The 288,358-nt window shown below is 42.7% G+C and overlaps 1 protein-coding gene across 1 annotated transcript; it reads right to left on the reverse strand.

Annotated features, from left to right (window-relative positions):
- Positions 1 to 3,399: 3,399 nt before the first annotated feature.
- TSPAN7 (tetraspanin 7) lies at positions 3,400 to 192,918 on the reverse strand. Its single transcript, XM_040338117.1, has 8 exons — positions 192,707 to 192,918; positions 73,090 to 73,278; positions 50,409 to 50,483; positions 34,648 to 34,743; positions 26,645 to 26,800; positions 14,636 to 14,719; positions 7,915 to 7,987; positions 3,400 to 4,416 (listed from the first exon to the last, which is right to left on the reverse strand). The coding sequence occupies exons 1-7, from the start codon at positions 192,785 to 192,787 to the stop codon at positions 7,919 to 7,921; spliced, it is 750 nt and encodes a 249-aa protein (XP_040194051.1). The 5' UTR covers positions 192,788 to 192,918; the 3' UTR covers positions 3,400 to 4,416; positions 7,915 to 7,918.
- Positions 192,919 to 288,358: the final 95,440 nt, after the last annotated feature.

The following is a 288,358-nucleotide window of genomic DNA, read 5'->3' on the forward strand; positions in this document are numbered from 1 at the left end:
AAATGCCCATCTCATTATGCTGATTAAAATAACTTCAGCAGTGCCAGGGCCCATATTTTTGGTGTTAGATCTCAGTGAACCTTACATATTTGTACTTTTAAATTATATGTGATGTTAATTACAGAAAATATTATTATCCCACTGAAAACAATGTTCTAATGCTCTAGTATAATTTAAAATCATTTTTTTTGTAAAACTTGAATTCCTGGTAATGTGACTGCTTTCTCCCACTCCTCTCCTTGCCTAGACACAGCAGACAGAAGCATGCTTGGTAATTTTATTTTGGTTACGTTTTTATTTTGTACATTAATGGGGAGACTGGGGTAGCAGAGGCTTCAAGGTGTCCTTTGCAGTCTATGCCCGAGTCACCAACCTGGAGACTGGGGAAGAGACTGCAAAAGATGCTTGGCAGATTCTGCCATTGTCACAGATCTAAGAAGACCTTTATATCCATGAAAATCCCACTTGGGCTGTAACCAGGGGTACTGGGATGATTGATACCCCTTTCCAATTCCTGACAGAAACAGTTTCCATTTTCCAGGATCAAAAACACAGAAATATGGACCAGAGTATGTCAATGGCCTCCAAGAAAATATTTTACAGTAAGTACAAACATCTTATTTTATTTAGGGCCGGTTCACACCACAAAAACGCACTCCAGATCCATTCCGGATGCATTTCTGCATACATGTTTTTAATGCATCTTTGATGTGTTTCCTGATGCATTCCAGGTGTTTTTTTTTTCATCCCCCCCCCCCACTGTAATAGGGTCCAGTGCATTTTAATGCATTTCAGTGCATTTGTGATGCATTTTACTGCGTTCCAGTATAGTCCAGTGCAGGAAAAATGCAGCATGTTCTACTTCTTTTTTTCTGGAACTGAAAAGCCCTGGAACTGACTTCACTGGTGTGAACTATGCCATTGGAAACCATGGGCCAAATCCTCAAAAGGGATACGCAGGCGGAACTGCTGTTCAGCCTGCGTATCCCTGTGCCTATCTTTGGAACTGATCCACAGAATCAGTTTTCCAAAGATAGGCAGAAGATCCGACATCTGTAAGAGACTTACACTGTCGGATCTTAGGATGCAGTACCGCATCCGCTGCTGGGGGCATTTCGAGTCGAAATGCCGCTTTGCGTATGCAAATGAGGACTTACGGAGATCCACAAAGCTTTTCAGCTTTGTGTTTTCTGCGTAAGTTTACGTTTGCATACGTAAAATTAGTTCTGCTTTTACAAAGTGTAAACTAGTAACACCTTGTAAAAACAGATCTTTTTTTCGATCGCCGCGTTTTTTTTTAAATTTTGAATTTTTTTTCCCGGCGCGTAACTTTTTTTTTACCTGACGCAACTTTATTGTCCCATCGCAATCCACAAAGCCCGACGTAACGTAATTTCGCGCGCTGCCCGTCGGGAAAATGACGTCACGAGCATGCGCAGTACGGCCGGCGCGGGAGCGCGCCTCATTTAAATTGTCATCGCCCCTTGCAGAAGAGGACCGCCTTGCGCCGGAGACATTTAAGTTACACGGCCTGAAATTTCTAGGTAAGTGCTTTGTGGATCGGGCACTTAGGTAGAAATTTTAAGTCAGTGTAACTTAAATGGGAAAAGTTAAGTTAGGCAGGAAATTTGAGGATTTGGCCCTATATAACCTACTTTCCATGCGTTTTTGATGCAGAACAAAAACACACAGGACTGCATGTAGTGTGAACTGGCCCTAATGTCCATTAACCACTTAAGGACCGCCTTCTGCAGATATACGTCGGCAGAAAGGCACGGCTGGGCACAAGCACGTACCTGTACGTCCTATTTAAGTGCCCCGCCGTGGGTTGGTCCGAAGCTCCGCGGCCGCGGGACCCGATCGCCACTGGAGTCCCGCGATCGGTCCCTGGAGCTGAAGAACGGGGAGAGCTGTGTGTAAAACACAGCTTCCCCGTTCTTCACGGTGGCGCTGTCATTGATCGTGTGTTTCCTGATATAGAGAAACACGATCAATGACGTCACACGTCCAGCCCCGCCCCCCTACAGTTAGAAACACAGGCATTCAGATATGGTCAGGACATCCAAAAGCAGTACAACTAAGGAGTGGGTAACAACCAGTGACAAGGGGGAGTTGGGCCTGTTTACAACTCAGAACTACCAAGAGAAACAACTCCGAAGCCTCGTACACACGACCGGTTTTCCTGCCAGGAAAACTGCCAGGAGAGCTTTTGGCCGGGAAAACCGGGCGTGTGTATGCTTCCTTGCAGTTTTCCCAACAGGAAAACTGCCGGGAATCCCGGTGGGAAAATAGAAAACCTGCTCTCTATTTTCCTGCTGGGATTCCCAGAGGTTTTAAACCCTGCAATTTTTCTTATGGGGAAGCACTGCGAGGGAGCATACACACGGCCGGGGTTCCCGGCCAAAGCTCTCCCCGCAGTTTTCCCAACGGGAAACCCAGTGCTGTACACAGGGAAAGTTACAGAGCAGGTTCTCGGTTTTCCCGTCGGGATTCCCGGTGGACTTTATACCGCGGGGAATCCCGGTCGTGTGTACAGGGCTTTAGTCTGACTGACTGCAAGACAGGAGAGACTGAAAACTTCCAAGGGGATACATGAGAAGGTGGATAGGAGTTCTGGAACCCTGAGATGTTATTTTTATATTATCATTGTCATCTATTACTATGGCAATAATGTAAATGTAGAGAATATGAATATTGGACTGGCAGCTTCTACACCCCCAAAGGACTTCCATGATCACACCCCCGGGTAGTGGAAGGGACACCAAAAAAAGTAGGTTGGAGAAAACCTATCGCCGTAACAGAAAGTGCCTCTGGGATCTGACAGAAGAACTCTTCAGAACCTGTATAACCCTAAGCACAGAACATGGTTCTAAGGATCTTCTGATTGACACCACTCCAGTGAAGCATCCAAAGTTTTGGATCGAGGAACACAAAATGTAGCTGCACTGCTAAGCACATTAATCTGATTAAGGGTAGAACAAGGGAAAGTATCTGGTGAACCTGTCTCACAAGGCTGTGGAGCAATCCGGTCCCACAAAATTCTCCAAATGTGCTGTATCACCAACAGGAGGCACCTGCAGCAGGAACCAAGGGTGGGCCACCCCTAAAACAGCCTAGGGTGGATGCGAAGGGCAGTAAAAAATTGTTTAGCTTTATCAAGCAGATCTGAAGAAACCAGTAAAAACCAAAGCATGCTGGGTAGAGAAGGGGTTATACAAGGAAGCCAGCTTACAACTATTTTTTGTTTGTTACTATACTCCGTGAAAATTCAATTTGGCAAGTCTCTACGTCTTTATCAAATTAACCCCACTGATCCATAAGGCACGTAGTAAATACATAATGACAAAAATACTGCCAACAAAGAGTGATATTCAACCTCATACTAAAGAAAATCCAATATCTGTCGTAGTTCAGTTTATTAATATGTATATCACAAATGCTCACAATATCAAAGCATTTTATTCTCAGCATGCTAGATGGAGACATTATAAAAAAATCAGTTTTAATTTATTTCTGTTTTAAAATGTTTGAACATTTTTCGACTTCTCTTCTTCCCTAATCTTCAGTCCTGTTCTGAATATAACATTTGGTTGGTGCACTTCCAAAGCATCATGGGGGAAAAAAGAAAGCAGGGAACATTAGCAAGGAGGAGAGGAAAGAAATAGGCATGACAGCACGAATAAGTTTAGTTGTACACTAAAGATAATTTAAAAAAAGCATCATTATACTGCCTTCACAGTAAGCAACAACAGCTTAGTAACAGTGAAACACGTTCTTGGAATCTGAAGCAAAAAAATTCACTAGACAAAGATCATAAGCATTAGGCATACAGCACAGAGTTAGGATCCAGACTGCGGCCCTCGTAGGGGCCCCTAGAATCCTATTCAAAGCACAACATATCTCAACATTACTCTTCAAGTATTATCATATCACAGATTTATTCTTCTTATTGTTTTATCTGTATGTGGTGTACGGCAAAATAAAAAAAATAAGTATGCCTTGTAAATAAATATATATATATAAAAGATTAGATACGCTATATTTGATTTCCATGTACTGATTTATATAAATGTGAAACATTTAATAAACCATTGGTAAGGACTTTGTTGTCCCTTTGTATCAGCCACTGCATGCACAGCCAGGTCGAGGCAGTTAATGGATTATCATAGGAACTTTACAACTACAGTATGACTAAAGAACACACATAGTAGCGTGCCATCATACGAAAAGCCTTCCCCAGGAGGAAGTTTGCAGTTAGACACTACAGAGGCTACTCTTCATGGCACAGCTGTACTGGAACAGATGGTTACACTACAAAATGGGAACACAGAGTGGTTGGTGGATGTGTTGTGTGCTCTAACATTCTGTAAAATCCTTCATAATTCTCTCAGCTCCTGATGTAGAAACTGCTGGCCCCTAGAGAAAAAAATAAAATAAAACATTAGGTATGCAAGTACAGTGTGCTAGAATGTTTACAATGAAACCAGCCCATGCTGTCTATTCTCACAAAGGCAATACTTGTTGTAAGGATTATTTTACCAATGGCATATGGCATCCCAACCACCTGAATAGCAGAAGTTATATATTAAAAAAAAAATTTAAAAAAAATATATATCTGAAGCCAACAATTGTTTATTTGGGATAGAGTAGGGAGTGTCTAAAATCCCTTTGGGCTTTTTTTGTGTGTCATACTAGAGGAAATTTAGGAAGGAAGGAGGAAATATCCACTGAATCAATTGTCCCAACTGGAAAATGTTCCCCTCACCTCCTATTCTGGTAAACATTGTATAAAATTTGGAATTTTCCTCTGTTGGGGAAAAAAAAAGCATTGTCGCTTTAGAGGCACTTTAACACAGAATTTATAACCTTATAAACAGAAAGCAACACCGGAAAAGCTGGATGTAAATAATAAAGGCATTGTAACGCATTCAAGCAAAAGGGGAGTTTGCATACTGAGTGCCATATACATACTGGCCCAGATTCAAGAAGCTATTGCGCCTGCGCAACCATAGGTTGCGCGGCGCAATAGCTGTTTTGCTCCCGCGTAGCGAATGCCCCTGATTCAGGAACATCGCTACGCGGACTGCAGCCTAGGATATGACAGACATAAGCCTCCTTATGCCTTCATATCTCAGGCTGCATTCTTGCGTTGGCCGCTAGGGGGCGCGGCCATTGTGATCGGCGTATAGTATGCAAATTGCATACTACCACCGATTCACAAAAGTTGCGCGGGCCCTGCGCACGCAAGTTACGGAGTTTCCGTACGGCGACTTTAGCGTAAGGCTGCTCCTTCTCATAGTAGGAGCAGCCAATGCTAAAGTATAGCCGCCCTTCCCGCTCGTGAAATTTAAATTTCACGTTGTTTACGTAAGTGATTCGTGAATGGCGCTGGACGCCATTCACGTTCACTTAGAAGCAAATGACGTCCTTGCGACGTCATTTGCCGCAATGCACGTCGGGAAAGTTTCCCCGACGGAGCATGCGATGTTCGCTCGGCGCGGGAGCGCGCCTAATTTAAATGATTCCCGCCCCCGGCGGGATCATTTACATTAGGCGCCCTTACGCAGGGCTAATTAGCATAGCGCCCGCGCAATTTACGGAGCTACTGCTCCGTGAATCGCGGGCAAATCGAAATATTTGCGTGGGCGCAGAGCAAAAATCGTTGCCCTTTGCCCACGCAAATATTGCGCGGATCTACCTGAATCTGTGCCACTGACTCCCTGGGTAGGCCAGTATCTGCCTGGAGTCTGACTTGTAATTTCATGCATTTTCTCCTGGTTCCCTAGTTTCCTCCCACAATTCAAACAGCAACTGGCACTTTTTTTTTTATAATTTAGTTGCCAACATTAAAGTTGTTTGTTTATGGATGGAATTAGGCAACATTCTTATGTCTGCATGTCCACTGATGCGTGAAAGTCGAATAGGGAAGGATCGATTGAAGGGGAAGGATTGCTTTTTTTGCTCTCAGAACAAGCTGGTGCCTGCAGCTGTCCTGCTCCCCTCTACATAAGCAGATAACACATTTGTGTCCTATGCAGATAGGCTTGCCACCTGTCCAGGATTCACTCGGACAGTCCAGGTTTTGAATCATGTGTCCGGGTTTCAGTCCACCTGAAACCCGGAAACATTCAGGTTGTGGCTCTGAAAAGGGCTTGACATTAGGGTGAGGGGGCACTATGTGTGCCACATTACTATTCTTTTTGGAGTGCCCAAAGTTGTCCCTGGTCTGTTACAATCCTAAAGTGTATACTAACATTTTTTTTTCACCGTGCACCACTAAAGTGCTCAGGTTTGGCTCGAAGAAAAAGTGGCAATCCTAAATGCAGTCTTAAATGTTTATAGAATGACTGTTCATAAGAACAATCTTCAGTGGCTAGATCATGCATGCACAGCTGGCAGTTGTCTTATATCTTCCAATTGCCCCCCCCCCTGACCTTTTTAGGAATAAAGTTGTATCTGGACCTTTTAGCAGAGGTGTGGCTCTTCAATTTAATTTTTTGTTACATTGCCCTACAAGCTAAGGAGACCATAGCCACCTGTCCAGAAACCAGATCACCTACATTAATATCTTATGCCCTGTACACACGACCAGGTTTTCCTACGGGAAAACTGCGAGGAGAGCTTTTGGCCAGGATTCCCCGCCATGTGTATGCTTCCTAGCAGTTCTTCTGATGGGAAAACTGCCAAACCCGCCAGACAAAAAAAAAAAAAAAATAATCAGCTTGCCTAGTACACACGACCAGGATTCCCGATGGGAAAAGGTCCGTCGGAAAACCCGATAACCTGCTCTCTGTTTTTCCCCCGTACAGACGATTGGTTTTCCCATCGGGAAAACTCCCATGAGAGCTTTTCCTCTGGAATCCCTTCCGTGTTTATGCTCAATCGGAGTTTTTCCCCCACAGTAAAACTGCCAAAAATGTCCAGTTTCTGGTACACACACCTGGGTTTTCTGACGGGAATCCAGGCGGGAAAAAAAAGAAAGCTGGTTCTCTTTTATTTTGTTCGGTGGGTTTGGCAGTTTTCCCTTTGGAAAAACTGCGAGGGAGCATACAAACGGCCGGGATTCCCGGCCAAAAGCTCTCCTCGTAGTTTTCCCATCGGAAAACCCGGTCGTGTGTACAGAGCATTTCTCTTTTTTCCCACCGGGATTCCCGTCAAACTTTTTACCGTCAGAAAACCCGACCATGTGTAGCAGAACCCAGCCATTTTTGTCAGTTTTCCTGTGGGGAAAAAGCATTAACATGGTCGGAATTCCCAAGGAAAAGCTCCCATCTGAGTTTTCCCCGACGGGAAAACCAATCGTCTGTACGGGGGAAAAAGTAGAGAGCAGGTTCTCGGTTTTCCCCTTGGGATTTTCGACTGACCTTTTCCCGTCAGGAATCCCGGTCGTGTGTACTAGGCATTAAGATAGGAAGTTAACCCATCTCTGGTAACTGGTTTGTGATCCCTCAGACCTGTAAAAGTTGTAGGTTAAGAACATTTAAATTCCATCAAGATAGAAAAAAAGTGAAGAGAAACAGAGCCGATTCAGGAAAGAAGGCTGCAGGTAACAACAACAATGCCTTCCCTGAGGTGTAATTATTTATTTTTTACAGTTACGTTTAATTAACAACCTATATTACAATGTGGTAGCTTTGTAATGTCTGTATTGTTGGCACAGGCTGAAATTCTCCTTTAATTGTCTGATCAGCCTCATACAATTGGAGAAGAGAAGCCATTAATACGTGATTTGTATGAGTTGTATGTGCAAGCATCTCACACGCCAATAAGCAGAGAGATGTTATTACCAGCTGAAATTGATTAGCCTGAAATCACAGCATTCGCTTCAGCAATTTAAAAGCAAATGTGATTTGGAGCTTGTAAGTGAAGGTGGAAGCAAGAGGCGCCTTGATAAAAGCACAAATCCAAATTTACCGTGTTACACCATCTCGTACTGATTTGCAGTGATGAACCGGGAAAGACAGCATGCCAGCAACATTCCAATCAGCTGGAGGGAAGAAGCATAATACATACATTAGGCACCTAATCTCAATAAATATCATCAATTTTCTCTATCATCTATAAATCTGGTGCTTTCTTTAGAATATTATCATGTAATGTTTGTAATAATTTATCACAGCTATTTGATATAAATAACTTGGATAACTAAGTGATCAAATGTGTTTTTATAGCATCTTTATAAGAATTTATGGCAATCATAAGAGCCCAGAGACCTCATAAAAGGCATTATAGTGAAGGCAAAGAAAGAAACCAGTTAAGACATTTCCAGGTCACTGGAGTTTGCTCTGGAAACCATATTATAGTTTGTGTCTGAGTTTGCTTACTTAAAACAGATAGTTTGGCTATGGGTGGAGGTTGCATGAATGGCTGAATCACCCACCATTGTTTACCTACTTTCTATTACAAAGATAAAGTAAGACAATGATATTATGTGTTATGGGGTGGAGGCAAACTGAAGAAACATTATGGTAATGTAGCCCACATATATGGAATAATAACTAGAATCCTAGTATTGGGTGGATGTATGCTCTGGTTCCTCTCATTTTCTAAAATCACCTACGACAGTCGGCTATAAATGGACTATGCAGTTTACAAAACGGTTAATCTGGGAACATAATCATATTTTCATTGCAGAAATATATTCCATGTTTGTAATAATAAAACATATCCACGCAATGGTGTATAAATAGGTGTACTTTGCTCAAATGTGCAACATGTAATGTGAACCCCTGGGTAGCTGCTGCCTTAATGGTGCGTATATTGTACCATGTGCATGTAAATAAAGAAAAAACAAGAGAAAAGAAAAAAGGCTACCCTTACCATACCAACCTTCTGATTTCAATATGAATTCAACATACAAAATAAATAAAACATCACATGGAAGTCCTAAAGTGCAGAAAGTGATGAAATGCGTAGAAGCGGGAATTATGGCTACGCTGCTTCCGCCTACTGGAACACTTACCCAGAGGAATGCATGCCGGCTCCTATGCAGATTGGAGCAGCGGCATTCCCAGACCACATATTAGTAGATCATTCAGAGTCCTGGGGTGGGCGCTGAAAATTGTGATAGTAACTGTTTTAACCAAATTCGACTATTAAAAGATTACCCTATGAGATCTCTTTCCTGGTTTTCTCCCTGGATAATGGGAACAAGTGTGAGAATTGAAGATTCATCTTGAGTAACAGGGCTGTGTTTTAAAGCTCCCACTGACTATCCTTCGGCATAAGCCTAGGGGGTCAATAACTGAGTGAGTTTGCACTCCACTGGGGGCACAAGTGGACACTTATAAAGGGACTGGAATAAATTGATATTGCACAGAATACGCATTACAGCTCTAAAGAGGCATTGCATAAAGCTTTTTAAGCACTTTTCTGCACACCAGCACTTTGGACTGTTTTTAATATTGAGTACTGTATATATTGGCACTTTATTTCTGTACTTTAGCACTTCCATTTGATGTTTTATGTATTATCTTGTATGTTGAGATTACAACTGCATCACTTTATTCCAAAAAAGGCAAGTCTTAAAAAAATGTATAAACATCAAAACATCTAACCAGTCCTAAACTTATTAAACAGAATTTAAGGAATGTGGGTACATTCCCACTGGGTTATGTTGCTGCTTACATGAGAAAGGACACTAGCAAGCAAAGCTGTAAAACAGTCAAGTATAACTCCTATTTCCACCATGCTTTAGTTTTGTGGAAAATAAATATTACGAGTGGATTATAAGAACAGAGGGGTGGGATCTGTATCTTATAATGAACCCCCAAGGAAACAATAAATCAAAAATCATGTTTTCCTAATTATTCATTAAGGAACACTAGCTAGATTTAACTATACGATGCTGGGACTTCCAAAAGCATTCCAACTGATGAATGGGCAACACAACAAACTAAAACGCTAACAGGCCCGCAAGTAAACAAGAAACACAGAGGGCCCAGTAAGGCTTACAGAGCCACCTTAAGAACCTTACAAGCCAAGATGACATTAGATGAGGCCTACATATCCATCTGGTAAAACCGAATGAAGGAGTGAACAGAGGACCAGGAGGCAGCATTGCAATTCCAAAGCTGGCCATAGGTGGATCAAAATTAGTCTGGTTCAGGAAGGCCCAGCTTAATTTCGGTCTATCTATGGCTGTTCCTTTTCGAGAGGATTTGACCTAGTCCTCAACTCTTCTTGAATGGGAATGTTGGAAATATTGTGTATTCTGAGAGCGGAGGAGTCCCTGCTGTCAGAATACAGTAGCACCTCGAATGTGTGGATTGGGGAATCCATTTGGAATGTCTTGGAGCAGGACAGGGATGGGATAAAACAATGTCCTGGGTAAAGTGAAAGAACAAACCACCTTGGGAAGAAAGGAGGTCTGAGGTCTCAAGAAAGTTCCCCCCCCCCCCCCCATCAGGCATTTCCTGGGTTGAGAACTTCCTGCCTTGCACCATGTTTCTAGGTGCAGAAGGTTGATTCTGAGAGAAGTTGATTCCTAACTTTGAGAAGTGTAGGGGATAACAGAATCAGGTACGCCCATGTTTTTTGGGACCTAGGCTTCAACAGCCAGGCAATAACAGCCAATAATCAAGAAGCAGGGTGGTAAACCGGTGCTAGGAACAGATGATCCAGGCAACATAGGAAAGTCCACAGGGAGTCTGCCAAGGGTCTGATGAGGTCCAAGTACCACATCTGCTTGGGCCAGCTCAGTGCAATAAGCATCACCAGAATGCCCTCCACCTCTCTTCTGAGGACAAGGAAGAACTTAAAGGAGGAAAGGTATAGATCAGGTTGAACGGATCCCACGGATTCACTAGAGTATCTTTGAGTCGTGAGACTGATTCGTCCCTGATAGTTTTGCAAATAAACAATAAATTACAGGGAGCACTTATGACACTATATTCATAGTGTATTATTGATTTTCTAAAAAGAGCACAGCAAAAATCAGTTTTCTATAAAACTTCCTTTGTGTGAAGGTTGGTACACAGCTGTATGCACAGAACAGGCAGGGGGTGGGGAAGAGAGGTGAATGAGTCACCCTTCTTGTTTGGCTGTGCGTATAAATTTAAGCTTGAGCTTTTGAATTCTGTAAACAGCAGGCTTTTTTTTCAGGGGCATAGGTAAGACTATTGTGAAAAATGTGAAAATGTGCATTCAGCCACACCTGCTGACTGGAAATAGAAAAACAAACAAACAACATTATTTTTTTATTTTGCAATTTATTCAATTTAAAAAGAATAAATTTGTAAAAACAAAAAGCATGCTAAGAAATCTATCTGCTGGAAACCTGTCCGTCGGACTTATCCGGTCGTCTGTACAGACTCACCGGATAAGTCCGACCGATCCCCATCCCTCGCATGCGTCAAAGTGATTCGACGCATGTGTGGAAGTATTTACCTTCCAGGGTCGCGCACGTCGCCGCGTATGTTTTTGATCTGATGGTGTGTACAGCCATCAGATCAAAATCCGGAGCAGAAATGTCCGATGGAAACGTTCCGGCGGACCGTTTTCATCGGATATCCGCTCGTCTGTACAAGGCCTAAGAAATTGTGGCCCATGCTGTTTATAGCCTTCAGGTAATTTTTAAACTGTGAGTCAACACTGCCTACTATGTTGGTAGGAGAGATATGACAATAGAAGCTCATATAGATCTGATCTATAAATAACCATCTCAGAAGTCTATTGAACATCTGTTAAACAATTACAGAAGAGGACAATGTTCGTCTTCCACCCTGGTGATGGATAATGTGGACACCAGAGATCGCAGATTCCGTCCCCCAGCTGTACAAGGATCAATATTGAATGCATGACCAAACACATTTCCTACTTCGAGTCAATATTTCTCTTGATTTCCTTAACGCCTGCAGGGTAATCACACAGCTAGCACGGCAAGGAGGTACAAAACTAGTAGCCAAGTACTATGGTGGGTGGAGTGCACCAGATTTACCATTAATCCACACCAGCAGGTAATTTATTTTCTACCTTTATGTTATAAATTGGGTTTTTATTATAGCCCACAAAAATCACCTCTTTAACCCTCCTTCCGGACTTAGGGAAGTGGAAAGTCTAATTGCCTTCTAAAGGAAAAAAAAAGACAAAAATACCTTTCCAGCAGTTACTGAACTCAGTTTACTCTGTCAGAACAAAGTACTGCCTAACAATTTGATTTGTATCTCGGAAGCTAAAAACCCTGGGCTTGCTCTGTCACATCTATCCTTGTATATATTCAGCAGGAAATATTTTAGGATGTCTCTATGCAAGAAAAGAAAGAGAATTATTATAATTGCTGTATTCTGAGTGTATTGCATTGTGATAAAGAATGTTACACGTGATGGTGCACTGGGGTGCAATTTATTTTAAACAGCACCTCAACGCACCTGGATGACAATGTACTATGAACAGGGCCGTCTTAATAGCATCACGGGCCCCTGGGCAAAGTAATGCGCTGGTCTGATGGACTTTCGTGTCCGATCGTGTGTATGCCCCATCAGAGTTTTTTTCATCGGAAATTCCGATGAATTCCATTGGAGTTTACATATAGAACATGTTCTATTTTTCTTCCAATGTGATTTGGCCAGGCAAAGGCCCAATTGTGTGTCCCTCGGGTGATGCAGAAAGATGAAACAAATCCTCCTACATAAGTTGTAACTGTATCTGCAGTTTTCTCTTCTCTACAGCTCTAAGGATTTATAAAGTTTGCCTGAGAATTCAGAAAAAAAGGGGGCGGAGAGAGCTTAAGTCACACTCAGCGAGTAGAGCTCTGACAGTTGATTGGAGGGAAGGGACATACCCCCTTCACATAGGAACAAAGCTGAGAGTGTCAATCTGCTGAAGTTTCCTCCACTGTGACCTTTTTTCTCTTGGCGTCAGGAAAACGTGTCAGAAGTGATTCATGCTGGTGGCAGAGGCACAAAGCAGCAGACATAAGTGACACTTGCCTCGTACACACAGGCAGACTTTCCGAGAAAAAAAGTCTGACTGGCTTTTTTCTCGGAAAGTCAGGCAGTGTGTAGCCTCCATCTGACTTTTTTTGTCCGAAGTCCGACGGACATTAGATAGAGGACCTGTTCTCTTTCTTTCCTTCGGACTTCCGGCAGACTCACGGCAGACTTTTGCATGGTCAAAAGTCCGACTGTGTGTACAAGGCATAAGCAATCTTAATTAGGACAAGTACACACTATAGAAGGATATGTGAGTGGGTTGTGTTTCCGCGCCAAGAAAATAAAGTATATAGCAATTATTCACAATGTGAATGAATAAACCTACTTAAAGTGACAAGCTGCTCCTCTGAGTCAAAATATTAAAATTAATATAGTGCAATAGGATAAAAAGTGTGATAGAGGGCGCTGGTGAAATAAATACCTAACCGTTGGGACACCCTCACTGGTCGGGACCCAAGGTAGGGGTGATACAATAAATTATATAGAATTAAACCACTCTGGTGAACAAGGAAACTCAACACATACTAAATAGTACCTAGATAGCAGAGTGAGTACATATAAAGCAAGCGAAATAAATTGATATGAAAACAAAATAGTTATCTCAGACACTCATAGGAAGTGAAATCACATTGGTGTGAAAGGATAGTAAGGTGTCTCAAAAGTAGCACCACACAAAAAACGCAGTCCATATGAAGTTGCCTTCGCAGGGTAATTCAATACAATAAAACTATCCCCTTTTTTGTAAACGCTATAAATTTTGCGCAAACCAATCAATAAACGCTTATTGCATTTTTTTGTTACCAAAAATAGGTAGAAGAATACGTATCGGCCTAAACTGAGGAAAAAAAAATAATGTTTTATATATTTTTGGGGGAAATTTATTATAGAAAAAAGTAAAAAATATTGATTTTTTTTCAAAATTGTCGCTCTATTTTTGTTTTTAGCGCAAAAAATTAAAACCGCAGAGGTGATCAAATACCACCAAAAGAAAGCTCCATTTGTGGGAAAAAAAGGACGCCAATTTTGCACGACCGCACAATTGTCAGTTAAAGCGACGCAGTGTCGAATTGCAAAAACTGGCCGGGTCCTTTAGCTGCCTAAAGGTCCGGGTCTTAAGTGGTTAATGTAAAGTGTGTTCACAGAATTGCAGAGATTGTACATTCTAACAGATTCAGTATAAAGATGTACAAGTCTGGGTTCTTAATATAGTCTTAAAACAAGAGGGGAGTACAAAAGTCAATGCATTTGTTTTCTGCTGAAAGTAATTCAGCTCCTGCCTTGGGCACAGACACCAATGTGAGTGCCGGACAAGATGACTATAAGACAATATTAAGTTATATGCTGTACACTTTAGTCTTCCAGTATAAAGAAGATAAAACACAGGTGATTCCTGACAAAGTGCAAGCAGGGGGAAGACCTAATTATCCTGACACAGCTGCACATTCAACCAGGTCCCTTTGTACCCCAGTTCCTTATCTATGACTGATGTGCACACCATCAAGTCGCATAGCCTTGTTGCATCCTGATGGCCTTTTGCATTCATATATGGGTTTTAAATGGCAAATTAACCAAGTCATTACATTTAAGTGGTAACACAAATTCAATTGTCTCTTACTGTACTCATTTCCACAAATAAACATTCAACTACCTGCAAAATATTTAAATTGCAAAGAAGAAAAGTGGCTTCCAGGACAAGTCTATACCTGTGAGAATGCAATTCCAAAAGCCACCCCAGCAATGATTCCCATGTTAGTTTCCATGAAGTCAGTGACGAGTTCATAGCAGCCCTGTAAAGATAAAAAACAAAAAGGTATTTATATTCAAATGGACATTGGCATGATCTGAGCAACATGAGGAAAAAAATACGTTTCCAAAAGTTGGGATATAATCCAAGAAAATCTGTCAGGGAAGATACAGTATACGTAGACCCTTATTGTTGGTCTTCTACAATTGCTACTATAGGTGCTTGGCTGTCAATGAGCTGGAACACGTATGCAGCTATCCAAGTCAGAATTCCTGATCTGCATACTGGTTTCAAGTGAGTAGCTGAAGGTGTTCAAGTCACTGGACACCAATGACAGCCAAGAAACTTGCATTTTTCAGCAACGGCAATCTATATGTCCCTTAGAGTCGGTTCACACTGCAGCGGCACGACTTCGGGGGCGACTCTGCAAGTTGTCCTGAGGACGACTTCAGAGGCGATTTGCAAAACGACTTCTGTATAGAAGTCAATGCAGGTCGCCCCGAGCCGCCCCCGAAGTCGTACAGGAACCTTTTTCTAAGTCGGAGCGACTTGCGTCGCTCCTATTAGAACGGTTCCATTGCATTCAATTGGACCCGACTCGTCAGGCGGCTGAGCCGCCTGACGTGTCGCCCCAGTGTGAACTTGGGTCTTTGGGAGGAGGTAGGTTAAAGAAGGGGTGAGGATGGGCTTTAAAAGGTGGATCTAAATACAGAAGTTGTTTTTACCCATTTCCTGCATTAGTGAAAAAACTTCCACTGTCTGTACCTCCCCCACCTAAAAACACTTACCTGATGCCACTCTCTATCCAGCACTGTCCCTGCCGGCAGCCCCGCTCTGCTTTCTTCCTGCATTCATGGACTTTACTGAAAACAGCATGAGCCATTGGCTCCTACTGCTGTCAATCAAATCCTGTGAGTAGGGAGTGGGCAGGGCCAAGCCACGCTGTGTGTGTCTATGAATGCACACAGCTTGACTTGGGAGCACACCCACACAAGTATCACCATAGCAACTGGGCACTCTGATTAGAGGAAATGTAGACAGTGCCAGCAGGTTACGCCAGAAGAGGAGGTCCGGGGTTGCTCTGAACAATATACTTACCTGCCCTATGCAAGGGCAGAGGTGGCTCTTTAATTAGGCAAATTAGGGGGTCACCTAAGACCTTGCGCTCACAGGGGCCTCGCGGCCGCCTAATTTGCCTGGCGGACGAAGGGGAGAACTCAGCATCAGGATGAATGATGGCAATGCCTGCGGATGTGCGGGACCAATCACCTCATGCAAGGACTGTAATACTTTTTCCCATTATGGCCGTGAGTGGGGCCTCATGTCTAAGTTTTGCCTAAGGCCTCACAAAGCCTAGAGCCGCCTCTGTGCAAGGGTAACGTTCGTTATTTTAATTAAAAATAAAAATACAATCAGTTTAAAGCCGCAGAACAGTCTTTATTAAAATACTAAACATATATTGTTAGGCACGAGTTAGGAAAATGACTGATTATCTAATAACAGTAGTTACAAGTGCTGTAATACAATGAGTAAGACAGTTTTATTACAAACCTTATGGAAACATTATCGGCTATAAGACAAGTTACAAGCCTACCAGGATAATTTTCACACTCTGTCTCTCACTGTTAATTATTCATTATATCTTACTGCATTGCACACCATAACAAATCAGAAGAATTAATTAGGCTCCAGAACTGTTCAACGCTATTCTGGTGTACTGTTAATACCATAAGAATAAATCTGTTCAAACTTTTTCTCTAAATTATTCCAGCAATTACTCACATTTCGTCTATGTTCACTGGTACAAACAAATTAGTAGCTTTAACTCAAATGTCTACTTTCAGGCCTTGTACTCACGACCGGATCTGTGCGCTGGAAACTGTCTGCCCGACAGTTTCCGGCGTACAAGGCTGATTTGTGTTTTGTTCCGCTGGCGTGTACACACCAGCGGACCAAATTCCCGTCGTACCGGAACGCGTGCACGTAAACTACGTACGACGTCACTATAAAGGGGAAGACCAAAGTTAATGGCGCCGCCCTCTGTTCCTCTTTTGCTAGTTACGGGTTTGCTCGTGTTAGTGAAGGTTTGGTTAGAGCTGATTCGCGCTTCTCGGTCTCCAGGCTTTGACAGCGTGTATTCACGGGTTCAGTGCGTGTGCTTGCGGTAACGTAGTTGTCATTCGGCTATAGGCAAGCAGGTTGTTTCTGCTTTAGCAGTTGCATCCTGTGCGCTCGTATCTGTTTGTCACGCGTTTGTCGCAGGTAGTGCTGGATTTGCGAGTGCTTTCTGTTTCAGTGTGTTCTTGACTGACCAGCCGGCCGGTTTGAAGCCATGATGGAGCAGCAGCGTCAATTTTCGCGAGTTGGTGCTGTTTATGGGATGGCTGCTGGATATGTTCATTTGTCCAGTACTTTGGCCAGAAACAGGGGGCGGAGGCGTTTCTGGACCAAGAATTGGTTGCGCCAGCGTGACCAGTTCTCACATATGCCTCTGCTTAGGGAACTCCAGGAGAATAATCCTAATGACTTTAGGAATTTTCTCCGCATGACGGACCCCGTATTCAACCGTCTGCTGGATCTTCTGTCCCCCTATATCACGAGGCAGGACACTGTGATGCGCCAAGCCATCACGGCCGAGCAGAGGCTTATTGCCACGTTGCGGTACCTGGCGACTGGGAGGAGCCTGCAGGACCTCAAGTTCTCGACAGGCATCTCTCCGCAGGCGCTTGGGGTCATCATACCGGACACGTGTGCTGCCATCATCAAAGTTATGCATGAGGAGTATATTAAGGTAAGTTTCCTGGCTCTAATAATGTGGCCAACTAACTTTATTTTTATTTTCCCAGATATGCTGTGTGTTTAACTAACGTTACCTTTTCTCCCTATGCATGTTGATATCAGCTTTACATGTTTTATTCTTGGCCTACCTGCATATTTGTCCCTTACCCAATATTAACCTGTCCAGCATGCTATCCTAGGGACAAACCCACCTTGCCATTTTTTCAAACAGGACTTTTTGGTTTTTGTGTCCCCCCCCCCCCCCCTTCAAACTTTTATTGTCCCCATCAGAGGGCTGTGGAGTCTCTTAATGAAGTGGCCCTATATATTTCATTTCCCAAATTCTCCATGCACATTTTTCTAATGCAATTTTAATACTGTGAACTGTCACAAGGATGCTTGTAGGATGTTTTTGTTACAAAGTACTAAATCTCTTTTTTTGTTTGTCCCCACAGCTACCCTCCACACCACAGGAATGGCAGTCTGTGGCTTCCCAATTTGCCCAGCGGTGTGATTTTCCAAACTGCGGTGGAGCAATAGATGGGAAACACGTCCGCATTGTGCCCCCACCCCGCTCGGGGTCCTACTATTATAATTACAAGGGTTATCATAGTATTGTGTTGATGGCGGTGGTGTCGGCACAGTATGAGTTTCTATATGTGGACGTGGGGAAGAACGGCCGGATGTCTGATGGGGGAGTGTTCGCACGGACTGATTTCTATGATCGTCTCCAAGCTGGTGGTCTGGCATTGCCACCAGATGAAGATAATGTGGAAGGACTTCCGTTTGTGTTCCTAGCGGACGAGGCTTTCGGGCTTGGTCCTCACCTCATGCGGCCTTTTCCCCAGAGGACCCTCACCTCAGAGAGGAGTGTGTTTAATTTTCGGTTGGCCAGGGCTCGGAGGGTAGTCGAGAATGCCTTTGGGATACTCACCAACCGGTTCCGCCTGTTCAGGACATCGATACATCTGGCGGAATATAAATTGGACACCGTTGTATTTGCCTGCTGCATTTTGCACAACTTTTTACGCAGGCACTCCCAGACGTACCTACCCGACATCGGTTCTGAGGCAAGACTACCCTCAGATCCCCTTCCCGGGCTGGACACTGGTCGCGCTGGCTTGGCCCCCCAATCAGCTCGTGAGGTACGCGACAAATATGTTGAGTACTTCATGGGTCGGGGGGCCATTGCTATGCCAGATCATATTTCTTTCTAATTCGGCCCCCAAAGAAAGGAATATTCTCTCAAATAATAAATAATTAGACCATTGGACTTTATACAGTTGTTTGTCATTAATGCTTTTTCTCTTTTTCTCTGTCTTCCTGGTTCTCTAACTAACTTCTTCAATTGTAATGCATAATTGATTTCTCCACTTTTAGTAACTAACCACATTTTGCACAGTATTCACTCATCTACAAACAGGGTATTGAGTCTAGAAATAATAAGCAACTCCATTTGTAAATTTTGAGGTCAAGTATTTTAATTTTTGCTTGTTCATGACCCCAAAAATTATTTTATATTTTTTTCATTACTCCCTGCTTTTGTACTTAGGAGTCAAAAAAATTTTTTTTTTTTTTTTTTTTTTTTTCAGGTAATTCAACCAAAAATATTATGCAGATTATACATTTATTAACAAGTTCACTTTTTTTTTTATCAAATATAGTTAGATTTATTGTTTACATATATATATATATATATATAGATTATATTTGGTGGGGTGTTTAGCGCCTTAATTTTTTTTTTGGGCATATTTTTTATGCACAAAAAACAATAATTTTTTTAACATTTTTTTTGTTTTTGGTGTGTTTTTCTAAAACTAAATTTTTAGGTGAGAATTTGGAGTCAAATCTCTACTTCACTAAATTCAGTGATTAGAGAGATTTATAATTCTATATATATATATTTTAAATTTTTTACCGTTGTTTATTCTTTATGGTCTAAACTTTATAGTATCCCAAAATGTTCAACATGGTCAAAAAGTAACAAAATCCTATTCCAAAAATATAAAAACTCACAACAGCAGTCAGTCATGGTGTGCTTTCACACTGGAACACGCCAAAATTGGAAGATACACACATTCAGTGCAAACTCGCCAAATGTCATTGGTTCAACAGACAAATGGCCACATGTGCTATCTGACATCATGGGTGATCAATGTCTGTGTTTTGTGGGAGCAAACCCTTCCTCTCAACTACTTGAGGATGGAGGAGGGGGTTGGACCCACAAAGCACAGACATTAGATATTCTGTGATGGCAGATAGCACATGTTGGCACACTGTGTGTGTATCTTCAAATTTTGGCGTATTCATTATTCAAACTGTAAAAATGTTTGTGGGGGCGGGGGATGGGCGGGGGGTGTTTCAGTCTTTGACACGGCCCATCATGTCAATAATGTTCTTAAAATTAGATTCGATGACCATCATTCTTTGCCGCATATTGTCCATTTCCGTGCTGCATTCCAAAAGCACATTTGTTACATTCTGTTCCATGAGAAACATCCTTTCACGCATATTGTGCATTTCAGTGCTGCACTCCATTACCTGCTGAATAATTATAGCAGCACTTGCACGTGAAAATATTGGCACACCATCCTCCTCCCCTAAAACCAACAAAAAAAAAGGCATTTACAACATTATTTTTCGATGAGGCCTATCTACATATGTTTTTTTGAATCAAGCTAGGGTGACACTGACCTGATGGGCTTCTCCTTTCCACCTCTTCGACATCTTCTATCACTCCTCCTTCTTCCACCACCTCCCCATCATCTTCAATCACTCCTCCTTCTTCCACCACTTCCCCATCATCTTGGACTCCTCCTTCATCCATCAATCCACCTTCTTTCAATTCGCCAAATTGTTCTTCCGCCACTTGCCCTTCATCTGCTATGACTTCTAAGTCCAAAATTACTTCTTCCTCCTCTCTTCCTTCCTCCTTTCTTCCTTCCTCCTCTCCTTCCACATCCTCTTCTCCTTCCACATCCTCTTCTCCTTCCACATCCTCTTCTCCTTCCACATCCTCTTCTCCTTCCACATCCTCTTCTCCTTCCACATCCTCCTCCTCCTCCACATGTTGAGATGGCAGATTTTGGCCTTGTCTGGCCCTCTCTGCCTCCTCCAAATGCTGGCGACTTCTTTCCCCTGAAATAAAACAAAAAAAATGTAGACTCATCAGCACACAGATATTGGAGAGCATAAATCGCACACATTGCTTAGAAGATGCTTTCATTTAGTTACTTTTATCTTTCACCAAACCTACATTTAGCAATTACTTCTATATGGCAAGCTCTGATCCTGCCCCTTTTTAGCAAAGTGACACACATGGATGTCCCCCCTAAACTGTATTTCTGGGAGACCCTACCAAAACCCATTTTTTATTTGTGGAGACACAGGTGCTCTGCATTGCAGATGTGAAAACATCTGCTTTAGTACCACTGTTTTTAGAATGTATCCTGTTTGCCTTTCCCATTCTCATACTTTTTTTTTCTAGAACTAGCTTTTACACAATGTTTACAAACAAAGTTTTTGGCCAGTGAGCCATGTCCAGGTGTGTTGTTCCTGGAATAACCGAGCCTTTCTGATAAACTATGTGATGTTACGTTGTTTACTAAGAACACTGTTTGTAAATATGTAGTTATTTATGTCCTAAAAAATAAATGACAACATGTCTTTAAAATTACAAGCAGGCCAAGGAGGCAGATGGTGAAATATACATGGCAACACATTATTGCAGACAATCACCCCCCCCCCCCCAACCCCAATATATATTTACTTACTTTTACGCAGAATTTTAAGTATTTTCTTCATCTGATGTGGCTCCCTCAATTTTAAGTCTGACCATCGTTTCCTCAGCTGTTCCTTGGACCTGGTGATCCCAAACATCCTCTGCATTCTCCTCGCCACCTTGTCCATAATATGTGCCTTTCGGCGGTTAGGGGTCTTGTATGGCCCTAATTCACCATCATAGTCCTTCTTTCGCATGATGTAAACTAACTCCACCATTTCCTGGAACCGCATATTAGTGGCTTTATATCTTCTTTTCCTTGATCGGGACGTCCCTGCCTCTGTCCCTTCACTTGTGGCATGAGAGCATCGTGCCCGCTCGTGTGACATCGCCATCTTTCCTTTCCCACAGAGATTATGGGCGTGGAAAAGATGAATTCTTACGCCATGGGCGGAGAAGAGGGCGGCGTTTAATACATACGCGGAGTGTAGAGAATGCAAACAACGTGTTTACGTCGGTTACGCGGAGAATCTTCGAGCGCATCCAGAACATACACAGTTAACGCCATATTTCCTAAACTCATTGATTAGGGGCCTCGCAAAGGTGACGAGGGCGGGGTTTCATAAATACGCGGAGTGTTTAAAAGGTTTACGCCGTGATTACGCATCTTACGCGGTAATTAGGCGAGCGTGAGAAACGAGGAGCGAGAGACAGGAAGGTAAGGAAATTAAAAATGTGATCAGCAGAGGCCTTGAAAATGTAGACACATGGGATGGGGGTTTGGGCTGTTGGTTGCACCCTTTTTAAGCTATTCTGTCTATGGGGTACCACAATGTTATTTTGGTATCCAAATGCTTTTGGACACCTCACAAAATAGAGATGTGAACAATGCTGTACCTCATTGACAAGTTTTTGAATGGTGTATTCAGATCAGGCAAAGTATTGTTCAAGTGTTGGTTGTACAGAGGTCATTAGGAAGTGTCTTTTATGTCATCCATTGTCAGGGGCATGAGATTTACACATGAAAGAGTGCCTAGATGAAAACTGTCATTTGTAAGCATTGTTTAATTTTATATATTTAAAATATTTACTGCAATGTGAACAATGGCTCTGCATCTAGCAAATCAATGTTTGGTACAAGCAATGCGGCCGAGCTGCCAATCATTGTTTAAACAAGAGAGACTGTGTTTGTAATTAGATATAGGTAATAAATTTGAAGACACATATTAGATCAAGGTCAACGCTGATCCTTTGGAATATTTATTTTTCTGTGGTTTATGTTTTTGTAATCTAGACTCAAAAAGAAATATAATTTGGGAAAAATTACAATGGACCTCCTACAAAGCAAGGAATCTATAGAGGCCTTACTTCAAAAATACCAGGACACGCCCATCCTGTGGAATTCAAAGCACTCTTTATATTGCAATAAAGAGGTACGAGCGGCAGCACTAGAAGAGCTAGCAAATTATATGCAAACTTGGGTGCCAGGATGCACTGCCAACATGGTGAAGGATAAACTTGCCAACCTCAGAAGCACATACAGGAGAGCATACAAAGCTAATAAAAGCCAAAAATCGGGAGCAGCAGCAAGACAAGCAAAGGAACCCAAACTGTGGTATTATAAACAGATGGCTTTTTTGCGGGACGAAATGGAAGGCAGGAAAACGATGTCCAGTCTTTCTTCCAACCTTTCCTCCATGCTACCTTCCAGCGGACATTCCCCAGATGACCACAGCCCTGCAGAGTCGGAGGAAGAGGGCCTGGCTGACAGAGATGCAGATCTGCCACCCTTCGATGAGGAGGTATAGTAGTTTCCTCTATATTTATGGCGTAAATAATTCTTGGTGGATTAATGATTAGATATTGTAAAAAAAAAACCAAGCTGGGAAAAAGCAAACAAAAAGGTGTACAGACAAATAGGTGTCAGGGATGACAACTGCAGGGGTCAGAAGTAGAGTGTATTCAAGTAATAATGAACAGAAAATACTAAACGAAAAACATGAAAATGAGTGTGGTTTTATTTAGCGAAATTGTAAAAAAATTCCTTTTTTTTCCACACAGGAAGAAGAGATCAGCCAGGAGGTGGCAGATCCTCAGGTGTCTGTCAGCCAGGAGGAGGCCGGGGTCAGTGGCAGACAGGAGGAGGCCGGGGTCAGTGGCAGCCAGGAGGAGGCTGGGCCCAGTGGCCTGCAGCAGGTCCACCCGGCCAGGAGAACCACCACCAGCCAGTCTTCTCCCCCCCAGGTGAGGCCATCAGGCCGAAGGAGGCAGTTGAGGCCTGTGGAGGAGGCAAGCCTCCGCATGATCCAGGAGGCAAGCGCCATCATGAGGGCCCCCCTCAACCCCACAGAGGCCTTCAGTGCCTCATTGGCCCATGATTTAAATGAAGGGGAGGAGGACCAGAGAAGACTGGCAAAGGCCCTGATGAACCAGGTCCTTTGGTGGATGCAGAGGGGCCTGCTGACCCCAGACACTGGGCTATGTGATCCAGCCCGGCTTGCGGAACACCATCCTCCTGCTGCCACATCAACCCCACCTGCAAGACCCCGTGTTCGATCCGCTGGAAGGCTGCCTGGAGGGAAGGCTGGAAAGAGGAGGAAACGTTGATTTTCTGCCTTCCATTTCCTTCCACATAAAGGACATCTTGTTTGTACTACCACAGTTTGGGTTCCTTTGTTTGTGTGCTGCTGCTTCATATTTTTGTGTTTGGCTCCTGAGGCTTGGAAGTTTATCCTTCACCATGTTGGAAATGCAAGTTTGCATATAGTTTGCTATCTATTCTAGTGCTGCCGTTCTTTTTATTTTTTGTGATGACATTTGCCTGAATAAAAGGCCTTTTGCTTTCATTTGAAAACATGCCTATTGTTTGATATACTGTGGGGATTATTAGGCAGCAAACCTTTAATAAATATACAATGGGTAATTTACAAAGGACACACTCCTTGGGGGGGGGGGGGGACATTTGGTGTGCCAACATGGTTTAATATTCTCTAATGAAACACCAAAAAAAAAAATTAATTTAAAAAAACATGTAAAAAAAAAATTGTTTAAATGGTGACATAACTAGAAACAAAAAAAAAATAAAAAAAATGCACATTCCTTTACAAAAATGACTACTCTAAATTATGGAGGACCACCAACCAAAACACACGTCTGGCATAGAAAACATTATTAAAGGATTACATCACAAGCAAGAAATGTGACATTTCAGTATGGGACAACTCTATTGAAATTGCATCAGCAAGAGAACGGGGTTATTCTAGCAAGAGAAGAATTAAGAAAACGAGGCTTTAAAATGTGGTTTAGTGCGCCTTTTTAAGACATTGTTCTCTTGCTAGAATAAAAGGTTTCTAATGACGAATGTGCCATATCCCAAAGAAACGCGAGTTTTACCTGAACGAGCGCTCCCGTCTCCTCATTTGGACTGAGCATGCGCGGGGTTTTTGTACGCTGCTTTTGTGTACAGACGACCGAACATGTCTGACGGACACGATTCCAGCAGACTGTTTTAAAGCAAGACCAGGAAACAGTTGTTCGTTGGAAAACGGTCTGGCCGACGATTGTTTGCTGGAATTCTGTACGTTACTGCCTACACACGAACGAACATGTCCGCTGAAACTGGTCCGCGGACCAGTTTCAGCAGACATGTTTGGTCGTGAGTACGAGGCCTCAGAGATCAACATGGCAACTCTCCCTGTACAAATGCATGTACAATCAATCTGTTATTACACATTCACAATGTTATTAGCCCATTTCCTGTGCTGGATTAATGTTTTTCATCGATTTAAAAAAGAAAAATACTGCATCTGGTCATCAGATAGCTCTAGGTAGCATACAAGATTTGTAGCTTACGCCTATGTATCTGAACGATCCGTGAAGAACTGGACACATTTACTTTCTTGAATTCTGTGAGTATTCACTATGGTCTGTGAGTAGGCACTGCGGTCACATATTTCAGAGATTGCCTTCTGAACTACAGAGGTGCTAAGAGGGGGAGTTTCAGGAGGCAGGGTCAATACAGGAATCACTCAGGCAGCAGGGTACCATGGGATATGTAGTCCTTAGAAATTGAAAGTAAACAGCAGGGAAGAAGCTGAAGAGCAAGCAGGGAATTCAGGAAGTTGTGGAAAGAGATGGCCAACGGACAGGCAGCACTCAAAAGGAGCTTATATTGATAGACAAAGACCAAGACCATGTCCTAGCTCCTTTCAGCCCTCCTAATACTTACCTGAGCCCCATCTAGATCCAGTGATGTTGCAGGAGTGTCTTGCCTGCTCGGGACTCCCCTCCTCATTGCCTAAGACAGCAGAGTGGCGCCATTGGCTCCCATTGCTGTCGATCAAAGTCAATCAGCCAATGAGGAGAAGGGGGTGGGGCCGGGCTGCAGCTCAGTGCCCGAATGGACACAGGGAGCTGTGGCTTGGTTTGGGTGCCCCCATAGCAAGCTGCTTGCTGTGGGGGCACTTAACAGGAGGGAGGGACCAGGAGCACCAAAGAGGGACCCGAGAAGAGGAGGATTTTGGCTGCTCTGTGCAAAACCACTACACAGAGCAGGCAAGTATAACATGTTGGTTATTTTTAACTAAAATAAAAACGAGACAATAAAATCACTTTATGCTGCCCAATGCAGAAGAAGCTGTGCATGCATATTGTGTTCAGGTCTTAGCTTTTCTGATCCCTATCCTGCATATCGCCCCTATTGCCATGGCTCTGGTTAACCCCAGAATAATCCTTTGCTACCCTTCCCAGCTGAAGCAGTACAAATAAATATATTTCCTGGGACCCTGTGGATAGAGCTGTAGTATTGGTTTCAAGCTTCTTCAGACCAATTGTATTTTGATGGTCATATATGTTTTAGTAAGAATCCTCTTGGTCTATCCTTGGTGGATCTTTTTCCCTTGGTTGTCTGGTTGACAATATATTCACACTTTTGCATACACTTATTGATTGTAGTGGCACCTTTGAGTTTGAAATGTTATGCACTTTGTTTTACAAGTGATTGGACACCAGTATAACAAGTCACAAGGTGTATTGTGTATTCTTTTACATATATATGTTCTACTATGTGGAATACTAAGGGAAGGATGTGGAAGTGTTTCACTGTGATATTTGATTGGTCTTCTACCTAATTAACACACAGAAGACCTTCTGTCTCCAAAGATTTTCAACTATGTGTATATGTTTGTGTGTGTGTGTGTGTGTGTGTGTATATGTGTAATATATATACATATATATATAAATAATACACACATACATTACACACACACATATACATACATACACCAGCTTTACCTAAGTAAATATGATCCTTGGTCTGACCTTGACAAAAAAATCTTGCACCTTATCCAACAGTTTTTGCATTGACCACTGAATAATACAATAATGCCCACCAATGATCATTTGAACTTATACACATGCACACAACACTTATTTTAAAGGAAAATATACCAAATGTCCCACAGCACTTACCCTTTGATAGACCTTCTGTGGAGCGATAGTCATGTTGCGCATATCTGATGGATTACAGTCACTCATGTTGGCGCAGCAGCTGGGCGGGATTCCATGTTCAGGAAAATAAATACTGCTGGTCCAGTTGGTATAACTCTGAACACCACAACAACTCAACTGTGAGAGAAAAAGAAAAAAAGTAAATGCAAGTTAATATTTTATGTATTGTTATAGAATGAGTAAAAATACTAGAGACCTAAAACATACAAAGATCAACATTGTGCTAATGAAAAAAGACGATTCAGTATAGGAATAACTTATACCTACTATGTGTTAAATTGTTTTACCGTATGTACATACATGTATCCAGTATTCATACGATTGTACATATTGCATACATACATTAGTGGCCTGTTCACTCAAACGTGCATTCAAATGCATGAAAGTGCTCGAGAAGTGGATGTGCATTGTTATGTGCGTTGACGTGCATTTTAACGCGCGTTGACACGTATTTTTATGCTTGTTAAATTGCTATGGGTCCTTATAAGGAACAAAATAATAAAAAGCCTATTCCCCTCAATAGATTTGCATTGTGTTGATGTGCATTTACTTGCATTGTGTTGCATAAAATGCATACAGTGCCTTGAAAAAGTATTCATACCCCCTTGACCCCTTGATGTTACAACCAAAAAGATGCATGTATTTTATTGGGATTTTATGTGATAGACCGACACAAAAAGTGGCACATAATTGTGAAGTGGAAGGAAAAAGATCTATAGTTTTTAATAATAATAAAAACATTATATATGAAAAGTGTGGCGTGCATTTTGTATTCAGCCCCCTTTACTCTGATAACTAACTAAAATCTAGTGGAAGCAAGTGCTTTCAGAAGTCACTTAATAAACTGAGTACATCTGTGTGTAATTTAATCTTAGTATAAATACAGCTGTTCTTTGAAGTCCTCAGAGGTGTGTTAGAGAACCTTAGGGTCCTTTCACACGTGGCGGATCCGTGTGCGGGCTCAGCTTTGCTCAGCGGGGTTCGCTCCATCGCTTCCATCAGTAAAGATGACTGTGTAAGAAAGTGACCCTGTTTGCAAATTCTGGTTTTGTTGAAGTTTTTAGCTTCGTCTACGGCAATGACGGTGAACCTTAGCACCCCAGATGTTTTGGAACTACATTTCCCATGATGCTCATGCACTCTGCAGTGTAGTTGAGCATCATGGGAAATGTAGTTCCAAAACATCTGGGGAGACAAGGTTCGCCATCACTGGCCTAGGGCATTCAGTTGTTCTGAATGAAAACAACAAACTTTGGAGTGATGTCACTCTTTTGCCAAAGAAATGTAGGACTCTAAAGTCAAAAGAAAAGGCCAAGTTTTTTTGGAATAATACCTAAATGGTGTTGAAAGAAAACGGGTGAGGAAAGTTGTGGATAGGCATTCTAATTGCAGGAAAATGCACTTCCTCACAAGGCATAAAGGGGCAGATCCTCGTACAATTGCATGGGCGCAGCGTATGTGAGATACGCTACGCCGCTGTAACTTACTTTTTTAATCTTTGAATCCACAAAGAATTTACGCCGTAAGTTACGGCGGCGTAGTGTATCTCTCGTGGCGTAGCAGCGCGTAATTCAAATCGGCGAGTAGGGGGGCGTGTTTCATTTAAATGAAGCGCGTCCCCGCGCCGAACGAACTGCGCAAGCGCCGTCCCTAAATTTCCCGCCGTGCATTGCGCTAAATGACGTCACAAGGACATCATTGTTTTGACGTGGACGTAAATTACGTCCAGCCCCACTCACGGACGACTTACGCAAACAAAATAAAATATTTTCAAATTCGACTCGGGAACGACGGCCATACTTAACATTGCGTACGCCAACAAATAGCAGCTTTAACTATACGCCCAAAAAAGCCGAACGGAAACGACGTAAAAGAATGCGACGGCCGCTCGTATGTTCGTGGATTGTCGGAAATAGCTAATTTGCATACTCGACGCGGAATACGACGGGAACGCCACCCAGCGAAGAATTGCATCTAAGATCCGAGGCATACGAAGACGTACGCCTGTCGGATCTAACCCAGATGCCGTCGTATCTTGTTTTGAGGATTCAAAACAAAGATACGACGCGGGAAATTTGAAAGTACGCCGGCGTATCACTAGATACGCCAGCGTACTCTCTTTGTGGATCTGCCCCCTAGGTGTTTTGAAGAATTTGGGCTTTCAGTGCATTGGCCATCCACCCTACTCACCAGATTTCCCTCCATCTGACAGTTTTTTCTGTATCCAAACCTTAAGAATTTGTAATGCCGCGTACACACGACCGGTTTCCATGACGAGAAAAATGCAGTTTTTTAAATTCATCATTAAAAACGGGCATTAAAAATTTAGAACATGCTCTAATTTTTCTCGTAGTTTTTCACGTCGCATTTTTTCTCGTTGTGAAAAACGGTCGTGTGTAGGCTTTAACGACGGGGGAAAAAAAACGTGCATGTTCAGAAGCAAGTTATGTGAAGGAAAATTTGCATAATCAGTCCAAGGGGTGGCGCCATTCGGATGGAACTTCCCCTTTTATAGTGCCGTTGTACGTGTTGTACGTCACCGCGCTTTAAAGTGTGTATGCAAGGCAGGCTTGACAAGAATCACGTCGAAAAAAAATGTGTTTTTTTCAATGACATGAAAAACGGTCGTGTGTACACGGCATAAGGGTGAACACTTTGGAAATATTTAAGAGCAGAGTAGTATTAATCTGGTGACTAGGTATGTTATTTTTTTTTTACTGGAAGATTTCAAGAAACTTGAGAAACTATGTGCCAAGTGTGTTAAACTTTGGGGTGCATACGTGGAATAGCATGTAAGTTTCATGGCTCAAGGTTATTCACTTGGTTGGGCCTAGAACCTTTCAGCTCCCCATCCTATACCATAGTAAGTATAGATTTTATTAACCTGCCTGGCGGCATTCCCGAGTCTGACTCGGGGTTAGATTTTCCTGCTGCGAGCGGAAACCCCGAGTCAGACTCGGGCTTGCCTCGCTGCAGCAGCAGACGAAGTTACTTACCTTGTCCCTGGATCCAGCGATGCCACCGCGCTGTGTGAGCGAGCGGGACCTCGCTCGATTCACACAGCGTCCTCCTGTGCCGCCGATCTCCGTTCGTTACGACGCACGGGGACGGAGAACGGCGCCAAATTCAAAAATGTAAACAAACACTTTACATACAGTATACTGTAATCTTATAGATTACAGTACTGTATGTAAAAAATACACACCCCCCTTGTCCCTAGTGGTCTGTCCAGTGTCCTACATGTACTTTTATATAATAAAAACTGTTCTTTCTCCCTGCAAACTGTAGATTGTCCATAGCAACCAAAAGTGTCCCTTTATGTCAAAAATAGTTTTAGATCAGCTAAAAAACAGCGATAATAAATTATAATCACTTGCAGAATTGTGCGATAGCAATTTGTGGGGAAATTCGTCATAAAAAAAAAAAAAAAATAATGACAGCGACAATTCTGCAACTGAGCAAATTTCAGTGATTTTGATTTTATTACATTATTGAATAATTTTTATTATAATTATATTATTATTTGTTATAATTATTTATAATTATTTATTATATTATAATTTATAATTTTGTTTTAAAAAAAATGTCATACCCGGGATGCCTACTAGTCTCTTGTTTGGTCAAATTTAAGTGAGTTATTTCTAAAAATTACAGACCTACAAAACGCCAAATTTCCTTGCAAATAATGGTACCGCTTTCAGCATGTTTTTTCTGAAAGAATCATAACGCCAGGGAGGTTAAAGGGGTTGTAAAGGAATTTTTTTTTTTCATAATAAGCATCCTTTACCTGCAGACATTCCTCTTTTCACTTCCTCATTGTACGTTTTTGCTCAGAAGTTACTCTATTTCTCCATTTCTTCTGTTCTGTTCACTTCCTGCTTGTCTGATTGTTACTCACCACCGTGAAGGGAGGCTTTACTGCGGTGGTCAGTGACGTGCTCGCTCCCTCCTGGGAACTACATCTGTGCGGCAGGACGCTCTTTACGTGTGAGGCCTCGTACACGCGACCGAGTTCCTCGGCAAAAACCAGCAAGAAACTTGCTGGGAGATATTTTTTTGCCGAGGAAACCGGTCGTGTGTACACTTTCGTCGAGGAAACTGTCGAGAACCTCGACGAGCCAAAAAGAGAGCATGTTCTCTATTTCCTTGACCGGAATGGAGAAAATTGGCTTGTCGAGTCTCGACGGCTTCACAAGGAACTCGACGAGCAAAACAACGTGTTTCGCCCGTCGAGTTTCTCGGTCGTGTGGTACAAGGCCTTAGAGACTTCAAGGAGGTGTGAATTACTGGGCGTGCCTCATTGCATACTGGGAAATGTAGTTCTTACATGAACGAGTGCCGCAAACCAGGAAGTGAATGAGAGAACAGAAACTAGAACGCCGGAGGTGATATAGATGAAGGAATTTAATAGGTATTTACTAGTTTTTTTAACAGAATCATTATACTATTCTGTCTATCTACCTTGCAGACATTAATTTTATGCAAAAAAAAAAAATTCCTTTACAACTCCTTTAAAGCGGGGGTTCACCCTTAGAGGGCACTTTTCCCCCTTAGATTCCTGCTCGTTTTTACTAGGGGAATCGGCTATTTATTTTAAAATATGTGCAGTACTTACCCGTTTACGAGATGCATCTTCTCCGTCGCTTCCGGGTATGGGCTTCGGGAATGGGCGTTCCTTCTTGATTGACAGGCTTCCGAGAGGCTTCCGACGGTCGCATCCATCGCGTCACGATTTTCCGAAAGAAGCCGAACGTCGGTGCGCAGGCGCAGTATAGAGCCGCACCGACGTTCGGCTTCTTTCGGCTACGAGTGACGCGATGGATGCGACCGTCGGAAGCCTCTCGGAAGGCTGTCAATCAAGAAGGAACGCCCGCTCCCGAAGACCCATACCCGGAAGCGACGGAAGAAGATGCAGCTCGAAAACGGGTAAGTACTGCTCATATTTTAATACAAATAGCCGATTCCCCTAGACCGAGCAGGAAGCTAAGGGGAGAAATTTTTTTTTTTTACAAATGGGTGAACTCCCGCTTTAATGACATATTATTTTGTTTGATTTTATGGTACATTTAATTGCAGTAAATTATGTCCCAAGAGTAGTATTACTTTTTTTTTGCACTAGATTGGGTGTGTCAACGGTAAAGCTGTATACAGTGGTTGTCCAACTGTAAATATATTTTCTGTTTTTGGCAAAACATGCTTGCGCTATAGATCATTTTGTGTACTTCAAGTAATGTGTTGGTATACTAAAAAATGTGCTGGGTTTTACAAGACACAGCAAGTGCTCTTGTTTTCATCCTTCATGGTAAACATTTGGGAGAGACATCTCTAGTAGTTTATCTCTGTTCTACAGTATACAAGTATGCTACTCAGAAAATTCCTTTTACAGGCCTCATCGTTGCCTTTCTGTTGTTCGCTTTGTGTATAACAAACAAACAGGTGTTAAGAATGTGGTCATGGATTTAGTCATTATGGCCTTTACATACAAGTCTGTAATTTACATGCTGCAGTCCAAGGCCGATCATTTGGGACTGGGTAGTTATTAGTAAGTACCAACATTCTTATGTTTGTGGCAAGTTTTCAATTTTGCCCTAAGAGCTGTACTTCCTCGAAAACTCCCTGTGTTTATAATAAATTTATCCAGAGGTTAATTACTTATGCTCAGGATTACTGGTAGCATGTGGATCATGTGACAAAAGCAATGGGATAACCTTTTACCAGCATAAGGCCCCTTTCACACTGGGGCGGGAGGCGCGGTGGCGGTATAGTGCCGCTAAAAATAGCGGCGCTATACCGTCGGATTTGCCGCGGGATTCAGCCGCTAGCGGTGCGGTATTAACCCCCGATACCATCTTTTAAACCGACAATTGTGCTTTTGTGTGACGTTGTACACAAATAAAATAGATGTTTGTTTTTTTTCCCACACAAATAGAGCTTTCTTTTGGTGGTATTTGATCACCTCTGCGGGTTTTATTTTTTGTGCTATAAACAAAAGAAAAGACTGGACAATTTTGAAAAAAACTTTACTTTCTGCTATAATACATATGCAAAAAAAATAAAAATATATGAATTTCTTCATCAATTTAGGCCAATTTGTCTTCTGTTACACAATTTTGGTAGAAAAAATCCCAATAAGTGTATATTGATTGGTTTGCGCAAAAGTTATAGGGCCAGATTCTTAAACAAGATACGACGGCGTATCTCCAGATACGCCGTCGTATCTCTGAGTTGCGCGGTCGTATCTATGCGCCTGATTCTTAGAATCAGTTACGCATAGATTTCCCGTAGATCCGACTGGCGTAACTGTGTTACACCGTTGTATCGTAAATGCATATTTACGCTGGCCGCTAGGTGGCGCTTCCGCGTTGAGTATGCAAATTAGCTAGATACGCAAATTCACGAACGTACGCCCCCCCGACGCAGTACATTTACGCCGTTTACGTTAGGCTTTTCCCGGGGTATAGTTACCCCTGCTATATGGTGGCGTAAGTGCGGCGTACCAATGTTAAGTATGGCCGTCGTTCCCGCGACAAAATTTGAACATTTTACATTGTTTGCGTAACTCGTCCGTGAATGGGGCTGGACGTAATTTACGTTCACGTCAAAACCAATACGTCCTTGCGGCGTATATGAGGGGAAACGCAAACGTCAATCACGTCAGGTCACACAACATTTACATAAAACACGCCCACCTGTTCCAAATTTGAATTAGGCGGGCTTACGCCGGCCGATTTACGCTACGCCGCCGCAACTTACGGAGCAAGTGCTTTGAGAATACAGCACTTGCCCGTCTAAGTTGCGGAGGCGTAACGTAAATCAGATACGTTACGCCCGCACAAAGATACGCTATCGTACGTGAATCTGGCCCATAGTGTCTACAAACTATGGGATAGATTTATGGACTTTATTTTTTTTAGGGATTTTACTAGTAATGGCGGTGATCAGCCATTTTTAGCGGGACTGCGACATTACAGCGGACAAATCTGACCCAAAGTGACACTTTTTGGGGACCGGCAACACCAATACAGTGATCAGTGCTAAAAAAACGCACTGATTAATGTATAAATGACACTGGCAGGGAAGGAGTTGACATCAGGGCAATCGAATGGTTAAATGTGTTTCCTCAGTGTGTCTTTTTACTGTGTGGGTGCCAATGATTTTGTCCAGTCCATTTTTAGAGTTAGAATGGATCCAGAGGAGAGTGTTTTTTAGAATCAGCCTCATCAGCTAACAAGCCCTAAAGGGACAAGTGCATATGACTTATTGTTTATCCGTCTAAATAGGAGGTGAGCTTTTAGTGGTGGCAGGGTGTGTGACACATTGTGTGTTCACTTAATGTAAGAATTGGGTAATCAGACACTTTAAGAGCACGATACGTGGACTTTATTTATTTCAGGTATATTTACATACATACTAGGGCCAATTTAGACAGGATCCAATTAATCTACCAGCAAGTCTTTGGAGTGTAGGAGGAAACCCACGCAGACACAGGGAGAGCATGCAAACTCCAGGCAGGTAGTGCCATGGTTGGGATTCGAATCAGTGACCCTTTTGCTGCTAGGCAAAAGTGCTAACCACTACACCACTGTACTTCCCTGTCTTTCACTATTTGTTCCTATAGCGGCACTGCACATGGACTTTTCTTGTGCATTCATTTATTATTCATAATTCATAGCTCCCAACTGATTTCGAGGGACGGAACAAAGTCCCTCTTCTTCCTCATTCTGGTCTGATCTATATAGTTGGAAATAAAATGCACTTTTTATCTTTCAAATAGCGTTTCCCAGTGCTAAAACTTTCATCCAATTTCTAAAGTGTTGTATTTGTAAATTCCAAAAGCAAGTATAAAGGAATAGTAGTGGTAAAAGCTAGAGCTAGAGGATATAATTAATGTATGTATAAAGCTTTACCCTAGCCAAGAAATATTTAACTGAAAGAGCCAGAGCCACACAAAGTTAGCCACTTACACTTTTCTGAACATCATCAACTGCACGACTCCTTTCATCATTGCCGTTGTAATTCTGGATAGCTTCAGTGTATGTCCTGAGGAAAGTATCCTTGATCTAAACGAAAACACAAAAATTAAGAAATAACGTTATAAAGGTTTCTATGTGGAATTACAATATTCTAAATTTTAAACCTCTGTTATTGATCTGTTTTAGACTAAATCGATTCCATGCAATTCGCCTCTCTCAAGTGTGGATATACATGGACATAGCAGATTACACAAACCATCCTGGGAAGTCTTGAGCGGCTAAAACTTAATTCTCATACATGCTGGCGCTGTCAAGCCTGTACATACAGTGAACAAGAGAAAAAATTGTGTATATACACACACACACACACACCTGCGCTACGGTATGACCAGTGCTTAGTGTTAGGCCTTGTACACACGGTCGGTCAAAAGCGATGGAAACGGACTGAAGGTCCGTTTCATCGGTCCAGACCGATGGTGTGTGGGCCCCATCGGTCCGTTATCCTTCGGTCGAAAAATTTAGAACTTGCTTTAAAAATCAACCGATAGACGCCTACTCGATCGGCAAAACAGAAGGTTAGTATGCAAAAGCATTGGTTAAAAGCCCGCGCATGCTCAGAATCAAGTTGACGCACGCTTGAAAGCATTGAACTTCATTTTTCTCAGCACGTCGTTGTGTTTTACGTCACCGCGTTGGACTTGATCGGTTTTTTAACTGATGGTGTGTAGGCACATCAGACCATCAGTCAGCTTCATCGGTTAACCGATGAGAACGGTCCTTCGGACCGTTCTCATCGGATGGACTGATCGTGTGTACAGGGCTTGACTCATGTGTATGTGTGACTGCCGCTGTTCCTTTAGCCACCTATATCGGACATTGAAATTGTATGCCAATCATTTATATACAGAGCTGTGTAATGATTGACTGTCAAGCCTGTGTTTATATGCATTTAGAGTACATTTCTAAAAGCATATACATGTATGTAAATGATTTTGCAATGTTGCCATTCATACATTTACTTGTGTTTAGGTGTGGTCAGTTTAGCCATGTTTAGAGAAAATAGAATTCTTTGCGTCCATAATCCAATTATACACTTAAAATGTGGCTAAATGCATGGAATAATGCGACTAAACTCGCCCAAACACAGCTAAACCTGCCTTATAGCAAGAACATTTGAACACAAGCATCTGGGAAGCATAAAAGTTGTTCCTACTTCCCAAATGACTTCTCCTGCATTTAGAAAAGCTAAAAGGCATGAATGCGCCAGCATGAATGAGGCCAAAGACTGGCCATATATGTCCCAATAAAGGCAAGCAACAGCCTTTGCATGAATACGCAGATCTAACTGATGAAAGCATTTGTAATTACAGAGAACTACACAGTCATTTTCTTTTCTGTAGACAATGGAGACCTTAAGCGTTCACTGCACATCCGCAATCAGTCAGCCAAATCGAGATGAGGATTTTGGCATGTAAGACCTTCGAGGATGGGCAGATACCATACAAAACCCTATTTCTCCCATAACTTCAAATTAATTACACAGTAGAAACGTCCGTGCAGAGAATTTTAATGCTGCAAATTCACAAGACTCTTTAGTTGTAGTCTAATGCCGCGTACACAACATCGTTTTTCCTTTAGTTCAAAAACCCGTAGTTTTTCACAACATGATTCCTCTCCAGCCTGACTTGCATACACACGTTCATGCAAAAAAACGTCCGACCAAAGCGCGGTGACGTACAACACTTACAAAAGGACTATAAAGGGGAAGTTCCTTTCAAATGGTGCCACCCTTTGGGCTGCTTTTGCTGATCCTCATGTTAGTAAAAGTTTGGTGTTGCGCTTTTGAGTCTTTGTGCTTTTCAGTCCGTTACATCGTGACGAATGTGCCATCTCCATTCTGAAAGCTAGTTTTACCAGAATGAGCTCTCCTGTCTCATACTTGATTCTGAGCATGCACGTTTTTTTTTCCCCTCGGAAAAGCATGCACGCGACCGTTTTTCACAACGAGAAAAAGACTGATGTGAAACACGACGAGAAAAACGAGAGCTGGTTTCAATTTTTTTGCATTGTGAAAAACGGTCGTGTGTACGATGCATAACTCTAGTCACTAACTTTTTTTAATGTTACATACAGTGGGAACATTTTGTCAACATATATTGTCTGTGTCCCTGTTTGGAAGATTTGATGGGTGTCAGGCAGAGGGGGAAGTGGGGGGGGGAAATCTACCTACTTCCTGTCTGTATAAAATAGATATTACACAGGACAGGAAATGAGGGTAAAACCAACAAGGAAACTGTAAAGCCCCCATACACACTATCAGTTTTCCTGCTGGTTTTCTCTTCAGGTTTACCAAAACCATGTAGTACAAGGACCTGCCTGATTGCATTCAAATTGAAACGCTTAAGGTTTGACCTCATATTAGATGGTTTTGGTAAACCTGAAGAGAAAACCATCAGGAAAACTGATAATGTGTATGGGGCTTAAGAAGGATTTAGGAACTCTAGCAGGATTTTATTGCTGCTTTGTTTTTCTTCTCCAAGATGGACGTCAAACAGAATAGGAGTAAGTGCAGATTTCCTTGGCGAAGACAAAGCCTACATTTTAAACCTAAGGCGTTTTCACCCTGAACTCCCAACTATATCCAAAACTAAAAAAAGCTATTTTGGCTGCAGTTCAAAGCCTGTTCCTCTAAACGCCTGAATGCATCAATTTTATTCTTTAGGACTAATAAAAACAAAACAAAAAAAAAACTTTAAGATTATTTTTTGCATCATGTGCCTTGCCTCATACTTGACGAGTTAGCATACTATAGCCATAAAAAAAAAAAAAAAAAAAAAAAAAAACGTAAGCTGTCAATCAGATGTGCTGCCTTCTACCAATGATCTCATTAGTGTAAGACTAAGGAACAGGATCAGACATTGCTCCATTCATAAAGAAACCTCTTGACTTTGTCATTTGAGGACACTAAATTAGAAGTCATTGCAATTATAGGTCTGTGACTTGCCTTCTGCAGGAAAAAAATCAAAGCTTTCATAAATTACCAGTTTAAGTCATACAAGGTTCAAAAGGAAATTTGTTGTAAGAGAAAAAGGGTCATCTGTCTTTGAAAAGTGCAATAGCAGTGAACGAGACAGACACAAAATGAAAAATGTATTTTCAGTCATGTCGAATGACCACTGCTTACTTGCCAAATAGGCTTTTGATTTCCTGCACAGCAAGTGTTTGATGCTTCCATACAAGATAGCTACGTTCATATAAACCCTTTTTCAGAGCCTATAAAAATGTCTGCATAAAGTCGTACCCGCTTCTTCCTAAGAAGAAATAGACTTAAAGGCTACATTTTGAAAATAAATAAATAAATTGTAAAATGTATGATTTGTTTTCCAAGGAGCCTGCAGAGCATTGCGTTCATGATCAGTAGATCGTGGGTGCAATGCCAGGATCCTGCAGACTCTCAGGACAGCCGATTGTCTGTACCTCTGATAGCGGCAGGCAGTTGCTGGAGAGCAGGGAGATCAATGAAATACAAGAGCGCTCACCAGTGCCCATGCAGTTCATTGAGAACTATAAGCTGTCAGCTTCAATAGCTGACGGTACTTGTAGTCAATTCATGTACAGAAAACTGAATAAATGATGCAGCTTTGTGGGCAGAGCCCTGAACGGCTGCGCTGGTTTCAGATTGTGACAGTGGATGCAGGGAGAAGAGCCCTCATCTGCTCTCTCAGGGAGGGGGGGATTGGGGTAGAAGGTGCAGCAGATGCGGTAACATGTTACATGTACCACCCCAAAAACGGGTGGAACATGTATCATGGTCCAAAGGTGAACTACTCCTGTAAAGCGGAACTAAACCCTCCTATTCTTTACAGTCAAGGAAGCTGCCATCTTAGGCTTTGTTTGATCTGCAGTTGCCATGGTGCTGCACACATTTAATCAGTTTTTTTTTTTAAAGTGTATTTTGTGCGTGTACTCGAGAGAGGAGCCGGACTGCAGGAGTTGGGAGTAGGCAGGCCTCCCCCAGAGGCAATCTGCCACCTTTCTCTATGCCCCGGGTGGCAATGGTGGGTGTGTGAGGGGGTCCACCCACACAGCCCGCCCTACCTGCTCCGCTTTGAAGCCCAATGGGGCAGAGGGACTCCCTATAAGGGAGTGAGAGGATCTAGCCCACTCAACCAGCCCCGTTAGTCCTTCGCCTCTCTTTTTAGAGACCGCGTGGTCAAAGTGCGTGCATGTTAACCCAATTTCGAGTGCGTGTAAGTGTGGTGGTTTTTGTGGGAGGGGGGGGGTGGGCGTACTAAGCGCAGGCTTACCTCGCATAGCACACCCACCGGGAGCCGGGCTGAGACCACCAAACTCAATTCACATGTAGCCGAGACCGGGATCCGAACCCCTAGCTGCAGAGGTGAATGGCTTATCAGCGCAGTGCCAATCGCGTTGAGCCACCGCAGCTCCCTTTTTATTTAATCAGTTTTAAATGCCAGGCATTTGATGGCTTAACAGCTGCTTAAAAGCATGCCCAACTGTGATAGTCAACATTCATGACACGTCTTGAATGTATCTGTTTTAAGAAACAAATGGATTGGTTTAGTTCCACTTTAAATCAACTCTGGGAATAGGGGGAAAACTGCTGTAGGTATGAAATGTAGGTATCTAGATGTACCTGTCCATAGATGCACAAGGCTCCCAAACCTTTAATTTACAGACCAAGCTGGGCTCTTCTGATAGGCAAGCCTCTGACACTTTTGGGTAGTTTTAGAGATCCTTGCCCCCACAGATGTTTTCTTGGCCCATCACCATGAGGGGCAGCCTCACTGGTTAATAGGAACATGCAGGAAGTAGGAAGACTCAGGCCAGCTCTGGCACTATAGGTAACTGTCAAAGCTTTGCCAGTCAGAGTGGCCTGAAATTTTGGCCACGACAGGAAGGTTTAAAATGGATGCTTTTAGCAATATGTAGGCACTTTCAGATTTTCCCCAAATGATTGCTATTGGTTTCTTTGAGGCTATCCTTACTGAGAACCAGCAGCTGCAGCACTCCATTTCCTTTATTGCTTTTATTAGGAAGATCATATAGTGCAGAGGTCATCAACCCTGTCCTCAGGGCCCACTAACAGGCCAGGTTTGCAAAATAACTGAAATACATCACAGGTGATCTCATTTTCTGCTCAGTGATTACAGTATTCTGTCTGCATCTGCCCAAGGTAATACATAAGACCTGGCCTGTTAGTGGACCCTGAGGACAGGGTTGATGACCACTGATCTAGTGGGCAGTCATGCCGCCATCTATCGTCAGCTTTTGTTGAAAAGCGACATACAAATCCTTTTGCTTACAGTGACAGTAACCATGCATTTAACTTAGAATGCATATATATAAGAACTGTGGAAAGCCTAGGGTGAGTATATATCAAGATAATTTGTTCAGCTTAACACATTCATTACCTCGATACCCTGCAGCACACTAAGCTAGTGAGAGCTTTTAAGATTACCGCTATCGCCATGTTTGCAGTTTTTTTTTCTGTACATGTGCTAGCAGTTTCCCCACATAATAGAGTTAGAGGATTTAGAAGTCATCGAAGAGTTTTGGGCTTTGCATGCTGGGAAAAGATTGACCACTGAAAAATAAAGTTAAATTTCACAGGTAACTAAAAATACTTCAGCCACAAGATAAAGCTGAAATAAAATGGCGAACCTTAAAAAATATAGTTAATACAAAGTGGTTGATTTACTAAAGGGGAAGCTGTTCAATTTGCAAAGTGAATATTGGCAAAAGAGGTAAAGCTGCATTCACTTTGAATAGCCAGGCACGTGCATGAAAAATATTAATAATTTAAAAAAAGTATATGACATGATTGGGTGTTCAAAGTGAGCACATTCTTCTTATATACCTCACATTTGTCACCAATGAGTGTTTTCCCTGTTGCCAGACTCTTAATTCAACAAATATTTTCCTACAAAATATGCGCTTTTAATGTATCTTATGCATTATAACTGTAAAAACCTCTCTTGTTTAGACATCGAAGACTGCTGCAGGGTTCGGCCATCTTGGATAGGATGTCAGCCCCAACAGATTCAGAGCTGCCCCTTATGTGACACTATAATAATATTCCCCTTCCTTGCTCCCCAGGAGCTACATAAAAAGTTATGTACATAGATGAAGGTAGGGGTAGAGGAGCTGTGCCAGCACATCAAGTAAGTAGACACTTCCAGAAAAAGAGAGAGCTAGAAATGTGAAATTAGGGAGGGGGCTGTGCAAAGGAACTGACTAGTGAAACTTTTGTAGCAAGTCATTTGTGGAAAAGAAATACACTGCAAGAAATATTTTTTTTCTGTGCTTTTACCTCATTCACAAAGTAAATTCAGCCCGGTTTGCTTTGCCAGTATAATGAGCAGAGCAGGTCAGTATCAGGGTAAGAGCAGGAAAAAAATGGGATTTGGCTGATAGGGTTTTAAAGCGCCACCTACAGGAGTAGAACACTACGCAGAAAATAACTTGGAACCACCTATGGGAAGTCCTCTGTGGTTAAACTCCTCCCTTGGCTATAGAAAGCCAGTTAATTATAAAGCAATGTGAAAAGTAAAATGTTCAACAAGCAAACATGCCAACACCCAGAACTAAAGAAAAAGCGTGTTGCGCTGTTAAATCTGTAACCAAATTACAAATGTATGTGTGCCTTAATAAAAAGTGCATATAAAATTATAATAATAAACATGCAATTTCATAATAGCATAAACATGTCCACACTATCCTAAGAATTCTAAATTTGTTATACTCACCAGATTATTAATTAACTTTCATGCTGCATGAATTTGTAGGATAGTGTGGACATGCTTATGCCATTTTAAAATTGCATGTTTATTATTATTATTATAATTTTTATGCACTTTTTATTAAGACACACAGAGACATTTATAATTTGGTAACAGGTTTGACAGTGCAACACGCTTTTTCTTTATTTCTGGCTTATTGTTGATGTGAACAATATTGGGAGTGCTGCCGTCTAAAAACTCATACTTATTTATAATTAACTTTCACCAAGTGCAATTTTTTTTCCTAAATACCAGAACTACCCGGAAAATCTGCAAGAATTAAAAACAGAAACAGAAAACTTTACAGCCAATCTAGCATCTGAAGATGCCAACACAGCAACCCTGTAGATATTAGTAAAGGTATACCCAGACATCAAGTCACCACCATACAAATCCGAGACGCAGTTGCCTGATGTCGAAACGCCCAGAAGGCATTAATCAACCTGGTAGTTACCAGGAAGGCGACTTTCTGAGACAGCGTGAGCAAGGCAATATCCGAATACTCTCCAAAGAGGGTTTCTGGAGAACCAAATTCAAGTCACACGGTGGCAATGCCCTAGATAAAAGTGCAAATCAAGACGTGTGTGCCCAAGAGATGCTGGAAAAGGATAGCAAGGGCAGAGACTTGACCCTTAATGATACTCAAGGCAAGCTGTTGGTCAACGCCCCCATTGTAAAAAGGCTGAAATCCAAGCCAAGAAGGAACATGGGTGAACCCCCAGAGCCTCTCACCAAGTGATATAAGCCTTCCAGTTACAATGGTATATCTTTCGAGAAGTAAATTTATGCGCCTTTAACATTGCAGGGATCATAGAACCCGACAACCCCTCAGAACCTGGCTCCTAAAAGCCATTCTGTCAAAGCCAGTAAAGCAGGGTGGAAGACTGGACCCTGGGGCAGAAGGTACCCCCAAAGAGGCAGCCGCCAAGGAGCGTCTGTGACCTGCTGTACCACGTCAGCATACCACAAATGACCGGAACCCCTTTGGCCTCTAACCTGTGGGGCAGGTGGGGGAGCAGTGTGAGAGGAAGAAGAATATAAAATGAGGCGATACCAAGTTCACAGCACAACCAGCACATCCACCATGGGACCCCTTGCCATCAACCTTGGAACCTTCCCTTTTGAGACATGACATATCTGGTGTTCCCTAGAGAAAGGTAGAGCTGCTGGAACACATCCAGGTGCAGGGATCGCTCTCCCTGCTCCAGCATCTGATGGCTTGAGATAATCCGCTAGCCAAGATATGATGCTGGGAATGGGCGCAGTAGAGAGCCAGAATGAACCATTCCGTCCACCAGGGAGTGTAAGATACCTCCAGTGGCATTGCCGCACTACTCGTACCCCCTTGGTGATTGAAATAAGCCACATTGGATGTGTTGTCCGAATGGATCTTAGCCAGAAGCCCCTGGAGACGATCTATCCAGAACTCCAGGGATAACTGGATTGGCCAGATCTCCAAGACACAGATAGACAGTTGAACCCACCCTGGAGACCTACGACGTGAACTTAACCCGAGCCCAAGACTCCTCCCCAGCAAGACTGACTGCATCCATCGTAAATACAGTCCAACTAAGGAGATGAGGGGCTTCCCATCCTGTGGGGATAGAGACCAGAGCCTCAAGTCCTGACAAATCTGATTGCCTAGGGAGACAGGAGATCTGTCCCAGTTTAATAAAGAAACACCCGCATGAAGCGCTACACCATAAGGACGGTAAACCACAGTGTGGTCAGTGGTTAAAGAAGTTTCACTAAAACACAATCCGTGCAGCTGTCAACCACTAAGGAGACATGGGCAAAAAGCAAAAGAACAAAAACATACAGCGCACAAGGGTTAAGTGAATGTCACTTTATAGTCTGTAATGTGTGGAAAAACATATATGCATGAAAAATTGAAAAGTTGAAAAAAAATTTGAAAATTTTTTAAAAAAATGGAAGTAGCCACTAATAGCACACAGGAAAAAAGCACATTAAATTTTTTTAAAAATACTAATAACAATAGTCCGCATAACATAAGCAGCAGTTCACGTGGAGATGGTAGAGTGAAAACACATACACTTCGGGGGAGATGTTTAGGAGTGAATCCAAGTAGTGTGCATACACTTGTATGCAGAGGTAATGCAATACCTCAACAAAAGCAGCCGCTTCTACGTCTCAATGCAGGGAGATGGAATCCGTTGGTGGGATGATGACAGCCACACTGGGAGCAGATGTAGAAGTTATATCCATGCAGAGATGGATACTGCCGTTTAAAGACCACTAGCTCAGGGGCTGATGGAAAGGAAACCTTCCTCGCAAACAGAGATCTCCAGCGGCAGGGGAAGTCCTGGAGGGGAGCCACCAAGCCGGTTCAGTGACGCAGCCGCGTCACACGGGAGCGAGGAAAGGGGGATGGTAGCCTGATGGAGTCACACAGAAAGCAGGAGGTGTCCGGACACCTTCGATCCAGCGTCAGGTGACTCAAAGCACCAATCAGTGTGGGCAGAAAACGAGCAGTAGAGATGCTGGCGCTAGTGTCACTGAGAGGATTTCCCGAGTGTCGGCACTACACATCAGCTGCAGTGTGCTTGCTGCAAACATATAGGGGCATCAAAGATTGTACTGGTGAGCCGTGACTGACATGTTTCGCGTGCCAAGACGCTTTATCAAAGTTTTTCCTGTGTGCTATTAGTGGCTACTTCCATTTTTTTAAAAAATTTTCAAATTTTTTTTCAACTTTTCAATTTTTCATGCATATATGTTTTTCCACACATTACAGACTATAAAGTGACATTCACTTAACCCTTGTGCGCTGTATGTTTTTGTTCTTTTGTCCCAGTTTAATAGAATTTCCTTCTGCAGAGTCCTCATATAGAACTACGCATATGGGACTTCCTCAAGATGGACACCATCAGACCAAGAGCCTACATGCAAGATTGCAGGACGGATCACTTGCAAGACAAGAGCAGTCGGACTAATAGTCAGAGCAGTCCAATAGTTTCCAGAGTTTGTCCAGCAGGAGAAACACTATGGCCAGCAAGTTGTCTGGGTAACCAATCACGACAACCGGCACAAAGGTGTATCAGGCTTTGAGGTCTAGGATCAGGTAAAACCCTTTGGGCCAGATCCACGTAGACCGGGCGCAACTTAACTTTCCCGATTTAAGTTACACCGCCGCAATTTTTCCAAGTTAGTGCCCGATCCACAAAGCATTTACCTGGAAATTTGCAGCAGTGTAACTTAAATCCGTCCGGCGCAAGACGGGCCCAATCGAATGGGGCGAGTCCCATTTAAATTAGGCGCGCTCCCGCGCCGGACGTACTGCGCATGCTTCGTCGGGTAAATTACCCGACGTGCAATGCGCTAACTGACGTCGCACCGACGTCATTTGCTTAGACGTTAACGTAAATGGCGTCCAGCGCCATTCACGGACGTCTTACGCAAACGACGTTGATGTTTAAATTTCGACGCGGGAACGACGGCCATACTTAACATGGCTTAGGAAAACTAGGGCTCAGCCCTAGTTTTATGCGGCGTAACCCGACGGAAACTACGTAGATTTAGATCGACGAACCGTTCGGGACGTTCGGGGATCGCCGTAAGTCTTCATTTGCATATTCTACGCCGGCCACAATGGCCTCGCCACCTAGCGGCCGTCCTAGAATTGCATCCTTAAGATCCGACAGTGTAATTTAATTACACCTGTCGGATCTTAGGGCTAGCTATGCGTAACTGATTCTATGAATCAGTCGCATACAGTAGTTAGAAACAGAGATACGACGGCGTATCAGTAGATACGCAGTCGTATCTCGTTTGTGGATCTGGCCCTTTCTTTTTGGGGACCAAGAACAAATTGGAGTAAAATCCCTGGAACCACTCTGGCTTGGGTATGGGAACAATCATGCCCGGAAGAAGCAGGTCTTGCACCGCCCTATGCAGGGTCCAAGGGCGTGAAGGTGAAAAGTGAACATTGGATGGAAAAAAGGTGGAAGGGAATGAAATTCTATCTTGTAGACAGACACCAGATCGCGGACCAGTTGAGGGAGGTCCATTGGTCTGAGCACCAGTGAAGGCCCTCCCACCCCAGAGACAGATGGGGCAAAGCTTCATGCTGAGGTGGACTTATCTGTGGGTTTGGAAGATTTGCGGGGCTAGGAATGCTTGGTACCACCCAAACCTTGAAAGGTTTGAGCCTTATCTGGAAAATCCTCCTATAAGCTGAGAAAGGCCAGGTCTTCCAGCATGGTTTCTTCCCCTTTTTAGGCCATAGGAGGAGGATACTCTCACCTCCCATCATGTTCCTAATCATGTTCTCCAAGGTAGCCTTAAAAATGTATTTGCCTTGGAAAGGCAGGTCCGCCAGGGTCTTTTTTTACTAGTCAGCGAACCAACATTTGAACCAAAGCATCCCCAGGAGCACCACAGAGACGAAGAGCTGGGAGAGAAGTGGAGCAGCATCAAGGGATTTACCACACATGCGTTTCAAACCGTGGACCAACTGGTCCACCAGTTCCACTTACACCTGGGACATCTGGCTAAAAGCCATACCTGCTTACAAAATCTAGGTCCATTTAGTCAGTGTCTGAGACACTGCCAACACAGGGTGCAGCACTGATCTGGCAATGGTAATCATGCCACTAAACCCACCTTGCCATCCGCAGGATCCTTAAAGTAGGGGGGATTCCTCCACCGGAGTCATAGTGGCCTTGTATAGCCTAGAAATGGGCAGATCCACCACAGGAGGAGAGGTTTACTTCTACAGAAGGGCCTTCTCAAACGTGTGCCTTGAAGTATTTAGGAAGCACAAAATTATAATTTGGACGCTCCCAAGCTTCAAAGGCAAATTTGTCAAAACATGCAGGGCAAGTACTTTAAACAGACCTAGCGTGCTTGTGTGTAGCAAAACGGGGACCATATCAGCCACCCCAGCAAAGTTCTCAATCTCAAGTCTGTCACACGGAAGTAATCAGTGCAGTGACTAAATCCTTTTCCTGCACAGAAACAGAGGACCCATCCTCACTAGACAAGGACAGTCACTCAGGTGATGTGCCATCAGGATTCACGGATGTGGAGCCCTTGGCGGCAGAGCCCAACTCAGACTCAAAGGTGTCCAAGGACACAGGCAACCATGGAGGGCATTTCTTGCCCGCTTTGTGACCAAACACCGCCTCCACCCGGTAGACAAATGACTCGAAGACTACTGTGTCTATGGTGACAGAAGGGCCCGAGGGACCAGCATCCTCCCCTGCAGGGTTCCCGAAAATCGGATGGACACACAAAAAAAATAAGGGGGGGATTACGTACCCCTAGACTGCATTGCACAGAGAGGGAAGCACCTTAGGGAGGACTTAGGGAGGACCACCTGGTAGATCACCAGAGCTTTGTAACCGCTACCTCTGTCCTGCTCCTATCCAAGGTAGATGTGTACTCAACGCAAACACCAGAGTCAAATCAAAATTGCTGCCTGCGGCTACAATAATATGGCCACTAAGCCAGTCCCCAGCTATCTCCCATATAATTCAATCGGAGAGGTCTGCTGCCATATGGCCGCTCCTCCAGACAACAAGAAAATTGCCGCTATGGCTCCAGGAAATTGGTCGCTGCCAAAAGGAAAGGACACATGATGGCAGCACAGCATCATCAAGACCCCAGGGGGCAGTCCCCAGTAACTACTTTTGACCAAATAATGAATGGGGCAGGACCCCCCACCCGGGGAAGATCCCAGGAGGTACCAGCATTGGCAGGTAGGAGAAGCCCAGATGGAAAGCCAAGAGGGAATTCCAGAGGCCGGGGAGGGGGAGAAACCCGCAATACAGGTCACCCTAGGTAGTACCTGCACTCCACACCACATCTGGAGGAGGGAAGGAAGTGGGCATCTACTTATCAAACCAGGGGAGCATGCAGGTAAGGCTTCTATGACAGACCCACCTTACCATTGAAGTGGCACAGACTGATGCCTCTTCATATATTTCCCTGCGAGACATTTAACTCGCTGACCGCCCAGGTCCAGAATTGGACAGTCACAGCCAACCCTGCGTGTATCTAGAAGTCTGCGTGCGCTCGATGGCCAGACTGGGGTGACCACTGGATCTAGATTATCCGGCCTGTCATCCAGCCCAGCTGTTGATTGAACATCTCGGCAGGAAGAATCCCATGCAAAAGTAAAAAAAAAAAGCTAAGAAACTACAGGTCCCAGCAAGGAGCTAGGTCCTTACTTCTGAAACACTAGGCAGAAATAACCATCTTCCCTATAGCAGAGAGGGTTTTTTTTCAGAGAGGATTGCCCATAGGAGGTGCTGAGCTAATTTCTGCTCAGCGTTCTACACCTGTAGGTGGCGCTATAAAAACCTCTTAATTAAGAGGGGAGAAGCTGGGTCCATCAATTAACGATATCAGCTGGGGATTTTAATGCCTCATTCAGACGGGAGCTGACCCCTGTAGTCCATGAAGAGTGCTTTGATTGATAGGTGTGAGAGTGAGTGGCCTTGACAGCAGAGAGCGTGTGTCCCAGGATACTCACCAACATGCCTGTCAACTTGTGACGAGTGGCTGCGTCTATGCAGCCGCTGCGTCCCATTAGACATGAACACAGCACCTGCCGCTGAAGCCACACAAATAAGGTGCTCATTCACAGACTACGGCAGTGATCACTAGCCTGAAGAAGACCTTAAAAAACCCTCTGCTGCTGCAGACATTATCCTTAAAGCGATTGTATGATCACCTTGTAAAATAACATTTTTGCATAGATAAAAAAATAAAAATACATTCTAAATACCTTTTTTTTTCTTTTTTTTTTTATAAGCGAGCACCTTCCCTCTGGAGAACAGGCTGAGTTCCCAGCATAGCTAGATAACTGACCATGCTGTGCTCTCCTGCCTGGTGTGGTAATTTAACAGGAAAGCAGAGGGACTAGCAGGAATGCCAGGAATTCCACACAAAGGATGCAATAAAGAGAACAGGACACTTGCTTACTAGTATATGGTACAGAAAGCATATATCAGGAATATGGAACATTGGGGTAACAAACACTTTAAGTTGATGGCAGTGAAAGAGTTTAAGAGAAATAACAGACCCTTTGGATTGCCTTCTGTTTAACAAAAATCAGGAAATATGTACCATGTATATTTCACTTTAATTTCATATAGAAAAGCAACCAAGACAGAACATGTATGTAAGAAAATGAAAAATACAGTTAAAATGATAAGGAATCCGACACTAGTTTTCTGAATCTGAGATTAGAATCACATTTTTATCTGCGCATACCCTGAGCCTGACCCACTCATTATGTTGGCAAAGCAACATGCCAGAATAGCCTGAATTTACTTTGTGTATAGGAAAACAAAAGGAAGCAAAGACTAAAAACAAATGCTTCCCAAGTGTATCGTGTTTTCCACTTCACATCATCAAGTGAAATTAGGCTCTTTGCATTCAGTACACATCTCAGCTGCTTCCAGCCAAGGCTTCTCATTAGAGACGACCAAAAAAGTTAATTAACAGGAGGTTCGTCAAAGCCAAGGAAAAATCTGATAAACCCGAATGTAGCACGAAGGCTGGCCGTACATTATACAATTTTCTGGTACAATTTTCCTTTAGATTTATCAAAACCATATAATATGAGGTCAAACCTAAACACTTTCAATTTGTATGAAATCAGGCAGCTCATTCTACTACAAAGCTGAAAGTAAATCTAAAGAAAATTGAATAAGAAAATTGTGTGGTGTATGGCCAGCTTAAATCCAAAGACAAATAATGTTATCCAGCAATGTAGAACCACGACAATTACAGGCCTGACAGTGTTGACCCACCACTACCACCTGCCGCTACTTTTGTTACAAATGACAGATTCCTGGTGCTGTGGGGAAGTAAACAAAGTATTAAAGATCCTGGGTGACATCATAGACCAAATATGATATTAGGATTCCCACCAGCTTGTTTACAAACAGAAGCCAGTGGGGGACCTAGCAGAGGTAGTGCTACCACTCGTATATGACTGACTTCCAGCTAGATTAAGTATGGCCAGATTGTTTGCCCATTTGCCAAAGTGCAAAGAGGCTGGGTTTGGGTCAAACCTGACCTAAACCCATAGTTCATACCTTATGGTATTCTCATATTCTCTATGACATATTCTTTAATACTATAGGAAAAACATTTACCATTTACAAAAGCTGTATGTTTCTGCAGCCTCACAACAGCACCAAGTTTTTTGGCAAGCGGGCTGTGGCAGGACACAAAAATGAATGCCATTTTTGCTCTGTTACAAAGTAAACTGGACACTAGTAAAGAAAATTATCTAATACCGCGTACACACGATTGGATATTCAGACATCAAAACAGTGGATTTTTTCCCCCGACGGATTGTTCGATCAAACTTGTCTTGCATACACACAGTCACACAAATGTTGTTGGAAATTCCAAACGTCAAGAACGCAGTTACGTACAACACTACGACGAGGCGAGAAAAATAAAGTTCAATGATTCTGAGCATGCGTCAAATTGATTCAGAGCATGCGTAGGATTTTTGTGCGTCGGAATTGGCTACAGATGATCGAAATTTCAGACAGGAACTTTTGTTGAGAACCAGCTCTCAAAAAATTGTTGTCTGAAATTCCGACAGCAAATGTCCGATGGAGCATACACACGGTCGGATTTTCCGACAACAAGCTCACATCGAACATTTGTTGTCGGAAATTCCAACCGTGTGTACGCGGCTTAAGACTGCTCAGCTTTAACTATCACTTTTCCCGGGCTTAACTGCTGAAAGAAGGGAGATAAATCAACAAACCAATACAACTGCAATCATTTACTGTGGTTTGTTGGTGCACTATGATATTCAAATGTGGGGTACGTTTGATCGTCACAAACAGGAAAAAGCCAATTTGCAGGCTGAATTTATTATTAATAAGGGAGAGTGCATCTAAAAATTGTTCTACACACTGACATACAAAAACAAATGAAAATGTCTTTTCCACTTACTTCATGCCGGAACACAAAGCCTGAGATTCCAGCAATCAGTTCAGCCAGGAACACCAGGGATAAAAACATTGCATACTGCAAGACACAGACAATAAAAATAAAAGGTCAGGACTCATAATTATACAGAACAGGTTGTATAGTTTGATGGTACGATTACAAACCTAGATATTTGCAAATTTTTGTCAATGGCTATACTGATGGGTGAATAGTTTAGAATGAGACAGGAATTAAAATAGATATAAACTCCAAATAGATGACATTTAGTATGCTAATGTACTGATTATTAAAACAGACATTTATTATAAAACACTTCCCCCTTTTTTTTATTTTTTTATTTTGCAGTAATGCCATTCTTCTTCAGCCCCTTTCAGCCACCCCCTATGTACATGTTCTTGTTCCAGCAGTGGCGGCATTGCTCTGGGCTGGCTTCCTGAAAATGGTGGACCATGCCTGCGTAGCACCATGTATGCATTAGGAAACTTGGAATTCAGTTGCTTAGCAATGAACCAACAGTAAACTTGTATTTTATATATTCTTTTTCTTTGGTCCAAACGCCAATTCTGCCATAGAAAAAAAACTGTTCACTTTACTACATTGGCTCCCATTCCATCATATATTTTCTCTGATGCCTTGTACACCCGTCGGGAAAACTGCCATGAGAGCTTTTGGCTGGGAAAACCGGCCGTGTGTATGCTCCATTGCAGTTTTCCCGACAGGAAAACTACCATAAAATAAAAAGAGAACCAGCTCTCTTTTTCCCGCCGGGATTCCCGGTGGTCTTTTTCCCGGCAGTTTTCCTATGTGAAAAACTGCGATGGAGCATACACACGGCCGGGATTCCCGACCAAAACTCCATCGCAGTTTTCCTGTCGGGAAAACCTCTCGTGTGTAGGGAGAAAAAAAACTTACCAAGCAGGTTCTGGGTTTTCCCCCTCGGGATTCCTGGCGGACTTTTACCGCCGGGAATCCCATACGTGTGTACTAGGCATGAGAGTTGTTTTCTTTAGACAGGAAGCATTATCTTTACATATCCGAGATCGTTCTTGTACAAGCTTGACCAATTTTGCGCATTTTTTTCAATGCTCCCACCTTGCAAAAGATTAGCATAGCAGTCAAAAATTTTGCATGTTGTCATATTTTAGGTAGCTGTAGAAAATCTTGTAGGAAATAAAATTTGGTTTTAATTATGGCAAAGTGAGAGTCATCTTTCTCTCAACGACAGTATACGCTCAATGGTATGAGTATTGCATCAACGAGGCCTGTGAGATTAATGAATATTTGTGTTTTGCATTTTCTTCATATAGCGAACTTTGATCTCTGTGTGGAGACTCTCTATGTCCCAAAAATTAACATCGCCACTTTAGTGCATTGAATTCATGTGCATGAGGACAGTTTCATCGATTATTGGAATGACATTTAGACCAAGAGGCCATGTGTCGGCAGCTTATATAAGAATATATCTGGACAGGGCACCATTAGGATATTGAGCAGATCACCCTTTTGTTCAGTGGGTGTTCTACTGCAGCAACAACAGATTTTTTGATTTTGGATAAGAAGCAGAAAACTGGGAAGTAGTGGGAAGTGATGTAATGCTATGTACTAGGGTTGTCCAGATACCGATACTAGTATCGGTATCGGGACCGATACCGAGTATTTGCGGGAGTACTCGTACTCGCGCAAATGCTCCCGATACCTAAATAGAATACTTTTTTTGTATTTATCAACATGTTCTATGAAAATTATTTGAGTTTTTTACTACTGCGTGACAAGCAAATAAAACATTTTTATTCATTTTTACTCATTTTTATGCTTTTATAATGTCTTGAGTTAGAGTTCTTCATAATTCTAAAGAAAATATCCTTAGTCTGTATTGTGGTTTGAAAACTGTCACATGACATTTAAAAAAAGTATCGGTATTCGGTATCGGCGAGTACATGAAAAAAAGTATCGGTACTTGTACTCGGTCCTAAAAAAGTGGTATCGGCACAACCCTACTATGTACTTAATTTTATTTGAGATAAACTAAAGTTTCGATTTAAGAATAGCTATAGCCTGCAGTGCTGATTGAGCGAACATTCAGAAAGAGGTGGATTGAAAAGGTACCGTACTTATATATAACTTACTGTATTGCACTAAGCTTATAATTGTTAATATATACATTCCCCCACCACATTCTTGTTAAGTTTTAAATTTCCTTTCCAATTTTATTTTTAGAGAAGCAATATGAGCTGCTTATTGTAGTATGAGATTTCAACAATGTCACACTGTGTGAAATGGATAGACATCTTCCTCCTGGGGTGTAGACTCCTGTCTTTCTTCTTTTGACAAGTTCGTACAGGAGCTTGGATTAATAGCTTTTGGTTTATAATAGAACCAAGAGAGAAAAAATATTCTTGTTTCTCTAAAACACATATAAAAACTTTGTCTAGGGCAGATTTAGAAGTTGGTGCTCTTAACAGTATGCCCTTAATTTCACATGATCGAATAAATGGCTATGGTAATATCTGATTATTCCCCATTGGTAATACTAATTTAAATAATAAATGGAGATGGGTTGCTTACTTGGAGACTAAGGGGCGATTTACCAAAGGTTATGAGGCTGTTCACTTTGCAAGGGAATTTTCACTTTGCTAAATGGATTTCTACTACATTCACTAAGTTAATGGAATTAATCTCCTAGCAAAGTATATTAAATCACATACAAGGAAACATATTTTTTGCTTATACATAATCAGATGATGAAAGTCACCCGAGCATTAACCTCATTCGTTACTCTAAAGCCGCGTACACATGATCGGTTTGTCCGATGAAAACAGACCGATGGACTGGTTTCATCAGACAAACCGATCGTGTGTGGGCCCCATCGGTCTTTTTTCCCCATCGGTGTTAAAAAATAGAACATGTTTAAAATGTTTCCTATGGATAAAAAACCTATAGAAAAATCTGATCATCTGTGTGGCACTCCATCGGATAAAAATCCACGCATTCGCAGAATCAAGTTGACGCATGTTCAAAAGCATTGAACTTCATTTTTTTCGGCTCGTAGGAGTGTTTTATGTCACCGCGTTTTGGCACGGTCAGATTCTTGACTGATGGTGTGTATGAAAATATAAAAAACAATTCCGCGCCAAAAAAAAATATTTATATATATTATTAAATAATAATTTGGGTGCCCATGTAAAGGTCCCAAACACACAATGTGTGCTAAGCTGCTCCCCTAGAAAGTGATTAAGTGTATGTGACTTCTATCTGATGCATGCTAAAAAGTGTACTGGGGGCGCTATGGAGTAATATGTAATTACACAACTTATCCTATAATATGCAACAAGTAAATTAATAAAAATGTGTCCTGTTGTACGTGATAAATCAATCAATAAATCAATAGTAAATAATAAAGTCCCATTGGTGCAAACAAAGATACAACATCAATGCTCAAATATCCTCTAGATATATTTCTTGCTGTGATACAAAAACCGTCTCCGGTCGTGCAAACTTAATTGATCTTCCACCACCTGGATAATTAGTACGACACCCAATGTGCACAAGTAGTGAATTGTGCTTACCAGACCTGGTTGACCTCTTTAATGAAAAAGACCGACGACGTACGTTTCGTATAGTTACGTTTTGAAACGTAACTATACGAAACGTACGTCGGCAGCGGAACCTGGTCACGTATACCATGTCCTACGTCACTTCCCGATCGTCTGGATAGTGTCAGCAGCTGGTGGAACGCACGCCGCCACAGAGTTGGGAGAGCCAGTGTTTTTTTTATCAAAGCTTGCAGCCCCAGTGCCGGGAGAAGGGCACTTTTTATGTGAGTAGCCAATTGGTTGGTGTTTTTATTCCATTTTAATAAAATAGCATTGCACTATGGAAGCTCTCTGTTTGAATTCCATGTTCTAAAATCTCAACATTCCGAGGGTGAGGTATCGTACATACTCAAGTCGATTTATATGTCTGCAGGCATTATCCTGTTCAAGCGCATTTGACCGTCTTTTTCATTAAAGAGGTCAACCAGGTCTGGTAAGCACAATTTACTACTTGTGCACATTGGGTGTCGTACTAATTATCCAGGTGGTGGAAGATCAATTAAGTTTGCAAGACTGATAAAAGTCAGCTTCATCGGATATCCGACGAAAAAATCCATCGGATTAGATTCCATCAGATCTACGATTGTGTGTACAGGGCTTATAAGGAAAATTCCCTTGCAAAGTAAACAGCCCATTTGCCTTTAGTAAATCAACCCTGAACCTTATTGGTTAAAAAGTCTTCTTCATTCTGATTTTAATGATTTTCTGGGATGGAATAATTCCTACGGCATCTCCACTAGTAGCCAGGGATGCTTTGAAAGCATATCCCAGAGGTCTACTTGTGAAACAAATATCAGCTGTCAAAGCAAACACTAAGTAATAGGACATTTCTTTTATAGAACAAGTGAATTTAACAGAAGAAAATATAATCCTGCTATTTCTTTAAAGAACCGGGTAGTGGCACAGATCTAAGGGAAAATATTGTGTTGAAGGCAGAACAGTTTTTATTGAAAGCAGCATTTGACAGGGAAATAAACTATGAGATGTATTAGCAACATACAGTACATAGGGGCAATAGAAAATTAAATGGGTATACCTTTGATATAGTAGATAGATGCATACTATGGTGATTCTTTTTCCCGGCAGTTTTCCCATGGGAAACACTGCAGTGGAGCATACACAGCGGGCGGGATTCCTGGCCAAAGCTCTCATGGCAGTTTTCCTGCCAGGAAAACTGGCCATGTGTAGGGGGTACAAGCTGCCAAGCAGGTTCTCGGCTTTCCCCTCTGTTTTCCCGGGTGTCTTTTTACCGCCGGGAAAACCGATCGTGTTTTTAGCTCTACCACATTCATTGAAATGGTCACCTCCTTTGAATATTTAGATGTGATCACTTCTACAAATTCTAAAATGTATACTTCCAGATGGCTCCATAATTATGGAGTGGAAGCAGGGTGCCAGGTGCAGGAATGAGCTCTGTTTTCCAGCACCTGTACTTTGGGAATAGTCATCTCTGCTAACAGTACAAGCAAATCCCCAGCCTGCTGGGAGGAAGCAATCTGGGGTTATACTTTCACTGCCATGGCCAGCAATAGAGGGGATTATGGGGGTTAACTTCCACTGCCACTGAATACCAATGCAGGTGGGGGTGTTAGTTTTACAGCCAGTAACTATCACTGCTGGAAAGATGGTGGTGGTGGTGGGGGAGTTATTATTGTGTTCACTGATAACAATGCTGGAAGTTTTAATTGTGTCCATTGACATAAATTGTTGGGTTTATTGCGTCCATTGACACCAATGCTGGGTCCTATTATTCAATCCACTGACATTAAATGCTGGTGCTTATTACTGTGGTCAATATGGTTAGAAATATTAAGGATCTCTTTGTTGCAACATCATGTTACTCAGTAACAACATGTTACTCAGAGAGTAACCAAGTTATTTATTGTTCATAGGATGTATAGAACGCCCCATTCACTTACTAAAGCAGGCCTTTAGGATAGTCCTAATTGCACTTTATGTTGACAGGTTCCAGGAGATTTGAATCGAAATCATCCGGAGACGCAATACGTTGGTAAAATATTGGAAAGATGTTGTTTAACATTACTGCTTTATTATATATATATTCAACGTAATATATGTGTATTTTTGGACATCTGGGGACAGATTCAGAGAAGAAGTACGCTGGAGTATCTGCTGATACTCCGGCGTACTTTCAAATTTGCCGCGTCGTATCTTTAGTTTGAATCCTCAAATCAAGATACGACGGCTTCTGGCTTCGATCCGACAGGCGTACGGCTTTGTACGCCTTCGAATCGTAGGTGTAATACTTTGGCGCCTGCTGGGTGGAGTTCGCATAGGTTTTCCGCGTCGGGTATGCTAATTAGTCGTTTACAGCGATTCATGAAGGTACGCGCGGCCGTCGCATTCTCTTACGTCGTCGCTAGTTGGCTTTTCCCGGTGTATAGTTAAAGCTGGTATTTCGTGGCCTATCTTTAGACTTGCCATGTTAAAGTATGGCCGTCGTTCCCGCTTCGAATTTAATTTTTTTTTGCGCAAGTCGTCCGTGAAAAGGAAAGGACGTAACTCATGTCGACGTTCAAAAAATGACGTCGGTGCGACGTCATTTTGCGCAAAGCACGGCGGGGAAATTTCAAAACGAAGCATGCGCAGTACGTTCGGCGTGGGAAAGCGCCTAATTTAAATGATACACGCCCCATTTGAATTAGGCGGGCTTGCGCCTGACGGATTTACGCTACGCCGCCGCAAGTTTACAGGCAAGTGCTTTGTGAATCAAGCACTTGCCCATAAAACTTGCGGCGGTGTAACGTAAATGCAATACGTTACGCCGCCGGAATTCTACGAGAATCTGGCCCCTGGAGCTTCCAAAAAATCAAGTTAATCAGAGCTGAGGGCTTAGTAGAACACCGATTCTTGCTGGAAAATTGATTACACAAAAGTTAATTTTGCCACATCCATCAACAGTGGAGAAATAGATATTGGCAGTCAATCTGAATTTGAAATCAGAACAGTTGACCTTTCATCATAGAGAAACTTTAAATATGTTTCAAAGGATTCGGGTAGAATGGACTCAGGTAAAAGGTTTTTACCAAATTGGTTAAAATATGAAATATGGTACAAGCTTGAGGATGTTGGGAAAATTGGGAATGGTGAGGAATGGTGTGTGAAATTTTGAAAGAATTTGGTATTTAGAAAACCCTTTTTTTAGAATCCTAGACTAAGAACTCTAGAAAGATACATCTTTACTCTTAGTAACCACATCCAGCACATTGATAATTCAGGTTTGGTCCTATGACTGTCTATAGGAAATAAATACTCCTTTATCCTTATGTTATTAATAAGGGGCTTAATATATTCACTAGAGGCCGTAAATTTTCGCTTTCTAATAAAATCTGTCCTACTCTTACAATACGTTTCACACTGGCAGTTGGTATTCTTCTATTCCTCAATCACCATCTCCAAGGAAACAGTCTTTAAAACAATATATGTCAATGGGATTGGTCTTGCTTTTAATATTTGCATTATTTTACTTAGTCATTGAGATCTGTTCAAAACATTTACTAAGTAAGCATGTATACTTTCTAATAGTAAAATACATTTAAAATGTCAGCATTTTCATCACAAATAAAAAAAAACAAAGGGATTCCAAAATTTGCATCGATAACTATTAAAGAGCTCAAAACAGCATATTCAAGCTGGATTAATGGCTTTGAGCTATTGTGTATAAAAAAAAACGATCTGAATGGCTCTGAAAAAAATGTTTTACCCCACCTGTTGGACCCCTTAATGTGATGGGCAACCTAAGTGATCAAATGTAAGGGGTTGGAGGTAAGTGGGGGAGAAGGTAGATATTGACAAATACTGACCAAAAGTCAGTATTTGCATATCAGTGCACCTTGGGTTTTGGTGTTCATGGGGCACTTGCCTTGAAAATTGCCATTTTAATTTTCCGATTCTGCTTTACAGAGGAGAAAGACAGTACAGCTACACTTTGAATATGACTTACAATAAACATTTATCTTTAGATTACACAGTAAGGGAGATATAGGTGGCGAGTGGTAACAGGTAAGACCGTAATAAACAGCAGGTACAACGTTTTCAGTGGCTTTGTTCTGTTCGAATGCTGGTCAGTTCTTAGTGGGCAAAGCTCCAACATTTCCTGGTAATGTCAGAGCCATACTGCTCCTTCTTGCCCCTATACTCAATAGCTAAGTCTTATGATGGGAGGCCTCACTAGCCAATAGAAAGCCCTGGGAAGCAGGTGAGCAAGCTTCAGCCCTACATGGCTATATGTTCAGCTGAAAATGGAAGGAGCATTTTGGTTTAGATGGAGACGTGGGAAAAAATAGCACAACAAGCTGCTATTGAACACCAATAGTAGAAAGTTATGGTTTTATCCTAAAGCATCTTGTTACTGTAATTCCTCCTTTACTCGAAAATGTTATCATTATTCTTCTATGGGCATACATAGTTACATATTAGGTGAGGTTGAAAAAAAATACACAAGTCCGACCGATGTGTGTGATCATAGGTCAGTATTACATCGTATACCCGTTGCTGTCATTCTGGTGCTTATCTAACAGTTTTTTTAAACTATCGATGCGCACCCCCCCCCCCCCCCGCTGAAACCACCGCCTGTGGAAGGGAATTCCACATCCTTGCCGCTCTTACAGTAATGAACCCTCTACACAGTTTAAGGTTAATAGAAAGTACATTTAAACTATTCACTGCCTAGTCTTCTGAAGAAAATACAAAACTGCCTATAGCCATCGGATGAAAGCCAGAGGTCCTACTACAGAAATGTTTAAAAATATATTTTGATATACCTAGGCTCAAGCATTTAGGTCATGTGTGCACATTTATGCAATGAGAAGATACTCCTGACATTATCTGTATGGAATTGCAATGGGTTTGGAAAATTCTACTCCAGGTTGGTTTGGGGTGGGGGGGGGGGGGATATCTACAGACCACACAGGCACCATAGACCTAAAAATTGTTTCCCGAGTCAACCATATTCAACTGAATTTAGCAAGGATTATTTTGGGTTCATCGGCACCTTAAAGTTGTGGGACTGAAAAGCCTGTCTAATAATCAGCAATGCAGGGATGTATCTCAGTCAGCTCTTTGCTGCAGCTCCCACACAATGTACCGACGACAAAGAGCAAAAATAAATTGCTCTATCTGAAAGAAAAACCGGGCTTACTTTGCTGGCAGACTATAAAAAGTTTCTCTTGGGAGCGTCATGGAAAAATATAATGTCAGTTTTAGAGATCTTTTGAGTAGGGCTTGAAATTTTGTACTAAGGGTGAGGGAAAACATAATGGTCATGGTATATAGAACTCCTTTACCATAATCGCAAGTGTAATGCAAATTTGGCAAGGTATGATAACTTGTCTGGCTGCAGAACGCCACTTAGATTCTAGTAAATCACTTAAGTGAGATTTAGCATCCTATCCAAGCTTGGATTAGCAAAAATCACTTACAAGCCATTAAAGGCTAAGGGCCAGATTCTCAAACGAGATACGATATCTCTGAGTTGCGCGGTCGTATCTATGCGCCTGATTCTTAGAATCAGTTACTTATAGATTTCTTGTAGATCTGACTGGCGCAACTGTTACACCGTCGTATCGTAACTGCATATTTACGCTGGCCGCTAGGTGGTGCTTCCGTCGAATTCCGCATTGAGTATGCAAATTAGCTAGATACGCGAATTCACGAACGTACGCCCGGCCGACGCAGTACATTTACGCCGTTTACGTTAGGCTTTTCCCGGCGTATAGTTACCCCTGCTATATGGTGGCGTAAATGCGGCATACCAATGTTAAGTATGGCCGTCGTTCCCACAACCAAATTTGACAATTTGACGTCGTTTGCGTAACTCATCCGTGAATGGGGCTGGACGTCTTTTACGTTCACGTCGAAACCAATGACGTCCTTGCGGCGTATTAGGAGCAATGCACACTGGGAGATTTCCACGGACGGCGCATGCGCCGTTCATGAAAAACGTCAATAACGTTGGGTCACACAACATTTACATAAAACACGCCCCCCTGTTCCAAATATGAATTAGGCGGGCTTACGCTGGCCGATTTACGCTTTGCCGCCACAACTTACGGAGCAAGTGCTTTGAGAATACAGCACTTGCCCGTCTAAGTTGTGGAGGCGCAACGTAAATCGGATACGTTACGCCGCCGCAAAGATACAAGAATCTGGCCCTAAGTTCTTAAAAAAAAAAAATGCACATTTTCTTGCAGGTAAAAAAAAATGTGCATTTATTATATTTTTTCTAGGGAACCTGCAGAGCATTGCACCTGTGACCAGCAGATTGTGGTTGCAATGTCCAGTTCCTTCAAACTCTCAGTATAGTTGTCTGCCTGTACCTTATTCCATCAGCTGTCAGCCGCAATGGCTGATGGTATTTTTAGGTATTTATGCACAGGAAACTGTGGATGAATGGGGTGGCCATGTGGGCAGAGCAGATCCCCCTGTGCACCATTACAGGGTGGGGAGGGTCAAAATCAGAATCAGAGGGCAAAAGTCTGTAGATACTGGAACATGTCCCACCCTAAAAATGTAACATGTTCCAAAAGGTGAACTTATCCTTTCAGGTTATGTCGAGAAAATGCAAGTCTAGGAATCTGCCAAGGACCCCACACCAGGTATCCTCATCACCCGGTCTTATAGTCCCTCTAGAGCACAGGTGTCAAACACAAGGCCCGCGGGCCAAATCTGGCCCTCCAGGCCATTTTCATGTGGCCCTCGCAACTCTCCTGCAGCTGCAGGAGAGCTCCAGCCCTCCTCTGGTTCTACTCCAGACCCTTACTTTCTGCTTTCAAGCAATGCATCCAGCTTCTTCCCAGCAGCAGCATAAGGAAAGTGGGGTGCACTGTGATGTAAGGGAGAACCATTAAATGTCAATTTTTCCAAACTACCTAAAAAAGTTTTTCCCTTCAAGATCCTCTCTTGCTACTAAGCAGCGGTGACAAACTATACCTTACAAAAGGAAATCAAGGCAGGTGGAACAGCTTGTATTCAGGATTACACATTCCTGAATAGTTTAACCTACTGTACTCCACAGAACCACCTTCCATCTGACCCTCAAACAAATTGTGTAATGCCCTGTACACACGATTGGTTCATCCAAAGAAAACGGTCTGATGGATTTTTTCATCAGATATCCGATGAAGCTGACTTTCATCAGTCTTGCCTACACACCATCAGTTAAAAAAACGATTGTGTCAGAACGCGGTGACGTAAAACACAACGACGTGCTGAGAAAAATTAAGTTCAATGCTTCCGAGCATGCGTCGACTTGATTCTGAGCATGCGTTGATTTTTAACCGATGGATTTCCCCACAGACCACCTTTTTTTCTATTGTTTTTTTTAACCATCAGATAACTTTAAAACAGGTTCTAAGTTTTTTCACCGATGGGAAAAAAACTGATGGGGCCCACACACGATCGGTTCGTCTGATGAAAACGGTCCATCAGACCATTTTCATCAGACGAACCGATCGTGTGTACGCGGCATAAGTTTTCTTACCGATGGGAAAAAAAATTATGGGGCCCACACACGATCGGTTCGTCTGATGAACACGGTCCGTTTTCATCAGACGAACCGATCGTGTGTACGCGGCATAAGAGCCATTGTCAATTTTTCCCTTTCATACTTTAAAGTATCTTTTGCATTTTTTTGGGGTAGAGTAAAGAATGGTTAAAATTTATCAGGAATTTATTGCTGTCTGTGTCCAACACTGGAATGATAACTATGTCCTGACAAGGGAATATCTCCAATAGATTACTCCTAAAACCAGAGTGAGACCCCATGGGGGCACAAGGAAATGAAAAGACCTTAACAAGCATTTCCAAAACAGAATGGCCAAAGACAAGAGATGTCCCTTAATAGTATTCAAAGCCAAATGTTGGTCCAGACTATACTAAAGGAAGGCCAAAATATATTCTGCATTGTTCTTTCTAGTGTGAAAGTTCATTGACTCACACCAAGCAAAGTAGGTCTTCCAAGTGTGATAGCAGGCTGTATGAGAAGTCGACTTCTTAGTCTTCAGAGGTTAGTTATGACTGAATCTGAAGGGTTCCTGTCCCTCGGGGCAGTGGCTTCAACAACTAGTGACTGAGAATCAGGGTGGACACTTGTGGATCGAGTTGAACTGATCTCAGGGTGTCACTAGGAGTGTCCACTGCCAAGACCCAAGGGTCTCTGGCAACAAACCTGTCCAGTTTGTTATTAAATCTGGGCAACAGCAGGTTCACATCTTTGTCCTCCAACTGTGGGAAAGGACTTAAACTCAGAATTGAGAGTCCAATCCCATGAATCCAGATGATGACTGGGAAAGCCTACATGCCAATTTTCCATGCATAGGATGTGAATGGAGGACAGGGCTAAAATTTGAAATTTTTGCTCAAGTGAGAACCAAGTCTGCTTCCCTTTTATAGAGGGTGTATACAAAGAGAAAATGATCTGGTGTTGCCCGTAACACATCTCCACCCCCAAATTAAATACAACAATGAAGAATAGAACCTGTGGGACTTTAAATGAGGTGAGCACAAAAAGGTCAATAAGAATATACGAAGTAAACATAGTTTATACATTTATTAAAAATGTATAATATTCATCGTATATGGATGCTCATCCCACTTAAAGTCCTATGGGACGCCATTCTTTGTTGTATTTTATAGCAGGTGGAACATGTAACATGTCCCCAAAGGTGAACCTATCCTTTAAGGGTTTTGCTAGGACAAGAAATTGCAGGACACACCACAGGAAGAGACCATCTTCTAAGAAAATCTCCCTTAATAGGATACTGTTGTGTGAAATGGTTTTGGAGAATTAAAAATTTTCACACAGTAAATCCAGTCTCCATACAGGTCAGGTTTTACCAGTGAGTCTACCGAAAGTCTTAGCCAGTTTTGTGAATTTAGTAAAGTCCTATCCTGGTCACTTTAGGGTAAGCAGACTGTGGCTACTCTAGCACTAAACAAGAGCGTTCAGAAACAGTAAGGCCGCGTACACACGATCAGTCCATCTGATGAGAATGGTCCGAAGAAGCTGACTGATGGTCTGATGTGCCTACACACCATAGGTTAAATAACCGATCGTGTCAGAACGCGGTGACGTAACACAACGGCGTGCTGAAAAAAATGAAGTTCAATGTTTCCAAGCATGCGTCGACTTGATTCTGAGCATGCGCAGGTTTTTATAGTTTTTATAGTTTTGCATACCAACGATCGGTTTTGACCTATCGGTTAGGAGTCCATCAGTTAAATTTTAAAGCAAGTTCTCATTTTTTTGACTGAAGGTTAACTGACCGATGGGGCCCACACACGATCGGTTTGGACCGATGAAAACGGTCCTTCAGTCCGTTGTCATTGGTTTTGACCGATCATGTGAACTTAGTGTAGCAAAGGCTCCTTTAGTTTGGGAGAAATATCTGTAGCAGGCTTTTTATCCTGAAACAAAACCAGGAAGGCAAAGGATACTACTCAACTGTCACCTCCTTCTCGGACACCATGTTGACTCAAGGAAGGAATGAATTGATTCAGGAGGGGAGATCGAAGGGAAATGGCTGTGACCCCTGCTATTTATGACCCCAAAGGGGCCATACATTCTTACCATGAAATCTAACATTGTGGCAAAAACTTCCTCTCTGGAAAGAAAAGAGAAAGCTGGAGTGCAGTCGTAGGTCTAGAAGAAGCCAAGAAGTCAGAGGAGCAACCACCAGAGGATGGTACTTGGACCTAGAAAAAAATGACTTGTAGGCCACAGACACCCAGGTATTGCAAGAATAGTCACTCATAATGTTCCCCTTAGAGAGAATCAGGAGATGTTGCCAGTCCAGGGTCTGCTCCTGCAACTCCCTTGAGAATGAGGCAGCACAGGAGCAGAAAATGATTGGGCCGCTCAAGCAGTAGCACCCATTTGTGCAGGTGCACTTGGTGCCACTTGTTGAATACACATGGGCACAATAGCATCGCACTAGGTGTGCTGGGAGAGCCCAAATGGTGCCAGACAGCTCGGTTTTCTCCACAACACCCAGAAGGTTAGATAGTGGTCCTCATTGCAACTCAAAGGGAATGTTTGGATAATGTTTGGATACCATGAGCTGACTGTTCTGTTCTGACTGTTCTACCCTGTGCTTTCCACTTCATTATGCAGGATAAAACAGGGAACCAAGACAGTAAGCTTCTCTCAGTACAGAGAAAAGGCCAATCGCCTCAGAATTGTATTTTATTATAAGGGGATATCCATGCCAGTTTGTCATAGATCTTAAATACATTTAATGGTTTCCTAAAATTATTACATTCAAGGCAAGCAGTGAATAACTATCACAGTTGGTTGTGCTCTTAACCGAACTGGCAAGCCAGTGTCATAACTGATCGCATGTGCAGCACCATAGCCACTGTAGAACCAAATTTGTTAGCGAAAAAAAAATTCATCCTGTTAGTTCTAATTTTCTAGTCATTGTGGTTGAAAATGAACATTGGTTTACCCCCTTAACACTTATACCGCGTACACACCATCACTTTATGTGATGAAAAAAAACGACATTTTCTGTGAAGTAAAAAATGACGTTTTTAAAACTTCAATTTTCAAAGACGAAGTTGCCTACACACCATCGTTTTATCACAATGTTCTAGCAAAGCGAGGTTACGTTCCACCACGTTTTTCCATTGAAGCTCGCTTCATAAGTAGCTTCCGGGCATGCGTGGGTGAAAAGACGTCGTTTTAAACGACGTTTTTTACTACACACGGTCAATTTCTGTGAAGTAAAAGTTGACGTTTTGAAAAACGACACATAAAATTGAAGCATGCTTCAATTTTTTTTGGTCGTTTTTTAGAAGACATAAAACGACGTTTTCCCCCACACACGGTCAATTAAAGTGACGTTTTTAAAAACGTCATTTTTTTTCATCACATAAAGTGATGGTGTGTACGCGGCATTAGGCCTCGTACACACGACCGGATCTATCCGCTGGGATTTATCCGCAGATCAGTTCCAGCGGATAGATCCGGTGGTGTGTACGTCCGAGCGGACATTTATCGGCGGAAAAAATTCCAGCCGACGGATTTCCAGCGGATAAAAATTTCTTAGCATGCTAAGAAATCTATCCGCTGGAATCCTGTCCAGCGGATTGATCCGGTGGTCTGTACAGACTCACCGGATCAATCCGTCCGCTCCTCTCCCTCGCATGCGTCGTAATGATTCGACGCATGCGTGGAAGTCTTTATCTTCCAGCGTCGCGCACATCGCTGCATCATCATCGCGGCGACGGCGCGACACGTCACCGCCGATGGATTCCGCGCGGATTTCGATCTGATGGTTAGTACAACCATCAGATCAAAATCCGCCAGAGGATTTATCCGCTGGAACGGTCCGGAGGACCGTTTCCAGCGGATAATCCTCTCGTGTGTACGGGGCCTCAGAGAATCAAACAAACGTTCTTAAAACTAAAATTTTTCAATGAAATTCAACTGGTGTATGACCAGCTTATTGTGGACACAGAGGTATTTAATATAGCAGCAGCCAGTGACTTTACCGACACTTGCGCACTCAATAGATGGCGTGCTGTCCATTGAGAGAGCCGTGACTCCCATGGGAGAGATATCAACACTGCCTGGCTATTCAAACAAAGCCCACAAACCCCAAAAAGGAAGACCGGGAGAAAATGGAAGCCCTGCCAGCGGCTTCATTCAAAAGGCAAGTCTTTTATAATGTGCTAGTATGTGCTTTCACATTATGCTATAGTTCTGCAGGGGACCTTTTTTTGTTTCGGTTTACTACCACTTTAAAAAGGAGGTGCAGGCGTTTCTTTTATGACATGGTGTGTTTTTGGCAACATAGATTGCAGTGGGAGCTTATGACAATGCATTTTTTGGTGGCTAGATGTCACCAATTTTACATTTATAAAAGGTTAGGTTCACATGTCTGCAATACAGAAAGGAGCGCAAAATTCTGCATGTTCCACAAATGCCAAAAAATGCACACCCCTTTTGCAGGCGTGCAGAGGTACAACACAACTTGCTAACGCATGCATTAAGTGCCAAGTATCAGACATTTTGGTGTTGCACAATTAAAAAAAAAAAAAAAATTCACTTCTTTTGTGCGACTTTTGCGAGTAGGGCAGCCCTCTGAAATGCATGGGCTGCCTTAAACATGATACGCAAAAACATACTCGCACTGTCACACCTGCATAGGTGTGAATAGAGCCTAACGCTGCAACTTCCCCTGTGAAGCATCTTTAATCTGGATTCAACTTTTTTTTTTTAAACAAAGAGTGACGTTTAAAACGCATTCAACTTTTTATGTTAGAGAAATCATTTTGTGTTTTTTTTTTTTTATTACTGTAGATTTAGATTTTTGATTATTCTGGATGTTTCCTTTTGAGCCGTTTGCTTCTTGCAGTATAACGTTTTAAGTTTTCTATCCCCTGTTCCCAGGGTTTCAATCTAGCAGGTGAATAAATACTTTTTATCACTGCGAAAACTTAAGTGACCCCCGCCCCTCCCGTGTCCCAGCATAAAAACAACATGCAGGACCGGTCAGATCTGTTTTGTTGTGATTCTTTATTGCGCCACAGCAGTTACTGTGGGGAATATGATATTATAAAGGAGCTCCATCAAAGAATGAGCCTTGTATTTTGTTGTGTCATGCAACACAAATAAAATTGAGGGTGAAACTAAAAGGCACATTTTTTTTTTTTTTTTTTACATTTGGATGGAGTGGAGAGGAATTTGAAAACAACCTGTCAGTTTTTATTGCGGTCTGTGCCCCTATTAGGGAGATTCACCCTCTATTTGTCCTGTATACCGTTATTCCCGAAAGTCTAAGTAAAAGAAAATACCGAATTTTGGGTTGACATGAGAACAGTAATAAAAGGGAAGATCATACAATGGGGATGCTAGTTCTAGTGACACATTGGGATTCCCTCACTTCTTGTTTTAGCCATCATACAGGAAGTCAAAGGAAATCTTCCCAATAGGACACAGATGGCAAAAAAAGACAGTGGGGTAGATTCAGGTAGCTTTGCGCAGTTTTTACGGAGGCGCAGGGCACCGTTTTTGCCCTGCGCCCCCGCAAATTATCTGCGCTACCCTTGATTCACGGAGCTCCGTAAATTGCGTGGGCGCTCCGGCAAAATGCCCGGCGTAAGCGCGCGCAATTTAAATGATCCCGTAGGGGGCAGGAATCATTTAAATTAGGCGCGTTCCCGCGCCGAACGTAGGGCGCATGCTCCGTCGGGAAACTTTCCTGACGTGCATTGCGGCAAATGACGTCGCAAGGACGTCATTTGCTTCAAAGTGAACGTGAATGGCGTCCAGCGCCATTCACGATTCACTTACGCAAAATTTAAACTTCGCGACGCGGGAACGACAGGTATACGCAACATTGGCTGGCCCTGCTATTAGAAGGAGCAGCCTTACGCGAAACCCGACGGACGGAAACTACGTAAACTGCGTACGCAGGGCTCACGTAACGTTGTGAATCGGCGTTAGTATGCAATTTGCATACTATACGCTGACCACAATGGGAACGCCCCCTAGCGGCCAACGTAAGAATGCAGCCTACGATATGACTGGCATAAGAGCCTTATGCTAGTCATATCTTAGGCGGCCGTCGGCGTAACGAGGTTCCTGAATCAGGAGCATTCGTAACGCCGGCGCAAGTAAGCAATTGCGCTGCGTAACTATGGTTACGCAGACGCAATTGCTTCTTGAATCTAGGCCAGGGATTATAACCCTCCCTTACTCTATCCAAAATGAAAAAAAAAAAAAAGTTTGCCTATAGTTGCACTTTAAAGCCATTTCACATGAAAGGATTGACATAGACGGCGTTCTTTTCTATCACACAGGATAGAAAAACACACTTTGGCCCCTTTCACACGGGCTTTCCGATCAGGTCCGCCTGCCAGTTTTTCAAGCGGATCTGATCGGACACTCCTCACTCCTATGGGGCAGCGGATGTCAGCTGTGACATATACACCGATTCCCGCTGCTATCTGATCTGTAAAATCCAGATGGATGGTGGTCCTATTTTCCATCTGTCTGGAGGGTCGGCACGGATGGGATCAGATGAAAACAGACAGGCGGTCCGTTTTCATCCGATCTCCCCATAGAGGAGAGCAGGGCTCTGACAGGTCCATCTCTGCATAGTGAGCTGAGACGGACCGGTCATCCATCCGCCAGCTCAGCATGAAACAGCGGATCGATCCCCGCTGAGTAAAACGGAATCCGCCGGGTGGACCACCCGCGTGAAAGGACTCTTTGGTGAAAGTCACATTCACCAAACATTCACTGCAGAAGTGCCTTCCTGGTTTATGGGATTTAAATTGGTGAATGTTGGTAAAATGGGTGATTCATTGCTTTAAAAAAAAGCAACCGATGTAGAGACATTTTGTGTAAACATCAAACAGCGCCACAAAAGTGCTACGTTCTAAATAAAATTACACTACAATTAAATTATTGTGCAAGTGTACTATAGTAAATTAAATTAATTATCTGCAGCTGCCGAACACTCTTAGTGCATCACTTCTCCATAAAAAATATTAATTTTTATAAATAGTGCAGCGCTACTAATTAAATACTTCTCAACACAATAAAAAAATATAAACATTACATTTCCATAAATCAACATAGAATAAAAAGTTCATAAAGTGTTTATGAACTTCTGTAGTTTCTTGATTGCTGTGTACAAATACTCCATCTACGATACGTTACGCCGCCGCTCTTCTATGTGAATCTGGCCCATAGTGCTCTACATTTCAATCATTTATTCAACGTCCCCCTTAAAATATTGCACTTAAAAGATAAAAAAAAAAAAAGAAGGTAAAAATCACTCATCACAATATTACAAGACGTCCACTCACTCACCACTCTGATGGAATGATGTCACAGGCTCGGCTCCTCCCATCTACACGCGTCTTGCCTATGGTTTGGCTTTCTCAATAGAGGGGAGGAGCCAAGCCCGTGAGGTCATGCCATCTGAGTGGTGAGCGAGTGGACGTCTTGTATTTTTGTGATGAGCAATTTTAATTTTTTTAATCTTGTAATTGTAAAAATCTTGTAAAAGTGCAATATTTTAAGGGGGACGTTGAATAAATGATTGAAATGTAGAGCACTATGTTTCTTGCATTTGTATTTGCATGAACACGAACCATATCTCGAGGGGATATGTCCCTGTTTAAGAGTTGTCTAAACAGGATGGAGCAGGAGAACTGATAACGGAGCGGAGAAAAAGGTGGGAGCTTTCCTTCAGAGCTTATTTGGCTCATTATAGAGGTGAGCAGGCATAACAGCTGGTGGAGGTGGGCACAGTTTTGTATACCCAAGAAGTGTGGTAGAAGCACAGCGGTGGAGTATTTGTACACAGCAATCAAGAAACTACAGAAGTTGATAAACACTTTATGAACTTTGTATTCTATGTTGATTTATGGAAATGCAATGTTTATATTTTTTCACTGTGTTGAGAAGTATTTAATTAGTAGCGCCGCGCTATTTATACAAATTGATGTAGAGGCATATTTATAAATATTTTTTTATCTTCAGCATGTGAGCATTAACATTTTTTTTTTTTTTGTCTATGCTACTTGGTGACGCGTCTATAAGGCAACTTAAAGCGGGGGTTCACTCTAAAAAAAACATTTTTTTTTCTAGCATGCCATCAAGCATACTAGCGCGATCTACAGTACACCTTTCTTTTCTTTTTTGGCGCCATACTCACTGTTAACTGCCGTAATGAAGTTTCAGACTATCCCGCGGGGAATGGGCGTTCCTATGCACAGGGAAGATGATTGACGGTCGGCTATGGTGCGTCACGCTCCCCGAAGATAGCCGAAATAGGCGCCTGCGCAGTCAGCTCCGATGTCTGTGCGCAGGCGCCGTATAGCGCCGTGAAGAGGCAAGTCCTATTTCGGCTATCTTCGGGGAGCGCGACGCGCCATAGCCGGTCGTCAATCATCTTCCCTGTGCATAGGAACGCCCATTCCCCGCGGGGAGTCTGAAACTTCACTACGGCAGTAAACTAAGTACGGCGCCAAAAAATAAAAGAAAGGTGTACTGTAGATCACGCTAGTATGCTTGATGGCATGCTAGAAATTTGTTTTTAGGGTGAAACACCGCTTTAAGAACTACAATTTTCGCTTTTATGCCTATAGTCTACGTTAACATAATTAAAAAATAAACAGGGAAACTTTTCAAGCCTACTAATAAGATTATTTACAAAAAAACTAATCTCTTAACATGTAGATTTAGAAAACTGTTGAAAAAAAAAAAGTTTCTATCACACACACACACACACATTTTTTATTTAATTAGAGAAATATGTGAATCTATGGTACAATTTTAGTGGGTTGCTTTTGGGGAAAACAACATTGATAAATAGACCTCTGAATTAATAATAACAGGGGCAGATTTGGACAGCAGACTTGTCAGTCCGGGGGAGGGGGCTGTTAGAAGTACTAGCAGATTGAAGCTGAACTCTAAAGCCCCGTACACACGATCGGAATTTCAGATTGACTTTTTCCATCGGAAATTCCCACCGTGTGTATGCCACATCAAACTTTTTATAGAGGAATTCCATCTGAGTTTAGATAGAGAATTTAAAGCGGGAGTTCACCCAAAAAAAAAAAAAAAAAAGTTAACATTACATTCAGCCGAGTTGTCAGAATGACAATCGGCAGTTTTTTTTTATTTTATTCCTGTACATACCGTATTTTCACCGCCGCTTCCGGGTATGTCTTCTGCGGGACTGGGCGTTCCTAACTGATTAACAGGCTTCCGACCGTCGCATACAGCGCGTCACAAGTTGCCGAAAGAAGCTGGACTGCGAGTCGGCTCTATACGGCGCCTGTGCACCGATGTTCGGCTTCTTTCGGCAACTCGTGACGCGCAGTATGCGACGGTCGGAAGCCTGTCAATCAATTAGGAACACACAGTCCCGCAGAAGACATACCCGGAAGCGGCAGTGAAAATACGGCTGAATGTAATGTTAAATTTTTTTTTTTTGGGTGAACCCCCGCTTTAACTCCGATGTTAGTTTGGCTGGGCAAAAGCCCGATCGTGTGTACGGGGCATAACATTTTATGAACAGTTATAGCAAAGGTTTTTTTTCTCCTTTTGTGCTAAAGTTTTACATAAACAAAAAAAGCTAATCATTCTACCACCCCTGCCAGTGTTAAATGGTCTATTTCATCTCTAACTTCAATAGAGCTTTTCTGTTGAAAACAGTCTTAGGCCTGATTCACACCTATGCAGTTTTAGTGCTTTTTGCATTTTGCAGATTTGCACTACAGAAGGTGTTCCATAGGAAACCATGTTAAATGGACTATATTGCAAATCTGGAAAATGCAAAAAGCACTAAAAATGCATAGGTGTGAATCCAGCCAAAGGCCTCGTACACACGACCGAGTTTCTCGGCAAAAACCATCAAGAAACTTGCTGGGAGATATTTTTTTGCCGAGGAAACCGGTCGGGTGTAGATTTTCGTCGAGGAAACCGTCGAGAAACTCGACGAGCCAAAAAGAGAGCATGTTCTCTATTTCCTTGACGGGAATGGAGAAAATTGGCTTGTCGAGTTTCGACGGCTTCACAAGGAACTCGACGAGCAAAACGATGTGTTTCGCCCGTCAAGTTTCTCAGTTGTGTGTACGAGGCCTTAGGCTGGATTCCACCTATGCATTTTTAGTGTTTTTTTCATTTTGGAGATTTGCACTACAGAACGTGTAGTGCAGTGCCGCGTATAGACACTCCCCCTTGCTCGGGATTGGACGGGTGATCTGTCCAATCCCCAGCAAGGGAGGGTGTCTATACGCGTCGCGGCGGGAAACACTACAGCTATTCAAATGAAAGCTGTAATGTTCCCCGCCTGTATTAACTAAGCGGCGGCGCGGCAGCATCTAGGTATGGGGGACATGGCTGCTTATATGGGGGGGAGATGGCTGCTTATATGGGGGACATGGCTGCATATATGGGGGGGACATGGCTGCATATATGGGGGGGGACATGGCTGCATATATGGGGGATATGGGGGACATGGCTGCATATATGGGGGGACATGGCTGCATATATGGGGGACATGGCTGCATATGCATATGGGGGGACATGGCTGCATATGGGGGGGACATGACTGCATATGGGGGGACATGGCTGCATATGGGGGGGACATGGCTGCATATGGGGGGGACATGGCTGCATATGGGGGGGACATGGCTGCATATGGGGGGGACATGGCTGCATCTGTGGGGGGACATGGCTGCATCTGTGGGGGGACATGGCTGCATCTGTGGGGGGACATGGCTGCATTTGTGGGGGGACATGGCTGCATTTGGGGACACATTTAAAAAAAAGTATCGTATTCGGTATCGGCGAGTACTTGAAAAAAGTATCGGTACTTGTACTTGGTCCTAAAAAAGTGGTATCGGGAAAACCCTTCTTCCAATGCCTCTTTTGGTCAGCACAACTCAAACAGAGAGAGAGAAGGCCGGTAGAGTTGTTTAGGTTTAGTTCCATTGCACAGTGCTGCCAAACTATTATAGGGAACTTGCTATTAGGAGGGACGATCACAGAGTTGGCCATCAAAGATGCTTCTGCTCCTTCACTGTCCAATTAATAGGCTAGAGGATGGACAGTAACAAAAAAAGATGGAATTTCAGGAGGGGAGGGGTGAATGGTTATGCAACTATAAAAGTAAGCTCAGTTGAGGAAAATAAAGCCAGTGGCTTTAATTTGTACATACTGTCCACTGTGTAGAGATCCATATGTTTGAAAAATGCAAGCTTCCCAACTGCGCTGCATGGCTAAGTGTCTCTGTACTATCGGTCAGAATACCTTTTTGAGTTTTGGCCAAGGTTGGGGTGTGTTTTTCTAAAAACTGCAATGCAAGCTGGATTAGCCAATAACCATACATGTATACTTGACTGGCCCATACATCTGAATGTGGTGGAGAGATACAAAGGCATGGGTATATTACAGGCTCCAGTTATATAGTATGACATTATTTCTAGAATTAGAATTATAGTATTAATAAGTAATTTTCAAATGTGATATAGGTGCACTTTTACGCTATGAAAAAAAAAAGTGAGTTTACTGTGAGTACAAAAGATTTGGAGTAGATTCTTACCAGTTTCAGCATCCATGGGCTACCACGACAAGTGGCAAAGCATCCAAAAAGTCCGAAGACAATGATTGTAGTTCCAGTTCCGATAAGTACATAGGGAGCATTGGTGGAGTTCTCGGCAATGAGAGATATATATGTTCCTAATGTGAGTTTTCCCCACACTCCGACAGCTAGAAGAATAACTCCAGTAATCTGTAATATATTAAAATAGAAGCATTGGTTAGAGGTGAACTATAAAGATTACTAGATAAACTGAAATCAAATTTCAAGCATACATTCTAAAAGCGGAACTAAACCCATCAATTTACCAGTTTCAAAAACAGTTCTATTCCTGGCACATGTCGGGAACGTAACGGTAACATTGGTTGTGCTCTCAACTAACCAAACTGTCAAACTACTAAATGTCTGGACTGGTGTCATAACTGATCACATGGGCAGCATCATGGCAGCTGAAGATCAAAACAGAGGCCAAGATGGCAGCTGCCTTGGCTGAAAACGATTTAGTTCCGCTTAAAATACGATTACCATAAGAAACTGGGGTGAAATGATGGACATTACCTATCCCCAACTAGCAGCATCTGTCTGGTGTTATTTTTACCATCTCCCAGGTCTTGTCTTACAAACCAATTACAATATAATTCAATGCCTTGATCTCATATCTCTGAAACAACACTGTTAATATTCCCTCTTTCACATAATGCACAACCATGGCCCTTCAACATGACCCATTCTATACAGAGTGGGCTGTTCCATAAAGTGTTTGCAACACTTTCCTGGAGGTCTTGGCCCATTACCAAGTCCTGCAGCCAATTTACAGAAGCCTTGTAACAGTTCCAACACGTTATTTGCATCATTTTTACAATGCTTCCCTATGGGTGCCACACATTTAAAATTAAATACTGCAGAGTTTATGAAGGTAAATTAAAATAAAAAAACCCTCTTATTTGGCATACAGTCAGGCCAGAATGCTTGGGGGTGGGGAGGGGGCTGTTATGGGTTAACTTTATCATTTTGTTTTGTATTTGCTTCTTCAATGGTTGCTAGGATGCAGGCTGCCAGAGTTCTAGCAACCACTGATGCAGGGCTAAACTTGGAGCCTGATGGGGATGCTGAGAGATAAGTTCCCGATCATGACTTTCTTGTGATTGGCAGTGGGCAGATTCCATAGCATTAGGCAGTCCAATAGTGTCTATAGAATCTGCCGACTGCCATTCGCTGTCAATAACAAGGTAGGGGGACCTGAGGGTGAACTAGTCTCTCAGATTTCTGAGAGTCTCAATGGCGACTGACTACTGCGAGAAATTCATGTACCCGTTCCCGACAGGTACATAAGTATCACAAGCACTGACATGCACCAACATTGTGGTTCAGAGCCATGACAGAATCCTAAAAAAGTATCTACCACACTCTACACACTTTTAATAAAATTCTAATAAGAACGTTCTGGGTTTTGCTTTAAGTTTCTAAATTAAAGCAGAGTTCCAGCCTAGGTAAAACATTTTTTAAAGTCAGCGGCTACAAATACTGTAGCTGCTGACTTAGGACACTTACTTGTCCAGGGAGCCTGCGACGTCGGCACCCGAAGACAACCCATCCATCGGCTCCAGGTGCAGGCGCCGGCATCCTTACTAAGGGAAACAGATTCTCGCGGTGCTTTCTGAATGGTGCCGTCATCTTCTGGGACACTCAGGTGTCCCTCCTTCCCCAGAAGGTGACTGGGGAAGGAGGAGGGCACAAGAAAACCTGTGGAAGTGACGTACGTCGCAGCGGCGCCGTGGGATGGTAGTCCCGAAATATACAAAAAAGTATGATAAAAATAAAAAATAAATTATCCAAAAGCCAAGGGGAGGAGTGCTTCTGTTTTCATAGGAGTTCAATTTTTGCCTGGAACTCCGCTTTAAATTGCCTGCTTATTATGGCTCATTCACATGGGCAGCCTCTTACCACCCACCTAAACTTAAATGCAGGACTATAGCCATGTAGCAACTGTGACAATATTTAAAAGACATTTCTCACTTGGCAGGTGGTACCTCCACCAAATGGGACCAATTCAAGTGAATGGAGCCACATCACAGCCATATGCAATGCACATGGTGCAGCACAATGGCTCGACATTTTAAAGGTTAAAGCAGGTGACCAGAGGCAACATATCTCCTCCTGCATGCCTGTCAAATGACCTCTGAAAAGAAGTCTATCGCAGATTGCTTTTCAGAGTGGTGGCAGAATAGCCAGACATACTGTATGAACGAGCACGTAAACCCATTATGAGGATTCAGATCACCTGGCAGTTAAACTTCTTGAAAAAAATAATTGACAGAAAATTAAATCACATGACAGTTAAATAGCTTATTGGGGAGCTTCAGGAGAAGACATTGTATCTTATTGACTGAATCACATTAAAAATGGTCTATTAGTTCTCCTACACGGTTTGCACAATTCAGTTATTACAATCAGATAAAGATCCTGCTTTATGAAGATTTATAGTGAAATTGATCAGACCTAAAGTGCTGAACCCTGAAAGATGGGGATGGGGTTCAATTTAAACCAGGCCTCAAGACAGCCTAGGCCTAGAATCCAAGGGGGTTTCAAAACGTTCAGTTAAAAAAACGCACAGAAACTCCAGCTGTGCAGCTATCTAAACGTTTTAGGCCCCATTAATCCTACAAGTGCTATTTCTGTTATAATAAAAAAGACATTACGTTTTAAGGCATATTTATGTAATAGTTTTTTTAAAACCACTAAAAGATTAGGAATACAATGTACAGATATCAAAATATCCAAGTAATAAAGTACTAGTCATTCAACAGTGGTGTATAATAAACAGTTTTCTATATCACCCAATTTTAGGTAATACCAGTCTACTGTTTATCTATTAAAATAATGTGATAAAAAAAAATGCATGTTCCCAAATACACTGCATCTGTGCACCACAAACCAAAAGCACAAAATGTAAATCACTTTTAATATTCAAAGCAAACTCCTCCATCCATGTCTCAACGTTTTTTTTTTTTGCTGAGAAATCGACTTGAACCCCCCCCCCCCTTCCCCCTAGCATGTCTGGCCACGGCCATCTTGAGAAGGGGAAATTATTCATTTCGTATTTACTTCCTAGAAGCCATCTGTCCTTAGCTCAAGCATGCATGAGAGTGTGACATAATTAAATATGGTATACTTTCCTATATAATCCTCATGCTGCTAGCATTAGTAAATAAAGTGGTTGTAAACCCTTACAATCCACTTTTCACTACAGGTAACCCTATAATAAGGCCAACCTGTAGCTATCCTGGATATCTTCTAAACCTGCATGGTTTAGGAGCTATCCCCTGTATCCGCACATGTGCACTGAAGCAATGGCTGGTTCGTGCTGTTGCTTCAGCTAGTGTGCCGTTACCGGCGGCTCCCACACGCATGCTGCTCAGGCCAATCACAGCACCCTTCCGTGCTCCCTGGAGTGCAGGGCTGTGGAAGGGGCGGGAGCTGCTGGTCACGATCTTTTCCTCAGCCAGGATCGGCTCTGACGTCAGCCAACAGCGGTTGCAGCTGTCAATCACCGCCAGAGAGCCAAGAAAAAGAAAGAGGGGATGGGGTCGAGCAACAGCTCTGTGTGTGAATATACACACAGAGCCGTGGTTTGGGAGCGAACCTGCTTGGGTGCCAGCCACAGCAAGATTCTTACTCTAGGGGCACTCAGCAGAAGGGAAGGGTCAGGAGCGCCGGCGAGAGACCCGAGAAGAGGTGTATCGAAGCTTCTCTGTGCAAAACCATTACACAGAGCAGGCAAGTATGACAGGTTTGTAATTTAACCACTTCCCGTCCGGCCTATAGCAAAAATGATGGCTGGGCGGATGTTCAGTTATCCTGACTGGACGTCACATGACATCTTTCAGGACGACTGCTGTTGCGCACCCGATCAGTGGTGGGGCGTGTCAGTCTGACACTCTGCTACACCAATCTCGCTAAAGAGCCTCTTCTGGCAGGGGGGGTCTGCGCTGATTATCAGCGCAGCCGCCCCCCCCCCCCCTACGGATGCCCACACTGGACCACTAGGAATGGCACACAAGGGGTGGATGACCAGGTATGCCACCCATGGCCACCAGGGATGAGTCAGTGCCCAAAATATGCCAGTGCGCACCATTGGTGCCAATCAGTGCCCGTTAGCAATGCCTGCCAGATGTCTCCCAATCAGTGATGCTCATCAGTGCCACCCATCATTGTCCAGTGTCCATCAGTGCCCACCTATCAGTGCCACCCTAAGTACCCAGTGCCGCCCATCAATGCTGTATACCAGTGCCACCTATCAGTGCCGCCTATCCGTGCCACCTCATCAGTGCCCGTTAGTGACGCCTTGTCAGTGCTGGAGAAAACGTACTTATTTCGAAAATTTTATAACAGAAACAAAGAAAACCTTTTTTTTCTGTCTTTTTATTTGTTGCGCAAAAAATAAAAACCCCAGCAGTTATCAAATACCACCAAAAGTAAGCTCTATTTGTGGGAACAAAATTATAAAAAAAAATTTGGGCACAGTGTAGCATGACCGCGCAATTGTCATTCACAGTGCGACAGCGCTGAAAGCTAAAAATTGGCTTGGGCAGGAAGTTTTGTCAACATGTTTCCTGAGAAGCTTTAATTTAGTATACAATTTTGGAACAGTGAATTGCACATACGACTACGAAATTAAAATATGCCAACAAACCTGGTGACCTTCTATACATGAACTAATTAAAAAGCTAAATATTGTGTTCTGGAAAATAACTTTAGAGCTTGCCAACATTTAATCTAATAATAATAATAGTAATAATAATATCTGGAAATGGCTCTTTTCACTGCATCATAAACACAGACCTAATGGCGCATATAGAAACATTGCTGGCCCATTAAACAATAGTTACCAGCCCTACTAATGTTGGAATGACGTTTATGGTTTATGTTTATGTAAGCACACTTCGTACAGTCACATGGCTCACGTGCTGCGTGTGGGGGGAGGGGGGAGGGGGAGAATAACACACCAGACGATACATGCAGGTTTAGGAAAAAAAAAAAAAAAAAAAACGCTGCTTCAGATTTTCACTGTGACCTTTCTGCAAGCCAGATATATAAAGAATACTAAAACAGATGAACATATTCTTTGCTCTGCACACACACACACACACACACACACACACACAACACTGATTAACCACTTAAGGACCGGAAGGGATTTGCCCCCTTAAAGGGTCACTAAAGGAAAAAAAATGTCTTTAAAATAACAAACATGTTATACTTACCTCCACTGTGCAGTTCGTTTTGCACAGAGTGGCCCGATCCACGTCTTCTGGGGTCCCTCGGTGGCTGTCTCTGGTCCTCCCCGCAAGAACTCATCACCTTCATGCGAGAGCTCACATGGTGAGGAGTCCTTGCAGGCGCGCTCCCGTGATACAGCGAGCGGCCATAGCCGCTCACTGCATCACTCGGCCCCGCCCCTCGGGGCGGCGCGCCGCGTCACTGGATGTGATTGACAGCAGCGCCAGCCAAAGTGCAACCCTTAGCTCAATGCCTTTAGTTCATACCCAATGACAGTCAGTATAAAATGCACAGAACAGCAGTGCTGTGATAACAGTACTGGCGTGCCCTTGGCGATATTTATGGAAAGCCATTTTTTTGAAAACGGAGGTTGGTGTAGTTAACATTTACCTCCTCTTACGCCTTCCAGTTACATTTCTTTGAGTTCTCCTTTAACTGTTACAGAGTCACCTGATTATGTACCGTCTAAAGAAAAAAAAAATATTACAGTGTCAACTGCTGTAACAATGGTTTTTAATCTCTGCTGAATAAGCAAAAATAAGGCAACACCCCTGTACTGTTTTGGGATCTCATACATCAGCCGTCACTAAATGGCGGCCCGCGGTCTGAGTCCGGACCGAGTGCCGCTTCTGCCCGGACCGCCAGTATAATCATTAATGTCCGCAGCTGTTTGTTTGCTGGGACTGAGAGTTTCCCCCAGTGACGCTACGTGTGTGCGTGCGTGCGCCGGCTCCCCGCTCCTCACCTCAGGTCTGAGATGAAAAGCTTGCATAGCCGCAAGTAGGGGCGTGACATCACGTGTGCGACCCGCCCCCCTGCTGCTTGCGATTCCCGGTGTTCTGACGAGACAATTGGTCCTGACTCTTCTTGCTAGTAGGGGCGTGACGTCACGGGTGCGACCCGCCCCCTGCTACTCGCGGTTCCCGGGTCCTGTCTCCTTATCTTGCAGCTTCTGCCCCTTCTGTTGTGCCCTCAGCCAAGGTATGTGGGCCACATGTTAGCTGGTATTTACTGCTGGGCATATTTTTTTTATGTTAAGGGGCGCTCTGATGGACAATTTTTTTTTTTTTAAAGGGGCACTCTGATGGACAAATTTTATTTTAAGGGGCACACTGAAGGGTATATTTTTAATGTGCACACTGATAGGCATATTTTGTTAAGGGGCACACCGATGGACACATTTTGTTGTGCCCATTAGAGTGTCCCTTAACATAAAATGTGCCCACCAGTGTGCACATTAAAAATATACCCATTAGCATGCCCCTTAAAATAAAATGTGCCCATCAGAGTGCCCCTTAAAATAACAGGTGCCCATCAGCGTGACCCTTATTTTATGTTAAGGGTCACGCTGATGGGCATATTTTATGAGCAACACTGATGGGCACATTTTGAATTAAGGGGCACGTTTTGTTGTGCCCATCAGAGTGCTCCTAATATAAAATGTGTCCATCAGGGTGCCCCTTAACATAAAATGTGCCCATTAGCGTTTCCCTTAACATAAAATGTGCCTATCAGGGTGACCCTTATTTTATGTTAAGGGGGACTCTGATGGGGCATCTGATGTAAGGAGGCATTCTGACGGGAATGCCTGATGTAAATTAGCACCGTGATGGGGATCCCTGATGTAAAGGGGCACTGTGATGGGGACACCTGATGTAAAGGGGCACTGTGATGGGGACCCCTGATGTAAAGGGGCACTGTGATGGGGACCCCTGATGTAATGGGGCACTGTGATGGGGACGCCTGATGTAAAGGGGCACTGTGATGGGGACCCCTGATGTAAAGGGGCACTGTGATGGGGACGCCTGATGTAAAGGGGCACTGTGATGGGGATGCCTGATGTAAAGGGGCACTGTGATGGGGACGCCTGATGTAATGGGGCACCGTGATGGGGACGCCTGATGTAATGGGGCACCGTGATGGGGACGCCTGATGTAAAGGGGCACTGTGATGGGGACGCCTGATGTAAAGGGGCACTGTGATGGGGACGCCTGATGTAATGGGGCACCGTGATGGGGACGCCTGATGTAATGGGGCACCGTGATGGGGACAAATGGGGACTTGAGATTCGGACCTCGACCCAAAAAATTTTTTAGTGACCGGACCTCCTTGAATTTTAATTCAAGACCCCTGTCATACATCATCCTCCGTACAGTAAATGTGCACGTCAAGAGAAAACGAGTGCTTGATGAGGATCTGAAAACAGCCTTCACATATAGACTAGATATTCACTATGTGAATATGATCCTATTACTGACGAAAGAAAGAAAGAAAGAAAGAAAGAAAGAAAGAAAGAAAGAAAGAAAGAAAGAAAGAAAGAAAGAAAGAAAGAAAGAAAGAAAGAAAGAAAGAAAGAAAGAAAGAAAGAAAAGAAAAGAAAAGAAAGAAAAAGAAAGAAAGAGAGAAAGGAGTGGAACCCCGTTTTTATCACGTAGCCAAACTGAGGTGTTTTTGGAAGGGGGATTCAATCTAGGTGATGCAACCTGAGAGGGGCATACTGGGGTCTTCCACTCTATCATGTCTATGAAGAACAGAGGCTCTGTGTCGATAAAAGGTCTGGAACAATGCAGATTTAGTCAGAGTTTTCTCTTTAGGGTGACAGAAAAAGATATAGCCAAGAGGCTGGGCTTTAAAGACCCGGTGTCCAGAGATACTCCTTTCTTTTTATCTGGACACCGGTCACTCTTTTCTTTTTTATCCAAGTCTACATGCTGAAATTACCAAAAGGTTGCACAGAAAAGGCAGCAGTCCAATCCCCACCACCATCCATCACTGTACAATAGCCATCGGAAGGCATTGGTTCCTTTTTGCCCACATGAATACCCACCCAGGACCAGTGACCAATCAGTCCAGTGCAGCCTCCAACACAAGCTAGACATAATAAAAGAACACTTGCCTGTCTAGGGATCCAGAGCTGTGCTCACCCAAGTCGTATTTTTTTTGCTGCTCTTTGCATGTTATCTGTAAGGCCCCATTCACACCTAGGCGTTTTTACGCCTGAAGCGCACTGCTCACAAACGCCAGAGGGGAGAATTAACATTATTCCCTATGGTGACTGTTCACACCTGAACGCCTGAACGCCTGTCGCGCGAAGCTCAAACAAGTCCCGGACCTTTTTTTGTCGCGCGTATCGTGCGGTTTGGGCGTATTTGAGCATTTTTTTTCCCCATAGAAAGTAATGGGAAACGCGCGAATTGAGCGTATCGCGCGACAACGGGCGTTTGCTACGGGCGTTTCGTCGCTTTAATAAATAGAACTTGTCGCCCATGCAGAAGATTAAAAAAATCTACCAACATAGCAACAAGTGATGAAAAGATGATCATTTTTCCTATTGGCTAAAATAAAAAACGCCGAAGTACAAAAACGTCGCACGACGCTGTATGCAAACGCGCAACAAAACGCCAGAAAAAAACGCCCAAAAAAACGACCGAACGACCGACGCTCAGGTGTGAATGCAGCCTAAGACTCTTTGTGGCTTCACAGCCAGCTCCCCACTGCACATGTGCGCTTTGTGAATGGTCCTGCAGCCTTCTGGGACCTACGACATGTCCCAGAAGGTTACTGGTGGGGGAACTTCCCTGAGGAATTGCCTAGGAGATACAATCTGAAGTGGGAGTGTGTTCCTGTCAAAACCTGCCCCCTCCCCCAAAAAAAGGTTCCAAATGAAGAAGAGGAGGGGGGGGGAAGAGGGCATAAAGCGGAACTTCCCCTTCAAGGCGAAGTTCAGCTTTAAGTATTGTTACATTCTGCGAAGTATGCCTTGCGTGGAAAATTTCTGCTTTGTTACCTTCTTTGATGGGATACTAAAAGTGACGTCATGTCATCCTGACCCAACCAATCAAGAGGCAGTAGACTAAACCCGAATAAAGACCGGAAGATAATGGAGGTGCCGGCAAATGAGGATAGTGTTGACATTGCAGTGCTTCAGAAGATTACTTTGTTTTCCAATGTTTTTATGTAGAGAATTTAAATTCAAGAACAGAGATACATAAATAAATGTAACAGGACTGCATTGCAGTCATGAACAATATCAAGGGTAAAGCGCATCCGAGTGAGGATCCATACCACAACAAGTTTGGACATAAAAGGCATCTATCAGCAAATTACTGTAAGAAAAAATAAAAGGCAAAGATTGCCCAATTACATCGTACAACTTAATGTTGTGATATCCTGATATCAAACATTCCGTCCACAGCATATCCACCCCTCTAAAAAGGAGGAGAGGAATAAAATACAGTGAAACATCACAGAGCTCCGTTTACCAGAGCTTGAAGCACTTTAAAAGGAGTTGTAAAGGAAAAAAAAAAAAATTGCCAAAAATTTATGTCTGCCAGGTAGACAGACAGAATAGTGTAATGATTCTGTTAAAAAAAAACAAGTAAATACCTATTAAATTCCTTCATCTATATCACCTCCGGCGTTCTAGTTTCTGTTCTCTCATTCACTTCCTGGTTTGCGGCGCTCGTTCATGTAAGAACTACATTTCCTAGTATGCATTGCGGCACGCCCAGTAATTCACACCTCCTTGAAGTCTCTAAGGCCCTGTACACACGATCGGACAAAACCGATGAAAACAGACTGAAGTTCAGTTTCATCGGTCCAAACCGTGTGTGGGCCCCATCGGTCTGTTATCCTTCGGTCTAAAAATTTAGAACTTGCTTTAAAATTTAACCAATGGACGCCTAACCGATCGGTCAAAACCGACAGTTAGTACACAAAAGCATCAGTTCAAAAACCTGCGCATGCTCAGAATCAAGTCGACGCATGCTTGGAAGCATTGAACTTAATTTTTCTCAGCACGTCGTGTTTTACGTCACCGCGTTGGACTTGATCGTTTTTTTAACTGATGGTGTGTAGGCACATCAGACCATCAGTCAGCTTCATCGGTTAACCTTCGGACCGTTCTCATCGGATGGACCGACCCTGTGTACGCGGCCTAACACGTAGAGAGCGTCCTGCCGCACAGATGTAGTTCCCAGGAGGGAGCGAGCACGTTACTGACCACCGCAGTAAAGCCTCCCTTCACGGTGGTGAGTAACAATCAGACAAGCAGGAAGTGAACAGAACGGAGAAGAAATAGAGCAACTTCTGAGCAAAAACGAACAATGAGGAAGTGAAAAGAGGGATGTCTGCAGGTAAAGGATGCTTATTATGAAAAAAAAATAAAAAATTCCTTTACAACCCCTTTAACATTGCATTTGTATCGAATCGGACAAAAAAGTATAGTGATCCAAGAGACTGCACCCATTGCAGCACTATTAGAAATGTAGGGAGATGGAAAAAGAAAGAAAAAGAAAGTGAGACAAGAAAGGGGAAGGGAGAAGAAAAGAGAACTTCAGTTGCACTTAGAGGGCCAGATTCACAAAAGAGATACAACGGCGTATCTCCTGATACGCCGTCATATCTCTGTTTTAGGGCCGTTCTAACTATGCGACTGATTCATAGAATCAGTTACGCATAGCTAGCCCTAAGATCCGACAGGTGTAATTGAATTACACCGTCGGATCCTAGGATGCAATACTTCGGCCGCCGCTGGGGGGAGTTTGCGTCGTAAACCAGCGTCGGGTATGCAAATTAGCAGTTACGGCGATCCACAAAGGTTTTTCCCCTCGTTACGTCGTCGCAAGTTTTAGATTCCCGTCGCAAAGATAGGGCTGCTATTAACATGGTGTAAAATTACTCCACCATGTTAAAGTATGCCTGTCTTTCCCACGTCGCTTTTGAATTTTTTTGTTTTCCCAGCGTAAGTACGTTACGCATGTCGCGATTCTCAACACGTCGGCGCGTCGTAATTTCACGCAAAGCACGTCGGGAAACTTGCGACCGGAGCATGCGCAGTACGTCCGGCGCGGGAGTGCGCCTAATTTAAATGGTACCCGCCCCATTTGAATTGGGCCGCCTTGCGCCAGACGTGTTTACGATACACCACCGCAAGTTTCCAGGTAAGTGCTTTGTGGATCGGGCACCAACACTGAAAACTTGCGGCGGTGTAACGTAAACGGGTTACGTTACGCTGCGCCCCAGGTACGAGAATCTGGCCCTAACAGAGGAAATGTTTTCCTTTTAACGGTTGATAACTTATATGGATCACTCAGCTACCGATTTAGCTCTATGCGGGCCGCATGGTGCTGGCTCCTAGGTTTTTAAAGCTTGACTAGTTATGGGTCCAGGCCTGCCATAAACATTTTTTGATGCAACACATCTCATTGGTGAAAGCATATGTCTAACCATAACTTTATTTATTAGTTTTGGATAGACTGGGTAAGGGTTAGAAGCCTTGTCTGGTTTTTATGCTATCTGGAGCATGTTCAAAGACTTTTGCCCTCAATTCATGTCCTGTTGACATTGTTTTATCATACTGCTATAGGGAACTCTCAAACAGCAACATACACAGAAAAAATAAAAAGTAGTAGAAGGCCAGAACCCTGGCCATATTTTGTTTTTGTATGTGTCCATGTTGCCAGCTGAACATAAGGGTAAATCTCTCTAACAGAGCCTTGGATTGGGGTAAAAACCTGATGGGCTCTAATCCTTTCACACCATCCAATTTTTTTTTCTAAAGTCAAGCGTTTAACCACTTCAATACAGGGCACTTTCCCCCCTTCTTGCCCAGGACAATTTTCAGCTTTCAGTGCTCTCACATTTTGAATGACAATTGTGCGGTCATGCAACACTGTACCCAAACTAAATTTTTATAATTTTCTTCTCACAAATAGAGCTTTCTTTTGGTGGTATTTGATCACCACTGGGGTTTTTATTTTTTGCTAAACAAACTAAAAAAAGACCAACATTTTGTAAAAAAAAAAAAAAGTTTGTTTCAACATTATAACTTTTTGTTGTTTTCTCCTTCACTGATTGGCACTGATGAGGCTGCACTGACGGGCACTGATAAGGTGGCACTAATATGTAGAATTGATGGGCACCAATAGGTGGCACTGATATGCAGCACTGATTGGCACTAATAAGGTACTGATTGGCATCTGATATGGGCACTGACAGGTGTTACTAATGGGCACTGACTGGCAGCTGATGGGCACCTCTTATGAGGGCTGAGCTGATAATTAATGCACTGATTATCAGCTCAGAGCCCCCCTCTGACAGGAGAGCCGGTGAACAGAGGAAAGATGCTTACCGACACTTCCTGGTTACACGCCGTGATCAGCTGTGATTGGTCACAGCTGATCACATGGCAAAGAGCCTCCGTCAGAGGCACTTTACCTAGATCGGAGTTGCGGTGTGCGAGAGTGACCGCGGACACACGATCGCGGCTTACCCTGCTGGACGTCATATGATGCCCAGTCAGGATAAAGAAACTACCGCCCTGCCGTCATTCTGCTATAGGCTGGACGGGAAGTGGTTAAAATGCATGTCAAGACATACGTACACAATGCCAGCATATACAAGCTACGTATAACACAGCATTAAGCCTAGTACACAGGGGCCAAATGTCTGGTGGCATCGGCCAGTTTAAAAGAAACGGGCTGACATTCGGCCCGTGTGTACTGGAGGGGCATGACCGAGAAAGGTCTCCCGGTCAGCGCTCTCAGCCAATGGAATGTTTTAACGGAGCTCCCCCATGTCAGAACACAAAAGAACTATAGGGAAGATTGTTGTAGTAATGTCGGATCATTAATACAGCGGCTCCTCTGGGCGGTCAGTTTTTTTTTTTTTTTTTTCATTCAGCCCTGTGTATGGGGTTGTAGTTTGCCTCTTTGATAGCATTCTAATTCTATCAGCTCATCTGCCACAGGCAGCCATTATCTTTTCTACCACTTTCCCCCTCCCTTTCAAAATGTAAACCCCACAAGCAGGCCCTCCTAATCTTGTATAGAATGGACTGTACTGTCTCCAGGGGTCAAGTCCTGAGGAAAAAAGTGCAGGAACTCCGTTCCCACGCGTTCCCGCAGGACTTGAGCCCTGACTGTCTCCCTTTATTTTGTAAAGCGCTGTGCAAACTGTTGCCGCTATAAAAATCCTGTATAATAATTGATAATAATTCTAAGAGAGGCTTATAATCAGCACAACAAATGCAGGCCAGGCATGCCTGCAGAAAAAATTGAATAACTTTATGACAGAAATCAAGAATTAATGTGCGGTCACGGGGACATCTCCAAAACACAAGAGGGAAAATATGCAATGGATTGAATAACAGACAGATAAACTATGTAGACACATCTCGTTTTAACCACAGTTGTATTGTGGTCTACAAATTGGCATTTTCAGTAGGAAATTCAGCCGTCCACGAAGGCTGGTTATTACCGCCTTGAATATTCTAGGCCATGTTTCAAACTACTGTATGGTAGAAAAGAATGTAGATCTAAAACACACATAAAATTAGTGGAAAAGAAAAAATTACAGCGCAGCGGTTTTCATTCCGACTTTATGAAATTACAATGAAAGCATATTACTGGATTTTACATTCGGTCTTCTTATATAACACATTTTCCCTCTGGGGTTCTACTTTACAAGTTTTCTAAAGACTGTCATAAAAAGGAGAGCTACACAAACGTTGAAGAATTTCCTTTTAAGCAACCAGTTAGTAATTGGACCACATCATTAGTGAAATATTCTGGTTCCAAGGACGCAAGTCTTTCTTGTGAATGGGAAGCTCATAGGTGAAACCGTTGGTCAGGCTCTTTGAAATAGTCAGTGCGGTACTTATGAGATGGTAATGGACTTATAACTGAAAGAGACCATTTTGAGCATTAAACATGGAAAGTAAAAGTCCATACTGAATGTTAATGTTAAAGCGATAATTAGAAAAGGATAGATAAAAAATGTTATGTTATACTTGCCTGCTCTGCGCAACAAAGACGCACAGAACGGTCCCTTACCTCCCCTTCTGGCAGTCCCTGCCGGAGCTATCCATTCCTCCCTCCTCCAAGTGCCTCATTAACAAACCAGATGCTACGTAGGCACCTGTTCACATGCGTTACTGAGCCGGGCTGTGTGCGTTCATAGACACACACAGTACCAGTAAGCCACACCCTGTTCCCTACTCACAAGAGTCTGACTGACAGCAGGAGGAGCCTATGGCCTCGCTATCTCCTGTGAGACCAGGAAGTCAGAGGAGCAGTGCTGCAGCCATGACAGAGATTGATGGGTGACAGGGTTATGCAGTAAGGTAAAAAAAAAATGGTTTGACTTTAGAACCACTTTAAAGCTGAACTTTAGATAAAATACTAAGTTAAAACAGTTGAAATATGAAGGTTCTTCAAAAAATATCTGCACTTACATAAGTGGTCCAATAGGGTGAACTTGTTGTTGAGTTATTCACTTTAAAGGGGTTTTAAAGCCTTGCGTTTTTTCACCTTAATGCATCCTATGCATTAAGGTGAAAAAACTTCTGACACTGTCCAGCCCCCCAGTTTTACTCACCTAAACCCTTTTCGTTCCCTTGGCGGAGACACGCTCTTCCGCTCTGCCCATTGCCTCATCTCTTGATTGGCTCCTGCTGCTATCAATCAAATCCAATGACGTGGGCGCCAGGGCTGAGTCCCGCTTTCTGTGTGAATACACGCAGAAGCAGGACTCGGGAGCACGCCCACACGGGTTTCCACCAAGGAGAACGCTTCTCTAACGTGGACACCTGTTGCGAGGAGGAGCTACCAAAGCCACGGGGGACCCCAGAAGTGGACGATCGGGGCCACTGTGTAAAAGGAACTACACAGCGGAGGCAAGTATGACATGTTTGTTATTTTTTTTAAACAAAGGTTTACAAACCCTTTAGACCCGGTTCACACTGGGGCGACACGACAGGCGGCTAATGGAACCGTTCTAATAGGAGCGACGCAAGTCCGACTTAGAAAAAGGTTCCTGTACGACTTCAGGGGCAGCTCGGGGCGACCTGCATTGACTTCTATACAGAAGTCGTTGTGCAAATCGCCTCTGAAGTCGTCCTCAGGACGACTTGCAGAGTCGCCCCCGAAGTCGTGCCGCTGCTGTGTGAACCGACTCTAAAAGGTAATCAAAGAGAACAAGGGGGCACCATTTATGTCTGGAGACAAAAGAGATTTAATCTCCAAATATGGAAAGGTTTCTTCACAGTAAAAGCTGGGACAATGTGGAATAGACTCCATCCAGAGCTGGTTCTGGCCAGCTCAGTAGTTTGCTTTAAAAAAGGCCTGGATTCTTTCCTGGGTGTACATAATATAACTGGGTGCTAACATTTATAGGTAAAGTTGATGCAGGGAAAATCTGATTGCCTTTCGGAGGATCAGGCAATCCTTTAATGTCATTAAAAACGATTGTGTGTGGGCTCCAGAGCATTTTTCTCGACGTGAAAAATGGGCAATGAAAATTTAGAACATCTCTAAATTTTCACGTAGTTTTTCACATTGTCGTTTTTCACGTTGTGAAAAATGATCGTGTGTAGGGTTTAATGACGTGAAAAACAATTTGCGCATGCTCAGAAGCAAGTTATGAGACGGGAGCACTCGTTCTGGTAAAACTAGCGTTTGTAATGGAGATAGCACATTCGTCACACTGTTACAGACTGAAAAGCACGAAGACTGAAAAGCGCGAATCGTCTCTCGCCAAACTTTTACTAACAAAAAAATCGGCAAAAGCAGCCCAAAGGGTGGCGCCATCTGAATGGAACTTCCCCTTTAAAGTGCCGTCGTACGTGTGCTTTGCTCCAGCATTTTTTTCCACGATCGTGTGTAGGCAAGGCAGGCTTGAAAAGAATTGCATCGAGAAAAACTTAGTTTTATCTAGGACAAGTAAAACGGCCGTGTGTACGCGGCATCAGACACAACCAATTACTACTCTTCCTGCCCTCACTGTTTCCGATGAAAAATATAAAAAAAGTGCAGAAACGTTTTAAAGGATCTATTTTACCTCCAATAATATGTTTTCTATCCACCCTGTCCTGAGATTTTCACAGCCCAATCAGGCCATGCAGTCAGCCTGGTGATTTGTCTTTTTTGCTGCAGATGAGCAACACAGCTAGCTGATCTCGCTGCCCCCAGCCTGTAACTGGACAGTAAAGGAGTAGCAACACGCGATCGGAATTTCCATTGGGATAAACTCAGACGGAATTCCGCTCAAGCCGTCTTGCATACACACTGTCACAGCAAATTCCGACCGTCAAGAACACGGTGATGTACAACACTACGAAGAGCCGAGAAAAATTAAGTTCAATACTTCCGAGCATGCGTCGACTTGATTCTGAGCATGTGTGTTTTTTTCTCTGTCGGAGTTCCATACAGACGAACGGACATGTTCTCTTTCCAAGTCCGTTGGAATTTCCGAAGGAAAAACTCAGATGGGGCGCGCACACACAGTCGGAATATCCAATGAAAAAATTCCGTCTGACTTTTTTCATCGGAAATTCCGATCGTGTGTATGCGGCATTAGAGGTCATCTCTTTGCTCTCTTTTGTCGTCAGCACTTTTCTGCCTGAAGCTTGTCAATCAGAACTTGGCCACACCAAGTCATGCTCACTGCTTTCTAGATTGGTCAATCAGCCTCTGTTGCTTAATCCCACCCACTGTGAGCTGCAGTGTTTGGGAGGGGGAGCGCATGCGTCTGAGAGGGGGAGACACAAATTCAGGAGGATTTTGCTCATTAGCAAAGGGTGTGTTTTTTCTCTTTGGTTTATGAAGCTTGTGCATCGCATAGTAAATCTATTTGGTGGTTTTACACAGTTAGGCCTCGTACACACGACCGAGTTTCTCGGCAAAAACCAGCAAGAAACTTGCTGGGATTTTTCTTTTTGCCGAGAAAACCGATCGGGTGTACATTTTTCGACGAGGAAACTGTCAAGGATCCCGTCGAGCCAAAAAGAGAGCAGGTCTTCTTTTTCCCTCGACGGGAATGGAGAAACTTGCCTTGTCGAGTTCCTCAACAGCCTCACAAGGAACTCGACGAGCAAAACGATGTGTTTCGCCCGTCGAGTTCCTCGGCCGTGTGTACGAGGCTTCAGACAGGAGCCTTTAGTTCTACTTTAACTTCACTGGCTTTTAAAATATGCAAAAAGAGCCATTCCAAATTCATAGTACATCCTCTGGATGGTTCATGAATTTCCCATCTTCACAGGCAGTATAATCTGCTAACATGACAAACATGTGCTTTCCGAGTCACTTAAGTTTATCAGCTAGGTCCCTACTGGCTGAAGGCCAAACCAAGAGCTGATATATATATGTTTATTTAGGAAGTATGCTTTTCCACTTATCACAACACACTTCTTGTGCAGCAAGATATGTCCAGATAACTGGAATGGGGACAAAGATGCGTGAGAAGCAAAGCCTGTCAAAAATAAAAAAAATTACTATAAAAAAAAAAAAAGATGAAAAATTTAAGTTGCCATTGAATTTTGTCTGTACTAAAAAAGCTTGGCTGTTGCCCTAAAGGTCAATCAATTTTATGTCATTTTTAAAGCCTAAAGAATTTTTTTTTGTGAACCGGTTACTGTAATGGAGGTTTATGCAATTTATAGGGGTAAAATTGTTTAACCACTTTCGAACTACATCGGCTGTTTGAAGAGGGATATCTCCAATAAGGTCAGCAGCTAGCTGCCATCACCTAGGTATCCTCGTCTACAGCCGACGGTCCGTTTTCCGATAATGGTGGTCTCTGTGGCGGATTCAACGCAAGATCACTGTTATAGGCGGCGGGAAAGGGCCCCCTCCCTTTGCTCTCCCGTGCCCTCCGCCTCTTACTGGAGCCGGTGGCAGCGGCGGAGGCGATCGGGTTCTTCTGGTGGCTGGGTATGGAGACGAGTGAGGGGAAGATGGTCCCCCACCCGTCTCCATACCATAGCAGGGGCGAAAGCGACGTCAAAACGTCACTTCTGCCCATAGCTCTTAAATGGGCCATTTTTTAATGATTTTTTTCAAATGACAATTTTTTTTTATTATTATTATTATTGCATTTTAGTGTAAATATGAGATCTGAGGTCTTTTTGACACCAGATCGCATATTTAAGGACCAATCGCGGCGATAACTCATGTGTGGTTTGAACATGGTTTTCATATGCAGGCGCTGCTCACGTATGTGTTCGCTTCTGCACACGAGCTCGGCGGGACAGGGCGCGTTTAAAATTTTTTTTTTACATTTTGTTTTAAAATAAAAAATTGTCACTTTTATTCCCATTACAAGGCATGTAAACATCCCTTGTAGCTTTTTTCTATTACAAGGGATGTTTACATGCCTTGTAATAGGAATAAAAGTGACAATTTTTTATTTTAAAACAACAGTGTAAAAAAAAAAAAATATATTAAAAAACGCGCCCTGTCCCGCCGAGCTCGTGTGCAGAAGCGAACACATAAGTGAGCAGCGCCCGCATATGAAAACCATGTTCAAACCACACATGAGTTATCGCCGCGATTGGTCCTGGACCTCCTCTGTAACTCAAAACATGCAACCTGTAGAATTTTTTTAATTTATGGAGATTTTTAAGGGTAAAAGTTTGGCGCCATTCCGCGAGCAGGTACAATTTTGAAGTGTGACATGCTGGGTATCAATTTACTCAGGGTAACATTATCTTTCACAATATATATTTTTTCCCCAAAAAAGTACACTTGTAAGATAGCTGTGCAAATACGGTGTGACATAAAGTAACAACCACCATTTTTTTCACTAGGACGTTATAAAAAAAAAAAAAATGTATAAGGTTTGGGGGTTCCAAGTAATTTTCTAGCAAAAAAACTGTTTTTAACTTGTAAACAACAAAAGTGGTTAAAACACGTGTACAAAAATGCAAGAAAGGCCATGGCAGCGAAAGGATTAAAAAGAATATGAACAATAAATTACCCTTGTTAGTGGGGAATACTTTGATCAAAAAAGGATTCTTTGCCCAGAAAGGTTATGCTATAACAAGTAATTTTCCCAACATGCTTTGAAACGCATATGATAAAAGCTGCCATAATGGTTTTGAGCGTTACAAGCAACCAAAGTAGCAATGGGAAAGGAGTGAATGTTAGGATCGTTTCTGGAGGCGTCCTAATGTGCCGAACCTTTCAAGGATAATCTTCTAAGTGACATGGGCGTTCAATTCTGAAGAACAGCATCAGTAAACAGGAAAAGAACACTGCCTCAAGAAACCAGTAATCAAATAGATTTTAATATTAGGTATCTTTAAACAAATTATATGATTCAGGTAGAATCTTTTTTTTTTTTTTGCTTACTGGTTTATACATTATTCAGATCTAGATAGACACAAAAGGAAAGATGTTTTGATTCACAAACAGTGGATTGTGCCAAGCAAGCAAACTTGTTTAGTGGTAAATGCCATCTATTGCAGAGCTATTGATGAAATAAATTAATAGCATATTTATCACATATTACTTAATGTGTGTTCGGGGATAAAGTCCCCTTTTTAACAAGAATAGTGGAGAAAGAAGGTTTTTGGGCATTAAATTGGCCCTGTCCACAGTTAAGCATTCAGGCACCTGTAGCTCAACGTCTGAATTTTGAAAAAGATACCCGAGCTACTTTTGAAACAGAATTGGGTGTTCGGATCAAAAAAAGATGCAAAATTTATTTAAAGCGGGGGTTCAGCGGGAAATAGTTTTTTTTTTTTTTAATGTCCATATACTGCATTAAACACAATTAATCTTGTACCCACTTCTCTGGTCTTAGTAGGCATCCGCTGTGTGATTTGGCGATCAATTAAAGGGGTTGTAAAAGGTAAAAGTTTTTTTACCTTAATGCATCCTATGCATTAAGGTAAAAAAAACATCTGACAGCACCGCCCTCCCCCCCCCCCCCGAGGCCCCATCTTACTTACCTCACCCCTCGAAAATCCCGGGCGCGTGCTTGTCATCCTGTTCGGTTCCCAGCCTGGCCGTTGATTGGCTAGGCTGGGCGGATTGATAGCAGCGCAGCCATTGGCTGGCGCTGCTGTCAATCACAGCAGATGAAGCGGCGCGCCGGGGGGCGGGGCCGAGTGATACAGTGGGTGCCTATGGCCAATCCTTCCCTATGGCCACCGCTTTCCACCATGCAAGCTCGCTCGCTCGCATGAAGGTAGAAAGCTTTTGCGAGGAGGAGCCAAGACAGCCGCCGAGGGACCCCAGAAGACAGGATTCGGGGCCACTCTGTGCAAAACGAGCTGCACAGTGGAGATAAGTATAACATGTTTGTTATTTAAAAAAATAAAATAAAAAATGTCTGCCTTTAGTGTTCCTTTAATATTTATAAAAATTCTAGCAGTGCAGTTCCATCTTGCTTGTGGGCAGTGTGAAGCCCACAAGCAAATGCTTCCGGGAATCGCTCTATCCCGCGCATGTGCAGTGTTGACCGTGAGCAGCGCCGTCAACACTTCTCAGTTGCCATCACAACGGCAGCGTCCTTACAAGTGCACGTCCCGTTGTGACGGTATACCTTCTGAATGGTCTCCTGGGCAGTGTGACGCTGTGCTCCCAGGAGACATTGCTAACTAGTCCCAGCAAACACTGGGGCGCTGGGAGATAAACCGACACGCCCACTCCCGTGGGAGGTTAACCAGGAAGTGCCTGCTTCAGACACCAGAACAACGGTATGGCAATAATATAAAAATGTATGGATAGCAAACTGTTAGCATAGACACTGAGCCGGTCTGATTAAGGAATACTTTAAAATTAGGGTGAACCTCCACTTTAAGAAATATTCCTTCTTTCACTTGACAAAAACCGCCTGTCAGCACAGAGAAAGAAAAAAGTACAGCCTGGAGTTTTACCAAAGCACGCCAGACTTGTAAAGCCTCACAAAAGCGTATTGTAAATGTAAAGAATTCCACATTGGATTGTAGTTAATAGCACTATTCGAATTGAATGAGTAGTATTTACGTAATATATTATACAGTGGAATCTCAGATTACGAGCGGAGAATGCTTGTAATCAAAAGCACTCGCATATCAAAGCGAGTTTCCCCATAGAAGTCAATGGAAACAAAGATAATTTGTTCCGCATTGACTTCTATGGCATGCAATACTGCATGTGGCCAGAGGTGGGGGAGAGCCTCGGAAACACTCGGGACAGCTCGGCTGATCTTGGAAACCCTTGTTAAGGTTCGAAAACACTCGGGAACCGAGCTTTACGAACAGCTCCGAACCGTTCCGAGTGTCACCGGTGCCCCCGCACCTCTGGCCAAATGCGGTACTGCACACCCCATTAGCTTGAATTCTGCTTGTTTTGCGAGACAACAATTTTCCTTCCATAAAATGTCTATTGGTCAGTGGACTTCAGACTAAAAAGTGCCAATTACTAAATTACTGCAGCCAAAATAAAATTGTATTTATTTAATACTTATACCTACATGGATTTACTAGATATTCTGGACTGATAATAAATTCATTGTTATCACAGAACATTGGATATGGATTCAATGTATTAGGCAGTCTTTCTGCTGAACCCGATTTTTAGCTTCAGAAAAATAATTTTTTTTTACAAACTCAGCATTACTTTGATAGTAAATCTTTTGGTCAACTACCTGTACAGCTTTAAACATGTGATAGATTTACTGTACAGCCGACAAATCTGCAGTAACTACGTGATGCTATCATGTCAATATGGACCAAAATCTCTGAAGGTTTCCAACATCTTGTTGAATCAAGGCAGTTCTGAAGGCAAAAGGGGGTCCAATCCGGTACTAGCATGGTGTACCTAATAAAGTGGCCGGTGAGTGTAAATTCATCACTGTAACTGCAGTAAAAGTATCTGTCTTTTTTAGCAGTTTAAGTCTTCCATATTTATAAAGGAGAGACATGTTCGAAACAAATTATGCATTTTGCATTCAAAGGTGTTTTTTCTGTACTGCATAATTTGTTTTCCGGACAGAATGTACAACATGAATACAAAGAGTAAAATTAAAGATTCTTCTTGATTATTAAGAGGCAAACCGAGCAAGCACGTATAAAAAAAGGAATATATGCAGACATATTCAAGTCCATGATCCTCTGCTTCTTTTAGGTTAAACTACTGAACTGTTGGACTATGAATCTCCATAAGGTCAGTGTTTGTAAAAAAAGGGTCAGACACTTTAATGAAGAACGCAGGTGTTAATCCTGTAAATTGTGGGCCAAGTGGAAAATGAAGGGTGCTTTGAATTTTAAAAGTGATTTTATGTTACCTGATTTGGCAATAGCTAATCCTTCATTATTTTCCTTTTTTTTTTTTTTTAAATGACCTAGCTATCACGTTTGTTAACATGAAAAAAAGAAAAAGAAAAAAGTAATTGGATGAGAACCTTTTTAAATTTACCACCTGTACTGTGCAAGACTGTCTTAACACAGCACATATTATACATACTGTATATATTTAGTACAGTATAAAAAGATATTTCTAAAACCTGGAAATAAAAAGGATTTAGAATTTTGCAATTTGATTTACACAGTTTACTTAACATGTTGTACAAAATAGTTTTATAGTTTAAATAAAATAAACCAACATGTTCACATGGGTATACTTGGGTGTACGCTCGTGCAAGGACCATGTATCCACATGCAACCAGTCCGAATCATTTCAAATTTGGAAGAAAAAAAATGGCATTTCAATTTGGGTGCAACAGCTGCATTGACACAGCTACTGTTCCCAATCTGATATCTACGCAGGTGCCTGTCCCCGAACACATATCCATCTGAGTTCCCGCATGCCTGTCAAATTTGGAGCAGTGGCTGTGTCCATACAATTGCTGCAGCCATATTTAAATGAATGTGACTGTCTGCACAGGGGAAACAAGGAACACCTCTGCATCCCCATGTGGGAAAACATGGCCCTTGCACGGGCATACACTTATGTACACAGTGTGAACAAGGCCTTATTCTGGTTACATGAATAACCACAGAGTCAATACTTAGAACCTTCTTTAGCTGCAATGATAGTTTGTTTTTGGCTTAAAATGGTTGTAAAAATTTTTTTTTTAAATAACCAATGTCATACTTGCCTCCACTGTGCATTTCGGCCCCGTCCCTCGGCGGCCACGTCAATGGATATGATTGACAGCAGCAAGAGCCAATGGCTGCGCTGCTATCAATCTATTCAATGAAGAGCCGATCAGACATGGGGAGAACACGGGATTGCACCCTTGGAAATTCGGGGCTCAGGTAAGTAAAAACAGGGGCTTGGAGGGGGGCGGTGACTGCAATGTGTTTTTTTACCTTAATGCATAGTATGCATTAAGGTGGTAAAATACAAAGGTTTACAACCTCTTTAAGTCACCATCAGCTTTGCACATGTGAAATCTGTAATTGTTGCTTTCTTATCCTTGCAAAATTGTTATATGGAAACTGTTGAAGAACAGCGAGTCCAACAATCCTCTAGCTGGGTGTTTAGGGTCATTTCCTGCTAGAAAAGAAATCACTCCACCGACCAGTCATAAGTCTCTTGCAAACTAAACAGGTTTTAGAACTCCTGTATTAGGCTACATGTACATCCATCTTGGTCCCAATCCTGGCCAGTTTCCCAGGCCGAGTTTCTCGGCAAAAACCAGCAAGAAGCTTGCTGTTTTTTTTTTTTTTGCCGAGGAAACCGGTCGTGTGTACACTTTTCAATGAGGAAACCGCCGAGGATCTCGTCGGGCCAAAAGGAGAACATGTTCTCTATTTCCTTGACGGCAATGGGAAAATTTGGCTCGCCGAGATCCTTGGCGGCTTCACAAGGAACTTGACGAGCAAAACGATGTGTTTTGCCCGTCGAGTTTCTCGGCCGTGTGTACGAGGCCTTAAAAAGCATCCCCACAAAAGACACTTCACTGTGAGGATGGTGTTGTTATTTAGACGATGAGCATTGTTGGCTTTCTGCCACACACAAAACACACAGGCTAAATAAGTAACATTTTAGCCTCATAAGGCCAGAGAAATAGGAATTTTAAATTACGTATTTATCTTGTTAGTCAAGTTGCAAAAAAAAAAAAAAATGTTTTAAAAAAAAGAAACCCAAGGTTGATCCAGAAGAAGGCAAAATAATTTTATATATTTATTTTAAATGGCCCAATTTGCCCTAACAAGGAAAAAATGTCTTCCTAGTGCCAAAAGCAATCGCATAAATCCTCAGATCAAAATTCAACACCCTACAATGTTATTTCATATAAGGAGTATACAATTAGTAGCTGTTAATATTATTTAAAAAAGTAATACAATTAGTAGCCATTAATATTCCATTTTTTACAGCTCTGTAAAATAATCCTTTCCATATGCTTAGGTTAAGCTTTCTCTGGTCACAAACAGTACCATAGTGCCATTTGGGGTGACCTTAAAATGCTCTTTACTAATTGATTTGCTCATCATTTTATCCCTTTCAGTTATAAACATCCTGTTTGTGAAATGATAACCAAAAATGTACTTTATATTCAAGGTATAATCCTAGTAATATTTAGCTAGAGGTAGGATTATATATAGTTATCTCTTGAATCCAAGAGATTGATTTACTAAAGGCTAATAAAATGTTCACTTTGCAAGTGCAGTTGCACTCTGCAAGGGAAATTGCTCAAGAGCTTGGCAAATGAGGGGAAGGTCTGCTGACTTCCATCATCTGATCATGTGCAAGCATGTGATTGGGTATTCTTTGCAAAGTGAAGATTCCCCTTATTTACGAAGCTCTGAAGAAAATTTCCTGGTAGAATGCAACTGCACTTGCCTTTAGTAAAATCAACCCCGATGTATCTTGCTTACTTTAGAAGATGCGGTTATTAAGGTAGCCAGCACTCTCCTTTTCTTCCCTACACTCCAACAGTGAACTGTGCCTCTGCATCTCCACATTCAGTGCAGGGCTATGGGCCCTTTTTTGTTTGTTTTGCCCAGAGCTCAGCTTTAACAAACCCTCAAAATAAAATAAATGTCTTCCGTACACTATATTTTAAACATATAGGTCTGTAGTTACTGGATGAGAACCCTAAGCTACTTCTCCTGGGGATCACAGGAGTGCAGTTAGTTCTGTATTCCTTTGACCCATTTTCAGCCAATAGCAGGCTAAAGCCCGCTGTTGGCTGACGTCACAGAACCGGTCCAGGCTCTGAAAAGATCCTGACCATATGGTCAGGCTCCGCCCAGATGCCTGGACCAGCAGCTGGCTCAGCCTCTCAGTGAGCCACAGAGAGCTAAAGCCAGCTTATCCTGCCCCTCCACAGCTCAGCGCTCCAGTGAGCACTGGAGTGGCAGAGCAGAGTGCTGGTGATTGACAGTCACAGGCTCCCTGCTCACAGAAGAATGAGAACCAGGCTAATAGTGGTCTTTGATAGCTTGGTTCTCAGCCTTTAGCCTCGTACACACGACCAAGGAACTCGACGGGCGAAACACATTGTTTTCATCGTCGAGTTCCTTGTTAGGCTGTCGAGGAACTCGACAGGGCAAGTTTCTCCATTCCCGTCGAGGAAATAGAGAACTTGCTGTCTTTTTGGCTCGTCGAGTTTCGACAGTTTCCTCGACAAAAATATACACACGACCGGTTTCCTCTGCAAAAAAATATCTCCCAGCAAGTTTCTTGATGGATTCTGCCGAGGAAACCGGTCGTGTGTACGAGGCCTTAGGAGGAGGCTGGAGACAGATGCAGCATACTTCTCTTGTAAAGAAAACAGTATAAAAAGGAGCAGCAACTTGCATTCACCCTACTTGGTGATGAGCTTGAAGAAAAAATACATAAGTGTACAAAAGTGAAAGACAAAAAACGGTGGCACCCAATCCCCTTAGAGCCTACGAAATGACTATATATATACACACACACACACACACACACACACATAACAATGCACCAAACATGCAGTAGCTTTAGTCTTTTAAAAAATGTTAAGGCCTGAAATAAAAAACTGCTTTCTCTGGAGTGCAAATCTTCCCCTCGTTTAGGTTTTCATTAATATCACAAAATGTTAAAAATGTAAAACTGCTATGATAAATATTGAAATTGTTCAAAGATACCAACGGTCGTTGAAATGGATGTCCTATGCTTCATTAACCAGTAACGCCAACATATTTGTTTGCCATGAGAGATGAATTGAAAGAATGAATGCGTTTATTCTTTTCTCTTCTTCTCAACCATCAGTAATGTCCTCCTGCATTTTTTTTAATGCCCAACTCTGACTACCATTTATTGTACCCCGCTCTAATGGTATTAGAGTAATAACACGCTCCATTTAGGGATATTTGTGGTTGGTTGGTTTTGTAAGGATAGATTCCCTATAGACACTTCCAACCCAAGATATAAAAATCCCAACTGCCCCATACCACACACATAGAAGTGAGTACTAAACTTTTCATAAATGTATTAAACTTTTTCATAGGCTTTGCATTGACATTGAACCAAAAAAAAAAAAAAAATATGGAATATGGTATCCACTTCCCAGACAGGGTTTTGCAAGGTGCATAAATGATACATTTTTAACATTTATGTTGTAAAAACTTGAACATCCAGTTATGTTACAATGTATTGTGAATAAATATCATTATGAAAAATACATCTTATATACATTTTCAGATTTTTCTCTTCAAAACGATTCCCCAAAGCCCGATTACACCTCTGTAATGTATTTTGGTATGTTTAGTAGACCAATAACCGCAAATAGCTCATTAAATTACCTAAACATATATAGTATCATTTTGTCATTGTTTAATCTCTGCAAGTCCCACTTTACAGAAACAGGTTTTACATAAAGCCCAACTTTTGATAAATAACCCAATTTCTTTCCAGTATTTTATAAAGTACTGAATCAATGAATTTAATCTAGTCGCTAAAATGCTAAATCCATACTTTATGTCTGAAATTGTAAAAGGTATTGATTTTTTGGAAATAAAAAAGAAAAAGAAAAAGAAAATGGGCTGAGATAAACTCAGAGAAAAAAAAATGAAGTAAAAAACAAATAATCCAACCATATATATGCACAAAAATGCTCCATTTTCTGCAGGGCAACATCACAGTCGTGGTAACCATGGCTCAGAAATAATAGAATAAAGTGCCACTGCTACAATATTCCCTTATACTGGGCCATATAAACTGCACATGATGCTTACTGTGGTTAGATGAGAAATAAAAAAAAAATTCTCAAAATATACTGAATATGTTAAAATGGATGGGCGCTGTTGTCCACTGGGGTCAGTTGTTTATTGTATTGTTTAGTCAGCAGTCTACAATGGGAATATCTGTTAACTGTGAAATTTGCACTTCCCACAGCCTTTCGTAAAAACACTTCATGAGGGTGACCATAGACCAAGGAGACCTTAAAACAACATTTCGATTACTAACATTAAACGGTGTCCATGTACTAAATGGATCCCAAAAAGAAGATGTGCTTATGGTTTTGGCTGTAAAACTGGTTCATGGTCCTTTCACCCTCTGTATAAAAGGAGTACCAATACAACTCCTTGTGTATGCCATCATTTTCCTTCCACACAATGTCTATTGGTCAGTGGACTTCAGACTTAAAGTGCCAATTACCGGTAATTACTAAATTACTACAGCCAAAATAAATTGTATTTAATACTTATACCTACCGGTACATGCATTTACAAGATATTCGGGACTGATAATAAATTCATTGTTATCACAGATCATTGGATATGGATTCAATTTATTAGGCTGTCTTTCTGCTGAACCCAATTTATAGCTTCAGAGAAATAATTTCTTTCGACAAACTCAGCATTACTTTGATAGTAAATCTTTTGGTCAACTACCTGTACAGATTTAAACATTAAATCCTAGATTCACGTAGGGCGGCGTAAGTGTGGGCGGGCGTAGCGCATCGTATTTACGCTACGCCGCCACAACTTTTTACAAAGCACTTGTGCCCTAAGTTACGGCGGCGTAGCGTAAATGTGCCGGCGTAAGCGCACCTAATTCAAATTGTGACGAGGTGGGCGTGAACCAGCAAGAAAACTGCTGGCAGAGCTTTCTTTCCGAGTATACAGAGCGCGTGTACGAGGCTTTCAGGTTCCTCGTCAAGAAAACTGCCTAAAATCTCAACGAGTTCTTTATTTTCTCATCGTGATTCTCGGCAGAGTTTTCCTGCCATGAAACCCGAGAGTGTGTATACTTACCTGTCGCCGTGGAAACCTGCGCATGCTCGAAATTACTTTGACTCATGCGCAGTAGCTTCCTAGGCATAGGTAGGGTGTGCAGCAAGATGGCGGCAACGCCATCAAATGTGATGAGAGAATGCTCGTTGTGCGCAATGACGTCACCGCGTTCTTGCCTTTCAAAAGAACCGCAGTTCTTTTGAAAGGAGTGTCTGTACACTCGTGCAGCATTAGATTCCTGCCAAGAATCTCGTCAGGAAAAACAAAAGATTCTGGCCTGTGTGTACAGGGCTTCAGGCTAAATTCAAATCTATCCATGCATATGTTAATGTGTGTTGACACAGGTGGTTAACACGCATTGTACATGCATTTTAGGGCTCATCCTATTCATTTTTTTAATGGGCCCCCAAGTACACATTAACACTAAGCAATGCATCTGACCCTACAATGTGCCAAAAAAGCATACATGTGAATACGTATGGGCTATGTTGTGATGCAGTGTCAAACATGGCTCTATGTATGATGGTATTAAATTTTTCCTATTAAGTGTTTAACTTTTCACAGAAGAATTAAGTCCAGATCTGTCTGTCATCTATTTACATGGATCCAGACTGAATCACAATGTATGTCTATAGTTTGGGTGGACTATGTCCATTTACCTCTGAGTTAGTTGATGTCCAAAGAAAAAAAAAATACTGAAAAAAGGTTTGCGTCCTTTTTCATTTTGGCAGACTTAAAGGTATACAATTGGATGTCGTCCATTTACATCTGTTTAATTTGCAACTGTTTTTAAGAAAATAAACATTTCTATTACATTTGTTACCAATGCATTTAACAATAACTTAAAAAAAACACAGACTTGTAAATAGCGGATGCAAAAAAACAGATGTAAGCTAGACTAGGGTACTTATACTGATGTTTTGAACATCAGTATTCCTGGCCGTACATGAGTAAAATTTATTTTAGCTCCCAGAATGGAATTCTAACCTCCTAAAATTCTTGACCATAGGAGGTTTGTGTGGGTGGTTGGCATGTCTGCTCGGTTGGTCCATTTTTTTTTTTTTTTTTATGTTTGCCCACCCCTCATTGAGGTACTGATTTGGGACATCACCATGTTCAATGATGAAAGAACTGTGTCTGTCAATGGGGTTTTTTGTTACCCACTGTACAATCCATTTATCCGAGTTCATTGATGGACACAGCACCCACCTCTCGAGTTTTTTTCTATCTTCCTACACGGTTTTGTGACTTATTTACAGGCATACCCCGGTTTTAAGTACACAATTGGGTTTATTTACTAAAGCTGGAAAGCAAAAAATCAGGCTCACTTCTGCATAAAAACCAATGAGCTTCCAGGTTTTATTACCAGTCTTAATTGAACAAGCTGGGGATAGAAGCTCATTGGTTTCTATGCAGAAGTGAGCCTGATTTTGCACTTTCCAGCTTTAGTAAATAAACCCAATTGTGTACTTAAAACCGGGGTATGCCTGTACTTGCCTATAGCAGAGAGGGGGTTAATACCAGCTAGATCTGCCCATAGGCAGTGCGGTGTTCTTTTCTGTCTAGTGTCCTACTCCAGCAGGTATCGCTATAAACCCAGGCAGACATACCAACCACCCATACAAACCCCCTATAGTCAAGAATAGAAGAGCTATGTCTGTCAATGAACTCGGAGAAAGAGATTTTACAGAGAGCTATGGGTGTAAAAAAACAACTGGCAATGCAGATTTCCTTTAGGTTGCATTTACAGAAGAAAAAAAAAAAACCTGTATGCCTACAGGAGGAGGCAGTTTGCAAGAGGCATCGGTATTCAGCAGCTTTTACTTAGCACAAAAAGTAACTGAACTGATGACACCCATGTGAAAGGACCCCAAGATAGCCTAAAGTCCTGTGACATACACACCCATTGAAACTTTAGATACCATCTATAGTAAGAATTGATTCTAAAAATACAGGTATGTGCATTTAGTTACAGTGTCTTTATAAGGACACTTCTGCTTAAATGGCAGCTCCTCAAGATGGCTTTGAGCATTGTTCAGTTAAAGGCACCTGGCAAACCAAATTCCAAGATAGGATATAACAATGTATGCTATATACAGTACTGTAAGCTCTGAGGCTAGGTTCACATGGTTGCGGTTTTCAGGAGCATTTTGCGGTTTTATGCAAGTAGCTTTCAAGCGTTACGTTTTTCTTTAAAAACTTGAAAAGCTGGTCGTTAAGGAGTGGGTCAGTAAGCCGACCTCCAACCCCCCCCCCCCCGCTGACAATGCAGCTGACAAATAACGACTGGCAATGCAGATTTCTTGTTTTTGTAAAAAAAAAAGAAAGAAAAAGAATTGAGGCAAAAAACAGGGGGGGGGGGGGGGACAGTGTTGGGTTCCCCCCACAATCTATACCCGGCCATTTGGGTCGAATATGGATTTTTGGGTCTTCTCAAGTACCCATACCGGACCCTTATCCGAGCATGCAGCCCCACAGGTCAGAAAAGGGAGGGGACAAGCGAGAGCCGCCCTTCCTGAACCATACCAGTCGCATGCCCTCAACACGAAGAGTTTCTTTGGGGCAGGGGGGCCAAAGAACCTTGTCCCCATGTTGATTTGGACAATGGCCTCTTCCCAGAATCTGGAAGCCCCCTTTTAGAACCCCCCTGCCCCAAAACACTGCTCATCCCCTGCCTTACCCAACCTACTAGGCTACATGCTCGGATAAGAGTCTGGTATGGATTTGAGGGGGGGAATCCCATGCCTTTTTTTTTAAATTGACGTGGGGTTCCCCCTAAAATCTGTACCATCCGTACCAGACCAAAAGGCTTCCAGGCACGCTCCTTAGCAATCAGCTATACACACTGTGTTGGTGCGGCTTAAATTAAGTCTATTACACACAAAATGAAAACAAAGTCCCTGACTCCTAGAGTCCCTGACTCTTTCCAGAAAATGCATCGCCACAAAACGCACAGATGTGAACTACATCCATTAGAAAGCATGTTAAATGGACTGTTGTGTGTTTCTGTTAAACTGTATCTTTACAGATTAGCTAAACTCACCTGGTCCTCGCTGATACCCAGCAATTAAATCCTAGAGGCAACTATCATATTTAAAGCAGAACTAAACCCTCCCATTGTTTTTAGCCAAGGAAGATGCCATCCTGGCCTCTGTTTTTCCTTCAGCTGCCATGATGCTGCACCAGCCATTTGATAGTTTGGCAGTTGAGAGCATAACCAATGTGACAGTTATATTCCTGGCACGTGTCGAGAATGTAATGGTTTTTTGAAACTGTTAAATTGATGGGTTTAGTCCTGCTTTAAAGGGACTCAACCCATGCGCTCAATCTCAATGTGAGCAGTGGCCAACTTCACAGCCTGTCTCTTCTCTGAATTATTTTCACACAAGAAGCTAGCATGTTCAATGCAGTAAACCAACCTAGCCTTCCTCTCAGACACTTATTACCTCATGACCTCGCACTGATGGCAAGCCCATATACCAAATGCTTTGGAGTTTGAATAATGCTGGCTCTGGAGGAACCAATGTGACCGCCTTGCAATATTCCTCCAGGAAAGTGGAAAGCCAGCAGCCACTTGGCCTGCATACGATATACGAGGTGACAGTCAGATGTGTGTCAGGTAGATCATGACTAAAATAATAATTTAATAATGAATACAGTGGATGGGTGGTATCAGAAGTGTAATTTAATCTTCCTTGATTTCCAGGCCTAAAGTATTACAGCCGAAACAATGAGTATTTTTTTTATGGTTTATATTTACTTTACAGTATTGTGTTTGTATACAGGCCTGGAGTCATGCTTTAATAGTACAGCTTTGCATGATTCATGTTTAGTGAACCATGCCTTGACTTAACATGGATATGAAATGACATCATTATGAGAATATTGTGTGTGGTCACAATGCTGATTAAACTTTAATGAATAGGATTCTCTATATCATTTCCTGTGTAAAAGCAGGACTCAAAATGGGGGTCACAGAAATCCTTACAAAAGAACAAAAATAAAAGTGTGGAGGCTTGAGACTCTTCATCCCAGAGTTGTCAGAGGTGGCAGTGTCAAGCCTTGTGGGCTAATGAGAGATTAAACATGAGACATATACTGTATCACTAGATCCCGAAATACGGGTTGATAGGATTTAGTAAAATGGAAGACCCGCAAATATATATGTGTTTATCAACGGTCTTAAAGAACAAATGAAGGCTCCTGTATGAAATCTAAAAACATACACTATATTGCCAAAAGGTCAACACTCTGTGCAGGCCAGTCAAGTTCCTTCACCCCCAACTCACTCATCCATGTCTTGATGGAGCTTGCTGTGTGCACTGGTGCGCAGTCATGTTGGAACAGGTGGAGGCCATCCCCAAACTGTTCCCACAAAGTTGGGAGCACGAAATGGTCCAAAATGTCTTAGCATGATGAGGTCTTAAAGAGTTCCCTTCACTGGAACTAAGGGGCCAAGCCCAATCCCTAAATAACAACCTCACACCACAATCCCCTCTCCGCCAAAATGATTTGGACCAGTGCACAAAGCAAGGTCCATAAAGACATGGATGAGCGAGTTTGGCGTGGGAGGAAATTGTCCCAGCAGTCAAAATGCAGCTTACCAGTTTTTAGATATGGTTGATTTGGATCAGCTGTCTGACACCTTCAGGAACCCTTACCTTAGGTCAGGGATATGCAATTAGCGGACCTCCAGCTGTTGCAGAACTACAAGTCCCATGAGGCATAGCAAGACTCTGACAGTCACAAGCATGACACCCAGAGGCCGAGGCATGCTGGGACTTGTAGTTTTGCAACAGCTGGAGGTCCGCTAATTGCTTATCCCTGCCTTAGGTCCTCGAGGCTCATATGCAGATATTGTTAATCATCTCGACATGTGCACTGTCATTCTATGTACTTGTTTTTAACTTTACCACTTTGTGGTTCATGTTTGTATGTATTTCTGTGATTTTTTTGTGTAATTTTTTCTAATTTTTGTATTAAAATACATATATTTTTATATATTTTTTTGATTTCATCTATTGCCCATAAAAATCCCAACTCTTTGAGGTAATTTTCTTTTTCGACTTACCAGGGATGGTGGCAATTTACATGCCTGATTGTCGGGAGTATACCTTTTTCTAGCCTTTTCAATCTACCCTGTAAAAGAAAAGATGCCAATACTTACCTATTCTGAAGTTGCTCTGGTCTGATCACATGATCAGTACCCAGTGCCAGATTCAGTGTAGAAGAGGGACAACCGACAGTGTAAGCCCCATAGTAAGCCTATGGGTGACTTCAATGAACAGGCTCTGCTGTGGTTGACAGCAATCTTTCGTCTACACTGAAGGTGGCGCTGGAGAGATCATGTGACTACACCGGAGCAACTTCTGAATAGTTTAGTATGCACATCTTCCTTTTACAGAGTGGATAGAATAGGCTTAGAACGGGGGTGGGAGTAGATTTAGGCTTTGTTAGGCTTCAACTTCCACTTTTAATTAAACCTGCTATGTCATGTACCTGCTTCTGACCTTTATATTCCTGTTACCGTAATATAAATATAACGCTTTGTTAAGAATTTAACCCTGAGTCAATCCTAAACAAATGTGAGGATTTTCGCAACGTCTGTTGAAGTTTCCTACATTCTTTGCCTAGAGATTCAGGGTTGGGTCAGAGCAGTGAAGCTGCTGAAATTTTTAAAACTTAGTACCCTGTAGAGATTTTACATTAAAACTTGCCCAATCACATAGCTGTATGAAATGCCACATAATCGCATCCTTTTTAATGTGAAGAATCTATCCAGTTTATCCCATAAAGTAAACTTTTATGAACTCCAAGTAAACTTAAGAGTTTTTGAATGTTTTCCGCAGCCAACTCATTTATTCAGTATGCATTTTTCTTATGCTCCTATTTAAGCTGGTGCCATGACTACTGCCCCAATTTCAGGGTGGCTCCTTGCTCTTGCACTATGGAGCCACCCCTGCATGCAAGGCCTAGATAGCTGTACCTCTCTACATGCATCAACAGAAACACAGAATCCTGTTGCCTAAGATGGAAAGACACTCTCCTGCTTTTCACTTCTCCCCCCTTCTCCCAACTAAAAGTCTGACTGGAGACTGCAATATCCACACTTTCCTGTGAAGGCTGGAAGTTCAGGGAAGCGGCATTGGTGGAGCAGGTGCAAGAGAAGTGCAAGAGAAGTGTTGGGCAAGTATTTTAACAAATCACTTATTGGGGACATTTTTTTATTTTGTTGTGCTCAATGTGTTAGACTAAAAACATCCATCTTGGACCAATGTAAGTGTGTATGTGCCATACCTGTGATCTCCCCATAAAAGCTGGAAATCTCTGTAGTAGGCACTGCTACTACAGTGATTGCTGCTAGCTTCAGGGTTCATGTATGGCCCAAGTATAGTGCAGCACTTCCCAGTACACATTATGTGGCATACATTTTTTTTATAAAACAATGTCCATACAGGTCTCTCAAACTTTTCAAAAATAGTGTTATTCTGTTTTTCATCACCACGTGTTTGCATTAGCTTCAAGGTTTCAATTCAAAATGTTCTCTCATTGGACTAAGTGAAGAATATGATGCCACTACCCCATCTCTCCATCTCATTCACTAGTAGAATGCTTTGCATTCACTGATAAAATAATGTCCAATGCCCTGTACACACGATCGGTTCGTCTAATGAAAACGGACTGATTTCATCGGACGAACCGATCGTGTGTGGGCTCCATCAGTTTCCCCCCCCCCCCATCGGTGAAAAATATAAAAAAAAAAACGATCGTCTGTGGGGAAATCCATCGGTCAAAAATCCACGCATGCTCAGAATCATGTCGACGCATGCTTGGAAGCATTGAACTTCATTTTTCTCAACACATCGTTGCGTTTTACGTCACCGCGTTGGACACGATCGGATTTTTACCCGATGGTGTGTAGGCAAGACTAATGAAAGTCAGCTTCATCGGATATCTGATGAAAAAATCCATCGGTTCGTTTTCATCAGACTAAAGCGTTCTCTGAATGGCTCCTGTGCTGAGCAGGCGACCATCTGTATTCACAATGTAGCAGTGCAGCCACTCGGCACTGGACCTGGAAGATAAGGGAAACCGCTGTAGTAGCGGTGCCTACTACAGCGATTTCCAGCTTCCACGGGGATCCCACCAGGTTTGGAACATTCAAGCTGGATGTAACTATGCAAAAATATCTATATCTAGAAATCATCTTTACCTTTACCAAACGTACAGTTATTCTTTAGCTTTAGGGGTTCATCAAGAAAAGAAGGATGCCATTTGCAGGAACTGGGGGATTACTATTTTGGGGATTTCTCATGAAAAACATGTCAGCTGCAGTTTAAATAAATGTTTGATGACTGCAAATAAAAATGGAAAGGTAATTTTATAACCATGGCTTTGTGGCAATTATAAATGTAATATAAAATTATCTGAAAAAACATGGTAAAAGCTGGTATACATGGGCCGAACCTCCTCATTTTTATTTATTATTTTATTTTTAGTTCCGCCCGTTAAAGAAAACATACAGTGTGTACCAGGCATCAAGTTTAATTTATGCCCATTGCAATGCTTACTATGTCCTTCCTCCTTGTTGAATTTTGGGTCGCAGTAGCAAGCATCTGCCAAGCTTTCATGACAGCTAGATATGAAGAAGGCACAATTATCAGTTAGTTAAGAAGTGAGCAGCAAGGAATGTTGAGAAGTCTCTCTAAAACCATTCAGAGAACAGGCCAGAACTTGCATAGGAGATCAAACGCCAACACCCTGCTCGAATCTGCTCTCACATAGTGAAAACACCTACTCGATACAAATCTCAGCCGCATACCAACACATGAACACTGATACATGATGTGAATGAGAAAAATGATATGCATGGAGGTTTAGTGACCACGTGTGATAAAAATATACAGTATGCTTTCCATAAACACTTCCTCGGTGACCTTGTGCTTTTAATAACCATAAACATAGTAACGCTCATCGGTTGAAAGTGGTTTATAACCTACACAGTATTGTAATCGATCTTAAAAAGTGTCTTGTTTAAAGAGATTAGAAAGCCCACCACCCTGGTGGCAGAAGTATACATGAAATGAGTCTGAAGGAGGTTATGTACCAGTAGAGGAGAGTGCGTTAGCCGTTTTAATGTAGAACTGTTAATTAAATCAATGGTGTTACACTATAAAAGTCTGTTTTGTGTTTTCATCCCTCCAGAGAATCTTTTGGGGAACCACTGGTGAGTGCTTATAACCAACGCCACAAGCTGTGCATGCCACAATAATAACCAAAAACCAACGCCACATAAGGTATTGGTTCCATTGATCCAGGCGGAGGAGAATCCTTTGGGTGGCCAATGGAGAGGTCACAGTATCTACTCTGTTGGAGATGGTGTTCATTAAAAGCATTGTTACATTCCCCCTCAAAGTGTTTATGACCTACTCATAAGTGTGGGGTCCAGTTATTGTCCAACTATCAGAATGAAGGTGTACTTTATTGATTATTTGCACTGGGGATATTTGTATCTTTATCTTTTCTTATTTTATTATACCGTATATACTCGAGTATAAGTCGTGTTTTTCAGCACATTTTTTTGTGCTGAAAATGCCCCCTTTGGCTTATACTCGAGTCTGTGTCTGCATACCTGTTGAGAGCCGTGTCATGCAGAGACGGCGGCCATCCAGTGTACAAAAGTCGCGCCTCCTCCTCGTCCGTGATAGGGGAACATTCAGTAAGTCAGTGTTCAGTGTTCCGCCTATCACAGGTGTCCTCTCATCCTCTTCCCATGGATTAGAAAGAGAGGATGTCTGTGATAGGTGGAACACTGACTTGCTGCTGGAAAACCGAGTATTCTGCCTATCACGGGCGAGAAGGAGGAGGCGGCGCAGCTTTTGTACACTGGATGGCCCCCGTCTGAAGGCAATGCATGACACGGCTCCCAACAGGTATGGCAGTTGTTTCTATGCAGCATCGATAACCTCCTCCACCTGATGTAATCTGGAGCCCTTGGGCTCAGAGCTGCAGATATTTCCATAAAATATTTTAATATAGGCAGATCATTCTCGTTGCTTGATTGATATCATCAGTGCTTTATATACGTTGCCAAAGCAATGACTTGAGCATGCAATGTGCAATGCTTTGCAAGTGTGGTGATCAGAAAAATATCATCTGTGTAGTTTGTTAAATGAGAAGGATGGTGAATACACTATGCACAGTGAAGCTGGAAATGGGCATTGTTGACCCTCTTTTCCGATTACTTTCGCTGCTGCATTCTCACCCTAGACTTATACTCGAGTCAATACGTTTTCCCATTTTTTTGTGGCAAAATTAGGTGCCTCGGCTTATATTCGAGTATATACGGTACTTTATGCATCTTTTCATTTCAATTTTGGACACTTCATAAAATTTTCTGTATCGACACTTGTTGCACAATTTATATGTATATACATATTGTAGCTGTATAATTTTCATATGCATTTGATACTATTAAAGTTTGGGAATACTAGATTAGACTTCTAAAAATTGTATTCAAAAAGGTTATGAGATTTTATAATACCAAATTGATCATTATCTATGATATGTTTTTAGTGTTCGCCCAATAAGTCAAGTGATTTAATGATTTATATTCATTATTGCGATTTCACAAGGGCTGCAATATCTGTACAGATATATTATGTATGGACAGGGCAACTAAAAAAAGCAGTACAGCCAGCCCACCTGTACTGGGCTTGTGCCCCATGAGTTCAAAAGGGGGGCCCAGGCACCTGCCAAGCAGGAGTGTCGGCTGCACCGGTTTCCCGATTGGCCAAAATGTCAGGCGATTCTTTTGAACGCCTAGTGCCTGGAGGAGGAGAGCGAGGAGACACCGCGAAAAATGCTCCAGGAGAGGACAGCCCGTACCGGAGCAGCTTTCCCTGAGTCCGCCATGCTCTCACTGCCCACATCCAGGGTAAGAACAGCAGATGGTGGTGGGCTGTGTTAGTGCTGCAGGGGGGTAATGCCACTCCACCGGTGGCCCGGGGTTGGGGTTGTTTGCCACCTTCCCCCTAAAAAAAAAAAAAAAAGCCCCACCAGCCGCCACTGCTTTTAAAATCATTTTGAAAGCAGCCAGTCAAAACTAGAAGGGAATAAATGTCAGTTGTAAAATTAGGTAGCAGAGCAGTTGTACGGAATACAAGTGGCAGAAGCACTTTGTTCGTTTTGCCCTTTGTGACGGCTCTGTTAAATGATGTAATACATTTTTTTATTAGAGGTAAAATGGAATGACCTTCTACCATTTAGACTCTATAAAGGATTCTGTATATCACTGCAAGCTTTTATACTTTAGACTACTGTGAAGGGAAGCGGTAAAAGATGTTTCCATTGGATGGCTGCTCACTCTTGTGTTCTAGAAAGATAAAGTGTTAAAAAAAAAAATCTAATAACGCCCAGTAGCTCACTTCCACCCTTTTAATAGATTTTACCTTCTAACGGACATATGGTTTTCATTCAAAATTACATTCATAAAAGTTACATATAGATGTTCCCCGGCAACGTCGCTGGACAAAATAAATAAAACAAACAAACAGGTCTTATAAAGCATGGGTATAGGTCCATGACACTTTTCAAACATTACTAGAAGCTGGATTATTTATTTATTTTTTTATTATGAAATTGCCTATGATTTATTCATGTAAAATACCTAAGAAATGTACTAAACATATATCCAGATATGTACACTCTTGAACTCCAGGAAAAAAAAAGTGTAATATATATATATATATATATATATATATATATATATATATATATATATATATATTTTTATATTTTGACAGTTGAGTTGTAAAAAATATAATACCTCTAATGAATGTTCAGATCTTCAGGCTTAGCCATGCACTCAATTTAACTGACACAGTGGGGGTTATTGACTAAAACGGCATGGTGTAAAATCTGCTGCAACTCTGTAGAGAAACCAATCAGCTTCCGGGTTTTATTGCCAAAGCTTAATTTACCAAGATGAAGTTAGAATATGATTGCCCATCATGCACAGCTGCACCAGATTCTGAGTGCACCAGCTCTAGTAGATCCCCCCCCCCCCCCCCATTTTATTAGAATTTTTTTTTAAAAAAATTGTTTATGATCAACTTTAAATAAAAACTATTTTCGGACAACCAGTTTCTTTGCTCTTACAGTGGAACTTCACTCTCAATCAACATGGAATATTTGAAATCCTTATGCTGCTAGCATTAATAAAATTGATAAAATACTTTGAATGTTAAAATTAACTAAATTAAGTTGTTGGTTTGTGGTGTTTGGATACAGTGAATTTCCGCTTTAATAGCTCCATTTAAAAAGTACTTATTGTTGCCCCTTGAGGGGACGAGGCTTGTTGAAACATGGATATGGAATGCCCACTTTAGAGGAGGAGTTTGGATGGACTACGACTGTCCCATACGTTTTTTTTTTTTTAAAGGATCCTGGTGAATATAAAAAAAAAAAAAAAAAACCACACACACACACCCCAGCAGTTACCACCCTAGTAGATAATTAGCTAGATTCAGGTAGAGTTAGGTCGGCGTATCAGTAGATACGCCGACCTAACTCAGAATCTGCGCCGACCTAAGTTTAAGTGTATTCTCAAACAGAGATACACGTCGTCCTATCTTAGGGTGCAATATTTAGGCTGGCTGCTAGGTGGCGCTTCCATTGCGGTCGGCGTAGAATATGTAAATCACTAGATACGCCTATTCACGAACGTACGCCCGGCCGACGCAGTACAGATACGCAGTTTACGTAACGCTTTATCAGGCCTAAAGTTATTCCAACAAATAGTTGGAATAGTAATGTTAAAGTATGGCCGCCATTCCCGCTTTGAAATTCAAAAATTTTACGTCGTTTGGGCAAGTCGTCCGTGAATAGAGATTTACGTCATTTACGTCCACGTCAAAATCAATAGGCCCGTGCGGCGTATGTTGCCGCAATGCACACTGGGAAATGTAGGCGGACGGCGCATGCACCGTTAAAAAAAAACTTCAATCACGTCAGGTCAAACAAAATTATAATAAAACATGCCCCCTCAGCCTTTTTCGAATTAGACGCACTTGCGCCCGCCGCATTTACGCTACGCCACCTTAAGTTAGGAGGCAAGTACTTTGAGAATACAGTACTTGCCTCTCTGACTTAAGGCGGCGTAGCGTAAATACGATACGCTACGCCGCCTTAAAGTTGCGGCGCTCTCTGTGAATCTACCTAAATATCTTTGCTGATAAAGCAGGAATGGGTGGGTGGAGCAGTAATAAACTCTCATCAGCAAATATTTTTTCACTTTGAATGATAATTGTGCCGTCATGTAACACTCTACCCAAATTAAGTTTTTTTAATTTTCTTCACACAAGTAGAGCTTTATTTTGCTCTATTTTTGTTTTTAATAAAAAGGACTGAAAGAAAAGAAAAGAAAAAAAACTGGCATTACTAATGAGCACTAAATTGATGGACACTAATCAGGGGACTGATGATTAGTGCCCCGAATACATGTCCGTGTGTTCCCTGCGAGGAGATGCCGCTGATCAGCTCTCCTTGCCACACACTCTGTCAGTGTGAGGTGATGAAAGCAATCACCAGCACTTCCGAGTTTACATGTGACCTGCTGTGATTGGACACAGCCGATCACATGGTTAAAGAGCCGCATTCGTTAAATTGCATAGATATGCCATTGACATTCAATTAATTTATTTGCTATTTAAATACCTTAATATTTATATATTTAGTAGAACATCTGGTCTATCTCTCCCACGGGAGTTGACTTATATCCTGTATTCCCCAGGCACCGCACTCTATCATGGGAGCCAAGCGGCATCTTTCCCAAGATTCAGTGTGGAACGACACCTAGCGAAATCTCCTGTGATTTAGAAAAAAGGAAGTGACATGCGACACCGGTCACGTGATGAGGGCGTTGAATGCTGGGAAATAAGCATTCACCGCATACAGGAAATAGGTGCTTGTGGGCTTCCAGTGCCCACCAGCAAAATGGAAACGTCCTGCAGCAATTTTTATAAATGATCCTTGAGAACGATAACGGACTGCAGAGGTTTTAGAAAAACGAAAAAGTGAGTAACGATTTGTAATGGGGTAATTAATTCAATGGTGAAAAAAAATAATAAACAAATCGCTGCGGGATCTCCGCTTTAAGCAGGGGGGCAGAGAGTTGAAGTTACTCCCTAAGGAGCTCAGCGAGTTCGGATTGGAGGGGACCCCCTTACACACAGCACCCGGGGACAAATCTGAGGATGTCAATCACAGGCTTGTAGCTCCCCCGCCCATCATTTTTTAGCCACATGATATCAGGAAAACTAGTCAGAAGTGAATTGCATCAGACAGAAAGCTAACCAAGTGCTCTTGATTGAGACTATTACACACTAAAGAAGGATATACTTTGGTCATTTTACATGTCAGAGGTTTACAATTACTATAAGAATAACACTCACTAGACTTATTATGCAAACAGATATCTATTCATATAGGAACAAAAAAATATATATATTTCATAAGCTGATGCCCTTTATTCCTCCATTACCAGCAAAGATATTACCTACTAGAGTGCTTTTTAATAGCCAGCAATACCCTTTACAATAGTGGACCATGCCTGCATAATGTGTATTAAAATGGTCACTTGTAATCTCCATCGAAAGCCAATAAAATGACACAGGAGCACAACTTTAGTGTTTTCACCTTATAACCGGAAGTAACTAAACAGAGACCAGGTATTATTTCAATGAAAGCTGCAGATTAATTTTTTTTTATTTCATTTTTAAAAAGTAATTTTTACAGTTTAAAGCTTATATGAGATTTTAATAGTCAAGTTTGTATATACTTTAATTCTTTAATATTATGTATTTTTTTTACAACACTTTAAAAATATTCCATTGGCTTAATGTGGTGTGACTAAATAGTAAAAACAACCCCCCAAGCAGCAATCAGCTTATACTTAGATAATTGGCTTTTTACAATTACCCCAGTGATTTTTATAAAGATTTTTTTCGGAAAAGCTTTTCGAGCCATTAGTCTATGACAGTGAATGATATTATAATATAGCAGCAATCTATGCAGACAGTTAGGTCTCTCTCTGTTAATAGCTGACAATTAAAATGGCTTATTCTAAGATTTTTCTCTAAGAACCTTGGAGCTAGCAGAACATATATCTGTATTCTGACAAAGCTAAGGCTACTGCACAAATGTAAAATAAAAATGAATCTAGCTGGAAGTACAACAAAGTACACTTAATTATAAGACCACTAAAACCTAAGTGGACATTGCTCTAGGAATGAAGAAACCAAGAACTACTAATAACATACTAATAAATATCTACGCTGCCATTTCAAAGCCAGTTATAGGAAACAAAGAGGTCATCAAGGTAAGAGGGCTTAATGACTTATGCACAATCAGTAAAATGGTTCTTAAATGCCAGCGCCATAAAAAAAAAAAAAAAAAACACATTCAGGACATATCCATTAGCTAATATACAGTATGTGGGCAGGTTTGAACAAGTACACAGAACATACAGGCCCAGATTCAGAAAGGACTTACGACGGCGCAGCGCCATGTACGCCGTCGTAAGTCCTAATCCGAGCCGTCGTATCTATGCGCCTGATTCTTAGAATCAGTTACACATAGATATCCATTAGATCCGACAGGCGCAAGTCTCTTACGCCGTCGGATCTTAACTGCATTTTTTTTTTACGGCTAGGTGGCGCTTCCGTCGAATTCCGCGTCGAGTATGCAAATTAGCTAGATGAGCAAATTCCTGAACGAAAAGGCCGACGCAGTACAGATACAATGTTTACGTTAGGCTTTTCCCGGCGTAAAGTTGCCCCTGCTATATGAGGCGCAGCCAATGTTAAGTATGGCCGTCGTTCCCGCGACGAAATTTGGAATTTTTACGTCGTTTGCGTAAGTCGTCCGTGAATGGGGCTGGACGTCATTTCACGTCGAAACCAATGACGTCCTTGCGGCGTACTTTGGAGCAATGCACACTGGGAAATTCCACGGACGGCGCATGTGTTGTTCCGCAAAAACGTCAATCACGTTGGGTCACAGTAGTTTTACATAAAACACGCCCCCCTGATCAAAATTTGAATTAGGCGGGCTTACGCCGGCCGATTTACGCTGCGCCGCCGCAACTTACAGAGCAAGTGCTTTGAGAATACAGCGTAATGTAAAGCGGATACGTTACGCCCGCACAAAATTACGCCGCTGGACGAGAATCTGGGCCACAGTCTTCTATTGACCCCAACAACCGAGGTCACAGAACTACTACAGGCTTTTTAAAGCAAGGCAAAGAAAAAAGTAGAAAGATTTGTAAAAAAATGTACCAACCCAAATTTAAGTTGAATCAAAAAAGGGCTGGAGACTCGGATGCTCTTCAATCAAAGTCCTTTATTTAGTTACATGGGTACACGCTACTTTGACGCATTTTGGCTAAGAAGCCTTCATCAAAGCTTAGCCGAAACGCGTCAGCTTAGCGTCTACCCATGTAACTAAATAAAGGACTTTTATTCAAGAGCATCCGAGTCACCAGCCCTTTTTTGATTCAAGCATTGCATTTTGGGGCCTGAACGTCCTGGCTAGAGCACCGGTCCACAGTTCATGGATCATCATATTGGCAGTGGAGCTGTGGTATCATTTGGCTTCTCAAATTTAAGTTGCACCTGTGCACAGACTATGGACATTAAAGAGTAACTCCATTTTAGAAAAAAATTACTGTATTTATCGGCATATAACACGCACAGGCATATAACACGCCCCTTCATTTTAAGAGGGAAGTTTCAGGATTTTAAAGAAAAATTTAAATAAAGAACTTTGAAGCAAAATAAGGGCCAGTGCCCATCAATGCAGCTTGATCAATGCCCATCTGCAACTTCACAATTGCCCATTAATGCAGCTTGATCAATGCCCATGCGTAGCCTCACAATTGCCCATCAATGCAGCTTGATCAATGCCCATCTGCAGCTTCACAATTGCCCATTAATGCAGCTTGATCAATGCCCATCCGTAGCCTCACAATTGCCCATTAATGCAGCTTGATCAATGCCCATCTGTAGCCTCACAATTGCCCATAAATGCAGCCTGATCAATGCCCATCTGTAGCCTCCCAATTGCCCATCAATGCAGCTTGATCAATGACCATCTGTAGCCTCACGATTGCCCATTAATGCAGCTTGATTAATGCCCATCTGCAGCCTCCCCATTGCCATGAATGCAGCCTGATCGAAAACCCATCTCAGGGAGGGGGCGGGATGAGCGCCATCAGATTGCATACAGCGAGAATTTCCTGTTTACTTGGCGGCCTCTTTAATACAAAGTCCCACCTCCTGGACCCGCTTCTATGATAGACAGAACACTGGTCCAATGCCGGCCCAGGAGACGGGACTTCCTATTACGGAGCCTGCTGAGTAAACTGGAGCTTCTCGCTGTATGTAATCTGACGGCTCTCGTCCCACCCCGTTCTCTCTGAGGCAGCCCAAATTGCAGTATCGGCGTATAACACGCACACACTATTTGCAACCGATTTGCAGGGTGAAAAAGTGAATGTTATAGGCCAATAAATACAATATATGCTTTGTGGGTGACCCCGTCAGTACTCTCCCGCCCATCATCTTTCGAATGAAATAACAAAGCCGGGTCCAAAATTGTTGGTCGAACTGTTTGGGTATTGTGACAGCTGCCGGTGGCGGCTGTTAGAATACAATAGCCTGTACTACAGATTCTTCCATCCACTGTGGATGGTGGGATCTGTTTGATTTTTCTCTCAGTGTATGGGCAGCTTAAGTTACTTGTATTTATATTATTTTCATGCTAGGTGCATGTATGCCATGTGATACAAAAGGTCCAGTTAAAAACAGACTTCTTTATAAATGCAGAGCAGGTCTAATAACACAGCAAAATTCAAATGATCATCAAGGGACAGGAAACAAGAACCAATAATTAAAATGTCATGTTTTCCATAAGCAATAAATTACTCAGCTTTCCCCGCCATACAGATTTATTTCTGTACAAGACTGGCGCCTATGTGGAACTAGAATTTTGCAGACTTCCATACCACAATTATTTTTAAAAAGGTGCAAATGTTACCATGTGGCTTTGAATGGTAATATTTACAATGATAGCCATAGTCTGAGATACACCGAGCTACAGAACTACTGTAAAACCAAAAGTAAAATTAGAAAGGGGATTTTTGCTCCAAAATATTTTACAGGATATTTCGCATAAATCAGTTGCAAGGATTGTAACTTCTGTGGAGATGCTGATTGAGGGCCCATTCCAAATTAAATAATAAATGTTATACTTACCTGCTCTGTGAAATAGTATTGCACAGAGCAGCCCTGAGCCTCTTCTGGGGTGCCCCATTGGCGCGCTCAAGCTCCTCTCCTTCTCTGTGTACCCCCATAGCAAGCTGCTTGCTATAGGGGCACTCCTGCGGATTCCCTCTCTAACTGGGCTGTGTGCGTCCATAGACACACACACACACACACACACACGTGTCTTGGCCCCTCCCCCAGCTCTTACCTCACAGTATTTGATTGACAGCTGCAGGAGCCACAAGCTCCCGCTGTTGCTTCTGTGTCCATTAAGGATAGGAACACTGTGGGGGACATGGCTGCATTCTGTGTCCAGTAAGGATAGGAGCAATACAACTAGGATATTTTTTACCTTTACCTTTCACACTGAGGAGTTTTTCAGGCGTTTAAAAATAGCGCCTAAATATCGCCTGAAAAACTCCTGCCCTGCAGTCTCAGTGTGAAAGACCGAGAGCACCTTCAGCCCCAGTGTGAAAGGGGCCTTAAAGTAAAACATGTTTTGGCTTTAAAACCACTTTGAATGATACATACATTTACTTTAAAGTCCTTGCAATGGACAAGGGGGCACTCTTTGTGCCGGGAAGAAAAAAAGGTTTAACCTTCATATACAGAAGAATTCTTCATGGTAAGAGCCATGAAAATGTGGAATCGGAAGCTAGTTCTAGCCCAGCGTTTATTATTTGAAAAAAAATAAAAATACGTTTGTTGCCTATCTAATGCCACGTTTCCACTGTGCCACAATTATCTTCTTCTCACCCACAACCATGTTCAGCCCCACCTACTTTCCTAATCTCCCAGTTGTTCAGGATCACACTGGGCCACTTCTATCCCCGTCTATGATTAAAGCTAAATCCCAGCCTTACCTTCAGTCTTGCACAGTTTTAGATCTCCCCCCCCCCCCCTCCCATTCTGAAATGGATTACGGAGGGCCATATTCTGGTAGAAAGTAGGCGGGCGGCGCGTAAGCCATTTACACTCCGCCGCCCCAACCTACAGGAGCAAGTGCTGTATTCCCCAAACACTTGCTCCGTAGTTTGGGGCGGCGTAGTGTAATTGACCCGGCGTATCCCCGCGTATATCCAAGGGGGCGGCTTGTATTTAAATTAAGCGCGCCCCCGATTCGAACGAACTGCGCATGCGCCGGGCTTAAAATAGCCCAGTGCGCATGCTCCAGTTCTCGGTGTAAAACGTCAATGACGCCGACATGTGAGTCATTGACATAAAGTCGTATTCGCGGACGACTTCGTAAAACGACGTACCTGACGGGAAAACACGACGCGGACCCGACGCCATACTTAACATGGTGTACGTGGGACTGGCGTAAGGTTACCCCTCATATAGCAGGGGTAACCTTACGCCTTAGCGACGGTTACGCAACATGATTTTGTTTGTGAATCGGCGTATTAGGCTCATTTGCATAAACAAATGAGACCTGAACGTAAACGCCACCTAGCGGCCGGCGGAGTAATTACATTTAAGATCCGTCGTATCTTAAGCGTATCTATGCGAAAATGATTCTAAAGGCTCATACACACGGTAGGACATCCAACAAAATTTCCCTTGGATTTTTGTCCTAATTGATTTGTCCTGCCACACCCATAGCATACACACAGTCAGACTTTTCTGCAAACTTTTCTAAAAGTTTCCTAACATCACGTGTTTTTTTTTGCTCTTTTCTGCTCTTTACCGCCACCCTTTGGTTAACTTCTGCTATTGTTTGTTGCTTTTAACATTGGTTTTGAGCATTCGTATTTGCACTTTGTCCAAAAGTTGGTTGGATTGCTGTACACACAGTCACACAAAGCACCATCTGACTTTTGTTGCCGAAAAGTTGGTCCGTTCGCAGACCCAACTTTTTGTTGGATGAAACCAGAAAAAGTTGGTCTGATGGAGCGTACACACGGTCGGACAAATTTGAAAAGTTGCAGATTTTGAAGTTGGTTGGCCAAAAGTTCTACCGTGTGTACAGGGCTTAAGAATCACTTGCATAGATACGCGGCCCAAAAAAGAGAGATACGATGGAGTATCCTGAGATACTCCATCGTAACTATACTCAGAATATGGCCCCCAGATTTCACTGCACAAGGGGAGCTTCTCATGCTGTGCATTAGAAACTAAAAACAAGTTAGAGTCTGATAGGTTTCCTTGTTGCAGGGCACCTAGTATCCCTGGCCCTAATGTTCCTGGCCCACCCCTTTAATTAACTGGATTTCAGTTTTTTTAATCATGAAGGCTCAGGATCATAAGTGAGCGTTACCTAGGGCAGTTAACATCTGCTTAGGAAAAACCCATTCTTCCAGACCAACCTCCACCTTTCCAGGGATTTTGATATTTGTAGAACTCCTCCAGAAGAGCTTTCAAGTGCCATTTTTTATTAGTGCACTAAAACTCACATTATTTATTTGCCATGTGTTGCACTACTCGGCAATATACACCAGTTGGAAGGTGCATTGGGGTGCCATTCTGAATGCACGCTTAACGTACATTGCTGCGATAAAAAACATTCCTGCACAGAAATACCTAGAATAAGACTGGGAAGGACAGCACAAGTACAGGCTAGATCTGGGAAGTACTGCAGACTCAGGGGGAGACCCACCAGATCGGAATTGCTCTATATTTTTCTGATAAAAGCTAAAATTAGGATGTCAATGTTTGGGGCAAAACAAATTAGGATGTCAAACAAGATTTTTGTGTAAAAATTGGTCTTCCATCATGAATGTGGACATTTACTAGAGCATGGGGAAAAACATGCAGCCCCATTAGGAAATAAATCATGATCTCCAACACTGCCAGACGTGATAACCATCCTGGCACCAGGTGAGAACTATTCAAGTGCGGGATACAGGAACATTTTGCAGTGGGTTAGCATTTATAATACAGTTTTGATATATTTTAGGCGATTGTAACTCTTGACATCGGTCTATACCCTTAATTCACCAATGACAACGTAGTGAAAATATAGATGTAGCACTACCCCCGAAGGAGCTGCTGGTTTACATTTGGGCCTGCCATTACCTTACTGTTCCATACGCTTGTTTCAGGGGTTCTCCTTGAAGAGAGTTATCCACAAGAATGTCTGCACCAAACACGAAGTCTCTTTCAAGGTTTTTATTGAACAAAGTTCTCCAACAGAGGGGTAGAGGGATGGGGAAAGACTCAGGTACCTTTGCGTTGCGGATCACGGGTACAACTTAGATCCAGAGGATTAACTAAGCTCCACACTGGGATTTCAGCAACCACCAGATAGGTCTACTCTCACCGGCCTAGCAGCTGGCGCGAAGCTCGTCAAAGTCTGTGCCACAGACTTGATAAGTGTTTCCAGGCCGTCCCACGATTTTCTGCCACAAGATCGTGTAACCACTCGCACACTTCGTATAGTTCCAATGAAGTACACAACTCACGGTGCCAAGAATCATTCAGCCAGGCCGGCAGCACAGTGAGGTAAATTTGCCAGGACATGTCCTTCAATTGAATTCCACTGGTTCAGCTTCATTCCATAGGTAAGGTAGCGAAGGACCATCCCTGCATCAGTAAGGCCCAGAAACTCCTGGGCCTACTCTCATTTGCGAGGCCTCGGATCAGCCGGTCCCGAGGCTATGAAAAAGCTTGTACATCCCTGAGGCCAGGAGGGCCATCAGGTCAGGATCGGAGGACGAACCCCGCCAAAACAGCTTCTGTCCCATTAAGTACCCCTCCCCAGAATGCACAGCGTGTTGACCACACCCCCTGAGTTGCTTCTGGGGAAGAGATACCCAATGCATCCAGCCTGCTGCCTTTCTAATCTTGACCTGCAGTAACAGCGACACCCACCGTCAAGGGGAAAATTGTGCAACCCAGCTGAACTGAAGCAGAACCAACAACTTAGCATAATCCTTCTGAGCTAAACTACAGCTCAGACAACTAAAATGTAACACATAGCGCCTACTCAATGGGAGCATGGCGCTACATAGATAATAGACGAGGTGAATGGACAAGTGAAAAACAAGATGAATGCTGGTCCTGCTAAACCTTTCAATAGTGTGAAAACACTTGAATATTTTTCTTCAGGAGAAAGCGAACAAAGAGAGACATTTACAATGAAGCATAACATATATAACTAGATATTGAGCACAAGAGTGCCACCAGCTCTGGCCGTAAGCCAATGTTTTATATCCCGCCAACAAGGACAAAAATAATAAAGCCAGGTTTTGAGAGACCTTGCCACAGGACGTGAGCCAAGAAGACAATAAAATAGACTGGGAACACAGAGAAGTCCTTGCATTGATTTTACTGACAGCTGAAACTGTAATGAAACAATAACATTATACAAACATGCCCTGCTGTCCAATGTTTCAGAAATATTGTACAATCGATGTCTGAATATGAGCATATGTTAAAGTGACACTTAGGCTGCATTCACACCTGAGCGTCGGTCGTTTTTTCCGGTGTTTTTTTCCGGCGTTTTGGTCGCGCGTATTCATGCTTATTTGCGCGTTTGCATACAGCGTCGTCCGACGTTTTTGTATTTCGACATTTTTTATTTTAGCCAATAGGAAAAATGATCATCTTTTCATCACTTGTTGCTATGTTGGTAGATTTGTTTAATTTTCTGCCTGGGTGAAATGTTCTATTGATTAAAGCGACGAAACGCCCGTAGCAAACGCTCGTTGTTGCGCTAGTCGATTGAATCAAGCGTTTCCATTACTTTCTATGGGAAATGGAAACGCTCAAAAACGATCAAACCGCCCCATACGCGCGACAAAAAAGGGTCCGGAACTTGTTTGAGCTTCAGTCGTTCGGCGTCAGGCGTATTGGCATGGAGATGTGAACCATCTCCATAGGGAACAATGTATTTTTTCCCCTCTAGCGTATTTGAGCGTCGCGCTTCAGATGACAAAACGCTCAGGTGTGAATGCAGCCTGAATGATATCCTTATTCTCCTAAAAATAATCCATACACATCCACTACTACTGAAATTAAATTCACATTGATTATATTAAACCTAAAATACGTTTATACATAATGCTTCTGCTACTAATTTTTTTTAAATAAAGTTTGTAAATACTCAATTTACGTGGTCACATAATCTTGTCCTGCTCAATCCCATCTGCAGGGAAAGGTCTGGATGAGGAGCATCTAACAATCCTATGACATAACTACATATGTCACATAAAGAAGCCTGAAATAGCTTCCTGTGTCTGCCGAGCACTGATTGGTGCTGTAGCAGTCACATGACAAATTACGATTACCTTTTATTTTATTTGTATTTAAAACCTTTAACTAAAAAAAAAAAAGAAACAACTGTGTGGATTATAAAGCATTAGGCTTTAATTTGTTAATGTATTTAATTCTGCTTGTACTATTAAAGTGGTTCTAAAAGCAGAAGGTTTTTACCTTCATGCATTCCAGGGATGGACTGGCCATTGGGACTACAGGGAGTTTCCCGGTGGGCCGATGGCTCAGTGGGCCGGCTTCAGTGACAGCAGACCGCCGCCCCCCTCCGCTCCTTTGTCTCTCCCTTCCCGCAGCGCTCACCTCCTCTCCCTCCCCGCAGCGCTCAACTGGGGGGAGCAGAGAAGCAGGGGGGACAACAGAGGAGCATGGGGGAGGGGACAGACAGCTGACTCAACAGCTATGGCCTGGGAGTTTCTCACTTCTGCCTAATCTTGTACCATAAGGGGGGGCACCGAACTGATTCTTTCCCCCGGGTGAATTAATGTCTAGCTTCCCCATTGGTACTGCCTATGAGAGTACCAGTACCAGCCGTTCTACTCTAATAAAGTAGGAAGGGTAGTGAAGGGGGAAAAAGGGGGCTTGGGTGGCCGGGGGGGGGGGGGGGGGTGTGGGAGTTGTCCGGCCACCATGGGAGAGACCTGTCAAAGTGGGCCAGTCTGGATGAAGTCCAGGGCCAAATTTTTGTCCCAGTCCAGCCCTGATGCATTCTATGCATAAAAGGTAAAAATCCTTCTGGATGCAGCTCCCCAAGCACCCCCTTATATTTACCCAAGCCCATTCCTAATCCAGCGATGTACATGAGAGAAGCAACTCTCCCGAGTCTCTCTCTCTCTCTACTCATTGGCTCACACAGCAGCAGAAGCCATTGGCTCTCGCTGCTTTCATTCATAGCCAGTGAGCCAACGAGGAGAGAGTTGGGGATGCACTCTGCGTGTAAATGGACGATGCTCATTTACAGGGGCACGGTGGGAGGCAAGACCACCAGTAGGGGATCCAAAAGAATGAGGATCGGGTCTGCTCTGTGGAAAACCTTTGCACAAAGCCAGCAAATATAACATATTTGTCCATTCTCGATCCCCTTGATTGCTTCCCCGATATGGTGCTTAGCCATGCTCTTATCCTAGATGAAGTATGAATAAAAAATACATGCATCAACATTTTAGGAAGTAGTAGGGAAAAATTCTTGTTGCTAGTTTTTCAAATCGTTTTTGCTATCAATTATTCAACATGACAATAGAATCTGAAAACAAGGCTATTAATAGTCGGTTCACACTAGGGCGACACGACTTCCAGCGCGACTTTCAGAGACGACTCCGACACGACTTGAACATGAACCACAGGGCGATCTGGGGCGATTTACAACACGACTTGAAGTCGTCTCCAGGACAGGAGACTTTCCAGTGGCCAATAAAACAACAATCAGCTCTAGGGGAGTGAGGGGAGGGAGAGGTTTGCCTGAGAAATGTATGTTATCTTCCTGGAAAGTCGCTTCAGTTAAGACAGTGATCAGACTTGGAGGCGACTTCCATTGAAATCAATGGGTAAAAATCGCCTACAAGTCGGATTGAACCTTTTCTGAAGGCCTTGAGTCGTGTGTATTAAAACCGCTCCCATTCACTTCCGTTGTTTTTCTCTACAGCGCGACTTGGGACGACTTGAGGCAACATGAAGTCGGATCGCAAGTCGCCCCAGTGTGAACCGGCTCTTAAACAGACAGGTGTTCAGCACAATAGCCAAATAGGAAAAACAAACATCAAACTATTCTTTGAACATTGAAGGATTTTGTTTTATGTTAGCTATGGCTTTAGTGAGTTTTCCCCTAACCTTAATCTGGATGATCAGCTCTGTGATCTGGCAGAACTTGAGCTCAGGTCATATGAGGCAAAGCTTAAAAAACGGCTCATGCTATAGGCATTATTTGTATACATATGTACTATAGTCAAACTAAACTGTCAAGAGGTCTTTTAACCACTTTAACCCCTGGACCATTTGTCAGCTTAAAGACCGGAGGTCTTTTTACAATTTGGCACTGCGTTGCTTTAACTGACAATTGCACGGTCGTGCAACGTGGATCCCAAACAAAATCGGCGTTATTTTTCCCCCACAAATAAATAGAGCTTTCTTTTGGTGGGATTTGATCATATTTTGCGCTATAAACAAAAATAGAGCGACAATTAAAAAAAAAAAAAAAAAAGCAATATTTTTTACTTTTTGGTATAATAAATATCCCCAAAAAAAGATATTAAAAAAAAAACATTTTTTTCCTAAGTTTAGGACGATACGTACTCTTCTACATATTTTTGGTAAAAAAAATAATATTACAATAAACGTTTATTGATCGGTTTGTGCAAAAGTTATAGCGTTTACAAAATAGGGACAGCACAGTGGTGTAGCGAGTAGCACTTTCGCCTAGCAGCAAAAGGGTCGCTGGTTCGAGTTTGCATGTTCTCCCTGTGCCCGCGTGGGTTTCCTCCGGGTACTCCGGTTTCCTCCCACACTCCAAAGACATGCTGGTAGGTAAATTGGATCTTGTCCAAATTGGCCCAGTATATATATATGTATGTTTATCTGTGTGTATGACTGTGTCCCAAGCGTGTCGAGATCCTACGGGGTAAAATGACCGCACCAGCCAAGCAGACAGTGGCTGGAAAAAGTGCCTAGAGGTGATTCAGTTTGCATGTGTAGCGCTATACAAGTCATTCATTCATTCATTCATTCAGGGGATAGTTTTATTGCATTTTTATTAATATTTTTTTTTACTAGTAATGGCGACGATCAGCAATTTTTATCGTGACTGCGACATTATGGCGGACACATCAGACACTTTTGACACATTTTTGGGACCATTGTCATTTTTACAGCGATCAGTGCTATAAAAATGCACCAATTACAGTGAAAATGACACTGGCAGTGAAGGGGTTAACCACTAGGTGGTGCTGCAGAGGTTAAGTGTTCCCTAGGAAGTGATTCTTACTGCTTTTAGAACCACATTAATAGTACAAGCAGATTGAAATACATTAACAAATAAAATAAAATAAAAAGGTAATCGTAATTTTTATCATGACTGCGACATTATGGCGGACACATCGGACACTTTTGACACATTTTTGGGACCATTGTCATTTTTACAGCGATCAGTGATATAAAAATGCACAGATTACAGTGAAAATGACACTGGCAGTGAAGGGGTTAACCACTAGGTGGCGCTGCAGAGGTTAAGTGTTCCCTAGGAAGTGATTCTTACTGTTAGGGGGCGTGGCTACACGTGACACGTCACTGATGACCGTTCCCATGAACGGTCATCAGTGACAGTGTCACAAGGCAGAATAGGGGTATGCTTTGTTTACAAAAGGCATTCCCCTGTTCTGCTCTTGCCGACCGCAATCGCGGGCCTCCCAGGTACATGAAGTTGCTGTACGCCAATCTGCCTGCCCGTGCCATCCTGTCAACGTAAATAGGCTGTCGGCAAGTGGTTGTCAAAGGTACACTTCCTGCAACCGCAACCAAATATGTCGCTTTTACGTTTTTTTTTTTAGAGAAATACTTTCCATACAGCATATGCATCTAAGACATGTCATTCTGGAGTTCCTCATCTGTCACTTTTTAGCATTGAAGGCTTGGATAAAAAAATAACAAATAAAAAATCTAAATCTTTGTTCTAGAAACTAAAAGACAAAACTATACATGATGCGGTCTACTGCTGGCAAAAGCATCTCAGGTAAGCTCCACATCAATAGTGTGTAGGAAAATGGAATTGAAAAGAGCAGCGTGGATTCACTTTCTTGCTGATGCTTTCTTTGAACCAGAGCCAGTAATTATTGCAAAGACATAAAACAAATAAATCAAGTTTTTTTTCAACTGAGGAAAGGCTGTCATCTCATATAGTAAGAAGTTTCTCTACTTGAGAAAAATACTATAAAAAAAAAAAAGGGGGGGGGGGAGGGATTTCACAGGTAAAGAACAGGAGATGAACCAATAAAGCCTATATATTATAAGACTGGCCATACACTAATATTTTTTAACCTGCTGGGTTTCTAGAGAAGAGCTGATATCAAGACTTTTTGGATAATTTCATGCTCCCAACTTTGTGGGAACAGTTTGGGGATGGCCCCCTTCTTGTTCCAACATGATTGCACACCAGTGCACAAAGCAAGGTCCATAAAGTCATGGATGAGCGAGTTTAGGGTGGAGGAACTTGACTGGCGCGTGAAGTGCATGTGAAGTGTGCGAAACGCGTCTACCCAGCAATCTGATTCCTGTAGTTTTTGGGATGTCCAGATAAAAAGGATTTTGATCTACAGTGGTGTGCGGCTATTTCTTCCAATTTCATTGTGTGCGCAGGCGAGCACACTCCTGGATCATTAGGCTTCCTGGTCTCACCTGGAGTGACGGGTGTGTCTTTTTCAATGGCATGCACAGAGCCCTGACCTCAACCCGACACAACACCTTTGGGCTGAATTAGAGCAGAGACTGCGAGCCAGGCCTTCTTGTCCAACATCAGCACCTGACCTCACAAATTAGCTTCTGAAAGAATGGTTAAATCAGGAATCTTCAAACTACGGCCCTCCAGCTGTTGCGGAACTACACATCCCATGAGGCATTGTAAAACTCTGACATTCACAGACATGACTAGGCATGATGGGAATTGTAGTTCCTGAACAACTGGAGGGCCGTAGTTTGAAGACCCATGGGTTAAACTATCCCATAGACACACTCCTAAACCTTGTGGACAGCCTTCTCAGAAGAGTTGAAGCTGTTATAGCTGCAAAGGGCGGGCCAACTCAATATTGAACCCTACGGACTAAGACTGGGATGCTATTAAAATTGAATGTCCGTGTAAAGGCAGGCATCCAATACTTTGATTAGTGAGGGTAGGGGGCGCTAATAAACTAGATTAGAAATATAACTGGATGTGAATATATCATACATAGATATTGATAATACGTATATTAAACAATAATGTGCACAAATAATGTCAATCCAGATAAAAAATAAGTCCATGCATAGTTCAGTTGTGTGAAATAATACAAAAAAATGTGCCATAGAGAAAGTTTCAATGAAGAATCTTGATAATTAAGTTGCGTGATGAAATAACCGTTCAAAGTAAAGCCTTCTCCAAAAAACACAGGTAATCCACCCGACGTGACAAGTAATAAGATGGCTCCTTACCAAAACTATATGACCCTTTAATTAAAAAGAAGTCATTAGCGCTTTGTTTACACAAAGCGCTAATGTTTACACAAAGCGCTAATTTATCTTCCTAGAAAAAGTCCAATACTTTGGGCAATATAGTGTAGATAGGAAATTGATAAAAGTGGAGGTAGGAGATCAGTAACTGTCAGAGGCAAATAAAAAAGGATAAAAAAAAAAAAAAAAAAAAGGGTCAAAAACAAATAGTCATTTATGCAAAAAAAAAAAAATGTCCCTTGCTTATGACACACAGAAGGTCGTCTTAAAATTAAAATATATTTTCAATCTGCTTTATCAGCATCCCTTCTTGGTGTCTTTTGCATATGCCTTAACATTTCTGGGAGCGTGAATCAGCAAGGTGTCATGTTAAAGATGAATGCATTCTCTCAAAGTCTGCAGAGTGATGAGAATATGAATAATGCTCACCTGACATGAAGGGATGCGAGGCGTATTCCATCACAAAGAGCTGTGATTTATTACAGTGCAACGAAACTAGTCATAAGAGATTCTTTTAAAAACATAAATGTGAACATTGGTCAAATAAAAGTACTGTATTTTCCGGCGTATAAGACGACCCGGCGTATAAGACGACCCCCTAATTTTCCAGGAAAAATTTTGATTTTGGGATATACTCACTGTATAAGACTACCCCCTTCTTACTAGTCTTTCTGGAAGCTGAGGGGGAGCCAGAACCGCTGACAGAAACAGGCTTTTTCAAATCTCACTGTGCCATTACATTACATGCCCAGACTGTGCCACTGTGCCATTACATGCCCCCACATTGCCACTGTGCCATTACATGCCCCCACATTGCCACTGTGCCATTACATGCCCCCACATTGCCACTGTGCCATTACATGCCCCCACATTGCCATTGTGCCATTACATGCCCCCACATTGCCACTGTGCCATTACATGCCCCCACATTGCCACTGTGCCATTACATGCCATCACTTGCCCCCACTGTGCCTGAACTTGTTCCCCCCCCAGTGCAATAACACTCACTTTTTTTCCCCAGCGCTGACAGTCTAACATGCTGCGATCGCGAGCGTGTATTGATTTCAAAGCCGCGCCTTCACTGCAGAGTGTTCTGTGATAGGATGAACAAAAATCTTCCCAGCAGCGCCTCTGTTATGTTTTCCGCCTATCACGGACGTCTTCTCATCTCGTCCGAGGATGAGAAGGCATCTGTGATAGGAGGAACAAAGAACAGAGGCGCTGCTGGGAAGATTTTTGTTCCTCCTATCACAGAACACTCTGCAGTGAAGGCGCGGCTTTGAAATCAATACACGCTCGCGATTGCAGCATGTTAGACTGTCAGCGCTGGGGAAAAAAAGTGAGTACTGAGACTGTACCCGGCGTATAAGACGACCCCCGACTTTGGATGCATTTTTTTGCATCCAGAAAGTCGTCTTATACGCCGGAAAATACGGTATATTACTCACAAAAAAAAATCCCACAAAAGCCATTATCTTGTTTACAATGTTTACTTGTAGTGAACCTGTATTGAATTATAATGCTACAATATGGTACCAGGTTGGTAAAGGTGGCCTGTACTGGGAGAAACATGGATGCTGTAAGCCTTCTGAAAATACAACTTTGTTCCCAGCTTCAGCAAGAAGTCGACAACCCACAATGACTATGCAGCAGTTGCATAAATGTACTGAGCCAGTTACTTAGAAACTAAAGATGGCCGTACTTGGCTTAGGCCTCGTACACACGACCGAGTTTCTCGGCAAAAACCAGCAAGAAACTTGCTGGGAGATATTTTTTTTGCAGAGGAAACCGGTCGTGTGTACATTTTCGACGAGGAAACTGTCGAGAAACTCGACGAGCCAAAAAGAGCATGTTCTCTAGTTCCTTGACGGGAAAAAATTGGCTTGTCGAGTTTCGACAGCCTAACAAGGAACTCGACGAGGAAAACGATGTGTTTCGCCCGTCGAGTTCCTCTGTCGTGTGTACAAGGCTTTCGTTTTTCACTTAGCCAGCCGGCTGAATGAAGAAAATACTGAACCGATTCCCTCATCCCCAAAATTGAGGTGGATGGGGGAATCCTCCCCTCTGCACCATTGTATTGCGATAGTGGGTCTCCTTCACTATCAGAATACACTGATCAGTGCTGCATTCGATTGGCTGCATGCGCTGATCGAAGCAACATTTTCCAACAAGCAGCCTGTTCATGTGTAGTTGATCCTTAAGGCCCGTACACGCGGTCAGATTATCCAATGGAAATTGTGTGATGTCAGGCTGTTGTCGGAAAATCCGACCGTACAGTATGTATACTCCAGCGAATAATGTTGGATTTTCCGCCAACAAATGTTGGATAGCATGCTTTAAAATTTTCCGACAACAAAATGTGTGTACAGAAGTCCGTTGGAAAAAAAAAATCCAAAGTGGAAACATGCATGCTCAGAAGCAATGCTAACCATAACACAACATTAGCAGAAGTTGCCCAAAGGGTGGCGCTAAACAGCTGAAAAAACATGTTGTTTCATGTTTGTTGGCTGACAATTATTTGCAGTTTGTATGCAAGACAAGTTCATGGCCAACGCCCTTCAGACAAAAGTCCTACGCTTTGTCCGCAGAAAATCCGATCATGTGTACCAGGCTTTAGATTGACTTCTCATAATTAGGAATGGCCATAGATAGATCGAAATTTGGTCGGTTCCTGCTGAACTTCGATCCATCTATAGCTCTGTTCTAAAGGAACAGATAAGTGAACATTTCCTATAAATAGAGAAGGGTACATTACGTAGTTATCAGTGGCAATACTTAGATCTATAAAGTACACCTTATGAGAAGGTCAAGCATCACATTAATAAGAACATCCATCATATAGCATGTGCAAGGTATGAACCGGAACATATCAAGGCCTAATAGGGCCATACTTCTGATAATAAAGGTATTGGTACCCCCATCTTTAAAAAAGTGCCCCAAAGGCACCAATAAAATAATCAATACCCACTAGAATAGAGTCAGGTCAAAAGAAAAAGGAAGGAGAGGTCACACTCAGTCCACAGGGCAGATTTAAAGTGGTTGTAAACCCCCAATTTTAACTTTTAACCATAGGTAAGCCTAGAATAAGGCTTACCTATAGGTAGTGGATAGATCTCCTAAACATGTGCCTTTTAGGAGATACTTACCTTGTAGTGAGCCAATGATGTAATCACCTCACACGCTGTGAAGAAATGGACCTCCATGCAGTTTCTTCACTCGCAAGTGCCGTGACTGACGACTCCCACGCTCGAGTGACGTCATGCGGCTCCAGCCAGTCACAGAGCTGGAGTCCATGGCCCCCAGAAAGACCACCAGCTGGGACAGCGCAGGCTTCGTTTGCAGGTAAGTGCCACATAACGGGCTAGTATGCGATGCATACTACCCCATTATGCTTTTACTTTGCAGGGGAACAAAGAAGTAAAACCCATCAAGGTTTACCTCCTCTTCAATCCAGGAGTTCCCGTACTGTAAGGTTTAAATGCTTATTTACACCTAGTGGACCAGTAAAGCAGTTTTTCTTACCTGATCCTCTGCTTCCAAGGGCTGCTCCAAGCTTAAGCCTTGCCCATGCAGCCTTTTCTCCCCTATGCTCTGAGGGTCAGACACCCCTGATGTCATTAACTACTAGCCGACCAGCCACCGTCATTATACGGCGGCAGGTCGGCTCTTCTGGGCGAGAGCCCGTAGCTATACGTCCGCTCCTCGAGCGGCCACTAGCGCCCCCCGCGTGCCCCCGACTCCCGTGCGTGTGCCCGGCGGGCGCGATCTCCGCCGGGCACACGCGATCGCTCGTTACAGAGCGGGGACCGGGAGCTGTGTGTGTAAACACACAGCTCTCGGTCCTGTCAGCAGGGGAAATGCTGATCTTTGGTTCATACAATGTATGAACAGAGGATCAGTGTTTCCCCTAGTGAGGCCACCCCCCCCCCCACAGTAAGAACACACCCAGGCATACTTAACCCCTTCCCCTTCACTGCCAGTGGCATTTTTATAGTAATCCAATGCATTTTTATAGCACTGATCGCTATAAAAATGCCAATGGTCCCAAAAATGTGTCAAAAGTGTCCGAAGTGTCCGCCATAATGTCGCAGTACCGAAAAAAAAAAATCGCTGATCGCCGCCATTACTAGTAAAAAAAATATATTAATAAAAATGCCATAAAAATACCCCCTATGTAAACGCTATACCTTTTGCGCAAACCAATCAATAAACGCTTATTGCGATTTTTTTTAACGAAAAATAGGTAGAAGAATACGTATCGGCCTAAATTGAGGGAAAAAAATGTTTTTTTATATATTTTTGGGGGATATTTATTACAGCAAAAAGTAAAAAATATTAATTTTTTTCAAAATTGTCCCTCTATTTTTGTTTATAGCGCAAAAAATAAAAACCGCAGAGGTGATAAAATACCACCAAAAGAAAGCTCTATTTGTGGGGAAAAAAGGACGCCAATTTTGTTTTTGGAGCCACGTCGCACGACCGCGCAATTGTCAGTTAAAGCGGCGCAGTCCCGAATCGCAAAAAGTGCTCTGGTCTTTGACCAGCAATATGGTCCGGGGGTTAAGTGGTTAAAGACCATTGTAGTCCTGTGCTGGACATGTGGGGCCAGATTCAGAAAAGATACGACGGCGTATCTCCTGATACGCCATTGTATCCGAGTGCGGTCGGTCGTATCTATGCGCCTGATTCAGAGAATCAGTTACGCATAGATATCCCTAAGATCCGACAGGTGTAAGTGTCTTACACCGTCGTATCTTAGGCTGCATTTTCAAGCTGGCCGCTAGGTGGCGCTTCCGTATGTTTACGCGAGGAATATGCTAGTTGGGTAGATACGGCGATTCAGAAACGTACGTTCGGCTGGCGCATTTTTTTGCAGACGTTTACGTTAGGCTTTTTTCGGCGTATAGTTACCCCTGCTATATGAGGCGTAGCTAATGTTAAGTATGGCCGTCATTCCCGCAGCGAGTTTTGAATTTTTTACGTCGTTTGCGTAAGTCGTTCGCGAATAGGTTCACGTCGAAAGCATGACGATTTGCCAACTTCATTTGGAGCATGCGCACTGGGATACGTCCACGGACGGCGCATGCGCCGTTCGTTAAAAACTTCAAAAACGTGGGGTCACTACTATTTTACATAGTACATGCCCCCAACCAGCCTATTTTGAATTGGGCGGGCTTACGCCGGCCCAGTTACACTGCGCCGCCGTATGTTTCAGCGCAAGTTCTATGTGAATACACAACTTGCTGCTCAAACTTACGGCGGCGTAGTGTATCTGAGATACGCTACGCCCGCCTAAAGATAGGCAAAGCTCTCTGAATCTAGCCCCCTTGACACTAAAAAATTTCCACTGCCAGAGCATAAGGGAAAGCAAAGGATCTGGTAATTAAAATGCTGTTCCCACCCTCTAGACAGCCCTGGTACAAGGGAGCATACGCATGGATAAGAGCAAACCCCCTCCCAATCCCTCTATCTAACTACTGGTATGAAAAAAGAAAAACCTCTCCAAATGGCCGTTTTACTCACCTGAAGCCACAGTCAAGTGACAATCCTTCTATCGCCTTCTGTTTACTTCTCCTGGGATTATTTCATTAGGATACCACATCACTACCTGTGTTATATGGGCAGCTTCTATTGCTGGAGGCGATACTTATAGCGGCCAGGTCCTTTCTCACACGAGGGTGGCGAGGGGACCCGTGCCCAAGAAGCTGATGAGAAGGAAAAACTGCCTGGTCCCCGGGCAGGAAATAAGTACATGAATTAATAATATATATATATATATATATATATATATATATATATATATATATATATATATATATATATATATATATATATATATATATATATATATAATCTATCATTTTTTTTTATTATTATTTATTTATGGATATTTTATTTTTATTTGTTTTAAATGCAGCTATCAATCTCTTGTTTTCACCTGTAAAATAGAACCAAGACTGGGAGAGGGGGGCAGCACAAGAAGCCATTTGGGTGTGCTACATGAACATGTGCTGACAAAGTACTTGCCGACAGGGAGAGTAGAGAGACAACCTCATTAGCCTGCTGCTTTCCCTTCATGGTCAGTTCATAAGCTAGAGGTGGGGAGGTGAACTAGCTGTATTGGTCTGCAGTACACAAATGTTAGATCACCAACTTGACTGGGTTGTGTAAATCTGAAGAATGTATACAGAGAAATACAAATATTTGACAGGTAAAGTAAAATTCTGTGCATTTAGTTGCTTGCCTGGCGCTTGGATTTCATCTTATAAAAAAAAAAAAAAAAGAAAATAAGAAGAGTGCATTGCCTTTATCTTCTGCATTTTTTTTTTTTTTTTTTTTTTTAAGGTCTGTTACATTTTACAAAGAATAATGGACACCATGTAAATAGAGACATGTATCATTTGCCGCTTAGAAAATGACAGTAAGCACTTGACTGGCTTCTATAAACACTTCTGCCTGACAAATTACTTAATTAAAAATGTATGTGCCATCAACATTTACGTCTGGCAAACACAACTGCGGCATTTGTAACTTTATTTTGCCATAAGAAAAAGTCTAATGCCGCCTACATACAATCGTTTTTCGGCATTAAAAAAAACGTTGTTTTTAAAAAATGTCATTTAAAATGATCGTGTGTGGGCTTCATATCATTTTTCGGGTTCTGAAAAATGAAAAAAAAAATGTTTTCGAATATGCTGCATTTTTTAAACAACGTTTTAAACAATGTCGTTTTTCGGGTTGTAAAAAATGATTGTGTGTGGGCTAAAACGACATTAAAAGCCCGCGCATGCTCAGAAGCAAGTTATGAGACGGGAGAGCTCGTTCTGGTAAAACTACCATTCATAATGGAGTAAGCACATTCATCACGCTGTAACAGACAGAAAAGCGCAAATCGTCTTTTACTAACACGGGATCAGCTAAAGCAGCCCCAAGGGTGGCGTCATCCGCATGGAACTTCCCCTTTATAGTGCCGTCGTACGTGTTGTACGTCACGCGCTTTGCTAGAGCATTTTTTAAAAACAATGGTGTGTGGGCAATGTCGTTTTAATGATGAAGCTGGAAAAACTTTTTTTTTTCTACATGCCGAAAAACATTTTTTTTTTTAAATACCGAAAAATGATCGTGTGTACGCGGCATGAGAGATGCTAAAGGCTGTCTTTTTTTTACACATCACAAAAATGATATATGGTCCAATGACTTTTGTGTATACACACACACACACACACACACACACTTAACTTGCACGTGTGGCCTTTTGTGTGTAAATGGTTTACCTTTACGGGTACTAAAAACCAAATCTAATGGGGAGGCTCCATTTCGAAAGGGCCCAATCCATAATGCTAAACTACACTCACTTGTACATTTCATATTTAGCAATCCGTTCCTTTGCCGTAGTTTACAGAAACTGCTGCCAAATATGAACTAGTCAGAGTCTACACAACTCATGGATGTATATTCAGTAAACAAAAACTTGCCTTCAGTCTGTCCTGAAGCCCAGCTATTTCCCCATCGGGCACTGCCATCTTGCCTCTGAGGCCTCGTACACACGACCGAGTTTCTCGGCAAAAACCAGCAAGAACCTTGCTGGGAGATATTTTTTTGCTGAGGAAAACGGTCGTGTGTACCTTTTCGTCTAGGAAACTGTCGAGAACCTCGACGAGCCAAAAAGAGAGCAAGTTCTCTATTTTCTCGACGGGGATCTGATTTGGCTCGTCAAGGATCTTGGCAGGCTGGTTTTCAACGAGAAACTCGGACGTCTGTATGCTAAGAAACCCGCGCTTACTCAGATTAAAGTATGAGACGGGAGTAAAAGTAGCATTTGTAATGGAGATAACACATTTTTAAAGCTATAACAGACTGAAAAGTGCAAATCGTCTCTTACCAAACTTTTATTTAACACGCAAACACATGAAATTAGTAAAACCAGCCCCAAGAGTTTAGCCAGTGGAATCAAACTTCCCCTGCCGTTGTATGTGTTGTATGTCACCGCGTTTGAGAATGAGGAGATTTTGGCTTGACTGTGTGTACGCAAAGCAAGCTTGTCGAGTTCCTCGACAAGCCTAACAAGGAACTCGATGAGGAACTTGATGTGTTTCGCCCGTCGAGTTTCTCGGTCGTGTGTACGAGGCCTCACACAGCTTAGAGAATACTGTTCAGTAGCACTTATCAAGAGACAGGGATTGGATTCTTTTTTTTTTTTTTTTTTTTTTTTAAATCAAGAAAAAGGTTTATTGATGCAAAAAATAGTAAAACAATACTTTAGGATACATACACAGACAGTATCATTACATTCAGGGTGAACATTTGCCAAATTAAGAGAGAGGCAGGTAAAAGTCGTGCAATCATAATTACAAGAGCTAAATCAAACATGAGAGGAGCTTACCCCCCCTAGACAGCGGCCAAGAAAAGCCAGATTCTACCTGTACTTTGGATATAACCTTATTCAATTTGCGTTCAGGCCGTCTATCCTATGTTGCCCTACCCTCTAATTGCAGTAATTATTTAACCTACCCCGCCATAATGCAAGCAATAACATTTACATTCGTAACAAACACATTGATTCTTAAACCACCTCCTGGTTCTGAATCCCTCTCCCCACACTCTGCTTCAAGGATCAAAAAACTATTTGAACATTATTCATCCCACTCTTTGCCAGCCCATCTCGACTCATATCCTATCTATTTATCCCTGCAATAGCCTTTCCATAATCAATTGCGTGGGTCCCAGGCCTGGTACGTCCAGCCAGGGTTGCCATAATGAGTAGAATTTCTTAAGAGCATTTCTGTGTTGGTATGTGACTTTTTCCCTTATCAGTAGATTATTTACCAGCTTTACCCATTGACCCTCTGTAGGCACTCGGGGAGTGATCCAATATCTGGCGATGGCCTTGCGAGCCACATACAGTAGTCTAAGTACGGCTGTATGGCCACCGGGAGACAGCGAAGGTACCTCGAGGCCACCCAGCAGACACACCACCGGGTCATGAGGCAACGGAAAGCCATACGCCTGGGATATGGTATCAATAACATATTTCCAGTATCGGAAGAGTTTTGGACACTTCCACATCATGTGTAATAAATCTCCCTCCTGCACATTACATTTTGGGCATATTGGGGAATCCCGTATACCCCATTTATGTAGACGAGTGGGTGTTCTATATACTCTATGGAGGAGAAATAGATGAGAAAGTCTGTGTTGCGCCGATACCGAGACCAGGGGGGCGGATGTCAAACACAGCTCCCATGTATCCCCATCGATGGGACCTAGGTCCGATACCCACCCTTTCCTACATGGTAATGCCGATGCATCATGTGTTACATTAAGCAGTCTGGAGTATATAAGGGAAATCATGCCCTTCTTGTCCACATTAAAAAGCACATCTTTATGAAGGGGGTGCCTTATTAGCAAGATTGGAGAGAGCCTGACTTCCCTCTGGGCTGCATGTCTCAGCTGTAAGTATTTATAGAACTGAGTTCTGTGCAGACCATACTCTTCCTGCAGATTAACAAACGATTTGAGGGTTGGGCCACTAAACAATTGTGTGATATAGTGTATACCTGCATTTACCCAGGTCCTGAAGCCTTCTAATTTAAAAAGTTCCCTGTAGTAGGAATTTTTCCAAATGGGAGTAAAGGGGCATACCCCCCTGACATTGAGACTGGAACGAACGTATTTCCACAGCGTATTAAGCAGCACCACCGTAGGTAAGGTCTGATCCAGGTGTGTGAGTCCTGCTTCCAAGTAAGACACCGCTGGTATCATTGGCCCCGACGGGAGTAATATGGCTCGTATTGGGTCTCCGAGGTCTACCTCCCCCCAGTTTCCTAGATGCTGTATTTGCGATGCTATAAAGTAGCAGCGGGCATGAGGGACAGCTAAACCACCCTGATCCTTGGCTAGTTGTAATGTGGCAAGTTTTATACGTGCCACCTTACCACCCCAAACTAAATCTCTGAACTGGGCATCTATCTGAGCAAACCACCTGTGGGGAATCCAAATCGGGGTATTGTGGAAAACATACAGAAGCTGGGGGGCCCACACCATTTTAATGAGGTTCGCTCTGCCTGTAACTGATAGTGGAAGTTTTTTCCAGGACGCACATTTCTGTCTGAATTTTTGTAGCAATGGTGCCAGATTCAGAGAGAGATATTGGGAGGGATCTGGCGTGACCAGAATTCCCAAGTACTTAAACTCATTCACTACCACAATATCCCTAGCGCAGTCAGGCAGGTTGTCTGTTAGGGGGTCTAGAGGCATAAAGTACTGATTTATTCCAGTTAATGCTGAATCCTGATAGTTCGCCAAAGCCTGCGATCAAGGACATCGCATTCCCCAGCGACTTTTGAGTATCACCCAAATACAGCAGTGTATCGTCTGCAAATAAAGAAATGACATCCCGCCCTGCACCTCGGATGAAACCTGTAATGTCGGGTGAAGCTCTCATATGTATTGCCAAGGGCTCTAGGGCTAAGGCAAACAGCAGGGGTGACAGGGGGCACCCCTGCCGCGTGCCCCGGAAGAGCCTGAAAGAGTCAGAGACCTCCCCATTAATTCTCATTCTTGCAGTCGGGGCGCTATACAGTAGTTGAACCCATTTTAGGAAGGATGGTCCCACCCCAAATCTATGCAGAGTCTCCCAAAGATAAGGCCATTCAACACTATCAAATGCCTTGGCCGCATCTAGAGAGAATATAGCTCTATTAGGGATTGGATTCTTTAGTTAGCATAGCGCAGTTAAAGACAAAGGTTAACAAGGTCCAAAATAAGGTTTAATTAAAATAAAGTCAAATTGGTGCAAATAAAATATTTACAGAAGAAGGGTGTTACAAGCAATACAGACACAATAAAAACAGAGAAGTAATAATAAAAAAAAAAAATAGGAAGAATGTTAAAAGCGGGCAAAAGTATTGAGGCCCGCTTTCTTGGGACTGGAGCCACCTTCACGTCGCGACACTTTTATTTGGTAGGGTCACCCCGGATTCCATGGGGGGAAGGTATTATGGTTCAGAAATCTCAGTTATGATGGTTGTTTAAATACGAGTTAAACCAATAAAGTGTCGCGGCCATTTCTGCCAAATAAAATGGTGTGGTTTTCTTGTGTCGTGTATGAGGATTAAGGTTGTGGGCGGGTGTGGTCTACAGTCCAATACAGTGTTCTTGGGTTTAGCAAAGTTCAGTCAAAGAGCAAGATGTCATTGGTTCTCAAACTTGACAGATGTTCTTTGTTGATGGTACCCGAGAACTGTCCAAATGTGGATGAATTCCACTTTTCTTAACATCAAGGGGGGTGTTGACAAAGACTATCCGACCAATCATCTGGTTTGAAGGGGTGGTTTCTGGGATCTCACCACATTTATGACCAGGTCCCAAATACAGTTTTATAGATGTATACATATATCTGTGAATATCTACAGTTTACTAACCAGTAGATTATTATCCAGCGTAGAAGAAAAAAAAAAAAAAAAAAGGAGGAGAAAACCAGGAGGGTATCAAGAGCAGCTGAAGTAATGCCTCCCAAGCCACACTCGTCCAACAGATACTGTATTCATATTTGCCACATCTTATGGAGCTCTGATAAAATGTTCACTTCTGTTCCTTCATAGGATCAGATTAAATACCGTTATCCAAAACCTGGTTACTTTAAGGCATTGTACCATGGTACAGAGATATAAAATAAAAGATTGATTGACATACGGCCTTTCACAGAGTCTCTAGTTTTGCAAGGACTTTCAAAGAATGTCAAAGATAGTGGATAAATAGTTCAACTTTAACCCTAAAGGTAAAATGAAATTTGTTTATATCGAAACAATTCTGAAGAAGGTCATTTTAATCCAGTTTTAGAATAACCCAGCGTGTAATTTCCAGATAAAAAGATTTGCAACAAGCCTTTATTTTCCCACAAATGGAAAACAAATGTGGGAGTGGTCCTGGGTATACGTGGGATTATTGAATTCAATGTTTTTTATTGAAGTTTTACAAGAACAAAAACCAAATTTAAGAGTACAAATAAACAGGTCATGTCATACAATAAGACACATTACCAGTAGACATTTGAATAGTGGCATACGAGTTATCAGAATGCCAGATCTAATTGAACAGAATAAGTAATTTTGCACATTAAGCGCAGCATAAGAGGTATTGTCTCCCCAGCCACCCCCGGACAGCCCATCTGGGATCAAACTGTGCCGAAAGGGAAAGGAGACACCCCCCCACCTGTATAGTTCCCTGATTGTGATTCCAGTAATTTTACGTTAGTGCGAAATCGTCACCAAGTAGATGTCATACACTCGTATACTTATGTTGTATTAGTACAAAAGCATAACTTATGTCATCCTGACGTTTGAGGCTTGTATGAGGTTTGATTAATTAGTTACATCTTGTTATAAACGTAGAACAAAATGCAACAAGAGAATAGCATCACATTGATGACAGATGAGAACCTCAGAGAAAAAAAAAAAAGAAGAAAAGTCTAAATTCTCGAACACTTGATTAGGATTCAGTCACAATATTGTTACTATTGGCCCCCATCTTTGCTGCTTCTTGTATACCATTCAACCCATTGATTCCACCTGGAGAACATAGTTTGGTAGGTACCTTGCGCTGATGCAAACATTAGCTCATAGGTGGCATGGGTATTAGACGTCTATCATTTCTGTGAGACGAGGCGGTCCTGAGTCTTTCCAGTGCGGCATTATAGACAGTCTAGCACTGAGTAACAGATGTATAACTATGACTCTTGAATTTGCCGGGGACAGACTATTCCCAAAGGACAGAATCGCCATTCCAGCAGATAGTGTAATGTAAGGAAAGGGGGAAGACAGTTTAAGCCCCCCTTGCTTCATGGGATTGCGGCAGCGTGGTTTTTTATTTTACTTTAAAATTAAAAATAGAGGGAAGGGTTCCCATTGGATTAGGAACAGCTAGTGATGGGGGAAGCTGTATCTGGGAAGTTCAGGGTTTTGATTGGTTCAGGCTTATTATTGGGCAACCTCCTCAGGACTAAAAAAAATGTGGGAAGCGTCACAATTGGTCCTTGGCTGCCCGAGATGGTCAGGTGACCTCTGTATCTGGGCAGCTAAGGGGGTTTTCTGTGAGGGATTTGGAGAAAAAAAAAAAAAAGGGGGATTCAGAGCCCTAAAGGCCTCAGTAGCATCAGCTGTGGTGTTCCCTCCCACCCTCCCTTTGTCGCAGGCTTTTAACTTTATTATGTGGCTGGTGTCACCTGTAAAGGGGGACTGTTTTCTTTGTATACAAGTTAAACAAAGTTATGTTGGTGTTCAGTGGGTAGTTTCCCTTTATTTTATGATACAGCTTGAGCCGTAGTGGCTGAGCCGTTTACGTGTTTTATTAAAGTTTAACTTATTGTTAATTATTTATTAAATCCAATAATAAAGGCCATACAAAACCCTGTGATCTGTGTGATTAGGTTGGATAATTTATACCAAAAAGGCATTAATCACTGGGCATGTCCACATTATATGGTACAATGTTCCTATACCTCCGCAGTTTCTCCAACAGAGTGGGGAAGCCTGAGGACAAAATTTGGAAATCCGATAGGGTGTCAGATATCAGAGCAGCAATATTTTATCGCTAAGTTCCCACAAATTGGCACTCTTAGTCGCCGTATACGTAGTGTGTAATGCTTTCTGCCATTGCTCTGTGGTATAAGACACACCAATGTCTTGTTCCCAACGTGAGATTATTTAGTATGGGAGACAGAGGCACATGAGGCAAGCAAAGTTTCTTCCCCTCTATTTGTCTGTCCCTTATGACGAGCGAGTATGACAAGGTAGGACATAAAATAGGAGGATGCAACCTCAATAGGGAATAGATTACAAGGCCCATTGGAATTCAAAATTAGTTTGAAGTAATGCAACCATAGATACAATTATAGAACAGTGTTTAAAGCTACAGATTTATTCTTGTTTACTGATGGTCTGGATATCCCCAAAAATAATTTTAGACATTTACCGCAAGTAAATTAGATATAGAGGTGTACAGAAATGTACATTAACACATCATTTGCGCTTGTATTGTCTGCAATAAATGCCCTTAATATTAGGGTTAGAACGTATAGCGATAGCCAAATCTATAGAGGCAGACCTATGCCCAGGTATTAGAATTTAAAAGATGGAATTGGGTTTTAAAATACAGTTCCCTCCAACCTGTAGGGTGAACACTTAATGAAAAGATAACTCAAGTAAAGCCCAATTCCTCTGTCTGGAAAAGGGGGTTGCAAAAGACTTGATGCATGTATGCAAACGAGGCTGACTTCAGGAAGGTTCACCTAATGCCAATTCTGCATTACATTGCATTTAGCTCTGATATCAAAGAGGTCACAGCTCCAGTATTGATACGTGGCCACTTCTGCAGATGTATTATTTAAATCTGACTATTTTTAGCCAATGTTTCACACAATAATATAATATATATATATATATATATATATATATATATATATATATATATATATATACACACACACACACACACACACACACACACACACACACACACACACACACACATACACAGTACAGACCAAAAGTTTGGACACACCTTCTCATTCTCAAAGAGTTTTCTTTATTTTCATGACTATGAAAATTGTAGATTCACACTGAAGGCATCAAAACTATGAATTAACACATGTGGAATTATACATAACAAAAAAGTGTGAAACAACTGAAAATATATTTCATATTCTAGGTTCTTCAAAGTAGCCACCTTTTGCTTTGATTACTGCTTGGCACACTCTTGGCATTCTCTTGATGAGCTTCAAGACATAGTCACCTCACGCAGCACCCCATCACTCTCCTTCTTGGTAAAATAGCCCTTACACAGCCTGGAGGTGTGTTTGGGGTCATTGTCCTGTTGAAAAATAAATGATGGTCCAACTAAACGCAAACCGGATGGAATAGCATGCCGCTGCAAGATGCTGTGGTAGCCATGCTGGTTCAGTATGCCTTCAATTTTGAATAAATCCCCAACAGTGTCACCAGCAAAGTATCCCCACACATCACACCTCCTCCTCCATGCTTCACGGTGGGAACCAGGCATGTAGAGTCCATCCGTTCACCTTTTCTGCGTCGCACAAAAAAACGGGGGTTGGAACCAAAGATCTCAAGTTTGGACTCATCAGACCAAAGCACAGATTTCCACTGGTCTAATGTCCATTCCTTGTGTTCTTTAGCCCAAACAAGTCTCTTCTGCTTGTTGCCTTTCTTTAGCAGTGGTTTCCTAGCAGATATTCTACCATGAAGGCCTGATTCACACAGTCTCCTCTTACCAGTTCTAGAGATGTGTCTGCTGCAAAAGGTGGCTACTTTGAAGAACCTAGAATATGAAATATATTTTCAGTTGTTTCACACTTTTTTGTTATGTATAATTCCACATAGTTTTGATGCCTTCAGTGTGAATCTACAATTTTCATAGTCATGAAAATAAAGAAAACTCTTTGAATGAGAAGGTGTGTCCAAACTTTTGGTCTGTACACACACACACACACACACACACACACACACACATACATATATATATATATATATATATATATATATATATATATATATATATATATATATATATAACATACATATACAGTACAGACCAAAATTTTTGAGACAAAAATCCCCATGACTCCTTGGAGGTTATTTACCAAGACTGGAGAGTGCAAAATTTGGTGCATCTCTGCATAGAAACCAATCAGCTTCTAGGTTTTATTGCCAAATCTTATTTGAACAAGGTGAAGTTAGAAGCCGATGGGCTACCATGCACAGCTGCAGCAGATTCTGAGTGCACCACTTTTAGTAAATCTTCCCTCTTATGACAAAGGTAGTAAAAAAGAAACATATATCATACCTTCAAGTACAAAAGTTGCAGAGGTCCAGTCATAAACAACCACTTTAAATTTACAATATGTCAGTAGCCGACGTGCGGGTTCTGCTTATGTGTACAACTTGCAAATAGTAAATACAATTAAACATTAGTCAAAAAAATATTTCCATTTTTTTTTTTTACATACTAGCAAACCACAGTCAATTCTAGCCATGCACAGAGACACTGTAGCCTGTAAGCAATATTTTTAGACAGTCTATTCTGCAAAGCCAGATAAATGGGGCCCATGTTGGCCATTCATCGTTCCCAGGCACCTGTTTTCAGCTAGACTGCTGAGTGCAGCTTTCCACACAGGGATCAATAAAGAGGCACTTTGCTGCATGTCTTCCTCTGGTTTCTTCAAGGAAGCAATAATTCTTCTAGGCTACAACAGCTTCATATATTTATATACACACACACACACAGTATGTTGTAAGAATTTTGACCAATTCAAAGCCTGGGCTACATTAGCCAGATTATGTCAATATAAAGCCCAACTCAGGCAGAATTCCCCTCCCCCCCATGCAGTGGAGCTGCTTGTTTTGCCTAGGGGTGAGCAGAAAGCTTACACTCACGCAATCTTTTGATCCTCCAAAAAACGACACTCCCCCACGGTCCAGCAGTTGACTGTTCCTGGTCTATGAAGCCTGCTCTGGGCGTGATGACGTCAGGAACAGTCTACTATTCAAAACCACTGCAGCAGGGGGGTGTTGGACTGGTCGTGTGCCGAGAGGATCAGAGGAGTAGGCAAATATATTTCTGCTCTCCTCTTCCCTAGAAAAACATCAGTTAACCCGTGCAGTTGGGCTTTAATTTCTTTTTTTCCCCCTTTATTCTCAGTACAGCCCATTCTCTCCTCCCCCCATTCTCGCCTAGGCAAAAATGACATGTCCATTTCTTGGGGTAAGAGCACATTCTGACATCACGTGGTGGAGGATCTTTTTTGAATTGGTATCATACAAGCACGCCAGTGTGATGTTGGTTCATCATATTTTACACTCAACCTATATTGCTGAATTGGACCCATTAGATCACAAATTAGACTTTGACTTTTAGGGAGTTATAGTTTGCCTTTAAATAGTCAGTTGGTGGCATAATACTTTCTGGTCCCTACTGGGAATCCAACTGCTAGGAGGGAATTTTTCCTGTTTCTGCAGTGATATGGGTCTGCCTATGAGACTCACAAAATCAGTTTTTCTTTGCGTACCTATGTAAAAATGAAATTACTTTCAGCACTTTCATAAAGCCCTGCCAATAGGAGACTATGTTGTTCTGTTTTTTTTGTGTGTGTACTACTGATGGATGTAAAAACAAGTTTTAAGATTCCAATGCCACCCTTCACACTTGATTTTAGTGGAAGCCTTTTGGTTTCTTTTGGCCCATCTTGCCATAGACTGGTTATAAAAGGCCAAGGTGAAGCATCGTAAATATCTGGATTAGCTCAAGGATCTAAAATATTAAAGTCTAACCCTAGCCAAAACTTGCTTTTAGGATCTAAAGGATGTGGGGATGTAGAAACTTGGTCAGTTAGATTTTACTTCCCATTTGTGTTCCTGCGGGAAGAGTTCTCCTTACTTGCTGTATCAACGATACCCATCAACAGGAGAAGTGAGGGGAAATTTTACCAACTGAGATGAGGACAGCAAAAAAAAAACAAACACGACTGTACATTTGTTCTACACACCTCTTATGCCTTGTACACGCGATCAGAATATCTGATGGAAAAAGCCCAACAGACTTTTTCCATCGGAAAATTCCGACCGTGCTTATGCTCATCTGAGTTTTTCCATCGAATATTCAAAGGAATTTCATCTGAGTTTACATAGAGAACATGTTCTTTTTTCCTCCAATGGAATTTATTCAGAATTTATTCTGAATTATTGCGAGTTTGGTCGGGCTAAAGTCCGATTGTGTGTACGGGGCATTACCCACCCTCTTACCTTTTCTGAACTTACCTGCACTCACAACCCCTAGCTTTGATGTGTCCTGCAACACAGCACTATTTATTTCTCACCAGAAACCCTCTACAGTAGGGTGACCAGACATCCCCGGTTTCAGGGGACAGTCCCCAGATTGAGGACACTGTCCCCAGACAAAGTCTGTCCCAGTTTTGTCCCCGGATTGGATTTGAGCAGGGGCTGGGACAATTTCAAAGACAGTCAGTGCTGAATTAAAAAAAAATAATAAGAATTACACCCCCCCCCCCCCTGCTCTGCCGCGCCTAGTAGCTTAGGGGTGTATTTTTTTCTGTTATCTGTGCCCCTTTCTGATGATCATGTGCTGGTCAGAATGGAGTGAATATTTCTTCAGTTTCGGGTGCATGCCCATTCATCCCTGCTCGCATGTTCTTCTGCCTTGGCTCACGTCCCGTCCAGCCGCCTGCCTGTTTATTTCCTTGCCTTCCCTGGTGAAGTGATCTTCCTCCGCACCCCACCCAGTAGTAGCCGGGGCCCAGAGAGTAAGACTTGACAGGCTGTGAGAGGGGTGGTGGCGACGGGCAGAGAGTCGCTGATTGCCGCCATTACTAGTAAAAAAAAAAAATATGTCCCCTGATTTAATTTTAAAAATCTGGTCACCTTACTCTACAGTGCTGACTGTGCCAGTGCACTAAGCCCTCAAAGAGTTGTATTGGGCTGTACGCAGATCTAGCATATAGGATAGCCCCACACAAGAGTTATTTACATGGACATGTGCAAGAGCACCGAATAAGCATTTAGTTTGGGATCACATAAAAAAAAAAAAAAAAAAAAACACAAAGACACATTCCCTCCCCAACCCACAAACTCCCTTGCCGTGTCACAAATGTCAGCAATAAGGCAGTACAGCCACCCCAACTGCTTTTTGAAGTGATGGGGCCAGGGCCCAGAAGAGGAGGTCCAGCTGTACTGCCTTAGTGGCCCCGACAGCACATTGTTGGCCCCTCCCACCAGCAACGGTCTGCCTGCATTATGTAGAGAGGCACAAAGACTTAGTGATGATGTCATTGGGTCTAAATAAGGTATGCAAGGAAAAAATATATATTTTTATTTCATTACAGGTTGGTGGGGAAGGGGGGCAGGAAAGAGAACATCCTATAAAAATTTACTTCAGCTTTAAATTCAGACAGAAGAAAGTCAAGACAGAAAGGGAAAGCCAGCACTATGGGCAAAACAGCAGTTCTGCATGCACATTTGTTAACAAAGACCATGCTAAAAGGAAGAGTGCAAAGCAAAAAAAAGGGGTAACCTCATCACTCTGCTGCTGCTCATTTGTTGTGCCATCATAGCATGGGAGGGAAAGTGGGAGCAGACTAAATTTATTTGACTTTAGTAGCGATAAATCAGGTCACCAACCTAACTGTTCTTAAAGATCCACTGGCAAAGAATACCATATATAATGTACTTAGTGGTTTGCCTTTAAATTTACCTTTATAGTATGTTAATACTGCTGGCAAATGACATATACCCAAGGTCAATTATGCATTTATTAGCCTCTTCAGCTATATACAGCTTTTCATTGCATACATGTATCTGTCAAATATCAAACTTTGCTCCGACTCAAGTAGACTGACAATTTTACTTTTAGTACACCTAATATTTATACTCAGCATGATGTGGTTTCTGCTTTAACCACAGGCTGTGCTTTAAAGAAGTTGTGCTTAAATCAACATGAATCTGCCTAAAGAAAACACTTACACCACCCCCCCCCCCCCCCCCCCGCCTTTTCTTTTTTAAAGTGTCTTTCTAAAATGGGGTTATATGCACAAATGGACTTTATAAAGCAATTTACATCAACTTGGATGCAGGGGAGGATTTTGTCAATAGTTGTTGCTAGAATCCTGTGGACAGCTTGCTTTATACACACATAATGCTTTAAAAAGCTTTCACTCCAAACATAAAATGTCCTATTTCACAGTTCACTAATCTGGAGAAAAACGGCATCTGTATGCTTCTGTTGCAGAGAAAATCTAAAATGACTGTCCAAGCCCATTGATAAGGAAAGGAGTGCAAAAAAAACGTAAAAAAAATATATATATATTATATATACACACACACACATACATATACACACATATACACACACACACCCAGATTCACAGACATCAGCGCATATTTATACGCCGACGCAGCGCAGAGAGGCAAGCACCGAATTCACAAAGCACTTGCCACCAAATCTGCACTGTGTTTCTTAGGCGTAAGTCGTCGTAAGTGGAAGTGGGCGTGAGCCATGCAAATGAGGCGTGACCCCATGCAAATGATGGCCCGAGCGCAATAAAGCTACGAATAACAAACGGCGCATGCGCCGTCCCTTGGACGCATCCCAGTGCGCATGCTCAGAATCACGTCGGAACTACTCCCTAAGATACGCCTGATCAATGCCTACGACGTGAACGTAACCTACGTCTAGTCATATTCACGTACAACGTAAACAACAAAAGATACGACGTCTCGTGTTCCCTGGTCTATACCTTTGCATGGGATGCGCCTCATATATGGGCAATAACTTTACTCAAACCGCGTATATTATGCACCGGGCGCAAGTACGTTCGTAATTCAGGGCACATTTGTACTTATGTCGGCGTATCTTCAGATACGTTGGCGCAAGTGCTTTGTGAATCCGGGCCATATATATATATATATATATATATATATATATATATATATATATATATATATATACATACATATACACATACACACACACACATACACACATATATATATATATAAAAATAATATATTATATTCAAAAGGATAAAATTGGCTACTGCTGTAAAAACTGCAATTTGGCATTAAAATTGTATTTACGCAGTTAAAATTCTGCACAACTCCTGTACTTTCCATAACTTTACCACCTATTCTGAGAAATCAGGTTGATTTAGATTCCTAGATGCCATTGGTCTATGGCACAGGGGCAAGCAGATAGAACCACCGTGAGCACAGAGGAGCCAGTAAACCATTGAAAGTATCCGATTTTGAGAATTTTTAAAAGTCGTAGTGTCTCTTCAATGCAGCAGACAACGCACATATATCAGCGGTTTTTAGCGATGGCGTTTTTGTCAATTTACACCGAGAACACTTTCAGCTCTACGATGTCAAAAACGCTGCCAAACAAGCATTTTTCAGTGTAAGTCTAGGTTCACATTGGAGCGATTTGTCATGCAATTTGAGAGATCAAATCGCATGACAAGTCGATGCCTATTAAAAGGCAAAGGCACTGTTCCAATCGGCGCGACAACAATTTTGCAGCTCCGCACCTTTTTCAAAAGTAGTTCCTGCACTACAAACAAAATGGCTGCATAAAAGGATAAATACTCCAACTTGTTTAGGTTTCTTTTAACCTCCCTGGCGGTATGATTCTTTTAGAAAAAAGGTGCTGAAAGCGGTACCATTATTTGCAAGGAAATTTGGCATTTTAGTAATTTTGGTAATTTTTAGAAATAACTCACTTAAATCTGTCCAAACAAGATTCTAATAGGCATCCCGGGTATGACATTTTTTTTAAAAAACAAAATTATAAATTATAATATAATAAATAATTATAAATAATTATAACAAATAATAATGTAATTATAATAAAAATTATTCAATAATGTAATCAAATCAAAATCACTGAAATTTGCTCAGTTGCAGAATTGTTGCTGTCATTTTTTTTTTCTTTTTTATGACGAATTTCCCCACAAATCGCTATCGCACAATTCTGCAAGTGATTATAATTTATTATCGCTGTTTTTTAGCTGCTCTAAAACTATTTTTGACATAAAGGGACACTTTTGGTCTAATCTACAATTTACAATTTCTCAAATCTACAATTTGCAGGCAGAAAGAACAGTTTTTATTATATAAAAGTACATGTAGGGCACTGGGCAGACCACTAGGGACATGTGGGGTGTGTATTTTTTACATACAGTACTGTAATCTATAAGATTACAGTATACTGTATGTAATGTGTTTGTTTACGTTTTTGAATTTGGCGCCGTTCTCCGCTCCCGTGCGTCGTAACGTCGCAGGGAACGGAGATCGGCGGCACAGGAGGATGCTGTGTGAATCGAGCGAGGTCCCGCTCGCTCACACAGTGCGGTGGCATCGCTGGATCCAGGGACAAGGTAAGAAAACACTCCCTGTGCATCCAGCGAGGCAAGCCCGAGTCTGACTCGGGGTTACCGCTCGCAGCATGAAAATCTAACCCCGAGTCAGACTCGGGAATACCGCCAGGCAGGTTAAGAATTGCCTTTTACGGCCCTGCATTCTATTAGATACGGTTTTTCATTGCATCTATTCCCTTTTAATAAAACAAATGGCTTACTTAAACGGACCATCTAAGAGCTTGAAATCAATATGCAAAGAATCAATGCAATTCCATTTTGCTGGTGAGATTTCATTTGATACATTATTGAAGAGCGAGACATTCCTCAGCTTCGCAAAACACGATTCTGCCATTCAGACAGCTGGCAAGCACTAAGTGCTGACCTACATACAAATTGCAACGCACACGGAGGGACAATACAAAATTCACTCAGAATTCAACATATGAAGGCAGAATGCGTTCAGACCTTCACATCCGGTTCTCAGCTCTGAATAAATACAACATAGTGAGTTAGAGAGGACCAGTCACCTCCAAAAAAAAATAAGTAATAAAAGGGACCCTGCCAAGATAGAAATAAAGCCGTGGTCACCATTGACCTGTTTTTTGAAGGTGCAAGTTCCAGGGTTGTCATGCGCTACTGCTTCACTCCATAGAGAGTAACTGTCAAGATACAGCCACTGAAGATGTCATTCCCAACCTGACTTGGTATTAGCAGCTTGTCAGGTTGAGAATGACATTCCACATTAATATTTATGTTACCATGATTTAGTGTTTGCTGTAAATTGCCTCTAGCATTGCTCCCGTTTCTTCTTGCTGGAGGCTGCCATTTTGTTGAAGCCCAGAGCAGTCACTTATTTATTTGAAACTCTCCCCTCTCCGTGGTCTCTAAAACTATAGGTACATTTCTTCAATTAAAATATGTATATTTTTAGCTATGACTGTATGTGGCAAGTTAGAAGAAGGCTGATAGAAGCTTTACAGTGCTCAAGTTTACAGATGGACAAAAAAAGGAGAGAATTTTAGAGAGATAAGATAAGACATGGTCTTTGTAAGTCTAACTCTTTTGTGTCCCCCCTGCAGAAGAGTTTGCCCTGTCAGCTCTCCCGCTTTACTTTTCTCTCTCCCTAAGCACAGTCTGTTTAAGATTTACTGTTGCTGATGGGGGAAGAAAGCAACAGGAATTAAAGCCATCAGCCTCTAATGGTTGAGTTTTTTGGTAAAAAGCTGAGAATAGAGGAACTGAGCATGTGCAGTGCAGAGTGCATTGGTAACTGAGTATAAACAGTATAAGCACTTATTTTTAATATTTTACATAGTTATACCTGCAAAAGGGGACAGCCACAAGTAATCCATCAGGACTTACTTTTCTGACTATAGTTCCACTTTAAGGCCTCATTTACATGGAGCATACTACTGCATATACCTGTGCGAGGGCTGCGCTTACCCACACCGGGATGCACAGGTGTTCTATGCAGGCATTCCTGCTGATGTCAACTAGGATGTAGCACATGTGCACCCCCATGTTGATAAACATGGCCCCGAACGGGCGTAGCGAACGAGGCCTAAAACTGGGAGAGAAATGGCAGCATTGGCACTCCGCCAGCTGGGGGTTGGGAGAGGACACCATCGTTTTCCCTAATCACACCTGAGCAGAGCGATTTTCAGGTTATTTTTATTTGAGAGTTTTGCATGTATATACAAGCATTTTAAAGTCTTTTATATGTGTATTCAAGCTTAAGGTGTTTGTTTTTAGCCAACAGAAAGCACTAGGGGGAGGAGATTAGGAGTGGAGAGCTGCTGTTTGGATGGAAAAAACACGCAACTCTAATCCGCCTAAAAGGTAGCTTATGTAATTTTTTGAGCAACAGGCAACATGACGCTCAGATTTGAATAGGGGCCACTAAAATAAAAGGGATTTGGATGGTTAAAGTGTGAATAAGGCTTTTGTAACAGAGAAACTGGTGGGCTTCCTCATTTTAAAGCAGAACAAAATCTTCTTATTGTTTTAAGCCAAGGCAGCTGACATCTTGGTCTCCGGTTGATCTTCAACTGCCATGATGCTACACATGTGATCATTTAAGACACCAGCCATTTGATGGTCTTAGGCCCCTTTCACACGATCGATCTGCCTGACCATTTTTCAGGCGGATCCAAGTGGGCCACCCATCTGACTCGCCTGCCATCTGATCTGAGAAGATCTGTGCAAAACAGACGGATGGCAATAAGTTTGCCCTCTGTCCAGCATATTGGATGAAAAAGGACAGGCTGTCTGTTTTCATCCGATCTCGCCATAGAGGACAGCAGAGCTCTGACAGGTCCCTCCCCACTCAGTGAGCAGAGATGGACCTGTCATCCGCCGACTCAGCGGAGATCAACGGAGCAATCCCAGCTGAGCTAGCGAAGTCCATCAAAAACAGATTAGCTCCATGTGAAAGGGGCCTTAAGCTCTGTACACACGATCGGTTTGTCCAATGAAAACAGACCGATGGACTGTTTTCATCGGACAAACCAAACGTGTGTGGGCTCCATCGGTTTGTTTTCCATCGGTGAAAAAAAAATAGAACATGTTTTAAATTTTTCCTATGGATAAAAAAAAACGAAAAAAAAAATGATTGTCTGTGTGGAAGTCCATTGGTCAAAAATCCATGCATGCTCGGAAGCATTGAACTTCATTTTTCTCAGCACGTCATAGAGTTTTACATCACCGCGTTTTGGCACGGTCGGATTTTTGACTGATTTTTTACTGATTAGATTTCATCACATATCCGATCGTGTGTACGAGGCTTTACAGTTTGATTGAGAACACAACCAATGTGACAGCTATTATCCTGGCACATGCCAGGAATGTAACTGTTTTTTGAAAATGGTTAAATCAATGGGTTTAGTTCCGCGAGACTGGATGGACATTAATACAAATCCTATGTCAGGTGCATAAATGTGTTTAACCTGATTACTTAGCTGTTTGCCGGGAGTTCAGCTTTAAGTAAAGTATATGAATAAATATAAGGAAATGGAAGGAAAAAATCATACTGCTCAGTGCATAATGAGACAAGGCTAATCTCCGCTTTACCAAACGAGGACACACAGAGACATTTTGCTTTGGAGCTTGAAAAGCACAGGAGGAGGAGAGGCTGCAGGTGCGAATGCTGCGTTCTGTTATCACTGATAATTGCTGTATGAAAACCACTCATGCAGAGTTTTCTTACTCCCTCAGACATCTATTGTACCGGGTATATGAGTGTAGAGGTGTGTATATAGGATAATTACAATTTTACGGCAAAAGAAGAAAACTTGTGTAACTGTATCCCAGACGGCATTAATTGTTATACGGGCTCCATCATAATCAGCTCACAGCATCCTACCAATAGAAGATTCTGGGGAAAAATAGCATGATTGCTATCAAAGACATTTAGGTTGTTCTAGGATGGCTACAACAGAGAACACCCACTCTCAGAATAGAACGTTTCCCACCTTAGAAGCCATCTCTTACCCTACTTCCATTAAGCAGCTGGAAGTATCGCTAACACATACAATTTCAGAGCGCTGTCAGCGGTACAGACATACTGGGAGAGGAATCAAAGAGTATTATGGAAACACCAATCTTTCAAATCAGCATTTCAATGGAACTGTATGGCACATGCACATTAAAGTAATCCTTTCAAACTCACATACCAATGACTCCTACTCATTAGGACTTTATCTATACTTGCCTTCATAGTTTTGGGAGTACAACAGAAGGTAATGGAAAACATAAAAAAGGTAAGACCTAAGTTATTGTATGTCACAATAGCAGCAGCAAATCTATGCGTCTTCATTTACAAATAAAACTGCAATGCAGTCACTGCCATCTTAGAGGAGAATACAGCCAAATCTTGTTTGGCTGTACTTCTCCTGTGGATCACAGGTTTGCAGTTCGTTATACACTCCTGTGTCCCGTTTTCAGCAGACAGCATGCTGCTGGGCTGTGGAAGGGGCGCGAGTGGCCGGCTCAGACTCTTAGTGGCTCGCCGAAAGGCTGAGCTGGGTGCCGGTCCAGGTATGTGGGTGGATCCCGACCGTATGGTTGCGATCTTTCCCTGAGTCTGGAACGGCAACCGGCTCAGTGAGCCGCTAAGAGCCTGAGCCGGCCACTCCCGCCCCCTCCACAGCCCAGCGCCTCAGTTCGTGCGAGAGGCAGAGCAGAGGGCAGGTGACGGATAATCACCAGCTCTCTGCTCAGGGAGCTCTGAGAACTGAGCTGGCGGGAGGACAGTTCTGATGCTGCATCCACCTAGGAAAGTAAAAAAATAAATAAAAATTCACGTACTTCCCTTTTATAGTGGCTGTAAACCTCATGAAATATCAACAAAGCATATCCCTCTATAGTGTATTTCAATCCAGAGCACCAAGTGTCATTTCTCTCTAAGGTTTTGTTCCTTTGTTATCTGCACGAGTCACTTCTGACAAGTTTTCCAGACGCCAAGAGAAAAAAGGTGATGGGCAGGGAGCTCCAGCTGATGGACAGTCTCGGCTCTGTTCCTGTGTGAAGGAAGGTGCGTCCCTTTCCTCCAAAATACCAAAGATGATCTTATTATTAGATTATCGCAAAAATGCAGACAAAATGTGTAAGTGCCGGTTCACACTACTGCGACTTGGGATCAGACTTCTGTCGCGCGACATGAGAAATTAAAGTGAATGAAAGCCATCTTAATGTACACTACTGAAGTCGCTCCGACTTCAGAAAAGGTTCCTGTACTACTTCAAGGCATTTTCTAGGTGACTTGTACCCATTGATTTCAATGGAAGTCGCCTCCAAAGTCGGATCAGTGTCTTAACTGAAGCAACTTTACAGGAAGAGAAAATTGTTTTTTCAGGCATACCCCTCCCTCCCACAGAGCTGATTATTGTTTGATTGGCCACTGGCAAAGTTGCCCGACCTGGAGGCGCCTCGGAGTTGCCTCGCAAAGTTGTGCTGACTTTTATGTCGCTGTAGTGTGAACCGGCACTTTGAGTACTATTCTTCTATTGTTTATGAAAATCTGTATAGAAAAAAAAATAAAAAAATAAAACTGTGGCAGGTATAAGCTGAGGATACCTAGGAGATACCCATCTGCAGAAGCCCTCTAAAGCCTGCAGTTATAGATGAACACCGGGCAAAATTTGACAGGCATAGCTCTAGTATTGCCTGATAGAGCAAAAGCTTGCCAGTCCCTTTCTATACAATTCTGATGGCCAGGGAGACATTTCATGATCATAATGAGCCAATAGGAATGTAATGGGCAGCAGGAGGTAGCAGAAAGCTCTGACAATACATAGAAGTGCAAGACAGTTTGGCCATAACTAAAGGCATTCGCCGACAGATGACCTCCTCTTCTAAAATTGCTGGTTCCCTGGCTGTAATGCTGGTCTAATATCTTCAGTACTAATTAGACCAGTTGTAGATATAAATCATTTTTGTGTTGTGTAGCCCACGTCAACCATAAATCAAAAAAAATGTCCACACCACCAGTAGTTGCATTGGATCCATTACAGTACTAGCCCAGAGAAAAATAAAATGTTTTTAGCAACCTGGTCACGCTGGCATGCTCTGTCCCTATGGTGCGCTTTTCTTTACAAATACGGGTCGTTCATAATGCTCCCCTGTTAAAACGTTAAAAGTCACAGCAAACGTCTAAACAGAGCATTCCTAATGCCATGCTAGAAGGCACCAAGAGCGAAATGGAAAAAGTGATGTAGCTCAAGTCCCAAGATATTTGGTCACTAGGTATATGACCTAACAGGATCTTGTAATGTATCCATGTCCTAGATTCCGTTCTTAGCACAAAATGATTCCCGATGTCAACAATTCTGTGCAGAAAGCTGCTAAGAAAAGCCTCCAAAATGTGTCCAAGAAAAAAGAATTTGGGTAAAATTTAGGGCTGCCCATGCATTATACAATTTTCCTTTATATTTACTAAAACCTTATAACAGGAGGTCAAACCTAAACACTTTAAATTTGTATGCAATCAGGCAGGTTCTTGCACTACAAAGTTGAAGGTAAAGCTAAAGGAAATTGAATAAGAAAATTTTTATAATGTATGGCCAGCTTTAGACATTCCTTAAAACAGATCTAAATTTCACACTGTGCAGGAATAAACAGGGCACATGTTCCAAAATTCAATTTTAGAGCGCATTTACATCTTGGCGCTTTGAATCGCGGGCACATTTGCTGCGATTTCAAAGTGTCGTTGTGTGAATGACAAATAGCAGAAAGCACATCTGAGATGCCATTCGTTGGAATAGCACCTAAAATCACAGTGCTGTTCTGCTGCGATCGTTGCGCAATCAATCATGCTGCAATCGCAGCCACTCGTATCGCATGAAGCTTGTCGCCCAAAAAAGTTCAGGAACTACTTTTGGGGCGACATGCCTCATGCGATGCGGGTTGCTGCGATTGCAGTGCGATTTATCACGCGACAATCGTGGCAGAACCACACCGCGATTTTAGGTGGCATTCAAATGAATGACATCTTAAAGCAGTTGTAAACCCCCCCAAAACAACCTGCAAGACAAAGGCATAATGAGCTAGTATGACTAGCAAACTAGCTCATTATGCATTTACTTACCATAGATTGAAGGGCATCGCCGATCCGGCGCTGCGATTGTCCGCAGCGGCGATGACGTCACTCTGCTCATGTGCGCGGGAGCCATCAAAGCCGGCATTATTCATTCAGAAAACAGTCTTCCTTAGTGCGCCTGCGACGTTGTCTACGGCGCACATGCAACGTAGACAATGGTGCATTCTTTTTGGCAAATATCTCCTAAACCAGCCCTCAAAATTTGTGTGGGGCGGGCTGCCTGGGAACAGTGGTGGCGAGCAAGGAGAGGAGCCGCCGCCGCCGACTGGTTGTTCAAAGCGTGGGGAACATGACAGCTTTCAATTCAATAGCTGTGTTCCCCGTGGCGAGCCGCCATATACAGCCCCTTCCCCTTGTCCGGGCACTTTGATAGACAGATCACCCATCCCAGGATTGGACGGGTGATCTGTCTATCAAAGTTTCCCGGACAAGGGGGAGGGGCTGTATATGGCGGCTCGCGGCGGGCAACACAGCTATTGAATTGAAAGCGGTCACGTTCCCCCCGCTTTGAACAACCAGGCTGCAATGGCGGCGGCTCCGGCTCCTCTTCTCCTCTCACTCAGCACAGGTAGGCTGCTATGGGGACACTGGCTGCTATGGGGACACTGGCTGCTATGGGGACATGTGGCTGCACTGGGGACACGTCCCGCATTGGTAGACATGGGCAGGCTGCATTTTTGGGCACGGATAAAGTTGTTGTTAATATTTATTTTTATAACTTCATTGAGATAATTTATGAGGGCGTGTCTGAAGGCGGGACATGGTAGGGGTTGGGTGGGGCAACTGGTGGCGAGTACTCCTTGAGGCCTGGCTAGTAGCTCAGGACTTGAAATTTTGAGCCCTGTCCTAAACCATCTCCTATATTGCAAACATCTACAGGTAAGCCTTAGACTAGGCTTACCTGTAGGTAAAAGTTGTAATGGAGGGTTTACTTCCATTTTAAATTTCAGTTTTAAAAATGGAATGGGTTGTTTTTACAAGGTAATCATTTACAAACCATGCAAATATTAGACAGCATGTGACGGGCTCTTTCAGAGTAACATGGGAAACTTGCGTTTTGGCAGAGAATATACGAGATGCACTACTCGCCTTTAAATAACAGCGGCCCACACAAAGCTTTATCATCTTGCTTTATGGATTGTACTTTGTTTTATGGTTAGGAGTTTCCGAATGTGATCAGTTCCGCTACGGTAATACAAATGAGTGTTTCGCATCTGCTAGACTACATTAAAGGCGCAATACATCATTCGCCAATACAAAAGAACAAAATTATCAAAATGCAGGATGCAGCAAAATTAAGAATAATGTTTATATCACAGAATATAAATGCTCCATAAAAGGAGGTATTCATGCCACCGATTTAAGCCAGAAGAATGACATTATACGCAATTTTCAATTTTATTTGAAAGAAGAAGAGTATGTTTAAAATGCTATTCCTTTTTGCTTCTGATCTTTTTTTTTTTAACTAGTCTATTTTTTACTGAAAGCTTGTTGGAATACTATCAATTGCTATATCCAGAGCGGTTTTAAAGAATATACGGAATATAATTGTTGGCGTAATTGGTGGTGTGATACATGACATCTAGGCATTGACTGTATCGTGAATGGAAACTTACAGTTGTGTGAAAAAATATTTGCCCCTTCCTGTTTTTTTTTTTTGCATATTTCTTACACTTAAAGATTCAGCTGAAACAAACTTTAATATTACACAAAGATAACCCGAGTAAACCCAAGGTGCAGTTTTTTTCATTTTCATTTCATTTATTTAGGCCTTGTACCCACGACCGAGTTTCTCTGCAAAAACCAGCAAGAAACTTGCTGGGAGATATTTTTTTGCCGAGGAAACCGGTCGTGTGTACATTTTCATCGAGGAAACGGTCGAGAAACTCGACGAGCCAAAAAGAAAGCATGTTCTCTATTTCCTTGACGGGAATGGAGAAAATTGGCTTGTCGAGTTTCGACGGCTTCACAAGGAACTCGACGATGTGTTTCGCCCGTTGAGTTTCTCGGTCGTGTGTACGAGACCTAAGGGAACAAAAGCTGTTCAAGCCTGCCTGGCCCTATGTGAAAAAAGTAATTACCCCCTACTCCCTAATGAACTGTGATTAACCACAATTTTTTGGAAAGCTGAGGTAAAATTCCACTGCCACACCCAGGCCTGTTGAATCAAGAAAAATCACATAAATAGAAGCGGTCTGACAAAGTGAAGCACGCTAACAGATCACAAAAAGCCACACATGCAACAATGTAAAAAAAATAATTCAAGAACAGATTAGAAACAAAGTAATGTACATGTATCAGTCTAGGAAGGGTTTCAAAGCCATTTCTCAGGCCTCGTACACACGACCGAGGAACTCGACGTAAATGAAACATCGTTTTCCTTGACGAGTTCTTTGTTAGGCTTGTCGAGAAAGTTGACAAGCTTTCTTTGCGTACACACTGTCAAGACCAAATCTCCTTGTTCTCAGAAGCGGTGACGTAGAACACATACAACGGCAGGGGAAGTTCGATTCCACTGGCACAACCCTTGGGGCTGCTTTTGCTAATCTCATGTTACTGCGTGTTAAGTAAAAGTTTGGTAAGAGACAATTTGCACTTTTCAGACAGTTACAGTGTGACAAATGTGCTATCTCCATTACAAACGCTACTTTTACCGAAGGTGCGCTCCCATCTCATACTTTATTCTGAGAATGCGCAGGTTTCTTAGCATACACACGAACATGTTTCTCGTCGAAAACCAGCCCGACGAGGAAATTGAGACTCCTGTCGAGGAAAAAAAGAGAACTTGTTCTCTTTTTTCCTCATCGAGTTCCACAACAGTTTCCTCGATGAAAAACATACACACGACCGGTTTCCTCGGCAAAAAAGCTCTGCCACCAAGTTTCTTGATGGATTCTGTCGAGGAAAACGGTCATGTATACGAGGCCGAACGCTTTAAAACTCCAATGAACCACAGAGCCATTATCCACAAATGGAGATAACATGGAACAGTGGTGAACCTTCCCGGGAGTGGCTGGTCTACAAAAATGACTCCAGAGCATGACGACGACTCATCCAGGAGGTCATAAAAGAACCCTGAACAAAATCTAAAGAGCTGCAGGCCTCACTTGATTCAGGTAAGATCAGTGTCCATCATTCAACAATAAGAAAGAGATTGGGCAAAAATGGCATCCATGGGAGAGTTCCAAGGCCAAAGCCACTGCTGACCAAAAACAACAAAGGCTCATCTCACATTTACCAAAAAACATCTTGATTATCCAAGACTTTTCGGCAAATATTCTGTGGACTGATGAGACAAATATTCAACTTTTTGGAAGGTGTGCCTCCCTTTACATCTGGCATAAAACGAATACAGAATTTCATAACAAAAACATCATACCAACAGTCAGGCATGATGGTGGTAGTGTGATGGTCTGGGGCTGCTTTGCAACTTCAGGACCTAGACGACTTACCATAATTGATGGAACCATGAATTCTGAGCTCTACCAGAAAATCCAAAAGGAGAATGTCCAGCCATCAGTTTGTGATCTCAAGCTCAAGTGCTTGCAGCAGGACAATGATCCTAAACACAATAGCAAGTCCACCTCCAAGTGGTTCAAACAAAGCAAACATTTAGGTTTTGTAATGGCCTATTTAAAGCCCAGACTTAAATCCAATTCAGAGGCTGTATCACCTTACTGCATTTTGTAATTACTGGTTATCTTTGTGTAATAACAACATTTGTTTGATGATCCGAGTCATTTAAGTATATATATATATATATATATATATATATATATATATATATATATATATATACACATACACATATACACACACATACATACACACACACACATACATACATACATACATACACACACTTTTTTCCACCCAGATCTGTCTAATGTGCAGACAATCAAACAATTCAAGGATCCAGACAACCATGCCTTATAAACTGTAAAACGTTCTTCATGAATATATCTAGGCCAATTGAAATACTACATTTTCAGATTGTCAGGCTTGCTAATTGATTTATTTGCCTCTAGCTAGAACACCCCTCAGGCTTTCTACGATATATCCCTGCTGTTTAGATGACTGTGTGGTCATAAGGACAGGAAATCTCTACATACAGTACAGAATTAAAAATGTTACCGTTTCTGAACCTTTCCCACTCTTGCCAGTACCAAAACACTGGGGTTATTCGGCCCCTAGTCACAGAAAGGGCCCGATAGGTCCAGTTTTTCAGGCAGACCCGATTGGAAAAAAAAAGGTAATAAAAAAAGTGCGGTTTGTTTTTCCTTTAAAGTCCAGGTTAAAAATGAAAGGTAAAAATAGTGCACTGTGTGTCGATTGTCTTACACCTCAGTCTTGATTCCAAACCATCCTGCAGTGTAATGGATCAAAGTGTCATGTTTACCCCTAGCGTAGGTGGTCAGGCTCAGCTGACTTCTGTGTCCTTTCCTATAGCAGCCCCCTTTCCCTTACGTATTCAGTTGCCCTGAGATCATATACACAATACTATAGTGCCTGGCTACCATGCCAGGAGGGTAAGTGTGACATCATCATAAGCCAGAGACTGCAGGCTTGGCTGGCTTAAATCAAGCTTGGTCTCCACCCAGAGACTGACTACATCAAACACCTTTCAGGTGGACAGGAAGACAAGGAGAATGTATCACAGCCAAAACCAGGATGCTTGAATGAGACCAGCAGCTGCTGTGGAACAGGAATGTTACACACTCCTGACGAAAAGTCAGTGTTTCCTCTATTAACCAACCTAATTTCCTGTCCTGGGGAACCTCACTTTTTTTCCTGCTCGTTAGCTGCTCAAGCACCGGTCCTAAATCAACCCTGTGGGTTCCTCTGCCTCTGAGGATTAGAAGAGGGATCCTTGGCACTGGAAGTGTTACCAACCAGGAAATGTCCAGTTTAAGCAGGCAGCGATGTGGACACCCGAAGAGCACCAACAGGAAGTAAACAGGAGAAAGAAGGATTGTCACATCACAAAGTGACAAGTAAAATGAACATGTCAGGCTTTACAACTCTCTGCCCCCCCCCCCCATCTCATTCTGAAGTATTCTAGATTTGTGTTTAATCTGCAAGCATTGACTAGATTGCTGCTAGTTTTTCTAAATACAAATAGACGACTACATAGCTATAGAAATAAAAAAAAAAAAAAAATAAAAAGGCAGGAAGATCACTTCCAAAAGATCCTAATGTAAGGTGCATACTGACAACCAATTACTCTGGGTGTGGTTTAGGAAAGCATCCAGATGACATACTAATCTTCCCAGCTTCAGAAACTGGGACAACATTAATTCTACGTTACATAAATAGCTCAACCACTAGAAGTCATACAAATGTTTTGTTTGGATTTGAGATTTTCTTTAAGTGCTGGCTCATGCTGGTGTGATTTCAGATATATGACATGAGTCACACAGAATTGCATGACAAGGGAAATCACATTATTTTCAATGGCGCCCATTTACGTCAATGCACTGTGCAGTTCGATTTGGTAAAAAGTTCCTGTGCTACTTGGTGCAATTTCAGTGCAATTTGGCTATATAAAATATGCCAACATTGCATCAAAGTCTTTCTACATAAAATCACACAAAAAAAAAAAAAAACACACACACGAGCATCAAAATTGCCAAGGCGTTATTGTGAACGGAGCCTTAAGCTGAACTTTGGGGCAAGCAAGTATTGTCTAAATATAAGATACATGTGTATTCTAAATTAACTTTTGGTGTGCTTTGTATATTTCTTCCATATTTCTGCAGCAATCCAGTGTGAAACTTTACCCCTGTGTATGAGCTTCAGACCGGTCACTGCTGCTCTGTCCTCTTGTGCAGGGTGATCGGTCCTGAAAGCCGATCACCCAACATTCGCTATTGAAACACTGACCCTCCTCCTGGCCAATCAGGAAGCGGGTCTGAGACCGTTTGCTGCCCCCCCCCCTCCAAAAAAAATAAATAAATAAATAAATAATAACTTTTTTTTAAATCAAGATTTTTTTACATATTTATAGCATATATAGTTATTTTATATACAGTATTGTATAATAAATAAAAAAGAAATCCAAAAGGAACACATAACATTTAGGAAAATAGAAGCAGGTGTTATCAAATACATCAGACAAAATGCGATACGAAACAGGACACTTGTAAACAGGAAGCTGTATGACACCTGTCAAAAGGTCAGGCAGCTGCCACTAAGGCTAATAAAATCCTAGGAGGTGTAAACGGAAAAAAAAAAATGAAACGAAAAGTAAAGCTTTATAAAAAGGAACGTAGTTCTGACTCCACATATATTACATGTATTACAGGTTTTGACACCCCTGTAGAGGAGCAAAGGAGCAATACAGGGGCGCTAACAATACGGAAGCAGATAAAAATAAAGTATGGGTCAATAACTCTGATGGGTTTTTATGGCTGTCGGGTGTCTCTTCTCCGTTTTCTCTTGGTGATCACTGGCACCAGGATAGGATGTAATGAGAAATTCAAAATCGTACAACTTTCCCCTTGGTCTTAGGTCGCTAAAACATGTTATGGAGCACAGACAGTGCAAACTCCAGCCCCACCCGACCCCCCCCCCAAAAAAAAAAAAAAACCCACACACACACACTTCAGGTGTTTTATTCATTCTGTATTCTATGAAAATATAAGCTATGCAGGGAGAAATTACGTATTACCCATTTCTGCCAGTAAAGTCCCTTTTGGTTCTGTAGTGATAGAAGGCTCTGTAATGGTGATTGAAGTATCTGGCGAGCGAAAATATGGATTTTTTGGGGTTGGGTTACTTGTTGGAAATGTTGTGTTGTACGATCGAATTTTTTTTTTTTTAATAAAAAATGATGTGATTTAAAAAAAAAAAATCCCTTTAAAACAAGATTTGCCTAATGGCCCATACACACGATCTGAATATCGGGCGAAAACGATCGTCCGAGGAAGAATCATACGATTTTCGGATCATGTGTACACTACTTTCAAGAGCCGATCACGACAGTTCATCCGATTATTATTCGATCGGACAAGCACGAAAATATTCCTCGTACGATGCCAGATCGTACGATTTTCGTTTAGTCAGTATAGTTGTTGTCCGAAAATATAATACATTACATCACTTCCGATATTATTTTCTGTCGTACGAGAATTTGTGACTTTAGTAACCTAATCAATTTCTACTTGCGACTATTAAGCGGAAAAAGTCTATCTGTCGTACGATATTCGGATCATGTGTACGGGCCATAATTCAGGACAGCCTGAATAGGAGTATTGATGTAATATTGTCAGATCTTTGTGCCGACATCGCCATACTTGGGGCCATATAGTGAAAGGGTCAAATGTATCAATCTATGGCAGGGGTGCCCAACCATTTGAAGAGCGAGGGCCACCTAAGTGACATGGTAACCGATCGCGGGTGGATGGCAGCCCACTCTACTCTATATAGCCCACTCTAATTTTTATTTATTTTTTTGCTGATAGAATTGGAGGTCCATTTACATCTGCTACTCCTTAGGAGGTGAATGGAGGGTCCAATTGGGTCGGCCTGACCGTGTCAAAGGGGCCTATGGCTCAGTGCAGGTAACCTGCAGGTGCACTGCTCTGCACCTGTGGATCAGTTTGAAAGCAGCCCAGTAACCACTGCAGAACAGATATGCCCATACCTGTATATACACTGATTTTAGAAATAATACTCCATTCTATTCCTTCCCAGAGCAGGAGGTCGTGGGCCACATCAGAGGGCTCCGCGGGCCACTGGTTGGGCACCCCTGATCTATGGGTTTCTTAGCAAAGCAACAAAGTGCAATGTCCCACAGTATTCAATCCTTTAGTTTTTGTTTCAGGAAAAAGAATTTGAATTGTTTGGATTCCCAGACATCCGTACTGACAGTTGCTCTTCCTTACTGAAGAAGTCTATCAGCCATCTTGAGTGTATTTCCCTTTGGTTTCAATAACATTTAGGCCTGGTTCACACCTATGCATTTTAGCATGTTTTCAATTTTGCAGAAACCCATTTAACATGGTTTCCTATGGATGTAGTTCACATCTGTGCATTTTATGGAAAGGGCCAGGGACTTTCTCTGGTTTTTGGTTCCATAGACTTCAATAGATGAAAAACGTGTATTGAAAAAATGCAAAATGCACCTGCAATATGCATAGGTGTGAATCAGGCCTAAGGAAAGACAGTCTAAGTTAAAAGCATACCCGCTGCCCTTATGTAGATATTTTTTTCTCTGTACATAGTATAATTATATAATTATCTATTGCAGTTGTGTCCACGCCTATTCAGTGAGAAACTGAAGCGACTGCTCGGTTAAAAACAGTCACATGTTGTGGTGTGGTCTTCTATTTCTAAATATTACACCAGGCATTTCGTAACAGTAATTAAGACGCATGATTTAGGTGCTCCTCGCCTGATGAGTTCAACCCTCGTGTATCCTATCAAATCCTTGTGATAATCTCTTTTATATGCCCTGACAGTTGCTCACACGGATTATCTGTTGAATAAGATAGTAAATCTCCACACAAGGGATGCACAATCCTTCAACAAAAGGGCTACGGCCTGACACTATGTGAATTTCATGGACAAAGCATTAAGTGGACAGGCTTCAGAATGTGAATCGTTGGTTAGAAAGCACTTCAATTTAAAGGGGTTGTAAAAGGTACAATTGTTTTCCTAAATAGCTTCCTTTACCTTAGTGCAGTCCTCCTTCACTTACCTCATCCTTCGATTTTGCTTTGAAATGTCCTTATTTCTTCTGAGAAATCCTCACTTCCTGTCACGCTCGCCCCCTCCTTTGGGCTACTGGAGAGTCAGGACGCTCTCTACATTGCGGATAGAGCGAGGAGCTGTGTGTTAGTGGGCGTCCTGACTCTCCTGTAGTTCAGGGGAGGGGTCGAGCACGACACTCCACACCAGGGAGAAAGCCTTGCATTACTGTGTGGAGTTACAGACAGAGAAACCGGAAGTGAGGATTTCTCAGAAGAAATAAGGACATTTAAAAGCAAAATCGAAGGATGAGGTAAGTGAAGGAGGACTGCGCCAAGGTAATGGAAGCCATTTAGGCAAAAAAAAAAAAATAATAATTGTACCTTTACAACGCCCTTTAAATGGTATATTTAAATCTTTCGTATATATGTTTTTTTTGGGAGTCAATGCAAGACATAAGGGGCACCTTATAGAAGAATCATTAAGCAGCTATGGACAGCATTGCCACATGGACTCCCAATGCAGAAACAAGGCAAAAAGGCCATGTTTCTTCGTGGCAGTTCACATTAGCACCGCAGAGGTATGCCTTACATTTTTTTTTAATAAATGTGAGTCCCAGTCATTTATTAGCTTCCAGTTATTTCAATCATGGAGGCTTAACATCATGTGGGTGTTGTCTTCGGCAGTCTGTGTGTAAATACCATCTGTCTAAAAATGCTCACTGCGCCAAAGTGAGACCCACCCACATAGATGCTTTGATATTTGCACAACTCCTCCCAGGATCCAGCCTACTGCCATCACCAGGGCTGAGGGCTCTTTAGAGAAGGGATGAGCTCAGGTGGGTTTGAACACAAATTTGAACCCGCCTGAGCTATCCCACCAGGAAGCTGTCAAAGCCGACAGCCCATCATAGGTGGCAAAGACACCGGACAGCCTCCATATTTCCTGCCAAAAATATGCACACTCCTATATGTGCAGCTGCAAAGCAGGGCATACCTTTCGCCACCTTTGACAGCTTCCTGGTGGAATAGCCCAGGAAGGTTCGGACTCATGCCCAAATGCACCCAAGCTTTTCCTGACTTCAGAGGAGTACTGAGGCAGGAATGATTTCAGGAAGAACCCTGCTGGGTCCTTCCACTGAAATAAAGTTTCCGCTCCAGATAGATATGTTATATCAGTCAATGTCCTCTCAGAAAATCCCAGGTGCCGGCAATGCACAAGGCAAAAATATAGAGAATATATGGACAGCCGCACTCCAGAAAAAAAAAAACCTTACGGTTGTCTTTAGTAGTAAAACATGTTAAAAACACTACAAATCATAGCAAAATAAGGGATAGATGCAGCCGACGCGTTTCGCACCTTCCACTGGCCATGATATGTCTGCATTGCACTGAAAAGCACAGAAACCCTGTAATGACATATTTTGTGTCTAAAATAAGGAATGTAATAGAAATGGATTATTTTTTTCGTAAATTCCATTAGCATGTCGATGAGGGGGTATGATGTGATGATCCAGGGAAGGCAAAAACACAAGCAGATTATATATTTCAGCTTTAAATAGCCAATGTTTTCTGAATGAAAACTAGACACAAATTTGTCAATAGTCTTTCAGTCTGATGTGGTAAAAAAAAAAAAAAAGGCCTATTCGACCTCAGCTTATGTGATGTTGGTCAGCCAAAGACTTATGTGATTAAATGCAGAAAATATTGAGCCCTGCATCAGCTGCCAAGTCACTTTGTGCAGCTTGTTTGGTTGGAGTAAAATCTGCTGACAACAGACATCAGATTCAAGACAATTAGCCGTGATTTACTAAGCTGCAACCAGGGGTCAAGTCCTGGGGGGAAAAGTGTGGGAACTCCCACCCAAGATCCACTCCCCTACCAAAAAAAAAAAAAAAAAAAAAAAAAAAAAAAAAAAAGATACGCTCATATGCATAATTACTAAACCGCATGTTCTTTCCAAATCCTGCGTTAACTCACGGCAGACCTCTGCAATGTCTCCTGGGAACAATGACAAAAGCTCCCAGGAGACATCGAGGAAGTGACGGAATACCCGCACACTACCCGATGAATCCATATACAGGAAGCAGCCAGTAACATAAAGGATTACTAAGGTTCGCCTGCCCCTGACAGTGACTCGAGCTGGTCATCGCCGCTTAGGAAAGGATTGGCTCGGCTGCTCTAGTCCTGCAAAGGGAACTGCGTTCCTGCTGTGAAAAAAGTGCAGGAACTCCGTTCCCACGCATTCCTGCAGGACTTGAGCCCTGGCTGCAACGCACAATGGCCATAGGAGCGTATCTGGAACTAGGACTGTTCAATGTGTATAACAGCACCAACATCCTAAATACAAGTAAATTATTGTAAATTATTGTACTTCATTTGGTAGGTAAAGCAAGATATCCCCACTAACTACGGTTCCTGAAAAACGGTCTTAACTCTCTGCATCAAAAGGCCAGCAGGAGGGCCAATAGAGTAGAGTGGGCTTTGTCTGTGTCTGCTCTGCATATGCAGAATGGACACGGACCTGTTATCCGCCCACTCCACTCATTGTGGCCCGCGACCGGTTACCAAGTTGCTTAAGTGGCCCTCGCTCTTCAAAAATTGATAGTTAAACAGTCATAATGTTACTGTAATACTGAACAGGTAAGCTTATCTCGAATACTCACGGAAGATACTACTGGCCAGTGACCTTCTTGATCCAGCAGTTGGCTTTCATGCACAGATTCACACATGAAATCTCTAATTTGAGTCCATTGAAGTTTCTCATCTTAAAGCGGAGGTCCATCCAAAAATACTGAAGCTGACGACTTTTAAAAAAATGGACACTTACCTGTCCAGCTCGCCCGTGATGTCGGCAGCCGAGGAATCGCTCGTCTCTCGGCTGCCCCCGCCGCCATCCTCGGTAAGGGAATCGGGAAATTAAGCGTTGCCCTCACAGGTCCCTGCTCTCTCCTGGGACCAGTGTGTTTCCCAGGAGACAGCTGGGGGGGGGGGGGGTGGTTGGTAAGTGGCGCGATTCCCACAGGAGTCTATGCCCGGAAGTCTAAAGCCTCGTACACACGATTGGAATTGCCGATGGAAAAAGTCGTGTGTATGGCCATCTGAGTTTTTTTATCGGATATTCTGAGGAATTCCATTGGAGTTTTCCTCCAATGGAATGCCTTCGGAATTCCGATGCAAGTTTGATTGGGCTAAAGCCTGATCGTGTGTACAGGGCATAAGACAGGTTTCTGCACCCCCTCTCCCCTGAAAGGTGGCAATTGTGACACCGGAGGGGGGGGAGGGTTCCGAAAAGCGGAAGTTCCATTTTTAGGTGGAACTCTGCTTCAAAGTAAAACTAAAAAGGCTAAAAACTTTAGTTTTTGATAGAGTGGAGAGGGATTAAAACACCCGCTAGTATTTATTGCTGTCCGTGTCCCCATTAGGGAGAGTCACCCTCTCACCTATTGTCCTGTCTACTATTATCATTGAAAGTAAAAGTAAAAACACACACACACACACACACACACATTTTGAGTTGTCCCCAGAAAAGTAACAGAGGGGAAATCTTCCAATGAGGGCACTAGTTCTTAATTTGGAGGAATTTCCTCAGTTTTGGCTATGAGACAGGAAGTACAATGTAAATCTTCCCAATGGGAAAAAAGAGGGCAAAAATAAACCCTACTCTATCCAAAATTGAATAAAAAAAAAAAGTTTTGCCTGTAGTTCTACTTTAACTGAAGCCTTGATGAAGAGGGAGTGTTTTTTTCTGACCCCATGTGGCCGTTTTTTAATCTAAATTAATAAATTCAATTAATCTGGACTCTTATCCTTAGGTCTGATGCTCCTTTCACTAGGGTAAGAATTCTTCAGGATTGCTCTCATTAGAGGAGCACCCCCAAATGTACATCCGTGCGGGACTGATGCACGGACCTGAACAAAGTCGGTCTACATTCTGATTAAGGCATTAGTCCCGCACTGATGGATCTGTCCTCATTATTCTAGAATGTGTTTATTTTAGCTGTCTTACATACTTGGAAATCATTTTGCACAGATATGGGCTTTAAACATAGCAGATAACCAGCAAATACAATGACTGAAAAACTGCTTGTGTGTCATTTCCCTTAAAAAGTATTTTATTTCTAACAAAAGCTGGAAGAATAAGGTCAATAAAACTCATTCTAGCCCAAAAAAAAAAAAAAAAAAAAAAAAAGTAATTTTCTCAGCATACTGTGAAGACTAGGAAAAAACCCTTTATCAGCTAGTCCTGTAAAATATACTGTATGCTTGACTGCATGGAATTTACATAGCACAGATTCATGTTACATTTCATCCTAGTGCAAAGAGCAGGTATGCAAATAAATCAGAATCAGCAGCTTTGCAAAATGTGTATTTTATGTGGCCTGGAAACAGTATTCATAAAGGCTAAAAAAAAAAAAAAAAAAAAAAAAATCTTCTCTCCCCCCCCCCCCCCCCCCCCCAATACACTTATCTTCCATCTGAGTGCATTACAGGGTGAACACATATAGGTAGATTCAGAGAGATGTGCTTAACTTTGCGGCGGCGTAGCTTAGCCTGTTTAGGCTACGCCGCCGTAAGTTAGCGAGGCAAGTACATGATTCACAATGTACTTGCCTGCTAAGTTACGGCGGCGTAGCCTAAAGCGGGCGGGCGTAAGGGCGCCTAATTTAAATGTGTGAAAGGGGGCGTGTTTTATGTTAATGGGGCTTGACCTTAAGTTTTTGACGTTTTTATTTTAACTGTGCATGCGCCGGGCGCCTACATTTCCCAGTGTGCATTGCGGCTAAGTACGCCGCACGGGCCTATTGATTTCGACGTGGACGTAAACGACGTAAATCCCGATTCACGGACGACTTACGCAAACGACGTAAAAAATTAGAATTTCAACGCGGGAACGGAGGCCATACTTAACATTACTATTCCAACTAGGGCCTAGCTCTAACTTTACGCGGCCTATCTCTAAAGTAAACGGCGTAAAAGTACTGCGTCGGCCGGGCGTACATTCGTGAATTGGCGTATCTACAAATTTACATATTCTACGCTGACCGCAATGGAAGCGCCACCTAGCGGCCAGCAAAAATATTGCAACCTAAGATAGGGCGGCGCAAGCCGTCGTATCTTAGATATGTTTAAGTGTATCTCTGATTGAGAATACACTTAAACATAAGTCGGCGTAGATTCTGAGTTAGGTCGGCTTATTTACTGATAACCTGGCCTAACTCTTTCTGAATCTACCTATTTGTATACTTATGTCAGCAGTGATAGTTAATCAACATCAGATTTCCACTGCCAACCCCAAACTTAATTTTAACCACTTCCCTACCACCTCATTGTGAAATGACGGCGGCAGGGACCCCTTCTCGATCCGGGTGGACGTCATATGACGTCCTGCGTTCCCGGCGATCTAGGGCGCGCGCGCCCGCGGCAACGCTCGTGACCCGGCGCGGGTGCCCGGCGGCCGCGATTGCCGCCGGGTGCCCGCGATTGTCGGTAATCACGGCAGGAGTGTGGACCTGTGTGTGTAAACACACAGATCCACCTCCTGTCAGCGGTGAGGAGACCAATGTGTATTCCCAGTACAGAGGAACACACATCGGTCTCCTCCCCTTGAGAGTCCCCTCCCCCTTACAGTTATAACACATCTTAGGACACATATTAACCCCTTCCTTGCCCCCTAGTGGTTAACCCCTTCGCTGCCAGTCACATTTACACAGTAATCAATGCATATTTATAGCATTAATCGCTGTATAAATGTGAATGGTCCCAAAAAACGTGTCAAAAGTGTCCGATGTGTTCGCCGCAATGTCACGGTGACAGTAAAAAAAAAAAACGCAAATCGCCGCCAATACTAGTAAAAAAATTCATAAAATAAAAATGCCATAAATCTATCACCTATTTTGTAGACGCTATAACTTTTGCGCAAACCAATCAATATATGATTATTGCGATTTTTTTTTACCAAAAATATGTAGAAGAATACGTATCGGCCTAAACTGAGGAAAAAAAATGTTTTTTTTTTTAAAAAATTGTGATATTTATTAAATAAAAAAGTTAAAAATATTGTGTTTTTTTTTTAAATTGTCGCTCTTCTTTTGTTTATAGCGCAAAAAATAAAAACCGCAGAGATGATCAAATACCACCAAAAGAAAGCTCTATTTGTGGGAACAAAATGATAAAAAAATTGTTTGGGTACAACGACCGCGCAATTGTCATTCAAAGTGCGACAGTGCTGAAAGCTGAAAATTGGCTTGGGCAGGAAGGTGCGTAAGTGCCCGGTATGGAAGCGGTTAATAAATGCATTTTTGTCGTAAAAAAAAAAAAAAAAATTATATATATATATATATATATATATATATATATATATATATATATATATATATAAAAATAAAATAAAAAGGGGGGCGGGACATCAATTGCTGACATTGGAGCTTTCAATAAAGAAAATAATCTTTACGATGGACGTAAATCTACAATGCATGTGTCCATTATCTGGTGTGAATGCGGCTATCAAATTAGGCTTCTGCTTTATCATTTAGTATTCCTGTCACTGCTGTTAGTGAGCTATGGGTAATGACCAAAAGAATGAGATCCCAAGAGAAAGTAGAAAATGAGGAATCTGGAGGAGCAAAAGTGCCTAGAAGCAGAGCCAAATGGTCCTTTTATAATGTACCAGATGAGATGGTTTGGGTGTCTGATACAGATGTTTCTTGGAAGTCTATTGCAGAAAAAAAAGGCACATCCAACTGGAAGGAAGCCCCAGGACAGATCCAGACCACATTGGTGGGATTAAATTTCTCTAGTCTGTAAATGTCTTGGAATTCTTCTAGGGATACCTCGTAAATTGCTGAAGTCTCCTTTACAGGGGGAGAATATAGGAAGGGTCATAGTTCATTTGTTTATGACGGTGTAGGATGACATCTATATATTCCTACTTACAGGGTCACATCTCTAGAACAATCATGGACAGATCAGGAGTGCAGACACGTGAGACATGTGAGACACATGAACCTCCGATTTACTCTACAACAGAGGCCCATTAAAAGTAGTTAAGCACGCCCTGGAACCTGCACCTCTATAACCAAAGTCAAAAATTACATCTCCCATATTTCCGTCCTGTCAGGTTGTTGTATCTTCTGAAGAAAAACTGAAATCTCACCAAAAGTGTGCTTTTATGTGTTACTGCTATATAATAGTTTGGCAAGTTATAGAAGAGGACTCCAGAGATTATATATATTTATATACACCCACACCACACACCCACCAGTGTAAACATATTGCAGAATACTTTTTTGTAGTCGTAGACATCTGCTACACTCCTTAGTATGGGCGTTCCTCCATCAAACCCATATACTACAATAATCAGGTACTAGCATATGAGTTGTGCCTGTTATGGCTCTTTTAGGAAATCAAGGAAGCGAGTAATAAATAGGTATGGATGCATCTGGTGTAAGTCTTTTCCATATTAGTGTTGCAGATCTGGAATTTTAGGTTGCTTATGCGTTTTTATTATTATTAACATAAAAAAAAAAAAGAGAAGAAAACAGGAAAAGAATGATAATGCTACAGTGCAAAAAATAGGCTCCATAGCGACAAACCAATAATCAAAAAAGTATAAAGTATCATTCTGGAGGAAACCCGAAACTGCCATAAAGAAAAAAAATAAAGAAAAAGAAACGAAGGGGCAATCTTATGATACAAATGACTGAAACAAGACTAGGAGCTCACAGGGGTGGGGTGGATGGATAACTGCAATGGGGAGACTACATAAAAAAAAAAAAATTCTAAATAAAATACAAAACACAAAAACGGGTGTCCTAAATTGTTGAGAACATCCCAGGTAGTGTCCATAAGGCGAATAGCAACCGCCCACTCCAAGACAAGCTTAAGAAGGGAACCCCAGGCAAGAACTAAAGAGAAGCGGCTCAATGGGCAAGCCCATTCTGCAATTTGTCAGAAGCGGAATAATGCATCTAAATATACCACAAAATGGTAAACTTATCCAGAGTCAGACTCTCTGGTCTGCATCTCCTCCATTAGCTTGGAGTCATTCAATATCAACCCAGCAGGATAGGGGAGGTGCGGGCGTGGACTTCCAGAGTCTAGAGATGAGCGGTCTACTGGCAGAAAGAAAAAACGTAAAACACACAAGTTTTGGGACTTCAGATCATATATATTTATAAATGCACATTACCAACTTGTGACAAAAGGAAATATTCTTGTTTGGAGGAGAACAAGGGATGGGGGGGCGGGGTCTCATCTTTTCTTGGTTGCTGCCAGACCAAATATCCACAGAAGAAGGCAAAGCAACAAAGACCTGAAAGATTTCTGTTTATTTCTGCACCTTAAAAACTGCTGAAGCCATAAAACAGGATTTTAAAAAAAGATAAATCCTCTTCCCTTGTTTTCCTTCGCTCACAAAAGCAAGCTTTTATTTCTCCAGAACTGCAGTGGTAATGTTTTTAAGGTGACATTTTTGATATATGCATTGCTTCTTGGAGTGCTTTTATAGTGTTATTAAAAGTACCTCCCCATTTCAATTTTCAGCCAGCAATGATTCTCTACAACTGACAAAAATTTCAACTGTTGCTTCTTTGTAACCATGGAAACACATGTAGCATTCCGCAAACTGCACGTCCCTTGAAACGCGTAAGCCATTTGGATCCTAGGTGATAGCGCCCCAAGACCAGGAGCACGTGGAGTGGATGAACTGATTGACACAGAATTTCAAGGTTGCACAATCATGTTGAAGAAAGAAAGAAAGAAAGAAAGAAAGAAAGAAAGAAAGAAAGAAAGAAAGAAAGAAAAAGAAGAGGGAAGAGGGAAGAAAGAAGAGGGAAAAAAAGGAAGAGGGAAAAAAGGAAGAGGGAAAAAAAGGAAGAGGGAAAAAAGAAGGAGGGAAAAAAAGAAGAGGGAAGAGGGAAGAAAGAAGAAACACACCTTTACAACCCCTTAAGTACAAAGCGTGCACACGCTGTGCATTGCACAAGAAGGATCCCTCCTTAAAGATCAGGAGGGTCCAGAAAGGTATTTTTTCCATGGATCCCAAGTCTTCTCAAAATAGGTTAGCTTATCCCATGAACCATGTCAATCTGACCTTTAAAAAGGTCAAAAGGGAATCGTGGGGGATTTCCAGGATCGTGCAATAGAAATCCTTGCTGCAGTGAATACAAATGTGATTAAGTCTCTCAGGTGTCCCAGTATACCCTCCACCAGAAGGACCTCCCCAGAAGGACCTGTTGTGGGTTCTTGGTTAGATTCACTTGGGTGAGGGAATAGATGAAGTTATATGTGCGGATCCAAAACCGCCTCACTTTCCTGCCTGCCCACCAGGTATGGAGGACTGTTCCCTCCTGACCACAGCCGCAAAAGCAACCGGAGGAGGCCCCCGGGACAGAGGATGCCAAACAGGCTGGTACTAGACACCACCATAGGGAAAACTTTATAATTTCACACTAGCCTATTTTAAAGCTCACAGCAGTTGCAGCGAGAGGTTTTTTTTCTGCCCCACAAGAAAATAGTGTTAATCCTACCCCTGCACTTCTGCCCTTATCTGTGACTTCTATCTACAGCACTGGTACCAGTGCACCGACTACGTTAACAGCTCTCCTGCTGCCTGTCCTGGACTTAGTCACACTTTGTTAGGATCAGTTACACCAGGGGTGGCCAACCAGTGGCCCGGGGGCCATATGTGGCCCGCGGAGCCCTCTGATGTGGCCCGCGACCTCCTGCTCTGGAATAGCGGGTTGGCAAGACGAAATCGCAGCTTGCCGATCTGCCATACCACAGCATCAGTGTTGTGAATGCAGCTGGTGGTAGAGGAAGAAAGCAGGTCCGGACCAGAGCCCCATAAGCTGACGTTTCCTCTACAGCGCCGGCTTTGCCACAGAAGGAGTCTATGGCAAAGTTCAGCTAACCCGCAGGATAGACACAGGTGCACTATGCTGCACACGTGGTGTGGGTAAACCATCAGTTGAAAGCAGTCTTAGGCCCTTTTCACATCATCAGCCCAACCAAATGGGACCCTCATTTCACCTTTACAGAGTAACAGATGTCCATTTACACTCGCCTACCTCCAATCCAAAAAACAGATGGGAATTTGTTCCCTTCCATCTTGGCAGATCGGAGGGGCCATAGAGTAGCTGTGACCTGTCATCTGCCCGCTCCGCTCATTGTGGCCCACTTGGTTACCAAGTTGCTTAAATGGTCCTTGCTATTCAAAAGGTTGGGCACCCCTGAGTTACACCATTGTCCCAATTAACATTGCCAGGGGTTACAGAGAGAGGTAGCTGAGGGGCCCCATCAAAGGTTTGCTATGGTGCCCCATGTCTGTAGTTACACCCCTGCTTAATGTAGAAGCCCAACACAAAGTAAGCCCTAACACTAATAATACCTACTCGGCAAGCTTATTACATCCTGCCCCAAGCGTTCTTGTGCCATATCACGCAGAGCTGAGATTCCACCAGCAGAATAAACAAATTCATACAAAATTATAGTATTTTGTTCAATCCCCCTTGATTTAGCACCATGCTTCTTTGGCAAGATTGGAAAGGAGAACAAAAAAAGGACTACAGCATGCAAAACCTTAAAATCTGATTTTACCCCAAATACGGTTTCCCGCTTGTTTAAATTAAACAAGTTCTAAAAGTTTTATTTAAAAGACATCAGTTAAATTGCTTAGACGTAGCATTTTAGTGGTTAATGATCTTTTGTTAATTAAAATCATGTTAGGCAGTTCTTTCTGGAAATGAAAAACAAGTCAAGCAGTAGCTTTTATTAAAACAATGATTTGTTTTCTAAAGAGAAAATTGCATTCTCTTCGCTATAGCTACAGGCTAAAAAAAAATATCTGAAGGCCTTCCAATTACCTACAACAAGCTGTCATGATGAAAATACTGATCATCGTTTGTGGTTGTGTGAAGGACAAAGCAAATGGATAAAAAGAACAAATTTGATGTAAACATCCCATTATTTTCTGCTAAATACATTATATGCAGGCCAACTAAATGAGAAACAACCATTAATATTCTGTTCTGTATCTTAAACATTTCTGGAGGGAACAGTTTTAATGCGGAACTAAACCCTACTATTCTTTACAGCCAAGGAAGCTGCCATCTTAGCTCGTTCTGTTTGATCTACAGCTGTCATGGTGCTGCACGTGTGATCAGTTTTTACACCAGCCATTTGATAGCTTGGGGGAAAAAAAAAAAAAAAAAAGAAGTCTTGTCAGCCCTGCACAGGCAACCTTTGTGATCTAGAGAATGCCTTCCTTGTCCAGTCAACAGTTCTGACCAAGCTGCTGGGGCTTAAAGGGGTTGTAAAGGTTTGTTTATTTTCTAAATAGGTTCCTTTAAGCTAGTGCATTGTTAGTTCCCTTACCTTTTCCTTCGATTTTCCTTCTAAAATGTTTCCCCCCCCCCCCTTTGTCTGAATTTCTCACTTCCTGTTCCTTCTCAGTAAGCTTGCCCCCATCAGATGATGGGGGCAAGCTTACTGAGGAGAAACAGGAAGTGAGAAATTCAGACAAAGAAAAAAAACATTTAGAAGGGAAATCAAAAGGAAAAGGTTAGTGAACCAACAATGCACTAGCTTAAAGTGGATGTAAACCCGTTTTTTTTTTAATGTACAGTATAAGATTTCCTATTATCCGTGCCCAGTCTTGCCACACAGAGTTAATCCAGCTCTGAGCAATCCTCTTTTATTGTTCAGTGAAATAAAACGGAATTACAGAGAAAAACCTTAGTCTGTTCCACCCCCTTGCTGTGAGTGACGGGTTATTTACATATCTCATGCACTAGCCTGGAGACATGCATTATTTTTAATTCCCACCCCCACTCCTTTCTAAAGTCATGTGGTTACTTTTCTGGATTTTGACTGGATGTTAGTGATCATAGCAGAATTTAGTGTAAGGAATACATAGGAAAAAATGCATGTTGACAAGGGGAGTGTAGAGGAGGGCACGGAGTCTGACATCACGACTCCACCCACCGAGCTCCAGACAACAGACCCACCCACAGAATCTGCAGTTTCTCAGTTCTTATAACAGACAAAGAGGGGAGACATTTGACAGGTAAGTATACAAGCAGGAGGCATCTATATCCTTATAGAAAAGCACTATGGCAGTAGTTTAGAAAGGATGGGAGTGGGTTTACATCCACTTTAAAAGGAACCTATTTAGAAAATAAAAAACAAACCTTTACAACCCCTTTAAGGTCCTGACTTTTCTATAGGCCATCAAATTGCACAGTATTGGTAAATATACAATCTGACCGGGACATATTTAAATAGTTTAACAAAATAGCACCAATACTACCATAGAGCTGCTGCCACAAAATTAAGTTAGTGGAGTGCATTAGCGCTGAAAAATGTGCTGCAGAATTTGTGGCCAGGAAAATTGGCTCTATTCATTCAAGGATCAATGTAGTTAAATGTTTAATGGTCTGTTGGTAATGTTATATACCAAGTGCAGCATTTTAAAAACCTTACTCAGATACAGCTACACCATTTACTTTCTAATGTGTATCCCATTCCATTTTTTCTACGAAGTGTAAAAGTGAAGGAAAACTATGAGTATAGAAGCGGTTGCAGAGTATAATTTTTTTTTATATATATAGGATGTCTTAGGGATTTTCCCTTGCTTCCTGTTTTGGTGACAATCAACACAAGTGAGGGAAAAAAACAAAACAAACAAACAAACAAAACAAAAAAAAACACACACACACAAACACACATCACTCTAGCAAAGACACATTATAAATAAAACACTTTTTGTCCCTTTTCACAAGACGTACCAATCGGGTCCATCTGTCAGTTTTTCAGGCAGACCCAATCGCACCATTCATTGCTCTCTATGGAGCGGCGGATGTCAGCGGACATGTGACCGCCGACCTTTGATCAGATCCCATCCACTAAAAACAGACGGATAGAAATCTGTTCCCCCATCCATCAGGGGGGATCGGACTGAATGACAGTCGGATGAAAAGAGACAGCCTGTCCGTACAGCCCCATAGACAACAACGGGCTGTGTCTGGGTTTGCCCTGTATCAGCGGACAGATCCCCTGATGAGTGGGCAGATCTGCTGCCGACGTCCCCCTCATGTAAAAAAGGGGCCTTTATTAGTTGAGTAGGGGGAAAGCTAGAACATCAGTTACCTTTTTATTGTTGTCCATCTACCTAATGGAGATGTAATCATTACTTCCTGTCACAGTGACAAATTTTGAATCAAAAAGGGCTGGCAACTGACGTGTTTCGGCTAAGTAGCCTTCATCAAAGCATGCATGAAACGTGTCAGTATTTAGCCTATACCCATGTAACCAATAAAGGACTTTTATTCAAGAACAGATGAGTTGCCAGCCCTTTTTGATTCAAGTATTGTATTTGTGGGGCCTGAATGTCCTGGCTAGAGCACCAGATCACAGTTCGTGGACTTCTATATTGGTAGGGGAGCTGGGGTAACATTTTGTTTGTCATATTGACAATATTGTCTTTATGGCAAGTTGCAGAGGAAAATCTCCCCAATGGCACACAAAGACAATAAAAAAATGTTACTGGGATTCCAAAGATCTCGTACATTATTAAAAAAAATGAGTCTTTGACCTGGACCAAAACTTTAATAATGATATGACATGGGGGTGTCTGATGATATCCATTCTGAGCTTATATAGATTCCACATAAGCTAACCTTATGTCAACTGTAATAAGCTAGCCTAACAATTTTTAGCCAAGCATTGAAAAGTTTTTTTTTTTTTTTTATATAATATAATATTATATATATATATATATATATATATATATATATATATATATATATATATTTTTTTTAAGTTTTTGCACCAAAAATTGCCATCTATCATTGTCTTAAGCCTATTCTCGCTGGCTGTTCTTTTATATGGAGGTCAACTTTATTAGATGCCACCACATATGCCAGACAGGGCTGTGCTATGTGACAGAGCTGCTTAAAGAGGAGTTCCACCCAAATTTGGAACTTCCTCTTAACCCACTCCTCTCCCCATTACATGCCACATTTGGCATGCAATTTTTGGGGGGGGGGGGGGGGGAGTGGGGGCTTCAGCAAGAGTGGGACTTCCTGTCCCACTTCCTCCTTCCTGTAGGCGACTAAGCTTAATCGCCTTTAGGAAGGGGCTGCTGTAGGCGATCGCCTAGGACACCTCACAGGTCCTAGGCGATCTCCTGACCAACTACACGGCGCGGCGCCGGGCCGGCGCGGCGCTGGAGCAGGTAAGTGTCTGTTTATTAAAAGCCAGCAGCTACACTTTTTGTTGCTGCTGACTTTTAATAAACATACAAATGGCTGGAACTCCCCTTTAAAGGCCCCAAGACATGAGAATACCAGACAAAAAAAAAAAAAGCATGCAGAACCATCCGGCTGATAATCAGTACACAGCTTTCGAGAACCGATCACGACAGTTCATGCGAAAATATCCGAAGGGACCATCGCAATTTTTTCTCGTAGGACAACAGAACAAATGATTTTTGTGCAAATAGTAGTATAGCATTTGTGCAAACAAAACAAAAATAAATAAATAGTGCAATCAAGACCACACAAGCCTGGAAACGAAAGAATACGTTACATCACTACCAAAGTTTTATCGTGCCCTACGAGAATCTTCAGAACTAGTAACCTATTGGTTTTCGATACGAGACTAGCATGCAAAAAAAGGGACGATCATTCGTTCGATGTTCTTATCATGTGTACTAGGCTTAAAAGCGGAACTGAAGTTTCACTGTAAACCGCGAGCAGGCAGGCTTATAATCGCAGAATTGACATACAAGGGCTCGTCTGCAATAAGATGCCCATTGCTGCCTTCTTCAGTGCTGTAAACTGAGCTGAACATGCGCAGCTCAACTTACAGCGCTGGGGCGGTCTGTGTGTGTCAGACTGGTCTCTGTATGACAGAATGACGTCATCGCGCACTGATCAATAAAGAGGGCCGAAGACTGACACACAGTAGAAGATGCCAGTGCCAGCGAGGGACCGTTGGAAAGGCGAGCAAGAACCCCTTTAGTACCACTTATAATATCAGGACTGAAATACAAATCCTTTGTAAAGTAAAACAGCTCCCATGTACGTTTCTCATCTGTGTATTTATCTCTTGCCTTGAGTTCAGCTTAATTGATAAAAGTAAATAATCTTTAAACACCCTATTTTTTTTTTTCCAGGGCAATGCTTCCTTTATGCTAAACCAAAAATTGCCCAATCAGCTGAACGGGATCAGGTCCATGACAAAGGAGAGTTGAAGATATCATCATCTCAGTCCCCGTGACGTATTGTGGTTTGTACCATTAGGAAAACCACAGAGATGACGCAAAAACAAGCAGCATTTCATGCGAAAAGCCACAACATACTGTAGATATGATATAACCGTGCACTCCGAGACCTTCACTGAATCCACTCGTGGTATATACAAATCAGAAAAATGCCACTTACCAATCATTAGATGTGGTGGCTGCATTTATTTTTATATTTTTAGGCCATTTTCACCTGGTGATCTGGCCAGTAGTACACCTCCTGTATTAGAAAGCCTGCCCTCTGGATAAATGAGCACTGGGGGCACCTTTTGGACAGCAACAAACTATCAATTTTGAATCATTGGAAGTCCCCTCCTTCACCTCCCACTCTTTGCAGTACTCCTGGCGTCTCCCACAGGAGCCAGAACTACAGAAGGAGGCATCAGTATTGACTGTCAGCGCACATTGAAAACACTAAAAAACTAATTGGACTGTACACATCCGCCACAATGTTGATTCGCGTCACAACACCTGGGACCCAGGGGCGGACTGACCATTGAGGCTCTCGGGCACTGCCCGAGGGCCCCATGCAACTAGGGGGCCCCCATCAGGGTTGCCAGGCTCAATAAAACCAGGGACAGAATGTAAAAATCTGTGTTTTTTTTTACATCTGTCCCTAAAATGACCGAAACCGACATGCTTTTGATGTGAAAATCCAGAGATTATAGCTGCCCTGCCTCTGCACTGCCTCCTGGCGTGGTGGCCATCTGTAAGCCCAGGGGCCCCCATAATCTTCTATTGCCCGGGGGCCCCATGAGTTGTCAGTCCGCCCCTGCTGGGACCACCAACATTTTCTCGTGGACCGTGGACCACTTGTTGGCAACTGCTGCGCGAAGGTCATCGAGTCATGAAGACTGATAAAAGCTCCAAAGCACTGCATGATGCCACTGAGGAAAGTCAACCAATGGAACATAGGGGGAAGGTTGTCTGCCAGCGAGTGAAGGATCAGGTAGGGAAGTGTGCTTTTACTACCTCCTAGAGAGTTGGGCTCAGTACCCATTCAGGTCAGAAACCACCATTAAAAAAATAATAATAGTAAAAAAAATTGACAGTCTGATTATTTTTCCTTATTCTCTGCTTGTCACTGGATAACATCTGATCTTGAATATGTCCTGTAGCATTACACACACAAAAAAAAAAAAAAAAAAAAAAAAAAAAAAAGCAATTGCCCCCTTTGCCAAATTTTTGCCAGATTTCATTAAATCTCATCAGATCTTACCAATTAGACATGGGGTGTCCCTTAAAGGCACTGGTGACGTAGCCTTCCCAGGGAGCATTTGTTAGGCGATGGCTACATTACCGGGAGTACTGGGAAGGGAAATTAAAGGGGTCGTAAAGGTACAGTTTTTTTTCCCCCTAAATAGCTTCCTTTACCTTAGTGCAGTCCTCCTTCACTTACCTCATCCTTCCATTTTGCTTTTAAATGTCCTTATTTCTTCTGAGAAATCCTCACTTCCTGTTCTTCTGTCTGTAACTCCACACAGTAATGTGAGGCTCTCTCTCTGGTGTGGAGTGTCGCGCTCGCCCCCTCCCTTGGACTACAGGAGAGTCAGGACGCTCTCGACGTTGCGGATAGAGAAAGGAGCTGTGTGTGTCTCTTGTAGTCCAGGGGAGGGGTCGAGCATGATACTCCACACCAGGGAGAAAGCCTTGCATTACTGTGGAGTTACAGACAGAAGAACAGGAAGTGAGGATTTCTCAGAAGAAATAAGGACATTTAAAAGCAAAATCGAAGGATGAGGTAAGTGAAGGAGGACTGCACTAAGGTAAATAAAGCCATTTAGGAAAAAAAAAAATATATATATATATATATATATATATATATATATATATATATATATATATATATATATATATATATATATATATTAAATTGTACCTTTACAACCCCTTTAAGGATAATGTAAGTAAATAAATAAACAAATCTATATATATATATAGACTTAAAAGGTTTTATTTTTGGAGGGAAAAATCTATTTTAGAAGATTCATGGAATACGTTCAGCAAATTACATCTGCATTGATTTTACAAAGGTGGTACAAGCAATTAAAAGCATAGAACAAAAAAAGGAAACACACACACACACACACACATAAATATATGTAGCCGTGTAAAGTTAACCTGGAATTTGTGAGCTATTGATATAGGATGAATTGACATTACGTTTCTAGGACCACGGAGAACGAAGAATATAGTGCATACCATAATGAAAAGAAAAGAGTCATATCCAACTATAATCTTTGACACACTTCACCACTTCCTGTTTGTGTGAAGAGCTTCCCAATTTAGTTCCTGAGGTTTGACACAGAATATTGGCACGGTAGGCTTAGATCTCCACAGAGACGGTTGGGAATAGGCACCACGCCAAGAAACACTTGACAACGATCATATCAATGTGACCTGAATGTACAGCACGATACCTGAGCCTGGAATCTGCTGACTATACCGCACAATTTGCTGAAATCAGTACTGCCAAATTTTTATTCTATTAACGGTTTTATGCATCTCGCACTCAAGCACTTGTGGACATATTGCATTTAAAATTAAGTGGAAAATCCAATAGAAGTCTTGCACTGAAAAAAAAAGTATAGATGCGGTAGACCACTGAGGGATAGGGCTCCGTTTAATTTCATTTACTGTTTTAAATATCCCATAATATGCACTTCTGCCCCTAAAAGTGGTTGTAAACCTCAGACATGAAATATGAACAAAGCATATCCCTCTATAGTGTGTATTTGCCTCAATCCAGAGAACCACGTGTAATTTCTGTCTGCTGCTTCTTTCATTTGCTATCAGCATGAATCAATTCTAATGAGTTTTCCTGACACCAAGAGAAAAAAGGTGACAGGGGAGAGATCTCCAGCTGATTGACAGCCTCCGTTCTGTTCCTGTGGGCTGTGTGTGTGTGTGTGTGTGTGGGGGGGGGGGTGTCCCTTCCCACCCATCAGCTCTCAGAGCTCTGCAACTTCAGTTCTCCACCCCCCCCCTGCTTTTCAGAGCTGAGAGATCCTGTGTAAATTCTGCACTTTAAATGGATGTAGAGGAAAAAAAATAGCTGTAGATAGACATATAAAACAAATTCCCCTGCATAAGTTGTATCTCTATGTATCACCTCAGGCCAGTCACTTCATTGGGTATATGTAGGGGTTTACAACCACTTTTAACCTTTGCTGTCAGTCCTTGAAATAGGAAGGCCTCCTGCCTATGCGGTCACTATGACTGGAGCCTAGTAATTAAACCCACATTATTAAAACGGTCATTGCATGGTGTAAAAAATGCTGTTCATACTCGGTCACTGAGGGATTCGCTTTCTGTAGTCTGAAGAAAAAAAAACCCTGTCTGATCCCACTGTTTACTGTCCCTCCCTCCTTGTCCATGTCCCTGTTGCAGCCGGAAATTGTGTAGACCAGCTGTTGCCACATCTACTGAGCATGCTCCAGTTTCAGTTCCCTTCTAAGCTGTTAATTTCCTTTTTTTTTCTTATCTGTGCAGCCTTTGTAACTATAGAGTCACACATGTGGGTGTATACACAGTGGTAAATGACAGCCCAATCCTTCCCTCTTGCATGCCCACTAAACAGCGAAACACTATGGCAGAAGGAAATTACATGTTGATTGATGAAGGCTTCACCTCCCTGTAATTCTAAGCACATACAAACAATAGACAAGTCGAAGTAGCGTGAAACAGGTTGTGATTGGTAGAACCTCCTTCTAGATAGCCCACGCCATGTTTTTACACAAAATAAATATTTAAGTTAAAAAAAAAGGGAAATGTGAGAGTTACTGGCGACTTGTTTTTAAAAATGGACCAGAACTCAAAAAGTGGAGCTTTGGGATTTTATAGGGAGCTGCAGCTCTAATACTGTGAAGAAATCCTATTGTTTATCCTCCCTTTCCTCTACTCTTCTCCAAGAATAAAAGGTGTTCTGTGAATAAGAGCTGCATCCCTTGTCCATTCACAGAACACCTTGTATTGAAAGAACAAGGGGAGAGGAGCAGACGCATAAATGACAAGATCCTTCCACAGCTCTCAGACGTAGTGCCAAATGTACTTTGCGACATGAAAGTAACTGTTATTTTTAGGCTACACAGGAACAACCAGGGTGTAGGATATAAAGCAGATCGTGCAGCACTAAAGATAGACATGTGATGAACATGCACAAAATTAGTCCAAAAACCCAAGTAAATTCATAGAAGTGCAATTCCATAAAAATGTCCATGGGGAATCTGTGCAATACCATATAAAGTCCCCCAAACCATGAAAGTAATGAAAGTATGATAAGCTTAATAAGAGTGGTCCATTGCGCTTTGTTTACAATAACCAATATATCCTTGCCTGTCACTGGATAATATGCACTATAGAGAGCAAAGCCCTCTGAATGTAACTCCCCCACGGGGATGATCACGAGTCATCAGACATGAAACAGAAGGGTAATCGACATAGCATGATATTGTATAAACAATTTATTGATAAAATAAGAGTAACACTCACAGCTTAAAAACAAGTGTATTGTTACGAGTGAACGTTCGTCCAGAGAGCAAGGTTGCTGACCACAATCATGACATGACGTCAGCATGTACGCGTGCGCAACTCCTCCCTACGCATTTCATCATACATGACGTCATCACGGGCATCACTGCCCACCATGTGCAGTGATGCCCCTGATGACGTCATGTATGATGAAACGCGTAGGGAGGAGTTGCGTGCGCACTGAATATACCTCATTACAGTTATTCTGTTGCACAAAATCAGTTCGGTCTGGTTTTCCACTTTAAAATGTTGCTTGTTACAGCCAGTTCTTTCCAAATGCTGTACAGGAACAATTTTGGCCTGGGTGTTTAACTCCGATGCATGAGATTCTGGAATTTAGTTGCAGGTAAAAGGTGCGCCATCCAGCGGCCTATCAAATTTCATGACAGGCTGCTGCAGCAGCTGCGTGGGGCTGGACACTAAAACTAATGGTACTTATGTTTGGCGCAGTATTGGCCCAGAGCATAGGTGTGCGCAGCCTACTGCATTAGGGTGTGCACCCCAAAGCTCCAACACATATGTTTTTGACATATTTACCGGCCTCTTCCCCGCTCTCTATCCTGAAACAATGGGAAAAAGGGGGACAAAGGGAGCACATGGGGAACCCGGGCAACAGAAGGAAGAGGAACAGGGAAAAGAGGAGTGGCATATATTAGTAGCGATCCCCTATATTTTCCGCCTGTGGAAAAGAAAGAGGAGGAGAAGCCTACTTTCAGCTGCTGCAGGAGGTAAAAAAAAAAAAAAAAAAAAAAAAAAAGGAGAACGGTTCCACTAAATTCCACCCCCGCCGCCTCTTCTGTCCAGGTTCTGAGGATCGGCACGGAAGGATTGTGGTTTACCTGTCACCTGCCCACCATTGACCGGTTGCCATCCCCGGGACTAGGGGGTGCCCAGGCACACCCCTTGTGCACGCCTTTGGCCCAGAGACAAATGCACAGAACTTCTGGGCAATTATCCCTAAGCACATACTAACCCAAGTATTCATATGGCTAGGTGCAGTGTGCAGCCACAGCAGCTGTCAGCTTCGTAGAGTTTGACAGGTTGCCAGCAGCGGAGCTGGATAAGGCACCTGTGCTCTCCGTCTACAGCCTAGCACGAGAGCCCCATGCACCGGGTATAAACATGCATAGTGCATGGGGCCTTACCCTTTATTTACAGACTGGCCATCACTGGATGGACAGATGGATGAATAGCAAATTAGCATCTAAATGGAAGTGTGTGTGTGTGTGTGTGTGTGTGTGTGTGTGTGTGTGTGTGTGTGTGTGTGTGTGTGTGTGTGTGTGTGTGTGTGTGTGTGTGTGTGTGTGTGTGTGTGTGTGTGTATATATATATATATATATATATATATATATATATATATATATATATATATATATATATATATATATATATATATATATATATATATATATATATATATATATATATATATTATTTTCTTAAAAGTAGAAAATATTTTTACATTGTCCATACTTACATAATGGCTAAGAGAGCATCAGTGCTCTTACATTTAATCCATTACCTTACAGCTCACCCACTGAAAACATTGGCCCAGATTCAGGTAGAATGGAGCAATATTTGCGTGGGCAAAGAGCAAAGATTTTTCTCTGCGCCCGCGCAAATATTTCCATTTGCCCAGCGATTCACGGAGCAGTAGCTCCGTAAATTGCGCGGGCGCTATGCTAATTAGCCCTGCGTAAGGGCGCCTAATGTAAATGATCCCGCCGGGGGCGGGAATCATTTAAATTAGGCGCGCTCCCGCGCCGAGCTAACAGCGCATGCTCCGTCGGGAAACTTTCCCGACGTGCATTGCGGCAAATGACGTCGCAAGGACGTCATTTGCTTCTAAGTGAACGTGAATGGCGTCCAGCGCCATTCACGGTTCACTTACGTAAACGACGTGAAATTTAAATTTCACGGGCGGGAGGCGCAGCTATACTTTAGCATTGGCTGCGCCTGCTATTAGCAGGAGCAGCCTTATGCTAAAGGCGCCGTACGGAAACTCCGTACCTTGCGTACGCAGGGCCCGCGCAACTTTTGTGAATCGGTGGTAGTATGCAATTTGCATACTACACGCCGATCACAAAGGCCACGCCCCCTAGCGGCCAACGCAAGAATGCAGCCTGGGATGTGAAGGCATAAGGAGGCTTATGTTTGTCACATCCTAGGCTGCATTCGGTGTAACGAGGTTCCTGAATCAGGAGCACTCGTTACACCGGAGCAAGTAAGCACTTGCGCCGCGCAACTATGGTTGCGCGGGCGCAAGTGCTTCTTGAATCTGGGCCATTATATATACTGCCTACGCAAACCTTCCTAAGCATTATCTGCTCTGACTCCTCTCATAAGATTTGCTATTATTGCAATTTTTATTTATTTATTTTTTTAATATATAAAAACACATTAAAATCAATTAAAAAAAAATGATTGAAAAACAAAACAAACAAACAAAAAAACACAAATGAAGGGTTATTATTGTAATACAATCTAGGCATTAGTACGATCCTAGGTATCTGGACTGAAGCCAACCCGTTATCAGCACCAGAAAACAAATGTAAACATACGGAGACGAATACTATTTTTAAACCCATCAGAACACTTGAATAAGCCATCATAGGGAAAAAATAAAATAAAAAAATAAAAATAAAAAAAACACAAATACCCATTTGTCTTCTAGATCACCATATATTTCTAATAAAAAATGAAATCCTGTCTGGCTCTAGCAGTGGTTATCTCCCTGCGTTTTAGAAGACACATCAACAGCCATCATATTGGAAATGACAAGACTGGACAAAATCGTGGGAGTTGTGGGTAGGGTGGAATCTCCCTGTGGCATTTTGCTAGGAATACTGCATTACAAGCATTAAATACACAGCCAACCTTTGCAGCAGTTTATTATCTCTGCCCATAGACTTCCCTTCTCCTAGAATAAACCTGGGTCCTTAGCAACACTGGATCCAGACAACGTCTCTCTGTGTGATCAGAGCCGCTGATCCCATTAATGAAAGCTTCTATGAACTGACTGATCGGAGACAGGGTGTGGAGGGAAGGGTTAATCGCTCCTTGCAATGTATAAGGAAGGTAGTACACACATACAAATATATATATATATATATATATATATATATATATATATATATATATATATATATATATATATATATATATATATTTATTTATTACAAACACAGCTATGCCATCAATGAAAGCTTCCATTGACTGATCAGGGATAAGCAGTGCAGAGATGCAAACAGAAGGGTTAATCAGTGAATGCAATATATAAGGGGGAAGCTTATGTCTACATACACAGAAATTAAATCTTCTATGAACTGATCACAGACAGCAGGAAGGGTTAATGGAAGGGGTGGCTAAAGTCTAAATACAGTACAATGATCCTATTAATGAAGGCTTCGATGAGCTGATCAGGGGCAGGGAAGCAGAAGGAAGGGTTAATCTGTAATTTCAAGGTAGAAGGGGAGTGGTTTGTTTCTTCTTTCAATTATCTCATTAATGAAAGCTTCCATAAACTAATCAGAGTAGTGTGTGCAGGGCGCAGACTGAAGGGTTAATCGGTCCTTGCAATATACAAGGGGATACTTTGTTTCGACATACAATGACTATAATAGCAAGTAGATGTGATCAGGAACATTAAATGCAGGGGGTCAGTGATCATTACAATGTATAGGAGGATCTTCTACAAACAATGACTATAATAGCAGGTAGATGTAATTGGGGGCATTGTATGCAGGGGTCAGTGATCATTACAATGCATAGGTGGATCTTTTACATACAATGACTATAATAACAGGTAGATTTAATTGGGGACATTATATGCAGGGGTCAGTGATCATTACAGTGCATAGGGGGATCTTCTACATACAATGACTATAATAACAGGTAGATGTAATTGGGGACATTGTATGCAGGGTTCAGTGATCATTTGTAATGTATAGGGGGATCTTTTACATATTATAACTATAATAGCAGGTAGATGTAATTGGGGACATTATATGCAGGGGTCAGTGATCATTGCAATGTATAGGGGGAAATCGGAGTGCTTCCAACTACAATGGCTATAATTGCAGGTAGACATCATCAGGGACAGGGTGTGCAGGGATGCGGAAGGGTTAAATCGGTCCTTGCAATATATAAGGGAATAGACTGTTTCTACATACAATTACTATAATAGCAGCTACTGTAGATGTGATCAGGGACAGGGTGTGCAGGGGTCAGCGATCATTGCATTTGCTGGGGGGGAGCTTACTTCTACACACAATGATCCCAATTATGAAGCTTCCATGAACTGACAGGGTGTGCAGGGTTCAGTGGTCATTGCAATGTATAAGGGGGAAGTAGGGGATGTCTCCATACAATGATCCCAATGATGAAGCTTCCATGACCTGATAGGGGACATTGTATGCAGGTTTCAGCGATCATTGCAATGTATAGGGAGATCTTCTACATATAATGATTATAATATTGTGTCGACGTGTTGGGGGACAGTGCGTGCAGGGAAGCTGAAGAAAGGGTTAATCAGTCCTTGCAATAAATGGAGGAAGGTAGGTTATGTTTTCATACAGTGATTATATGAAGCCTCTGATGTGCAAGGTTCAATAATCACTGCAATGTATAGGGGGATCTTCTACATATAATAAGAGGTAGACCTGATCAGGGATGTGTCTGCAGGGAAGCTGAAGAAAGGGTTAACCAGTCCTTACAATGTATAAGGGAGGTAGGTGATATCTCCATACAATGATTCTATAAATGAAGCTTTCATGAACTGATGTGCAATGTTCAGTGATCATTGCAATGTATAGGGGGCTATCTGGGCGGTTCTACATACAATGACTAGAATAACAGGTAGATATGATTGGGGATGGTGTGTGCAGGGAAGCAGAAGGATTAATTGGTACTTGCAACGTATAAGGGGGAAGTAGGGGATGTCTCCATACAATGATCCCACTAATGAAGCTTCCATGAACAGATGGGTACAGGGTGTGCTGGGTTCAGTGATCATTCCAATGTATAGGGAGATCTTCCACATATATTGACTATAATAACAGGTAGATCTGATTGGGGATGGTGTTTGCAGGGAAACTGAAGAAAGGGGTTAATCGTTCTCTACAATATATAAAGGGAGGTAGGTTATGTCACCATACCATGATCCTATTAATGACGCTTTCATAAACGGATGTGCAGGGTTTAGTGATCATTGCAATGCATGGGGGGGGGGGGGGGGGGGGGGGGGGTTCCTATAATGACAGGTATATGTGATCAGGGATGCAGAGGAAAGGGTTAATCGCTCATTGTACTCTATTAGGAAGCAAGCTTATTTTCACAATGATCCCATTAATGAGGATTTCATGATCAGCTTGGGGACAGGGTGTGCAGGGTACGGTGATGTATGGGGAGGGGGGGTGTCATCTACAGGCAATGACAGGTAGATGTGATCAGGGTCAGTGTGTGTGCAGAGGGAAGGGTTAATCTCTCCTGGCAATTGATTAAGAAGACAGGTCATGTATATACAGTGATGAATATTCTATGATGTCATGGGGGACAGTCAGATTAACCCTTCCTCTGCACATCCCATCATAGAATATTCATTATTGGGATACATGACCTGGATTGCCAGGAGAGATTAACCCTTCCCTCTGCACATCCCATCATAGAATTGGGATCGTTTTATACATGACCTGGATTGCCAGGAGAGATTAACCCTTCCCTCTGCACATCCTGTCCCCATCACATCATAGAAGCCTCATCATTGGGATCATTGTGACCGGTCTTCCTGATAGGTGTGCAGAGGAAGAGTTAGTCTCTCCTGGCAATCTATTAAGAAGACAGGTCGTGTATACAATGATCCCAGTGATGAATATCATGTGATGGGGGACAGTCAGGGTGTGCAGAGGAAGGGTTAATCTATTGGGAAGACAGGTAATGTATGCAATGATCCCAATAATGATCATGTGATGGGGACAGTCAGGGTGCGCAGAGGAAGGGTTAATCTATTGGGAAGACAGGTCATGTATACAATGAATGAGCCCAATAATGATCATATGATGTGATGGGGGACAGTCAGGGTGTGCAGAGGAACATTAATCTATTGGGAAGACAGGTAATGTATGCAATGCATGAGCCCAATAATGATCATGTGATGGGGACAGTCAGGGTGTGCAGAGGAAGGGTTGATCTATTGGGAAGACAGGTCGTGTATACAATGATCCCAATGATGAATATCATGTGATGGGGACAGTCAGGGTGTACAGGGCTGGGTGACGATTGCCATGTATAGGGGGTGACACATAGCCGAGTGCCCCCATACAATGACTCTGCTGTCAGGTAGACGTGATCGGCCAGCCAATGATCTGAGTGCGCACACTGCCAGGCACTGATTTGGTGGAATGGTGCCCGGGCTCTCATGTGTCCCATCATGTCCCCGGACTGTCACAACAAGCCGCTGTCATTTTGCGCAGTAAACACGATGAGAGCAATGCAGAAGGAGTGGAGGGAAAGGGGAGGGATGAAGAGCCCAGAACATAGAGGTGATTAATGGGATGTATGGAGATCTGACCCCCCCAATCCGGTGCCCCATCCCCGGGGACACTCATCGTCACCCCCAGCCCGGAGTCACTCACCCAGAAGACGAAGGAGTAGATAATCAGAAGGGTTTTCAGACACGTTATAACTGGCTTGGTCTCCATTCTCCTTGATGCCATGCTACTGAGATCCGGTAGCCGGGTGTTACTGTTGCTGCTCACGGCCCCTCCTGCTTGCAGTTTATCCCCAATCCGCAAGAGGAGAGACAAGCAATGGAATCACCTCCCCAGTAAGATGTGTTATATGAAGGGCGGCATCCCCGGCATCCCTCTACCTGAGCCCGGGCCTGGCCCCGCCCTCCTGTCACTGAGCTGTCACTGGGCTCCGCCCATTACTGCTCCCACCGCCGCCTGATCGCATTACAGCCCCACTCAACTTCCAGTGATCGCCAACTACAGATCATTCTCCAATCACATACACGCTTTTCTATGACGCCTTTACTCCTACAGTTTAAAGCTGGATAAACACTATACAATTTTCTTTCTTTACCAAAAGCCATCAAACCTAAACACTTTCAATAAATATAGCAAAACATAAATATTTAACACATTTGTTAAATAACGCATTTTTTTTAGTGAATTGACTACTTTTGAGATAAATCCTGCATGAGTTATTTTAATTACACAGACCTCCCTACAGTACAGACCCCCCTACATTACAGAACCCCTCTACAACACAGACCCCCCCTACATTACAGACCCCCTCCCTACAGTACAGACCCCCTCCCTACAATACAGACCCCCCTACATTACAGAACCCCCTACAATACAGAACCCCCCTTACATTACAAACCCCCCTACATTACTGACCCCTTTACAATACAGAACCCCCCTTTATTTCAGACCCCCCTACATTACAGAACCCCCCTACAATACAGACCCCCCTACATTTCAGAAAGGAAATCACCGCTCCAGGTGGGTCAGCTATGCAATCACAGGCTAACTCAGGATACTGAGGGTGCTGGCAGTGCACTAGGCAAGCATAGGAATTGAAGAGAAAATGGATAGCCGCACTCCAATAACCGTTGAGGTTGTCTTTATTAAACGAACAGCAGATACATCACAGGGTTACAACAATGGGAACAAGGGAACAGCCGACGCGTTTCGCACTGGATTAGTGCTTATTCATGGATAATGAATGTTCGTTTAATAAAGACAACCTCATTGGAGTGCGGCTATCCATTTTCTCTTCAATTCCCCCTACATTGCAAACAAACTCATCAAATGCAGCCACTGCACCCATCAATTGCAGCCACTGTGCCATCAAACGCAGCCACTGCGCCCATCAATTGCAGCCACTGTGTCCATCAGTTGCAGCCTCACTGTGCCTATCAAACGCAGCCACTGTGCCCATCAATTCCAGCCACTATGCCCATCAATTGCAGCCACTGTGCCATGCCATCAATTGTAGCCACTGTGCCATGCCATCAAGTGTAGCCACTGTGCCATCAATTGTTGCCACTGTGCCATGCCATCAATTGTCGCCACTGTGCCATCAATTGTCGCCACTGTGCCATGCCATCAAATGCAGCCACTGTGCCATGCCATCAAACGCAGCCTCTGTGCCATCATTTATCGCCGCTGTGCCCATCAATTGTCTCCACTGTGCCATGCCATCAAATGCAGCCACTGTGCCATCAATTGTCATCACTGTGCCCATTAATTGTCACCACTGTGCCATGCCATCAAACGCAGCCGCTGTGCCATCAATTGTCACCACTGTGCCATCAATTGTCACCACTGTGCCATCAATTGTCGCCACTGTGCCATCGATTGTCGCCACTGTGAAGTGAGCTTTGAAAATGCTGAGCTGAGCGATACTACATCGGGGAGAGAAAGAACATGTGAGGGGCAGTGGGGGGGTGGGCGCAAACAAACTCATCAAACGCAGCCACTGCACCCATCAATTGCAGCCACTGTGCCATCAATTGCAGCCGATGCGCCCATCAATTGCAGCCACTGTGTCCATCAAATGATGTCACTGTTCCCATCAAACGCAGCCACTGTGCCCATCAATTGCAGCCACTATGCCCATCAATTGCAGCCTTACTGTGCCCATTAATTGCAGCTTAACATGTGACCAGCAGCAGAGGATTAGAAGCTCCTCCTGCTTATGTTTCCTTGCAGACAGACTGGCAAAGAGTTGGGTCATGTGACAGCTATATATTGATGAGGAAAAATGAACTTGGATGTTTTTTGTTTTTTTAATTAAAATAATTACAGTGCCATCATCCACATACAGAAATAGTTTGTGTTTAGTGTCACTTTAACCACTTGCCGACCGGCTCCTATAGATATACGGCAGCTTCTTTAAGAGCCATGTGCCCTGCTGCACGGCGGGGGGACCATCCACGTTTGTGGGCAAGGGTACTTTGTGTATGTAAACACACAAATCCTCATTCTGACAGGAGAGAAGAGACAGATATAGAAGAGACAGATCTGCTGTTCGTAGTAATTACGAACAGTGATATGTCTCCTCCCCCAGTCATTCCCATCCCCCACAGTTAGAAACACCTCCCAGGGAACACATTAAACCCCTTGATCGCCAAAAAAATGCCATAAATCTATCCCGTATTTTGTAGACGCTATAACTTTTGTGCAAACCAACCAATACAGTATATGCTTATTGTGATTTTTTTTTTTTAACAAAAATATGTAGAAGAATATATATTGGCCTAAAATGAGGAAGAAATTTATTATACAAATATATAGAGAGCAGTGCAGCGCAAAACCAATATTGTGTAAAATGAAATAAATGAATAAAGTCCAAAAAGATTAGGAATCAAACAGCCAAAATCTTAGGAATCTTCACCAGGTGATGAAAAGCACGCCAAACCAAAAGTGATCCCTCCACCAGTAAGGATGGGTACTCTCACCTCCGCACATGGATCACTGTATTACCAGATGGTCGAATAAGCAGGTTTGTCAACAAATGAGACCAGGAAGCAAGATGGTATTCAATCCTCATATGTTGGTCATGCACAAGGACCCAGACATGTAAGAAGGAATAAGAGATCTAAGAGCTTTCCGCTGGACTCAGGGTTTTTATTAAAATAATTAAAAACACAGGCTACCCACATTTAGCCGGTGTACAAAAGGCATTGAAACCATAAACAGGGCATCGAATCTTTAGGCTCTCAGGACGGCATTGAGCGACGCAAAACTTCAGGCTCCTATCCCCCGGACGCGTTGCGTTGATACAACTTCCTCAGCAGGGCGGACTATAATATGCTATAATATTTATTATAGCAAAATATATATATATATATATATATATATATATATATATATATATATATATATATATATATATATATATATATATATATATAAATATATGTATATATATTTTTTAAATTGACACTCTTTTTTGGTTTATAGCGCAAAAAATAAAAACCGCCGAGGTGATCAAATACCACCAAAAGAAAGCTCTATTTGTGGGAAAAAAGGTTTGAACCAGGGCTAAAATCAACTTACTAAAAAATACACACATTGGTTATTTATCACCTTGTGTAAGCAGTAGGTTTTACAATGAGGGGAACTCTGCAAATTAAAAGTATACAATGTATCCATGTCAAAACTTTCTACCCTGAGCTCAGGAATAAAATTATATTGTAACATTTCAGATGGGAATAAAGCATGCTAGAATGTTTTTACAGTTTCACAATATTTTGGCGTGCCTTCAACAATCTTCCTCTGATGCAGTGTTGGCATGTAAAAAAAAAAAAAAAAAACAATAAAAAATAAAAATGTAAAACCCCTCCCACTAATTTTAAGTGCTTAATATAGCAAAACATAAATATTTAACACATTTGTTAAATAACGCATGTTTTTTTAGTGAATTGACTACTTTTGAGATAAATACTGCATGAGTTATTTTAACTGAGAAATTCATGCAGTATTTATCTCTCGGAAAATTGACCCCATTGTTATTTTGGCATTACTAAAACGGCGGCTGCATACGCAAAGTGATAAAAAAACAAACGTGTGTGTGTGTGGTTTTAGTGAATTAACTTGAATGATTTGTCTTTTTTTTTTCGGTATATACCTTGCATATAATATTTTACTTTGATGATTGGCTCTTTTATTATCTGATGTGATATTTCCAAAGCAATGAGTCACGTGAACTTCATTTCGCAGAATCCTGTAGACCCCTTTTACACTGGGGCGTTTTTCAGGCGCTTTTGGGCTAAAAATAGCGCCTGAAAAATGGCTCCCCTGCAGTGTCAGTGTGAAAGCCTGAGTGCTTTCACACTGAGGCGATGTGCTGGCAGGACGTTAAAAAATGTCCTGCAAACAGCATCTTTGGAGTGGTAAAGGAGCGGTGTGTACACCGCTCCTCCACCGCTCTTGCCCATTGAAATGAATGGGCAACGCGGCCAAATCGCCGGCAAAGCATCGCTGCAGTAGTGCTTTGTGGGTGGTATTAACCCTTTTTCTGTCTCTAGCGGAGGTCAAAAGCGCCCTGCTAGCGGCCGAATACCTCCGCAAAAATGATGGTAAAGCGCCTTTTAGCGGCGCTTTACTGCTGACACCGCCCATGCCCCAGTGTGAAAGCAGCCTTTACCCCATTGTTATAGCTGGGAACTTCCCAGAACTGACCCAGCTTCAGTTGCCGAATCAATACTGGAATGGTTACCAATCATAGGTAGCTGAGGCACTGGTTGTATTTTTCATGTTTTTGTATGCATGTTGCATATATGTGTATGCAGTATGCCTGTATGTTGTATGCATGTGAATGCAGTGTGTATGTGTGTGGGTAGGTGGTACTGCTGTGCTATGTATAAGAGGGTGGTAAAAGAATCACAGAGGATGTTGTTCACTGGGCTCCTAAACTGTACATTACCCACTCCTTACCCCCACATTCTTTACATTACACACCTTACCTCTGCAGGCATCATCCCGGTATAACCCCTTTAAGCCGAGGCCGCATATGTGTGTATGGTCGGCGCTAAGGGGTCAATCTATCTTGTGTGAGGCAGACACATATTTATCTTTCTGTTATGCTGTAAGATGTATTAATCAGCTTTTATAAAAGTGGTGATGGTACACAGTGACATTCCATAGATTCTATACAGAAAACTATGGCTGTGAACAAATGGGAAGGTGATCAGATACATATTCGGTGACAGCTCCGCTAGGATAGGCAAAGAGACATTTATGTGATCAGGCAGAAGATGACTTGTGACTGATGAGTGGTGGCAAGAGGGAGCTGGTGCCAGGCAGTACAGGACAGCTAACTGTCTCTGTTTTCATTTAGTTGGGTGTCTGCTGAAATGCAAGGAGAAGTGGACCGGGTGACAGGACTTGCTGATGTTCTCCTTGCTGGCAGGGTTACTCAGCAAGCACTCTATCTCTTGAGGCACGTGCAATGTAAACAAGTGCCATAGCAATGTTCTGCATCGTGCTAGAATTGCCTGCTGTCAGTGCTAAAGCTTACTGGACCACTGTCACTCAGCATGCTGTGCTTAGAGTTGCCACTTTTGTTTAAGCCAAACCCGAAAACTTAAGCAGAGCACAGTAAATGTTTTTTGTTTATACACTATAGGATTGTAACAGACCGGGGACACCTTGGGGTACTCCAAAGAGAATAGTAATGCGGCACCCATAGTGCCCCCTCACTGAGGTGCCCACGTGTCCCGGATTGCCCGGGACTGTCCCGCAATTAACATGTCTGTTCTGGGTCCCGGGCACCTTCATTCCAGGACAATACAGTGTCCCGGAATGAAATAGAGAACACAGCCACCCCCTACTAACTAGTAAATAAATTTCCGGAACTGGTTGCTAGGGCCGGCGCTGCCTGGCATCTTGCAACCAGTGACCATTTACTCTCAGACAGTGAGACCGGGAGCGAGGCCTGCGCCTAGTGCAGCACTGTTGTCCCCACCCAGATCGGCACCTCCTCCTTCTCCGGCAGGCAGCAGGGACTGGTGTGATCTTCACTCTCCAGATAGTGACTCCACTCCTTTCCTTTAATGCACGTGACTCATGCAGAGAGAGTGACAGCAGCACTGCATCTGGTGGCAGGCTATGGGTGGCAAGCGGCGCTGCATCTGGTGGCAGGGTCACTGATAGTGGGGGGGACCACCAGTCCTCCTGTAGAGGGCCCCGGGCGCACAGAGGGGCCTGAACAGCAGGGGGAATCAGTGCGGTTGGGGCAGAGGGGCAATTACAGAAGAATGCCCTGTGTGGCTCACTGCAGCATCTGGAAGCCAGTTTCTCCCAATCCTACAGATTTTTTAGCTGTTGCAGGGAGAGACACAGACACGGACATCGTTTCTTTAATTGCTTGCCCGACACCGATCCCCTCCCTTTTCCGCTGCTTCTGACCACCCACATGTGCCCCCTGTCACTGTGATGACAATTAAAAAAGGGTTAATTCACACAGGTTCTCCGTTATGTTTGTGTCCACTAATAATGATTTTAGTGTATTTTGTGTGAAAATATGATCTTAATATATTTGGGGGAGGGACCCTGCCAGGTAGGCTGTACAAAGCCCCGAGATTTCTAACAGCTGCCCTGTCTGGTGGAAAGTGGCACATTCACCTGACAAATAACCCGCTGCCAAATTCCCCATCAACCCAGAGACTACATCCCCCCCCCTCATCTTTTTTTTTTTGGGGGGGGGGTGAGAGAGGGGGTGTGTCCCTGAATGGCAGTTTGGAAATGTGGTCACATTACCCCTCACCCTCCTGTCAAACCTTGTTCCGAGCCACATTCCTGTCTGGTGAGCTTCTTGTTGAGCAACAAGGCTTCAAATTGTAACATCTCACAAACAAGGCCTTCCGAATTCTCTAGTCATGAATTGTATCGTAACTGTATCGTCTCCCTTTATGTTGTAAAGCGCTGCACAAACTGTTGGAGCTATAAAAAAGCCTGTATAATAAAAGTAATAATAATAACATTCGTCCCTAGGGAGGTTTGTCCATGATCACATTAACTTCTAGTCCCTGGGTGGAATGTTTCCTTGGACACTTTAAACCATTTAGGCCTTGGGTGAGATGTTTTTTTTTTTCTTGGCAGGCCTTCTACGTAGGGGAATACTTGATGCAAGGAGGAACAGATGTGTAAGTCTTAAACAATGTTGGTTTTTATCTGTGCTTTCTACCGGTCTATGTTTGTTAAAGACGAGGGACATTTGTTTTTCTCATGTCGAGCTGAAAAATGCAAGGTCAGGTCACAAAGATTGGAAGCCGCTCTTCTCCATCATGCAAGCAAAGGGCAAGTCTGTCACAAACCACTACATGTCATGTTTCCTAGGGACGGTCTTCCCCATACTTGTATGAACATGAGGATGAGCTGATTCAAATCTCAATTTTTTTTTTTTTTTTGCTTTAGCTCTACTTCTGAAAACCAACAACAAAAATGGTTGAACTTTTTCAGTAGTGGTGTACTGGCGACGCTCACCGGTCATTTCAGAATAAAAAGTGGAAGCATTTTCATAGTTACAGGATTTTTTTTTTTAGCTAAATAGCTTCCTTTACCTTACTGCAGTACAGGTTTCATGTCCTCATTGTTTGTTTTTGCTTTGAAGTTGCTGTAATTCTGCTGTGATCTCCACACTTCCTGGTTGCCTGTTTCCTTATAACCATCATACTGGGAGATTTTCACGGTGGTCTAAGCTGTCATTACTGTGTGTCTAAAACTCCTCAGAACCAATCAGATTCATTTTAAAAACAAAACACTGCCCTGGATTTGTTTGTTTTTGTTCTGTGAGTCTTCCCGACTCACCTCTCACCCAGAACTTCATGTATGTACCTTTAAAACCGAAAGTGAACCTAGAGGCACATTATATGATAGATTCATTTAGATTAAATTCAATTTTTAATCATTTTTAAAAGGAATCAGTTAACTTTTATGTCTCTATACCCAATAAACAGTCATTTCAGCAAAAAAAAAAATTCCTTTAGTGACCCTTTAAAGTCATCGATTTAACAGTTTCAAAAAACGGTTATATTCCTGGGATGCCCGGAAGGCTAACTGTGACATTAGCTTGTTCTGTCAACCAAACTGTCAAGTTGTCCAATGGCTGGTGACATAACTGATCACATGTGCAGCATCATGGCAGGTAAAGATCAAACAGAGGCCAAGATGGCAGCTTTCTTGACTGAAAAGGATAGGAGGGTTTACTTCCACTTTAAGATTTGAAGAATAGCACAATTTCTGGTGAACCTTTCTGTTCTTCTTTCTCTAAACCATGTAGCTTAAGCAGCTAAAATGTGCAAATGCTGACTGTTGTCAAAAATTGACAGCTAAGCTCTTGTCTACCCCTCCAGCCAATTTCTTTGGCTGATATTGCTAATTCTTATTGTATTTTTGTTGTGTAAAGAATTAAACTCTATTAGAAATGCATTAGGAAATGTATAAAGGGTGGTGTAGACACCCTTTAGAATTCTGTTGGGGCAAAGCACAGGAAGTTTTGGTGCTTGCGTCTTTGCTTTGATTTTTTCTGTGTTCCCACACTGCACACTCTTTCCCCAGTGTACTCCCTTCTACCCACACTCTCTGCCCACTGCGCCCATTACACTGACATATGGCCAGGGATTTTTTTTTACCAGGGGTGGACAGAGTCTGATGGGGAAATGAAAGACCAGTTCCATTCTACATTGGGTCCGCTTTACCTTTGACTGACAGCACATGACAGTGGGCAGATCCGTGGCCGCTATTTCACCTACTGCAGTGCACTGTCACTCAGAAGTGAAGTGAACCTGATGAAAAACTAGTTTCCTAGTTCCCCATCAGGCTCCGTCTATCCAGTGACAATACATTTCCAAATTATGGGCATTGCCCATGTCACTTCTGAGTCTGACTGTTTATGTCGACACCATAGAATTCCGGGACATTCCACACCCCCAGCACACAGGAGGTGATTGACAGCCTCAGCTGTGCATGTTGCCTAATAAAACTGTAGAGGTGGGTATGTCCAATACCTCCACTCAAGTCTCAGAATATACTCAGCTCCCTGCTCTTTGCTGTGCATTGTGTCACGTCAGATTAGTTTTGCTAACCATCCATAATTTTACAGACAGTCTGTAAAAAACAAATTTAACCCCCCCCCCCTTTCTGTCTGTAAATGTCTGTAGACGGGACAAACTGTCTGTTAAAAAATGGAGGTTGGCTTCCCCTGTAGTCTCCAGGGCAGTTTACACTCTGAAATCTTGCCTGCTACCCGCCACTTTCAAAATTATTGGTTGCTAGGACTGATGTAACTCCTCCTATTATAGCTTGCTCTGACCCACTGTAAGTGGGGTACTCTAGTGTAAGGCCCCTTTCACACTGGGGCGGTGGGTGCAACGGGGATAAAGCGCCGATATTTTTAGTTACCGTCAATTTTGCGACGCTATTCAGCCACTAGCGAGACGCTTTTAACCCTCGCTAGCGACCAAGAAAGGGTTAAAACCACCTGAAAAGCGCCCCTGCAGCAGCGATTTGCCGGCGGTTCGGCCACACTGCCCATTGATTACAATGGGCAGGGGCACTTTAGGATATATCCTTTGTCCTGAGGTTTATATATGTATGTGAGGCTGTCAGTTGTGTTATAGTAATTAGAAGTAATTTTTTTTTGGAGGGGGGGGTGTACAAGGACTATGGTATATGTGTGCAGTAAACATAGTGAACATAGCGACTAGGCACAGATTTAATGATCCCCTTTTGAAAGAGAAGTATGTTTTTTTTTTCATACTTGCCTCGTGGATGCAGCATCAGACTGATGCTGCAGCTGTCCTCCGGCGTCTCTGCACTGAGAACCGAGCCACCAAACATCGCTGATGGCGGTGGCTCAGGTCACAGGAGTGCAAAACTTATTGCACTCCTGTGACCCAGAGGAGAAGCCCAACCTAAAAAGCTCAGGCTGGACTTCTCCTTTAAGCCCCTTTACTTTTCGGCCACAACAAATCTGACCATGCATATAATTTGCCGTGGTGTGCTACGCAAGCGGCGGAACCTATTTTTCTGTTTTGTCCAAGGGGGCCCCAGGCCATTCATAATTCTTGTTGTGCTCACATTTTGTCACTCTGGTTTGAGTTTTTAATTGTAAAGCCAAGCTGTTTTCAGCCGTGTGCTTTTCCAGATTCTTTCTTGGCAGGTTGGGGTACCATTAACAATGGCACAGCACTTTTCATGGAACATGTGCAAAATTGTGTAATTGTCCAGGCATTCATATCCTACACTAGTGTGAACACCGGCTAAATTAGTGTAGCATCCTGCTTCTGTTGAGTAGGTGGCGCTATTTGTAAATTTAAGTTATCTAAACTGTAGTTTGGCTCGGAATAATTATGTAAAGTTATTGGTTTCTGTTCCAGTTCAGCTGCATTGCACATTTTCCACTTGGGCTGTGTGGGTGTTAGGGGTTGCCACCTTTCCAGGATTCACCCAGACAGGTCGGGTGTGGAATCATGCGTCCAGGTTTCAGACTGCCTGAAACCCGGACACATTATTTAGACTGGACTATGACTTCCCAGCAGGGTTGCTGGCTGCAGTTGTCTAAGCTGAGCTGAGAGCGTCTGTTGCTCTTTCACAGTGCCTAAAGCCAACATTTACTAACCCCCCCCCCCCCCCCCAAACACACACACAGACAGGAGAGAAGAAAGGGCTTAATCTGCACCCCCCCCCCCACATCTTCTCTCTGCTGCCTCTGAGTAAGTACAATAAGGCAAATCAGGGTTCTCAGAGCACCCCTTACATCAAAGTTCCCCTTTTACACCAGAGGCCACAGTGTTTCTCCTTATATCAGAGTCCTCTCCGTACATCATAGATCTCAGTGTTCCCCCTTAAATCAGGGTTCCCAGAGCATCCCTTATGTTAGAGGCCCCAGAGTTCTCCCTTGCAGCAGAGTCTTAGGCAGCGTATACACGACATGATAGCCAGAGGAGAACGGTCTGAAGGACCGTTTTCATCAGTCCGAACCGATCGTGTGTAGGCCTCATAGGTTATTTAACCTTCGGTCAAAAAAATGAGAACTTGCTTTAAAATCGAACCAATGGACGCCAAACCGATAGGTCAAAACCGATTGTTAGTATGGAAAACCATCGGTTAAAAACCCGCGCATGCTCACAATCAAGTCGGCGCATGCTTGGAAGCATTGAACTTCGTTTTTTTCAGCATGTCGTTGTGTTTTACGTCACCGCGTTCTGACACGATCGGTTATTTAACCTATGGTGTGTAGGCACGACGGACCATCAGTCAGCTTCATCGGTTAACTTAAAGGGGAGTTCCAGCCATTTGTATGTTTATTAAAAGTCAGCAGCAACAAAAAGTGTAGCTGCTGGCTTTTAATAAACAGGCACTTACCTGCTCCAGCGCTCCAGCGACGCGCCGGCCGGGGCTCCGCTCCTCTCCCCCCCTCCCCGGCCGGCGTCTTAATTTTCAGTGTGGGCACCCGGCCGTGACAGCTTTCGGCTTCACGGCCGGGCACCCACTGCGCATGCGCGAGCGCGAGCGGCACTGCGCATGCGCGAGCGGCGCGGCCCGGCGCCGCGCCGTGTAATTGGCCATGAGATCGCCTAGGACCTGTGACGTTTCCTAGGCGATCGCCTACAGCAGCCACTTCCTGAAGGCGATTAAGCTTAGTCGCCTACAGGAAGGAGGAAGTGGGACAGGAAGTCCCACTCGTGCTGAAGCCCCCACTCCCCCCCCAAAAAAATTACATGCCAAATGTGGCATGTAAGGGGGAGAGGAGTGGGTTAAGAGGAAGTTCCAAATTTGGGTGGAACTCCTCTTTAAGACAACTGACCTTCAGACCGTTTTCATCGGATGGACTGATCGCGTGTACGAGGCTTTAGAGTCCCCCCTTACAGTGAAAGGGAACTCTGAGTTCAGATGTAAAGGGGGACTCTTGTTATTAACTACATATGATTAGAAATGCTATTTAACAGCAAACATATGTATAGTTTATACTATAAAAATAAAAAAATAGCTGTGCGCGCTAAAGTGTTCGGGTTTGACTTGAAGAAAAGGTGGCAACCCTAGTGGGTGTATTGAGTATTCTTTTCCCAGAAGCAGCCTAGTGGGGCGTGGTCCCTGTGCATTCTGGGAGGGGGTACTTAAAGTGGTTGTAAACCCTCGGAGACAACATTAGCTTAAAAAGTAGCCCATAACACAAGCAGCTGATCGCTGCCTGTGAAAGTTTACTCACCACTCTCATTAGCTTTAAAATCATCTTTTTATTTCTGATGACGTCACCGCGCTTGCACACTATTGTGCCTCAAAACCGGCAGCTAAAGTTTGCCGAATTTCATTGTAATGGTTTCCGCTATTGTCACTATGCAAACTTCCCCTCTGTCCGACACAGAGGGGAAGTCTCGCATTGTTGTGTTCCTTCTCCCCTTCCTGATACTCCCCCGTGTGACTGAACAAGACATCACAAGGGGGAGTGACATAAGACAGCAGCCGCAGACACAGTGTACACAAACATAGTAGCTGGCTCATCTGTTCGGCGCATGTGCGAGGTTTCGACCAGAGACACAGTAAGGGCGGAAGTGATGACAGAAGATGAATTCAGAAACAGGAGAAAGAATGGCGCTGTTAGTACCCGGAAGTGGAGGAAAGGAATTCTGTTTAAAAAAAGGTATTTGCGGGACTCGTTTTTGTAATTGATCAATGTAGTATGCATAGCGCTGCCAATGTGTAACCAAACAATCAAAAAGCAGAAAAAATCGGGGAGGGTTTACTTCCTCTTTAAGGGACAGACACCGTTTTGGTGGGGGGTTTCCGATCTTGACCTGATGGCCCTCCTGGCCTCAGGGATGTGTTAGCAGTTCTTCAGCCTTGTGGCCTTTTGTCCCGAGGCTACGTTTACTGAGAGTAGGCCCAGGAGTTTCTGGGGCCTACTGGTCCAGGGGTGGTCCTGTGCTGTCTTGCCTGCGGGAAGAAGCCGAACAATTGGGGACTCAATTGGGGGACGCATTCTGGCCAATCTACCTCACAGTGCTGCCGGCTGGCTGAAAGATCCTGGTACTGTGTAGCTGTGTCTTTGGAACTTTTCAAAGTGTGTGTGTGTGTGTGTGTGTGGTTACATGGTCCTGTGGCAGAGGACTGTGCAATGACTTGACTGCACTCATCAAGTCTGTGGCAGAGACTTTTGAACGAGCGTCGCATCAGCTGCAAGGTCAGTGAGAGAAGCCTATCCGGTGGTTGCTAAATCCAGTGTGGAAACAGTTTGTCCTCTGGATCCAAGAACGTACCCGTGATCCGCAAAGCAAGGTACCTGAATCTCCCCTACCCCTCCATCCCTCTAGCTAAGTTTGTTTACTAAAACCTTGGAAGAAAAGAGACTAATAGGTAGATTCAGGTACAATGGAATAAAGTTACGGTGGCGTAGCTTAGCGTGTTTAGGGTACGCCGCCGTAAGTTAGCTAGGCAAGTAATGATTCTCAATGTACTTGCCTGCTAATATACAGCGGCGTAGCCTAAAGCGGGCGGGCGTAAGAGCGCCAAATTCAAATCTGTGTTAGGGGGGCGTGTTTAATGATAATAAGGCTTGACCTTACGTTTTTTACATTTTTTTTGTTACTGCGCATGTGCCGGGCGCTTACATTTCCCAGTGTGCATTGCGGCTAAGTACGCCGCACGGGCCTATTGATTTCGACGTGGACGTAAACGACGTAAATCCCGATTCGCAGACGACTTACGCAGACGACGTAAAAATTTCGAATTTCGCGGCGGGAACGGCGGCCATACTTAACATTACTATTCCACTAGGGCCTAGCTCTAACTTTACGCGGCCTATCTCTTACGCAAAAGGCGTAAAAGTACTGCATCGGCCGGGCGTACGTTCGTGAATCGGCATATCCCCTCATTTACATATTCTACTCCAACCGCAATGGAAGCGCCACCTAGCGGCCATCCAAAATATTGCAATCTAAGATAGGACGGCGCAAGCCGTCGTATCTTAGATATGTTTAAGCGTATCTCTGTTTGAGCATACGCTTAAACATAAGTCGGCGTAGATTCTGAGTTAGGTCGACTTATCTACTGATAAGTCGGCCAAATTCTACCTGAATCTACCGAATATGAGCCAGTTCACACAGGGGGGACTCGTCAGGCGACTCAGCTGCCTGACAAGTCGGGCTCCGCTCTGTTCAATGGAACCGTTCTAATGGGAGTGACTCAAGTCGCTCCGGCTTAGAAAAAGGTTCTTGCACGACTTTGGGGGCGGCTTGCATTGACTTCAATACAGAAGTAATTTTGCAAGTTTCCTCTGAAGTCTTGAGATCGCCTTGCCGAGTTTCCCCCAAAGTCGTGCCGCCCCTGTGTGAATCGGGTCTAAGTGTTGGTGCAGACATTTGTGAATAACTCTTCAAGGAGGACCCCAAGACGAACGTGGTGAATGGTGAGGTAACGGCAGGCCCAAAACTATCCAGCAGCTCCTACAGCGGTAGTGCTACATTAGCATACGAATAACAGTGGATGTAACAATGATTTTACTTTTATATGTTTGGAATTAGATATACTTTAACTTGGGCTGATTGTAAAAAATTATTATGCTGGCATTTCAGTAGAAACAAGGTAACTGAACGGCAATTAGGATGTGTGCACATCTAAAGGGATTCCAGGGATGCCCTTGTTGCTTTATGATAGCTGCCTATCAGACACACAAGTCCCAGCCTCATATGCAGATAAGGCTTAAGGTGACAGCCAATCATTTGCCTGCTGGGTGAGATGGTTGGTATGCTCCTTAGTTGTGCGGGAGACGCTCAGGCATGTTGCTGTCCAACCTCTTTTGCAGCAAGCTGTGATTTTGCTTTTGGTTAAACCACTTAGCAGAAATGTTCTAAGCATTTTAGAAGCTGCGCTTTTCCAAAAGAACCTGATGTGTCTTCGATGAGCTGCATCTGCTCAGCACAGTAATGAAAGGACATCGCTCTCCCTCATCACACAAGCCTGGGAAGAGCATCAGCTCATTAACTACTTATCGCTGATGTTTAGGTTGATCGCTTTTTTCCAACATTTGTCTTGATTTTACTGCAACACAATGGGGGAGATTTACCAAAATTGGTGCATTCCAAATCTGGTGCAGCTGTACATGGTAGCCAATCAGCTTGTCTTTGGGCAGCGAAATGGTCCGGGGCTAAAGTGTTTAATTAACCACTTCCGCCCTGAAATGATTTACCCACTTCCTGAGCAGGCAATTTTTTCTGATATACGGCACTCCGTCACTTTAACTGCGCAGTCGTATCATGTTGTACCCAAACGTAATTGATGTCCCCCCCCCCCCCCCCACAAGAGGTATTTGATTGCCTATGCGGTTTTTATTTTTTGTACTATAAACAAAAAAAGAGCAACAATTTTGAAAAAAAAAAACGCAATGGGGTAGATTCAGATAGATCAGCGGATCTTTAGATCCACGTAATCTATCTTATTTACGATCCGCCAGCGCAAGTTTTTGAGGCAAGTGCTGTATTCAGAATACACTTGCCTCTAAAGTTGCGCCGGCGGATCATAAATCCCTTGGCGGAATTCAAATTCTGCGGCTAGGGGGAGTTTACTATAAAAATCAGGCGCGTCCCCGTGCCGATCGTACTGCGCATGCGCCGCCGGCTAAATTTCCCAGCGTGCATTGCTCCAAATGACGTCGCTAGGACGTCATTGGCTTCGACATGTACGTAAATTACGTCCATCCGTATTCGCGAACGACTTACGCAAACAACGTAAAAAATTCAAAACTTGGCGCGGGAATAACGGCCATACTTAACATAGGATTTGCCGCATATAGCAGGGGTAACTACCTGCCGGAAAAAGCCGAACGCAAACGTTGTAAAAAAAAACCGACGGGCGGGCGTTCGTTTCTGAATCGGCGGATCTGCTCATTTGCATATTCGTCGCGTATACAAATGGAAGCGCCACCTAGCAGCCAGCGGGAGATTGCAGCCTAAGACCCGACGGTGTAAGTCACTTACACCTGTCGGATCTTAGGGAGATCTATGCGGAAACTGATTCTATGAATCAGCCGCATAGATCCGACCGTCGGATCTCAGAGATACGACGGCGTATCAGGAGATACGCCGTCGTATCTCTATCTGAATCTGCCCCAATATCTTTTACTTTTTGCTATAATAAATATCCCCCCAAAAATGTAAAAAAAATAATAATTCTTCCTCAGTTTAGGCCAATATGTATTCTGCTACATATTTTTGGTTAAAAAAAAAAACAATTAGCGTATATTGGTGTGTGCAAAAGTCATCATGTCTACAAAATAGGGGATAGATTTATGGCATTTTTATTATAATTTTGTTTTTTTACTAGTAATGGCGGTGATCTGTGATTTTTAGTGGGACTACGACATTGCGGCGGACAGATCGGACGCGTTACACACTTTTTTGGGACCAGCAACATTTATACTGCACTGATTTACTGTATAAATGACACTGGCAGGGAAGGGGTTAACACTAGTCATGATCAAGGGGTTAAATGTGTTCCCTTGGAGGTGTTTCTAACAGTATGGGGGCTGGACTGACTGGAGCAGGGAGAGATCGCTGTTCCTAATCACTAGGAACAGACGATCTCACTCTACTCCCCTAACAGAATAGAAATCTGTTTGTTTACAGTGGCAGACCCCCTTTCTGCATCTCTCTGGAGCGAGCGCGGATGGCGACGGACATCGAGTCTACCGGACCCTGCTGGTTGGCTCCCCCACTAGCAAATGGGGGCATGCATGGGCTGTCCACAGATCGATGTGTATGCGTCTGACGCACAATGACTGTGATTCACGCTGCCGAGCCAACCTGCTGCAGTACAACTGCGGCGGCTGGTCAGCAAGAGGTTAAAGTGATACTAAAGTCTTGTTTTTATTATTTAATAATAACAAACATGTAATACTTACCCGCTCTGTACAGTAGTTTTACACAGAGCACCTGATACTCTGCTCAGGTCCCCCTCCGGTGCTTCTGGCCCCTCCCTCCTGCTGAGTGCCCCCACAGCAAGCACATTGCTTTGGGGGCACCTGAGCAGAGCCACTGCTCTGTGTGTCCATTTAGACACAAAGCTGCGGCTCAGCCCTGCCCCCTCTCTCTCCTCATTCGCTCACTGACTTTGATTAACAGCAGCGAGAACCACTGGTGCCCACTGTGTGTCTCAGCCAATCAGGAGGAGTCCTGGACAGCTGAGTCTCTCACACAACATCGCTGGATCTAGATGGGACTCAGGCAAGTATAAGGGGGCTGAGGGTGGCTGCTGCACACTGAAGGTTTTTTATCTTAATGCATAGACCACTTGACCACTTGACCACTGGGCACTTAAACCCCATTTCTAACCAGACCAATTTTCAGCTTTCAGTGCTCTAACGTTTTGAATGACAATTACTCAGTGATGCAACACTGTACCCATATGAATTTTTTGTCCTTTTTTTCACACAAATAGAGCTTTGTGTTGGTGTTTTTTTTACTGCTGAGTTTTAATTTTTTGCGCTAAAAAGACTGCAAATTCTGTAAAAAAAAAATTGCATTTTTCTTCGTTTTTGTTATAACCTTTTACAAATTAGTAATTTTTCTTCATAAATTTTGGCCAAAATTTATACTGCTGCATATCTTTGGTAAAAATAACCCAAATCTGTGTATATTATTTGGTCTTTGTAGAAAGTTATAGTCCACAAGCTATGGTGCCAATCTCTGAAAATTGATCACACCTGAAGTACTGACGGTCTATCTAATTTCTTGAGACTCTAACATGCCAGGTCAGTACAAATACAGTAAAAATCACCCCTTTTTGGAAAGTAGACATTCCAAGGTATTTAGAAAGAGGCATGGTGAGTTTTTTAACTACTTGCCAACCGCCCACCGTCGTTATACGTCCTCACTTTAAAGATGAATATCTCGGTAACGGCAGCAGCTGCTGCCACAATCGAGATATTCATCTCTTCTGTGGGCGGCCGTGTAAGCGATAATGGCGATCTCCGCGGCGGATTCGCCGCAAGATCGCCGTTATCGGTGGCGGGAGAGGGCCCCCCCCCTCCCGCCGCTCTCCCGCGCCCTCCGCCGCTTACCGTAGCCGTCGGTAGCGGCGGAGGGGATCGCGACCGTTCGCTAGCTGAGCGGGGACGAGACTGAAGGAAAAATCTCCTTCGCCCGTCCCCATAGCTCTGCTGGGCGGAAGTGACATCAAAACGTCAGTCCCGCCCAGCCTCTTAAAGAAACATTTTTTTTTTTGTCATTTGAAAAAATGACATTTCCAAATTTTTTCTTTTTTTTTGCATTTAAGCCTAAATATGAGATCTGAGGTCTTTTTGACCCCAGATCTCATATTTAAGAGGACCTGTCATGCTTTTTTCTATTACAAGGGATGTTTACATTCCTTGTAATAGGAATAAAAGTGATAATTTTTTTTTTTTTTCAGTGTTAAAAATTGTAAAATAAATAAAAATAAATGCGAAAACCATTAGTAGAAGCGAACGTATACGCGAGTAGCGCCCGCATATGAAAACGGTATTCAAACCACACAAGTGAGGTATCGCCGCGATCGTTAGAGCGAGAGCAATAATTTTAGCCTTAGGCCTACTCTGTAACTCAAAAAATGCAACCTGTAGAATTTTTTAAACGTCGCCTATCAAGATTTTTAAGGGTAAAAGTTTGACGCCATGCCACGAGCGGGCGCAATTTTTAAGCGTGACATGTTGGGTATCATTTTACTCGGCGTAACATTATCTTTCACAATATATAACAAAATTGGGCCAAATTTATTGTTGTCTTATTTTTTAATTTAAAAAAGTGAATTTTTTCCAAAAAAAGTGTGCTTGTAAGACCGCTGCGCAAATACGGTGTGACAAAAAGTATTGCAATGACTGCCATTTTATTCTCTAGGGAGTTAGAAAAAAATATATATAATGTTTGGGGGTTTTAGGTAATTTTCTAGCAAAAAAAAATGATTTTGTCTCGTAAACACCGACTCTGAAAAACAGGCCCGGGGCTAAAGTGGTTAAAGTTGTAATTTTTCCCCACAATTCTTTGCAAAATCAAGATTTTTTTCCCCACAAAATTGTTGTATTAGCAGGTTATTTCAAAACACATTCTGCTATTCCTCCCGAGTATGGCGATACCACATGTGTGAGACTTTTACACAGCGTGGCCACATACAGAGGCCCAACATGCAGGCAGCACCAGCAGGCGTTCTGGAGCATAAATTACTCGTCTAATTTCCTGACTACCTCTTACACTTTTGTTCTCAGTCTCTTTTTGTTATTTTTTACAAAAATACACAGATATACAATTCATTACATGACATTGTGCTAATGCTTATTATCCTATATGTCTATTAGGGTCCATAATTATAATATAGGGTTTATCTCTATTCTTATCTTTCTTTTCCCTATTCTTTTCCAGGAGTTCTGCAGTTTTCACATTCATACTTCTCCTCTCATACAGAAAAAAAAAACATAATCCCTCTTTCCTTACCCCCCATTCTCCCCCCCCCCCCCACCCCATGGGACTATATTTCGCTCATCTTTATAGATATTCTATTATTTTCTTTGAGGACCTTAATTCTTCCCATCGTTGCCGTATTTCTGGCATTTGATTTTTTTTATATACCCTTCCTCCCTTATTTGTTTTTCCATATATTGGATTTAATTCATTTCACATATCCATTCAATTATGGTCAGACTTTTTGTATTTCTCCATTTGCGAGACATTTTTATTCTGGCTGCAGTTGTCATGTGATGAAGAATTAGAAAGAAGGGATCCGCGCTTAGGAATAAATAATATTAAGCTGCTGCCTCCCTGACGGGCCTCAAAGAGACCTGGAAATAGCAAAAAGTTGGATTAAGGGATGGTGGCGCTGCTTATGCTTATTGTTAAGTGTCCACAAGATGTCCTATGTGTTGTAAAATATTTGTAGGGGAGCTTCAGTTACTAGGAGAGACCAATGGGGATGGGTCTCCTAAGCCTACACGCTATTGTATCCAAGCGTCCAGGTGCTACCCCCTATTATTGCTTGTAATCAACACTGGTGACCCAATAGTCTGTTGGTTCTTCCAGTGAGAATAATATGTATCCAGAGGGTGAGAGGACAGCCAATAAATTAAATTTCTGATCTGATGATGTCCTGTGTACTTTATCTAATTCAGATAATTGCATCAAAATATATTGCAAAATAACTAAGGTGATTCCAATGTGTAACCCCAAAGTGATAATGTGTGCAGTGGGTGTACAAATCCAAATGATGGATACAAGATTCTGTAAGATCCAAAATTTATATAATAAAAAGAAAAAATAATTTGAATTATAAAGGAATAATTGAGTGTCTCCCAGGACACTGTGCAAGTGAGTGATAATTCAGGGTCTAAACCCCTTCAAATTGACAAAAAAGATTAGTGTTATTCAAAAAATATAAATAAATACAAGTTGGTGGTGCATAGTCCAGGACACTGTGCAGGCCAGGAGGGAGCCGTGTGCTACGGGCCTCTGTGTAGATCAGCTCTGGCCAAAAACGTGTTGAAAGATAAGTGTTAAGAAAAAATAAATAAAAAGAAACAACAGAGATGATTATAACCAACAACGGGCCTTGCCAGGTTATGAGCCAAAATATGTGCAAAGCAACAATTAATTGATATAAATGTGTGCCATCCCTGAGTAGGGCTCTAAGAAAAAAATTGTGCTATTAAATAAAGAAGATCCCAATAGGAGTGAAAAAAACAGCATAAATGAACAAATGATCATATAGGAAATAAAATGGAACGTCCGGGCTAGAACATATAATTAATAAAAATAGACTGGAAACCCTCACTGGGTGTAAACAAATAATTGCTACAAGTTCTCTTGGTTAGCCAGGGTCTCAGGGACCAATCAAAAGTTCAATATGGAAACAATGTATCACTGGTGGCAGAGTGCATATAAAAGGAAAAACAAAATAGTGACTTCATGTGATTTTCTTCTTGATGGATTTTAACGTGACTTTTGTGCTCCCCCTGGTGGGTCCCCACTCACCAGATGTTGGCACCCCTAGGGGCAAAAAGCAATGGTGGTGGTACCTCGATATATGTTGTTGCGCTGGCTTGTGTTTCTAAACAGCAGGAAATATCTTTCTCACCTCTCCAGAGGGGGGAGGGAAGGAAATCCAATCAGCTTCCAGGTGTCCAGAGAGTAGCAATCAAAAAAGAAAAAAAGGAATCCACATAGTGTGACACTGTGTTTGCAAGAGAAAAGACCGACCGTCTTTATTTAAAAATATATTTATATATATATCTGCTGTTATAGGTTGTTAGACAATCCAACCATCAGTCCCAAACACTCATGGGATGGATATATATATTAACAAGGTATAGCTTAAAATTCGTTTCCAGGAAACAATTAACAAAAATAAAAATAAAAATAAAAAAAGGACCGTTTAAAGAACAAAAATACAAAATTTAGATAAAATAAAATTGAGCCACAAAGGCACAATTAGCCCTGTTATCCGTTTGTGCTCACGAGCTGGTTAGCGAGGCCTGTGTCTCACGATACCGCCGTGCAGACAGCAAAAGGCGTTCGTGGCTTTCCGTTCAGGCAGATCGCGGCTCGGAGGACAACGCTACAGTCAGCTGGGAGGGCGTGCGTGCGTACGTGTGTGCTTGCGTCTGGGTCACCTGACGCGTTTCGTCGTATGACGTTCTCAAAGGCGATTCCTATGCACCACCAACTTGTATTTATTTATATTTTTTGAATAACACTAATCTTTTTTGTCAATTTGAAGGGGTTTAGACCCTGAATTATCACTCACTTGCACAGTGTCCTGGGAGACACTCAATTATTCCTTTATAATTCAAATTATTTTTTCTTTTTATTATATCAATTTTGGATCTTACAGAATCTTGTATCCATCATTTGGATTTGTACACCCACTGCACACATTATCACTTTGGGGTTACACATTGGAATCACCTTAGTTATTTTGCAATATATTTTGATGCAATTATCTGAATTAGATAAAGTACACAGGACATCATCAGATCAGAAATTTAATTTATTGGCTGTCCTCTCACCCTCTGGATACATATTATTCTCACTGGAAGAACCAACAGACTATTGGGTCACCAGTGTTGATTACAAGCAATAATAGGGGGTAGCACCTGGACGCTTGGATACAATAGCGTGTAGGCTTAGGAGACCCATCCCCATTGGTCTCTCCTAGTAACTGAAACTCCCCTACAAATATTTTACAACACATAGGACATCTTGTGGACACTTAACAATAAGCATAAGCAGCGCCACCATCCCTTAATCCAACTTTATGTGATGAAGAATATTGTGGGTTTTTTTTCAAAATTGTCGCTCTTTTTGTGTTTATAGCGCAAAAAAATTTTAAAACGCAGAGATGATCAAATACCATCAAAAGAAAGCTCTATTTGTGGGAAAAAAAGGACATAAATTTTGTTTGGGAGCCACGTCACACGACGGCGCAATTGTCAGTTAAAGCGCCCCTGTGTGAAAGCTGAAATTTCCCCTGGGCAGGAAGGGGGTATATGTGCCCAGTAAGCAAGTGGTTAAAGCCCAACTCTAGGCTAAAGTTTTTTTCAATCTGACCCCGACACTACCTTTCCTTCTCAGGCCAGTGCCACCCAACCCAGAACACTGTGAGTGCAGGATGTAATGAATGGTCCCACCATTTGAGCAAGGTTCCATGCTAACAGGGAGGCACTGATGCAATTACTAAAAGGGAAGGGGAAAAAGCTCACGTGTTAAAGACCCAAACAACGTGTATAAAAGATGCTAGCACGATACCCAGTTTTTACACTGATGTAACCACATCAGAACCTCCTCCCATCTCTAGGGGGTCTGTTGGACTGCTGCATTGGGACTCACACAGTGGTCCAGCTGCTACCCAATATTTGTAGAGCAGCAGGAGACTCAGGATTTATAAGTGAGCATGTGCATACCGATTATTTTCAGAACTATTTATTTTAGGAAGGGTACAATTGGGTTTTAAAGCAGAACTTGCACTCCTGCTTTTCCTTTTTAGACCCACCTCCCCTACTTAAACCATTGCACAAACAGAAAAAAATTGTGGGGGGAGCGATGTACGTACCTTTTCCCGAGCATCTGTAATGCAGGAGGGACTTCACCATTCTTCCAATGAGATCTCAGGGAGTGCTGAGTACCCACGATTTTGGGAGGTGACACTTCAGAATAGGGGAAGGAGCATCTTCTCATGAGATTTGGACTACGTTGCACAGGATCTCCCAAAAAAGATGGTGATGTCACCCTCGTCCAAGCACCAAGGGCCTTTTGTGCAGCGTCTTGAGATGTAGGAGGGGGCCCTCACCAAATAAAAGGACCATACTATTTTACTGCAAGGTTCACGTAGACCACAGGTGTCAAACACAAGGCCCGTGGGCCGAATCCGGCCCTCCGGGCCATTTGATGTGGCCCTTGCACCTCTTCTGCAGCTGCCGGAGAGCTTCAGCCCTCCTCTGGTCCTCCTCCAGATTTTCTGCTTTCAAGCAATGCATCCGGCTTCTTCCCAGGAACAGCATAAGGTAAGGGGGGTGCACTGTGATGTAAGGGAGAGTGGGGGACTCAACTTCTGATGGTGGGGTGGCTCTTGACATCTAATCTTATAGATACAACCGGCCCTTTAGAGGGCAATCATGATGTGGCCCACAATGAAATTGAGTTTGACACCCTTGACGTAGACAGTAGACAGAACTTAATAAAAAAACGCAGCCTTTATTTTATGAAAGGGACATAAAATGAAGGTCATGGATTCCAGATAACAGTGGAATCCAATCTTCGTTTTATAATGCCCTTTAGATAGAAGTGGTGTGTGTGTATCCTGAAGTTGTTTTTCTATCCCAAAGCATACATTCCATTCTATAGTCTAGCTGACCTAAACAGAAGCCTAGGGGTTCATTTACACCATGTCTTTTGAGCTGCACTGATCCTCATTTACCACTTCATCTCTGGAAGATTTTACCTCTTAATGACCAGGTAATTTTTCGCTATTTGGCACTGCACTACTTTCCCTGGCTATTGCGCAGTCATGCAACCATGTACCCAAACTTTATATATTTTTTTGCACACAAACAGAGCTTTCTTTTGCTGGTATTTGATCACCACTGTGTTTTTATTTTTTGCAATATAAACAAAAAAATTACAGAAAATAATGAAAAAGAAAACAATATTTTTTACTTTCTGGTATAATATAAACCAAACACAGTGCTGCGCTACCAGTGAATAATCAAATTACATATTATACATCAATTAATAAACAAATTAATAAAACATTCTACAGTGATAATAAGTCCATAATTACAAGTCCATGTGAAATCCCAAACAATCAAGAAAACAATAAAAAATATATATCCACAATAATCAGAAAATTGATCCGTCATCATGTAATAGTTACCGACCTACTTCACTCCTAAACATAGATCTCAAGCTTTTTGCGAAGATCCTGGCCACTAGAGTGGCCCATCATTTACAGGAGATAATTCTCTTAGACCAGGTGGGATTTTATTCCTGCAAGAGAAGCTAGAGACAACACTACTAAGGTCCTTAACTTAATTCATATTGCCTCTGTGACTCGAACACCCTGTATCTTCCTTAGCACAGATGCTGAGAAGGCATTTGATCGGGTTAACTGGATATTTAAGTCCTCAGTATTGGAGCATATTGGTCTGGATGCCAATATGCTTCAATGGATTACTTAAATTTACTCCACACCAACGGCCCAAGGCTAACAGCATTCTTTCTGATCCATTCTCCATCAAGAAGGGCACGAGGCATGGGTGTCCAGTTTCCCCCTTCCCTTCTCTTTGCCCTATCCTTAGAACCCTTTCTGTGCACAATTCGCTCAAACCCTGATATCACTGGCCTAACCATCGATGAGTCCCAATACAAGATATCAGCATATGCTCATGATCTACTTTTCTCCCTAACTAACTCTGTGGTGTCCCTACCTAATTTTCCTAGAGAATTCTAAATATATGGGGAACTTTCCAATTTAAAAATCCACTTTGATAAGTCAACGGCGATGAGTGTCCAAGTGGCCCACACCCTTTTATCATGTTTAATATCCAAGTTTAAATTTAAATGGTCAGATTGTGCTCTCAAATACCTAGGTACTTATATCCCCTGTGACCTCACTTCCACCCCTACTGACCAGTGTATTGCTGGAGAGCTGGCACAAAGACATGCACTCCTGGTTCGGCAGGTGTAACCTCCTCAAAATGTGTATACTCCCCAAGTTTCTCTTTTTTTTTTCAAGCCCTAACAATAAAGATACCATCACAATTTTTCAAACAAACAAACTCTTTGTGAAGTTAATTTGGGCGCATTCAAACCCCCGCCTGCCCAGACGCTACCTTACGCTGCCTAAACACTTTGGAGGCCTTTCCCTTCCAGATTTTAAGAACTACTACCTATCCATACACCTTGGAAGAGTCATTGACTAGAGCCGACATTATAAGTCTAAACTTTAGACACAGGTGGAACAGTCCCATACCCCGTATGGTTGAAAGGAGCTGTGTGGTGTTATGATTGTCTGCCTAAATCCCACCCCCTGATTGGCACCATTATCCGCATGTGCACCAAGAGTATCTTTACAACTTCCCTCCCACCAAGGAATCCCCACTGTTCCCTGTATAAGGTAATACAGCATTCCCCCCTGGACTTGGTAGATCTGAATTCAAGGTACTCACTCAAGCGGGTCTCGACCGCGCATCCCATTTTCTGGGCGGAGACCATTGACCCTCTATTTAGTCTTTCAACTGACCTGACACGCACCTTAACGGTAACCCAAAAACAAAATATTCTTAGATTTTCCCTAAAGTCATCAATTTGTACAAAAATACAAGAATCTAATTATAAAATCCTGACAAGGTGGTACTACACACCCCAGTTATTGCATAAATGCTATCCTAACACTACTGACAGCTGTTGGAAATTCCAGGCAGATAGAGGAACGCTCATACATATTTTTGGGGATTGCCCAATGCTAACTCACTTCTGGACAACCATACAAACTATTACCCAAAAATTCACAGACCATCGGATTCCTGATAACCCAGCCTTCTCTTTACTTCATGTTGCCTAAATACCAGCGAAACAATAAAACAAATCTATAGTACGGCATTTACTTAACGCAGCCAAATCCTGTATTCCTCTATGGCGACAATTGATGGGCACAGTGGCGACAGTTGATGGCACAGTGGCGACAATTGATGGCACAGTGGCGACAATTGATGGCACAGTGGCTGCATTTGATGGCATGGCACAGTGGCTGCGTTTGATGGCACAGTGGCTGCGTTTGGCATGGCACAGTGGTGGCAATTGATGGGCACAGTGGCGACAATTGATGGCACAGTGGTGACAATTGATGGCACAGGGCCAAAAATGGTTGGCACAGTGGCTGCGTTTGATGGCGTGGCACAGTGGTGACAATTAATGGGCACAGTGGCGACAATTGATGGCACAGTGGCTGCGTTTGATGGCATGGCACAGTGGCTGCATTTGATGGCATGACACAGTGGTGACAATTGATGGTACAGTGGCGACAACTAATGGCATGGCACAGTGGAGACAATTGATGGCACAGTGGTGACAGTTGATGGCATGGCACAGTGGCGACAATTGATGGCACAGTGGCTGCGTTTGATGGCACAGTGGCTGCGTTTGATGGCACAGTGGCTGCATTTGATGGCACAGTGGCTGCGTTTGATGGGCACAGTGGCTGCGTTTGATGGACACAGTGGCTGCATTTGATGGGCACAGTGGCTGCAATTGATGAGCACAGTAGCTGCGTTTGATGGGAACAGTGAGGCTGCAATTGTTTTTTTTTTTTTTGTTTGCGCCCCCCCAAAAATTTTCGAGCACCAGCCGCCACTGATATATATATATATATATATATATATATATATATATATATATATATATATATATATATATATATATATATATATATATATATATATATATATATATATATATATATATATATATATATATATATATATATATACACATACACACACTATTACCAAAAGTCTGCCTTTACACGCACATAAACTTTAATGGCATCCCAATCTTAGTCCGTAGAGTTCAATGATGAGTTGGCCCTCCCTTTGCAGCTACACATCTTCTTATTTGGCTGTCCACAAGGTTTAGGAGTGTGTCTATGGGAATGTTTGACCATTCTTCCAGAAGCGCATTTGTGAGGTCAGGCACTGATGCAGGCCAGTCAAGTTCCTTTCCTCCCTAAACTCGCTCACCCATATCTTTATGGACTTTGCTTAGTGCACTGGTCCAAATCATTTGGGGGGGGGGGGGGGGGGTTTGTGGTGTGGGGTTGTTGCACTTGAGGTTAATCTGTATGGCAAATATTTATAGGAGGGGTTTCCACCATTCCTGCGAAGTTTAATTTCATACAGTATGTCTTATTTTCTGATGGGCACTGATTGGCAGCACTGATGGGCACTGATTGAAAGCACCAATTGGCAGCACTGATTGGCACTGATTTGCAGCACTGATAGGTGCTACTAATATGCACCACTGATTGACAGCACTGATTGGTAACACTGATTGGCAGCACTGATTGGCACTGCTTGGTGGCACTAAAATGCAGCAATAAATAAGTGGAGGTGTGTACTGCTTAACAATGTCACTGTGCTGCACTGTATGTCAGCGTGTCGCAATGTGCTGCGGTGCATAGAGTTGAATGAAGCATCATTTTATGACACCTCAATAACTCCTTGTCCACACAGAAGTTAACCCGCTCTTGAGTCTTGTAACGTATTATTTCTGTCACTTTTCTGCACTCGGATAGCCGCGGCGCCGTGTATAGCCACCCATACCAGTGAACGGCTGCATGCAACTGGCTGCTTGTAAATGCAGATGTGGCATGATGTATTTCCCCCAATGCACCACTTTTACAAGCAGCTGCTACAAGATTCTAGAGCATGTAGACATGTGTGTGCATGGGACCTAAAGTTAAAAAAAGTAAACAGCGTTGCTGCTTGTAACAAAGCATAAAACGACTCCTGCCGAATGCACACCAGCACACACCTGTTTTTGCTTGTGGGCTGAGGTGAACAAGACGTAAACGGAACGTCAGTCATTTTTTTAACTTTCCATCTATTAAATCTTCTGGCCTTGTTTTAACTTTGGATAGCAAAACATTTTTTTTCTGCCACTAAATACCCACTTCCTGTTTCTTGACTGGACAGGAAGTGAACAGGCAGCAGCTACAGCTGCCCACAGTTAAAATGGATGCAGCCAGACTGAGTGGAGGGAGAGTTCTGCAGCATATTTGGCAAGTACAGAATCGCAGTATATATAAAATAATATGCAAAGTGGTTGGAGGGAAGCTTCATAATGGCAAAGTTGTTTTTATTTCAAATTATGTGAGCAGACGGAAGTTCTTCTTTAAGTATGTAAGCATTTCACCCATACAACACATCTGCACTTCATAAAAACAAATTATTAGTTAGTATAATTGATTTTGGGTGTTTCTTGCAGGCGTATTTTTACTGATCTGGGACGATTTCATGCACAACAGCAGGGACATGCTTATTATTTTCTCCCACACAGTTTCTGAACCGCTAGCATCTGAAGGGTAATTGAAACACACCAAGGTACTTAGTAAACATTGACTGTTATAAAAGGGTAGCTTAGTTTAATTACACAGCCAAACAATGCGCTACAAGATTCATAGCCCTCAACACAAAATCATTTTTCTTTTCAACCTCAATAACTCCGTATGAATCCCCCTCCTCTGCATGTGAAATGTTAAAACCATGATATTAAGATTGCTGTCGGCAAAGAAGATGAGCGCCTGACTGTCATAATTTGTAGATCGTATTTCCTGTTTAACTAATTTTGACCACATCGGCTTTCAATATCAGATTGCTATTTATCTCTCCCGCTGTACTAACGCTTCCATAATATACAACACTAATTTGGCAGCCAAAGCACAATACTTGCTTTACTGTTTGCATCCTTTATTGCGCTCATCATTTAGCACAGTGGTTCTCAACGTTTCTAGTGCCCGTGACCCCTTGATAAAGTTGTGGGGACCCCTAACAGTAACATTTTGTAGCTTGGGTTGTCAGCATCCAAGGCAAGTATATTGCACCCCTAACCCATGGACATTTAGCGCTCCCCGAGTCCATCCCACTCGTACAGTATTAAAACCCCTTATGATACTGTAGCGCTACCCCCTCAGGAGCCGCTGATTGATTTGGGATTGGCGTATTAAGTTTCCTCTATGTGATGTCTAGGGGTGAAGGTAGTGAGTAGAGCAGTAATTAAATGTCCAGTCTGCAGGTGAAGTTTTCTGAATGCTTTATTTCTTGGTCCAACACGACCAACACATCAACTCGAGGTAGACAGGAAAGGCTAATGAAATAAAGGAACCTTGCAGTATCAGACTTTGGATAAAGAAGAGCAATCCTGCTATTCTGTAGTTGTATCAATGCGTCGCCACTCCAGCCAGAGTGAGTGAAGTGCCTCCGGACAGACCCCTGCCACAGGCCTGGCAGCCGGAGTGCCACTTAAAGTTGCTGGGAGGAACAAGTCTCTGCCACAGACTTGGCTCTAATTGAATGTTGAGGCCTCTGCCACAGGCCTAGTGCAAGATTTAAGGTGAACAGCAGAGCGAGTGTAGCATTTTTCTTTTAAAATCTATTTATATGGGGTGACTCTTTCCAGGTTTTCTTCTCCCTTTTTTTCCTTTTTTTCCTTTTTTTTTTTTGCTAGTTCATCTCGCTTGTACACATGAATTTTATATTATTTTATAAATATATATATATATATATATATATATATATTTTTTTTTTATAGAATATTTTTTCATATATAATCTTATTTGCCAATGACATTACAGCCAATAGAGTTTACAGTTTTTTTTTGTTTTTTTTTTAAAGTTACACTCCTGTTTTTCATAAAGCAATGTTATACCGTATATATATCACAACAGCTGAATCTGTGTCTGTATTGCATGTTCAAAGCTTAACCACTTGCCACCCACCATATAGCAAAATGACATCAGCAAAGTGCTTCTGTAATCCTGACCGGATGTCATATGACGTCCGCAGGATAACAAGCTTGTGTGCGCCCCCGGGGGCGTGCATCGCAAGGATCGGTGGTGCGGTGTGTCTGTCTGACACACCGCAACTCTGATCTAGGTAAAGAGTCTCTGATAAAGACTCTTTACCACGTGATCAGCCATGTTCAATCATGGCTGATCATGATGTAAACAGAGACATTGATCTGCTCTCCTCTACTAGTGTCTGACAGACGCGAGTAGAGGAAAGCCGATCGGCTGCTCTCCTGACAGGGGGGGTCTGTGCTGATAGTTTATCAGCGCAGCCCCCCTCGGATGCCCACCCAGGACCACCAGGATGCTCCCCAGGACTACCAGGATGACCACCACACTAGACCACCAGGTATGCCCCCCTAGACCACCAGGGAATGCCAATCTGTGCCCAGGCAGCTGCCAATCAATGTCCAGGCAGCTGCCAATCAGTGCCCACCCACAATGCCTACCACTGCCAGTGCCACCAAGGATGCCTATCAGTGCCATCTACCAGTGCCACATATCAGTGCCACGTATCAGTGCCCAACAGTGCCCAGCAGTGCCGCCTATCAGTGCCCATCCGTGTCACCCATAAGGACCCATTAGTGCAGCCTATCAATGCATATCAGTGCCACCCATCAGTGCCGCCTATCAGTGCCCATCAGTGCCACCTATCAGTGCCCATCATCAGTGCCACCTATATGGTGCCACCTCATCTGTGTCGCCTTATCAGTACCCATTAGTTAAGGAGAAAACATACTTATTTACAACATTTTATAACAGGAACAAACACAAAACTTTTTTGACAAACGGTCTGCATGTGTGTAGGGGCCCTTAGTGTAATTTCTGTCTTTTAAAATTTCAGGAAAAATACCAGGGTAATTTTGCATCACTGAGACCAACACTTTTCACCACTGTGCAGTGTTTTCGCTAAATTGCTGAAATAGGGGACTAAGACCCCTTTCACACTGGGGCAGTTTTCAGGCGCTTTAGCACTGGAAATAGCCTCTGCTAAGCGCCTGAAAACCGCCTACCATTCATTCCAGTGTGACTGTTCACACTCAGGCAGTATGCTTCCAAAAAGCCCTGCAAGCAGCATCTTTGGAGTGGGGTGGGAGCGTTGTATTTAGAGCCTGAAAAGCACTGCAAAACTGGAGTTTTTAACCCCTTTTTTGGGGGTTAAAAAATGGCCAGGTAGCGGCCTGTGTTTTCAGTGTGAAAGCAGTCTTACAGGCAGTGTTAATTTAGTTGACAAAAATATCACTAAAACAATTCAGATGACTAAATTACAACTAAAACTAAAGTGGCATTTTAATCAAAAGACTATGACAAAACCAAAATCGAAATTTAAAACCAAGATTAACACTGTAGTACCACATAAGAAGAATAAGAAGGGGATATCTACTAAGCTGCTGAAAGAAAAGGGGAAAAAGGCTTTTCTTATTTTGTTTTCTTAATATTTAATGTCGTAAATATATTCAGGTAATATGTGTAATGGCATTATTACAGCGAATAGAGATTACAGTTTAAAGTTGCATTTCTGTAAAACGCAATATTTTTGTTTGTTTATGAAACTTTGCTTTATTTATAAAGACGTTATATATCACAATGGCTAAAATCTGTGTCTGTAGTGCATGGTCAAACCTTCATACCATAAATCATAACATGTAGTTAGATTTTTACTCCAGGAGTATATAATGAGTTTGTCAATTCTAGAGAAATGCTTAAATAACGCATTAGGATTTTAACTAAACCCATTCGATTTTCGATTATTAAAATGTACTGGAGGTTTTTGTCTACTAAAATATGACTAAAATTTAAATAATTCAGATGACTAAAATATGACAAACGAAAAATTGCACTTAAGTCAAAAGACTGAGATACAACTAAAACTAAAATGGCTTTTTCGCCAAAAGACTATGGCCCAGATTCACAAAGGAGATACGACCGAGTTTCTCGGCAGAATTCAGCCAGAAACTCGGTCGGAGCTGGATTCTGCCGAGAAACTCGGTCGTGTGTACACTTTTCAGCGAGGAAGCCGACGAGGAACTCGTCGGACCGAAAAGAGAACATGTTCTCTATTTCCTCGTTGTTCAATGAGGAAAGTCGGCCCGCCGAGATCCTCGGCGGCTTCCACACTGAACTCCACGAGGAACTCGATGTGTTTGGCACGTTCAGTTCCTCGGACGTGTGTACGGGGCCTCAGAGTATCTATGCGACTGATTCATAGAATCAGTTACGCATAGATAGCCCTTAGATCCGACAGGTGTAATTGTTTTACACTGTCGGATCTTAGGATGCAGTACCGCGGCCGCCGCTGGGGGGAGTTTGCGTCGTAAACCAGCGGCAGGCAGGTATGGTATGGTATGGTTTTTTTCGCGTTCGCTACGTCGCTGCTAGTCTAGTTTCCCGTCGCAAATTTAGTCGTCGTTTTGGGTGCCCTAACTTTACACAGCAAACGTATTGCTGTATAAAGTATGGCCGTCGTTCCCGCGTCGAAATTTAAAAATTCACGTCGTTTGCGTAAGACGTCCGGGAATACGGAAGTACGCCGTTCGAAAAAATGACATCAGTTCGCGCAAATCACGGCGGGAATTTCAGAACGGAGCATGCACAGTAGGTCCGGCGCGGGAGCGCGCCTAATTTAAATGGCACACGCCCCTTTCAATTACGCGGGCTTACGCCGGAGGCCGCCAGCGTAGGTTTTTATTGCAAGTGCTTTGTGAATCATGCACTTGCGATGAAAACCTGCGGCGGTGTAACGTATGTACGATACGTTACGCCGCCGCACTTCTACGTGAATCTGGCCCTATGACTAAAACTAAATTGAAATTTGATGTCAAAATGAACACTGCTTAAAGGTTTCTGAAAAACAAGTCTCCGGAATTATTAATTTGATATTAACACTTGTATCCACTGTGCAGTGTTTTTGACAAACTGCTAAAGTGACAGATTTACTTTACATTTATATATTATTTGGCACCAAGCTCACATCTACTGTACTTTTGTTTTGGCTCTGGACAAAAATGTTTGTTCAGTTATGTAATAGAATTTGAGATCCACACTAGTCACCACAGATACCTGCCAAATTTCTAAGGCCCGTACACACGAGAGGATCGATCCGCTCCGGATCGGTTTCAGCGGATAGATCCGCTGGTGTGTACGATCCAGCGGATATTTATCCGTGGATATATTTCGGGCCGAAATAGCATGCTAAGAAATCTATCCGCTGGAATGGGCTCCAGCGGATCGATCCGGTGGTCTGTACAGACTCACCGGATCGATCCGTCCGAACCCATCCCTCGCATGCGTCGTAATGATTCGACGCATGCGTGGAATTCCTTATATGACAGCGTCGCGCACGTCGCCGCGTCATCATCGCGGCGACGGCGCGACACGTCATCGCGATGGGAATTCGGCGCAGATTTCGATCCGATGGTGTGTACACTCCATCGGATCAAAATCCTCAGAGGATTTATCTGCGGAAACGGTCCGGAGGACCTTATCCGCGGATAAATCCTATCGTGTGTACTAGGCATAAGAGAATCTGCAACTTTTAAATTTTTGCAGTTATGGTGACACTTTTGTTTAAACTACGTGCTGTTTCGCTTTCAGAAAAAAGAGCTTTGTCTCAATATATTCAGAAATAGCTGCCTCATTGTTACATTTTCTTTCTCCATGTCACTACACAGGACCACACTTGCTGGTTCCTCTGCTACTCAGTGGTGTATTTAGGTTTTGTGATGTCCTAGGCCTGACTAAACTTGTGCAACCCCTAATTTAAATATACCCACCCCTTCCTGTTTAAGACCCACCCTGTCATATGCAAACCACACCCCTTCATCTTTAGGCTCCACCTTTTCCTCTTAGAGCTCCACCTCTTTATCTCTGTACATTAAAAGAGGGTACCAAGTGCAGCCTCACCAGTTCTCTCTCTGCTCTCCTGTCTGTGTGGATGGGTAACTGTGAGCACACGCTCTGCTCCATATCAGCAACCCCAGCAGTGAATGGGCTGACTCAGGAGGAGGCAGGGGGGCTTTATTCATACGGGGGCAGCATTTTTGACGCTCCCCTCAGTGCTGGCCTGGGTCTTGTTGGCCTAGGCCAAAATACAGCATTGCTGCAACTGCTGTTCCACTCACTGGTTGGATGCGTTACAACATCACCCAAACTTTTCCCCTTGGCCATGACAATCTTAGACACGTCTGGTTTGTATGGTGTGGTAATATCCATCCCTCGGTTGTACAAGCACTGTTCAAGCTACCGCATATAGGGTTACTGGAGCAGGGGAGTAAGAGTCAACATTAGTCACATACAGTATCTGCTACTTTTAGTACAGTTTTAAGGAATTTGGCAATTTTTACCAATAAAAAAGGAGGCAAGAGATTTGTGGAATAATTAATTTTAAAGTAGCCCTAGACAATTTTATCCTGCAGTATGAGGCCAGTCAGTTGTGATTGATATAGCACAAAGGCCATACATTTTACAATTTTCTTGTACAATTTTCCTTTTGATTTATTAAAAACCATATAATATAAATATGTGAAAAGGATAATGCGCTAAATCAACTGATTAAATAAGGTGTCAACACATCAAAGTTACTGGAGAAAAAAGAGAAAATGATACAAAGAATAGAGTTCCAAATTCTATGTATATCGTCCCTAGTTGCTGTGATCCTGAAAGCAACTCAGAGGCACTTTGCCAGACCACACACACACAGTGTGTGAGAGATATAATCAGCTTGATGATGTAGTGATCAGACCTGTCAGGTCAAAATGCTTTTCACCAGGTATTCACATGTTCATATATGCAAAGAAAGGGAGAAAAAAGAGACCAATAGTGTGATACTGTAAATGAAACACCAACGTCTCACAACACTCAGAACATCACTCACGAATCCCCGATATTAAATAGGCTTCAGCGTGTGTGCATGTAAACTGCTCAGCTTGTCAGGCTCCTCATCCGGCACCTCCGTGCGTCCCGTCACTCAAGCTCCTCCCCCACGCGTATCGTCACTAGACACGTGACTTAATCATGGGTCAATGTGTGACTGAGGCTTACTAAGGCTATAAATAGCCTATCACACACTCGCAACGGCGCGAACGGACCAATGGGGAGGCACCAATGACTACATCATTGCAGATACACCACAACATTTCAGCCAATTGTGGTTGAGTGACGGGACGCACGGAGGTGCCGGATGAGGAGCCTGACAAGCTGAGCAGTTTACATGCACACACGCTGAAGCCTATTTAATATCGGGGATTCGTGAGTGATGTTCTGAGTGTTGTGAGACGTTGGTGTTTCATTTACAGTATCACACTATTGGTCTCTTTTTTCTCCCTTTCTTTGCATATATGAACATGTGAATACCTGGTGAAAAGCATTTTGACCTGACAGGTCTGATCACTACATCATCAAGCTGATTATATCTCTCACACACTGTGTGTGTGTGGTCTGGCAAAGTGCCTCTGAGTTGCTTTCAGGATCACAGCAACTAGGGACGATATACATAGAATTTGGAACTCTATTCTTTGTATCATTTTCTCTTTTTTCTCCAGTAACTTTGATGTGTTGACACCTTATTTAATCAGTTGATTTAGCGCATTATCCTTTTCACATATTTTGCCTGGTTTAGTTCACCGTTTTTAATTGCTGCTTTATCATTTATTCATTGATTAAGTAATATAATTATTTTCACTATAGTAGCGCTGTAGACCTTTCACATATATAATATAAATACTTTAAATTTGTATGCAATCAGCCAGGCCCTTGCACTACATAGTTAAAGGGGAGTTCCAGGCGTTTTTAATGTTTATTAAAAGTCAGCAAATACAAAAAGTGTAGCTGCTGGCTTTTAATAAACATGCACTCACCTGCTCCACTTTCCAGCGACGCGCCGGCCGGAGCTCCGCTCCTCTCCCCCCCCTCTCTCCGGCCAGCGTCCTCATTATTAGTGTGGGCACCTGGCCGTGACAGCTTTTGGCTTAATGGCCGGGCACTCACTGCGCATGCATGGGCGGCGCTGCTCCCTGTGATTGGTCAGGCGATCGCCTGGGACCTGTCACGTGTCACGTGTCCCAGGGAGGGGCCGCCAAAAGACGACATGACATATCGCCTTAGCGGTCCCTGGGCGTAAGGAGGAAGTGAGACAGGATGTCCCACTCCTCCTGAAGCCCCCACCCCCCAAAAAAAAAACGTTACATGACAAATGTGGCATGTAAGGGGGCAAGGAGTGGATTAAGCGGAATTTCCACTTTTGGGTGGAACTCCGCTTTAAGCTAAAGGGAAATTGAACAAGACAATTGTATAATTTATTTCCAGCTTTACAGCAGACATTCTGTAGCTGATCTTTTTCCAATCCAGCAAATAAAGTGGCGCTTTCAGCCTGGTGTAAGTCAATAGAGCCACAAGCCCAGGAATAGAGAAAATCAAAATGTACTTTAATGTAAATTTAAAACCCATGACATGCAGGAGTACCCAGACTAATAAATCACTAAGCTAGTGGAGAGGAGAAACACAAAATCTGAGAAGCTGAAGGATGACACATGATTCCTTTTCCAACAGTAGGTTGCACCACCCAGGAGCCTCAGGACAGTGGGAGAAGTGGGTGGATTACGGCAGTCATGTGTCCTGGAATCGGATGTGATGTCTTACACCTGGGGGGAAAAAACACCCAAAGGTCGGATGGTGAGGGCAAACTGGAAGTCTTGGAGAGCACTCAAACCAAAGGAGAGAATCCGGTCACCATGATAACATATTTTGGGGGCCTACCCCTACCTCAGCTCTTTTTCCAATGTCCACTTTATCATTCATTGCACAGTATCACTTTGGAACACTACACATATTTCTAGACTCCAATACCTCATGGCACTGTTTTTGATTGTTGTAAGTAACAAACAAACAATCAAAAGCAGGAATGGGCAGATTAAGCCTAATAAACTTATGGTAGGATCCTGTGAAACTCGAAAAATCGAGTGTGACGAGGTGCTGTGCCATGTGTGGAAGTGCTCTGTTGCTTCTAATTCGAGCTAATGATTTGTCAGAATAACCTGTGCTAATAAAGTCTTGTTAGATAGCCACACTTTATATTTTATATATATATTGTAATATTGGGGGTGTTTAGCTCAAGTGGGATAAGCGATTTTAAGCGATTCACGCCAGTCCGGAACTATGTTTAAGGGCTTGTTGGCCCACTTTTATTGAAAAGGCAAAAAATAAACAAAATCCAAACATAGGTTTCCCACGCAGGGGGTTTTCACTGTCCACACAGAACTGTACCTTCAGCCTCCTGGCTTATACGTGCCAAAGAAAATACCAAGCCATCTGGCTCTTGTCAGCAGTAGCACAACTGCTCAGGCTCCAGCATGGAGCTCTCCTGACTCCTGTCAGCAACCTTAGACTCAGGTCTCTGGGGTTTCACAGTGCAGCCTGCACTCTCCAGCTTCTCTAGCCACTTCACAGTGCACACCTGCACTCTCAGGGTTCTCCCTTGCAAGCCTGGACTCCTGGGGAGGGTGGAGCCCAGAATGCTGGTCCTGAGTCTCCTATCAGGCCCACACACACCTGCACAATCAGTGTGCTGATCAGCTCTAAAGCCTGAACCCAGGACTGGGGATTTTATTAACAATTGAGGAAACTTGAATGCCAGTTTCCTCTGTAAACTGCAAGCTCCCTGGAGCCCCTCAACCAGTCCAGTTGAAAACTCTGGGTTACCACACCCCTGGGGTACCACACTACTACAATATACATACAGTAAGTTCAAATTAAGTCTGTTCCTTTATCAGAGACAGGGCCATAGATTTATCAGCAACAAGTCCCAAGTTTGGCTGAACTAGACGCCCCATTCTTCTACCTGTACATGATAATGGCATCACGTCTGAGGGGGGCGGGGTTACCCGCAAACGTAACAGGGTGGCCCCGCCCTCAGCTATATAAAAGATGTCACAGCGGTAGATGCGTCACTCGGCGGGCACCGCCCATAGAGGCAGAGCTTTTGCAGCGTTTTTTTTCCCCTTATTCCTGAACTCGAGAATGGATTTACATCGCTGGAATTTTTTGTTTTTTTAATATAGGACTTGTCCCAAGCTGGCTCTTGTCGTTTTTTTAAAATGTTGACAGTTTTTTGGGTGAAATGGTACAATACCCCGTTACCATTTCACATAGGAGGGGCCCATTGTTAAAGCAGATAAGCAGACCCCCCACAACCACCGGGCAAGGGTTGTGGGGATGAGGCTCTTGTCCCCATCAACATGGAGACAAGGTGCATTGGGGGTCACAGACCCACCATGTGGCCTTGTACTGTTCAGGAGGGGGGCGCGCTCTCGTTTCCACTTGCAAAATTTGAGTAGGCGAGGGGAAAATTTGATGGCTGATCTAGGATAGCTTCTAACTTATTCCTCGCTACATTGATGCAATTGCCCTTTGCTATGTTATGCTGGCTCTCCTAATTCTGGCAAATGTATAACTTATATCTTTTTATAAAAGTTTACCATTTTTGTCAGTATTAAAAAGAAGGCTGTAAGCATAGTTTATTTTATCTAGTACACAGGTCATAAAACCTTTATACAGCTGTGATGTGTATGCAGCAGGAAAGGGCTATAACGGATGAACTCAAAAGAAAGGTTGAGATTTTTATCTGATTCATCATTGTTCTCCATTGTTGGTGATGACATATGACATGGAAAACATAGCTTAGCATCTAAAGCTTTCAACACTGCTACCTTCCGGTTAATAGAACCTTTAGATTATAATTTTAAACCTAGAAAACACATAAGTGTGATTTATTGGTTTACCCTTATAATTAATCTCTTGTGTTATATGTGCCGCCATCTCCTAAAAGAGGATGACGATAATGTTGAAACAAGTACTTAAAGCAGAACTAAGCTATATCTGAGCACCACAAACTGAAAACATTATTTCATTTATTTGTAATATTCAGAGCAAACTCTCCCATCCATATATATATATATATATATATATATATATATATATATATATATATATATATACACACACACCAGTGGTGGTGCGTCCATAAAGAGCAGGAGCGCCGCCCCCTCTCTCTTCTGCACTGCCACTGAATACAATAAACAGATTCATGCATTGCATGAATCCATGTATTGTTGCTGCCACCCACTATTCAGATGGCCGGCCCCCTGGTGACAACCGGCCATCTGAATAACGGCAGCTGGTTGGCTTTGGAAGTGCCTATCAGAGCCAGCGGCTCTGATAGGCTTTCCGATTACAGCCTGAGGGCTTTAATCGGCTTCCAAATAGTTAACCAGTGGATGCACGGGGGGTGCTTTCCCTGGCTAACACTGACAGTCGTCTCAGCCAATCAGGTTCACCGGTTCTGGTTACCGGTAACCTGATTGGCTGAAGCGTCATCGAGGGCGGGAGAAGACATTGAGAGACCGTGGAAAGAGGATGGCTGACCCCAGAAAGGTAAGTGCCGGGCGGGGTGGGGCAATCTGGCAGCATTTTACAGGGCACAGTGGCGACAATTGATGGGCACAGTGGCTACAATTGATGTGGGCACAGTGGCGACAATTGATGGGCACAGTGGCGACAATTGATGGCACAGTGGTAACAATTGATGGCACAGTGGCTGCGTTTGATGGCATGGCACAGTGGCTGCATTTGATGGCACAGTGGCTGCGTTTGGCATGGCACAGTGGCGACAATTGATGGCACAGTGGCGACAATTGATGGCACAGTGGCGACAATTGATGGCACAGTGGTGACAATTGATGGCACAGTGGCAACAATTGATGGCACAGTGACTGCGTTTGATGGTATGGCACAGTGGTGACAATTAATGGGCACATTGGCGACAATTTATGGCACAGTGGCTGCATTTGATGGCATGGCACAGTGGTGACAATTGATGGGCACAGTGGCGATAAATGATGGCACAGTGGCTGCGTTTGATGGCATGGCACAGTGGCGATAATTGATGGCACAGTGGCAACAATTGATGGCATGGCACAGTGGCGACAATTGATGGCATGGCACAGTGGTGACAATTGATGGCATGGCACAGTGGCTGCATTTGATGGCACAGTGGCTGCATTTGATGGGCACAGTGGCTGCCTTTGATGGGCACAGTGGCCGCCTTTGATGGGCACAGTGAGGCTGCAATTGTTTTTTTGTTTTATTTTTTCGTTTGTTTGCGCCCCCCAAAAATTTTGAGCACCAGCCGCCACTGATACACAACGACACACAAAATAGCTGCTAAATCTAAAAGATAAAACTGTAGTGTGAGTAATAAAAAAGCCGTGTGTGTGAATGAGGTCTTGGGGCTCATTCGCATTTGTGCTGTGGCCTGTACAGTGTGAATCTGTTTTTTTATGGGGTTGGAGCTGTATGTACACAGTCACAGGTCCTAATTTTCAAGTGTGTGGATGCAGGTGTACGGTCTCGAACAAGGACCGTGTGCATTTGGCGCTCCTCACCCACATCTGTACACCTGTCAAATTAGGACCTGTGTTCATACAGCTTCTGCATCCTCATTGAGTGGCAGGTGGCTTCAGCTGCACATTCATACTGTATTGGCCAGAGAACCCGTGTGAACGAGCCCTTTATTTTTTAATTATTATTTATTTATTTATTTTTTCAAACTGTTTTATTTTATTTTGACTATTTATTTTTTTACAACGTTCTTGTAAGGGGCTTTTATGAAATATCAGGGGTTTACACAGACTCCTGATGTCTCACTTTTGAGATTGAGAAAGGGGCCAAGAATATGAATTCCTTAATCCTTTCTCTGCAGCCTCAGCTGCACTGGACAGTGAATGAACAGAAGGGTCTGTACAGAGACTCCTGTTCATTCACCAATGGAAGCCTATTAAACACAGTTTCTAATTTCTTGAGGCACAAAAAGACCAGGACAGTACAAATACCCCCAAATGACCCCTTTTTGGAAAGTAGACAGGCTGAGGTCAGTAGTAAGAGGCAGGAGATGTTTTTTGAAGTTGTAACTTTTTGTCCAAATTTTTGGGGAAAATTAAGAAAAAAAATACCGTCACTGCTATATGCAAATATTTTTACTGAATGACAATGAGGGTTATTTACTAAAGGCAAATCCACTTTGCACTACCAGTGCAAACTACACTTTAAATTGCACTGAAAGTGCAGTCGCTGTAGATCCGAGAGGAATATGCAAGGAAAAAAAAAAAAAAGCATTTTAGCTTGCACGTGATTGAATGGTAAAATCAGCAGAGCTTCCCCTCATTTCAGATCTACCCCTCAGAATTATAGCAACTGCACTTCCAAGTTCACTTTCAGTGCACTTGTAGTGCAAAGTGGAGTTGCCTATTGTTGTGATTAGCTGTGATTGGTCACAGCTAATCACATGGTACAAATGGATTGTTGGTACCATGTGATCACTGTCACCAATCACAGCTAGCAACACAATGGTAAACCATGAATGGCATGAAAGGAAACAATGGCATTCATTATTTACAACTGTCATGTGGTCTGCTGTGATTGGTCACAGAAATCACATGACACTGGCAGGGGGTCGGTATAGTGATCAGTCATCCACTGTGTCCAGTGGATATAGCGGGTGACAGATTACAATGTGGTGCGGCCTGGACGTCCTCCCAGAACAATAAGGTTCCCAATCCGTCTTTTATTTTACAATGAAGCATGTGGGCAGCAGTTAATGTGATATTTTTAACTACTTCCTGACCCGCGTATTGTAAATGTACGTCCTCTTTTTAAACATGGATATCTCAGTAACGGCAGCAGCTGCTGCCACAACTGAGATATCCATGTTTTCAGCGGGCGGCCGTGTAAACGATAACGGCGGTCTCCGCTGCGGATTCGCCGCGAGATCGCCATTATCGGTGGCGGGAGAGGGGCCCCCCCCTCCCGCCGCTTTTCCGCGCCCTCCGCCGCTTACCGGAGCCGTCGGTAGCGGCGGAGGAGATCCGATGCTGCCGCCTGGAGAGTGAGGACTTGAGTGAGGGGAAGATGGCCCCCACCCGTCCTCATAGCTCTGCTGGGCGGAAGTGACGTCAAAACGTCAGTCCCGCCCAGCCTCTTAAAGAGACAATTTTTTTTTGTCATTTTTTTAAATGACAAATTTTCCTTTTTTTTTTTTTTTTTTTTTGCATTTAAGCCTAAATATGAGATCTGAGGTCTTTTTGACCCCAGATCTCATATTTAAGAGGACCTGTCATGCTTTTTTCTATTACAGTCCTGACGAGCTCACGCGCAGAAGCGAACGCATACGCGAGTAGCGCCCGCATATGAAAACGGTGTTCAAATCACACAAGTGAGGTATCGCCGCGATCGTTAGAGCGAGAGCAATAATTATAGCCCTAGAGCTACTCTGTAGCTCAAAAAATGCAACTTATAGAATTTTTTAAATGTCGCCTATCTAGATTTTTAAGGGTAAAAGTTTGACGCCATGCCACGAGCGGGCGCAATTTTAAAGCGTGACATGTTGGGTATCATTTTACTCGGCGTAACATTATCTTTCACAATTTATAAAAAAATTGGGCCAAATTTATTGTTGTCTTATTTTTTAATTCAAAAAAGTGAATTTTTTCCAAAAAAAGTGCGCTTGTAAGACTGCTGCGCAAATACGGTGTGACAAAAAGTATTGCGATGACCGCCATTTTATTCTCTAGGGTGTTAGAAAAAAAATATATAATGTTTGGGGGTTTTAAGTAATTTTCTAGCAGAAAAAACTGTTTTAGTCTTGCAAACACCAAATCTGAAAAACACCTAAGGTCTTTAAGTGGTTAAGACAAATTTTTTTTTTTTTTGATTTATAAATTTTCCAAAGAATTGTGGGGAAAAAAAATGAAAAACTTAAAAAATCTCACCATGCCTCTTACTAAATACCTCGGACTGCCTACTTTCCAAAAAATTGGTCATTTTGGGGTTATTTGTACTGTCTTGGCATGTTAGGTCCTCAAGAAATGACATGTCAGTACACTAGGTGTGATCAATTTTTAATGATTGGTACCATAGCTTGTAGTCTATATAACTTTCACACAGACCAAAAAATATGCACTGATTTTGGTTATTTTTACCAAAGAAATGTAGCAGTATAAATTCTGGTCAAAATGTATGAAGAAAAATTACTTATTTGCAAAAAAACAGCAACTAAGAAAAAAAAAGCATTTTTGTAATCAAACTTTTTGTTTATAGCACAAAACAAAAAATACAGTGGTGATTAAATACCACCAAGGAAAGCCCCATTTGTCTCAAAAAAATTATTACAATCTCATATAGGTACAGTAAATATCACTCAAATGTGCAACAGCACTGAAAGGTGAAAATTGGCCTGAACAGGAAGGGGGTGGAAGTGCCGGTATTGAGGTTGTTAATGAAGTTTGTCAGAGTATCTCAACCAAGTCCTGATAAACTGGCTAAAATTTGCTTTGTGTATGGCCCTGTTGACCATTTTCTGCCTGTTATCCTTTGCAAAATCGAAGGAGCCAGGCAGAAAATTGTCAGCAAAACAGGGGCTGCATCCAATCGCTTCTGGCTGTGGGATTCGTCCTTCCATGCTGTATAGCGTGTATGGAAGAAACCTCTCAAGCCCCGTACACACGGCCAAACTCGCATCGGAATTCCAACGGAATTCCATGGGAGTTAAAGAGAACATGTTCTCTATCTAAACTCTGATGGAATTCATCGGAATTACTCCGATTGGGCATTCACATGGTCGGAATTTTTGATGGAAAAAGTCTGTCTGACTTTATCCATTGGAAATTCCGATCGTGTGTACGGGGCTTTCGATTTTTTCGGTCAACCTGCAGTACATTGTCAGCTTTAGGCTGACAACTTTGAATAGCCATGTCACTCTCCTGACTATATTGTATTGAGGAGGGAGTTTGAATTGGAAAAGTGGCTAAACTTAATTGGAAATCTTTTGGAAGTAAAACATCTTGTTTGATTGTAGTTCTTTTGAACTTCAAGGGATAAAGTGTGCACCAAAAACTTCCAACAACAATTACTCTCTTCGTCACATTCAATATCTAGATAATGTCATATTTAATTAATAGAAAGAAATGTATGTATTTTTCTAAGATGGAATGCATCTAGAGCCACAGCCTCAGTTCATTTTCAGGTCTGCATTACTGGGCAGCAGGATAAGCTATATCTGTAGTGATATGGTACACAAGCAAACAACCCACCAGTGAATTGCTGAGTAGGAGGATTTACAAATAATGTCTGGTTGCAAGAGATGGCTCGTCAGCTGTTATGATAGATGGCAGAGTAAGACTGATGGCAAAACAAAACAACATTTTTCATCCCAAAGAAAAATAAAAACACCGTGTCAGCAATGTCACTTTTCACCACCTTCTGCCATTTATCAATTTGTCCGTTATGTTACCATTTTGGGATTCATCAAACTGTATAGAAAAACATGCAGTGCTATGGACCTACCCTTACGAAAACAGTAATATTTATTTATTAATGTTATTAAGATAATATATCCAGGTCCCTGGAGCATAAAAATTGGAAGTAAGAAAACTGATTTTTCTGAATCAAAATTTTACCCAAATTTTATGGGGGGAAAAAAAAGCATAGTTTTCTTGTACCAAACGGTGTCCAATTTGAATATCAAATAGAAACCCATCCTATATAGAAGGGAAGTAGAGTGTAATTTTCAGTGTACCTCCAAGAATAATCCAAATATAATATAAATTTTCCAAAGAATTGTGGAAAAAAAATTACTACAAAAATCTCACCATGCCTCTTACTAAATACCTTGGACTACCTACTTTCCAAAAATGGGTCATTTGGGGGTTATTTGTACTGTCTTGGCAGGTTAGGAATGACTCAAGAAATGATACAGGCCATCAGCACACTAGGTGTGATACATTTTTAATGATTGGTACCATAGCTTGTAGTTTCTATAACTTTCAAACAGACCAACAAATATGCACTGATTTTAGTTATTTTTACCAAAGAATTGTAGCAGTATAATATCTGGTCAAAATGTATGAAGAAAACATACTTATTTGCAAATTTTTAGTATACAGTATATTTTTAGTGTATATAAAAACATGCAGTGCCAGGGACCTACCCTTATGAAAGCAGTAATATTCAATAATAATGTTATTAAAGTGATTGTTATTGTAATTTTTTTTTACTTTTACCTACAGGTAAGCCTATAATAAGGCTTACCTGTAGGTAAAAAAAAAATCTCCCCTCGCAATATTCCCCTCGCAATGAGCCGCTGACTGTAGCGGCGCATGCGCACAGGGGATTCTCGGCTGAAAGCCCGGCAGACGCCGGACCTTGCCGAAAAAAATCTCCCACGCGCATGCATGGGAGTGACGACATCGCGGCTCCAGCCACTCACAGTGCTGGAGCCGGGATAACCCGGAAGACATGCCAAGGCAACATGTCATCTCCCTTGGCGTGGATCAGGTGAGTTACCGATGCCTCGTTCTAAGGTAAGTATTTCATAATGAGCTAGTCCGAAAATCCGAATTAATTAAGGTCGAATCTGTCATTGAAGGCTTATGGTGTCTGTCGAATGTTCTATGAAGATTCGACGGAGCACCAAAACTGTACGACGTTGCAATTGTACATTTCCAGTCGAATGTCCCGCCTACAAGCTATAGAAGAATTCTAATGTTGTATGAAACTAGTAATAATTATATTTATAAATTATTATTACTAGTCAACCAACATTAGAATTCTTCTATAGCCTATGAGCGGAGCATTTGACCGGAAATGTACAGTTGCGGCATCGTACAGTTTAGCTGCTTGTCGAATCTTCTTAGAACTTTCGACAGACACCATAAGCCTTCAATGACAGATTTGACGTTTGTATGTTTTTCGCTGCTTCATCGAATCTTCGTCGTTCATGTTGAATGGTCAACCCCAACACTGTCTCTATAATGTCGAATCTTGGACTAATAGAGTTAGGTTAGGCACATTCGACCGCAGATTCAATAGACACAGATCGCTATTGTTAGCGTTATGTCGAATCTCCTATCTATATCGAACTGTTGTAGCAACTAAAATGAAAATAAAGCATTTTTTTATGTTGGATCTTTTGGATTTCAGATTATGCGCGTTTGTTTTCATTTGTTAAAATGATAACAAATACCCGAAATTCGGACGAAAATGCATTTGGACTAAAACGAATGCACATGTCTAGTCGATATACGTTCTCCCTTCTTTTACTCCCTTTAGCCCAGGGTCACACTGATGCGGGTTAGAAATAATGCTGAACACGCATTATTTTAAACCAGCAATGCAGTCCAACTTCGGGGGGCAATTTGACAGACATCTGTGCGGGTCTATTCAAATTGCCCCTAAAGTTCCCAAAATTAGTACAGGAACTGACTACTTTTGGGAATTGATTTGGACGGGGCTATTGCCAGCAATAGCCACCAATTTGGCATGCGATTTGACATGTCAAATCGCATAGCATATCGGCCCAGTGTGAACGTAGGCTTAGCCCTTCTTCTTTTTTCCCTAGTTTTCCTTCTGATTTCCCTTTTGTTTTTTTTCTTTTTGACCAAATTTTTTTTTTGGGGGGGGGGATTTTGATTAAACAAAGATTATTATTTATTTGGTTGTTTTGTGGTTTATTTTAATTTTTTTTCATTTGATTATGCATAATGCTCTTTAATAACTACTTGCAGATATACAATTTCACTTTCAGACTGGATTATGTGAATAGGCCCATATCTCAGCATTTATCCCGAGGAAGCAATCAGTTATGGCGAAACACAAAGATTTTGAGAACTGCTGAAATGTATGAGATTGTGAACTGCAGTAATTTATGTTACATGGAGTCCGGTTCATAATTAGTTTTAGTGACATATACTGTTTTTATTGTACAGTATATACACAATAAATAATGGTTTTCTAATGTTTGCATCATGTCTATAGGATGGTACCTCATAGAGTTTGTCATTATTAAATAGTTTTTGGCATACCACCACACAGGTATTTGAGATAATATGTTTAACATTTTAAAGTGGTTCTAAAGCCTAAACATGTTTTACCCTAATGTTTTCTGTGCATTAGGTAAAAAATATGTATGTAGCAGTATGCCCCCCCCCCCAATATACTTACCTGAGTCCTCACTCGATCCAGCTCTTTGCCCATCTGTAGCGGCTCCCCCCATTCTCACAGACTTTGCTCAGACTGCTGAAAGCCATTGGCTCCTGCTGCTGTCAGTCAAATTCTGTGATGAGGGAGCAGGGGGCAGGCCGAGCCAGGCTGTCTGTGTCTATAGATGCAGGCAGTGCAGCTCGGGATTGAGCCTGCAGTTGTGCCACAATAGGAAGCGGCACAAGAAGAGGAGGAGCCAGGAGCACCGGCAGAGGATCTGAGAAGAGGAGGATAACAGCAAGTAAGTATAAACCTGCGTGTTAGTTTTTCTCCTTGTAGAAGTACAGCCTAAAACTTACTAACTCTACATGTACTGGCAGCCACATTCTAAGACTAATCTATCTAACCCTGTAAAGCAAAAATCGCTATACATATGTTTTCTGCAGCCGCTCTGGTCAGCTCCCATGCTGAGCTGTCAGCGGCGGCTTTTCTTTGTAGGCGTGTGCATAAGAGGCAGCCGACAATGCGTGATGTCACTTCCCAGCCATTGTTGGCTGTCTCTTCCACACAGCATCCGCCGCCGGAGACCTGACCAGATCGGCTGCAGAGAAGGTACTGTATAGCAGTTTTAACTTTTACAGGGTTAGCTAGAATAGTCTTAGATTGTGGCTGCCAGTGGACTTAGAGTTAGTTTTAGGCTGAACTTCTACTTTAAATTAGAGTTTACAATCACTTTAAGTTATTTGTGACCTTTGGTGAGCTACTTTATCTTTTCCCATTCTTCTCTCTGTCTGCTCAACCTGCCGACAGCTAATCAACTGAAAGTGTAATATGCATATCCAGTCTAAAAGCCTTGTAAGAACACAGTTGACATGTTCTTAGTGCCTTGGTGCTATAGATATTCTCTCATTACTCTTCAGTGCCATTATTAACTACAGCATATTGTTGGCTGCTCAGACTCTGCTATAATGGTCTCATTATCACCATTCATGACAGAGAGTACACTTTCTAATTGCCAGTGTTCGCTACTAGTTCTCAGTAATTTTTCTCACTTCTTCAGAACCATGGAGAGACGGTAAGAGACAAATAAGATAACATATGAGAAATGTGTTTGTTGTACTAGGTAATTTCAGTTTGAGAGTCTGTTAATACACGATAAAGTATTAAATATACACTTTAAAGTATAAAGTATGAGTTAAAGTATATGAAAAGCCATTTTGTTTTATTTTCGATGAAGTAAGGATGTTTCCCCCCCCAATGGGGATATTTCCCTTAACTCCTGTAGACACAAACAGGAAGTGAGAGGAAATGTCTCCAAGATGACAGAAATACTAAGGCCTCGTACCCACGGTTCGATTGTTGTACGACCGAGCATCTGATTTTTGTCAAAAGCACGTGTGCAGGATTTTGTCTAGCATACTACCGGTAGCTATCCGCAAATTGTCGTTTGACAAACACAAACGTAGTGAGGTACTATGAGAGTATAAAGAGGAAAGTCATTTGTCAAGCGCCGCCCTTTGGACCCCTTCTGCTAATGTCGTGTTAGTAGAAGTTTGGAGAGCGTTGATTTGCGATTTTCAGATCATACAAAACAAATGTCTTTTAAAATATGTTTGGCATAACTACATGCAAAGCAGCTTCATTATTATCCCATTAAAGAAGAAGAGAATGTGCGCTGCATTTCGACATTTCATCAATTGTCACGTCACAAATGTTAATTCTAGATTACAAACAGTAGTTTACAAGACCAAACTCTTCCCAGTCGTTCCTTGATTCCGAGAATGCGTGTTTGTACTTTCGACTTTTGTGTGATGACTTCTGTACTGATCCTCTGAAAATCAGATGTTGATTTCACATCCGATCAAAAATTTTATAGCCTGCACATCCAGCTTTTGTCTGACGAAAAAGTCAAAGAGGCTGTCGAAAGCACCGTACTAACGATCCGAAAACCCGCAGACAACTCGTCTTAGGAATTTTCCCTTCTGATTTTCATATCATGTGTAAGAGGCCTAATGCAGCATACACACGGTCACAAATTCCGGGGCAGCGGTGGGGATAGGGATGACATCAGTAGCAGTGGTTGGGTTAGGGTTGACATCAGTGGCAGTGGAGGGGATAGGGATGACATCAGGGGCAGTGGTGGGGATAGGGATGACATTGGTGGCAGTGGAGAGTATAGGGATACTATCAGGGACCATGGTGGGGATAGGGATGACATCAGTGGCAGTGAGATAGGGATGACATCAGTGGCGGGAAAGGGATGACATCAAGGGCAGTGGTGGGATAGAGATGACATCAGTCCACTTCCACCACCAATGATGTCATCCCTATCCCCCATCACCACTGCCTGATGGGGGGATGGGATCAGTGAGAAGCAGCGGTTGTGGTGGGGAGGGATGGAATCAGTGACACACTGGCACTTACCTGCTCTCGGTGTCAGTCGATTCCCCTCCCTTCTCTTTGCTCAATGTGGTTCTGCCTGCGTGCCTCCAGTGATGTTTCTCCTGACATGGGGTCTCCACTAGGGTGACCACATTTCCAAACTGCCATTCAGGGACACACCCCCCCCCCCCTTCCTAAAAAAAAAAGATAATTGTTACATGTTTTTTTGTGACCCCCATAGATTTCACTGGTTCATCCTGGGACCTGTAGTTCTCCACTGGTTGGGGGGGGGGGGGGTCACATCTTCAGCTCTGAGGGGGTCATGGTGGGACCACACAGTCATTCTTTGAATTAACGTGACATGTTTAGACGCACAGTGCTTCAAGCCTAGCGAGGAATCAGGAAAACCGGCTTTATTTTGGAGTGATCTGCGGTGCCGTGAGTGGTGAGATTTCATCTTGCTGATCGGGGGTCCGCCGTGACCACTCTTTACCAGTTGAGGATTTTAAGGAAAAGTTATTTGATGTGATGCATTGCTGGAATTTTCATTTTGTTTGTGAGTGCAACCTTTGAAGTTTAAGTGTGGTGTGTTATTAAAACTATTTTTATGGTATCACACTATTGTGCACCTCCTTTTCTTTTTCTAACCGTATATGTGGAGTTATTTGGATCACTATACCGGGAATATATCCTTACCAACTGAAAAGATCAAGATTTAAAGCTTGTTTGCCAAAACACGCGAGTGTGAGGCATATTGGTCTGGTGAGTGTCCATTTTGATGGGTGAAGGAATCACTGAACACTTTCTGGTGTGGTGGAAGTCTTTGAAGATCACAGGATCCCTCATTATATGAACTCTCTTGATTATATATATTTTTACATATATATCTTTTTGCACATTGTGTGCTCTTTTTCACGTTTTTTAGTGTCACCGGTTCATTTGTTTTTTAATTTATTTTCATTTATGATCATGAATTTTGTCACAATTATCACTAATATTTATTCACCTTAATATTTATTATATGATTTGAGATATTGTTTGTGCTTAGAGTAATATATACATAATTATTTAGCGCTGTTAATTTTGTGGACACTCCTGAGAGAGTGTAGCCACTTTATTTATTTTTGTCACTATTTCTCGTTTAAACAGCAGCTAGGTTTAACCACACTATCCTTTTCCTAACAGCGCAACGGTGGGTGGTTAGGAGGGCGCCAATATCTAGATCACCTACTTTTCAGATCCTATTTAATGTCTAGTGCTTAGGCAGACACCGGAGCCGCTGCCCGATCCTCGCACGGCGGTCGTACCATGCTGGAGGACACCACAGCCCGCCACCTAGATATGGTAAGTGTCACCCCTCCAGTCATCCGGGGGGGGGGGGTGGTTGTTTGCCACCCCCCAGAAGAAGAGCCTACCAGCTGCCACTGCTCCTGAGACTTGCCCTCTTTGGGGCTGTTTTCTTCTAGTGTTCTTTTCAACATATTTTAGAGATCTTAATACAGATTGTACTTTGATCGGTTTTTGCTTTTTCTGAATGTAATCTACAATTAATAATTCTTCTAACACTGTGTGAAAAATTCTATTTTCACATTTAGTAAAACTTTAATAAAAAATATTAAAAATATCCCCATTGTTGTCAAGGGGTGACTGCTGATTTGGTGTTAGAATTCCATTGTCAGCCAGGGCTGATTGGTTATTAGATTCTCAAATTTCATTGATGTCCACGGCTATAAAATGATGTATCTGGAAGAGCAGAGCTGATTCACTGATGCAGGTTTTGGGGAACAACCTTTGCTTTCTACTACAGAGAGTACCATTTAGGATTTTTTTTTTCACAAACCCAAACTTAACCTTATTCAAATTACTTTTTGCTCTAAACATTCAGGTATGACTTTCCAAATTTGTTATCTTTTATTCAAAGTATATATATATATATATATATATATATATATATATATATATATATATATATATATATATATATATATATATATATATATATTTTGACCTAATCACACCCATGTGTGCCCAATTCACAAAGGCAATGCACCCTCCTTGAAGCCCAGAGCATGTACAGAATATAAATATTTTGCATGGCTGAATTCCCCAAAAAACTATTTTTCAGCATCTGCAGCACAGGCTTCAAGGTAGGCTGAATCCACCAGTTGGAAAGGCAGGAGTGGTGCAGCCAGTAATTTTGCCAAGCTGGCATTGAGCCACTGGGCATAGAAGTGGCTGGCGGCATTCTTCTAGTTGTTTTCCAGCAGCTGAGGTAGAGAAACTTGGTTACTGAATACAACAGCTGGAGATGGCAGGCTGGGGTTGGCATAATGAGAGAAAGCTTACACTTGCCCCTATTCTGCGTGGCAGCATGCTGACCCTCTTCCTCGCTGGAAAAGCAATATGGTAAGCCTCTGAAACCCCATGAGATACTTTCATCCTAATCGCTTAAGGCTCCAGATGAGCAATCTTGTTTAGGGGGAGTAGAGGTGGAAAGGGAGGAGCTGGAAGGAGAAAGTAGAGTGAAGCCTTTTTCCTGTTGAGAGCTAGCATTCAAGTGCTGCTCCCTATGAACTGCATGGTGTGGAGTGCAAATGACCAATAGTATTGCCATGCTTTATAGGCTATAATTGTAGATCAGCAGTGGTTCGGTCTCTGGAGGCACTGCAGGCACTGCCATTTCGCGGGCTAAAATATAGGCGAGACCTAACCCCGTCAATGATAACAACAGTAAAAGCATGGAAAGTCGGTATGGCAAGGGAGAGTAATTTAAAAACAGATCTATCCCCAAATACTCCATTATGGAGAAATCCTGAACTTACACATTTAGCATCTATTCAGGATCCTAGAGCATGGACAAAATTTAAAGTAAAAAAATTATCACAAGTAATATATGAGGGAAGTTGGTACATGCTCTGTCAGCCCAGTTCCCCGAAGGTATCCCACAGTTAATAGAAACAGGTTTAGAACAAATGGTGGGAAATAAAAGGGAAAAGGATAATCTCAACTATATATACTTATCTAGTAAAGACAGAACCATCAGATATGAATAAATTATGTGAGTGCTGGTTAAAAGATGTGCCAAAATTATCAGTAGAAAATTGGGGGGATATATATAAAATTAAATTTCAGATTTTAGTCTCACTTCGAGACAAATTAATTCAATTTAAAAAAACACATAGGAGTTATTATACACTGTATAAATTGTTCAAAATATTCCCATTAAATTCTCAAAACTGTTGGAGATGTGCAGGCACCCCAGGAAACTTTATCCATATATTTTGGTCCTGTTCGAATATAATGTTATTTTGGAGAGAGTTCTTGAGAGTAATTGATAAAGTGACATCAGTTTAGCTTGACCTAGAGGCAGAGGTCTGCCTACTGAGACTAGTAGAGGAAAACATGGCCCCTATGGAAAGAATATCACAGGGGGGCCTGTTGCTCTTCTATACAAGAAAGGCAATAGTGTTAAATTGGAAGAGGGTGGAAGCTCCCTCTTTGGCGCAATGGAAACATTTGGTAAATAGAAACTTGTATAAGAAGACATATTGTAATAGAGGAAACCGGGAGAAATGTGGAAAAGTTTGGGCAAACTGGATAGAGAACGTGACGACGGCTTCAGGGTAGGGGGTACGGAAGTGGGACGGAACTACACCAAAGGAAGAAAGGGTTAAGAAAGAGGTTAAATGTATAAAATGTATAAATGCAATGTATGTAATTGTAATGAAATGATTTGTATGATTTTTTAGAAATTTGGCGTAAGCTGAAAAATGTAAAATGTGAAAGATATACATGGATATAAGAATAGAGAAAATTTAATAGAGATTTATAAAAAAATATAATTGTAGATCAGCACAGTACTATCTACAGAAAATGTGCAGAGGTTAGCTCTGGGGAGCAGACTGGGGTACATCAGTACCCTGCACCCTTCATGCTATGGCATCTGATGGAATAGGACAGCTGTTCCCTTCACTCCTCTGACACACACCCCTGGATGCTATCCTGCCTTACTGATGTTGTGCTTCTCCCTCACTTTCCTCCTTTGGTATACCTGCCACCCACATATGGTTGGAAACCTCATCGTCAGCCCCCTTATTATCATTGGTGCCAACTCGGCAGTATGATAAAGCTGCAAGAACATCTGTGTCAATTGGTTCTCCCTGTCTGTTGTCACTTCTCTCTATGGTCCCATTGCTTTCCTCCCAAATCTGAGATACAATTCATTGCTGTGCATCGATTTGAAGCAAGTAGTTGATACTGTGCTTAGATAACTCGGCCAACTCCTCGGTGCCAGATGGCGGGGCAACAGCGGTGTAATTGTGAATCAAGGGGCAAAAAAGGAAACTTGGGGCCAGATTCACAGAAGAAGTACGCCGGCGTATCTTCCGATACACCGGCGTACTTTCAAATTTGCCGCGTCGTATCTTTAGTTTGAATCCTCAAACCAAGATACGACGGCTTCGATCCGACAGGCGTACGGCTTCCTACGCCTTCGGACCGTAGGTGCAATACTTCGGCGCCCGCTGGGTGAAGTTTGCGTCGTTTTCCGCGCCGGGTATGCTAATTAGCTTTTTCCAGCGATCCACGAAGGTACGCGCGGCCGTCGCATTCTCTTACGTCGTCGCTAGTCGGCTTTTCCCGGCGTATAGTTAAAGCTGCTATTTCGTTGCGTATAGATAGACCTGCCATGTTAAAGTATGGCCGTCGTTCCCGCGTCGAATTTTGAATTTTTTTTTCGTAAGTCGTCCGTGCATAGGAAAGGACGTAACTCACGTCTACATTCAAAAAATTACGTCATTTCGCGCAAAGCACGGCGGGAAATTTCAAAACAGAGCATGCGCAGTACGTTCGGCGCGGGAACGCTCCTAATTTAAATGATCCACGCCCCCTACTCGGATCATTTGAATGAGGCGGGCTTGCACCGGAGGGATTTACGCTACGCCGCCGCAACTTTACAGGCAAGTGGTTTGTGAATCAAGCACTTGCCCGTAAAACTTGCGGTGATGTAACGTAAATGTGATACGTTACGCCACCGCAGATGTACCTGAATCTGGCACTTGACGTTTTAGAGAGGAAAACAAAACTGTATTGCTGTGTGTAGGCAGATGTAGGCTGTAGTATTTCCCCCAACCTAAAGGTTGCACTGTGCCATTTCATCAGGCTCTCAGGGGCCTTTTGAGGAATGATTGTCTCCTGCTGTGAGCTCCAGGCAGCCATCTTAGGGAGGATGGCAATTCTATTGAATACCTACGTTCCATGAGATAGGGACAGAGCCCCCATTTAATAGTGAGAGAATAGAAGCATTATGGAGTGATAGTTGGTGAGGAGGGATAGTGTAGGTTTTCCCTACAGGGTGTCTCCTCTGCCAACTTGCTGGAACAGTCAACCACTTGAAACCAGATATATGTAGGTACTTAGTATTGCCACTGCCCCTGTCCTTTTTAAATGTGTATCTTCCAAAGATTACTTCTACAACATATATACAGTGTTCAGATAACTCTGTGTAGTGAATCCTTTCAATATTCCAGTACACTCATTAGGTCCCACCTATAAGTGCTGCTTAAAACAACACTACTATATAAATGCTTTTGGCAGACAGCATCAAACATGTCATTTTTTATTTTGCATATAGCTCGATTTTAAATCATTTTCTATAAGACCCAGCTCTATAGTCTGTACATAGTAGTTGTCTGTTATGTCTGGAAGCTCAAATAATGAAAATTGTTTGCTAATTGGCAGCTATATTGCATTGGAATGTCAGAATTCCAAGCAGTGCTAGGTGATTGTTTATTGACTGTTAGTATTCTGTCCAGGGGTGATTTCTGATTGAGTCTTAGAAATCTATTAGAATTCCATTGATGTCCAGGGGTGATTGCTGATTGGCTGTTAGATTGCTGTCCAGGGTTGACTGCTGCTTGGCTGTTTGAACTAAATTGCTGTCCTGGGTGATTCCAAGAAAATTTACTTTTTTTAGCCATAATTCCCTGAGAGTTGAAATATGGCTGCAATCTAAGGTACATATCCCTGATTCGGTTGTACAGTGATATTATTTTTTATTATAATTAGGTATATTTTACCAATATGACCCAACTCCATGTAACTCCACCTTTGTATTACCTATTCATCCCTTTTTCTGTACTCCTATCTTTTCTGGAAATTATACTAATATTAACCTAGGACTCAGTACAGGGGACTTTTAATAAGTCAAACCCTATCCTGCTTAAAACTATTATACCTTATCTGTGTAAATACTCTGTATTAAAGAACAATAAAGAAGAATTGAATATAGGCAGAGAACTTGAGTTGTAACTTATAAATTAAAAATTACATTAAACAAGAATTTGATTTGTTGCTGTGGAATACAACTTCAATTGTGTGATATTTTTATTTATCAGCCTATAGCATCTTATGATACTAAATTTAAGTGTATGTGTAGAGCACAAACTTTTTGTTGTTGTTGTCGTTTGTTATGATTAGAGTAGGGAAAGATTAGAATTGGACTGCCAATGGGCCAATCACCCATCAATCACAGCCATGCTGGGGCATGGAAGAATTTGAAATTATTTACAGAGCCTTGGGGCCAGATTCTCAAAAGAGATACGACGGCGCATCTCCAGTTACGCCGTCGTATCTCTGAGTCTGGGCGGTCGTATCTATATAATATAGATTTCTATTAGATCCGACCGGCGTAAGTCTGTTACGCCGTCGGATCTTAACTGCATATTTACGCTGGCCGCTAGGGGCGCGTACGCTGATTTACGCCTAGAAATATGTAAATCAGCTAGATACGTGAATTCACGAACGTACGTCCGGCCGACGCAGTACAGATACGCCGTTTACGTTAGGCTTTTCCCGGCGTAAAGTTACCCCTACTATATGGTGGCGTACATGCGGCGCACCAATGTTAAGTATGGACGTTGTTCCCGCGTAAAATTTTGAATATTTTACGTCGTTTGCGTAAGTCGTCCGTGAATGGGGCTGGACGTCATTTACGTTCACGTCGAAACCAATACGTCCTTGCGGCGTACTTTAGAGCAATGCACACTGGGATATTCCACGGACGGCAAATGCGCCGTTCGTGAAAAATGTCAATCACGTCGGGTCACAAGTTATTTACATAAAACACGCCCCCCGTTCCAAATTTGAATTAGGCGGGCTTACCCCGGCCTATTTACGCTACGCCGCTGCAACTTGCGGAGCAAGTGCTTTGAGAATACAGCACTTGCCCGTCTAAGTTGCGTAATGTAAATAGGATACGTTACGCCCCCACAACAATACGCCGATCTACGAGAATCTGGCCCTAGGTCTTCTAAATGTTGAGGGCCACTAGTTAATGCAGTATGTACAAGGTTCTTTTGTTTCAACAGTGAAAAAAAACACTTTATTTTGTTTTATGTCCTCAAAACCACATATTTTATTTTTTTATTTAATCAAGCTTTTCATAAATTTCTTGAAAATATGCCTATGCAGTGTGTATCTTATTCCTTCTATTTTAATGTGAAAAACATATTTTTTTTGCATTTTTGGGTGCCAACGAGTGATTGTATAAATATTACACATGCTGTGTGGTATATTCTATTGCAGTCTGACAAATGAAAACATTTAAAGGAGTTGTAAATAAAACATTTTTTTTTGCTGAAATGACTGTTTACAGGGTATAGAGACATAATAGTTAACTGATTCCTTTTAAAAAACGATTAAAACTAGATAAAAATCAATCATATAATGTACCTGTAGTTTCTAGTTTAGTTTTTGCATGTTTCCTGCTTCTCTGCTGTACAGAGCCACAGAGCCAATACAGGGCAGTGATGGTTTGGAAAACAAAACTGATTGGTGCTGAGGGGTTTTAGACACACAGTAATCACACCTCCTTGATTAGTAACCACAGAGAGAAAGCTCCCAGTACTGTGGTTATCAGGAAACAGACAACCAGGAAGTGTGGAGATCAGAGAAGAATTACAGCAATTTGAGAGCAAAAACGAACAATGAGGACATGAAAACAGCACTGCATTAAGGTAAAGAAAGCTATTAAGATAAAATAATTTCCTTTACAAACCCTTTAATTTATTTTTGTTCCCTCAATGCTACAGTAAATGATGAGATGGTTTAGGCAAAGTGGGCTACAAGAAATTGTACAAATGCTGCATATGTTGTATGTATCATATTGTTTTTATTTTAATCAGAAAAATATAAACTTACATTTTTTTTGTCCTACAAAGCTATTTAGGGCTGTGGTTTCAGCGACTACGGATGCTGTAGTAGCATATTAGTTCTGATAAACTCATCTGATTAAAGCTAAATGGGGATGTTGTTTAAATAATAAGGCCTACAATTAATTGTTGATGAACTAAGTAAGATGTCTTAAAGCGGAGTTGCACCCTAAAGTGGAACTTCCGCTCATTGGATTCTTCCCCCCCTCCGATGCCACAAATGGCACCTTTCAGGGGGGTGGGGGGACAGGATACCTGTCAAAGACAGGTATCCTTCCCCACTCACGGGAGTCCGGCCACGGCCGTGACGTCACCATGGGGCTCCCCCCCCTGGCCACCGGGCTAATAGGAGAGAGGAGCGGGCCTCGCGCGTGCAGTAGGGTTCCCGGCGTGAAGCCAAAAGGCTACACTGCCGGGTTCCTTTACCCGCAATGGCGACGGCAGCCATTTGCCCTGAACACCCCTTTAAGCATATTTGTTCTGTTTTAATGAGAAAATAAAAACTTTACTTTTTTCTTGATCTCCAAACCTGAATGGGGATGTGGTTTAACCAATAAAGCCTACTGGAAATGTCAGTGTTCAAAATATTCCTTAATTTTTATAGTGTAAAACATATCACTTTACAGTATATATTTGGCCTGAATAGCTGCATGTGTTGTGTCAGTTTTAAAATGTGTCCCACTCCCACTGTTGAAATGCTGTTTTCTTGTTTCTGTGAAATATATAGTATACATTTAAATATCGATTTGAGGCTGGAAAGAGGCATGCTGTGTGTCCCTTTGAAATGTGTCCCACATCAAGTTCTTCAGTACTGACAGACTGGATCCTGTGCAATATTTCTGGCCTTTGTCTCAAAAAGAATACACTCTAAATTATATTTACTGATCATTTTTTCCCCCCCCCCCCCCCCCAGTTCCCTTCTTTTATTTTTCTATTTCTTCTTCTATTTTTTCTGGGGATCAATTGCCATGACTGCTTTTCTATATTAGGCCTCTTCTCCACTTTTTCCCACCAGCCTGGAATGTCGATCTCTGGTATGTTCAGCCTATTACAGAAGTTCACCATATCTTTAGGGAACCTCAAAGTAGCTGACCGTCCATCTTTCCTTCCGACTAGGCAGGCTGGGAAACCCCAAAAATACTGAATATCCTGCAACTTTAGTTGATCCAATAGAGGTTTTAGTAATCTTTTCCTATTCAGTGTCTCGGCTTGGATTTTAAACATAAGCAGATCTGTTCTTTATCTTGGAAATTGTAAAATCGTACAATTACATCTCTCGGCACCGCGCTCGCCAACCCTACTGGTTTTCTAAACCTGTGGATTCTTTCAAGTTTTATTTTGTCTGTTGCCGGTTTACCCAGCATCTGTCCAATTACTTTGTCCATTTTTTCCTGTAGATCTTCCACTTGTTGATCCAGTAATCCTCGAATCCTCAGGTTTTTCCTCCTATTGCGATTTTCCTGGTTTTCGAGCCGATATTTCATATACCTCTGCTCTTTCTGTATCTCTTTCAGTTATTTTACCTCTACTGCTTGAGAGTCCAATTTCTCTTCTGTTTCTTCGACTCTCCTCACTATATGATTCATATCTTCATGTATTAGTGCCATTTCTCCTTTAAGAGATGTTTCCATTCTATAGATTACTGTTTCCATTCTTGCAAACAGCTTTGCTATTTCCCCTTTGGTCAGGAGTTGATCTTCTGCTATTCCGTTTTCTTCCTCTTACTCCTCTTCCTCCTCCGTTGCTTGGGGGAATTGTCTTCTCTATATTTTCTGATTGTCTTCTCAGCCTTGTTTTCTGCAGATTCTCAGCGACCTTTTTTTTGTCGCCGCCATTTTTCCGGGGCTATCTTTAGCAATATCTTGTGTCATGTATTTTTTAATAGAGCCCAGGCTCGCACTCATTTTTGGGGGGTTTGCTATCACCCCCCCCTTACTGGCCTTCCCCTCATCCTTGTTTCTTTGTGGGAGAGAGAAAAAAAATGGAACCACAACTCAACCACAAAAAGGCCCCCAAAGGGGTAGAATAATAATGTTTCTTTGCTGTCCAAAGCAAGAATTTAATGAAACTTTGTTTTTTCTTTATGAGCGAGTCTCTCCCTTATAGCAGAGCGCAGGTATCAATTTTTCTCTCTTATTTACTTTTTCTAAGCTAAAGGTTCAAATATAGAAAATATTGGGGCCGACCCTGATCTAAAAGGTAGATCTAGAGCAGACCTGGGCAAACTACGGCCCGCGGGCCGTATACGGCCCGGCGGACCTTTTAATCCGGCCCCCGGGCAGTGTTGCCAATAGGGTTGTCCCGATACCGATACCAGTATCGGTATCGGGACTGATACCGAGTATTAGCGGGAGTACTCGTACTCCCGCTAATACCCCCGATACTAAAATAGAATACTAAAACACCCCCCCCCGCCGCCGCCGCCACGTTAATCACCGTGGCGGGGAACATTACAGACAGCGTTCGTTTGAACAGCTGTTTTCCCCGCCGCGCATAGACACTCCCCCTTGGACGGATCTGTCCAATCGCGAGCAAGGGGGAGTCACATAGACACTCCCCCTTGCTCGCGATTGGACAGATCCATCCAAGGGGGAGTGTCTATGCGCAGCGGGGAAAACAGCTGTTCAAACGAACGCTGTCTGTAATGTTCCCCGCCGCGGTGATAACAGTAGGTACGGGGGACAATGGCTGCTATATATATATTTTATATATTTTTTATATATATATATATATATATATATATAATTATTATTATTATTAAAGGGCCCGGAGGCCACCAGGGCCCCAGACGGCAACCCCTCCTTTTTTTATTTCTTTTTTATAAAAAAATGTTTTTTTATATATTTTTTATTTATATATATATATATATATATATATATATATATATATATATATATATATATATATATATATATATATATATATATATATATACATATATATATATAATATTATTATTATTAAAGGGCCCAGAGCTCTCCTGGGCCCCCGGATGGCAACCCCCCCTATTTTTTTTATACATTTGTTTTTTATTAAAGGGCTCAGAGGTCCCCAGGGGGCCCCATGTGTTTTATTTTTTTTTGTAAATGTTTATTTTTTTATTTTTGTTTATATTTTAAAATTTTTTATTAAAAGGCCCAGAGGTCCCCAGGGCCCCGGATGGCAACCTCCCTTTTTTTATGTATTTTTTATAAATGTTTATTTTTTTTGTATTTTTTTTATTAAAGGGCCCAGAGGTTTCTTTTTTCTTTTTATTAAAAGGCCCAGAGGTCCCCAGGGCCCCGGATGGCTACCCCCATTTTTATATATATATATATATATATATATTTCTTTTTTTCTTCTTTTTTTTTTAAATTGCAAAGGCCCCCCTCCCCCCGCTTCTTAATTTCAGGCGGCAGCCCCCCCCCCCCCCTGGTTCTCTGCTCCAGGGGGCCCATGCCTTAAGCTGTATAAGGGGACCCAAAATTCCTGATGGCGGCCCTGCGCATACCTCCCAACACGCACGGATTCTGCGGGACTATCCAGCACAGACAGCTTCTTCCCGCAGCATGGAAGGCAGGAGGAACCGAAGCGGTGTGTGGAGGATTGTGGCTGCTGAAGGGAAGAAAGCCGACAGCCGGGCTAATGACAGTCTGTGAGTCTGTGGCCCCCGCTGTCGGCACAGTTGAGAGGCACTCCCCCCCGCTTAACAACTGCAAAACCCCCCCCCAGGAGGAACCGGAGTGGTGTGTGGATGTCTGCTGACACATTCCGTGCACAGGTGAGAGGCACCCCCCGCTCAACAACTTTAATGCGCACCCCCCCCCTCGCTCAACATCTTCGATCCCCCCCCAATTCTCGGCTCCTTCAACACTCAAGCCCAGGGGCCCCCACCACCCTAAGTCCTGCCCTGGATAGGGGTGATCCCTGGGGGACACCGCAAGACAAGCTGCGTGAGTCAGACATGAAAGGTCCTAGTCTCACTGTCTGAGAACGATTTTCCAGAAATTATGAAAACCATGGTAGATCTGAGTCTGCTACTCCAGCTACCTCTGTAAGGTGGGTTAACAGCAGTTTGTGATCTACTGTGTCAAAGGCAGCACTAAGGTCCAGCAGTATCAGGAGACAAGATTCTCCATCGTCTGCTGCTTCGAGAGCGTCATCCCTTATTTTAAGTGCTGTTTCCATACCATGTCCTGGACGGAAACCCAATTGTAGCGGGTCCAGCAGTTTGTGGGTGTCTAAATGGTGTTGTAGTTGTTGTACTACTACTTTTTCCATAACCTTGGAGAAGATATTGAGGGAGGTTATGGGACGCCGATTGTTTGGGTCTTTTGGGTCAAGGTTTTTTTTTTTTTAGAAGGGGTTTAATTATGCCTTGTTTTAAGGAGGTCAACACAAAGCCCTCTTTGAACGATTGGTTTATAAGGTGAGTGATCGCCGGTGCCAAGATATTGGCACATTCTTTCACCAGTTTTGTGGGAATGATGCCATTGGGAGATGTACTATCTCGGAGACTTCCGATGATATTTTTTGTGGTATCGATGGAAATTGGCTCTAGTGGAAATGTTATAGATTTAAAAGCGTTTGTATTTTCTTTTTGAATATTTTCGATTTTATTAATGAAAAAATCCAATAATTCATTGCAAAACGTGTTTAGTTTTTTGGAGCTTCTAGGCAGGCTGGGTTCATATTCTGAGCGATTATGTTGAAGAGCTCTCGCGGACGATTCCCGGCTTTTGCGAATATATTTAAAAAATTATCTTTTTTTGCTTTGAAGATTTCCTTGTGATAGTTTTTAGTAATTAATGTATAATTTGCGTGGTTTTCCTCTGTAGAGTTTCTTCTCCAGGCGCTTTCCACTCTCCTGCGTTCTTGCTTCAATGACATAAGAGTGTCATTGAACCAGCTGGAGTTATTTTTACGGATAAGCTCTCTGCGTTTCGGGGCGATTATTTCTGCGGTCTGCAGTAAAACTTTATTAATAGAGTTAAGGGTTTCTTCTGCTGATTGAGTTTGCTTTAATGCTGTCATTTTATTTAATAATGTAGTTTTGAAGGGTTCCGAGTGTAGTTTCTTCAGGGATCTGGTCCAATATGTCCTTTCCTGGTTTGCAGGTTTTTTTGAGATGGTGTTGGTGGTTATTGTGAATTTAATCGCATGATGATCTGTCCAGGGTAGTGGTCTATTTTCTGAAATATTGACGTCCATATCATGTTTGAAGATCAGGTCAAGGATGTGACCTGAGGCATGCGTGGGCGTGCATATCAGTTGCTGCAGACCAAGTCCTTCTAGTTGGTCAATGCAAGCGCTGGCTATGGGGTCCTGTGCAGAGTTGGCCCAGAGGTTGAAATCCCAGAGTAGCACGAGATGTTTGGCTTTTAGAGTGTAAGTAGCGATACCTTCTGTCAGCGATGCAGGAAGGTGCATCTTTGGGCCTGGTGGTCTGTAGCATAATAGTATGTGGATGTCAGGGACCTGTTACCCGAACACAACGTGCGCGCATGCGCATGCATGCTGCTCAACCAAATAGGCAACAGCCGCCATCTAGACCTATGCGTCGACGCGCGGCATATGCGCCAATGGCGCGTGCGTGCACGACGGGTGCGTGTGCACTCGGAGCGCCTGCATGCACGTTAACGCAGCTTGGCGCCATTACCCCTTTAAAAGGCTGGTGGCTGCACCAATACAGTGCTGTCTGATCTGCAGCTCTGTACTAGTGTCCTGAATCTCTGTCTATCTGTTACCAGTACCGACCTGGCTTGCCTGACTACCCGAACCTCTCCGATCCTTGACCCCTGGCTTGTTTGACCTCGCTCACCTGCTCTGCCCACCTGTTGCCAGACCATTTGCCTGAACCTTGACTACGCTTAGTCCTGCGCATCAGCTCCCTGCTTTCCTGGTTGACCCGGCTTGTCTGACTCCGCTACTGCCTGTTGATTATACTTACCCAGCTTGCCTCACCAGCCCCTGCTGCCGTTGTTCCGGTGTCGTCAGTTCCTGAACCGCTGATCCACCACTTCTGCTTCAACTGTCCGCAGTTCAGCCTCCCTGAAGGATCATCATCCAGTGCCTGACCACCGATACTAACCGGCACTCCGACCTCACTGCACACTTGAGCTTGCTGTTCCCACCTCAGCGACTCTCGAGCCAGGGCTGTAAGAGAGGCCTTCTCCTGCAAACTAGGCTCTGAATACGTTTGTACATAACAGTATCAGACAGCCATGACAGAGCCTGCAGGCGAAGTCCCAGCCTTGGAAGAAATCTGCAAACACCTGGCAGCCCTTGCACAAGTGGTAAAGAGTCTACAGGGAGGCTACATGAGGCCTGAGGGTTAAGATTAAAACCTGTCCGCCTCCGGAGACGCAGCCCCTACACCCGCTGCCAGGCCTGCACTGACTGCCACCGCCCCCTCAGTGGTGATGCTTTCGCCTGAACCAAGAGTCCCGGTGCCAGAGAGATTTGCGAGAGACCGAACAAAGTTCCGGGCCTTCCGTAATGCCTGCCAGTTATATTTTGCCTTGCAACCCCGGACCTTTTCCTTGGAGGCCACAAAGGTGGGATTCGTGATCTCTTTACTCCAGGGGGAACCACAGACCTGGGCTCATCGTCTGTTGGAGGAGAATAATGACCAGACTCAAACCTTGCTGGCCTTCTTTGAAGCCATGGCTCAGCTTTACGATGACCCCCAACGAGTTGCCACCGCTGAGTCCGCCCTGCTTGCACTCCAGCAAAGTCGCAGAGCGGCCGAGGACTATGTTACAGACTTTCGACGCTGGAGTGCAGACACTCAGTAGAACAACGCAGCCTTACGACATCAGTTCCACTTGGGACTCTCTGAGGCTCTTAAAGACGAGCTAGCCCGAGTTGGAGTGCCAGAAACCCTGGAAGACTTAATTACCACGGCCATCCAGATGGACCGCAAGCTACGCAAACGCCGGGCGGAGTGTTCCTCTCAACAAAGTCGCCCAGTATGGATGACCATGGCCGTGTCCCGCTTCCTGCCGCCCACCTGCCCTAATCCTGCTAGTACCACTCTGGACACCTGAACCGATGCAACTTGGACTAATGCGACCAACCTTGCCACCCGAAGAACGGGCACGCCGCCGCGAGCTAAACCTGTGCCTCTATTTGGGTGAAGCAGGCCACTACCTGCGCAACTGTCCCGCTAAGATGCGTAAGTGTCATTCTTATGCTCCTGTTAATCTGTCAGCCCTTTCTGCCAACACCACCCACCTTGCTCTCCCTCTCTCGTTGCAGCTCCAGGAAATAACGGTTCCAGTCAACGCCATTATTGACTCTGGTGCATGTAGCTGCTTCATCGATGCCACCTTCGCTGACCTACACCACGTTCCTCTGCAAGAGAAAGATCACAGACTTTACGTTTTTCTGGCTGATGGCTCCCGTATAAAATCTGGACAAGTGACTCAAGAGACTCTTTCTCTGCCCACCACAATCATCTCCAAACATAAGGATCTGCTAACCCTGGATGTTATCTCCTCTCCCCTGTTTCCCGTGATCCTGGGAATACCCTGGCTCCAGGCCCACTACTCCCAGATTAACTGGGTATCTGGAGAGGTGTTGTTCCCGTCTTCCTACTGCCAGAAGTATTGTCTCTCCGGACCCTCCAGTCCATCCACTACTCTGTTATGCATGGACTCTGACCCCAACCTGCTTCAATCTGTTCCAGAACCCTATAATGAATTTATCGATATGTTCAGTATACGGGGAGGCGACTCCCTTCCGCCTCACCACCCCTATGACTGCCCGATCGAGCTCCTTCCTGGGGCTGAGATTTCTTTTGGGCGCATCTTCCCATTATCGGAAAAAGAACAAGAGGCGTTGAAAATCTACATCAACGAAAATCTGAACAAGGGGTTTATCCGTCCCTATACCTCTCCAGCGGGCGCTGGGATATTCTTTATCACCAAGACAGACCAAACCCTTCGCCCATGTGTAGATTACCGTGAGCTGAACAACTTAACGGTCAAGCACCGTTACCCGCTACCTCTGATACCTGAACTCTTTCAAAAGTTAAGGTCTGCCATCATTTTTACCAAGTTGGATCTAAGGGGGCCTACAATCTGGTCTGCATCCGAGATGGGGATGAATGGAAAACATTAACTACCAATACACCTGATTTCACACCTGCTCAATACCTATTACACCACACATCCTTGCCTATTTCAACTTATAAAAAATCTCTAATAATGTATCTCATCAATGCAGCTAAACTATGTGTTCCTGTTCATCGGAAAAATACTTCACCTCCTAGTATCTCTGAATGGCTTAAAGTACAGAAAATTTATGAAATGGAGGATTTAATACATCAGGCAAATGACTCCCCATCTGAATTCCACATAATCTGGGCTAATTGGATCCACTTTACTAACTCCTCAGAGTTTTACTCCCTAATTTCTTCTGTTCCTTGACTTGACCTGGGGATACTTTTAAGTTATACTCTAGTGATTATTATGATTTTATTCCTAATATCTACTGAGCATTTATACTTTTTACTGCCATATATCCCTTGTATTCCCCATCTATTATTTTATTTAAGGTACTGTTTGACCTTGATAACATCGTCTTGTTTATACCACTTGACTTTGTTTATGTATATGTACATGTTGAGTACTGTAATTGTTTAAAAAGATTAGAATATGCATTTACTGGACAGATTGGAACAACTACACATATATGGTGGAACTGTCCAAGGATAAAGGAATAATGGCAGAAAATTCAGGAATATGTGGAAGTAATAACTGGAGAAAAGATATCTAATAGCATACAAGCTTGTGTGTTCCACGAATCAAAAGAACCAAACATAACATATAGGAAAACATTAATCCCACCATTAATAAATGCCGCAAAAGGATTGATACCAAAAAATTGGCTAAGTACAAAAAAAAAAGGATATAAAAGAATGGTTTGAAAGAGTGGAAAACTATAACAAAATGGAATATCTATGTAGCTGTGACGCGGGCCAACTCAATAAACATAATAAAAAATGGAGACAGTGGAAAGACTTTAAATCATCGGAGGAATATCTGGGGAAAATAATAGAGGAATAGAGAGGAAGGATCAAACCATTAGGGGACAGGGGAGGGAGGGGGTGGGGGGTGGGTATGGTTTATAATTAATCTTGATATGTAAACTAATAGTAATATAAAGAGGGAGGAAATAAAAAAATAAAAAATAGAAAAGTGAATGAAGTAAAAGATACATTTATAAAACAATATACAGGAAACCACAAATGATGCGAAACTGAAGAAGAGACAATATTTATGAATAAATGAAATTATGAGCAAGTCTCTTGCTGTGGTTGAGTCTGACGTGGATTTAAAAAAAAAAGAATATGCATTTACTTTTCATAATATACTTGAAAAGATAATACTTTATACAAATGAAATGTATATTGTGATGTATATTTTTATATCTACATTGTTTTCCTTTTCCCTTTTCTTTGTCTGTACTATAAATTATTAATAAAAACATTGAAACTAAAAAATTAAGAAACAGCTAACTATATAGAGAAAATACAAACAAGTACATGGGAAATAAGATATAAAACATCAGAGATAGCTAAAAAAAAATCAAGAATTCTATGGGAAGCTCTACTCAATCAATATAAATGACACTAAAGAAGAGGTAAAACAAAAAGGCGAGAAAATAAAAACGTATCCAAATGAGATTGATTTAAATAAAATCCCAGAAGACAAACTTAAAAACCTCGAAACCCCCATATCAGAAGAAGAAATATCAAAAATTATACAAGATCTGCCAAATGGGAAAAGTCCCGGTCCCGATGGTATGACAATACTGTATTATAAAAAAATTCTCTGACATACTAACCCAGAAACTGTGCTCCTATTTTAATGGGATTGGAGTGGGAGATGAGGAAAGAAGCTCTAGAAGCACAGTAACTATAATCCCTAAAGACGGTAAAGACAATACATTATGCTCTAGCTACAGACCAATTTCTCTAAGAACCATCTTGGCTATAGAGAAAATTAAAGAAAGCGGAGCCCCAGGTCTACTCCTGTCAATTGACGCTGAAAAAGCCTTTGACAGGGTAGACTGGGGCTTCATGCACAATACACTGGAGGCCATAGATTTGGGGCCCAGAATGATCTGCTGGATAAAATCATTATATAATAGACCAACAGCAAGAATCAAAGTAAATGGGACAGTCTCAGAACCATTTGAAATTAAAAATGGCACCCGACAGGGATGTCCTTTATCACCGTTGTTGTTCACCCTTGCGCTGGAACCCCTGTTAAGGGGGATAAGGCGAAATGTTGACATTAAGGGGATCCAAATTGGAGGGGAAGAGCATAAACTCGCTGCTTATGCGGATGATATTTTATTCTTTGTAACAAACCCTAGGACAGTGATGGCGAACCTTGGCACCCCAGATGTTTTGGAACTACATTTCCCATGATGCTCCACTACACTGCAGCGTGCATGAGCATCATGGGAAATGTAGTTCCAAAACATCTGGGGTGCCAAGGTTCGCCATCACTGCCCTAGGATAACTCTACCCAACTTAATAAAAACTATTAAAGAGTTCGGTAAGATGTCCAATTTTAAGATAAACCCAGCTAAGTCGGAGATACTGAGTATAAATATTCCCAAAGCAGAAAGGAGGGTTCTCCAGGAAGATTTCCCATTTTGCTGGAAAAAAAATGAATTGAAATATCTGGGAATTAGGTTGGCAACTACTATTGAGACATTATATAAAGTTAATTTCATTACATTGTTAAATGAGAGTGAAGTAGAACTTAATAAAATCGCATTGGGGCAATTATCTTGGAGTGGCAGGATAAATATCTTTTTTTTTTTTCACAGTAAAAAGGATAAATATCTTTTAAAATGGTAATATTACCCAAAATAGTATACAAAATGCAAATGCTCCCAACTCCATTACCACATGTATACTTTAAAAAGTTACAATCAATGGGCCAGATCCACAAAAACCTGGCGTAACTTAAAAAATCCCATTTAAGTTACACTGCCTTAAAATTTCTACCTAAGTGCCCGATCCACAAAGCACTTATCTAGAAATTTCAGGCCGTGTAACTAAAATTCCGCCGGCGCAAGGCGTTCCTATTCAAATGGGGCGAGTCCCATTTAAATGAGGCGCGCTCCCGCGCCGGCCGTACTGCGCATGCGCGAAGTTACATTACGCCGAGTTTTGAGGATCGCGGCGGCTTAAAAAAGTTGCGTCGGGAAAAAAAAAAAAAAATGACAGCGTCGCTCGGCATGCATTCCTGAGGGAGAACTCCATGCCAATTTTCAAAGAAAAAACCGGCATGGGTTCACCCCCCAGGAGCATACCAGGCCCTTAGGTCTGGTATGGGTTGTAAGGAGACCCCCCTACGCTGAAAAATCGACGTAGGGGTCCCCCTACAATCCATACCAGACCCGTATCCAAAGCACCCTACCCGGCCGGTCAGGAAAGGAGTGGGGACGAGCGAGCGTCCCCCCCTCCTGAGCCGTGCCAGGCCGCATGCCCTCAACATGGGGGGGTTGGGTGCTCTGGGGCAGGGGGGCGCACTGCGGGCCCCCCCACCTCAGAGCACCCTGTCCCCATGTTGATGAGGACAGGACCTCTTCCCGACAACCCTTGCCGTTGGTTGTCGGGGTCTGCGGGCGGGGTGCTTATCGGAATCTGGGAGTCCCCTCAAATAAGGGGGCCCCCAGATACTGGCCCCCCACCCTAAGTGAATGGATATGGGGTACATCGTACCCCTATCCATTCACCTGTAGGCAAAAAGTTAAAGTTAGTAAACACACAACACAAGGGTTTTTAAAATAATTTATTATTCTGCTCCGGATGCCCCCCCTGTCTTCTTTATTAGCTCTATTAGCAGGGGGGGCTTCTTCTTCCACTCTCCGGGGGTCTGCTCCGCTCTCCGGGGGGGGCTTCTTCCATCTTCTCCCCTCTTCCGCTCTTGACTCGGCGAACCCCGGTTCTTCTGCAGATGTCCGGTGCCTTCTTCTTCAGCGCTGGCTGCCTGCTATCTTTGTGTGTTAGCTCAATTTCAAACAGGCAGCCGGCGCGGTCTTCTGTGACGTCAGGGTCTTCTGTTCTTCTCCCCTCTTCCGATGTTGCCTCGTCGCCTGTTGTCGCTGTAATGATGGAAGCGCGCCTTGCATCCCATTTATATAGGCATCACCGTCCCATCATGCTCCGGCAGGTACCCACGTGCACCCACCACGTGGGTAGCTACCGGAGCATGATGGGACGGTGATGCCTATATAAATGGGATGCAAGGCGCGCTTCCATCATTACAGCGACAACAGGCGACGAGGCAACATCGGAAGAGGGGAGAAGAACAGAAGACCCTGACGTCACAGAAGACCGCGCCGGCTGCCTGTTTGAAATTGAGCTAACACACAAAGATAGCAGGCAGCCAGCGCTGAAGAAGAAGGCACCGGACATCTGCAGAAGAACCGGGGTTCGCCGAGTCAAGAGCGGAAGAGGGGAGAAGATGGAAGAAGCCCCCCCCGGAGAGCGGAGAAGACCCCCGGAGAGTGGAAGAAGAAGCCCCCCTGCTAATAGAGCTAATAAAGAAGACAGGGGGGGCATCCGGAGCAGAATAATAAATTATTTTAAAAACCCTTGTGTTGTGTGTTTACTAACTTTAACTTTTTGCCTACAGGTGAATGGATAGGGGTACGATGTACCCCATATCCATTCACTTAGGGTGGGGGGCCGGTATCTGGGGGCCCCCTTATTTGAGGGGACTCCCAGATTCCGATAAGCACCCCGCCCGCAGACCCCGACAACCAACGGCAAGGGTTGTCGGGAAGAGGTCCTGTCCTCATCAACATGGGGACAGGGTGCTCTGAGGTGGGGGGGCCCGCAGTGCGCCCCCCTGCCCCAGAGCACCCAACCCCCCCAATGTTGAGGGCATGCGGCCTGGCACGGCTCAGGAGGGGGGGGGACACTCGCTCGTCCCCACTCCTTTCCTGACCGGCCGGGTAGCGTGCTTTGGATACGGGTCTGGTATGGATTGTAGGGGGACCCCCTACGTCGATTTTTCGGCGTAGGGGGGTCTCCTTACAACCCATACCACACCTAAGGGCCTGGTATGCTCCTGGGGGGGAACCCATGCCGGTTTTGTTTTTACAAATTGCCGTGGAGTTCTCCCTCGGGAATGCATACCAAATGCCGTCGCTGGAATGGGCTTTTACATGGTGTGACTAGTTTACACTTTGTAACACCAGCCCTAGTTTTACACTTGAAAAATAAAACTTACGGCGAAAAAACGAAGCTGGAAAGCTTTGTGGATCGCCTTAAGTGCTAATTTGCATACTAGAAACGGCATTTCGACTCAAAATGCCCCCAGCGGCGGATGCGGTACTGCATCCTAAGATTCGGCAGTGTAATTCAATTACACATGCCGGATCTTCTGCCTAACTTTGGAAAACTGCTTCTGTGGATCAGTTCCAAAGTTAGGACAAGGGATACGATGGAGTAACAGCAGTTACTCCGCCATATCTCTTTTGAGGATCTGGCCCAATGTTCCTAAAATTTATTTGGAGAGGGAAGAAACCACGTTATAAGTTGTTATTATTATTGACAAAGGATAAAGCACAAGGGGGGTTAGGGGCACCTGCCACCTGATATAAGAAACTATCATCAAGCGATTGTAATATCGCGAATAATAGAATGGGTTAAAAATAACACTGAAAAAAGGTGGTTAAATATGGAAATTACAATTAGTAAAGCATCACTGGGGAAATTAATCTGGATTCCGGCACAATACAGAGAATTGAGCACAGATACACATGGTATTACTAGGCACGCATTCAAAATATGGGACAAGATACATAAGAAGGAAAACTGGGATTACAATTCACCTCATATACCACTAACTGAAACAAAATATTTCACACCAGGAGTAGAAAAAGAGTTTGGAAAATGCATTATACAAGAAAATACACAATTAAAAGACGTAATGGAGCAAAATAAACTGTTAACTTTTCAGGAATTAAAAAACAAAAAGGAAGTGATTCTGATCGATGGATGGCGGTATGCGCAATTAAAATTTTTTTTCGAAAGATTACCCCAACTTATTCGATCAGTAGAAAATCTACGGCCCCTTGAGAAATTATGTGAGGGAAAGGCAGGGGAGGGGATAATTTCTAAGATATATAAGATATTAAATGAGTTAAAAAAGCTTGGCATACCTCCATACATCAAGAAGTGGGAGGAGGAATTGGGCCCATATGGTGACGATTTCGAGATTAAACAACTAATAAAGAGGGTGCATGTTATGTCGGTAAATTGTAATATAATGGAATTGAATTATAAATGCCTCGTTCGTTGGTATCTTACCCCGGATAAGGTGCATAAATGCCCAGGGGCAACATCTAAGTTATGCTGGAGGGGCTGCAAGGAAATTGGAACTATGGCCCATATATGGTGGACATGTCCCAAAATTAGAAAATACTGGGGGGAGATAAGACAAATAATTTGAGAAATAATAAACACTGAAGTCCCAGATGACCCGTGGGTATGTCTGTTACATGGGTTTCGAACGCCAACTAAATACTAAAAAGTAGGTGAACTAAAGCGCTGGCCAACCGTGAAAATTAATGTGTAACCAGTGAACAAATATAAACAAAATGCTGCTCAAATCTAAAATGTGCTAACAACAAATAAAGCTATGAATAAAGGGTGATGAGCGCAAACTGAAAATCTAACAGTGAATAACAAGACAGTCCATAGGGACTGATAACAATCTATTTATAAACTAAACCAATGGGCTGTGCATTAAAGTGAAAACACACCCAAATAAAGAACTAAATTCAATAATAGAGTCCAAAATTTAAGTGAATAAAAGTGCTATGTCAATGATGGACAAGTCTTCTGTCCTTGGAGCATCAATGTGAAGAATCTGGATACACTTCGCTAAGCCTGGGCTCACAGAGCGCTTACCTCCAGTCACTGGGTAATGTGCATCAACGAAATCCTCCAAGGTCTGGGGCAGGATCCAAACAGTGGGTAACTCGTATTCCGCAGAATCCTCCAAGTGCTGAGGTGGAGTCCAGGAACGTTCTCTGTGTCTAATGCCAGTACAGGTCCAGGCAAAAGCGAAGTCAACTCAGCAGCCACACCATATATCAGGAGCAAATATGGAAATAAAAAGCTCTCATAGTGAAGTATGTAAGCACTTTTGGGTTTAATAAAGGTAAAAATGTGCTCACATCAAGAAAAACAGGTAAAAAATGCCAAACAGCGGTACTTCCAGTGGACGGTCGGGGTATCGCGTCACTTCCGGTCACGTCACTTCCGTGGGTGTTTTTTCACTTTAATGCACAGCCCATTGATTTCGTTTATAAATAGATTGTTATCAGTCCCTATGGACTGTCTTGTTATTCACTGTTAGATTTTCAGTTTGCGCTCATCACCCTTTATTCATGCCAACTAAATACTATTTGAAAACATTACTCCCACAGCTCCTGAATGCTGCAAAGAGTCAAATACCCATATACTGGCAAGAACATGGAATACCTGAGGTTTAGTGAGGGAGATGAAAGGGAGGACTTTGATGAAAAGTGGAAGGAATGGACAGGGTATAAGCATACAATGGGATACGCAGAAGTGATGGGAGTATAATATAATATTGTATGATGTTGTGCAGTATTGTATGGTATTGTGCGGTAATTTACTTTCCGAATAATATGATATGGTACAGGGTAATATAATACATCTGAAACAATTCAGGTAGAAGGGAGAGGAGGAGAAAAGTAGATAATAAAGAGGGAATTTGGAAGTTGGAGATACATTAGAAGGGAGAGGTCGGGGAGGGGGATTTGGGATATTTTATATGATATATCTATATTAATAATTATCTTTTTTGATACGTTATGTACTAAGCAATAATGATTAGTTTATATGGAAAACTAAAAATAATAAAGATAATAAATAAATAAATAAATATTTACTGATAAAACCTGCCTCGTCTCTCTCCCTCTTCTATTGGGGCCTAGTAAAACCAATATTTCTGGTTCTTGTCTATAAACATAATGCACCATAATTGTTATTTCTTGATAAAGACTGCCTCATCTTTCCCTCCTCCACTTCAGCCTAGTAGAATGGCTTACATGATGTGTAGTGTGTCTGTGCAATAGTTCAAGTTCTTACCCTACACTGTTATTTTTGTTTTGACAATAAAAAGGGCTTGTCCCTTTCTCTTACATTGCGGTTAAGTAAAAATGCTTACATGATGTGCAATCAGTCTGTACAATACTTCTGGCTGCTGTCTCAAAAATTATACACTCAATTCTTATTTCTATAAAATAATGTCTAAATGCAAAACTCTTTTTCCCCAAATAACTGTAGCTGTACCCCCATAGGGGCTGCTGAAATATTGGATTGTCTGTCACCCTGCCTAGCCCGACATTCACCTTTCAAACATTCAGAGACATAGAACAGTCCATATGCTTTGTTTTGTTTTATTGAGGGGATTGGATGGGGTAAGGGAAATATGGGATGCCGAGTATAATTGGTAGCGCTTGCTTGGGACAAATATATACAGTCCAGTATATACACTCCATTTCTCAGGTCTTTCAGGTCTTTTTCCTCCTGTACATCGCTTCCTCTCTAATGTTCCAAGTACAGCTAGCACAAAGTGGTTAGGCCTGAAACTGGCTCAGTCAGGCCTTAGCAATTGCCTTTTGCAGGCAGGGACTGCGGGCCCCTATAGTGTAGCAAAAATATAAAGTCTCTGGTGCTGGCTGTTCTACATGCGGCTACTGAGCCCAGTAAGCCATCTTCAGGCCCTGCCTGCCCTCCTGGCTTCAGCTGTCTCTCTCCACGGCCCCTTTCACCACGGCCCTCACTTCTTGTTCTGCACCCATCTCAGACTGCAAGCTCCCAGTCCTCTCAGGCTTGCCTTCCCAGCCTCACCTACCAGCCCTCCTGGCTGTGACCAGTTGTCCTCCCTGGAGTCTCTTAGCAGTGTTCTCTCCCGCTGTCCTCTCCTTGCTCTCTCATGTGCCTCTTTCCCAGGATTTCTTCTCTCCTCCTGGCTGCACCTGAGCCCAGGCCCAAGGTCACCCCCCCCCAGACTGGGAAGCTCTCTGTAGGCCCTGACAGCCTCCACACTCTCTCACTCCAGCTCTTCCACCTGACCACTTCTCAGCTGGGCTGACCCTGGGTATTTAAGGAGGTCTGTCCCCTGCCAATCCTAGTTGGGGATTGGTCAGGGCTACTCAGAATATCCCAGACAGCTCCACCTCTCCTCTCCTCCTCTCTTTCCATAATCTTCTGGAAAGAAGAGGCATGTCTTGGTGAAACTGCATGTGAGTCACCCCCAACCACAGAATGAAAACAAACAGGCCTAGAAATCGTCCAGACCTGCCTACATTTTACCTAATCTCTCTAGCACACTACTTGAGGGTGCTACATAACATACATGTTATACTTACTTGCTCTCTGCAGAGGTTTTGCACAGAGCAGCCTAGATCCTCCTCTTCTCAGATCCCTCTTCGACGCACCTGGTTCCTCCCTCCTGTTGCATTCCCCCTCAGTAAGAAGCTTGCTATGGAGGGAACCAGAGCCGGACCACAGCTCTATGTATCCATCCAGACATGGAGCTGCAGTCCGGCCCCCTCTCTCGTTTCTCATTGGTTCACTGACTGATTGACAGCAGCAGGAGCCAATGGCACTTCGCTGCGGTCTCAGCCAGTAAGGAGAGAGAGAGTCCCAGACAGCCGAGTCTCTCGTGCTTATCGCTGGATCTGAGGGAGCGTAGGTGAGTATTAGGGGGGGCTGAGGGGGGCTGCTGCACACAGAATGCATTAAGATAAAAAAACTTTTGCCTTTACAACAACTTTAGGTTTCCCCTTTACATTACAGCCCATTCAAGTTGCTTACTCTTTAGTCACTGTTCTATAGGTTTGCCTTTTGTTTCTGAAATATGGCACTGTCATTTTTATTTCATCATAAAAGCTGTATTGTCTCTGGATATATGGGATTATGGTATTAAAGTGTTTTTGTGGTCACGTTTGAAATTTTTATAAACTTTTTAGATGATGCATTTTTTTTTCAGATTTGTATACCTTTTGATGACTTTTAGATCTGTTGTCTGCTACTGTGGCATATGTGTTACAATAAGCAAGCTAAATTTGTATTTAACCACACCCCGTAAAGTCCCTCCTACTATGAGCCCAGTTTAGCTGCACCTACCATTTTTCACGGCATGCTATGCTCAGGATGCCCAAGCATGTCCAATGTCTGACACAATTCTAGGAACATCCCTGTCCTCATTTCTGTACATCACACAAGGAATGAAGAGGGTTACTACCTTTGTAAAAAAAACAAAAAAAACATGGAATCTTACTCTTTTAAATATATGTTCTGTAGCTAATAAAAGCAAGCATATACACTGTATCCTAATTGTGCCTGGAAATTAACTAGAATTTGTTTAAAGTCAGATACATTTTGATGGTTCCCAAAGATCAAAGCCATTCAATTTTCTAGATCAAAAACTGATCATTACTTGTCTAAAATTGCAGTGTAAGTTTTTCTTTGTTCACAGTCTGACTATCATGGAAAAGCTTTTCAGTTATTTTTTCCCTTTCAAATGCCTGAGCAGAGACCCGTGTGAGAGAGAACGCAGGAACAAAGGTTTTTGGACAATCACATGCAAATTAGCTCATGTGGTTTTAAAGAGAAACCATCTCAGCAAAAGAGGGTGTTGCTAGGCAACAAGGACCTCTGTAGAATCAGTGAGTACTATAGGTGTTTTGATGTACTAGGGCTGAATGAAAATACATTACCATGGAAATCGGGTGTAAACAACCACTTTACAAGAAATTCAATTTGGTTGCTGTTTCAAGACTTTGTACAATATTAACTGGTGTGGTCAATTAAAGGAACCGAAGAGTCCTCAACATGACACAAAAGGCAAAAAAAAAAACACTCTGACATTCCCCACTGTATCCAGCCTGTACTTATATTGTTAAATGCTATGGCCCGAATTCTCGTACCTCGGCGCATAGTTATGCCGGTGTAGCATATCGAATATACGCTACGCCGACGTAGCGCAGAGCGGCGAGCACAGTATTCACAAAGCACTTGCTCCCAATGTTGCGCCAGCGTAACGTAAATTCTTTGGCGTAAGCCGGCCTAATTCAAAGTAGGTGAAAGTGGGCGTGACCCATTTAAATGAAGCGTGACCCCATGCAAATGTTGGGTCGAACGAACGGCGCATGCGATGTCCCGTGGAAGCATCCCAGTGCGCATGCTCAGAATCACGTCGGAAATACTCCCTAATATACGTAACCTACACCCAGCCCTATTCACGTACTACTATGTAAACTACGGTACGTAAAATACGACGGCTGTTCCCTGCTCCATACCTTAACATGACTTACACCTGCTTTATGAGGCTTAACTTTACGCCGGACGTACGACTTTCATAAACCGCGTATAAGAATGCGCCAGGCACAAGTACGTTCGTGAATCGGCGTATCTCACTCATTTGCATATTTGCAATGAGGCGGCCAGCGTAAATATGCGCCCAAGATACGCCGGCATAGGAAAGTTACGTCGGTCTGAGGAAGCCTATTTTCAGGCGTATCTAGTTCTATGGGCACGGCGCATAGATACGACGGCGCACATTTACACTTACGTGGCGTATCTGTAGATACGTCGGCGTAAGTGCTACGTGAATCCGGGCCCATGTATTTAAAGCCATTTTTTTTTCAATTTGGATAGAATAAAAAAAGTTTTTTTTTGTGCCATTGAGAGATTGTATTTCATTTCCTTTTGCAGAGACACAGCAGGAAGTGGGAGGAGAAGTAAGGGAAGATACCCTCTTGTCACCAGAACAAGGTTTTCCCACTGGAGGATTTCCCCTAACTTGCTGTTTGTCTGACAACTCAAACATTTTGGCTTTTCCATCACTTTATGTACTGATGACACAGACAGCAATAAAAACTCATAGGCAAAAATGGACTGCACACCAAAATGAGAACCTCACCGTTTACCCTTTACAAGATCTTAACAAAAATATTTCTTACCTTTTGAATTTGTGTGGTGTCTCCCAGAATCTGAAAATAAAGGTGAATATGTGGAAGGCATGATATGACATATTTGAAGCAATAAAAGCCCAACTGAGTTTCTGACTGTGTCCGCAATTTATCCAAAACGAAAAATATTTTGGCTTAATATACAGTTTAACAATGTATTTTGGAGCAAAGACAGAACACTGCAGCCCAATTACTTGACCCATTAAAGTAATATTGCTCGGTTTATGATTGCAAGGATGCAAATTTTGTACACTTTTCTCAGCCAGGGTGCAGTAGACACAGAGATTACTCAATCAGCAATTACCCTACTGCACTCTGAAAAAAAAATTGTAATAAATAAAATAATCAGTGGCGGGTGGTGCTCAAAATGATTGGGGGGCGCAAACAAACTGAAACCCCCGCCCCCATCAATTGCAGCCACTGTTCCCTTCAATTGCCGCCACTGTGCCATCAAACGCAGCAACTGTGCCCATCAAACACAGCCACCGTGCCATCAAACGCAGCCACTGTGCCCATCAAGCACAGTCACTGTGCCATCAAACGCAGTCACTGTACCCATCAATTGCCGCCAGTGTGCCCATCAATTGCCACTACTGTGCTCATCAATTGCTGTCAGTGTGCCCATCAATTGCTGACACTGTGCCCATAAATTGCTGCCAGTGTGCCCATCAATTGCCACTACTGTGCCCCATCAAATGCCAGTGTGGCCATCAAATGTCGCCAGTGTGCCCCATCAATTGCCGCTACAGTGCTCCATCAAATGCTGCCAATATGCATCGCTCGGCACGTACCTGTCTCGCAGCGGGTCAACGGCGGTGTCCTGCACACTCCTCAATGTCTTCTTTAATCCTCTCTATCAGGCATCCAATCACAGCACCTGACGTTTCAGCCAATCAGGTGACAGGTAACAGACCCAAGCTAACACAACACTGAGTGAACAGTGAGCATCCAGCATGGCGCCCGCTGTTCACCTTTTTGGCTTTTGGCTCTAATCAGGTGCTTCCAAAAAACACCCCTGCCACTGTAATTCAGGTGCCCGCCCTCCGAAAAGGGGCCGGACACCTGAATAGGGGGTGTCAGCGGCGACCATAGATAGATTCATGCAATGTATGAATCTTTCTATGATGATATAGTGTATGATAGTGACAAAAACTAGTTTGGAAGGAGACACTCTGCCCACATCCCTATTTAAAGTGCAAAATTGGATGGAATCCTCTTATGGGAAGTTAAAAGGCAGAGAGTCTGATTAAACCATTAATTATATCAAAAATAATATTTATTAGAATAAAGTTAAAATTGATGCATAATTAAATGAAAAATGGATGTAAATTTGTACAACACATATAGCATGGAGCAACAAAATGGTTACAATAATGCAAGAAACAAAACCACTTGATTTCGTCCTGATATATGGAACAGGACAAGAAGGTGCCCGACGCGTTTCAAGGTGAAAAACCTCTTCATCAGGGTATAGTGGTAAATTGCATGTGTAGTCTAAAAGTTTAACAGAAAACTGAAGTAAATATAAACAGTTGCATTACAAGAATCATGTGAATACATTTGTATGTGCAAGAAATTATTCAGTGAACACAATATTAAAACAAATGATCACATGCTAACCATACAGTATGTTGCTTGAGAAGTTTATCATACCATTCATTGGAAAGACAGAAGTGAATGTTCGCTATCCCTAACCAGAGAGACCGACGACCTCATATACCAAAACGCACTGAGGCATATAAAGGCCAAACTTGATCTAAGAAAAAAATGTATTAATTTGTATTTTCATGCCTTTAGTCTGCCATAATACTTGGAAAGACATTCTTTTGGCAAACTTTCTGGGATTCACTATAGAATCTGATATTGTGCAATACAGGCAATGTACACAAGATGATGATTCATTGTAATATAATATATTTTTTTAATTACATTTTTCCTTTTTCCTTTCCTTCATTTAATTATGAATCAATTTGAACTTTATTCTAATAAATATTATTTTTGATATAATTAATGGTTTAATCAGACTCTCTGCCTTTTAAAGTCCCATAAGAGGATTCCATCCAATTTTGCTATCTATGATGACAGAGCAGTGCCAGGAGAGAGGGGGTGGCGCCCTTGCGCCCTTTATGGACGCACCACCACTGAACTGTACTGTCTCCCTTTCATTTGGATAGCAAAAAGTTGTGGCACTATATAAATCCTGTTTAAAAATCAGAATAATCATAGGGGTTAATTTACTAAAGCTCTGCATAGAAACCAATCCGCTTCCAGTTTTTTTTGTCAAAGCTTAAGTTAGAAGCTGATTGGCTACCATACACAGCACTCTTTTGCACTCTTCAATTTTAGTAACTCAACCCCAGAGCCAATCCGCCCTATACGCGCTTTACGCAAGCGGTGTGCTTTACTGGCAAGGCAAGTGATGTATTAACACATCCCACCAGGCGCACCAGAATTTAAAAACAACAATTCACCAGGAGCAGAGGACTGGAGCAGGACTCAGAGGCTGAGCAGAACGCGCCACGCGGTGGCGGAATTATGGAGGAGCCCTGCACCCAGGCAATATAAAGTCCAGGGGGGCGTCGAGGATGGAGTGACAAACAGCCCAGCCGACGGACGGAGACAGCAGGTGATGGTGGCAGGCTGCAGAGGGGGATGGAGGCAGGGGGTAATGGTGGCACTGCAGAGAGTGTTGGTGGCACCGCAGAGGGTGTTGGTGGCAGAGAGGGATGGATTCAGAGGGTGTTGGTGGCAGGGGGTGATGGTGGCAGAGGGGGTGATGGAGGCAGGGGTTGTTGGTGGCAGAGGGGGATGGACAGAGGCAGGGGGTGTTGGTGGCAGAGGGGGATGGTGCCAGAGGAGGATGGAGGCAGGGGGTGTTGGTGGCAGAAAAGGATGGAGGCAGGGGGTGTTGGTGGCAGAAAGGGATGGAGGCAGAGGGTGTTGGTGGCAGAGGAGGATGGAGGCGGGGAGGCTGGAGGCAGGGGGTGTTGGTGGCAGAGGAGGATGGAGGCAGGGGGTGTTGGTGGCAGAGGGGGATAGAGGCAGGGGGTGTTGATGGCAGAGGGGGAGGGAGGCAGGGGGCGTTTTATGGCAAAATAGGATGGTGGCAGGGGGTGTTGGTGGCAGAGGGCGATGGTGGGGAGAGGGGGATGGTGACAAAGGAGGATGGAGGCAGAGGGGGATGGTGGCAGAGGAGGATGGAGGCAGGGGGTGTTGGTGGCAGAGGGGGATGGAGGCAGGGGGTGTTGGTGGCAGAGGAGGATGGAGGCAGGGGGTGTTGGTGGCAGAGGAGGATGGAGGCAGGGGGTGTTGGTGGCAGAGGGGGATGGAGGCAGGGGGTGTTGGTGGCAGAGGGGGATGGAGGTAAGGGGTGTTGATGACAGAGGGATATGGAGGCAGGGGGTGTTGGTGGCAGAGGGAGATGATGGCAGGGGGTGTTGGTGGCAGAGGGGGATGGTGGCAGAGGGGAATGGTGGCAAAGGAGGATGGAGGCAGAGGGGGATGGTGGCAGAGGAGGATGGAGGCAGGGGGTGTTGGTGGCAGAGGGGGATGGTGGCAGAGGAGGATGGAGGCAGGGGGTGTTGGTGGCAGAGGGGAATGGAGGCAGGGGGTGTTGGTGACAGAGGGGGATGGTGGCAGAGGAGGATGGAGGCAGGGTGTCTTGGTGGCAGTGGGGGATGGAGGCAGGGGGTGTTGGTGGCAGAGGGGGACGAAGGCAGGGGGTGTTGATGGCAGAGGGGGATAGAGGCAGGGGGTGTTGGTGGCAGAGGGGGATGGAGGCAGGGGGTGTTGATGGCATAGGGGGATGGAGGCAGGGGTTGTTGATGGCAGAGGGGGATGGAGGCAGGGGGTGTTGGTGGCAGGGGGCAATGGAGGCAGGGGGTGATGGTGGCACCACAGAGTGGGGTGAAGGCAGGGGGTGTTGGTGGCAGGGGGTGAGTGGACAAAATAATTTGCCCTAATTATATAGAAAATATCAAAAATAACAAAAAAAATTTTTTTTACCGTAATATCTACCTTAAATCACATTGCTATTTACCTAGCGTACTTGTTTGTAGCCTAGATACTGAAATTTGCACCTAAAAATGTAATTTTGTAACTTTTCTGAAATACCTGTAAAAACCTGGCTACGGGTCAGGTAGAGGGCCCCCTTAGCAGAATTTTGTTTAGGGCCCCAGGGAGGTCAGGATTGCCACTGATCAACCCCATAGAGACATACCACTTCAGTCCAGACTTCATCCACTCCAAATCTTTTCCAGTTGTGATGAAACATGTTGGTGGTTTCTGCTAACCCTAAATAATTTTTTCTGCACACATATCAGTGGTATGGTGTTTTATTCTGCTGTATTATTGCTAATACATTTTGTCTCCCAACTCTGTGATCAGTTTATATTTGTCCGCTTTTGGAATTAGAAATGCAGACTGATCAGTAGCAGATGTTGATACTTCTTGACATAAAATTATGAATTTTTCATGTTTCCTGATGGCAGGTTTTTTATTGAGCCACATTGTTACCTTTTATTTTCTTGTGTTTTATGGATTTGTTGGCTCTCCTCCAGGTCCTCTTGCATTCTAGTTAATTAATTATTTGAGCTACATTGCTTGCCTAATGGAGATACATATTTCACCTGCTGAAGCATTCTCCAGCTATACTTGAATAAAGAAAACAGCCAATAAAAAAAGAACCTATTAAAGATGTGACAAGAGCAATAAAAGATACATTCTCTAGGGAATTGTTCTTCACTTTCTCTGGTTTTGTCGGATGAAAAGCCACAAGAACTGAAATTCTAAATTAAAGGTATTGTAAACGTACAGCTGTTTTTAAAATTCAATTGAGATAAGATAAAATATGCTGAAAAATGTAGATATGCAGTTCCGTTCTTTTCTTAAGAGCAGCTGTGTCGTTTTTCATTTGAGAAAAATTCATGGCTTCCAAAGACATTCTGTTAAAATAAAGTATTTTATTTTTGTCATTGCCACAGATATAAACACTCCTACAACCTTTGGAATAACATTACGTGGGTGGAGACACCTAAGCGCAAACCCCATGTCTGTGAAATAATATCTTAGTGATTTTCAAAGCTGAACTCCAGACGGATAAAAGAGAATGCAGCTATGCATTAGTTAAAACATGAATTAAATGTATTTTTAAATACAAATATTGTACATCTCAGGCTCGGATCTCTGCTGGTATGGTCTCCCGCTGGCAGGCACATATCTAGACTGAGGTGCTTTTTCTCTAACTCCCTTGGTACTAAAAGGAAGAACTTTTCTGGGCAGTTAAAGTGTTTGTATACCCTCATGGCATACTTGCACCTATAGGTAAGCCTACATTTAGGCCCCGTACACACGGTCGGACAAAACCGATGAGAATGGACCGAGGTTAAGTTTCATCTGTCCAAACCAACCGTGTGTATAGCCCATCGGTCTGTTTTCCTTCGGTCCAAAATTTTAAAACATGCTTCAAAACCAAACCGATGGACCGCTGCCCGATCGGTCCAAACTGATGGTTAGTACAGAAAAGCATTGGTTCAAAACCCACGCATGCTCAGAATCAAGTCGACGCATGCTTGGAAGCATTGAACTTCGTTTTATTCAGCACGTCGTGTGTTTTACGTCACCGCGTTCTGACCCGATCGGTTTTTGGAACGATGGTGTGTACGCACATCAGACCATCAGGCCACTTCAGCGGTGAACCGATTAAAACGGTCCGTCGGACCATTCTCATCGGTTTGGAACGACCGTGTGTACGGGCCTAAGGCTTACCGGTAGGTGCTTGCAATATCTCCTTAACCTAAATGGTTAAGGAGATATTTGAAGAAAAGCAGGCGCCGATGTCTATGGCACATGCACGCCGTAGACAACGGCGCAGGTGCACTAAGCGCGGCGGCTCTTGAATAGGAGTCTGCTGGTAGATGCCGGAAATGCGTGCATGTGCCGGGATCGTGCCGTTCCGTGCGCATGCGCAGGAGTGACGTCATCACCGCTCTGGCCAGTCACAGCACTGGAGTGGCGATACCCGGAAGTCCCTCCGGGTATCATGGCGGCGACAGAGGACGTGTCTGAGGACCGCTGCGGGGGCTTCGATCCAAGGTAAGTAATTGATAATGAGCTAGTATGCTAGTCATACTAGCTAATTTTTTTGTTTTTTTCAGGTGTAAACAACCGCTTTAAATAAAGATCAACTCTGCACTCCTCCTACTGCACAGTGCCTATTGGGATCTGTAGTGTGAGGCCGCGTACACACGGTCGGTCCATCCGATGAGAACGGTCCGTATGTCCGTATTTCATCCATCCGTTTTCAGATGAAATATGGACATACGTGTATCCCAATGGGATAACGGGTGTCATTGGATGAACATCCGCTGACACCCGATCTCATCAGTGTCTGCTATGCTCCGATTCTGCAGACGGAGGAAAATCCTATTTTTTCATCCATCTGCGGATCAGATCGGATGAACACAGACAGACGGTCCATGTTCATCCGATCCCCCCATAGAGGAGAGCGGAGATCTGACAGTGTGCAGGGACCACCCTGTCATCTGCCGATCAGCGGAAATCAATGGAGCGATCCCCGCTGAGCAAGTGGATGAGAAAGGTACGGATGCTCACGGGATCCGTACATGTGAAAGGGCCCTAAGGCAAATGATCTGCGAGCAGATGAGAGGCCCTCCACTGTCAGAACTGGCATGCAGGCAGTGAGACCAGAACCTAATGGCACACAGCTTCTTTGTAAGGCCTGGCTACTGTGAGGCGCATCTCCCCAATTGCTACCAGAATACTGCGATTCCAGTGTGTCCTTGAGCCTGGGATCCTTCCAGATTTTTGCTCTGAGCTATCTGGAAGTTCAGTGACAGAGATGCTGCTCATGAGGATATGCACAAGAAGCGGTTTGTGTTCTGAACTGTTTTACTGAAGTAGTGATTATCAACTAGACTCTCTGTTACTATGGAGTCTTATAGAGACTATGCTTTGCAGCCATGATTGGACCACAGATACATTGCTGTGAAGAGTCCATATATGTGCAGTTAATCTGTTTTGTTCTATTCTGCAGTCTATGCATGCTTTTTGCCATCCCTACATTGTTTTGCATTATTGATACCAAGTTTGCACTTATTTAGTAAACTGCAAGTTACAGTTACTTGCTGTTGATTGATTTAGCCTAATACACAAACCTATACCCAAACTAACGCTATATTGTATATTTACATATTCCCAGCAAGCAGTAAAAGCGCTTTTAAAACAAGCCCCTCTATAGCTATAGGCAGTTTGGAGAAATTCATTTTTAATGTCCACAACAGAAGCATTGAAATCTTATTTTTTTTCCCTTACAAACAGCAGATTTTTCTAAGAACTTGTTCACTTGGGAGGCAACCCTTGCAACCACACGGAAAGGCAATTCACTGTGGCGATAGAGCAGTGGCTGCCAAGCATTTAGGAGATGTATCCATACCCCTTGAAATTTTCCACATTTTGTCATGTTACAACCAAATACGTAAATGTGTTTTATTTTGATTTTATGTAAATAGACCAACACAAAGTGGCACTAAATTGTAAAGTGGAAGGAAAATGATAAATGGTTTTCCAAATTTTTACAAATAAATATCTGAAAAATGTGGCGTGCATTTGTATTCAGCCCCACTAAGTCAATACTTTGTAGAACCACCTTTCACTGCAGTTACAGCTGCAAGTCTTTTTGGGGGTATGTCTCTTCCAGCTTTGCACAACTAGAGAGTGACATGTTTGCCAATTCTTCTTTGCAAAATAGCTCAAGCTCTGTCAGATTGGATGGAGAGCGTCTGTAAACATCAACTTTCAAGTCTTGCCACAGATTCTCAATTGGATTTAGGTCTGGACTTTGACTGGACCATTCTAACATATGAATATATATTTTATTCTAAACCATTCCATTGTAGCTCTCGCTGAAAGTTTAGGGCCATTATCCTGCTGAAAGGTGAACCTCCACCCCAGTCTCAAGTATTTTGCAGACTCTAAGGCCTCATACACACGGACGGACTGTCCGATGAAAACGGTCTGCCGGACCGTTTTCATCGGACATGTCCGCTGCCAGATTTCTGTCTGATGGTTGTACACATCATCAAACAGAAATCCGCGCGGACACGATACGCTGTGATGTGGCCGCGACAATGACGTGCCGACGTGCGCCGCCCTGTAAGGTCAATGCTTCCACGCATGCGTCGAATCACTTCGACGCATGCGAGGGCTTTCGGCCGAGCGGACATGTCCGGTGAGTCTGTACAGATGACCGAACATGTCCGACGGACAGGCTCCCAGCATGCTAAGAAACATTTGTTCGCTGGAAACCTGTCCGATCCGCCCGAAAAATTGTCCGGTCGGACGTACAGACGACCGAACATGTCCGCTGAAACTGGTCCGCAGACCAGTTTCAGCGGACATGTTCGGTCGTGTGTACGGGGCCTAACAGGTTTTCATCTAAGATTGCCTTGTATTTGGCTCCTTTATTCTTCCTATCAACATTGAAGCGCTTCCTTGTCCCTGCTGAAGAAAAACATACCCACAACATGATGCTGTCACCATCATGTTTCATGGTGGGAATGGTGTGTTCAGAGTGATTTGCAGTGTTAGTTTTTTCCACGTTTGCTGTGTCCTCCAAATGGCTTCTCGCAAACTGCAAATGGGACTTCTTATGGCTTTCTTTCAACAATGGCTTTCCTCTTGCCACGCCTCAATTTCCGGTGGGAAAAAATCTATCAGAAATTCTGTTCGTCTGTATAGAATTCTGATGGAGAAAAAAACATGCATGCTCTGAAACAATTTGATGCATGCTCAGAAGCATTGAACTTAATTTTTCAAGGCTTGTCGTAGTATTGTAGGTCACTGTGTTTTTTAACGGTCGGAATTTGGTGTGCCTGTGTGTATGCTAGACAGCTTGAGTGAAATTCTATCGGAAAAACCCGTTGGAGTTTATTCCGGCGGAAAAAACGGCCGTGTGTACGCAGCATAAAAATTGTCCTGTGGACAGATTTTCCTACCTGAACTGTGGATCTCTGCAGCTCCTCCAGAGTTACCATGGGCCCCTTGGCTGCTTCTCTGATTAATACTCTCCTTGCCCGGCCTGTCAGTTTAGGTGAACGACCATGTCTTGGTAGGTTTGCAGTTGTTCCATACTCTTTCCATTTTCGGATGATGGCTTAAACATTGCTTGGGATATATTTTTTATAATGTAACCCTGCTTTAAAACTTCTCCACAACTTTATCCCTGACCTGTCTGGTGTGTTTCTTGGCCTTTATGATGCTGTTTGTTCACTAAGGTTCTCTAACAAACCTATGAGGGTTTCACAGAACAGCTGTATTTATGCTGAGATTAAATTACACACAGGTGGACTCTATTTACTAACCACTTCAGCCCTGGAAGATTTTACCCCCTTCCTGACCAGAGCACTTTTTACAATTTGGCACTGCGCCGCTTTAACTGACAATTGCGCAGTCATGCAATGCTGTAATCAAAAAAAGTTTGCATCCTTTTCTTCCCACAAATAGAGATTTATTTTGGTGATATTTGATCACCTTAGCAGTTTTTATTTTTTGCTCTATAAACAAAAATATAGCAACAATTTTGAGAAAAAAAAATCTTTTTTACTTTTGGCTATAATAAATATCTCCAATTAAAAAATAAATAAAAAATTCTTCAGTTAAGGCCAATATATATTCTTCTACATAATTTTGGTAAAAAAAAAAAAAATCACAATAAGCGTTTTATTGATAGGTTTTGCGTAAAAGTTATAGCGTCTACAAAACAAAGGATAGATTTATGGCATTTTTATTATTTAATTTTTTTACTAGTAATGGCGGCGATCAGCGATTTTAAGTGGTACTGTAACATTGCGACGGACAGATTGGACACTTTTGACACATTTTTGGGACCATTGACATTTATACAGCGATCAGTGCTTTGTATATGCACTAATTACTGTGTAAATGTCACTGGTAGGGCGTTAACATTAGGGGAGATCAAGGAGTTAAATGTGTGTTCTCTAGATGTGTTCTAACTGTATGGGGATGGGACTGACTGGGGGAGGAGACATATCGTTGTTCTTACTTAGTAGGAACAAACAATATGTCTTCCCTCCTCTGACAGAACAGAGATTTGTGTGTTTACACACACAAATCCCTGTGCTGGCTCTTGTGCATGCAAACGGGTCCCCCGCCATGCAGCGGGCGCGCCCTCTGGGGGCTCTTAAAGGGAAGGACGTACCCATACAGTGCTGCAACTGCAAGCCAAGTGCTTGAATGCTACATAGAATACTGTATATAGGCAAAGCAACACGGCTACGGCATGTGTATGGCCAAAGTCTGTATGTTCTTTAAGATGGACGAGCGTGTTTACTGCAACAAACTGAAAGTTAAAAGTCTTTGATGTCATTTCTTGAGGATTTTTTAAATTGAATTACTACATAGTACAAACCAGAGAGGTCAGGGATTGTTTTTTTCAAAGCTCTTTCACTGCTTGCTAAGAATATGTAACTATTGTAATGTCCATAGTCCAGACACAGGAGTACTTAAAACTTAAAATTGAGCCGTTATTTTGATTAAAGTAACCAGGTTAACAATACTAGTGTGCAGGTAAGGTTCTTGTTAGTACAGTTATGGCCCGTACACACGATCCGAATATCATACGACAGATCGTACGACTTTTTTCGCTTAATAGTCGACAGTAGAAATTGAATAGGTTATTAACCACTTAAGGACCTGCTCATGTACATATACGTCGGTACTTTAAAGATGGATATCTCGGTAACGGCAGCAGCTGCTGCCACAACCGAGATATCCATCTTTTCTCCGAGTGGTCCTGTAAACGATAACGGTGGTCTCCGCAGTGGATTCGCCGCAAGATTTTATTTTTTTGCATTTAAGTCTAAATATGGGATCTGAGGTCTTTTTGAACCCAGATCTCATATTTAAGAGGACCTGTCATGCTTTTTTCTATTACATTCCTTGTAATAGGAATAAAAGTGACCCATTTTTTTTTTTTGTAAAAATGTATAAAATAAATAAAAATAAATAAGAAAATCAAAAAAACTTTTTTTTATAACGCCCCTTCCCGACGAGCTCGCGCACAGAATTGAGTAGTGCCCACATATGAAAACGGTGTTCAAACCACACAAGTGAGGTATCACCGCGATCGTTAGAGCGAGGGCAATAATTCTAGCCCTAGACTTCCTCTGTAACTCAAAAGATGCAACCTATAGAATTTTTTAAACGTCACCTATGGAGATTTTTAAGGTTAAAAGTTTGACGCCATTCCACGAGCGGGCGCAATTTTGAAGCATAACATGTTGGGTATCATTTTACTCAGCAGTATCTTTCACAATATAAAATTGGGCTAACTTTACTGTCGTCTTATTTTTTTATTCAAAAAAGTGATTTTTTTACAAAAAAAGTGCGCTTGTAAGACCACTGCGCAAATACGGTGTGACAAAAAGTATTGCAATGACCGCCATTTTATTTTCTAGGGTGTTAGAAAATATATATATTGGCCCGGATTCAGGTAGATTTGCCCCTTATTTGCGGAGGCTCATGGCAGTGTTTTTGCCCTGCGCCCCCGCAAATTTACTGCGCTACCCGCGATTCACGGAGCAGTGGCTCCGTAAATTGCGTGTTCGCTGTGTAAACTTGCCCTGCGTAAGGGCGCCTAATGTAAATGATCCCGTAGGGGGCGGGAATCATTTAAATTAGGCGCGCTCCCGCGCCGAGCGTAGAGCGCATGCTCCGTCGGGAAACTTTCCCGACGTGCATTGCAGCAAATGACGTCGCAAGGACGTCATTTGCTTCAAAGTGAACGTGAATGGCGTCCAGCGCCATTCACGAATCACTTACGCAAATTACGTAAAATTCGAACGTCGCGACGCGGGAACGACAGGTATACTTTAGCATTGGCTGCCCCTGCTATTAGAAGGGGCAGCCTTACGCTAAACACGCCGTACGGAAACAACGTAAATTGCGTACGCAGGGCTCGCGCAACATTGTGAATCGGTGTTAGTATGCAATTTGCATACTATACACTGAGCACAATGGGAGCGCCCCCTAGCGGTCATCGCTAGAATGCAGCCTAAGATTTGCGTGGCATAAGAGCCTTATGCCACGCAGATTTTAGGCTGCAGTCGGCGTTACGATGTTCCTGAATCAGGAGCATTCGTAACGCCGGGTCAAGTAAGCAATTGCGCTGTGTAACCTATGGTTACACAGGCGCAATTGCTACTTGAATCTGGGCCAATGTTTGGGGGTTTTAAGTAATTTTCTAGCAAAAAAAACTATTTTAATCTTGTGAACACCAAATCTGAAAAACAGCCAAGGTCCTTAAGTGGTTAAAGTCACGAAAATTCTCGTACGGTAGAAAAAAAAAAATCGGAAGTGATGTCATGTGTTGTAATGTATTTGTATTGTATTTTCGGACGACAACTACACTGACTAAACGAAAATCCTACGATCTGGCATTGCATGAGGAAAATGTTCGCCCTTGTCTGATCAAATAATATCGGATGAACTGTCGTGATCAGCTCTCGAAAATAGTGTACACACGATCCAAAAATCGTATGATTCTTCCTCGGACAATCGTTTTCGTTCCGATATTCGGATCGTGTATACGGGCCATTAATCTGCAAATCCTGAGCTAAATTCTGCACACATAATATTCAATGGGCCTCGTCTACCCCCTGTAAAAGCCCTGCCAACCCCGGAGCACAGAAATCAGTCATTTTGCAGTCAAGACCTTTTGTAGCCTAGGACAAGAGATCAGAATCAAACCTATATTAAAAAGTTCAGACAGAATTTGAAATTGTGAACCTAATTGGTGGTTGTGGTGAAAATAATACCATTTACTATGCAAATACTATGCTTTTAGACATGATTTTATTGCCTAACTATAAGCTTTTATATCCAGTAATATGGAAATACTTCAGTATAGTTTCTGTAATTACTCTGTAAAGTACTGTACTATACATCCTAAGGGTTTATTGGTGTAGAGTTTATTATAATATACTTTTATGAAATTTAATCTTGTTCATACAGTGAATATAACAGGTCCAGTATAAACTGCATGTATAATACTTTCTTATATTGTCAAATATCCATTTGAAAATAATTAGAATAGTTTATTTAAAAAAGATAAAAGGTTTAATAATTAAAGCTCAGCAGAAGGTTAAGTGGATTTTTTTTTATGTCACAATGTAGAGTATAAGATTTCAGTCTTGCCACACAGAGTTAATCCAGCTCTGAGCAATCCTCTTTTATTGTTCAGTGAAAATTAACAGACTTCCAGATAAAACCCTGTCTAAATACAAAGTCCTTTCCTCTCTCCTTGCTTTGAGTGACAGGTTATTAACATATCTAGCTTGGACATGTTTATCATATGTTATGTTATGTTTATCATAATATGAGGTGATCCACAGGTCATTGTATATTACCAGGATGTGTTATGTGGGGGAGGGGCGTATTTCTCACTTTTTATACTGTGGATCACCTCATATTATGATAAACATAACATATGATAAACATGTCCAAGCTAGATATGTAAATAACCTGTCTCTCAGACGCGACTCCGACACGACTTGAACATGAACCACAGGGCGATCTGGGGTGATTTACAACACAACTTGAAGTCGTCCCCAGGACAGGAGACTTTCCAGTGGCCAATAAAACAACAATCAGCTCTGGGAGAGGGAGGGGGGCAGGAGAGGTTTGCCTGAGAAATGTATGTTATCTTCCTGGAAAGTCGCTTCAGTTAAGACAGTGATCCGACTTCTGAGGCGACTTCCATTGAAATCAATGGGTACAAATCGCCTACAAGTCGAATTGAAGTAGTACAGGAACCTTTTCTGAAGTCGGATCGCCTTGAGTCGTGTGTATTAACACCGCTCCCATTCACTTCCATTGTTTTTCTCTAAAGCGCGACTTGGGACGACTTGAGGCGACATGAAGTCGGATCGCAAGTCGCCCCAGTGTGAACCGGCTCTAAAGGACTATTAGCTAGATTCAGTAAGAGTTAGGTCGGCGTATCAGTAGATACGCCGACCTAACTCAGAATCTGCGCCGACCTATGTTTAAGTGTATTCTCAAACAGAGATACGCTTAAACATATCTAAGATACGACGGCTTGCGCCGTCCTATCTTAGGTTGCAATATTTAGGCTGGCCGCTAGGTGGTGCTTCCATTGCGGTCGGTGTAGAATATGTAAATCAGTAGATACGCCTATTCACGAACGTACTCCCGGCCGCCACAGTACATTTTCGCTGTTTCCGTAACGCATTATCAGGCCTAAAGTTATTCCATCTAATAGATGGAATAGTAATGTTAAAGTATGGCCGCCGTTCCCGCTTCGAAATTCGAAAATTTTATGTCATTTGCGTAAGTCGTCCGTGAATAGGGATTTACGATGTTTACGTCCACGTCGAAATCAATAGGCCCGTGCGGCGGACTTAGCCACAATGCACACTGGGAAATGTAAGCGCCCGGCGCATGCGCAGTTGAAAAAAAAACGTCAAAACACGCCACCCTCAGACAAATTTGAATTAGGTGCCCTTACGCCCGCCCGCTTTAGGCCACGCCGCCGTAACTTAGCAGGCAAGTACTTTGAGAATCAAGTACTTGCCTCGCTAACTTACGGCGGCGTAGCCTAAACACGCTAAGCTGCGCCACCGCAAAGTTGCGGAAATCTTCTTTGAATCTAGCCATTTGTATTTAAACAGGGTTTTATCTGGAAGTCTGTTAATTTTCACTGAACAATAAAAGAGGATTGCTCAGAGCTGGATTAACTCTGTGTGGCAAGACTGGGCACAGATGATAGGAAATCTTATACTCTACATTGTGACATCAAAAAATAAATAAAACATTTGGGTTTACATCCACTTTAAAGGGTAAAAGGGAAAAAAAACAAAGAAAATACAATTGCTACACAAGCCATGTTGTGATTGAATGTTCTTGAAAATGACCTTTGCTCTTCAGTCTGTAGCTTTGTAATTTTCTGTTAAATTCAATGCATTATGGCAACCTTTTGGCCATCTGTACACATTATGGGGCAGATCCACGTAGCGCGGCGCATATATCCGACGGGCGTAGCGTATCTAAAATACACTACGCCGCCGTAACTTTTTTTTTTTAATCCTCAAAGAATTTGCGCTGTAAGTTACGGAGGCGTAGTGTATCTTTGGCGGCGTAAGGGTGCGGAATTCAAATGGATGTGATGGGGGCATGTTTTATGTAAATACGTTGTGACCCAGCGTAAACAACGTTTTTTTTGAACGGCGCATGCACCGTCCGTGGGGGTATCCCAGTGCGCATGCTCGAAATTAAACCGGAACAGGCCAATGCTTACGACGGTGACGTCATTCTATGCAAATCCCTATTCACGAACGACTTACGCAAACAACGTAAAAAATTCAAAATTCGACGCGGGAACGACGGCCATACTTAACATTGAGTACGCCTCATAATAGCAGCTTTAACTATACGCCGGAAAAAGCCGAACGCAAACGACGTAAAAAAATGCGCCAGCCGGACGTACGTTCATGGATCGCCGTAACTAGCTAATTTGCATACTCAACGCGGAATTCGACGGAAACGCCACCTAGCGGACGGCAGAAAAATGCATCTTCGATCCGACGGCGTACTAAGACGTACGCCTGTCGGATCGATCCGAGATGCAGTCGTATCTTGTTTTGTAGATACAAAACAAAGATACGACGCGGGAAATTTAAAATTACGCGGCGTATCAATATATACGCCGGCGTAATTCTTTTGTGGATCTGCCCCTTTCTGTACAGGACATCCCCAGAAATGTATTTTCCTGTGTGTATAATTGGCTCACTGATTTTCCCAGAAATCTGCATTAAGATACAAGTCACATTTTAGGCATCCTCTGCAACACAAATGTATTACTTCTAAAGGGATGCAGATACTGCAAAGTTCCTCATTAGAGCCCTGCAAGTGCATGAGCTGATTAATCAACAAGTCATTTCAAATTCACTTTGCATAAACAAACAGCGATTTCTTCAGAGCAGAAACGTATAGGAATCTGCAACAAACTTTGCACATTTTTTTGATAAAGTAAATAGATTCACCGCTGCACCAATATCACAATGTTAAATAATAAATATAACGTAAACAATCATCAAAAACATAATAATTAGTGTCTCAGTGTAAAAATGTATAGTCCATATACACATGCGACTCCATTCCCAATCAAAATTGTGACGGTCCAAAGTTCATGAATCTTCTAGTTATTATTATTATACAGGATTTATATAGCGCCAACAGTTTGGGCAGCGCTTTACCACAAGAAGGCAGAGAGTATAGTTACAATACAATTTAATACAAAAGGAACCAGAGGGCCTTGCTCGTTAGAACTTAGAATCTAAGCGATTACATCTTCTTTATGTGAACACCACACCTTGTGAGATATACTCCACCACCACCACCAGCTCTCCTCATAATTTTAACCTACTGCATGTTTGGTCAAAATTGTGCCTATCCCTTTAAGGGGAAAAAAAGGAACCACTGTCTTACCTCGTAGATGTCATCAGTTCCCAGAGGGATATATTCCAGAGATTTATTACCCAAGACATAATTAAAAAGGTCATAGTGTTTTCCATAAAAACACTTTTTTATTGAAAACAAGATAAAAAGATAGACTCACATGGACATGTGTACTTTCCTGGTGCACAGCAGTAACTTAAGCATGCGGTAAGTGAATAATGCCCCCCGGCGATGACACAATGGAGGCTGCAGCTTGTTTTCCGAGTGTTTCTGAGTGTCTTTGGTGCCCCCCCACCTCTGGCCACACGCGGTACTGCATACCATATTAGTCACTGTGGAACAAATGATCTGAGTTTCCAATGACTTCTATGGGGAAACTTGCTTTGATATACGAGTGCTTTGGATTACAAGCATTCTTCTGGAACAAATTATGCTCGTAATCCAAGATTCAACTGTATTTTGGAAAGGGTCAGGGACTTTTTTTCCTTCAGCAGGTTGCATTTTTGATTTCATAGTCTTCAATAGAAATGCAGTGGAAACACATCAAAAATGTATGTGGAAAAAAACACAACCTGCATAGGTGTTAACCAGGCCTTAGAGCTGAAGAACATTTAAATGTCATGGGATAGCTCTCTCTGATACTTTCTTTCATTGACTGTCACATTACCCTCCACGCACGTCACTGGCTCTACCGGATCCCTCTGATGAAGCCGTCCTGGTAGCGTAACACGTAAGGGGACGGAGCCAGTGGTGTGAGCGAACTGTCACGTTACAGTCAATGAAAGTAAGTATCTAAGAGAGCTATCCCATGGTATTAAATGTTATTCGCCCTTAAGGGGACAGCGTCATAGTATTACAAAGCACCTTTGATATATGTACACAAGCTGCACCCTCCATTGTGTCATCGCCTGGGGCATTATTCACCTACTATGTACAGTACCTTGCAAAAGTATTCACCCCTTTGCATCGTTTGTGTTTTGTTGCCTCACAACCTGTAACTAACATGGATTATTTGAGGATTTGTATTATTTAATTTACAGAACATGCCCACAACTTTGAAGATTTTTTTTTTTTATTGTGAAGCAAACAATAGGTCAAAATAACAGGAAAAGTCAATGTGCATAACTATTTACCCCCCTAAAGTGAATACTTTGTAGAGCCACCTTTTGTGGCTATCACAGCTTCAAGTCGCTTTGGATAAGGCCCCATACACACGATAGAATCCATCCGCAGATAAATCCCAGCAAATGGGTTTCTGCGGATAGATCCTATGGTGTGTACACGCCAGCGGATCCGTTTCCGCGGAGAAATCTCCTCTGGGATGGATTCCAGCAGATCGGATATTTGCTGACATGCACAACAAATCCATCTGCTGGAATCCATTCCAACGGATGGATCCGCTCGTCTGTACAGACTTACCGGATCCATCCGTCCAAAGGGATTCCCCGCACGCGTCGTAATGATTTGACGCATGCGTGGAATTCCTTATATGACAGCGTCGCGCCGTCGCCGCATCATAATAGCGGCGACGGCG

This window comes from Rana temporaria, chromosome 2 (assembly GCF_905171775.1).
Source record: "Rana temporaria chromosome 2, aRanTem1.1, whole genome shotgun sequence".
NCBI classification, from domain to species: domain Eukaryota; kingdom Metazoa; phylum Chordata; class Amphibia; order Anura; family Ranidae; genus Rana; species Rana temporaria.

What these genes read in the sequence shown, in the direction of transcription:
- TSPAN7 (XM_040338117.1), bottom strand. Translation starts at nt 192,787, where the DNA reads ATGGCATCAAGGAGAATGGAGACCAAGCCAGTTATAACGTGTCTGAAA. An exon ending in TTGATGATGTTCAGAAAAGT is followed by an intron (nt 26,801 to 34,647) that starts GTAAGTGGCTAA and finishes TTTCTCTCACAG; the next exon opens with TTGAGTTGTTGTGGTGTTCA. An exon ending in CACAGAAGGTCTATCAAAGG is followed by an intron (nt 14,720 to 26,644) that starts GTAAGTGCTGTG and finishes TTATCTTTACAG; the next exon opens with GGCTGCTATGAACTCGTCAC.